General features: G+C 43.2%; 11 protein-coding genes across 17 annotated transcripts; 2 read left to right on the plus strand and 9 right to left on the minus strand.

Moving 5' to 3' along the window:
- Positions 1–44,425: 44,425 nt before the first annotated feature.
- Positions 44,426–55,285, minus strand: ccnq (cyclin Q). Its single transcript, XM_038273452.1, has 5 exons — positions 54,941–55,285; positions 52,902–53,085; positions 50,335–50,467; positions 48,822–49,040; positions 44,426–44,844 (listed from the first exon to the last, which is right to left on the minus strand). Exons 1-5 carry the CDS (start codon positions 55,086–55,088, stop codon positions 44,755–44,757), a joined length of 774 nt encoding a protein of 257 aa, XP_038129380.1. The 5' UTR covers positions 55,089–55,285; the 3' UTR covers positions 44,426–44,754.
- A 331-nt stretch (positions 55,286–55,616) lies between these two features.
- cfap126 (cilia and flagella associated protein 126) lies at positions 55,617–59,107 on the plus strand. Its single transcript, XM_038273460.1, has 5 exons — positions 55,617–55,757; positions 55,851–55,913; positions 55,991–56,062; positions 56,142–56,330; positions 58,398–59,107. The coding sequence occupies exons 1-5, from the start codon at positions 55,731–55,733 to the stop codon at positions 58,710–58,712; spliced, it is 666 nt and encodes a 221-aa protein (XP_038129388.1). The 5' UTR covers positions 55,617–55,730; the 3' UTR covers positions 58,713–59,107.
- Positions 59,108–69,813: 10,706 nt separating this feature from the next.
- Positions 69,814–79,859, minus strand: LOC119775468 (alpha-1,3-mannosyl-glycoprotein 4-beta-N-acetylglucosaminyltransferase C-like). Its single transcript, XM_038273458.1, has 5 exons — positions 79,626–79,859; positions 72,560–72,658; positions 72,344–72,482; positions 71,336–71,590; positions 69,814–71,255 (listed from the first exon to the last, which is right to left on the minus strand). The coding sequence occupies exons 2-5, from the start codon at positions 72,653–72,655 to the stop codon at positions 70,381–70,383; spliced, it is 1,365 nt and encodes a 454-aa protein (XP_038129386.1). The 5' UTR covers positions 72,656–72,658; positions 79,626–79,859; the 3' UTR covers positions 69,814–70,380.
- A 3,628-nt stretch (positions 79,860–83,487) lies between these two features.
- ap4b1 (adaptor related protein complex 4 subunit beta 1) lies at positions 83,488–117,329 on the minus strand. Its single transcript, XM_038273454.1, has 14 exons — positions 117,293–117,329; positions 117,012–117,144; positions 114,562–114,786; positions 114,364–114,488; positions 113,655–113,802; positions 107,287–107,572; positions 106,910–107,008; positions 104,504–104,615; positions 102,573–102,656; positions 102,378–102,481; positions 95,607–95,814; positions 95,224–95,538; positions 90,620–90,724; positions 83,488–84,693 (listed from the first exon to the last, which is right to left on the minus strand). Exons 2-14 carry the CDS (start codon positions 117,122–117,124, stop codon positions 84,317–84,319), a joined length of 2,301 nt encoding a protein of 766 aa, XP_038129382.1. The 5' UTR covers positions 117,125–117,144; positions 117,293–117,329; the 3' UTR covers positions 83,488–84,316.
- Positions 117,330–118,532: 1,203 nt separating this feature from the next.
- On the minus strand, positions 118,533–139,929 carry sephs3 (selenophosphate synthetase 3). The gene is made up of 8 exons (XM_038273459.1): positions 139,542–139,929; positions 139,115–139,218; positions 131,151–131,258; positions 130,716–130,870; positions 128,786–128,876; positions 128,298–128,397; positions 128,011–128,223; positions 118,533–119,247 (listed from the first exon to the last, which is right to left on the minus strand). The coding sequence occupies exons 1-8, from the start codon at positions 139,888–139,890 to the stop codon at positions 119,006–119,008; spliced, it is 1,362 nt and encodes a 453-aa protein (XP_038129387.1). The 5' UTR covers positions 139,891–139,929; the 3' UTR covers positions 118,533–119,005.
- Positions 139,930–140,533: 604 nt separating this feature from the next.
- Positions 140,534–164,154, minus strand: ikbkg (inhibitor of nuclear factor kappa B kinase regulatory subunit gamma). 2 transcript variants are annotated; one of them, XM_038273455.1, is made up of 15 exons: positions 163,826–164,154; positions 162,793–162,931; positions 160,077–160,342; positions 158,039–158,113; positions 155,828–156,013; positions 152,389–152,447; positions 152,130–152,177; positions 151,694–151,796; positions 150,561–150,676; positions 150,331–150,483; positions 150,176–150,248; positions 149,958–150,092; positions 146,857–146,993; positions 145,866–145,942; positions 140,534–141,855 (listed from the first exon to the last, which is right to left on the minus strand). In XM_038273455.1, exons 2-15 carry the CDS (start codon positions 162,929–162,931, stop codon positions 141,680–141,682), a joined length of 1,743 nt encoding a protein of 580 aa, XP_038129383.1. In that variant the 5' UTR covers positions 163,826–164,154; the 3' UTR covers positions 140,534–141,679. The 2 variants fall into 2 exon arrangements, with proteins under 2 accessions (XP_038129383.1, XP_038129385.1); XM_038273457.1 differs by lacking the exon at positions 152,130–152,177.
- Positions 164,155–165,127: 973 nt separating this feature from the next.
- Positions 165,128–175,331, plus strand: tmed4 (transmembrane p24 trafficking protein 4). The gene is made up of 5 exons (XM_038273466.1): positions 165,128–165,330; positions 168,957–169,057; positions 169,131–169,256; positions 173,637–173,783; positions 173,857–175,331. Exons 1-5 carry the CDS (start codon positions 165,192–165,194, stop codon positions 174,004–174,006), a joined length of 663 nt encoding a protein of 220 aa, XP_038129394.1. The 5' UTR covers positions 165,128–165,191; the 3' UTR covers positions 174,007–175,331.
- Positions 175,332–175,701: 370 nt separating this feature from the next.
- LOC119775474 (pyridoxal phosphate binding protein) lies at positions 175,702–181,195 on the minus strand. Its single transcript, XM_038273467.1, has 8 exons — positions 181,047–181,195; positions 180,506–180,613; positions 179,513–179,548; positions 179,354–179,429; positions 179,136–179,276; positions 178,923–179,065; positions 176,760–176,858; positions 175,702–176,664 (listed from the first exon to the last, which is right to left on the minus strand). Exons 1-8 carry the CDS (start codon positions 181,134–181,136, stop codon positions 176,473–176,475), a joined length of 885 nt encoding a protein of 294 aa, XP_038129395.1. The 5' UTR covers positions 181,137–181,195; the 3' UTR covers positions 175,702–176,472.
- A 2,729-nt stretch (positions 181,196–183,924) lies between these two features.
- Positions 183,925–199,064, minus strand: snrpg (small nuclear ribonucleoprotein polypeptide G). The gene is made up of 4 exons (XM_038273453.1): positions 198,922–199,064; positions 198,728–198,750; positions 189,924–190,048; positions 183,925–184,122 (listed from the first exon to the last, which is right to left on the minus strand). The coding sequence occupies exons 1-4, from the start codon at positions 198,951–198,953 to the stop codon at positions 184,072–184,074; spliced, it is 231 nt and encodes a 76-aa protein (XP_038129381.1). The 5' UTR covers positions 198,954–199,064; the 3' UTR covers positions 183,925–184,071.
- Positions 199,065–204,963: 5,899 nt separating this feature from the next.
- si:ch211-148l7.4 (uncharacterized protein LOC563603 homolog) lies at positions 204,964–210,385 on the minus strand. 2 transcript variants are annotated; one of them, XM_038273470.1, is made up of 3 exons: positions 210,222–210,385; positions 209,263–209,542; positions 204,964–206,939 (listed from the first exon to the last, which is right to left on the minus strand). In XM_038273470.1, the coding sequence occupies exons 2-3, from the start codon at positions 209,536–209,538 to the stop codon at positions 205,461–205,463; spliced, it is 1,755 nt and encodes a 584-aa protein (XP_038129398.1). In that variant the 5' UTR covers positions 209,539–209,542; positions 210,222–210,385; the 3' UTR covers positions 204,964–205,460. The 2 variants fall into 2 exon arrangements, with proteins under 2 accessions (XP_038129398.1, XP_038129397.1); XM_038273469.1 differs by having other exon boundaries at positions 204,964–206,942.
- Positions 210,386–216,341: 5,956 nt separating this feature from the next.
- tbc1d22b (TBC1 domain family, member 22B) lies at positions 216,342–244,096 on the minus strand. Of its 5 annotated transcripts, none has more exons than XM_038273465.1 (14): positions 244,014–244,091; positions 237,388–237,444; positions 236,665–236,857; positions 236,437–236,572; positions 230,836–231,003; positions 230,389–230,459; positions 230,171–230,299; positions 230,024–230,089; positions 226,473–226,587; positions 221,993–222,099; positions 221,853–221,928; positions 221,652–221,779; positions 218,029–218,124; positions 216,343–217,574 (listed from the first exon to the last, which is right to left on the minus strand). In XM_038273465.1, the coding sequence occupies exons 1-14, from the start codon at positions 244,067–244,069 to the stop codon at positions 217,446–217,448; spliced, it is 1,527 nt and encodes a 508-aa protein (XP_038129393.1). In that variant the 5' UTR covers positions 244,070–244,091; the 3' UTR covers positions 216,343–217,445. The 5 variants fall into 5 exon arrangements, with proteins under 5 accessions (XP_038129390.1, XP_038129389.1, XP_038129393.1 ...); XM_038273464.1 differs by having other exon boundaries at positions 230,836–231,006; XM_038273462.1 differs by having other exon boundaries at positions 216,342–217,574; positions 230,024–230,299.
- Between the last annotated feature and the right edge of the window lie 28,054 nt (positions 244,097–272,150).

Raw genomic sequence — 272,150 nt, forward strand, 5'->3', positions numbered from 1 at the left:
GATTGCACTTTGGGTGCACAAAGACTTTGGATCTCCTGCCAGGCTGGTAGGAGGCTCCTTGCAGCCAACGAACAATTTTGTTTCCACTTTGCTCTGACTTTTGTCAGTCCACAACCTGCACTGTACCAAGCACTTTAAAGAGGAATTTGCTTGGGACCTTTAATCAACCCCAGCTTGGGGTGAATGGACTGAAGGGATGTGGTTTCATTAATTGTGGAATTGATTAATTTTGTTTTTCTTTTTCCTCTTTATTGTTTTGTTTTCTTTCTTTTTCTGCGCATTTTATATGGCCATTTGGATGATTCATTGATGTTGTAAATATGTATAAAATTTTCCTCACTATAAATACAAAGCACTCGCAACTGCAAACTTCAAGTCTCTGTCTGCTGTTTCATGAGTCGTACCTATATTCTGAGAACTAGCCTATTGACCTTATTTGTTATGATCTATTTGCATTAATTTAAAATATAGTATACTGTTTTTTTACAGATATGCTACACGAGGTATTGCATTGAACTCATTACACTGATATTGTGCAGTATTTTTGCAGTATTTTTTGATGCAACTTTTCTACTTCTGTTATTTGCTGTTGTTTCTAAAGAAAATGCATAATGATATTACAGCTTTCATTGATTTATTTCAAACTTGAAACTTTGTTTAGCCTGTAAGGTGTAAAAAAAAATAATAATAATAAAAAAAAAATGTTAACCGATTAATCGAATCGAATCGTGGTGTATTCTTGAGTATCGAAAATAATCGAATCGTTGGGTCAGGAAATCGATACTGAATCTAATCGCCATGATGGATGTGATTTACACCCCTACTCAGCAGCCATGGGCGGTGGTTGTTTGTTTTCACCGATTTCAGACCCAGGTGCTAGTGGTGCATGTGGCTCGAAAACTGCGTGGTAAACTGAAATATAAAGATTCTCCCATTCACATTTTTGAGGACAACAGCCCAGAAGTTTTGGAGCAGCTTGGAAAATATCAAGATGTCAAGAAGCAGTTGTACAACATGGGCCTCAAGCCAGCGCTATGTTATCCAGCTAGGCTGTTTATTGTTACTGAGGACGGCTTGAGAAAGTTCCTGCATTCTGTGAGGGAGGCCAAGGATTTCATCACCTCCCGCACTCTCCCGGTGAATGTTGACCCCGAGCCTGCGGAGGACTGATTTCTGTTGGAAAAAATATGTGCAGCATTTTCGTTTCTGGCGACTATAACTATTTTTGTTCTGTTTTACCTATTGCTGTATGGCAGCAGGGACAACAGCTTTTTGAGTTGATATTATTGCACTTTGCTGCTCTCTATTCTTGGTTTTAAATATAGTTGGTATTGTGATCTGTGTGTTTTTTTAATTTTTCTTATTATTTTATTAGATTTTTTTTCATTTATTTATTTTATTCTTATTTTAATTTTATTTATTTTTTTTTTGTTGCTAATATTACCGCACTTATGCTTATAATTTTATTTCTTTCTTTCTTTTATTTCTTTCTTTATTATTATTATTTTGTAGTTTGTACTATTACTACCAGTTACTATGGCCAATGTGTGCCTTATTGCTTAGGCAACCAGGACTGTTGGATGCATGGAAGTCTTATTGGTGCAATGGACACTCGATTTTGTTTTTCACACATGTCCTAATCTCACGTAGTTTTGGTCCAATATATTTACCACATTAGGCTTGGCCTATGGCTGCACCATTGCTCCTAATCCATTGACTGAAATGTTTGGTGTCCTTCCCAGTACTCACTTGCCCAAGGTGTTAAAAGGTGTTGTTTCATTCACAACCCTGCTGGCCCGTAAATTGATTATGCTTAATTGGAAACTTGCCCATCCTCCTTCACATATCCGCTGGATCCGGGAGGTACTCTATAATCTGAAGCTTGAGAAACTCAGATTTTCACTTAAAAGGTTCTGGGAAATCTTTCAGTTCCAGCTGGGACCCTTTCCTACGACACACAGAATCTCTTAATTATAAATCTCAAGAACTGAGAGTTGAGTAGGAGAGAGGGTGTTTTATTTATTTACCAGTTTTTTTATTTGTTTATGTGTTTATGGCATTCTGATATGTATGGGTATATGTACGTATATATATATATATATATTATTCTTTTCTCCTCCTTCTGATTTTCTATACTAATATTTTTATTTGATTACTTTTATTTATTTGTCCCTAAAGAGTAAGTGTGTGTATTAGGGGTGGAACGGTTCACAAAATCCACGGTTTGGTTCGATTCACGGTTTCGTGGTCACGGTTTTCGGTTCGGTTCGATTCGGTATATGTTGATTGTTACACTGAAATCCCATAAAAATTTATGAAATTAATGAAAAAATCCCCCCAAAAATAATGGATTGTAATTATTTTAAATGATCCGCGGAAACCCTGAATCATTTCCACATGTTTTGCTGCTTTGAATTTAATCATCTGGCGCATGCTCTCTACCATCTCCAAGGGACTCAGAGCGGAGCGGACGCGAGCCACAGTGGAGGCTGTAGGCTTTGCTTTGTACAGGCGGTCTGGAGCGCAGCGGGGCGGAGCGCTGACGGAGTATGAGGGATTTCGGGGTTAGCATGACATGTTGGTCATGTTGCTGTTAGCATAAACAAAACGTGTTGCACAATGCTTGCACACTGTTGCACTTTTATCCACAACTTTCTTTCCACCGTCATCGTAGGTCACTCTAAATGCAAAGTGGTCCCATACAGCAGACCTATAAAGTGCTGCTGGCGCGTCTTCCAACTCCTGTTCTTTCCCACTCGCCATACCCACACAATTCTCCACAACTGATTTTTTTCTGCTACGCTCGGCTACGCTGCTTCGCTTCTTCTTCTTCTTGTTTACTACTGGTGGTTGGCTTTGGTCGCAGTACCGCCACCTTCTGCTCTGGAGTGTAAACGCTTCGCCTATGAGAAAAAGGAGCAGCGCATGAACCGAACGAAACACACGCGAACCGAACCGAGACAGTCGAACCGAACGGTTCGGACGGTTTTCATAAATCGTCCCATCCCTAGTGTGTATGTGTGTGAATGCTTGTGTGTTCTGTCTGTCTGGTCAAGAAGGCTTGTAAAAGTGAGGGTGGGGGTTTTTGAACCTTGTTTTGAGGTGTTTACATACAGATGTGCAACTAAATGTGTCATCTTTATATTTTGTACTCTGAATGTTATTGTTTGAAAAAATCTTCAATAAATATAGTTGGGGGAAAAAAAAGAAATAAACTGAAATAAATTGAATATAAGTTAAGAAGTAGATTCAGTTGAGGGGTACCCACTGAAGGCTCAGGTACGCCAGATGCACCACCCGCCACAGTCTTTAAATATCTCCAGAACTTTCCCTATAACTTGGCTGATGTGTTTCTTGGCCTTCCAAAACTCTGATGCCTTCAAATATGCTGAGATTTAGAATTTAGATATTATTTCCATGGTATCAAAGTTAATTGGTTGAAGCTTTTACAGCCCACCCTGCTCAGATGCTTTCTTTGTATATTTTCATGCCAATTTAGAATCACCTGCTGCTTTGGTTTGAACCTTAGCTTGATTTCCTCCAAAATAAAGTGACATTTAGGGTTCACACATGGTGAAAGGTTAGAGAGGTATGAATACTTTTTAAAGCACTGTAACGAGGAGCAGGGGAAGATATGGATACAGGAGAGGAACTAGGAAGTAGTGTTATGGTCTGAATGGTACCTGAGAATATACCGCTTGTATTCCCATTAAAAAAGTTGGAAAGCAATCTGACCTAACCCGCCGTGGTGATGAAGTTCTTCTTTATTTAGGTGTTAATCCCACAGCAACACACTTTTACTTCATTCTCCACTGATTTTTGTTTCCTTTCAGCTTTTCCTTTGTTCATCCACCATAATCCTGTCATCCCCTCATCAATCAGTCCATCCATCCGTGCTCCTTCTGTTCACCCGGAAACTGTCTGCTATAACCAGTATTACCCCACCCCGCAGTAACATGTGCTTTGCTGCAGTTCTCAGCACTTTTATTCTGTAGGATGAACCAAAGATAATTCAGTTTGCTGGTGCAGGAATAACCCAGGCCTGCAATGACATTAATGGTCATTTCCAGTCTGTGTTTTGAGTGTGTTTACAGTCTGTGCCATTTATTGAGCCAAATGTTGATAGCAGAGATCAGATTGTTTGGATGCAGCTCTGACTGTTACTCCATCCTTTAAGCTTATCCTTCTGCACTTTCATTTAGTGCAAACATGTCCATCCAGACTGTTCCTTCACCCACTTCTGCCTGCGCTCCGAAACATTTAACAGTCTCTCTTCATGCTTTTTTATTTTCCATTTATGGCCAATTTCAGTAAAGAAGGGTCACTTTGAATTAACTGCAAATATTAATATGGAGGTCAAGTTTAAACGCAATGGCGTATAAAGGAGGAGGAAGTGTGGAAGGAGAAAAGCCAGTATTAAAGAAAGTCAAGGAATAACAGAGCAGAACAAGACGAAAAGAAAATGAGGGGAATGATGATTTAAAAAAGTATGGTGGTCAATAAAGATGCCGTAAACACCAAAAGTACTGCAAACACAACAATAAGACAAACATACACAAACACTGATAGTAGCACAAACAACAGCAAATTAAAACTACACTTTGTAAGTTTTTACCAAAATATCATCTTTGTTTGAGATTAAGCAAATGTTTTTTTAGGTTAGTATTCAGTACTTGGAACATATCAATGCTTCATGCAGGCTGGTCTCCTCAAAAACTTGTCTATGTAACTCTAGAAGGTTACTGAATGCGTCCAGCCACCCAGAGTGCCACTGCAGTTTCAGCTCCCCTCAAACAGGACAGCTAACTAGCACCCTTGATCCAAAGTTTTCTAGTATTAGATCCCAAATCGTAGAGGGAGGATGATTAATTTGGGTGTTTTCAGATACTTTTAGAGGAGCTAAACCTGAAAGTTACACGTCTAGAGCCCCTAGTGGCTAAACGTTGCACAGTGTAGCTATAAAGACTGTGGCTTGACCAGACATCCGTCCTAACCTCTAAAGCCGGGCGTAAACTGTGCGATTTTCGGGGCGATTTTCAAGTTGTCCGAGAATCTTTCGATCGGGCTTACTTTTAGCCTGATCTTGCATTGTAAGGCGTGTAGTTTACAAGGGGTTAGGTGGGGTGATCAGCCTCTCACGACCACCTCCCGATCAGGAATCGTGAGGTCGGGAGAACCGTCCTCCAACCGTCGTGGGCAAATTACTCAGTGCGCATTTGGTTGCTATGGCAGCGCTCCAAAGCTCCTCTCGACAATTTCGATACGTTCACATAATATGACGCTTAATTCGATAGAGACTAGACATCAAACCCACATCTATGACTGCCAACGCCTGCTGGAGATACGGTCAACAAATGTTATAAATTCAGACATTTTTGACCGTTTAAAAAGCTGCAGAGTTCTACGGACGGATATAAACAAAACAACAGCGAAACGTAACTGCCGGAGGAAGAGATGTGCGAGACGGAGAAAGCGAGGCTGCAGAAGGGGGCTAACTGCAAAGCTAAGGAGAAATCCCCACAGACCTCTGCTTTCTATCAATCCTGGTCTCCAACGTCCGCTCGTTGGATAACAAAATGGATCATCTCCGACTGGAACTCTCATCAAGGAAGGAGATTAGTAACTGCTGCACCATCATTCTGACGGAGTCATGGCTGCATCCAGCAATACCAGTCGATGCTATTAGCCTGGAGGGGCTAACGCTATACTGCACAGAAAGGAACAAAGAACTCAGCGGTAAGACTCGGGATGGTGGGCTCTGTGTTTACATCAACAACAGCTGGTGTAAAAATGCTAGACCAGTCGCCAGCTTCTGCTCTCCTGACATCGAATTTCTGACTGTTAACTGCAGACCGTTCTATCTGCCCAGAGAGTTCAGTGTGGTTAGCATCACTGCTGTTTATGTGCCCCCCAGCGCTAACACTGAAGAGGACATGAAGACTCTATACCAGGCTTTTCATCATTGCTGGGGATTTTAACCAGGCTAACTTGAAGACTGTTCTCCCTCATTTTTACCAACATGTGGACTTTGTAACTCGGGGTGAAAACATTTTAGACCTGGTTTACTCTAACATTAAAGATGCATTCAGAGCAGCCCCCACCTTGGTTCATCAGATCATCTCTCTGTCATTCTTATCCCCGCATATAAGCCCCAGCTGATCAGGGCTAAACCGACAGTTAAAGAGGTCAGAGTGTGGTCTGAGGGTGCCATGGAGACACTCCATGACTGTTTTGAATGCTCTGACTGGAACATCTTCAAGGCTGAAGCAACATATGACAACTTATTAAATATAGATGAGTATGCCATGATTGTGTCAGGGCATCAGCATCAAAAACAACATCACCACCCGGGCCAACCAACCACCCTGGATAAATGGAGAGGTTCGGAAATTGCTAAAAGCCGAAATTCAGCTTTCAAGTCTGGTGATAAAGAGTCACTGAGAACAGCGCGTACCAACTTAAACCGTGTCAATAGATCAGCGAAGCAGAACCACAGCCAGAATATCCAGGATCTTTTCCACGATGACAGCAACACCAGGAGGATGTAGAAAGGCATTCGGATGATCAGACTACAACACACCCTCCCCCCCGGTAGATGCAGCAAACACTGACTTCATAAATAAACCAAACAACTTCTTTGGAAGGTTTGAGGCACTAAACAGCCTCCAGCAGTGAAAGCTGTTCCACACCAGGGGGAGGAGCCACTAAACCTGGACGTAGCTGAAGTGAGGAAAACTCTGAGGAGAGTCAATCCAAGGAAGGCCCCAGGGCCTGATAACATACCTGGGCAGGTGTATAAGGAGTGTGCAGATCAGCTGGCTGATGTCCTCACAGACATCTTTAACACCTCGCTGGACCAATCCATAGTGCCAGCCTGCTTCAAGTCTGCCATCTGAAACCTCAGGTCACCTCCCACTGAGCATCTTTAAGTCACATCAAGAGCCAAGTCAGTTTGTTGCTCTCAGGTTGCTGGTTCAAGTCCAATAACTCCTTCTGGCGGATTTCCCAAGATTGCTTTGAAAGTACAGGTGAATCTAACCTCCTGGATCCTGACTGTCATCATCCCCTGACTAAATTCCTGACACATACCTATCATCCTTGATCCTGGATTTCTGTTCATTTACAGACTCTGTGAAATTAACTCTTTAAATCATTTCCAGATTGCTGATTGTTGTTCTGCATGCTGGTTAGATATTTACCTAAAACATGACATGAACAAGATTAACAAACAGATTCTCTGTTTAAAAATGGTTCAAAGTAAAACATCACTTTTCATTTTTCTCTCCAAATCTCCTCTAGATGGAATTTAGATCATGTCTTTGGATCATGTCTTCTGATAAATATTCATAATGTAGTTGGACCGATACATCGGCCAGAAGATATTTTTTGGTCAGTATTTTCTGGTATGGGCCGATGTGTGCTGATCCATTCAGCTTTGAGATATCATGCCTTGATTCCGTGCATCGTCACTTCCCTGTAATTCTATGGAGCCAAATTAGGGCCATAAAGATGGTTAAAAAACATATATTGTTTAAGATGAAACAAAATAATTATTTTTAAGTAAAGTCGTTTAAATAATTTATTTTTACTTTCAAATCTTTCTTTGCAGTTTTTTCTTTCAGTTTAAAAAAATGTTTTCTCTTAAGAAAAAACAACAAAAGACAACTTTTCTGTCTAAATTTAGCTCCAGAATTTGCTACCGATTGTTAATGTTTGATTAGTTAATAAAAGTTTCTCTTTTGTTTAAATTGAGACTTGTGAATCATATTCTTATCAATATATCATATTTATCATTTAAATTGAGGAGAAAGAAGCAATAAATGCTTGAAAAGTCAGAGCCAAACTATCAGCAGTACATATCAGGGATCAGTCAGACTGGTTTCAGCATCGGCCTTAAAAACCTGAGGGTCTGGTCCTACATCAGGTGCTGATTGTGTCTCCCTATTGGTCTGGAGCTCTTCTGTTATTTGGAGCTAGTTTGCAGCTTTTTCTAACTTTTAGTTGCTTTTGTGTTGGCATTATTTATGTATTTGCAGGTTATTTTCTGTAGTCTGCTCCATATCAGCCTTGTCAAGCTGAACCACTTCCATATGAGGGACGAGTCCCTTTACTCGGTACCGACTCTTCAGATTGGCCGGCAGCCATGGCCTTAGAAAACAGTAAACAGTGCAGCGCGATATCAGGCAGAAACAGGAAGCAAACATGCAAGGAAAAAAAAAAAAACTTCTTAAATTTTAGCAAAATTTTAGCAAAATTTCAAATTGTGGACTTTTAAAAACACAAATTAATCAAATTAATTTGATTCATTGCCCAGCCCTATAATAGGGATTATTAGCCAATAAAGGTGCAGATATTTTAAGCTGTGGTCGTCTGTGATTATTTATGCAGGTTTATCACTCGGAGCCTGATCCACCCTCCTTTGGTTTGACGCTTGAAGAAACATAGAATATTTCCTTTGGTTGGTGGTTAATAGTTCTGCTAGTCTAAATTACTAAAGTGGTCAATGACACCTGGATTCTAACCACCGGTCAGGAGGTCCAACTTTGGGTAAAAGACTAAAGACCCTGTAAGTAGGGATGCACGATATAATCGGCCCCCTATCGGTATCGGCCTTAAAACTGAATATCGGACATCGGCCACCCCACCGATATTTAACCCGATATTTGATCAGCTTCTGAGTTTCTAAAGTCTAAAAAAATAAAATAAAATACTAGTTCTTCTTCTTCCTCAAAAACTTCTTTTTTACAGACTTAAAAACTTCTAAAGACGAGGAAAAAATATTGATCCATTAAAATATCCCAATATCTTCATATGCTGATATATTGCCATTTAAAAACACCATATCAATCTCTTTTACTAATGAAATATTGCTATATGTCATCGTTATGCTACGAAATCCCCCGAAAATTCACGAAATGTTGCCATATTTTTATATGTTGATATATTGACGCGGTATCGATCTATTTTACTCACAAAATCTCACAAGAATTTGCAAAATATCACGAGAGTTTGTAACAGAACGAGGAAATTTCATGCAATTTTGAAAGTAAAATAGATCGATACCGCGTTTTTAAAAATCTATTTGATATCAGCCTATGAAAATATATTTGAGTATATTATTTTTCAAAGTGTCAGAAATGGATAACAAAAGTGCGATTTTCAATGACTACTTATTTTTGTCCAGCTTTAACATCGGTATCGATATCGGTTATCGGCTACATGAGTTTTAAAATATCGGCATATCGGATATCGGCCAAAATCCCAATATCGTGCATCCCTACCTGTAAGAAAGCAGATTTCACTCATTTAACTTATTATCATTCATTAATTTTCCCTTTGATTATAATAACTTATTAATTAGCTACACCTTCAGTCCTAGTTATTTTATATATTTATGATCTGCTGGTAAAACTACACAACATTAGTTCTAGTTTCCAGTTCTTTAACCATTAACCTCTGCGTTATGCCAGCTGCCATGCAGACTCACCATTAGTGGTGCTGGATTGTAGTCTCTGGCACAGGCCGTCTGTGTCTCCATAACAGTCCTGGATCTTCTGTAGAGCATCAGCTCCTCGCAGCTCCATCAGCTCCCTTAGCTCCTTCACTGTGACCCCAAAGTCTCCCCCTGCCAGGCTGCCATCTGCCCTTCCTCCTCCTCCGCCCCTGCCTCTAGTCCCTTTGGGATAAAACTCCACAGCGCTGTTGGCCATTTCCCCCATTGTTGCTGTTGTTGACATGTCAGTTAGATACTTTCTCTGTTTTGGTTCTTTCTGTCCGTGGTCGGCTCAGCTCCTCCTTCCGTCTGCAGGTGAAGAGCTGCTCATGTGCTTCAAATGTTTTTATTTAGACCAAGTGACTGAATGAATGACCTTCCACTCTCCTTTATTCTTGCTTAGGGCAATAAATAGGTCTTGGTTGTCTTTTCTCCCTCCTATCTGCCTTGACCTAACCTCCCACTGCTCCTTTAAATCTCCATAACTGAAGGAGGAAGGGGAGGAGGGTGAGGAGGATGGAGGACAGCAAGCAGGAGCACTTCAGATACGTAACGTCGGAATGAATCCAGCTTTCTCCTCCTTCGTCTCCACGGCGACGGCACTCTGTCCCCCTTCCTCCTGGGTCACGGCTGGTCCATGGACAAACGGACGGACATGCTGGCGGACGGGAATAAAGCAATGGATGGAGAGAGGGCGAAGTCGGCTGGTAGATCCCAGACAGGAAGCAGATCCAGCTTAGAGGCAGCTACTGCTGCACCGGCACCTGAAAGAGAGCACAGCCCACAGAAACGTTAACGACCGCTTTTAGCTGGCTCACCCGGCACATCAGAGTCAGTTTTAGGCAGGAATAATATCATAAAAGCAGTGTAAAGATTCACTGAAACAACCTGAAACACAGAAACACCCTGAAAACACAGAAACAACCTGAAAACACAGGAACAACCTGAAAACACAGAAACAACCTGAAAACACCATGAAACAACCTGAAACACTGAAACAACCTGAAAACACAGAAACAACCTGAAAACACCCTGAAACAACCTGAAACACTGAAACAACCTGAAAACACAGAAACAACCTGAAAACACCCTGAAACACAGAAACACAGAAACAACCTGAAAACACCCTGAAACACAGAAACACAGAAACAACCTGAAAACACCCTGAAACACTGAAACACAGAAACACAGAAACAACCTGAAAACCCCCTGAAACACTGAAACACAGAAACACAGAAACAACCTGAAAACACCCTGAAACAACCTGAAAACACAGAAACACCCTGAAACACCATGAAACACTGAAACACCCTGAAAACACAGAAACAACCTGAAACAACCTGAGAACACAGAAACAACCTGAAAACACAGAAACAACCTGAAACAACCTGAAACACCCTGAAACAACCTGAAAACACAGAAACAACCTGAAACACCCTGAAACAACCTGAAACACCCTGAAACAACCTGAAAACACAGAAACAACCTGAAAACACAGAAACAACCTGAAAACACCCTGAAACACTGAAACACAGAAACAACCTGAAACAATCTGAAAACACAGAAACAACCTGAAACACCCTGAAACAACCTGAAAACACTGAAACAACCTGAAAACACAGAAACAACCTGAAACAACCTGGAAACACAGAAACAACCTGAAAACACAGAAACAACCTGAAACAACCTGGAAACACAGAAACAACCTGAAACAACCTGAAAACACTGAAACAACCTGAAAACACAGAAACAACCTGAAACAACCTGGAAACACAGAAACAACCTGAAAACACAGAAACAACCTGAAACAACCTGGAAACACAGAAACAACCTGAAACAACCTGAAACACCCTGAAACACAGAAACACAGAAACAACCTGAAACAACCTGAAACACCCTGAAACACAGAAACACAGAAACACAGAAACAACCTGAAAACACCCTGAAACACTGAAACACAGAAACACAGAAACAACCTGAAAACACCCTGAAACACAGAAACACAGAAACAACCTGAAAACACACTGAAACAACCTGAAAACACAGAAACACCCTGAAACACCCTGAAACACTGAAACACCCTGAAAACACAGAAACAACCTGAAACAACCTGAGAACACAGAAACAACCTGAAAACACAGAAACAACCTGAAACAACCTGGAAACACAGAAACAACCTGAAACAACCTGAAAACACAGAAACAACCTGAAACAACCTGGAAACGCAGAAACAACCTGAAACACCCTGAAACAACCTGAAACACCCTGAAACACCCTGAAACAACCTGAAAACACAGAAACAACCTGAAAACACAGAAACAACCTGAAAACACAGAAACAACCTGAAAACACCCTGAAACACTGAAACACAGAAACAACCTGAAACAACCTGAAACAATCTGAAAACACAGAAACAACCTGAAACACCCTGAAACAACCTGAAAACACTGAAACAACCTGAAAACACAGAAACAACCTGAAACAACCTGGAAACACAGAAACAACCTGAAAACACTGAAACACCCTGAAACACTGAAACACCCTGAAAACACACTGAAACAACCTGAAAACACAGAAACACCCTGAAACACCCTGAAACACTGAAACACCCTGAAAACACAGAAACAACCTGAAACAACCTGAGAACACAGAAACAACCTGAAAACACAGAAACAACCTGAAACAACCTGGAAACACAGAAACAACCTGAAACAACCTGAAAACACAGAAACAACCTGAAACAACCTGGAAACGCAGAAACAACCTGAAACACCCTGAAACAACCTGAAACACCCTGAAACACCCTGAAACAACCTGAAAACACAGAAACAACCTGAAAACACAGAAACAACCTGAAAACACAGAAACAACCTGAAAACACCCTGAAACACTGAAACACAGAAACAACCTGAAACAACCTGAAACAATCTGAAAACACAGAAACAACCTGAAACACCCTGAAACAACCTGAAAACACTGAAACAACCTGAAAACACAGAAACAACCTGAAACAACCTGGAAACACAGAAACAACCTGAAAACACTGAAACACCCTGAAACACTGAAACACCCTGAAAACACTGAAACAGCCTGAAACACTGAAACACCCTGAAAACACAGAAACAACCTGAAACAACCTGGAAACACAGAAACAACCTGAAACACCCTGAAACAACCTGAAACACCCTGAAACAACCTGAAAACACAGAAACAACCTGAAAACACAGAAACAACCTGAAAACACCCTGAAACACTGAAACACAGAAACAACCTGAAAACACAGAAACAACCTGAAAACACCCTGAAACACAGAAACAACCTGAAACAACCTGAAACAACCTGAAAACACTGAAACAACCTGAAACAACCTGAAAACACAGAAACAACCTGAAACACCCTGAAACAACCTGAAACACTGAAACAACCTGAAAACACAGAAACAACCTGAAAACACCCTGAAACAACCTGAAAACACCCTGAAACAACCTGAAAACACCCTGAAACAACCTGAAAACACAGAAACAACCTGAAAACACAGAAACAACCTGAAAACACCCTGAAACAACCTGAAAACACCCTGAAACAACCTGAAAACACCCTGAAACAACCTGAAAACACAGAAACAACCTGAAAACACAGAAACAACCTGAAAACACAGAAACAACCTGAAAACACCCTGAAACAACCTGAAAACACCCTGAAACAACCTGAAAACACCCTGAAACAACCTGAAAACACCCTGAAACAACCTGAAAACACAGAAACAACCTGGAAACACACTGAAACAACCTGGAAACACACTGAAACAACCTGAAACACACTGAAACAACCTGAAACACACTGAAACAACCTGAAACACACTGAAACAACCTGAAACACCCTGAAACAACCTGAAACACCCTGAAACAACCTGAAACACCCTGAAACAACCTGAAACAACCTGAAAACACAGAAACAACCTGAAAACACAGAAACAACCTGAAACACCCTGAAACAACCTGAAACACCCTGAAACAACCTGAAAACACTGAAACAACCTGAAAACACAGAAACAACCTGAAAACACCCTGAAACACTGAAACACAGAAACAACCTGAAACAACCTGAAAACACAGAAACAACCTGAAAACACAGAAACAACCTGAAAACACCATGAAACAACCTGAAACACTGAAACAACCTGAAAACACAGAAACAACCTGAAAACACCCTGAAACAACCTGAAACACTGAAACAACCTGAAAACACCCTGAAACACAGAAACACAGAAACAACCTGAAAACACCCTGAAACACTGAAACACAGAAACACAGAAACAACCTGAAAACACCCTGAAACAACCTGAAAACACAGAAACACCCTGAAACACCATGAAACACTGAAACACCCTGAAAACACAGAAACAACCTGAAACAACCTGAGAACACAGAAACAACCTGAAAACACAGAAACAACCTGAAACAACCTGAGAACACAGAAACAACCTGAAAACACAGAAACAACCTGAAACAACCTGGAAACACAGAAACACCCTGAAACAACCTGAAAACACAGAAACAACCTGAAACAACCTGGAAACACAGAAACAACCTGAAACACCCTGAAACAACCTGAAACACCCTGAAACAACCTGAAAACACAGAAACAACCTGAAAACACCCTGAAACACTGAAACACAGAAACAACCTGAAACAATCTGAAAACACAGAAACAACCTGAAACACCCTGAAACAACCTGAAAACACTGAAACAACCTGAAAACACAGAAACAACCTGAAACAACCTGGAAACACAGAAACAACCTGAAACAACCTGGAAACACAGAAACAACCTGAAACAACCTGAAACACCCTGAAACACAGAAACACAGAAACAACCTGAAAACACCCTGAAACACTGAAACACAGAAACACAGAAACAACCTGAAAACACCCTGAAACACTGAAACACTGAAACACAGAAACACAGAAACAACCTGAAAACACCCTGAAACAACCTGAAAACACAGAAACACCCTGAAACACCCTGAAACACTGAAACACCCTGAAAACACAGAAACAACCTGAAACAACCTGAGAACACAGAAACAACCTGAAAACACAGAAACAACCTGAAACAACCTGGAAACACAGAAACAACCTGAAACACCCTGAAACAACCTGAAAACACAGAAACAACCTGAAACAACCTGGAAACGCAGAAACAACCTGAAACACCCTGAAACAACCTGAAACACCCTGAAACAACCTGAAAACACAGAAACAACCTGAAAACACAGAAACAACCTGAAAACACAGAAACAACCTGAAAACACCCTGAAACACTGAAACACAGAAACAACCTGAAACAACCTGAAACAATCTGAAAACACAGAAACAACCTGAACAACCTGGAAACACAGAAACAACCTGAAAACACTGAAACACCCTGAAACACTGAAACACCCTGAAAACACTGAAACAGCCTGAAACACTGAAACACCCTGAAAACACAGAAACAACCTGAAACAACCTGGAAACACAGAAACAACCTGAAACACCCTGAAACAACCTGAAACACCCTGAAACAACCTGGAAACACAGAAACAACCTGGAAACACAGAAACAACCTGAAACACCCTGAAACAACCTGAAACACCCTGAAACAACCTGAAAACACAGAAACAACCTGAAAACACAGAAACACCCTGAAACACCCTGAAACACTGAAACACCCTGAAAACACAGAAACAACCTGAAACCACCTGAGAACACAGAAACAACCTGAAAACACAGAAACAACCTGAAACAACCTGGAAACACAGAAACAACCTGAAACACCCTGAAACAACCTGAAAACACAGAAACAACCTGAAACAACCTGGAAACGCAGAAACAACCTGAAACACCCTGAAACAACCTGAAACACCCTGAAACACCCTGAAACAACCTGAAAACACAGAAACAACCTGAAAACACAGAAACAACCTGAAAACACAGAAACAACCTGAAAACACCCTGAAACACTGAAACACAGAAACAACCTGAAACAACCTGAAACAATCTGAAAACACAGAAACAACCTGAAACAACCTGGAAACACAGAAACAACCTGAAAACACTGAAACACCCTGAAACACTGAAACACCCTGAAAACACTGAAACAGCCTGAAACACTGAAACACCCTGAAAACACAGAAACAACCTGAAACAACCTGGAAACACAGAAACAACCTGAAACACCCTGAAACAACCTGAAACACCCTGAAACAACCTGGAAACACAGAAACAACCTGAAACACCCTGAAACAACCTGAAACACCCTGAAACAACCTGAAAACACAGAAACAACCTGAAAACACAGAAACAACCTGAAAACACCCTGAAACACTGAAACACAGAAACAACCTGAAACAATCTGAAAACACAGAAACAACCTGAAACACCCTGAAACAACCTGAAAACACTGAAACAACCTGAAAACACAGAAACAACCTGAAACAACCTGGAAACACAGAAACAACCTGAAACAACCTGGAAACACAGAAACAACCTGAAACAACCTGAAACACCCTGAAACACAGAAACACAGAAACAACCTGAAAACACCCTGAAACACTGAAACACAGAAACACAGAAACAACCTGAAAACACCCTGAAACACTGAAACACTGAAACACAGAAACACAGAAACAACCTGAAAACACCCTGAAACAACCTGAAAACACAGAAACACCCTGAAACACCCTGAAACACTGAAACACCCTGAAAACACAGAAACAACCTGAAACAACCTGAGAACACAGAAACAACCTGAAAACACAGAAACAACCTGAAACAACCTGGAAACACAGAAACAACCTGAAACACCCTGAAACAACCTGAAAACACAGAAACAACCTGAAACAACCTGGAAACGCAGAAACAACCTGAAACACCCTGAAACAACCTGAAACACCCTGAAACACCCTGAAACAACCTGAAAACACAGAAACAACCTGAAAACACAGAAACAACCTGAAAACACAGAAACAACCTGAAAACACCCTGAAACACTGAAACACAGAAACAACCTGAAACAACCTGAAACAATCTGAAAACACAGAAACAACCTGAAACACCCTGAAACAACCTGAAAACACTGAAACAACCTGAAAACACAGAAACAACCTGAAACAACCTGGAAACACAGAAACAACCTGAAAACACTGAAACACCCTGAAACACTGAAACACCCTGAAAACACTGAAACAGCCTGAAACAACCTGGAAACACAGAAACAACCTGAAACACCCTGAAACAACCTGAAACACCCTGAAACAACCTGGAAACACAGAAACAACCTGAAACACCCTGAAACAACCTGAAACACCCTGAAACAACCTGAAAACACAGAAACAACCTGAAAACACAGAAACAACCTGAAAACACCCTGAAACACTGAAACACAGAAACAACCTGAAAACACAGAAACAACCTGAAAACACCCTGAAACACAGAAACAACCTGAAACAACCTGAAACAACCTGAAAACACTGAAACAACCTGAAACAACCTGAAAACACAGAAACAACCTGAAACACCCTGAAACAACCTGAAACACTGAAACAACCTGAAAACACAGAAACAACCTGAAAACACCCTGAAACAACCTGAAAACACCCTGAAACAACCTGAAAACACAGAAACAACCTGAAAACACAGAAACAACCTGAAAACACAGAAACAACCTGAAAACACCCTGAAACAACCTGAAACAACCTGAAAACACCCTGAAACAACCTGAAAACACAGAAACAACCTGAAAACACAGAAACAACCTGAAAACACAGAAACAACCTGAAAACACAGAAACAACCTGAAAGCACCCTGAAACAACCTGAAAACACCCTGAAACAACCTGAAAACACCCTGAAACAACCTGAAAACACAGAAACAACCTGAAAACACAGAAACAACCTGAAAACACAGAAACAACCTGAAACACACTGAAACAACCTGAAACACCCTGAAACAACCTGAAACACCCTGAAACAACCTGAAACACCCTGAAACAACCTGAAACAACCTGAAAACACAGAAACAACCTGAAAACACAGAAACAACCTGAAAACACAGAAACAACCTGAAACACCCTGAAACAACCTGAAAACACTGAAACAACCTGAAAACACAGAAACAACCTGAAAACACCCTGAAACACTGAAACACAGAAACAACCTGAAACAACCTGAAAACACAGAAACAACCTGAAAACACCCTGAAACACTGAAACAACCTGAAACACCCCGAAACAACCTGAAAACACTGAAACAACCTGAAAACACCCTGAAACACTGAAACAACCTGAAACACCCTGAAACACTGAAACAACCTGAAACAACCTGAAAACACCCTGAAACACTGAAACACAGAAACACAGAAACAACCAGAAAACACCCTGAAACACCCTGAAACAACCTGAAACACCCTGAAACAACCTGAAAACACAGAAACAACCTGAAAACACAGAAACAACCTGAAACACCCTGAAACAACCTGAAAACACAGAAACAACCTGAAACACCCTGAAACAACCTGAAAACACTGAAACAACCTGAAAACACAGAAACAACCTGAAAACACCCTGAAACACAGAAACACAGAAACAACCTGAAACACCCTGAAACAACCTGAAAACACCCTGAAACAACCTGAAAACACCCTGAAACACTGAAACAACCTGAAACACTGAAACACTGAAACAACCTGAAACACTGAAACACTGAAACAACCTGAAACACTGAAACACTGAAACAACCTGAAACACTGAAACACTGAAACAACCTGAAACACTGAAAAAACCTGAAACAACCTGAAAACACTGAGACAACCTGAAACACCCTAACACACTGAGACAACCTGAAACACCCTAAAACACTGAGACAACCTGAAACAATTTGAAACACTAAAACACTATGAAACACCCTGAAACAGCCTGAAATACTGAAACAACCTGTCACACCCTGAAAAAACCTGAAACAACCTGAAACACTCACACACACTTAAGCAACCTGAAACACTGAAACACCCTGACACACCCTGAACCAACCTGAAACAACCTGCAACAGTTTTAGCGAAGGTCAGCATACATTGGGGTTGTAGGAGCTGGCGTTCAGATTGTCGGGGTAAACAAGCCTCACCGCCAGCGGCCAAAATAGTTTTTGCCTGCCAGTTGGTCTAGCCTCGATCAATGCCCCAGGCCCTAGAACTGGCGGGCCAATCACAACACAGAGATGTGTTTTGAATGCCTGGATGCAAAGGGGGCGGGTTTTTGAGGGTGTGGCGACAAAGCTTCGCAACGCTGGAGAAAGAACATAAAGGAAGATGGCAACAACTATTGAACAGTATAGCATGCACTGCGGCAGCAGCAGCTTTTAATGGAGCGCTCCATTGAAAGCTAAAAGTTCTCTTTCTGTTTCTGTTGTTCAATAAAAGTACATTTTCGGGGTCATTTGAGGTGAGAATATTATACTTTAAAGCGTCACTATATGGTCCATTGACCAATTTAATGCATAATTTTAAAAAAACATTTCCTAAGTTGAGTGGACCGCAGCAACCAGCGGAGCTCCGAGGCTAACTGCAGCCCGTCTGCAGCGGCCCTCTCTCGGCAAGTCGTGTGTGAAGGACCTCTGGCTATGATGGCGATTTTTGACAACAGTTTTTGAACAGTTTCGGAAGGATTAGACTTGGAGTTTTCTTTGAAACGTGAGCAGAAAAAGGCTCTACGCTCATTCATTTTGAAGAATGACATATTCGCCATTTTACCGACAGGCTGTTTGTTTACACCCCCCCACCAGCTTTCTGTTGCGCTTCCTACGTCACAGTCAGTAGCTCTCATTGGTCAGAGCGTTGGCCAATAGGCACAGACATGGTTTGAAAAGAACGGGTTGTTCTCAACAATCTTCCAATGTCTCATTCATCGGAGCCAGACTAAATTAGACATTTAATCTCACCTTTAGTCTGGTTTACCAGGCTAGGATTCAGAATGTTAAAAATTTTAACCAGAAAATGAAAGTTATCACCACCAATAGCTCATTCTACCTGAGCTATTATTAGCATTGGTGGACTTTTTTGAAAATCAACTCAGGAAGTGAAAATATAATTTATTAAAACCTCCTACAACCTGTTTGGACAGGTCTTCAGTTCCTTCAGGCTGCAGCTGGACTTTCAGCAGATAACAGGGTTTGATAAATTACTTTGCAGGTGCAATGCATTGACACTAGCATGTCCTCCACCAATTAATTTGCATTGTTTGCTCATAAGAATATGAGCTGCATGGTAACAAACAGGTTTGCACGTGCCGATGGGCTAAATTTAAACATGATATGAACTGTATCTGCTTCTAAAATCAGCTTTGTTCATGCTAACAAGTTTGCATATGTTTCAATACATGCAAACCATTTGAAGATCAGATCCTTGAGGAGATATAGAGCTCATAAGAAACCTCTAGATCTGCTGCGTTATAATTTATTTTCACCTTTCTTTTAACTTTTTGCACATAAGCTTAAAAATGTCACATCCTTAGAAAAGGAGAGCGGGTACAATTTCCATTGCATATTTAATCCTAATTAGCAGCACCAATAAAGGATCATTTTTCTTCCATATGGTTTTAGATTTTCTTACAAACAACGAGAAGAAAACTGTTAAAGTCCAACGATTTAAAATCTCTGCAAAGATGGCGGCACTAAGAACGACTCACCTTTTATTCAGGGAGTAATAACACTGCTGTGTGGTTGGCATGGTTACCCAACATCCATCCATCATCCATCCATCCATCATCCAACCATCCATTCATCCATTCATCCATCCATCCATCCATCCATCCATTCATCCATCCATCCATCCATCCATCCATCCATTCATCCATCCATCCATCATCCATCATCCATCCATCCATCCATCATCCATCCGTCCATCATCCATCCATCATCCATTCATCCATCATCCATCCAACCAACCATTATCCATCCATCATCCATCCATCCATCATCCATCCATCATCCATCCATCCATCCATCATCCATCCATTATCCATCCGTCCATCATCCATCCATCATCCATCATCCATCCATCCATCCATCCATCCATCCATCCATTCATCCATCCAACCATCCATTATCCATCCATCATCCATCCATCCATCCATCATCCATCCGTCCATCATCCATCCATCATCCATTCATCCATCATCCATCCAACCAACCATTATCCATCCATCATCCATTCATCCATCATCCATCCATCCATCCATCATCCATTCATCCATTCATCCATCCATCCATTCATCCATCCAACCATCCATTATCCATCCATCATCCATCCATCCATCCATCATCCATCCGTCCATCATCCATCCATCATCCATTCATCCATCATCCATCCAACCAACCATTATCCATCCATCGTCCATCCATCCATTCATCCATTCATCCATCCATCCATCCATTCATCCATCCAACCATCCATTATCCATCCATCATCCATCCATCCATCCATCATCCATCCGTCCATCATCCATCCATCATCCATTCATCCTTCATCCATTCATCCATCATCCATCCATCATCCATTCATCCATCATCTATCCAACCAACCATTATCCATCCATCATCCATTCATCCATCATCCATCCAACCAACCATTATCCATCCATCATCCATCCATCCATTCATCCATTCATCCATCCATCCATCCATTCATCCATCCAACCATCCATTATCCATCCATCATCCATCCATCCATCCATCATCCATCCGTCCATCATCCATCCATCATCCATTCATCCATCATCCATCCAACCAACCATTATCCATCCATCATCCATCCATCATCCATCCATCCATCATCCATCCATCCATTCATCCATTCATCCATCCATCCATCCATCCATTCATCCATCCAACCATCCATTATCCATCCATCATCCATCCATCCGTCCATCATCCATTCATCCATCATCCATTCATCCATCATCTATCCAACCAACCATTATCCATCCATCATCCATTCATCCATCATCCATCCAACCAACCATTATCCATCCATCATCCATCCATCCAACCAACCATTATCCATCCATCATCCATTCATCCATCAACCATCCATCCATCCATCCATCCATCCATTATCCATCCTTCTAACAGTCTTTTTTTGGGGGGGCTGTGGGAGGAAGTCAGAGTACCTGGAGAGAACTCACACTCAGGAAGAATGAACCTGGTTACCACTAACAAGATATAACAAAACAATTCTCTCTCTCTCTTGGTTTTAAACGGAGTGAATCTACTTGCCGTGTTTCTAGCCCTACCATCATCCAAAGCTGTTTACACTGAGGCCAGACCAGCTGGCAACTTTGGGTCGAGTGCCTTGCCCGGGGGCACATCAGCAGGACACAGTAGGAGGTTGAATCAAACCCACCGTCATTGCAAACCCGTGCTACAACCAAACCCCCATTTTTAAATCTAAAGTGAGAAATAAAACAAACATGCTGCGTGTCTCTCTTCCTCTAATAAAGATTTAAAGACTCCCAGTGCAGAAAGGGGATAAAAATGTTCTTATGTTTTTTTAAAAAGATGTCGACTTTAGAAAGTGACAAACCTGACAATTGAAACCCAAACAAATGGAGTATTTCTACTGAAAACTGCAGCTGACGATTTGCTTCCTTGTTGCACCTGATGCAGGAACCTTTTTCCAAATCCTGACTTGCATCTAATCCTCGCTCTGTCAACCAAACACTGATGTGCTCCGGTTTGCTCAGATGAAGCTCGGACTCATCCCACCTGAGCAATTACCCACGGCTGAAAATATTCTCAGCAAAGCACACGACAGACCATTCTGATGGGGATGTTTTACATAAGGCTGAGCCTCAGAAAGAAGAGAAAGAAACGAGCAGAAGCTCATCAGTGATTCCTTTTCTTCTCCCTCCTCTGTATGCCTCTCCATCGCTCCCTCCCTCCTGTCTCCTCCCTGCGCTGCCATGCTTCCATCCTGACGGAGAGTGTTAGTTTCTGACTGAGTCACCAAGCTCCGGCTTCCTTTGAAGCCCCCATCCTCTCAGCTTCCCTTCTCTACCGTCTCTTTATCTGAACCTCCATAAGGGTTTTTAACGTTAGCGTCCACCTTCCTCCCATCCCTCCTCATTTTATTACTTTATCTATTTGTCTGTTTCCTGTTTCTGCAATCATTTATTTATTTTGTCAGTCGTACTTTTCCTTTCCGGCCTGATTTCTTACTCACTGACTCTGTCTAATAGAATAACGCTCATGCGAGGAAAACCTCCTCTGTTTATCCTCCCAACTGCCCTAACTATGACTCTCTTTCTGTTTTTCTCAAAGCGTTCTCATGTGTTGCACACGTCTGCAAATGCAAAATGAAAAAAAAAATGTCTTAATTTGTTCTGCATCCTTAAATCTCAGGATATGCAAACTTGAATCCACAGGATCCAAGAGTAGTTACACAAAAACATTAGCACTGACGCCCAGAGACATGACTTCTATAATCTGTGTCATGACACACAGAGGCAGCACTTATAGAGCTGGGCATAGAGAGGAAGGGGTTGCTATCCTGGCTGGGAGTGTTTTTAACATGAAATAAAGGCAAAAAAGGTCACCACAGTCCTTAGCAGGCTGCCCACTTATCCTGAAAGCCGTCCCTGCTGGTCTGCATACTGTCCCCTAAAGGGGACGAGTAATTTGGTTATTTTTATTTCCTTTTTAATAGAAAGTGGCCACTCTTTTATTCCCTCAGGAGATTTTCTCTTTATCACTGAAGAAAGAACGGCTGAAAGAGGAGGAAAACACAGAGAAGAGGCTCCTCACGGGATTTGATTCTAGGCCAGGGGGGTATGCTCTGCTCTGTGACTCGCCGTGTGCCAGAAAAGGCAACACAGGCTTCACCAGATCCACATTTCAGCACATGTGACTGAATACGTCTGCATGCAGTCCAGTGTTCCCGTCTGCTTCTGCACATGCAGCATCCACGATCCGTAGGCCAGCGCATCACTCTTTCAATCCCACAGGTCTGCAGGCCAACTGGGCCAACTGGGCACCTGCAGCCTTGATTTCCAGCAAAGACCTTTGAAGGGTCACCTCTGACAGGGGCTTCAAATGCGGGCTGCTGCCTCCCGAGATGGCTCAGTGGAAGGAAGGAAGGAAGGAAGGAAGGAAGGAAGGAAGGAAGGAAGGAAGGAAGGAAGGAAGGAAGGAAGGAAGGAAGGAAGGAAGTTGAGAGCTGAGCTCAGACTTCTCTCGTCCATCCTTCCAGATCTCCACCTAAATCCTTCCTGGGTGCAGGAATGGCCCAGTGAGCTTTTCACACATAAAACGACCTTTGCTGGTCACCTTCAGACGCGCCGCTGCTCAGCAGCAGCAGCAGCAGCAGGAGGCTGAGAGCAGAGAGACTTCCAGGAGAGGAGGGCGCACATCTCCAACCTAATGTCCCTCCGCAAGGTTACCGGCCTTCCACCTGCGGAACTCTCAGCCATCCTGAGCCGGGCAGCCACTCCGGTTTCCCGGACCCGACCGAACCCCCCCACCGCTCAGCACAGCCGCTGGACCGAAACCAACAGCGCATCCGATGCGCGTGAGGAACAGAGAGTGCCGCTGAGTGAACATGTTATGGCAGCTCATCCTCTGACTGAGGACAGGGCTGGGATGCGCACCAACACACACTCACTCCGCTGCAGGTTATGATGCGCTCCGCTCCATGGGCCCCTCTGACAGCCCGACATTAGGCCGCCCGCATCCTGCGCCCTGCATGCAACTAATGAGCGACACATCCTCCATTAGAACCAGGGCTAAATAACAGTCACGCACGCAGCCACGCACACACTCACCGACTCACCGCGCAGGCCGAGCTCAAGGACATCAGCATCAGAGTCCGGGCGGGGAGGCAGAATCCCCGTTAATCTGCGTGTGCGTGGAGCGGAGAACGTCCCGAACCGGATGAGAGGATGCGGGGTGAGGATGCAGGGATGCGGTAGCTCCGGTCCCCTGGAGTCCGAAGGAGCCGGGGGAGGGGAGGGGGGGATGAAAGACGACGACAACAGTGGCGGCGGCGGTGCTGATGGAGATTTGGCTCCGCGCAGTCACCTGGCGGCTGGTCGGCGGAGTTCTGCGGCGGATTCAGGAGAGAGAGACACCGAGGATCACTGAGAGAGATGGAGAGAGAGAGAGAGAGAGAGAGAGAGAGAGAGAGAGAGAGAGAGAGAGAGAGAGAGAGAGAGAGAGAGAGAGAGAGAGAGAGAGAGAGAGAGGGAGGGAGGGAGGATGCGCCGGGCTGAGGGTTTAAACACCTCCGCTGAGGGGAGGGCAGAGCGGCCAGGATCTGCGTCCCGATGAATCCTGCCGCTTCCGGCGCTAAAGGATCCGGCAGATTTCAGGGCCGCTGGGAGAAAAAGAAGAGAAGGAGCTGCTGCGACATTTCCCCTGGAGGAGGAGGAGGAGGAGGAGGAGGAGGAGGAGGAGGAGGAGGAGGAGGAGGAGGAGGAGGAGGAGGAGGAGGAGGAGGAGGAGGAGGAGGAGGAGGAGGAGGAGGAGCCCGCGCGCGCTGGAGAATCGCGGCATCCGCGGCTTATGGCAAGCAGTTTGGTCATGAAATGGTCGTTTAACCTTTCGTTTTAGCTGAAGCCTCTGTTCGACAGGAGGCCACTTTATTAGGTACACCTCACAGGATGCTGGTGAAGGTTCTCAGTCATCCAGGCCAGAGTCAGTCCAAAAAAGTTCTACAACAATCCTCTGGACTTTGTTTCCAGGTTTAAAGACGTTTCTCTTCCATCCAGGAAGATTTTTTCAATTCAAAATGTCAGAAATAGCGTTTAGTTCCAGGTTTTATACAGCAGCACAACAAAGCCTTAATTTTGTTTAGAAAACATGCAAACAGAAACGGATGAACGGGTCCACCCCTTTGGAATGGGGGTCGTTTGGTTTCTTTGTTAGCCTGCAATGCCCCATAACCAGACTCAGATGGGCCGCTCCTGAGGGCCAGCTTACTCTCTAGCCGAAGCTCCTACCTGTGACAGTAAATAACCCTGACAGGTAACTACCTAAATAATATACGGAAGAGGATTAGGGCCACTGAAATAAAAAAAAAAAAAGTTAACTGATTTTTAAATTTTATTTCAGTTTAACATGGGAAAAAAGTAAGAATTTTGAGTTTTTTCTCAGAATTCTAACAGATCACAAACATGTTAGCATCAAGCATGTAAAAAGTTGCCCAATTCTGTCATTTTCCACCAATGTGTCACTGGCCACCTCAAACAGCTCACATCTTTGTCAGTGAAGCTGAGTTCTCCCACATCTCTTCCTTCATGGTGCCCATCTACATTAAGATCCACAATTCTGAGATTAAAGTCAGAATTCTGAGATTAAAGTCAGAATTCTGAGAAAAAAATTAGAATTCTATTAAACTGAAATAAAAATAAAAAATCAGTTAACTTTTTATTTTTCAGTGGCCCTAATCCTCTTCCGTAATAATAACTACCTAAATGATGCATGCAGTATATACAGCCCTTCCTTGTCATGCACGTCCTTGTGACGGTTGGCAAATGTGTCTTTTTCCTATTCCTCAAACTGTAAAATTTTTGCAACAAACTAAATTATAATAAAACTAAATGCTTTCTTTAAACCAGACTACGATGTTCCTGTTATATTTGGTGAATTTATGTTAGAATATTTTTGCAGAAATATGTTGGGGTGCATGATGGGGTTTTGCATCCAAAGGCTAACGTTTCCTGTCTTACATGCATTGTTGCCAGGTTTGGATGTTTCCCAATCTGGCAGTTTAGGATGGCCGTCTATGGGGAAAAAAAATTTCTTTAGATTTATGACCTAATGAGATCAATAAACTTTGGTTTAAACTGGGTGAGATGTCATATATCCAGGTGGTTTATGAACATTTTTTGTGCTGGAAAATTTGAGTCAATGACATCTGGCAACCCTGCTGATGTAAATGTAGTGTCCGTGTCAAAGGTGCTGAGGGAGATCTTGGAAAAACGGTTCCAGCAAGCTATATTTCTGAACATACACAACCATGCCTCTACCTTCAGACCGCTCTTCGAAACCACGCCTTCAAAACACATGACATTCCACTGCTACAAGTACAGTTCAACGGAATTCCCTCTCTGCAATTAACCCATCCCTTTGGGAAGCAGTGGGCTGCCATTGTGTGTTGCTTGGGGAGCAGTGTGGGGTTCCAAGCTCTATGCCCTAACCACTAGGCCTCCACTCTTTTATGACCCTGAAAGCTGCTGGGATGTTCATGGACTCTAAAATCTTTGGACATAAAGTGGCATCCATTCAAAATGGCCCTTCCCAGTTAAAAGCCAGCTGAATGGCAGCAGAATCCCCTCCAACTTCCAGCCACTGCAGTGACCCCCTCTTGCAATTTTGTTTTACTCTGACTCCACCCTTTCACTGAAATAGAGGGTCTGACCAGGAGATGGCACTTCTCTTTAGATCTCAATGTCCACAAATAATGACAGAAAGAATATTTTAGAACAAAGATTGATGTTTAAAAAGGAACTGTAGGGGACCAGCCAAGGACCAACCAAGAGCCAGCCAAGGACCAGCCGAGGATCAGCCGAGGACCAGCCAAGGACCAGCCAAGGGCCAACCAAGGACCAACCAAGAGCCAGCCAAGGACCAGCCAAGGGCCAACCGAGGATGAGCAAAGGGCCAGCCCAGGACCAGCCGAGGACCAGCCAAGGATCAGCCAAGGACCAGCCAAGGGCCAACCGAGGACGAGCAAAGGGCCAGCGCAGGGCCAGCCAAGGACCAGCCAAGGGCCAACCGAGGATGAGCAAAGGGCCAGCCCAGGACCAGCCGAGGACCAGCCAAGGATCAGCCAAGGACCAGCCAAGGGCCAACCGAGGACGAGCAAAGGGCCAGCGCAGGGCCAGCCAAGGACCAGCCAAGGATCAGCCGAGGGCCGGCCAAGGGCCAACCAAGGACCAGCCCAGGACCAGCCAAGGGCCAGCCGAGGGCCAGCCCAGGAGCAGCCGAGGACCAGCCAAGGATCAGCCAAGGACCAGCCCAGGACCAGCCAAGGACCAGCCAAGGGCCAACCAAGGACCAGCCCAGGACCAGCCAAGGACCAGCCAAGGGCCAACCAAGGACCAGTCCAGGACCAGCCAAGGACCAGCCAAGGACCAGCCAAGGGCCAACCAAGGACCAGCCCAGGACCAGCCGAGGGCCGGCCAAGGGCCAACCAAGGACCAGCCCAAGACCAGCCAAGGACCAGCCAAGGACCAGCCGAGGACCAGCCAAGGATCAGCCAAGGACCAGCCAAGGGCCAACCGAGGATGAGCCAAGGATCAGCCCAGGACCAACCAAGAGCCAGCCAAGGACCAGCCAAGGGCAAACTGAGGACGAGCAAAGGGCCAGCCCAGGGCCAGCCAAGGATCAGCCGAGGGCCAGCCAAGGGCCAACCAAGAACCAGCCGAGGACCAGCCAAGGACCAGGCGAGGGCCAGCCCAGGGCCAGCCAAGGACCAGCCAAGGATCAGCCGAGGGCCAGCCAAGGGCCAGCCAAGGGCCAACCAAGGACCAGCCCAGGACCAGCCCAGGACCAGCCAAGGACCAGCCAAGGGCCAGCCGAGGGCCAGCCAAGGAGCAGCCGAGGACCAGCCAAGGGCGAACCGAGGATGAGCCAAGGATCAGCCCAGGACCAACCAAGAGCCAGCCAAGGGCCAACTGAGGACGAGCAAAGGGCCAGCCCAGGGCCGGCCAAGGATCAGCCAAGGGCCAACCAAGAACCAGCCGAGGACCAGCCAAGGACCAGGCGAGGGCCAGCCCAGGGCCAGCCAAGGACCAGCCAAGGACCAGCCAAGGACCAGCCGAGGATCAGCCGAGGGCCAGCCAAGGGCCAGCCCAGGACCAGCCAAGGAGCAGCCAAGGACCAGCCCAGGACCAGCCAAGGACCAGCCCAGGACCAGCCAAGGACCAACCAAGAGCCAGCCAAGGATTAGCCAAGGGCCAACCGAGGACGAGCCCAGGACCAGCCAAGGGCCAGCAAAGGAGCAGCCAAGGGCCAGCCCAGGACCAGCCCAGGACCAGCCAAGGGCCAGCCAAGGGCCAACCGAGGATGAGCCAAGGATCAGCCCAGGACCAACCAAGAGCCAGCCAAGGACCAGCCAAGGGCCAACTGAGGACGAGCAAAGGGCCAGCCAAGGGCCAACCAAGGACCAGCCCAGGACCAGCCAAGGACCAGCCAAGGGCCAGCCGAGGGCCAGCCTAGGAGCAGCCGAGGACCAGCCAAGGGCGAACCGAGGATGAGCCAAGGATCAGCCCAGGACCAACCAAGAGCCAGCCAAGGACCAGCCAAGGGCCAACTGAGGACGAGCAAAGGGCCAGCCCAGGGCCAGCCAAGGATCAGCCGAGGGCCAGCCAAGGGCCAACCAAGAACCAGCCGAGGACCAGCCAAGGACCAGGCGAGGGCCAGCCCAGGGCCAGCCAAGGACCAGCCAAGGACCAGCCAAGGATCAGCCGAGGGCCAGCCAAGGGCCAGCCCAGGACCAGCCAAGGAGCAGCCAAGGACCAGCCGAGGACGAGCCAAGGACCAGCCCAGGACCAGCCAAGGACCAACCAAGAGCCAGCCAAGGATTAGCCAAGGGCCAACCGAGGACGAGCCCAGGACCAGCCAAGGGCCAGCAAAGGAGCAGCCAAGGGCCAGCCCAGGACCAGCCCAGGACCAGCCAAGGGCCAGCCAATGACCAGCCCAGGACCAGCCTGGGCCAGCCAAGGATCAGCCGAGGGCCGGCAAAGGGCCAACCAAGGACCAGCCCAGGATCAGCCAAGGACCAGCCAAGGGCCAGCCGAGGGCCAGCCAAGGAGCAGCCGAGGACCAGCCAAGGACCAGCCAACGGCCAACCGAGGATGAGCCAAGGATCAGCCCAGGACCAACCAAGAGCCAGCCCAGGGCCAACTGAGGACGAGCAAAGGGCCAGCCCAGGGCCAGCCAAGGATCAGCCCAGGGCCAGCCAAGGGCCAACCAAGAACCAGCCGAGGACCAGCCAAGGACCAGGCGAGGGCCAGCCCAGGGCCAGCCAAGGGCCGGCCAAGGATCAGCCGAGGGCCAGCCAAGGAGCAGCCAAGGACCAGCCGAGGACCAGCCAAGGATCAGCCAAGGACCAGCCAAGGGCCAACCAAGGACCAGCCCAGGACCAGCCAAGGGCAAACCAAGGGCCAGCCGAGGGCCAGCCAAGGACCAGCCAAGGATCAGCCGAGGGCCGGCCAAGGGCCAACCAAGGACCAGCCCAGGACCAGCCAAGGACCAGCCAAGGGCCAGCCAAGGAGCAGCCGAGTACCAGCCAAGGGCCAACCGAGGATGAGCCAAGGATCAGCCCAGGACCAACCAAGAGCCAGCCAAGGACCAGCCAAGGGCCAACTGAGGACGAGCAAAGGGCCAGCCCAGGGCCAGCCAAGGATCAGCCGAGGGCCAGCCAAGGGCCAACCAAGAACCAGCCGAGGACCAGCCAATGACCAGGCGAGGGCCAGCCCAGGGCCAGCCAAGGACCAGCCAAGGATCAGCCGAGGGCCAGCCAAGGGCCAACCAAGGACCAGCCAAGGGCCAGCCGAGGACCAGCCAAGGGCCAACCGAGGATGAGCCAAGGATCAGCCCAGGACCAACAAAGAGCCAACCAAGGACCAGCCAAGGGCCAACTGAGGACGAGCAAAGGGCCAGCCCAGGGCCAGCCAAGGATCAGCCGAGGGCCAGCCAAGGGCCAACCAAGAACCAGCCGAGGACCAGCCAAGGACCAGGCGAGGGCCAGCCCAGGGCCAGCCAAGGACCAGCCAAGGATCAGCCGAGGGCCTGCCAAGGGCCAACCAAGGACCAGCCCAGGACCAACCAAGAGCCAGCCAAGGATTAGCCAAGGGCCAACCGAGGACGAGCCCAGGACCAGCCAAGGGCCAGCAAAGGAGCAGCCAAGGGCCAGCCCAGGACCAGCCAAGGGCCAGCCAAGGACCAGCCAAGGACCAGCCTGGGCCAGCCAAGGACCAGCCGAGGGCCGGCAAAGGGCCAACCAAGGACCAGCCCAGGATCAGCCAAGGACCAGCCAAGGGCCAGCCGAGGCCCAGCCAAGGAGCAGCCAAGGACCAGCCAAGGACCAGCCAACGGCCAACCGAGGATGAGCCAAGGATCAGCCCAGGACCAACCAAGAGCCAGCCAAGGACCAGCCAAGGGCCAACTGAGGACGAGCAAAGGGCCAGCCCAGGGCCAGCCAAGGATCAGCCCAGGGCCAGCCAAGGGCCAACCAAGGATCAGCCGAGGGCCAGCTAAGGGCCAACCAAGGACCAGCCCAGGATCAGCCAAGGACCAGCCAAGGGCCAGCCGAGGCCCAGCCAAGGAGCAGCCAAGGACCAGCCAAGGACCAGCCAACGGCCAACCGAGGATGAGCCAAGGATCAGCCAAGGACCAACCAAGAGCCAGCCAAGGACCAGCCAAGGGCCAACTGAGGACGAGCAAAGGGCCAGCCCAGGGCCAGCCAAGGATCAGCCCAGGGCCAGCCAAGGGCCAACCAAGAACCAGCCGAGGACCAGCCAAGGACCAGGCGAGGGCCAGCCCAGGGCCAGCCAAGGACCAGCCAAGGATCAGCCGAGGGCCAGCTAAGGGCCAGCCAAGGACCAGCCAAGGATCAGCCCAGGGCCAGTCAAGGACCAGCCAAGGATCAGCCGAGGGCCAGCCAAGGGCCAACCAAGGACCAGCCCAGGACCAGCCAAGGGCCAGCCAAGGACCAGCCAAGGACCAGCCGAGGACCAGCCAAGGACCAACCAAGAGCCAGCCAAGGATTAGCCAAGGGCCAACCGAGGACGAGCCCAGGACCAGCCAAGGGCCAGCAAAGGAGCAGCCAAGGGCCAGCCCAGGACCAGCCCAGGACCAGCCAAGGGCCAGCCAAGGACCAGCCAAGGATCAGCCGAGGGCCAGCCAAGGGCCATCCAAGAACCAGCCGAGGACCAGCCAAGGACCAGGCGAGGGCCAGCCCAGGGCCAGCCAAGGACCAGCCAAGGATCAGCCGAGGGCCTGCCAAGGGCCAACCAAGGACCAGCCCAGGACCAGCCAAGGACCAGCCAAGGACCAGCCGAGGACGAGCCAAGGACCAGCCCAGGACCAGCCAAGGACCAACCAAGAGCCAGCCAAGGATTAGCCAAGGGCCAACCGAGGACGATCCCAGGACCAGCCAAGGGCCAGCAAAGGAGCAGCCAAGGGCCAGCCCAGGACCAGCCAAGGGCCAGCCAAGGACCAGCCAAGGACCAGCCTGGGCCAGCCAAGGACCAGCCGAGGGCCGGCAAAGGGCCAACCAAGGCCCAGCCAAGGACCAGCCAAGGACCAGCCAAGGACCAGCCAACGGCCAACCGAGGATGAGCCAAGGATCAGCCCAGGACCAACCAAGAGCCAGCCAAGGACCAGCCAAGGGCCAACTGAGGACGAGCAAAGGGCCAGCCCAGGGCCAGCCAAGGATCAGCCCAGGGCCAGCCAAGGGCCAACCAAGAACCAGCCGAGGACCAGCCAAGGACCAGGCGAGGGCCAGCCCAGGGCCAGCCAAGGACCAGCCAAGGATCAGCCGAGGGCCAGCTAAGGGCCAACCAAGGACCAGCCCAGGATCAGCCAAGGACCAGCCAAGGGCCAGCCGAGGCCCAGCCAAGGAGCAGCCAAGGACCAGCCAAGGACCAGCCAACGGCCAACCGAGGATGAGCCAAGGATCAGCCCAGGACCAACCAAGAGCCAGCCAAGGACCAGCCAAGGGCCAACTGAGGACGAGCAAAGGGCCAGCCCAGGGCCAGCCAAGGATCAGCCCAGGGCCAGCCAAGGGCCAACCAAGAACCAGCCGAGGACCAGCCAAGGACCAGGCGAGGGCCAGCCCAGGGCTAGCCAAGGACCAGCCAAGGATCAGCCGAGGGCCAGCTAAGGGCCAGCCAAGGACCAGCCAAGGATCAGCCCAGGGCCAGCCAAGGACCAGCCAAGGATCAGCCGAGGGCCAGCCAAGGGCCAACCAAGGACCAGCCCAGGACCAGCCAAGGGCCAGCCAAGGACCAGCCGAGGACGAGCCAAGGACCAGCCCAGGACCAGCCAAGGACCAACCAAGAGCCAGCCAAGGATTAGCCAAGGGCCAACCGAGGACGAGCCCAGGACCAGCCAAGGGCCAGCAAAGGAGCAGCCAAGGGCCAGCCAAGGACCAGCCCAGGACCAGCCTGGGCCAGCCAAGGACCCAAGAAGGAAAGTGGGGACATTTTGCTACTACTGTATTGAGTAATGTAAGCACTTGGCCCCTCCCTGAAGCACAACACTCTAACCAACAGAATTTCTCTAACTGGGAGTTTTCATTTTGGATTAAAGGAAACATTCTCCTCCCATCCTTGCATTGATGTAGATAAATGCAGGTTTTTTTAAACATTCAGAATTATGTTCACTTTTAGTAACGGCTCAGACGCAAACAGACCAAGTACTGGAACTTCCTGCCAAGTTTGTAAATTAAACTTTGTGATGGAAAATATCTTTAGTGAAGAATAAGTCAAGCCTTTTGCAGGTATTGAGTTTTTCTGTGTGTTTTGCAGAATTTAAAGGTAGTAGTTAAAACCTCCACTAATTATCTCCTCTCATTAATAATTAATAATAATAAAATAACTTTATTGACCTCAAAATGGAGAAATTCCCTCTCTGCATTTAACCCCTCCCCTTGGGGAGCAGTGGGCTGCCATTGTGTGGCCCCCGGGGAGCAGTGTGGGGATAAGGGTCTGTCTCAGGGACCCAGAGTGGCAGTCTGTAGGGATGGAACCAGGTACTTGCAACCTTCTCAGAGAAAAAGCGCACTGCTATAACCACTAGGCCAACACTCCCCACCATTTGACACCAAAGCTCCCCATGCACCACCCACCCTCCATACGTAGGTTATAGATTTCAGAAGATTTAAAAAGGGCCTTTCAGCATCAGAATAGGAAATCTGCACATATAAGGAGAATATAGAATCCTTGGATCTATAATCTCTGCAGATCCCATACATCCTGGACAATAAGTGTGATGCAACAGAGCTCTATCTGCCAAAACCAGCTGCAAAAGAGGCAGTTTCTCTCTATCGCTATAAACAGTACAGCGATAGGAAACCCCCCAGTTTCCTGCCAATAACCTGATTGTTGTCCACTTTCAAAAAAAAAGAAACCTAAACATAAAAGGAGAAATTTTTTTGGTTTGTTAGCCCCAAACGCAATAAAAGAGGACATTGACTCTCCAGCCAATGAAATTACCTTTAAAGGCTAAACATGGTTATTTAGAAGACATTTAGAAGCATATCTCTGTTAAGAAGATGAATTCGTCCTAAAAACCACATTAGATTTACCTCCTTCATTTAATCTGACTATAAATCTAAAGAAAGAGCCGAAGAGCCGAAGTTATGACCCTGCAAGCAAATAATTTTTTCCTTTTTCTAACTTTCCATCTAATTATCTATCACTGTGCAATGATCCAGGATCGGATCTGCCTCTGTGCCGCTTACGCCCGGCTCTATATCTGGGCTGCATTATACAAATTAGCCATGTTTAGCCTTTAAAGGTCATTTCATTGGCTAGAGAGCCAAACATCACGTGTTGCCATAACCAATAGCAGGCGGACTTTATGAGGTATAATATGAGGGGGAAGTATCCATCAATGGAAGCTGAGAGGGACGGCTTTAACGACTGTCCTCAAAAATCTCCAAAAGGGGCGGGCGGGGACAATTTTGTTTGTTAAGTGTTTACGGTCATAACAGTGATAACAATTATTATGGTGTTAACTGTGTTTACAGTGTTTATGATGGTAACTGTATTTATTGTGGGGTTTTTTTACAGTGTTTACAGTTTTTTACTCTAATTACGGTGTTACAGTGTTTACTGAGAACAAGGTGTTTACGGCAGGGGTTGATGTTAAGGATTTCCACCCCTTGCCCTTTGGGCAAGTGACTTTCACATTTCATTTGCCCCCAGAAACAATTTTTACTTGCCCAGTATAATGTTTGATAAATATAGTTCCTAACATTCATTTTTGTATATATATCAATGAAACATGTTTGTTTTTTAAATGTTTTTTGTAATTCAGTATTTTTAAGTTTCCAGGTTCCTGGTGTGTATCTGCATGCGTCAGATAATGAACTCAAGCCTACATTACCGTGTTAACATGCTTTTCAATCCTTCCTGCACATTCTTTTCAAACTAAACTTTGCTTTAAACTGTTGTGTGCTTGGAAAAATATAAAATGTAATGTTAAAAATCTAAAAAAAACTTGACAGGTTAAAAACTTAAGATAAATCACAAGACAGAAGTCAATGTCACAAATGAATAACTTTTATTTTAGAGTCACGGTATGTTTATACAAGATAATACTATTAATATAATGTGACTTTACTAGAGAATCATTATACATAGTTATTTTATTCAGGGTTTCCACAGTCTGACATCATTTCAGAATTCCCTGACTTTTAACTGACTCAGGATTAGTTTTCCCTGACAAAATAAATGCAGCAACAAGACAATAATAATAACATAACAGGTCACCAATCTAACATGTTTAGCTCTATAACATTTAAATGCACCTCTCCAATGTCTGAGAGAAAAAAAATTAATGAACATTTTTTATTGTATGACCTGCATGTACAGAAGACTGCCATATGATAGCCATATTTACACCCATACAGTTATGCCAATTTTCCTAATCCCTGACCGATAATTATTAATCTAGGGTTATCTGGGTGGTGGGTGTGTTACTGTACATACATTTTTTTGCCTTGTGGTTGTCTTTAGTAACCTGAAACCTTCCGTTGAAGTAATTTTGGGAAGGGGTGAAAATACTGGTTAGCTGATTGGCCTATGTTGGTGATAGACGGGCCAAATAAACCAATCAGATCAACGAAGCATATGACGTACTAACAAAGCGACGACGAAGAGGAGCCAATTGATAGATCAAACTCTTGCTGAAACCAGAAACCAGAAAAGCCTCCAGAGCAGTGTTTTGCTCATCTTTCAGTGAAGAAATACTCTGTAATTCCCATAAAACTTGCTCGATAGCCACGCTAACGCTAGTTTCATCGGCTGAAGCCGCCATGTTCTTTAGACTGCGCTTCTCGTTGCGTCACACCTCAACCCGCCTCAAAGCCAACGCTGATTGGACGTTCGTTTGGTGAACGGCTCTAAATTTTCTTTAACGGAGAGTCTCCAGACTGATCTGCGAGTGAAACCTTGAAAGCTCGCGGGATCAGGATGGTCTCACGAGGCTAGTTTTTTAGCCTGCTAAGTCAAAAAAAATGTGTCTAATTCCTGGACAAAAATCACGCCATCTGGCGGAAAATCACGCAGCTTTTTCAAATCACGCGGCTTTTCCAAATCATGTGTGTACAAAACAACAAAAATGGCGCCGGCAACGCTTCTGGGTCGTTTTCAGCGAATGTCGATGATTTTAAAGTAATTTTGAGTGATAAATAAAAAATTTTGGCGATCTCGACAATAAAAACGACTTGCCTCGGGTGATCGTTAACATCGAGCCCTTTACGGTGTCTACAGTGAGTATGGTGTTAACAATGTTTACTGTGATTACGATGTTTTCTGTGTTTACAGTTTTTTTACTCTAATTACTGTGTTTACATGTTTACTTTGGTTACAGTGTTTAAGGTGTTTACTGTGTTTGCGTTGTTGATAGCATTTACAAGGTTTACAGTGTTTATAGTGTTTGCTGTGATTACGGTTGTTACAATTTTTACTGTGTTTATGATGTTTACAGTGTTTTTGGTGTTTAACTTGTTTACGGTGTCTACTGTGTTTGAGTTGTTTACAGTGTTTACAGTGAGCAGCTGATTTCTTATCGGTCTGAAGCTGCTGAGCTGTTATCAGTTCAAGGACGGTCTCTTCGCAGACTGCAGAGCGCTCTAACATTACCATCCTAAACTGTCATGTTGATATAAACACACATGTAAGGCCTGTGCTCACAGCTGGCAGTGTGTGTGTGACCTTCTGACTTCCCTTCAAGCCCAAACTAAAGGCTGAAGTGATGTGTAAGCAGATCAGAGGCACGCAGAGGAGAGGCGATCGGGACGGGGTGAAAGGTGTCGAAGACTGATACCAGGATAAGCTGCTCTTCCGTCCTTTCCTTCTCCGTCCATCCATGTTAGCTCTTCCTTTTTCTTCCGACTCCTTCCCATCTGATGGTTAATTCATGGAGTGTGGCTGAACACGCGCCCTCTCCATTATTAATACAACATCAGGGAGACATGGAGGGGAGCAGGAGGAGGAGGGGGAGCAGAGAGGATGAGAGAGCTAGAAAAAAATGATGGAGTGGAGAGAAGTGAAGCTATCAGTTTAAAAAGGATGATAAAGCAGAAAAAAGGATGAAGACTGGAATAAAGGGAGCGGAAGCAGGTTTCATCCAGTTGCTGGAAACATAAATAAACTGGGAGAACTAATGAGTGTTTCAGGAGGTGATGAACAAGGAAAGCATGCAATGTTTTCTGTCCCGAGAAGAGGCAGGAGAGAGGAGGGAGCGCGGACCAATCAGCAGGCAGACTCTAACGTGTCACAACTCATCATGTGACTCATTTCTCCTGGACAGAAACTCGACAGACACACAGCCCTGCTTCTATACCTGAAAGCAGCTTCAGCAATCAGCCGCAAACATATCAACTCTCAGAAGCTTATTAGGATGAGAATAAATCAGAAAAGACTCAGAGCGAAAACAGAATCAGTTTTTACCCTGAGAGCCGATTTATTCAATCCTTCTTATTCCACAAAATATGTGAAGACGGACATAAACAGGAGAAAAACACTATATCTGCTATGGAAACCAGATTAAACTCTTCGATAAAACTTCCAGATCAGCAGAGATTACTAAAATACTGAATTATTTGCTTAATGTAAAAAAAAAATGATAATAAAAGGTTTAGTATTTCAGATTCACACTTTCTTTCAAACTGTAGGTCCTGGAAGAACAGGACATCCTTCCAGCAGCTTCTGGGACTACTTAGCTGGGATTTCAGCCCATTCCTCCTGGCAGTTATGGTCCATGGAGACTAGATCTATAGATCCTACATAGAGATGCAAAGATCAGTGAGTCTAAGTAAAACTTCTTAAAATAGAGAAAATAAAAAGACTCCTAAAAATGCTCATTTTGGAAAATAAAATCCATTTGCAACACGTCGTCATGTAAAACGCGATGATTCGCAATCAGACTCTAGCTGCTTATAACGCACAAAGGGCCGGAACAAGCCTCCACAGGGCCCTGAGCAGAATAAGATGCTGGGGCCCAGTGATCAGATCGTTCACACGCCTACTATAAGCTATGCTGTTTACCTTCTCCTCTTTGCAGGATCATCTAGTAATAATAAAAGTGATTAAAATTTTTTTAATGTATGTCATTGATTTACAGTAAAAATTCCTAGTTTATACTTTTTGATTTCAACTGCAACAGAATTGTAACCTGAAGTCCAAGAAGAGCAACAAACACTAAATAGAATTGATGAATAAAAGAATGTCATGATCTGGCCTGTTTGCTCTCCCTTAATTGGTCATTTCTTTCACCTGTCGTTTTCCCTCCCTGCCTCAATTATCATTTTTTCCTCTCACCTGTTTCCTTTGGTTTATATTCTGTTCAGCCTGAGCATTCGAGGCCACATCATTAGGTGTTTTCCTGTCAGCCTGTCTGTTATGTTGATTCCAAGGTTCTTGTCCTGGATCCTGGCGGCCAGTGCAAAGAGGTTTTTGTGGTTGTCTCGTCTCCTGATCGTCCACTGTTCCTCCCCTGCCGAGTCCTCTGGGTTTTTGGCTCTGTAGGCGGGGAGGTTCAGTTTTTATTCCAGTTAGCCTGGCTCCAAAGTGTAGACCAGTTTAAAGGTCCTGCATCAAGTTCTGGTTCCACGTCCTGTCTCTTCTACCCTCTTCCACTGAGTCTGCACCTGATCCTGTCTGCTCCTGTGTGTGACAACCTGGTAGCACCTCTGGACTCTTGTTTTGGACTCTGAGCCTGCCTGACTTCTCTAGGATGCCTGTCCCGTTTCATGACAAAGAATCAACTGAATTGCTTAAAAACAGACATAAATAAATAAAATGAGCAATAAAATCTGAAGTGTTTTTTCTCCAGAGATCAGTTGGTGTTGGAGAAGGTTCCACTGATCCTTCCTCTCCTGCGTCTTAATCTGGTTCCTAGATCAATATTATCACTATAAGGAAATAAAGATTCTGCATGGTTTGAAATATTTGATTGGGGGAAAAATGCTTCATTTTACCATGAAGTTGAGTTTTTGTTACTATATCATACGACGGAGTATTAGGGCCACACATGAAGAGAAAAAATATTTTTGCCATGACGAGATTAAACTCGACATGTCGACTTTAAAGTCGACATGTCGACATTAAACTCAACATTTTGAGAATAAAGTTGAAATGTCATGTTGAGTTTAATCTCGACGTGTCGACTTTAAACTCGCCATCTCGAGAATAAAGTTGATATATCGTGGCGACTTTAATCTCGACATTCCAAAGTTTGGAGAAAAGAGCAACCGCGCTCCACAGCTGCAGTCTGCGTTTTAAGAGTGAAGGTAGTCTTTGATGTGCTGCAACTATATAGGATTCCGTGCATGTATCCCGTGCAGCGGTTGGCTCTCTTGAACTAATTTAAACTTTATTGTCGACACGTCGAGATTAAACTCAACATGACATTTCAACTTTATTCTCGAAATGGCGAGTTTAAAGTGAAAGTGAAAGCCCTTTGGGAAACTCCTCCAACTCCCATTGTCATTGTGACACAGCACACACAAGTGAACACTGCTTTTATGCCTCACCCGTGCAAGGGGGCAGTGTGGCGGGACGGTACCATGCTCAGAGTACCTCAGTCATGGAGGAGAATGGGGGAGAGCGCTGGTTAATTACTCCCCCCACCAACCTGGCGGGAGTCGAACCGGTAACCTTTGGGATCCAAGTCTGACACCCTAACCGCTCACCCACGAATGCCCGACAGGTGGTCGACAGGGCAAGTTTAAAGTCAACACGTCGAGATTAAACTCAACATGACATTTTAACTTTATTCTCGAAATGTTGAGTTTAATGTCGACATGTCGACTTTAATGTCGACATGTCGAGTTTAATCTCGTCATGGCAAAAATATTTTTTCTCTTCATGTGTGGCCCTAATACTCCGTCGTAATATCATAGATCTCACCACACATGCAAAAAAAGTTATCAGTAAATTGTTCTTGGGGGTGGGGGGTGCAGAGGCCCTTAGCAGTCACCTACTTTGCTTATACTGAGGGCCGGCCCTGAAATTATACGAATGGTAATAATGTGAAAAAAATCAGTTTTTTGTAAAAACTCATGTTTCTCAATAGAAAAAATAAAGTAACTGGAGGATGATGAGTTAGAACCTTCATCGCATGAATGTCTTATTTAACAGAAACACAGAAAATTGGACATAAGCAGAATATCAAAGGCTCATATTTTAATGGAAAGGCACCTAATGAGGACGTAGTGTTTATAAATATTTAGTTTGATCTGTAGTGTCTGAATAAATCATACAAATATACTTTAGTAGCATTCTAGTGGATTTATTAGTGATTATTTTGATTTTAGAGGGAGATTCATGTTGGATCTGCGATGGACTGGCAACCTGTCCAGGGTGTACCCTGCCTCTCGCCCATTGACTGCTGGAGATAGGCACCAGCACCCCTCGCGACCCCAATTGGGACAAGCGTGTAAGATAATGGATGGATGGATGGATGGATGGATGGATTCATGTTGGATGTGTTCATTTATAACAGCAGTTATAATACAGATATCATCATAAAGCAGCTTCAATCAGCTGTCAGAGCAAATTCAAGCGGATTAAAGAAATAATTGTATATAACACAGATTTTCCAAATCGATTGAAGTTAATCCAAAAAAAGTACCAGCAGATTTGGCTTTTTAAAGTTTCCTGAAATTCTAACAAAAACTGCTTCCGACAGCTTTCATAAAAATATTTAAATAAAAACAATAAATGAAGATATTATATTGCTTAATATTTTGAGCTCGTTCAGCCATGAGTCTTCCTGGGAATGATGACGGATGTGGGGATCCTCTGCCGTTCTCCCTCTGCAGGTCAGGTTGGATGCTGAGCGATGGTGGGCGGCCATTTTCAGGTCTCTCCAGAGATGCTCCATGGGGTTTAGGTCAGGGCTCTGGCTGGGCCAGTCAGGAATGGTCCCACAGTTGTTCTTCTAGCTGTGAGCTTAGGGTCATGGTCTGAGGTCCTGAGACTCGGGAAGAGGTTTTCATCCAGAATATCTCTGGACTCGGCCGCATTCGTCTTTCCTTCAATTGCAACCAGTCGTCCTGTCCCTGCACCCCATAGCATGATGCTGCCACCACCATGTTTCCCTGTTGAGATTCTATTGGGCGGGTGATGAGCAGTGTGTGCAGATCTATTTGGCAAATTAATATTTCATCCACATCATCCTTTTCATACATGTTTTCCTGCTCCAAGCTGTAGAGGCTTGAAAGCAACTACCAATTAAGTAAATCAGGTGGTGAGCATCTCTGTAACGAGAAGGGGCGTGGCCTAATGACATCAACACCCTATATAAGGTATGGTTAATTATTAGGCAACTTTCTCTCCTTTGGCAAAGTGGATCAGAAAAGGTATTTGACAGATTCTGAAAAGTCAAAAATTGTCAGATGTCTTTCAGAGGGGAGCAGCAGTTTGGAAATAACCAAGTTTTTGAAGCGGGATCATCGCACAATCAAGCGGTTCATGGCAAATAGCCAACAGGGGCGCAAGAAGCGTGTTGAAAAAAGAAGACGCAAAATAACTCCCCATGAATTGACTAGGATCAAGCATGAAGCTACCAGTTGGGCCATATTTCAGAGCTGCAACATGTCTGGAGCGCCGAGAAGCACGAGGTGCTCAATCCACAGAGACCTGGCCAAGGTAAGGAAAGCTGAATAAAAACCCACCTTTGAACAAGACGCACGAGACAAAACATAAAGATTGGAACAAGAAATCTCTGCAGACTGATTTCTACAAAGTGTTATGGGCTGATGGAATGAGAGAGAGTCTAGATGGGCCAGATGGATGGATGGGCACCAGGCTGGATCAGTAAAGGGCAGCAAGTTCCTTATCCACTCAGACGCCAGCAAGGTGGAGGTGGGGTAAGGCTATGGGCTGCTATCATCAAAGATGAGCTTCTGGGACCTTTTTCGGGTTGATGACAGAGTCAAGATCAACTCCCAGACCTACTGCCAGTTTCTAGTAGACATCCTCTTCAAACAGTGGAACAAGAAGACGCCATCATTCCAGAAAAAACCTGATATTCATGCAGGACGATGCTCCGTCACACGCATCAAAATACACCACAGCGTGGCTGGCCAGAAAAAGTCTAAAAGGAGAAAAAATAATGACATGGCCCCCTTGTTCACCTGATCTGAACCCCATGGAGAACCTGTGGTCCTTCATGAAAGATGAGATCTACAGGGAGGGAAAACAGTGTCTGGGAGGCTGTGGAGGCTGCTGCACGCCATGAGGATCGCACACAGATCTAGACTCTGACAGAATCTATGGATGGAAGGATTTAGAGCGTCATGGTGGAGTAAGGTGGATATATTGGTCACTGATTTTTTTCTTTTTTTGTTTTCAAATGTCGCAAATATTTATTTCTGAATTTTAAGTTGTTATATTGGTTTACCTGGTGAAAATAAACCAGTGAGATGGGTATATATTTGTTTTTTATAACGTTGCTAATGCAGTAATATTTTGCTGCACACACAGACATCTTCACAAAATATCCAAATCTTTAAAAAAAAAACATCATCTTCCAAAAATATGAAACTTTGATATTAACAAGTCTTTTGGGTTGATTGAGAACACAATTGTGGCCCAATAATAAAAATAATCCTCAAAAATACAACTTGCCTAATGATTCTGCAAACAGTGTAGGTTAAACAGACTCCCACAGACTGCCACTCTGGGTCCCCGAGCAAGACCCTTAACCTCACACTGCTCCCCGGGCGCCTCACAATGGCAGCTCACTGCTCCCCAAGGGGATGGGTTAAATTCAGAGAAGTAATTTCCTCTGGGATTAGTAGAGTATATCAAAAAAAAAAAAAAAAAAAAAACACACTGTCAGGATGGGGAGTTGAGTGAACATTAATGAGAAATAAAATGAACTTTATTGATGTTAGCAAATGGCTGCAATGGAACAAAAAAGTGAATATTTATAAAGAGGTGTGAATACTTTCCGTACCCAGTATAAATAAATGTTTATTTATTTTGTTTGACGTTTACATTGACGCTTCCCTCCAGGGGTCTCCATCCTGACTTTGGGAACCCTGATCCAGCAGGCGTCTGCAGACGCTGCAGCAGTTTGCTGTGACCGGCTGCTTAAATAAAGTGGTTTGATTAGAAAAAATATAAAGAATGAAGAACAAATGTGGAGAAAAGCCAAAGGAGCAGCGTCTCTCTCCCAGCAGAGGTAGGAGGAGAGTTGGAAGGTGGACTTTGATGATTGGATCTTTATGTCTGCCTTTATGCAGCAGACTGGATGCTGAGACCTGCTGTGTGATGCAGATCATTTCTACGTCAACATATACGCCCTGGTTCATGACATCATCATGAACAACACAGAAAATAGCTCCTCCCCTCTTTCACATCTTACCTTCATGGAAATATTTACACATCTATTCTTCTGGGAATTTTTCAGTGACGTTTTGTGAACTTGAGCTAAAGTCCTGTCAGCAAAGATGGGAAATCTTTTACTCTTTATCGGTTAATTAAAGAATTATAATAGAAACAAACATCTTCAACAGTTCCTGTTACTGTTTTAAGTTTTTAAAGCGCTGGTTTATCCACTGGAACTATAATACAATAATGAAAAACTGATGAAATTCAAACAAAACAGTTTAAAAACCTTCAGAAAGTGACTGATATTCCACTTCTAGAAAGCAGCTTATTGAGGAGATATAAGAGTTTAATACAAATATTTTTTTATAAACTGGGAGATCATAGAGTTTGATATTTTTATTATCCATGATCCCATTCTCAGACAAGGATGTGTTTTTTACCTGAGATCCAGAGACAGACCAGGGTGCAGACCAGGAAGCAGAGTCATAGTTTAACAGACTTCTCTGCAGCTTCTCTACTGTTACCCACTCTTTACTCCATCCAGACAGTGTCTTGCCCACGACCAAACTCTAATAAATTAGCAAATATTCCCAAAGGAGTAAATCATGATAATCTAGTAAAAATTAAAATAACTCCAATTGGGGAAAAAGTTAAAACGATTAAATGTGGTCTGTTTAACATTAGATCTCTTTCCTCTAAAAGTCTGCTAGTTTATGACTTGATTTGTGATACATTGACTTATGTTGCCTTACAGAAACCTGGCTGCAGCAAGAGGATTATGTGAGCATAATGAGATATCTCCTTCATCATGTAAATTTTCACGTAGACAAAAGTTCTGGGCGAGGAGGAGTAGCAACAATCTTTCAGTCTGACTTACTGATTACTACCAAGACAGTTAATACCTAAAACTCTTTTGAACATTTAACCCTTAATTTCCTTCATCCAAATAGAAAAGCAAGAAAACCTCTTCTTTTTGTAACTTTGTACCGTCTGTATAAGTACCGTAAAGTTTTCCTTAGACAGAAAACTTTGAATCAATCTGACTGGATGATCTGGTTGAACTGGAAAGAGACCTGAGATGACATGATGTGAATTGGAGCTATAGAAATAAACTGAATAGAATTGAATAAACGGAGGTTCTAATACTTTAGAACCGACCAAGCTGTGAGGATATTCTTTAGCCAGGTTTCATAAAATAGTAATTTTATCCTAACTGAAAAATTTAAATAAAAATAGACTCACAATAACAATGGTTTCAGAATAGACTCTGGATTTTAAATATAGAAATAGGTTAAATAGAAAACAGAGACAAAGCAGGTCAGATCAGATTTTTATGAAATCCTGATTTATTGTTTAATTAGTGAGATCAGAAGCATGAAGCTCTGAGTTCTGCAGCAGCTCAGATTAAAAAGCCGCCATGTTTGGCTTTGAGGCGCAGATCAAAGGCTATAAATGTCTCCCCTGTGTGGCGGACGATGGTACTGCAGGAAGGATTTTCATCAGCTCCATAACTGGAGCAAATAAAGTCATTGTGCCTCAGATGCACAGATGGTTGACATGCACCTGGATCCCCCCTCCCCCCCTGTTCATAGTAGGTTCAGGTCTTCAGTTTCATGGTCACCAACAGGAGCTCCTCTCCGTCGCCGTGTTCTTCAGACGCATTTGGCCTCCATGTCATAGAGCCGGAGAAGGTCTGAGATCACGGCATCGATGTCTGCTTTGGTCACATCCTCACACAGCACCTACACACACACACACGCACACACACACACACACACAAGCAAAGGCCACACCTGACCTCAGTAAACAGGGACATCAAAGGTGCACACAGCATTTCAAATGACCCAGATTCTGTGGCCTTTAGGGATAAAGCGAACGCTCTGCACATAAAGAGACGTTCCTTCATTTGAATCTGAATGAAATGACTTTCTAAAGGAAAATCTGAGACAAAATCACGTTCATGGGGGAAAACCAACTCTAACAGTAATTGATGTTACATAAGCGGTGTGAGCCTCTGAAGACTGGCTGCAGCTGTGATGTCATCACGCTCAAAAGAAACGCCAAACAGAACTGTAGGCATTCAGTCTGCTCAGCAGCACATCAACCTTTGGACCACATCACTGCTTTAAACTGTTGCTAGGCAGAAAATACATCAGCATCCATTTAATCATGAGATGAAAAACGATTTGCTTCAGTTTGTAAAGCGATTCTAAGGATTCAGGATGATGCTTTAGGAAACCTACAATGATCCGCTGAATTATTGTGAAATTAAATGATCAAACTGAATACTAACTCTGGTATGAAGGAGCACCAGACGTCATCAGCAGGAAGCCATGATGCGGGCGATTAGTTAGTGTCTCCTTTACATTAATTAGCCATAAAACTCTTTAAAGGGATTTTATCTGAAAACTTAAAACAAGGACAGAGAATCCTGGAGGTTCTGGTTAAGACCTCACAACGCAGCAGAAAGGCTTATAAAACCTGGCAGAGCTGACCTGCAGGGTTACATGTGGCGGCAGGATCACGCTGTGGGGGGGGAAGGTAGGAATCATCATTGATGCCGGGTCAAAGCTGAAGATCGACACCCGATGGGATTTAGAACTGAAGATCGACACCCGATGGGGTTCAGAGCGGCAGATTGCCGCCCGACGGGGATCAGAGCGGCAGATCGATGCCCGTTTAGGGTCAGAGCAGCAGATCGACGCCCTATGAGGGTCAGAGCTGCACATTGACGCCCGATGGGAGTCAGAGCTGCAGATCGCCGACCGACGTGGGTCAGAGCTGCACATTGACGCCCGATGGGAGTCAGAGCTGCAGATCGCCGACCGACGTGGGTCAGAGCTGCACATTGACGCCCGATGGGAGTCAGAGCTGCAGATCGCCGACCGACGTGGGTCAGAGCTGCACATTGACGCCCGATGGGAGTCAGAGCTGCACATTGACGCCCGATGGGAGTCAGAGCTGCAGATTGACGCCCGATGGGAGTCAGAGCTGCAGATCGCCGACCGACGTGGGTCAGAGCTGCACATTGACGCCCAATGGGAGTCAGAGCTGCAGATTGACGCCCGATGAGGGTCAGAGCTGCACATTGACGCCCGATGGGAGTCAGAGCTGCAGATTGACGCCCGATGAGGGTCAGAGCTGCACATTGACGCCCGATGGGAGTCAGAGCTGCAGATTGACGCCCGATGAGGGTCAGAGCTGCACATTGACGCCCGATGGGAGTCAGAGCTGCAGATCGCCGACCGACGTGGGTCAGAGCTGCACATTGACGCCCGATGAGGGTCAGAGCGGCAGATCGACTCCCAATAGGAGTCAGAACGGCAGATTGACGCCCGATGGGAGTCTATAGTGGTCTGTAATCATCTCTGAGCAGCTCTGATTGTCTGAACGCAGCGCTCCGCTTCTACACCTCAGCTTCACTTTCTGCTCCGACTGTTTAACCTCTTCCCTCCCAGCCGACGGCGTTTTGGCTGTTTCTGTCCGAACGCCTCGCAGCCATTTTAATAACTATTCGTCGGCTGTCGGAGCAAAGAGCCGCGGCGAGAAGGAAGGAAAGGATCCGCCGCGGACAGACAGGCGGATATTGGCTAAAAGTTTAACCTCACTTTCAATAACGTTTCTAATTGTTAGAAGATGAACCAAGAAATCAGCTTCTGACTGAAAACAAGGATTTTTTTCTATGTTTGGAAACTAAATATTATTTTTTTGCGGATAATCAGAAGCTTCCAGAAAGAACTCGTTTTCAAACAACTTTATTTATATTAATCTTATGTCGCTCATGTTAACTAACTTTCTCATTCCTTCATTTTCACGTTGTTTTTCAAATAAAAATCTAAAAAATAAATGTGGTTAATTTTACCTCGATCTCCCACAGGCGTCATTTTGACGGATCGATTAGTTGCATTATAAATTCTTCCTGTGGTTGATTTACTGTTTCTTTTTTCTCAGTACTGTTGCTTAGCAACCAACAGTTTACCTAGAAAACTCTGGAACTTGTAGCCTGGGTGCCATTCCGAACTTAGTCCCGCCCACAATGTTTGAGGTCGGGAAGTTCGGTCTGGCATTGCTCAATAGTAGCGCGAGTATGCTCGCACAATATCTGGCGGGCCAATCAAATTGTCAGGGCGGGCTTTATACGATGATGGACAGATGATCAACAGTAACGTAATCAAGTACGTCACCAAACGGCGATGCAACTCGGCGTGAACGACGAGGTTGACATAGCCAGCGGTCATTGCCAGCTCCTTTTCGGAAGCCCGGAATCCTGGCTGCTGAACAACATGCTAGGCTCCGATGGTTTTCAAGCCAACGTTCTGGGTATCGTCGTGGACGAAGTTCATCTAACTTACAAATGGTAACAGATCATCTGACTGTCTGATTTAGTAAATAACTCGCAATGTCATGATATTAATCCCATGTTGTAAACATAGTAGGTAACGTTGTACGTTTGAGGTCGGGAAGTTTAACATACGTCACGCACTCCGTTGCTCTTATTGGTTGTAGGTCTATCCAATTGAATGCAGAGGCATTTTTTTTTTCCTGGTTCGTTCGAAACACGCCCCATAATCACAGCTCTATGGAGCAGCATCAGACTCATTCTGACTAGAATTGAGTCGGACTACGTCAGGCTAGGAACTAGTTCCTTTCAGAAGAAATCTAACAGCTAAACAGGCTTTAAAAATGCTTCAGAATATTGATGATAGCGATTTGGGCGGCGATGGAGAGACCGATGAGGAGGACTGGTCCAAAGCAAGCAGCTAAGATTATGACAGCGAAGAGGATGATCAACGTGACCCATTTTGTTCAAGGTTGGCATTGCCCACACCTCAGCGGCCCAAAGACAAACCGCTGGTCTACTATAATCACACAGGTCAGATCAAATGATTAGAAAATATTCTAGCTCTAATGCGACGGCGACTTGTGGCTCTTTTACCATCTGTTGGTCGTAGCAGCTATAAACGCGTTGGTTTTGTTCAGGAGCTGTTTGAACGTCACCGTCTCACGCAGAGATTTTATCCTTTAACTGGTTAAACAGCAGCTTTGGCGAGGCAAAGAAAACGGCGACCAAAAAAAAACGTTTTTCATTCATGTGAAAAGTTGTAAATGTTCGGAGGTGAATCAATCAGTTTCTGTTAATAAAATTGTAATTTCATACGTTGAACCTGTGTCTTATTTTCTGATTTATTTTTGATACAGATTTGGACAAAAAATAATAATTGAAATATAATGCAGCCTTTAAAGTAATATATATTAACTTCTTTATATCCATAATGGGTTCATATGGCACACTAGAACCATTTCAGTCAATGACATCATGACTGCTGCTGCGTTTCATTGGTTTAAAATCTCACCTGTCAAACCGACGGCCAGCGGGAGCTTCAGTGTTTAAATCACGGCTGTTTCATCATGAAATATTTCAGAGCTTCGGTCCCTAAACTCACCAACATGAGGAGCTGAAAACTCGACTCGATCGCAGACGGCTCCTTTGTGATTATGAGGAACAATGATTAGCAGAAAGGAGCCTTTCCTCTATATATAAATAGAAACAACAGTGATGTCATAAATACAGACTGATTCATTATTTTAGAGCTTCTTTTGTCCTCAGCTTCAGCATGTCTTGCTTCAGACAGTCAAATATTGAATTGTTGAGGAAACAGAACATTGTTGTAGTTGTGAAACATGCAGAACGGGTCTGATTGTGATCATGAACACACACCTGCCACCACTGCTTCTCACCAGCAGGCAGCTCCACGCCGTAGCTGTTCAGCGCCAGGTAGAGGGCGGCCACCGCGATGTGCTGCGGCACGTGGCGGATGCACATGTCCCCATGGTAACAGTCTCTCAGCAACGCCCAGGAAGTCTCGGCCACAGGGGTTCGAGACCAAGCGTGTCGGTTGACGAGTGATTTTACAGACAGGAGGTAGTGGAGTAAATACTGCAGAGAGAAAAGAGTCGACCGGGAAAAAAAATCAGGAAGCAGCAGAAACAATCCTTCACCTCAAACCTTCTTCTTTTAATTCAGACGCCGTTCAGCCTGTGATCCTGTTTCTGTTCTTTTTCATTTACAATCGTCTCACTTTCTGTAATCCTTTAGAGAAATTATTAAACCTGTAAGGATGTCACACCTCAGCCACTAGGTGGCACTGTTGCCATTGTTTTCATACCTCCAGCTGTTTTTTTTCACTGATCTCTATTAATTCACTGCTGATTGCCTGAAAAAAGTGAAGCCACCCTCCGCCATGTTGGTACTCCCCACTCCCACAGAGACGCACAGTAAAGATGCCTCCCTGTGCAGCATTTAGCTGCTAAAACCAGCGGTTTTCTGTTTGCAGGAAGACGTTCCACTGGTAATTTAACCAATAAATCCATCTATAGCCGATGGATCCTATAGTAAAGTCTGTACACTAACATTTGTCTGGCTATCTGGGACCGACTGGAAGACATTGACTGAGTTAGCCACCGACATTGGGTCTAATGTTAGAAAATAGAAAGTAGAGGAAATAGAAAGTAATTCACTGTGAAATGTTAATGTAGGAATTCTTTATTCAGTGGATCATGCTGTCATTTTTATAGTGTTTGGTTTATTTCTAATTTGAAAAAAAATGTACTGAAATATATATTGTATGTTATATTTTAACCATATATGTATATATATTGCATGTATTATCAGACATGTAAGATATGTAATCACCATAACAATGTAATAAATCCTTGTAAACTGATGTTCATCATCAGTTCAGCACTTTTGGATCATCTGTATTATTCTGCTTCATTAACACATTAATTTTATTGTGACAGATTTGTACAATATGTTATATTACATGATTTATACACTTCTTTAATTATTATCTACTACTTTTTATTATAAGTTAAAGTTAATCTACTGATGCTATGAAACAGTCAGTCTGTGTGAAAGTAATGAATTTATCTTTATGTTAAAAGTCTTCAGTCCCCCTGAAAATGACTGAGCACGGAGCACACGGATTGTTTACATTCAGACTGGTCTATAGGGAGTACCAATATGGCGGCCGGTGGTTTAACTCCACCCTGTACTACCAACAGGCAATCAGCAATCCAGTGAATAAGTAGAGATCTGTGGTTTTTTCTGCTAAATAAGACATTAGGATCACCTGAAATGACACATTTTAAGATGACCAACCTGCTAAATAATCCTGGAACCATTTAAGTCTCATTACCAACTTTTTTAACCACAAAACGCCCTTCACTACCTTGTGGGGGTGTTCAAAGGAGACGTGGAAGTTGAGCTGTCGGAGGATGAGGAGCTCACATCGCACCACGCTGTCCCTGAGGTCCCAGAACTCCTTATCACACTCCAGGGGGGCGCTGCCTTTGTTAAAGTACCTGCGAGACACAGACCTGCAATTAGGAGCTTTTCCTTTCTGTCTTTTATAAATTAGAAATAGTCATTATAACGGCTGCTAACTTATTCCTAGCTGTGATCATGTGACAGCAGGGCTGCCAGATTAATCACTAACTGAGCATCAGATCCACACTAAAGATAAGAGTTGATTGGAAATAAAAAAAGATACCCAGACAGCCTTAAAATATAGAAAACTATCTATCTAGGTTTCTATCTTTGCATTTATTTGCTGATTAACTAACATCTGCTGAGGAAGAACTTTTTCATGCTAATAGAAATATTTCTCTGCCTTTGGGGGGAGTGGCGTCCTAGTGCTTAGGGCGTAGAGCTATGAATCTAGAGGTTCAGAGTTCTAAACCCACTCCCACAGACTGCCACTCTGGGTCCCTGAGTAAGACCCTTAACCCCACACTGCTCCCCGGGCGACGCACAATGTGTAGTTATTATTAATTATTTGTAATTTTTTGTCCCCATAGTAAAAAAAAAGTGGTATTGAGATCTCAATCATTATTTAACCAAATGTTTTTTAAATAACCTTTTTGGTCACATTACGTTTAACCAGAATAAGACACCGAATGTCTCCCCGCCGGCCTCTAGGTGGCAGTAGTTCTCCTGAGGCGGCTTTGCTGCCACACAGAGCAGGAAGCAGGTAGCAGCAGATCCATGCATGGAGTAGAAGGATGAAGCTTCCCAGAAGTGATGAAGAGTTGAAGCTTTGTTTGGGCTAATTGATTCAACGATCCCCACAGTTCATGAAGCTTCAGGTGAACATGTCACCACCTACTGGTGGAGAGCAGAACTACAGCTAGATATAATCTGGAATTTGTTAAGCTTCTGCTGCTTTATCTCTGATCCACCTTAAGGTCAGACGTCCAGTAAAGTGAGTGCAGATGCGTCTGATGCTCCTGTGTTCAATTCTAGAGAGCAGCTTTGCTATATTAGCTGTGATCAGCGGGTAGAAAGTAGTTAGAATCTATGTTGAAGTGAGAAAGTCCTCCTGAAAACATGGTCTGTGCAGTCAGTTCATCCAGATTACCATCCTGCCTTCAAAGATTATTTCTCTGTGGGAGCCTCTCAGACCCCCACATACCGGCGCTGCGCTGTCACTGGGAATCCCCAGCAGCAGCTGCCTCAGGCCCGGGAGCCTCTCCAGGGTTTTCCCCTCCTGTTGGTGGCGGCTGGAAGTAGATGTTAGCGTTTTTCAGGTCTGTGCTACAAACTGCAGGCAGCAGGATAATAAAAGCCAACATATTCTGCCGGCAGGTTTCTACATTTGAAGTTAATTTAGGCGTTAATAAACTGTTTCAGAGGAGAGATCATAGCGCTCTCCATCAGCAGTGCTGTGTCTGACTCCCTGCCAGCTCCCAGATCAGCTTCTCTGGTTGGTTGATGAGGCGCGTCCAGAAGCTGCTGCCTCTGAAGCGCCTCAGATGCTCAGAAGCTCATGAGGCTCCTGCTGCTCTACAGTCATGGCCAAAAATAATGAGAATGACACAAATATTATATTTTCACCTGATCTGCTGCCCTCTGGTATTCAAGTATGTCAGATGATGTCATCACATACAGAAATACAATTGCAATCATATTCTTATTAACAGAAGCTTTTATTGACAGAATGAGTTAATGCAGCAGGTCAATATTTGCAGTGTTGACCCCTCTTCTTAGGACCTTTGCAATTCTCCCTGGCTGCTCTCAATCAATCCTGACTGATAGAGTCCATTCTGCACAATCAATGCTTGCATTTTGTCAGAATTCCTAGGTTTTCGTTTGTCCACCCGTCTCTTGATGATTGACCACACGTTTTCAATGGGATTAAGATCAGGGGAGTTTCCAGGCCATGGACCCAACATCTCTCTGTTTTTGTTCCCTGAGCCAGTTAGATATCACCTTTGCTTCATGGTGAGGTGCTCCATCATGCTGGAAAAGGCATCGTTCATCACCAAACTGCTCTTGGACGGTTGGGAGAAGTTGCTGTCGGAGGACATTCTGGTTCCATTCTTTATTCATGGCTGTTTTTAGGTCAGACTTTGAGAGAGCCGACTCCCTTGGCTGAGAAGCAACCCCACACATGAATGGTTTCAGGATGCTTTACAGTTGGCATGAGACCAGACTGGTGGTATAAACTGGTCTAAAATGTGTTTTTTTTTTTTTACGACACCTTTAAAAGGCATACGCTAAAGTTAAACCTAAATCCATCTGAGTCTAAATAAGACCCAATAAGAGGGACAGAGTCCAGAACCTGATCACTAGAGAGACAGAACCTGATCACCAGGAGAGACAACTTTGATTAACATTATAATCAGTTATAGAAACTATGGTGAATAAATGTTTTTCTTATAATGGAGGATAGTTTAGTTTAGCACACATTGGAGCAGATGATGAATATTTGCTAATAATCCCTCCTGTGTGGATTACCTGTGGCTCACATTGATGATGTCACGGGTGCGAATGTGCTGCTCCTCCACTTTACCAGCCAGGTATAAGCAGCTCATGGCCACCAGGTAGGGCTCATAGAGCTGCGATGTGACCCGCTGGAAGAAGCGGTGATATAGGAGGCAGGCTGTGGCCACAGGGACAGAGCGCATGCGCAGCTTCACTCCTGGAAAACAGGTGAATTTCACAGGATTAAATTAATTCCTGTATCTGATAGACTTTAACTAAAATCATTACTAAACCTTTATTCACTGCAGCACCTTTCTGCTGGATTTCTAACCAAAATCCTGGAGATTTATGATTCTAACGGGAATTAACTAATTATAACATGTTTAAACTTTTATAAACAAACATTTTAATGAATTTAGCAGTTGAGTAAAGTCCTATCTGTGGTCACTAGATCTAAATCCTCATCTCTGGTTAAATCATTTAGACTTTTCTATCAGTTTATCCCCTGATTAAATCAGAAAGAGGAAAACAGAGCCTCACACCGGCCCTTTGGCATGTGGATGGTCGTTTGGTGCATGGCGCGTGTTTTGAAGCTGCTTATGGAGAAATGTCTTGGGCCGTGAGTAGTGAGGAAACAGGAAGCGATTCTTGTGGGATGGAAGAGGGAAATAGTGACAATGAAGGTTGGAAGATAGCAACATCAAAAAATGAGAAAAAGCGGAAAAAACAGAGATCAGTTCAAGGGGAATCTAGTTCAGAACAATCCAGTGATGATCATTCCATACATTCCACAGCACAACAAAATGAATTCAAAGTCATATTCAAAGTCGTTAATCAGGCAGACTCTTTTACAAATTGGAATCCGGTTCACTTAACAAAAACCATCAATAAACTTGTCGGAGAAGTCAGAGGTGCCAGAATTCTGTACAGTGGAGACCTGCTAATTAACTGCAGAGACAGCGCCCAGCAAGGCAAAGCAATACGGATCAACAAAATTGACGGGATAAGAGTTCAGTGCAGCCTAATGGAGAACAAAAAGATCAGCAGGGGAGTCATTGGAGGAGTTCCTCTAAAAATTTCTGAAAAAGAGATTCTGGAAAACATAAGCGGTGCAAAAGTAAAAGAAGTAAAACGGTTAAAAACAACAAGAAACGGAGAAAGATCTGACAGTTTATCAGTGCTAATTAAATTTGAGGAAGAGCAATTACCAAGCAAAGTATTCATCGGTTACATAAGCTATAATGTCAAAATCTACAATCCTCCACCATTGAGATGTTTCAAATGCCAAAAATTCGGTCACATTGCAGCAGTTTGTAAAGGGAAACAGAGGTGTGGAAGGTGTGCAGGAGAACATGAGTACGGAAAATGTGGAAAAGAAGCTAAAATAAAATGCTGTAATTGTGGTGGAGAACATACTGCTGCCTATCGCGGCTGTGAAGCAAGCAAAAGGTCTGAGGAAATTAAAAAAATGAAATTTGAGCTCGGAATAACCTACGCTGAAGCTGCAAAAAGGATCCCATCTCAGTCAGAAAAACCCAAACCTACAGTTCAACACACAGCAAATTCCAAACCTCTAGAGAAATCTCCAAAAATTGATGAAGACTCACTTATTGTTAAAAAGACAAATTTTGTTCTTTTCATGGTAGAAGTAATTAATTGTACTGCACAGACAACAAAAAAAACGGAAAAAATCAAAATAATAGTGAAGGCTGCAGAAAAATATCTGGACATTAAAGATTTGAACTGGGAGATGGTTGGAAGTATGATGGGAGGACCGATGGGACCATCAGAAACTGGCAGAGTTAAGATGACCTAGAGTAAATTAAAAATTATATGGGCAAATGTGATTTAGTATTATGTTGGTTTAAGTTACACAGGTTTTTTTTTTTTTTTTTTTTTTTTTTTTTTTTTTTTTTTTTTTTTTTTTTTTTTTTTTTTTGGGGGGGGGGGGGGTGAATCGTTTTCTGTTTTCTTGCTTTACTCCATATCAGTTGGTGGCGGTAATGCACAATTCACAAGTCTGCCAACCGCCATAAAACCCCATAAGAAGAAGAAGAAGAAGAGCCTCACACCTGTCTCCATCATGAAGCGACACACCCGGAAGTGGGTCCTCATGTCCCGCGTGGGTTCCGACCCGGCGGCGCCGCCGGAGCCCAGGCTGCCCGGCGGCCGGAGCTCCTCTGCCGGCTGGGCAGCTAACCGGCAGGACGGTCCCTCCATCCCACCTGCTCCGGAGAAGGTTAAAAATAACCAGAATGAAAACTAAACCAGCCTTTCCTGATAATCCCAAATAATCCCAACAGTAATGTTTGTTCTGAAAACTTAAAGCAGAATAAAGACAAACGTTTGTTGTCTAATTTCGCTAGCTCTGTTGATTAGCACGTTAGCTAGTTGTTTCTGACACCGGAAGATAAATACACACACTTCCGGCAAATTCTTTTTTTCAAAATAAAAGCCTCTTGGAAATACGGAAGAATCTGTTATGATTTAGAAGAAATAAAAGTATAGTTAAACATGGGGGTTTCCTGTTTAATTATTATTATTCATTACTTAAAAACTTATAGAAATGATGAAAAATGTCCCTGATGTTACTCACTCAAAATGAGATCAAAGATATGGAAATGTATCTTTGATTTCCAAATGGTTAATTTAATGTTATATTAATTAGGCAATGTTCAAATATAAAAAGAATTAAATAACACCACATTCAAGCGGCAGTAATAATTTATTGTTGCATGAAAACATAAAAATTTACAGCCTATACTTTTAGAAATCTTCCTGATCGGCTTTCTACCAATCACCTTTAAGTTTGACTGAGTTGCTAAGCAACGGATCAACACAACGGATGCAAACTGATGCAGCATGTCTTCCAGTTTCTCGGCTAACCAGGTAAACAAACTTTCTGTCAATAAAAAACTAAAATATATTTATATAATTTTTTATAAATGATCTAATTTGCTGAAATATTTTAATTGAATAAAGTATGAAAGCGCCTTCAGAAGCCAGAGGCTGCAGAACTGGTGTGTGACTAAACCCTTTAAAGAGGTGAGCTGTTTATCTGCAGCCTGTTTCTCACTGTTTTAATTTTGATCCCTACTAAATATTCTAAGTTTCTCTAACAGCGTCCACGCACACGGGTGGGTCCCTCTTCCTTTGTAGCAGACAGCAGAGGGCACCTGCTCCCAGGGGTGAAGGTAGTTACACCTCCTGCTTTCATTTAAAGTGGCCCCACAGTGAATAGTTCTGGGTCAGGTCTCTGTGTGGTTCTTGCAGAAAGGCGGAGCCTGGCCAGACTTCAAAGGTACCTGGGATCTACCAGCACGCATCCCGCCCCCCAACATCAACACCACCGCCCGTTCAGCGGCGGGTCTGGATCGACTGAGGACCTGGGGCCTGTGCCCACCGCAGCGGGGCCAATCACTTTCACCCAGCAGCAGCAGAAACACAGACAGGGGCCACCAGGTCAGGGCCACTGATTGATGGTCACTCCATCTTATTTCAGCGGCTCCCTTTAATGTATTTTCTCCACCTATTCCTGTCTTTAGCTTTTTCTTCTTCCAGAGGTTCATCATGAAAAAGCAGATAAACCTGAGGGTCTTCTGTAAGTATTTTACATCTTTCTCTCCAATGGAGGAGATTTTCTCACATAGTCCAGGAAAATATCTGTAACCATTAAAATTAGAAAGGAGCTTTTTTTACTGTGTGGAAAAATCCCGACATGGTTGCAGTCAGCTCGGCGGTTCATTATTTCTTATGCATTATTATTTTTCGTCGTAAGGAAGTCATATTTAAAAGTCAAATAATTCTGGCTTAAACATGTATAAAAATGTACTCTTTATCAGACATTATTGTCCCAAAATTAAAAAATTTCTATTAAAAAAAAAAAAGTCCTGTATTAAAATCTGTTTTTTCCGTTAACTCCTGCAGGCCAGTTAGTTCTACGTCAGCCTGCTAACTGAGACCAATGCAAACAGTGACCATGCTAACTGGCCATGATAAGTGAGACCATGCTAACTGAGACCAATGCAAACAGTGACCATGCTAACTGGCCATGCTAACTGTGACCATGCTAACTGACCATGCTAAGTGAGACCATGCTAATAGTGACCATGCTAACTGGCCATGCTAAGTGAGACCATGCTAACTGGCCATGCTAACTGTGACCATGCTACCTGACCATGCTAAGTGAGACCATGCTAACAGTGACCATGCTAACTGGCCATGCTAGCTTTGACCATGCTAACTGGCCATGATAAGTGAGACCATGCTAACTGAGACCATGCTAACTGTGACCATTCTAACTGGCCATGCTAAGTGAGACCATGCTAACTGGCCATGCTAAGTGAGACCATGCTAAGACCATGCTAACTGTGACCATGCTAAGTGAGACCATGCTAACTAAGACCATGCTAACTGGCCATGCTAAGTGAGACCATGCTAACTGGCCATGCTAAGTGAGACCATGCTAACTGGCCATGCTAAGTGAGATCATGCTAACTAAGACCATGCTAACTGTGACCATGCTAACATGCCATGCTAAGTGAGACCATGCTAACTGTGACCATGCTAACTGGCCATGCTAAGTGTGACCATGCTAACTAAGACCATGCTAACTGTGACCATGCTAACTGGCCATGCTAACTGAGACCATGCTAACTGAGACCATGCTAGCCGTGACCATGCTAACTGGCCATGATAAGTGAGACCATGCTAACTGAGACCAATGCAAACAGTGACCATGCTAACTGGCCATGCTAACTGTGACCATGCTAACTGACCATGCTAAGTGAGACCATGCTAACAGTGACCATGCTAACTGGCCATGCTAAGTGAGACCATGCTAACTGGCCATGCTAACTGTGACCATGCTACCTGACCATGCTAAGTGAGACCATGCTAACAGTGACCATGCTAACTGGCCATGCTAGCTTTGACCATGCTAACTGGCCATGATAAGTGAGACCATGCTAACTGAGACCATGCTAACTGTGACCATGCTAACTGGCCATGCTAAGTGAGACCATGCTAACTGGCCATGCTAAGTGAGATCATGCTAACTAAGACCATGCTAACTGTGGCCATGCTAACAGGCCATGCTAAGTGAGACCATGCTAACTAAGACCATGCTAACTGTGACCATGCTAAGTGTGACCATGCTTACTAAGACCATGCTAACTGTGACCATGCTAACTGGCCATGCTAAGTGAGACCATGCCAACTGGCCATTCTATGTGAGACCATGCTAACTGAGACCATGCTAACTGTGACCATGCTAACTGGCCATGCTAAGTGTGACCATGCTAACTAAGACCATGCTAACTGTGACCATGCTAACTGGCCATGCTAAGTGTGACCATGCTAACTGAGACCATGCTAACTGGCCATGCTAAGTGAGACCATGCTATTTGCAGATTATAATGCTTCTATAAAACAGAAGGAATTAAATGACATTAATTTGTCCTTTAATGTACCTTTTTCTCTGTTTGCAGATTTTTAATTTTTATTATTCTTTGTTCTTTACAAAAACAGAGTGATGAACGTCGAAGCTCGGCAGACCCATCAAACGCAGCCGAAAGCCGACCAGAGTCCCAGAACCGCCCCTTGACTGGCAGTGAGAGCTCCGGCTCCCAGAGACACGAGGCGGGAGCTCCGGCTCATCAGATCCACCGAGCTTCAACGAGTGAAGCTGGAGAAATGACTCATGAAGCTGAGAGTGAAACCTCCTCCAGGCCTGAGAGTGGATCCCAGAGCAACATGTCTGAGCAAACGGCTAAATCCTCCTCCAGGTCCACAGAAAGGCAGCCAGCGGGACCGCTGAGGAGCGGGACACCCTGCAGGACATAAACACCAAGAAGAGTCAGAGGTCCCATTATTGGATTAATTGGAAATCAGAAAGAAAGTCTTCCATTATTTCAAGTTTCAGATCAAATGAAAACTTTAATAAATGTATTGTATCCAACTTAAAGGAAATGAACATTAGTGGTGCTTGCTGAGTGATAATTCATCAGAAAAGGACAAAGCAGTGAAATAAATGTTTTACAAAATAAGGAAACTTTGTCTGATTGTGGAGATTAGAATTCCTCAGAATGAGTCAGATGGGAATAAAAAACTGCATTTTTCTTATCCCACAATAAAGTGAATACAAACTTTGAACAGAAATAAAATAATAATAATAATGTCACTTTAAACAGATGAATTCTACCATTAACTTTCTTTAATTCAATAAAAAACTATGACGACAAACCGTACTTCCTTTAGTAATCCTTTCATTAAAATTGCAGTGAGAAAATAATCTACATTTTAGTTGCAAATTAAGCATCCAGCTTCCCTCCCAGTTCTGCACAGATGACTCAGGTTGGAGCTGCTTTAAGTCGGGGATTTTCTAACACATGCAATAAATATGCTGCTTATTTTTATTTTCATTTTTTCTCTCTGTTCTATTGGAGAAGGAGGTCGCCTCATATCCAAACCGCTGGCTGATCCATCTGGCATTAAAGCAGGTCGTGTTCCAACAGATGAGCCTGTTTTTATATAACCTTCAACCTTTGGGATTATTTGTTCAGGTGTGTTTAGCATCCAGGTGATCCAAGCGGGGGCCCGTCTGAACAGGAAGGAGGGAGACCTAACCCCTGTCCGCCCAGCATAAACGTACCGCTCTACCGAACCACTGATGCAGGTGCTTTTAACTAACTGATCCCCCAATATGTGCTGCTGATTTTTGGGGCCAATTCTTTATGCTGATATTTTCCTTTTTCTCCATTTAAATTATCAAAATGATGCAGTGATAGTAATGAGAACAGGGGGCGCCCTCTGCTGCTCTCAGACTAATCCTTTCAGATCACCCATTGATTTTAGGTTTTTTATAGTGTAAATTATTTCACCCTTTTATTAAATGAAGGGCATTAAAATCAAAGTATCCTTTCCGCATGCATGATGGAGGTAGGAGTTAAGATGGCTGCAAGTCCAGCTGTGTCTTTGCTCCGTCAGCTGATTGGTGCAGAGTTCCTGAAAGCAACAGAAGGAGCTGCATTGTTCTCCTCTTAATGAACACGTTCGTCACCAACAGGATTTCATAGATACTTTATTCACTTCATCTTTGAGTTTTAATGGAATTTAGAGCCTCTAAAACTGTCAAATAATATAAAATCTAAGAAATAAAAGTTTTAGACCCAAAGCCAATAAATATGTGTTGTGAGCCTGTAGACATAATGCAGACAGCAGATGTAAAAAATCTGGCAGTAACACGGAGGAATAATCACTTTGCTGTGTAAAAAGCACAGATCCGCATCAGATAGATAGATATGGTGAAACATGGCAGATCCGGGTTCACTCTATTATTGCATGAACTGAGCCTTCATTGTTCAGAGCGCAACAATGAACAGCAGCAGACAGTCTTCAGTCCCCTGGCTGGTCAGAGGGGAGGTATTTCTAATGAGTTTCTATAAGAACACCCGTCACCTCCAGACTCTATATAGATCTAGATCAGGGGTTTAAAGCGTGGCTGCAGGTTTTCTTTCCAACCAAGCAATAGCACCAGACTCCATTCATCTCATCAAGTCATCATGTTCAGATTGGACTCACTTGATGAGATGACTGGAGTCTGGTTGCTATTGCTTATTTGGAAAGAAAACCTGCAGCCTCACGGCCCTTTCTGGAACCACATTGACACCCCTGATCTAGATCAACCAGATCATCCAGTCTGTTCAAAGGCTCAAAGTTTTCCATCTAAGGAAAACCAGCTGGTTGCATCCAGTCATCCATCTGTTCCTCCCAGATGAGCAGGAACAGACAGAAAATATTGACTTGGATTGTTTCAGTTCTGTAGCAATCCCTCCACCAAGCATGTAGCGACAGTGGAGAGGAAAACTCGGTTTAAAAAAGGTAGAAACCTCCAGCAGAACCAGAACCAGGCTCCAGAAAGGATATACAGGCCCTGCTCTATCATCTCTATCATCTCGCTGTTGATTGATCGATCCTTTTTCTGACACGCTTCATCCCAAGTGGGGTCCTGACGGCTGCTGGTGTCTATCTTCAGCTGCCTATAGCTGAGAGGCGGGGTTCACCCTGGACAGGTCTCCAGTCCATCGCAGAGACAAACAACCATTCACACACACAGAAACACAGCGGGCCAGGAATCGAACCCACAACCTTCTGCACCACTGACTGCCCGCTAATCTCACCTTAAAGCAATGAATCAACTTTTTTTTTTTACAGCGTCACTCCAGGGCAGAATATTTCTACATTTTCTAATATTATGGAAGAAAAATAAGGAAATCCCAGAAACAGGATTAATATGAGATTGAAATGAAAAGTCCTAATCAAAAATATTTTCAAATGTTGATGTTTAAGTCTTTAATTTTATGAAAACATAATGACTGATCATCCAACCAACGTGACTGGTTTGCTGTTTATTCTGCATTAATGCTCAAATGGTCAAAACCAGGAACGTCACTGGACCATTAAGATCAGGTCATCACTACGGTTACAGTTCAGTATAATCACAGTTGGTTTAAGTAATCCACCAGATTATGCATCAATGATTTAGTTAGCATGTAAGCATCTCCAGCTCTTCTGATCATTCCAGTGAATCTGGAAATCAATGGTGGTTATAGATCAAACGTTAAAGCGGGGGGTCATTAAAATAATATATCAAGAGTGGTGCAGAGAAACAGTATTAAAGTGATGGGGCAGGGTGTGGAGGGGGGGATATAGGAGGGAGGGAGGATATGTGTGGGTTTTGGAGGCGGGATGTATCTGAATTTTAACAAAGGAGATTAAAAATATTGGTAGAGGGAGCAGCTGGGCTGGTCCTGCCAGAGGATGAAATTAGCTTCACCTATAATCCTCTATCTCTATGAATCCATGTATATTATGAAAATGAATTATCTCGCCTGCAGACAGATGGAGGAAGGCAGCAGCACACCTCACCACCCCAGCAGGGGTAAACGTGATGGATGGATGATGGTTGGATGGATGATGGATGGATGGATTGATGGATGATGAATGGATGGATGATGGTTGGATGCATGGATGGATGGATGGATGATGGTTGGATGGATGGATGATGGTTGGATGGATGGATGATGAATGGATGGATGATGGTTGGATGCATGGATTGATGGATGGATGATGGTTGGATGGATGGATGATGGTTGGATGGATGGATGATGGTTGGATGCATGGATGGATGGATGGATGATGGTTGGATGGATGATGGTTGGATGCATGGATGGATGGATGATGGTTGGATGGATGGATGATGAATGGATGGATGATGGTTGGATGCATGGATTGATGGATGGATGATGGTTGGATGGATGATGGTTGGATGATGGTTGGATGCATGGATGGATGGATGGATGATGGTTGGATGGATGATGGATGGATGGATTGATGGATGATGAATGGATGGATGATGGTTGGATGCATGGATGGATGGATGGATGATGGTTGGATGGATGGATGATGGTTGGATGGATGGATGATGAATGGATGGATGATGGTTGGATGCATGGATTGATGGATGGATGATGGTTGGATGGATGGATGATGGTTGGATGGATGGATGATGGTTGGATGCATGGATGGATGGATGGATGATGGTTGGATGGATGGATGATGGTTGGATGCATGGATGGATGGATGATGGTTGGATGGATGGATGATGAATGGATGGATGATGGTTGGATGCATGGATTGATGGATGGATGATGGTTGGATGGATGATGGTTGGATGATGGTTGGATGCATGGATGGATGGATGGATGATGGTTGGATGGATGATGGATGGATGGATTGATGGATGATGAATGGATGGATGATGGTTGGATGCATGGATGGATGGATGGATGATGGTTGGATGGATGGATGATGGTTGGATGGATGATGAATGGATGGATGATGGTTGGATGCATGGATTGATGGATGGATGATGGTTGGATGGATGGATGATGGTTGGATGGATGGATGATGGTTGGATGCATGGTTGGATGGATGGATGATGGTTGGATGGATGGATGATGGTTGGATGCATGGATGGATGGATGATGGTTGGATGGATGGATGATGAATGGATGGATGATGGTTGGATGCATGGATTGATGGATGGATGATGGTTGGATGGATGATGGTTGGATGATGGTTGGATGCATGGATGGATGGATGGATGATGGTTGGATGGATGATGGATGGATGGATTGATGGATGATGAATGGATGGATGATGGTTGGATGCATGGATGGATGGATGGATGATGGTTGGATGGATGGATGATGGTTGGATGGATGGATGATGAATGGATGGATGATGGTTGGATGCATGGATTGATGGATGGATGATGGTTGGATGGATGGATGATGGTTGGATGGATGGATGATGGTTGGATGCATGGATGGATGGATGGATGATGGTTGGATGGATGGATGATGGTTGGATGCATGGATGGATGGATGATGGTTGGATGGATGGATGATGAATGGATGGATGATGGTTGGATGCATGGATTGATGGATGGATGATGGTTGGATGGATGATGGTTGGATGATGGTTGGATGCATGGATGGATGGATGGATGATGGTTGGATGGATGGATGATGGTTGGATGGATGGATGATGAATGGATGGATGATGGTTGGATGCATGGATTGATGGATGGATGATGGTTGGATGGATGGATGATGGTTGGATGCATGGATGGATGGATGGATGATGGTTGGATGGATGATGAATGGATGGATGGATGATGGTTGGATGGATGGATGATGGTTGGATGCATGGATGGATGGATGGATGATGGTTGGATGGATGGATGATGGTTGGATGCATGGATGGATGATGGTTGGATGATAAATGGATGATGGATGGATGCATGGATTCATGGATGGATGATGGTTGGATGGATGATGAATGGATGGATGGATAGAGATGGATGGATGAACGATGAATGGATGGATGGATGGATGATGAATGGATGGATGATGGATGGATAGAGATGGATGGATGGATAAATGTTTGATGATTGATGGATGGATGGATGATGAATGGATGGATGGATGATGAATGGATGGATGATGGTTGGATGGATGGATGATGGATGATGAATGGATGGATGGATGATGGTTGGATGGATGATGGTTGGATGGATGGATGATGGTTGGATGGATGATGGTTGGATGGATGGATGATGGTTGGATGGATGATGGTTGGATGATGGTTGGATGCATGGATGGATGGATGGATGATGGTTGGATGGATGGATGATGGTTGGATGGATGGATGATGGTTGGATGGATGGACGATGAATGGATGGATGATGGTTGGATGCATGGATTGATGGATGGATGATGGTTGGATGGATGGATGATGGTTGGATGCATGGATGGATGGATGGATGATGGTTGGATGGATGATGGTTGGATGATGGTTGGATGCATGGATGGATGGATGGATGATGGTTGGATGGATGGATGATGGTTGGATGGATGGATGATGGTTGGATGCATGGATGGATGGATAGATGATGGTTGGATGGATGGATGATGGTTGGATGGATGGATGATGGTTGGATGGATGGATGATGGTTGGATGGATGGATGATGGTTGGATGGATGGATGATGGTTGGATGCATGGATGGATGGATGGATGATGGTTGGATGGATGATGGTTGGATGATGGTTGGATGCATGGATGGATGGATGGATGATGGTTGGATGGATGGATGATGGTTGGATGGATGGATGATGGTTGGATGGATGGATGATGAATGGATGGATGATGGTTGGATGCATGGATTGATGGATGGATGATGGTTGGATGGATGGATGATGGTTGGATGCATGGATGGATGGATGGATGATGGTTGGATGGATGATGGTTGGATGATGGTTGGATGCATGGATGGATGGATGGATGATGGTTGGATGGATGGATGATGGTTGGATGGATGGATGATGGTTGGATGGATGGATGATGAATGGATGGATGATGGTTGGATGCATGGATTGATGGATGGATGATGGTTGGATGGATGGATGATGGTTGGATGCATGGATGGATGGATGGATGATGGTTGGATGGATGATGGTTGGATGATGGTTGGATGCATGGATGGATGGATGGATGATGGTTGGATGGATGGATGATGGTTGGATGGATGGATGATGGTTGGATGGATGGATGATGAATGGATGGATGATGGTTGGATGCATGGATTGATGGATGGATGATGGTTGGATGGATGGATGATGGTTGGATGCATGGATGGATGGATGGATGATGGTTGGATGGATGTAGGGTGACCACCTGCTAATAAGCCCAAGGGGGGACAAGGGGTATGTTTCTGAGGGACAAAGTGGGAAACTGCTTGGTGCAGCGGTGCCCCCACCTCACGGGCAGACTCACTGATAGAGGTTTACACATTTCTAGCACATACCACCTTAGATGGTATATTAATAATGTCCTATTCCCATAAACATGTGTAATTGCTGATGAATGCTCATGAATAGGCCAACCAATGTGTATTTCTTTCTAAATAAAGATTCATAATACTTTGAACATTCAATGAACAGATGCACTTCCAATTCCGATTTACTTTAGCTATTCAATTTTATTTATTTTTATTACAATTTATTCACTTTAAATAAATTATAATTTGAAATTAAAGGATTAACAGGAATTGTAGTTGCTCTACACCACAGGAACTGTAAAAAAAAAAAAAAAAAAAAAGGCTTAACTCACGACTCCAGAGGTTCACAGAACGAGAAGGGGGAGGAAGGATGGTGAACTTGGATGTTGGTAAAAGCAGGGACAGGGAAAAAAAAACTGTTCAGTGTTCTGGGGACACCTTTAGGACTTTGGGGTCACCTTTAGGACTCAAACCTTTTCACCAGCATCTGAATAAAATAAGAAAGAAAGATAAGAGACAGAATTAATTTATGATAAGCTTCCAAATGGTTTTCCAGTATAGACAGAGGAGTGCAAACCCATCACCATCACAATACAAAACAATACAAAAAGGTGCCAAAATACAATCCTATGCAAAACAATGACATATTTTGACCTAAAAGGCTACTATTTCCTAAAAGTGACACATTTGCACCCCTGTAGACAGCCCACCAATGTTCAAAATCAATCAAACTTCATCTTAGACAAATGGGGTCTTACATATCTAGGTTTCTTACCTTCAGGTTTCTTCTTGAAGTTGTATTTCTTTTTTGAGCGTGCAGCATTGAGGAGAACCTTCTCTTTCACTACATAAGTGTAAAAGTACAATAATGTGCAGTTCCAACTGGTATTTTACGCGAGCGCGCTTTTTTTACGTCACCGCGCGGCTGCATTCTTGGAAAATGTTTAGACCGGCCACTGATGATTCAAATCACAAAAAAGTGGTAGAAAGACGTTTAAAAATTGACTTCAAACATTTAATTTCATTAATTTGGGCTTTCATTGCCATCTGCTGTCATATGAGAGTAAGCACAACTTGACGACCATAAGCTTTTTCATATTTCTTGCATTGATTATGCGTGACACGGTCTCAATTTGCGGGACGAATGAATTGGGCTTCAAACGCTGTGCGCGCACGCGCTACGCGGGACGGGTGGTCACCCTAGATGGATGATGGATGGATGGATGATGGTTGGATAGATGGATGATGGTTGGATGCATGGATTGATGGATGGATGATGGTTGGATGGATGATGAATGGATGGATGGATGATGAATGGATGGATGAACGATGAATGGATGGATGGATGGATGATGAATGGATGGATGATGGATGGATAGAGATGGATGGATGGATAAATGTTTGATGATTGATGGATGGATGGATGAAGGGTTGACAGATGGATGATGAATGGATGGATGGATGATGAATGGATGGATGATGGTTGGATGGATGGATGATGGATGATGAATGGATGGATGGATGATGGTTGGATGGATGATGGTTGGATGGATGATGGTTGGATGGATGGATGATGGTTGGATGGATGATGAATGGATGGATGATGGTTGGATGGATGATGGTTGGATGGATGATGGATGGATGGATGAACGATGAATGGATGGATGGATGATGGTTGGTTGGATGGATGATGGTTGTATGGATGATGGATGATGAATGGATGGATGATGGTTGGATGGATGATGGTTGGATGGATGGATGATGGTTGGATGGATGATGGATGATGAATGGATGGATGGATGATGGTTGGACGGATGATGGTTGGATGGATGGATGGATGATGGTTGGATGGATGATGGATGATGGTTGGATGGATGATGAATGGATGGATGGATGATGGTTGGATGGATGATGGTTGGATGGATGACGGATGGATGATGGTTGGATGGCTGATGAATGGATGGATGGATGATGGTTGGACGGATGATGGTTGGATGGATGGATGATGGTTGGATGGATGATGGTTGGATGGATGATGAATGGATGGATGGATGATGGATGATGGTTGGATGGATGGATGGATGACGGATGGATGATGGTTGGATGGATGGATGATGGTTGGATGGACTACGGATGGATGATAGATGGATGATGGATGCAAGGATGGATGACGGATGGATGGATGATGGTTGGATGGACTACGGATGGATGATAGATGGATGATGGATGAAAGGATGGATGACGGATGAATGATAGATGGATGATGGATGCAAGGATGGATGACGGATGGATGGATGATGGTTGGATGGATGATGGTTGGATGGATGATAGATGGATGATGGATGCAAGGATGGATGACGGATGGATGATAGATGGTTGGATGGATGATGGTTGGATGGATGATAGATGGATGATGGATCTGGCAACGGCGTCCTCCAGCAGCCAATGAGGTCATAGCACGGTGCTGAGGCGGCTGTTGATTAGGACTCCTCGTTAATTATGGACAGCGGTGAGCATCCTCTTCAGCAGATTTTTAAACAACAGGACATCTTCAGAAAGAGGCTTCTCCAGATCAGTGCAGGACAGACCTCTACAGGAGATCCTTCCTGCCTGCAGAATCAACACCTGTTAAAAAAAATGTATGAGCTACTGCAGCATTTCATTTCCCTTTGGGATTAATTATTTTTCAATCTTAATTGGTATGCAGCAGACAAATGCGTCCTTCTTTCTGCCCGATTTGAAGGAAGGGTCCGCTATATCCTCCAAAGCTTTGGGTATCCCAGGATTCATTGCGAGTCCAAGCTAGCCAGCTGGTCCGTGCTCAGAGGAAAAAGGGAAATGGCGCCAAATAGTGATGAATATTGGAAGTTCACTTTAATATAATTGAAGTCAGTAAATAGTTCCATCTGAAATGAATGAAAGTAGTTGTTTTGTTAATGAGTCAGATATGTGGCGGTAATGTTTGGCTCATCTAAAGGTTTTAATCTGTTACTGTGTAAATGGGTTTGGCTGGAATTTAAGGACAGATTCTAATATATCTGCAGGGTGGGGACTATAAACCTGATAGGATTTTTATTTTCTAACTACTATTTGGCACAATTTGCTTTACTAAGTACTTTTTGTTGCTGAATATAAGAGATTTTGCAGATATATTTTTCATACATACAATGTTTAGATGTATTTATATCTTTCTACCCCTTTTATAGAAATTCTGGTGTTTACAGCAGCAAAAAATATTATACAAAAAATGGTCTCACAAATGTGGACCTTAGAAAAATGTTAAGTGACAGAGCGTACGGCAACGAAAGCAGCTGAAGGCTGGACCTGTTTCAATCCATAGCCAGAACTCTTCCAGCCTCCTTATTTTCATGGACCTCCAAGGATCTGGTCCAGGTTGACCGCTGCCTCTGAGGATCTGGTCCAGGTAGACCGCGTCCTCTGAGGATCCGGTACAGGTAGACCGGGTCCTTTGAAAATGCAGCCCATAAATTCAAATCCAGTCCTGGTTTACCATAAACCCAAAGCTGCTCTGGAGCTCCAGGCTGCAGCCCCCTGATCTCGCAGATCATAACGATTCTGCCTCAATGTGTCGAAGCTTAAAGTTTTTAAATCACCATAAAGAAGTTGGTAGATGGACCATAATAAGGCCCGGACCCCCGGCCCCTGTATGAAGCTCCAATCCCTACAGATTTATTATGCACTATTGAAATTTAAAATGTAGGTTTGAAGCTTCTTCTACAGGATTATTGCTGTAAACTCTGCAGAGTTCATGCAGCCGAGTCCATATAGACTGATCCTGGGTTGGTTCTACGGGGCGGAGATGGACGCGGCTCTAGCTGCTCAAAGCAAAGGGATTAACATTGGGCTGATGTTAATGGAGCCACAATGACAGCTGGATTAGCTCTAAAACGTTCACAGCACAGCAGGGATTAGCAGATTCACTGCTGCTATTGATAGATTCCCTCCTTCTGGGTTTTTCTCCCATTCGGACCAACAACAGAGCAAAGTGATGCTGCTGTGGAGACGCCTGCGTGGAGAACATGGCGTGAATAGACCGCGTAAGCTTTATATCCCTAACCCTGCTGGACGTGCATCCGGATTTCTGAGGGAAAAAAGTCACATACCATTCAAATTAGTGCAAACGGATCCGGTTTGGATCCCATGGGCCGTCCAAGTCTTTCTGGCTCCACTTGTGTCTCATGTTTAAATTTCTCCACCTTTAGAAGAAATTTAAGGTATTTAAATCTGATTTACTTTGATTTTTTGGAGGGAAAAGTAGTTTTAAACCAGCCTAAATATGAGCTCTGAATGTTCTCATCTGTTCAGTCAATCTGTTCCTTTAGTTACATTTAATACATAAATGAATCAGATGAATCCAAAGCTCTGAGTTAAATGAAGTTTTCTAATTGATATATATATATAAAAGAATTTTTGGTTCTTCTGATTAATGACTTGAAATGTTTGAAGTTTGAAAGCAGGGAGAGGAAAATGATTCTGAAGTTTTAAGGTCATTAAAATCAGTTAAAACTGCAGGAGAAAAGTGACAGAAAACAGAGAGTTTTAATCTCAATCCCATATTATTCATTGCATAGTTTTATTGGTTTAGGCATCCAGATGTTTAACATCAGCAGTGCATCCCTTCCTTCAGGTCTCCGCTCTGTTTTAACGAGCTTTCAAACTGTCAGCTGAGCCTTAGATGCATCGAAGGAAGAAAGGAGGACTTTCAACATAGAAATAGAGTGCCCTGAGTTTAAACACAGCAGACCAACAGCCCTTCCAAACACACTAAAGGTAGTTTGCAGATTTTCACAATAATAATAATAATAATAATAATAATAATAAGTATGCAAGCCTGCAAAAAAAAAAAAAACTCACACACACACACACAAAGCATCTGATATGTGGGGTAGCAGGAGGCTGTTCCACTCCAACGGGATGAGAGGAGCATGTGGGGAAAGTTTGGAGGAAGGAAAACTGTCCCACAGGAGAGGAGAAGCAGCCTGGTTCCTGTCATGGCCGCAGAGAGAAGAAAACCAAACAATTGCTTCGCTTGTTCAGGTCACTGAGACGCTCTGATTGGTCCACCGCTCGTCCGTCAGCCTGGAGAATTAACTAGCAGCTTGATGTGTGATCCTTATTTTCCGAACAATCAGCCAGTCCTTCTGCGAAGCCGTCACTAATATCCTCAGACAGGAAGAGGCGGAGCTAAGCAGCTTGTCCACGCCTCGCATCTCAAATTTTCCACTCTTAAACCATCCTATGGGCTGGAAGCTTTTGCAGCTCTTCTCCTTGACGTCTCGGCCTAGTTCCAGCTGACCCGAGTCCAGAAGGTCCTTCCCCCCGGATCCGGTCTCCACCAGAATTCCCGTCACCACCGTCGGCTCCACAAACACCACCGTCAGATGATCCCCTCTCTCTGGAGAGCGTCCCCAGAAGAACTCCTCGCCGGCCTCCCAGGCCAGTCGGGGGAGGTGCTCCTGATAGGTGGAGATGTTGGTGAAAACTTCAGCGGGGGGGTTGGTGTAGACCCCCTCCTCAAAGTTCTTGTCCTTCAGCTTGTTGTAGGTTCCCTGGAAAGAGGAGAACGTGCCGATGTGTTGGAAGAGCGAAGGCTTAAAGAGGATGCTCTGTCTCTGGGTCAGCAGCTCCCTGAAGTGAGTCATCAGCCAATCACAGGGCATCTCCTGGTAGAAGAGGAGGAGGAAGCGGGCCAGAAGAGGAAGATCCGAGGACCTGTAGAGCTTCCCAATGTAGCCGAGGGCTGAGAACTCCAGCATGGCCCAGCTGCCCTTCTTTGCGTTTTGCTCCTCGATGCGTTTCCTGATGGTTGTCAGGAAGTTCTGGGCAGAGAGGACGTCATCTTCCAGCTGCAGGTAGTACCGGCCCAAACCGGCGCTGAAGTGGATCAGGAAGGAGTAATCCACGTTCTGCTTGGAGCGGAACGACACCCGATCGGGAGCATCGTTGTAGTTCCTCTTCAAACCTTCAGGGGGCAGCAGAGAAACATGCATGAGTACATCGGGAGAATTAAAGCAGCGGCGTGCGCGAGCGCGTCGTCTGCACCTGTTAGAGGAGGGTACCACTCCTGGGAAACATGGATGAGCAGCAGCTGGCCGCGGTCCAGCTCTGAAGGAAACGTGGAGTTGATCTCCCTGAGGGTCCCGCTGATCCAGCTGACGTCAAAGTCTGCAAGGAGCACGACCACCACCATGGAGGAGCGCTCCTCAGGAGACGACTGAGAGAAGAGCGACTGCAGCGTGGTCACCAGGTAGCTGCTCTTCTTCCGCCTGACTGACGACAGGCCGACGGTCAGGAACCCTGAAACATTCAGACCAAAACCTTCAGAGTTCAGATCTGAAAGCTGCAGATGTGGTTCTACGTTAAGAACAGATGATTCACCCCACAGACACAAAACCTTTACGCAGAAATACGATCATTAAACTTAAACCAAGTTATCAGAGGAAACTACAGCTTCATAAAGCTGCTGCTATGTTAGCAGGAGGATGAAGACCTGATGCTGATGCACATTCTCAGAGGATGAGGATGTGTTTTAAAGGCTTTAGCTGAAAGACGGAGGCGCTAATCTGCTTTGGGAGAGACATTTTATTCCTAATTAAATACATAAACACTGTCATAAATAAATATTCTTTTGTCCCTATACAATAAAATGAATTATATATTAATGCATTTTGTTAATTGAACATTTATTTAAATGCTCTTTTGTTTCATTTTCTTCCATGTTGTCGTCTTTAATCGAGCAAAAGGAGTTTTTCTGCAGAAAGAAAGAAATCAGTAAAACTTAAACAAAACTAAGCTTGAAGTTTATGAAAATAAAAGCGACTGACTTTCTTCCTGCTCTGGAGTTATCAAACTTTACTGGGATTAAAGTTGGTCGTCAGAAACATCATAAATGACCGTAAATCTGTAGAAAAGGTGATTCTGCTCCAAACATCTCATCAACCTACAGAGTCACTAATTGATGACTGTTAATAGAAGGTGCTTCCTTACAGTGACCTGAGTGAATGAATTAATCCTACAGACACACCAGGCCTCCATCAGAGCCTCACTCACTCTGCTGATTGGGTGGAGCTCCCGCCAGCAGCTGATAGGTCACATTGAGAGGCAGGAAATCTCCCTGCTCCACCCAGGAGTCCTTACTGACCAGCCTCTCCACCGGCCGACTCACAGGACTCGCAATCGACTTCAATCCCTGCGAAGACAGAAGGGGTGAGAACATCCAGGGCCTCCTCAGGTCTCTTCACAGCCGTTCTGAGTGTGAGCGCTCACCATCAGGAGGAAGTCAAAGGGATATAAGCAGTAGAGCGCAGCGAACAGGAGTAGCGCACCCAAAACCACATTCTTCTTCCTGGAACGCCGCCGCATCTCCTGCCAAAAGAAGATCCAACATTTGAGGATATCCTTGATAAATACACTACTCAAAAAAATGAAAGGAACACTTTGTAATCAGAGTATAGCATCAAGTTATTAACCTTCTGGGATATTGATTTGGTCAGGTCAGTAGCAGAGCGGGTTGTTAATCAGTTTCAGCTGCTTTGGTGTTAATGAAATTACCAACAGGTGAACCAGAGGGGCAACAACGAGACGACCATCTAAACAGGAATGGTTTTACAGGTGGAGGCCACTGACATTTTCCCCCTCCTCATCTTTTCTGGCTCTTTTTCACCAGTTTAGCATTTGGCTAGGGTCACTGTCACTACTGTTAGCGTGAGGCGCTACCTGGACCCTACAGAGGTTGCACAGGCAGTCCAACTCCTCCAGGATGGCGCATCAATGCGTGCCATTGCCAGAAGGTTTGCTGTGTCTCCCAGCACAATCTCAAGAACATGGAGGAGATTCCAGGAGACAGGCAGTGACTCCAGGAGAGCTGGACAGGGCCGTAGAAGGTCTACAACCCATCAGCAGGACCGCTATCTGCTCCTTTGTGCAAGAAGGAGCAGGAGGAGCACTGCCAGAGCCCTACAGAATGACCTCCAGCAGGCCACTGGTTTGAATGTCTCTGACCAAACAATCAGAAACAGACTCCACGAGGGTGGCCTGAGGGCCCCACGTCCTCTAGTGGGCCCTGTGCTCACTGCCCGGCACCGTGGAGCTTGATTGGCATTTGCCACAGAACACCAGAATTGGCAAGTCGGCCACTGGCGCCCTGTGCTTTTCACAGATGAGAGCAGGTTCACCCTGAGCACATGTGACAGACGTGAAAGGGTCTGGAGAAGCTGTGGAGAACGTTATGCTGCCAGTAACATCGTTCAGAATGACCGGTTTGGTGGTGGGTCAGTGATGGTCTGGGGAGGCATATCCATGGAGGGCACAGACCTATACAGGCTAGACAACACCACCCTGACTGCCATTAGGGATCGGGATGAAATCCTTGCACCCATTGTCAGACCCTATGCTGGTGCAGTGGGTCCTGGGTTCCTCCTGGTGCACGACGATGCCCGGCCTCATGTGGTGAGAGTCTGCAGGCAGTTCCTGGAGGATGAAGGAACTGATACCATTGATTGCCCCCCAACGCTCGTCTGACCTAAATCCAATAGAACACCTCTGGGACGTTATGTTTCCATCCATCCGAAGCCGCCAGGTTGCACCTCAGACTGTCCAGGAGCTCAGTGATGCCCTGGTCCAGATCTGGGAGGAGATACCCCAGGACGCCATCTGTAGTCTCATTAGGAGTATACACGCACGTGGGGGCCATACAAATGACTGAATACCATTTTGAGTTGCTGCAATGAAATTTCACCAAATGGACTAGCCTGCTGCATCATTGTTTCACTGTACTTTTTGGGGTGTCTTTGAATTCAGCCCTCTGTAGGTTGATCATTTTCATCTCCATCATTTTGTTCAGTAGAAATAAACAGCATGATTTTTCGCCCCATTGAGATCTGATGTGTTTTCAAAGTGTTTCTTGAATTTCAGCAGCTCAGATCCAGATAAACCAGACTGTTGTTGGGACATATTGCCACAATGGAGCCCAAATCAGTTGGATGAACCATCTTAACCATCCCCCTTTCCTTTTTCACAAAGAGAACAAAACATTCTCTGGAAGGTTCTGTAACTGCCCACTGTAGAGGCGGTCAGCTCACGCATGGCCCAATCAGCTGATGGAGGAGGCTGATACTTCAACAGGAAATCCCCCCACGTCACTCATGGTTTCAAACTCAGAGCGCGAAGGTAAGTAAATCTCCCTCGACCTAAAAGCAGAGAGCAGATCCCGTGTTTGAGAAGACCCGCGCGCCTGGAGCCGGACCGCGTGCCCCCTCGTAACCAAAACACCCCCACCGCGCTCCTTCACGGACTCAAAGTTATATCACTCCCCTTTTCTTTTGATGCATTAATGAGGTGCTGCGCTCGGCGAGAGAGACAGGTAGAATCAGGGATTTGAATGAAAGGTGATTTTAATCTGTGTTGGTTATAAAGCTCTGGTTCATTTGGTTGAAATGAGTGTGCTGTGAAAGCTGCAAGTGGTATTTCTTTCTTGTTCTCTTTCCTATTTAGGCCCGAGCAGCTAAGCGCTGCGAGAGCCTATTGTTCCTGTACCGTTTATTATTTTTCATATTTTTCTCCTGACAAAAAAAGCAGCAATTTGGGGGCTTTAGCATGTTCAAAAACTCACCAAACTTGGCAGTAAATTGTCCCCCTAGTGAAATTTACGTATGATAATGGAATCCAAAATGGGCGTGGCCAAATGCCTCTACAGCGCCCCCTAACGTGAGTTGGGGAAAACTGTAAGTCGCAGAGATATGAGATTTGGCAGGTGCATAGATCTTACTAAATCATGAAAAAAGTTACATTGTGGGTCTGCTCTAAAACCTACAGGAAGTCAGCCATTTTGGGTCAAAGGCTGATTTTTGGCACTTTTTCAATTTTGTTGACGTCGAACTTTCGCGAACTCCTCCTAGGGACGGTGAGCCATCGGCTTCAAACTTGGCATGTATGCAGATAAGGCATGTGAGATCTAAACTTATCAAACTTTTTGAGTTTTCCAGCATTTTAAAGGGGTGTGGCCAGGCCTCGAATTTGGCGTACTCGCCAACACTTTTCGAAGCGCAATAACTTTTACATATAAACGTGAAATGTCACGAAACTTGGTAGTATTAATCCTCTCTGGGTTCCCAACAAAACTGTATATTAAAACTTTGACATGATTGAAGCCACGCCCCCTGAGAACCGGAAGTCACGTTTTTTAATTGGAATGGTCCCTCTCTGTCCTACTTGACCTCAACAACCTAAAACTGTGTCAGCTGACAGACAACACGTTGTCCTAACTTCGTTTAAGGCACAGAGAGTCTGAGTTAAATGGTGTTGCCGTGGCGCCATGGCGAAGTGAGGTGTTTCGCCATGAAAATACGATTGGCTCTCATTTCCTCATTTATAATCAGATCTGCACCAAAATCACAAGAGATGATCCTAGTCCAACTCCAAACAGGAATCCAGAGCAATATTTTGTGGGCGGGGCTTAATTTCACCACAGCGCCCCCTAGAAATAACAAATTTCAAACCACCAGCCCCAAGCCGTTTTTAGTCCTAGAATATTGAAACTTTGAACACATTTGCATCTCATCAGGCCCTAACTAAAAGCCTCTTGGAGCCATGGTCTAAACCCCACCGAAAGTCGGCCATTTTGAATTACATTTTACTCTGTTGAGAAAGCACTGACCTCTTTTCAAAAAATTGTATAAAATCAGTATTTTATCTAAATGAGCTAAAACTTTCAAAATATGTTCTTTATAAAGCCTGCTGTAAGTTGGTTACAATAGCAAAGCGCTTCTTTAAAGTCTGTCACTCTGATTTTTCAAACGTTTGCGTTCTCGCCTAATAGTTGGCCAAGTGGACAGATAATGCCAGGAAATAATTCAGCCCCTAGCCATGCTCATTCCTAGGATAATGAAATTTGGCACACATCTGTATGAGTCCACCACCTACAAAAAGTTTCATTGGAGCCATGGTCTAAACCTCTCATGAAGTCAGCCATTTTGAATCAAACGGCACCCTTATGAAAATAGAATCACTATGTTAAAATATTTCTAAAAAATCAGTCGAGTTCTCAAAAAAGCTAGGACTTTTGGAATATATTCCTTTAATCGCTTCTTGTTTGATGGTAAATACAGCATAGCTCTTCTTAAAAGTCCGTCACTCTGATTTTTCAAAAGTTTGTGTTAACAGGAAATTGTTGTTTTTCAAAAAGTTTTATAGCAATCCTAGCCAAATTTGGAACATTTATTTATAATTTGATTATAGTTAAGTTTGCCAAGTTTTGCGTAAATCTATGCATCTTTGAGCATCTTATGGGGTTTTCAACTGCCGCAGTATAAGGCATTCAAGTTTAAAGATTTTTCTTTCTTTAAATTATTTATTAAATCATCTAAAAAAAATCTAGGACATGCAGGATGTGTTCCTTGACATTTGTGATTTTTTTCAGGATTTTATTGCAAACTATGGATTTGAAATGATTTTTTTTGTTTTGAGTAGGGTGTATTACCGCTAACCGTGGATTTTGGTGGTGCTGCTTCTCCATCTTTTGAACATATACTTTTGACCCACCACCTGAGATGGCCGCAGCATCTATCTCACAGATGAGATTCATCCCACATATTATATTTAATCCCTAGTTTAACCCTTCCTGACCAACGCTGTGGTTGTCTTCTGCTGGTCCAGAGGTGAAGCGTGGAGCTTTTTCCGCTGGCTGGGAAGGTGCAAGGGGGCGGTGGTCGCTCACCTCCCGCGGTCGCGATAGGCCGAGCGGAGAAAGAGGAGGATGAAGAGGAGCAGCAGAGGGTGATGAAGAGGATGAGGGGAAGCATCAGCAGGCATAGGCTGAAGAGCAGGAGAATAGGCTGGGAAGGAGCGTGGAGCCGGCGGTCGCTGGTTGAAGAAGAAATTCTTCAACCAAGGACTACATAAAAAAGTAATTGATAAACATTAAATTACATTTTCTGTTCCAGTTCAATTAAATGATTTGAACATAAATAGAAATGAGATAAACAAAATTTTCCTCTAAATAAAATATATCAGGTATATTTACCCTGATTTCTGACATTGATTAGTGATTAAAGAAAGGATTAACCCTCTACAAACAAAAGTGCTTTTATGAATACCATTACAAAATTAAAAGTTTGAAGTTGTTGTTTTTTTTGTTCACATATTCTATGATGAACAGCCATAACTTCATATATTTTGATGATTATTTGTACATCCCTTTTGAATACTCAATGCAGATAATCACTACAAAATATTTTATTTATATTAGTATCTTCTACCCATTCTCAAGCTAATAATATAGCACATAATTCTGCTGCATATATATACTGAGAAAAAAATGATGTCAAGATTAGGGATGGGGATCGTTAATATTTATTGATATCGATACCTTTATCGATACTCCTTGTCGATCCGAGTCTTTAGCGATACCACTATCGATACTTTTCTGTTATTTGGTGGAAAGACGATGCAACAAAATTTTTTTAACAGAACTGGTATTGCTTTTATTGCTTAACAAGTGAGCATAACAAAAACGTTTCTAGCCTTCAATAAACATGGCTAATGTAATAGGCCACTTCGAAATGACATAAAACTAACTAGAATATATTTTCACAATTGTTGGTTAATGTATTGTCTACTGTCACTTTTCATCATGTTTTTAGTGATTAGGAAAATATTTAACAAATAAATAATTGTATTTTAAATTAAATGTAATTTTTAATAAATGTTGGCATCAGTAGTTTAATTATATATAAGGCAATATACAACTGTATTACTCATGTTTCTCGCCAAAAACAAAATTTCCCGTTTTCTTTACGTTACACTTGAACGCATCATGATAACCTAATTGTCATTTTACTGAGCCAATCTGAACACATCATCACGCAAACTTTATTTACTTTTCAAGCTAACTAGCTTGTATGCTTCCGATTACAACACGGATTTCACAATTAATATTTTTAACTGACCGGACAAGCTACAAAGTCTGTGTGCGCGCTAACCAGTGGTACTCTGAGTGGATGATGAAGATGGGCCCGACCGCGAGCAAAGTTAAGCAAGTACGTTTGCTTACTATTTCGTTCCAAAACATTGGTGGACATGCTGCAGTGATTGACGTCACGACTTCCGGGTTGGAGGGCGCTTGGAAAGTGATCAGAATCTTTTCCGATTTTCTCTTAAATGTGAAAAAATAAATAAAAAAACGGTGGTATATTTATTTGGTCATATTTTGCTATTTATATATACGTAAGGTTAAGTCAAACTGACGGACGCTTCATAACCGGTTTAATTCGCTTTTTTTTTCTAATTCTATGATTAATGGGAAGTAAGCCTAAGGGCGACGCTAGAGGGCGCCCCCAACACATTTGTCGCCCTAGGCAATTGCCTAGCTCGCCTGTAGCAATCGCCGGTGTAGGTACCAGATTGACTCGGGCTGCCAGATTGACTCGGGGGCCTGCGCCTTTTGAGATGCGTCAGAGCGTCCGCCATCTTAAATGTGGCAAATCTGCAGTTTCTCAGTCACTTAAACAGTATCAGAGAGACTTTAATCTCTGAATATACTTTGTATTCGTAGTATTTTTGGTTTTGTAATATTACAAGTTTATTTTTTGTATCCCTTTAGCTTCATTCTCCTGAATTTATTCTCGTTACAAATGCAGACCGCGGGCTCAATGTAGTTTGTTTGAGTGGCATTGCCATAATGTCACGTCATCGGGAGGCGCAAGGCCCATGGCGAATTCGGTGACGTCATCAGAAGGCGCAGGGACCTTGGAGAATGTCTTCGTAAAATTGTCCGTTTACAAACAGCAATCCCGCTTTCGAATAAAACCTACACCCCGCTATAATTACTTTAGTAAGCTGTCCAGACCAATCAAAATGTTTTGCGCAATTGTGCAAACGTTAAAACAATTATGTATTGTGACGTCATCAAAAGGCGCAGGCCCCCGAGTCAATCTGGCAGCCCGAGTCAATCTGGTACCTACACCGGCCCTGATTAGAGCCTTAATATAAACACAAAACAACACATGATAAATGATGCATATTTACAACAACTTATTTCTCTCTTATCTATTTACATTAAAAACATTTAAGAAAAAAATCTAATTAGAACAAAGTTGTTTGGAAACAAATTTGTTTTTATTTTCGTTGAATAAACTCTGCGTTAGTTTTAAGGAGAGAAACAGGGAAAAGTTTTTTAACTCTCAGGATGATTTAATGGAGGCTTTATTTCAGCTGTGTGTGTTTTCAGGATTTATCCGTCCTTCTGAGAACCGGAGGAGTTTATTCCACCGGAGCAGCTGAACGTTTCCACCCGACAGAGGAGCAACTGTTAGCGGACACACGCAGCCAGACTTACCGCTGAGAACCGTCCTGACTCTCCGGGACTTTAGAGCGACGTCTAAAGTTAACGTCTGTCCGCCGCTGGACGCCGCTTAGCAGACATGAGGAGGCCGCAAAGAAAAGGTCCAGAACCGGTTAGAACCGGTAAGTTCCGCGCCTCTGGCCGCCGGTACCGGAGTTCGGTGTGAGGAGCATCAGGTGGCGGAGACCAACTGGGAGGCTCATTTTCTCTGCGCCCTACAGGGCGGCGCGCCGTCTGCGCATGCGCAGTGACACATCTGTCAACGGATGGTCGGGTAACCAAGTTCGTCTGAACACCGAACATTTTCAATGATTCCATAGCCCTGCATTTATAGAAATAAGAAAGGTCATGAAGGTACAACAAACAAGCCTCTATAACAGACAAGCTAAAAGAAAAAAATATTAGTTAAAAAATGTCAAATAGTTACAATTAATTAAGTAAATAAAATAAAATTAATTATAGGAATTAAAACAGAAGGTAGAATCAAAATAAGGTACAATATACCTCAGAAAAATGAAAAAAGTGTCAGAAAGGAGGAAGATTATTATATATAGTTATAGAGACCTCTTCTCATTCAGGGAGCAGGAGCTGCTGGTTGGCAGAGCATAGGAGGTTTAAAGGAGCAGCTCAGAGATAAAGGAGGGAAAAAAATTTAGAGATTTAAAAGCAATTCATCATTTAAAACTGATCCTTTCACATTCAGCAACCAAGGAAGAGATTTTCAGATAAGTAATGTGCTGAAACATTTTGTTTTTCTCCTTAAAAGTTGTTCTTCAGCATTTTGCACAACCTGCAGATGCCTGATAGAAGCATCAGATTACAAACACACCAATCACTGTTTGCATATGAAGGGTTAACTTTAACTGCCTCAAATGAAAAAAAAGGTGATTTGGTTAGCAGGTTAAATCCCAGATAACAGGCTTAACATGTTAAAGCAGAGAATGTATGTAGATGAAAACCATCACCTGGTTCTTGCTCATTCTGATGTAAAACATTTAAGGCCTTCCAGGATTTTATGACATGGAGACATTTGAACGAGTCTGAGGAGAAACTCTTGGCTTTTTAAAAGAAGGAGATAAATGTGGGGTAATGTGGGTAACATTGGAGGGAACGTTTCCTGAAGTAGGACCCGAGGGAGGAAGGTACGAGGAGAAGAGCAAGGGCCCTGATACTGACCCCTGAGGGCCTCTGTACTAAGAAAGTTCGCTCTGCCTAATAGGATGAGTAAGGCGCTGACTCCCCATCACTGCTCCAAACCAGAAATGAACACTTTATGGTCAACTGTGTCAAAGGCAGCAGTTAATAACGCGGCGCCCAGAGTCCTAATAGAAGTTAGAATAAAATTAAACTTTATTGTCTTTCCACTGTCAGAAATCCAGAGCAACAAAATTCCCTCTCTGCTTTTAACCCAACCCCTTGGGGAGCAGAGGGCTGCCATGGTGCGGCGCCCAGGGAGCAGTGTGGGGTTAAGGGTCTTGCTCAGGGACCCAGAGTGGCAGTCTGTGGAAGTGGGGCTCGAAATCACAACCTCTGGGATCCAAGCTCTTTGCCCTAACCACAGCCATAATATAAGAGTGGACCCCTGCATCGACTGCTTTCTCCCGTCATATGGTGCCGCCATCTTGGGGAGGTCGACAGCTCCGCTCAGTGTAATGTGTTGAACAGGAACAGAATCAATTTTAATCAACTTTAACTTTCAAAATATTAAACAAATTTTCGCAGTTTTTTTTTGTTCAGTTTATTAAAATATTCTTAGTTAATATAGTAATAGAATATTCTGATAGGATGGATGTTGCAAAGCACCAGTCAGACATTTTTATTACTATATACAGAAACAGATTTATATAGATATGCACGTTTGCTGCTGTAACAACACAATACACCCACTATGGGACAATAAAAGGAGTTTCTATTCTATGTAGTATATATCTGCTGTTTATTCAGTGATGTCTCCAAAGCTCTGATGGTTTAACAAAGTTCTCCCTCCATCCCTGATGTCATCAGTCTGTTGATTTAAACTAAAATACGCTGCAGTGCTGAGGCATCCTTCTTCTGATCGGCTTAAAGCAGCAGGTTAGGGGAGCAGGTCGACCTCCCCAAGATGGCCCCCGTAATTTATTTAATTGAAATATGGAGAAAAAAAAGGCTTATAATCCCTCCAATCTAAATCACAAACCGTTAGATAAACATCAACACTGAAAGATGGTTTGTTCCAATTGTGCTGATAAGAAAAACAGATTCAGAGCTATAAAAGTATTTGATTTATTTATTACTAAAGGTCAAACCATAACCGTCAGGTGAAAGTCCATCTTCAGCAAAGCTAAGGGTTGCATAAAGAACGGCTAACAGGTGTGTCTCCCTGTTAAACTTTAACATATTCTAAACGTGGAAACTTCTTCATTTTTCTTCATTTGATGAATTTACACCTTACGCAGTGGGAAATCTTTGTTAACTAGAGGTCATAATTTGGCAGCTGAGGTTTAGAATCATTAGAACACATTAGCAGACGTCACTTTGGTTCAAATGAAGCCAAGTTTCCCATGAATGAACAATGAGAGCTGCTGCTGTCAGACCAACCGTCACAGAACTGCTTTCATCAGAGGGGGAATCTGAAAAGACGACAGACGTGGTTCAGTTTGTCCCGTCCAGCCTGCAGCAGAGGACCACCTGAACTCATTCACTGGCAGCACTGCAGCTGCTGCTATTATTACAGGGTAGTTTTATCGAAGCGTTTAGGAACTACATCTGTAAAGAAATAGGAAGTTAAACGTGTTGCTTTCATCCCTGATCTCCTCATTCCTCCTTTGTTGCTTTTGAGTTTAAAACAAAGCTCCTCCAGATACCGACAGCTTTCGCTGCTCCTGCCTAATTCCTGCAGTTGGTTAAAATAATCCTCGTTATAAAAGCATCCAGATTCAGTTGGTTAGGGTTAGTTATATAAGCCCTGCAGTTAGCGGCCATCCTCCACCTGCCTCAGCACACCCAGTGTCATCAGAGAAGGCAGTCGGCGCTGTGACGATCATGGATTTCTGCACACATAAGAGCTATTTTTAGCTATTTCTGGCTAAAATTAGAGCTAAAATCCTTTAGCATGGAATTAGCGTATCAGAGGTTACTTCTGCTGTTCCCCTTCTGTGAGCAGCAGGGTGACAGTAGCCCCCATCTGAGCGCCGTCCTCATCTGATTGACTTTATCATTTAGACAGACGGGCAGAAACCGGTTAAACGTTTCTATCCTTCATCACTCGTTACCAATCCTGCAATCGACCGGTAGTTTATTGATTCCTCACACGTATGGCCTTCATGGACGAGGCCTTGGTTCCTCATCACTCAGCCAGGGAGCTTTACTTACTTCTAGGAATAAAGGGTTTGGCTGTAAACTCTGACGTTTCCAGAGTCTCTGTTTGAACGGATCATTAATGTCGCTGCAGGCTGAAGTGATTTGATTCATTGTTGTTTCCTTTCCACGGTAACCCTGCCCTGTTCAAACAGGAATATGTTTCTCTGTTTACAGAACCTAGACTCTGCATAAGCTGTGGATCAAGTCTCTCTGCTGGGCGCATTTTCAGAATCTTTTCTATGATCAGAGGTATTATGAAACATCATCTGATTTCCCTGGTTTTCACTTTGAATCTATTTTCTCTGGATTTTTCCTCTAAATGGTTTGTGTGTTGGTCTCTGCTGTGTTTTTGCGTGGCGTTTGCACCCCTTGGCAGCTGTTCCAGCTTGTTGTGTGTGATGTGTTTGTATTTTAGGGCTCACCAACTGGTTTTACCAGAAAGGTTCCCAGCCTGCATTTAGCTGCTATTTGAATTCAGGTCGGATTCCTGAAGTAAAGATTTTAAAAATGATTCCTGTCATTTGCTGTTTCTTTTTATTGAACTAAAGTCAGAAATCACACATGGATTAATCCGATAGGGTATAAAGTAATCAGATGTTATCTTCAGGCTCTGTGGTCCAGCTCTACGCTTCATAGTCCCTCATTCCTGCGGTCAGGTAGCAATCCGACCCACTGGTGTCGAGTGAAACTGGACTGGATGATCCAGGTCAGGAAGTACAGAGATCAGTTCCATCCGTTTCCAGCTCCATAACGCAGACTAATCCCCTGCTTCAGTGAACAGGATGAAGGAAAACCAGGCAGGGATTTTACTTTGTGGACCTGGATGTGGGTCGCTTTAAACTGCTTTCACACTGTTTAAAAACTAACAATCAAAATCTGTTCAATGATCAGAAATATTCAAATGTTTATTGGAGGGAAAAAAGCTTTAACAGATATTTCCTTTCTGGAAGGTCATCAGAAGATGAAGTTTATTTCAGCAAACATTTCGATCACGGAGAGCGGAGCGTTTAGCTCACTGATCCTAACAAGCTGCAGATATCATCGTCCTGCCAGGCCGTTAGCAGCAGCCATGTCTGTGCTGCCATGTTGGCTCTGATCTAAGCCCCAAATGGAGATAAATGTAGAGATCAGTCCTTTGTTGTTGCTTCATCATCAGGTTGAACCAAAGGAAACGTCTCTTTATTCTCTTTAAGGAATCATTATTAACAAAGCCTCCATCAGCAGAGAGCAGTTTCCTCTTATCCTGTTGAAATCAAGGCCTTGTTCTCCGGTTCCCCTCCTTCCAAGGCATCGATAACATTCGTCTTTATAATGCGGGTTCAGAATCAAAGACCCAAAAGCTGAATCTAAATAATTTCTGGGGAAAGTGTGTTTAGTACGGAGCTAAGGATCGACAGAAACGCCCTCAAGGCCTGAATGTCTGGCGGCTGCTGCCGTAGGGTGACTTTAACCTCCTGCTCTCCATCGGCTGTGGGATTCTGATGAGCCTCTCCGGTGTAGAGCAGCTCGCCCAGGACCAGCGTGCTGCAGGAGGCGTCTGGCTGCAGCGTACGCGTGTAGAGGAACACCTTCCATGGCAGAGCGTGCGACGGCGTGAAAGCCAGGGTCTGGATGTTGACCAGCTGCATGGCGGCGTGAAGGCTCTGCGGGGAGCGGCGGGGTACGGCCGTACACCTGATGGTTTCCTCCAGCCACAGGCAGTCTTCCCCCTCAGCAGCTGATTCTGTTAAAGCAAAGATGAAAATGGCTCTTTGAGCTTCTGTCATAATTTCAACTAAAGAAATGAGCTGTTAGCAAAACGCTGAACCTCCTTTCTTATTTTAGTGGCTGAACAACAATACAAAGTGCTCCAGGCCACCAGGGGGAGACAAACATAAACTCATATAGAACTAGCCTCTCAGTAAAAAAATATGGGAAGCTCAGAGATTTAGGGTTAAGAAAAAATAATAAATCTGAGATTTAGGGTTAAGAAAAAATAATAAATCTATCTGTCTCTATCCGATCCATATCGGGAAACGCAATCTGTATCGGGAGCACGATCCGTATCGGAAACACGATCTGTATCGGAAGTACAATGCGTATTGGAAACACGATCTGTATCGGAAGTACGATCCGTATCAGAAACATGATCTGTATCGGAAGTACGATCCGTATCGGAAACACGATCCGTATCGGAAACACGATCTGTATCGGAAGCACAATCCATACTGGGAGCACAATCTGTACTGGAAACACGATCCATATCAGAAGCACGATCCATATGAGAAGCACGATCCGTATCCGGAGCACGATCCGTACAGGAAACACGATCTGTACCAGAAACATGATCTGTATCGGAAGCACAATCCATACTGGGAGCACGATCTGTACTGGAAACACGATCCATATCAGAAGCACGATCCGTACAGGAAACACGATTCGTACCATCCATCTCCACATGTCGAACAGATAAGTCCAGGTCGCCATAAATAATGTCATTATGGAACTAAATTTTCCTATTTCTCTCCTTAACTCGCTAAAGAATGCTAATACAAAATTTTTTATGACTTTTCTGAGATAATTTTGGTGCTTTTCACATTTTCTCCATTAAACAGCTTCTCTGACGTCATCATGGGACATCAGAGCAGTCCATTAAAATCTGATTAAACCATGTTTATCTGCATTCCAGTTGTTTGTTTCTTTAGATTACGCACAATATAGCATAATGTTAACGTGAAAGGAAAACGTTGAACTAAAAAAGGCTAGATTTATGTTTAAATCCAAAGCTGATAAAGTTAGCTTCTGGAACGAGCGTAGGATCCCATTTCCTGTACAGATCAGGAACAGAGGGATAAAACTGAAAGGATTTTAATGCATTTATTTTATCAGGAAATAAATTATCAAAGGGGTCATAGAATAACGATAGTACGCTATAGAATTATTCTATAACCCCTTTAACAGGAGGGGTGGACTAGTGGTTAGAGCAGTGCGCTGCTGCTCTGAGAAGGTTGCCAGTCCCCAGTTTGATCCCCACAGACGGCCCCTCTGGGTCCCTGAGCAAGACCCTTAACCCCACACTGCTCCCTGGGCGTCACAAAATGGCAGCCCAGTGCTCCCAAAGGAGATGGGTTAAAATACAGAGTGAATTTCTCCACTGTGGGACAATAATGTTCAATTATTTTATTTTATTAACCTTTAACATGTTTTAGTTTAGTACGCTTACTATTTTCAGGGAGGGAAAAACATAATTTAGGTCTTTTTTACAAAGTATAATGGAGGGCAACCCGGATGAGCTGATGGTACAGATCAGGAAGTAACAGTATCTTATCTTCTTTCCTTTCAACCTTTGCAGGGTGTTTGTAGACTAAAACTCTTCCATCAGAATAACCTGTTTAGCAAAGCCAAAGTGGATCTGCAGGTTTTTAATGAGCCAAACCTGAACTGAACCTGTTTTTAGATTTCCAAGAAGCAATCCTCCCAAACAGAAATCTATCTATTTTCACATTTCTATCCTGCTGGAAGGAACCAACGCTGCAGCCTGCAGGGCATCAGAGCAGCAGTGATTATTGATCAGATTTTTCTGTAGTTTTATGAAGGGTTGCAGAACGAGGGATAGTTTTTAATGATAGCAGCACGCGTCTGCAAACAGCTGCAGCTGTATTGACGCACGTAGAGGGCTGCTCAGGACACCTCTGCAGTTTTTCACATCCATTGTTTTATTTTCCATGATGACAGCGCCAGAATCCGCCTGTAGCTTAAAATAGCAAAGCATGGAGATGGTTTACATCCAGTGAAATTAACCTGCTGCTTTTCTTCATTCCTTAAAAACCTTTTAGGAATCTGGCCTGTCGACCGACTCAGCAGGAAATAAATTTTCAACACCAACACAGTTTCACATCGAATGAAAATGAAAAATATTATATTTACAAAGATTATCTGATGGACAAATATGAGCAGAATAAATTTAAGGTGTGTTTATTTCTAAACAGAAAACCTCAATAGAAACCAACCTGTTTGCAACAGAAAACATAATGGCTGCTTGTTTAATTATTAATCCACTTACTTTAAGACTGAATCAACGACTAAAGTCCCCAAAACAACAGTTCAGTTACTGTTTAGGATTCAATGAACACAAAGAGACTCCACGATAGACTCAGTCCTGCCCAGAGTTTGGCCCTCAGGGGCCACGATTCTGCAGGTTTTAGAGGTTTTCCAGCTTCAGTTCAGCAAAAGCCTCTGAATGAAAATGAAAAAAAAAACTAAAATTGTCCAGAGCTGTTTTAAGTGAAATGTCTTTTTGTTTACATTCGTGTCGACAAAACGACAAAATAAATCAAAGTCTAAATCAGCCGTCAATGGAAACCAGCTGAGCTGCAGCAGGAAACCTCTGAAACCTCCATGACAGGGGCCCTCCAGCGGCCCTCCCAGCAGACCCCCAGCTGCACTCCAAACGGCCTCCCTCCAGTGGCGCCCCAGCTCCCTCCCATTAGCCCTCCAGTGGCCCCTCAGCGACCTTTCAGCGGCTCTCCTAGCGGCCCACTAGTTGGCCCCCAGCGGCCTCCCAGTGGCCCCCCCAGCGGCCCTTTAGTTGGCCCCCAGCAGCCTCCCAGCGGCCCCCCAGTGGCTCTCCCAGTGGCCCTCTAGTTGGCCCCCAGCAGCTCTCCCAGTGGCCCTCTAGTTGGCCCCCAGCAGCCTCCCAGCGGCCCCCCAGCGGCTCTCCCAGCGGCCCTCTAGTTGGCCCCCAGCAGCCTCCCAGCGGCTCTCCCAGTGCCCCTCTAATTGGCCCCCAGCAGCCTCCCAGCGGCCCCCCAGCGGCTCTCCCAGTGGCCCTCTAGTTGGCCCCCAGCAGCCTCCTAGCGGCTCTCCCAGTGGCCCTCTAGTTGGCCTCCAGCGGCCTCCCAGGGGCTTTCCCAGCGGCCCTCTAGTTGGCCCCCAGCAGCCTCCCAGGGGCTCTCCCAGCGGCCCTCTAGTTGGCCCCCAGCAGCCTCCCAGCGGCTCTCCCAGTGGCCCTCTAGTTGGCCCCCAGCAGCCTCCCAGGGGCTCTCCCAGTGGCCCTCTAGTTGGCCCCCAGCAGCCTCCCAGCGGCTCTCACGGTGGCCCTCTAGTTTGGCCCCCAGCAGCCTCCCAGGGGCTCTCCCAGCGGCCCTCTAGTTGGCCCCCAGCAGCCTCCCAGGGGCTCTCCCAGCGGCCCTCTAGTTGGCCCCCAGCAGCCTCCCAGCGGCTCTCACGGTGGCCCTCTAGTTTGGCCCCCAGCAGCCTCCCAGGGGCTCTCCCAGCGGCCCTCTAGTTGGCCCCCAGCAGCCTCCCAGCGGCTCTCACGGTGGCCCTCTAGTTTGGCCCCCAGCAGCCTCCCAGGGGCTCTCCCAGCGGCCCTCTAGTTGGCCCCCAGCTGCCTCCCAGTGGCCCTCTAGTTGGCCCCCAGCAGCCTCCCAGGGGCTCTCCCAGTGGCCCTCTAGTTGGCCCCCAGCAGCCTCCCAGCGGGTTTCCCAGCGGCCCCCCAGCGGGTTTCCCAGTGGCTGGCAGATGAAAGGTTCATCTCAAAAGTTTTTCCAAAATATTTTCATCTTCAACAAAACTGATTAGAAAAAAGCAACATATTTTAAAAAGGTTGTTTTCAGTGAAACGTTTACTGATGATGTTTATTTGAATGTAAATTACAGAACATGCCAGAATCAGGAAGTGGTGGCCTAGTGGTTAGAGCAGTGCGCTCTGCTGTGAGACGGTTGAAAATACCCGGTTCGATCCCCACAGACTGCCACTCTGGGTCCCTGAATAAGACTCTTAACCACCGGCCTTCATTCCCACAGTCCCTCTCTGCATTTAGCCCATCCCATTGGGGAGCAGTGGGGCTAAATGCAGAGAGCGACTGTGGGAATGAAGACCAGTTTTCCTCTGATCTTAAACAGCTGCAAATGATCCTGTTCTCCAAACTCTACAGTGTTGTAAGATGATCTGATGACTTCCTGTTTCAAAGCCTCTGTTATTCTGTTATTTTTGCTGCACAGATCAATTTTCCTACTTTCTGTCAGAGATTTTCTGCTTCAGGTGTTTCTTGGTGTTGAATGGTTGCGTTTTTACTCTCAGGTGTCCTTAGAGACGTTTTTCAGGTAATTTCTCTTTCAGACATGTTTCTCTGTTCACCTGTGCCTCCTCTGCATTTCTACTCCACCTGTTCGTCTCTCTAAGCTTTCAGTTTGACGGTGGATTCTCTGTTTAGTTTACATCGTCATGCTCGTTTCCTTTGTTCTCTATCAGCATGCGAGAACGGAGGTTTGCTTTCTTTCAGGGAGCCACTGCTTGTTGGCTGGTGGCCCCTGAAACTGGTCCGCCCAGCTTTGCTTCAGTTGCTCTGTTCACCACAGATAACATCCTGTCGTTTAGCTGAGGCCTATCAGACCATGCAGCACGGGGGATGCTGCATGGTCTGTTCTAAGGCTAGAAAAGGTTTGTTTTATTTTAGTTATTACGATCAAATATTTTATATTTTTTTCCTTTTCTTTCCTCTGACACCATTCGACCAGTTGAAATGTATAATCTATTATATTTTAGAGCAAAAAAGAGCCTTAATGAAGTATAAAACATTAACCTTAATAATTTCCCCTGCTGAGTCATCAAAACTCGCTCACATATGTAGATGTTTTTAGGTCAGATGCGCTTCCTGGTGCGACCAGGTCGTCTGTCTGTGTTGATTCATAAGTGAAATGGTGCCGGAAACCCCACCATCCTCCCTTAAAGAGAGGCAGATCTTTTAGTTCTCAGGCTCCTCTCCTGTGGAACCAACTACCAGTTTTAGTCCGTGAGGCAGACACCCTGTCTACTTTTAAGGCTAGACTTAAAACTTTCCTTTTTGATAAAGCTTCTAGTTAGAGTGGCTCAGGTTATCCTGAGCTATCTCTATAGTTCTGCTGCTATAGGCTTAGACTGCTGGAGGACATAGGGACCCCTTTTTCATCATTCTGCTTCATTCTATCTCTATTCTCCCACTCTGCAGAATCTGTTAGTTCAATCTCTAACGTTCTGCTCTCTCTGCTTTTTCTCATAGTAGCTTCATCTGGTCTGTTCCTGTTTGGCTGTGACTCCATCCTGGAGAGAAATATCAGCTGTGCTGCTGCCATCAACACCTTTGTTTCTAGATGTTGGAGCTTGGCCTGTTTTCCAGTGTAGTCCTGTTTCTCTGACTGTGACTAACTGGATGTGCTCTCTTCGTCCTCTGGCATGGGAGCTGGCTCGGAGCTCGTCTGCCTGGCTGTGTGTTTCCTGGACGGGGCCGCCTGTGGAGCTGGTTGACAGTTGCCTTTTGTATCTATGCTTCTTTTTCTATGTCTGCTTCTGTCTCCTTGAACCCCAGTGGGCCTCAGCAGATGGCCGCTCACACTGAGCCTGGTTCTGCTGGAGGTTTCTTCCTGTTCAAAGGGAGGTTTTTCCTCTCCACTGTCGCTACAAGCATGCTTAGTGTGAGGGATTGCTGAAGAGTCAATGAGTCGATGCAATCAGCTGGTTTTCCTTAGATAGAAAACTTTGAATCAATCTGACTGGATGATCTGGTGAACTGGAAAGTGACCTGAGATGACATGATGTGAATTGGCGCTATAGAAATAAACTGAATAGAATTATAAGGCTGACCTGATGCAGCTACAGTGAGTGATGGAAGCATACATCCATCTTATTACCTTGTCGTCGCATCCAGAGCCGCTCAAACTCCTCTGGACTTACAGCCGGGGTGAGAGACAGAGTGACGCCTGGATCAGTGCAGGGTGATGCGGCGCCGGCTGAGTCTGTGGAAAACATGGCGAAAGCTCTGAGTTAGCGTGATGGAAACCAACCAAGCAACATGCATCCATCTTTACATCTTTAATCTACAATGAGGTGTTGCTTATGCAGCAACAGGAAATAACCTGAAACATGAATGCAGTCTGAAGGAACCGCTTAACCACCAGCAAATCTACATCTGTCTGTTTCTAGAGTCCCACCTGCTGCAGGTCAGAATGAGTTAATCCCTAAACCAACGGCGCCATCACAGCACCGCTCTTTCAACTCTTCGTTTATTTATCTAAGCTCAGTGGAAAAACCCCTAAAATAAACCATTCTATTTAGAAAAGGTTGCACTTCCTCTTGTACCAGCAACACTTTTAAAGGAAGTGCCAGGACATGCTGATGTGCTGTCCCAGAGATTATCACAGATTACAGCACAATCCTGGCTTTTTCATCCAGAAATAACAGAGGAGCCCAAACAGTTTCAAACATTTTCACATTAGCACCTCCAACTCACCTGTTAACAGGAAACAGAACTGATGGTTTGTCAGAAATGTCAGATGAAGAACAGGAAAGTACGGCGCTACTTCAGAGGAGATTAAAACCGTTACGGAACAAGAGGAAACTGGTTTATCTGTGTGTTACGGATGTCTGTTTACAGTCAATAATACTGCCTGCAGTCAAACCCTGTTTATTTAAAACACAGACACTCATCCAGCCTTTATGAAACAGGCGGTAAACAGGCTGAGGCCTAAAACCCGGTTAGACCCCAAGATTAAAAACAGATGAAGGAAAATATGGACTTTTATTTTTTAAGGGTTTCTGATCGGCTCTTCTGGGATTTTTAGTTCCGTTTAGTTTTTAGTTATGCTGGAATTTTTTTTTCTCCTGTTTTTATTGTTAAGAATTATATCATGTTTTAAATGACTTCTTAGTTTTACTTTTATCTCCTGTTTTCTATCTTCTAGTTTTCCATTCTTTGCTTTCTAGTCATTGGTCTTATTTCCATTTTGATTAATTTATTTTCCAGTTTTAGTTTATCCCTGTTTACTCCTTGTTGCCCCTCTTCCCTTCTGTCCAAACCTGCTCCCAATTAGCTAATCACTCCCCCGTTCTCTCCATTATATACTCCTCCTCCTCTGCAGTTCCTCTATCCCAGGGGTGCCCAACCAGTTGATCGCGATCTCCCAGTCGATCGCGGGGGGAGTTTCAGTCGATGGCGAGAAGTTTTACAACGTAGACCTATTCTGCTGTATGTTACATCTTCACATCCACATAGTTTGTTCTTAGTATTTTCCTATTTTTATCTGTTTTCCTGTTGAATTTTAATCCATCTGCCAGTTTCTCTGCCAACACCCAGTGAAGTTTATCATTCTGAAATAGTGGACTTCCCTTCTCCTTCTTCCTGCTTTGAAGTGATCTTAGACTTAGACAGATTTTTTTTTGTCATTTTGTTTACACAAGTGTAAAACAAAAAGGAAATTTAGTTTGGAACAGCTCTCTGGAAAATTTCATCTTTTTTTAAAGTGCAGCCTTGAAAAGTAGTAAAAAAAAATTATATATATATATATATATATATATATATATATATATATATATATATATATATATATAAACAGTGATCTGGACATCTTGACTGCTCTTTTCTGTAGTTTTGGTGAGTGAATGAGTGAGTGAGTGAGTGAGTGAGTGAGTGAGTGAGTGAGTGAGTGAGTGAGTGAGTGAGTGAGTGAGTGAGTGAGTGAGTGAGTGATATGGTGTGAAGTTCTTATGAGATTGTTAAGTTCTGTTTTTTTCAACCTATTTTTCGACACAATTGATCATTTCCTCGTCTGTTGGACTTACTTTTTTATTCTCCACCTGTGCAAATAAAAAACAAATACTGCCATCCCTTGTGTTTGGATTGGTAGATCTCGGCCATGCCATCAACTTCAAAAGTAGATCTTGGTTTAGAAAAGGTTGGGCACCCCTGCTCTATCCTCTTCACTCCTCCTGATTGTTTCTTCCTGGCATCTCCTAGTTTTGTTCCCTGTCTATTATTTCTGGATTTCAGCCTCTGTTACCATCTACCTCTACATTAGATCTGAAAGAAATCATCTCTGCATTTGGGTCCACAACCAACTTTCACTAAATTTGACAAAGTTGCTATTAGTGTTGCACCGATACCGATACCAGTATCGGACGGGGCCCCGATCCAGCCCTAAAATGGTGGTATCGGTATCGGCGAGTACCAACAAATAGGACACCGATACCATTTTGAGAGCCATAAGTTTATTCAACTATTGTCACTAGAGATGTCCCGATCCATGTTTTTGCACTTCCGATCCGATACCAATATTGTTTTTGGACTTCCGATCCGATACTGATACTGGCCGATACCAGCCTATCCGTAACTGTTTACGGTTTTACTGTTCACTGTGCAATTTCAGATTGCTATTCATAATTTTGTTCAGTTTGTGTTTATCTCTTAATAAACAGGTAAGTTTGTTGTTACCAAGCATTGTGTTTTATTCAATCTCACCTAATTTAGCTGGCTAGATGTTATCAAGAGTACTAAAACCCTTTTCAACATGAGTCTTACAACAAAGGCTAAATACTTTAACTTAAACTTAAATACATGCTCGGATAGGCTGGTATCGGCCAGTATCGATATCGGATCGGAAGTCCAAAAACAATATCGGTATCGGATCGGAAGTGCAAAAACCTGGATCGGGAAATCTCTAGGGCAAAATAGTGGAATGGATCTTTTCAATCGGCGAAACTGGAAAATACGGACCGGATTTTTTTTTTTAAACTGGATCAGCATTTTTACATGCTTTGCCGATACGCATTTTTTTGCCAATATCGGCATCCGATCCGATACGTGGATCGGATCGGGACAAGCCTAATTGTCACCCATTCCAGGCAATGAAAAGTTCTACTGGATTCACTTTGTGTTAGATTTTTTCCTGCTTCACAAAGGCAGGCAGCAGCTTGACATGAAGCCATGATGGCAATTATTTTACATTATTATGGTATCGGTATCGGCCGATACTGCACAGCCAGGTATCGGGTATCGGTATCGGGGCCAAAAAATGGCATCGGCGCAACACTAATTGCTATATCCTATAAAGTCCACCTTTAGTGATAAATAATAAGTTGTATGAAAGTAATAAAGCTTAAATCTTTAACGACTAAAAAATGTGAACGATTGTAAAATTTTTTATCAGTGAGCAGCAGTCCCTCCCAGATGGATGGAGAATTTTTCCATCGATGCAGGAAGAAGCTACTTCAACCGTTTCTATATTAATACTGTTTTAAAAATCAGGAACTTTACTAAACCAGTCAAGGTAAAAATGAAGGCTTTAAAGATTACCTTGAGGAATTGCTGTTCTATTCAATCAGAAGGCTGAGTGGACGCCGCTGTTTAGCATCTAAAGCAGGTTATCAAATCAAAGGTTTCAAGTTTATTTAGCAGAATGTCAGGATTCTAGTTTAAGGTCAGATCTACTTCTGTAACTGTGCCGCGCTTTATTCTCCTCTTCTCAAAATATATTTATTTTGATGGAAACTCTTCTTCAAACAAGTTTTAAGAAAAATGTTTTAGAGTTTGGATGCAGTTCCATAAAAATGCATTGGAACCTTTATTGTTTTGACAAACGAATAACAATCAGATATTAGACAAGAAGACAAAGACGGCTTAATTGGTCACACAATTAACGACTTAGTGTGTGAAAATAATGATCCATGTTTGATTTATAGAGCATTTGTTGTTCTAGGTGTGTGTGCAGCTGTAACTAAAAAGCAACTTTTGGGATATTGGTGGAAATGCAAAATCTAAAGATGTAAATCAGGAGAGCTATGCAAATACAGATGTCTGCAAACAACAACAGAGTGAAGTCATGTTTTAGCAGAGTGGATCGGTCTTAGCGTCTGTCTGTCACCATAAACACTCTGATGCTGCAGGAGACAGAACTTAAGGCCAGTCGATCGTTTGATCAGCGCAGTTAAAACAGAAAAAGAAAAAGAAGGGAAATTGCTGAGGTTAATTCAGGCAGCAGGAGAGCAGCAGTCTGAGCAAGTAGAGGAGCTAAGCCTCAACAAATATTAATGCTGACTAATAATGGACCAAAGCATTTCAATAGGATTATATGGGACAGTTTATAATAATAATATCCATAATTTCAGTAATCCATTCAGTTCAGTTTCAAGAATCAACTTGTTTTTGGTCTCAATGAATTATTCTGAGATTTTCTTTGGTTTATAGAAACTAAACGGCATCGTTGGTCAAAAGACAAACGTCCCAAACTAACACAGCAAACATACATGGCATCACAAATTAATAGTTCTGAAACCTTTAATAGGACGGCCATCTTGAACATCTATCAATCATCCAATGAGAATAACCCAACTTCCTATATATATATATATATATATATAAAAATATAAAGCATAGATTTGACAGGAGGGAGGAGGAAGTTGGGTTAAAAACAGTAAAGTTTTCATCTCAGCATAACTTGAGGATTCAGATGTTTTAACTGACCTGGATGGTCCACCTCTGGCCACCTGCAGTCCAGGCTGTCTGGAAGGTCCATGCTGGGTTTGGGAACGGAGGCGTGGTGCTCTGGGCTCCCCCTGCTGGCTGCCTCTGTCTCTCCTGAACGATGTTTCAGAGGCTCCAGTGTGTTGAAGCTGCTCATCCACTGGCGGATGGGTTCAGCTGGACGCCCGGTCAGGACGCCCACTGAGGGGTCGCTTCTCCGACCGTGGAGAACCCTCTGTGTCTCTTCCATCCCACACTGCAGCAGCCGGTAGTAGAGAAGGGCCTGGCCGCGCACACACACGTCCTTCTCCTCCTCTGGAAACAGAGCTGCCATCATTGACATCATCAGTCATCATTGTTATCTCTCACCTACAGACACACACCTATGCAGTAGTGCAGCAATCTCCCCAGCATGTCCTGAGTCTCAGCAGGACGACACAGAAACAGCCTCATGGTGGACGTCAGCAGCTCCATCTTCAGTTCCACAGACGTTTCACTTCTCACTCCGTCGATATACGCTTCTAAGGTGTAGGGGGCGCTGGACACCCGCTCGCCGTGCACGCCCAGCAGCCACAGCAAAGCCTGCCGCCCCTGATGGACCACAACAACACATTCATTTATCTCCAGACATGTCCTCCCTGTTTTCTCCTATCTACAAACAGTGTTGGGGAGTAACGGATTACATGTAACGACGTTACGTAATTTAATTACAAAAACAGAGTAACTGTAATTCGTTACAGTTACAATGAGAAAATATGTAATTCAGTTACAGTTACTTCCGAATTATTAAGATTTACAAATTTAGTTACATTTTTAAAAAAAATATAAAGAAAAACCTTTGCGAAATATGTACAGTGAACCCTCGCTATAACGCGGTTCACTTTTCACGGTCTCGCTGCTTCACGGTGCTGCATCATGCATTGTTAAACTTTATTGTCAAACATAATCAATGGCGGCATGTCGGTTTATAAGGATCTTTTGGCCCAGAAGAAAAAAGAGCGACAACAACTACCGATAACTATGTTCTTCTCTCCAAAAAACACACCTGCACCGCAGGCTTTAGAAGAAAAAACGCCACAGAGCAAAGTAAGAATGCTCCGTCAGAACAGCAGTGAAATACTGTACTGCACACATCAGTCACTATCTGTCCTGCTGTACTTTGTATTGTTTTTCATAATCATTTTTCATTTTCTCCCGTTCCAATCCGTCACGGCGGGGCTGATCCCTGCAATATTAACTCTTCAGTTTGTATTGATGATTAAAATGATTATTTATTTATTTATAACTATATTATTTTACAGTAGCCTGCAGTAGTTATTTGTAAAAAAAAAAACAAACAGACAATAACAACGTCTATACCGTAGGCTACTTTTATTTGTTTAACAAATGCTTGGGCCTGTAAAAAGTTTTTGTTCCTTGATTTCAATGTTGTATGGAGTATTTCATTGTATAATAACTTTAAAAAAATAAAGGTTTCTACTTCACGGATTTCACCTATCGCGGGTTCTTTTAGGAACGTAACCCCGCGATAAACGAGGGTTTACTGTAATGATATTTTTATTGCTTCGCGCCCTGTATCGCCGTTTCCCGCTACGGCTCCTTGTCTCTATCATATTTGCCACTCTGATGATCCATCCTGTGATCGCCTGTCAGCAGTTCCCTCTCAGCTTGGTGCTTTTTAAGGTTCACATTCAGTTCTCAAAAATTAAATGTTCAACATGGGTCAATAATCATTAAAACCTTAAAGTAATCCAAAAGTAATCAAAAGTAATTAGTTACATTACTTTTTAAAAGTAATCGAAAAAGTTACACTACAATTAAATTTTAAACAAGGTAACTTGTAACTGTAACAGATTACTTTTTTAAAGTAACTTACCCAACACTGTCTACAAATATATACAATAAAATAAAAAATGTGGCACATTTTTCTCGCATTGCATCATTTTCTCACTTAAAAATAAATAAAAGCGTATTTTAGAGTTTAAAATCCTTCACAGCAGCACAGTAAACAAGAGAAGAGCCTGTTCTGCAGCAACCTGAGGCTCCTCCTGGCCGCATCTGGAATAAAACAATCCTTCACTGAGGGAAGTTTGGAGAACAGACCAACAGGTTCATATGAGAGATAATATGGCATCATCCATCCATGGCGCCAAGACGCCTCCTCCTTCACTGATGTCACTTTCTGTTTACCTCATTACCTCCTAAATCCTCAGAAACGTCTCAGCTGTCATGGAAGCCTTTCCATGAGGCCAATGTGGCTTAAAGACGCCTAAAGACAGTTGTGTTAAAAAGCTTCACCTGCATCTTCTGTAGCTTTGGAGGCACTGGAGTCAAAATCAGCTCAGAACTAAAGCTAAGACCAGGGGCGGATTTAGGAAATGTGGGGCCCTAGGCAAAGACAGGCATGGGGCCCTCTGAATGGAGAAGACAACACATAAAACAAACCCATTCTACTCTCTTCTTATCCCTTTTCTTCTTGTTTTCCTCTCTATGTTTTGTACTCAGCTGACTTTTCATGCTGTCTCTAAAGGAATGAAAGATTTTTTCCAAGCACTAAGCTCACTTAGCTGATTGCTCCTTCCTGTGTTTCCAAAAAGGCTCCTGTGTGTCGCTGAATGTGTGCACTGATGACTGCACTGCAAAAACGATCTAGAAATAAGTAAACATTTCTTAAATTAAGTGTATTTACCCTTAATTTGAGCAGGTAAATAAGATGATTTGCCAATGAAATTAGTATCTTCACTCTTAAAATAAGATAATTATACAATATGAACTTGAATTAAGACAATGCAATAGCTTTTTCTTATTTCAAATGTAAATTGTCTTGTTCCATTGGCAAAGTGTCTGACTTTCATCCTCAATTTTAGAAAAAAATGTACTTATTTTAAGAAAAAAAATTTCTCACTTAGATTTCCATTTTTTGCAGTGTGAAAGACATCGTCTGCCTCGGTTTATCTCTTTACTACAGTGTGTTAAATTCAAGTTAGTGTGTCTTTAAACACATTTCAATTAGTGCAAGAAATTACACGGGGGAATAAAAAAAAAAAAGTCTAATCAACCAATACTTACCGGACCCCCATGCATTACCTCCATGGACGCCTAGGGGTCGCAGACCCCCTGTTGAAGACCTCCGGTTTAGACCAAATCTTTGTCTAATTTACAGAGATGGCAAAAGTACTCACTTTCCGTACTTGAGTAAAAGTACAGATACTTGTGTTAAAAAATACTCTGGTAAAAGTGGAAGTACTGATTAAACTTCTTTACTCAAGTAAAAGTAACAAAGTACAGGCTTGTAAATTTACTTAAAGTATAAAAGTAAAAGTAGAACCACTTTTTTCATGCCGTTGCCTACATTTTAAATGGATGTCTGCCAATAGGACTAGATCTCCGTTGTGTTCATTTTCAATCATCTCGTCGTCCATGCTACTATGCTAACGCCACCGCCACCAAGCTGCAATGATTTGCCGCCAATGAATACCGCCGAATCTGTCGATTCATCTTGTAGTGGTGCGTCAAATGCAACGTAGATTCCCATCCAATTAGATTGAATTTGGTATTGATGACGTGAAAAATAATAACGGTAACTCCATTTAAATGATTCACAACTAAAGTAACGAGACAATTTTTTAAAATGTAAGGAGTAGAATTAAAAAGTCGCCATAAAAATAAGTAGTAAAGTAAAAATATCAGAAAAATCTACTTGAGTACAGTAACGAAGTATTTGTACTTCATTACTTCCCATCTCTGCTAATTTATGTTAAACTGAAATATTCAAACGTGAGAAGAGGCCAACTGTTTGAAATTAGTAGCTTTAATTGTTAAAATGCAGAGGTAAATTTCTCTAATGTGAGATCCATAAGTATGCATGTGATGAACCGTTTGTACTGAAACTGAAATTTGATTACAACGCAAATTGTAGTTGACAAAAAATAAATTAATTGATTGCTAAAGTTCAGTTATGATTAAAGTGAACATGAATTAATCAGGGAGATAAATCACGTCTCAATAAGTCAGAGAAGCAGAAATGAAACAGAACGGTGGATGAAGAGCTGCGCTGATGGAAACAGAAAAGAAACCGCTGAAGCAGACGCAGCTGTTAACGCCACCGTCTAACCGACATGTTGGTCTGTGCTACTCGCTCCGTCAAACGGCCAGCTGGCCGTGGCACGCCGTCGCTCACGCTGAGGAGGGAGATTCTCTTACTGCTGACGCCACATTCAGCGGGAGGGATTGCTGGAATGCCAGCGCCCTGCAGGACACCACTGAACTGCTGCAGCAGGTTTTCACAGAGCTGAAGCTACAAAGTGCTTCATAAACAACAGCAGCAGTTTGGAAAACTTTTAGAGCCACTTTATTCCCTTGTTTGATCAAAGTTAAACATATTTATTTTATTTTAAGTATGTCTATATGATTGGATTAAAGAAACTTTTTAAACCTTTATTTGCAAACCGCTTTGTGACGATGTTTGTTGTTATAAAGACGAACCAAATAGAAACAGTTTCCGCCTGGTTAACTGATGGAAAACAGCCAACCTGTGTTTAACCTGAGCCTCATGGCTGCGATGCCGCCTCCTTTCTCTGTCACCCAGGAAACCAAACATTTGAATTTGTTTTCCCGTCGGATCCTCAGCTTCCTTACAGACAGCAGCCATATGTGGAGGCCTGCTGTATGCAAAAGGTTGGTGCTTGTTGCCACGGCGACGGATAGATAAACAGCTGAGGAGCGCTGATGTCCTTCTACTTGGTGCATATTTAGATCCTGCTTCATCCAGCTGCTGGATGAATGAATGATTCCAGTTTAATCAGCTCATATGGAGCAAAATGCTGGTGAAGATTCTCAGTCATTCAGGTCAAAGTCATTCCAAAAAAGTTCAAAACAATCCACTGGACTTTGTTTCCAAGTTGGAAGATGTTTCGCTTCCCATCCTAGACGTTTCAGCTTTGCTGTGCTGCTGTAATAAACCTGGAACTCAACACTATTTCTGACATTTTGAAATAAAAAACTTCCTGGATGAAAGAGAAACGTCTTCAAACTTGGAAACAAACTCCAGTGGATTGTTTTTAACTTTTTTGGAATAACTTTGGGAGCGAAGCGTCAGTAAAGACATAAACATGTCACTCTGAGGGATTTGGTGTTAAAAGAAAGGCTCAGAGGAAAACATTCCTCTGTATAAACAGACATTAATCCCATATCAGTCAAAGGTGGAGCCCCCTGCTGGTCTAAAGCATTTCCTTCATCCAGCTCATTTCTGCAGCAATTTCCTGCCACATCTGTTTAATTAAAGGGAAACGCTGTTTTTTTTTAAACTGACACCATTATTTTACATTATTCCATCATGTTCTACTCTCCCATATGAGTTTGTTTCATTTGGAGCCGTTCTGAAGATATTCCGTTAGGTTATATCCAGTAACGTCTTCCTATGGGCAACGACTTGAAGGCACAAACTAAACTGTTCATCATTTATTCTTTATGGTACGCCAGCATTCAGAACATGGAGGAGAATCACTGTCCCCCAGACATCCGTGGTTATATTTTTTATATTTATATATCTTTTTAAAACAAAGCGGAGCGTGTATGACGTCATCCGCGCGACAGAGCGACCCACTTAGAGCAGGAATTTTACCAAGATTGTAAAACTTTTACTAAAAAATTTACCAGACATCAATGTTTGTACTAATTTACTTATGGACCGTGTGGAAATGTAGAAAAATAGAATCAATGTAAATAGAGTTCATCTGTTTGTCTTTATTCTATTTCTAGAAGTAGAAGTCAATAAATAGAACTATTTTTAAGGGGAAAACAAAAAATCTTTAGCATCCTTCTCATGTTGTTATGTTCTATAAAAGAAATAAAACCTGTTATTTATACCTGAACTGCCGTCAAAAATGAAAACAGTAATAACAAAGAAATATTGGTAAAAGGGAATCAGAAATGTTGATAGATTACAGTCTCTGTTTGTTCATTTTAAGAGCATTTTTCAGAAACTAGCATCTATAGAGATTGCAATTAACCTCGAATCGGAGTGCAGAGGATATAGAAAAATATACAGTCCAAAACAGACTAATAAAATACTATTTATAAAATTTTCTATGTAAACTCATTACTATTATGAAGATGACTGATTTAAAGAGCTGGTTGCGTTTTTGTTTTGTTTTTTTTCCTACTGGACTCGCGTCCTTTTCCTGCCCTCGGTCCATCTTTCTCAGAGTGCCCAAAAACAGAGGATGAATCACCCGGGCAACAGAGGTAAGGAGGCCAGCGTTCCTGAGCTAAAGCAGGAGCAGAAGGGGAGTCAGTGTGAGAACCATGTCTGAAAGAGACCGGGACGAGTCGGCCAGCTACGCCGCCCTCTGGGGTTATAAACCACAGCGGCAGAGGAGGCTGTTTGCTGCTAATAGCTCAGGTAGTGAGCTGAGGAGCACAGCAGTAGATCAGAGAGGCCTAACAGGCAAACAGAGCTCTGAGGGCCCTAGAGGGGCTACAGCAGGCCCTGGCTAACTGGAGGCTAACTATGGAGGATCAAAGCAGAACGGCAGAAGATCAGATTAGACTGCTGGGCAGACAGAGGGCTGAATGAAGGGAAGAGTGGCTGATGCTACTGTGAGGAGCACAGTGTGACATCAGAGAAGCCAGCCAGCGAGACAGAGCAGGAAGAGACGATGGCAGGCCAAGGCTAGCCTCTAGAGGCTAACTGCTGAAGGGTAAAGAAGGATCAGAGGAGCCTGCAGACAGACTGAGCAGCGGAGCAGGATGAGAGGAGCTGCAGCTGGAGAGCTATACACGCAAAGCATTATGGGATTTGCTGTCACAGCGGCCTGCTGCCGCTAACTGACAGCAGTGACTAATAACAAAGATGGCGCAGGCACCGCGCAGTGGAGGCGGAGTTACGTCACCAACAGAGCAAAAAGCAGTGATCATCTGTCTGAACGGTCAGTTAACTGAGTTCACTATAACGTTCATTATATATTCCCTGCTCTATATAGTGATGGAGGGATTTAGGGGTTAGGGCGGACGGTCAGACACAGTGAGCTGCTGTGAGCTATGAGAACAGCAGCCTTTAAACAGTGCGTGCACCAGGAGAAATATGCTGACTCTCTGAGGCTAAACCTGCGGGGCGACGGCGGTGGCGACGGCAGCATCGTCTGCGTTCTGACCTGACTGTCCTGCAAAACGTCCTGACAACCTTCCAGGGCCAGAGACACGGTGTCGCTGCACTGCGGACACACCCAGACCAGGTCCCGTATGGTCTGCAGCATGGCTGGAAAAGAAGACAGAAGAAAGGAAGCAGCGATGAGAGAGGCGTGGTCTGAGAGGAAGACGCTGATCGTTGCTCCCAGGATCATCAATACCTGAAGTTATTTGATCTTGTTTCAGTCCAAGCAGCCCAGTGAGGATCTCCAGACATTTGTCGCTGTAGCTTCGCCCGATGTGACCTGAGGGGGAGGAGGATTATGGGTAATCATGTAGATCCAGGGTAACATCCAGAGCCTTGATGTTATCGATCAGTCTAAGAGCCAGAAGCAGAAATGTTTTACTGTTTCATTAGAATTTCACAAATAAAATCTGAGTTTCTGCCAAACCTGATATAAACCAATGTTATAAAAGGATTTAACTTTGGCAGCTTAGAAGAACACAGCTGATTAAACTAATTAATTAATCCAGAAAAACATGTTTTTATAGTTTATTCTTTATAAACTAGTTGTTTATTTCCAGCTTGGCCTTTTTTACACAGGAAACAATCAAAGTCTCCTTAAAGTCATCAGAGCTCAGAGTAGAGGTGAAGTAGGGAAGCGGCTGATCCAGTCGTTGCATTTCTGAATTCTATCAGTGGTGCACGACTTTACACGAGTGAATAAAGTGAATGCGATTGGTCGTTTATCAAGGGGGCGGGATTGTTGTTGCGGAAGGTTTGCAAGCAAGTTTGTTTGTGGCCGGTTTGTTGGAAGCATCTTGCTAACCAGTTAGCATCTTAGTGCTAGCAGGTTCCCAATGGGAAATTCCATTGGGACCAAGTAGCACTAAATTGGTGACTTAGAAACGACGCTGTCAAGGAACGCTATGGACAGCGGAAACATGCAAGAGGAGGAGAGTTTAGTGTCGGAGGTCGTGGATGAGTCTCCTCCGTCATCCATTTTTTATTTAGAGGAGGAAAGCGGGGACGAAGATGTTGTGGAAGAGGACGCCAGGGCGGCAGAAGCTTGGTTTGGTGTAGAAGGCTTCCAGCCGTACATGTTTGAGCCCTTGCCTCGCAACGCTGCCAGTTCTGTTAGCTCTACGCCTGCCGAAGACACAGACGTCCATCCCCGTGAACACTGGGACGCAACTCAATGGGAAAGGAAAGGATTCTGGTTTCAACCGTTGCGTATATTAGCTGCGACATACGAATCAAGATGCTATGACCGAAAAAATTGGATTGACAGATGACCGTTGATATATGATTGGCCGAATTTAGGTGTTCAGGCTGACGTAGAACTAACTGGCCTGCAGAAGATAACGGGAAAAATACAGATTTTAAGACAGGACTTTTTCTAAAGTCGAAATTTTCTACCTTTTGGGGCAATATCGTCTGATAAAGAGTACATTTATATACATGTTTAAGCCAGAATGATTTAAAATTTAAATATGATTTTCCCACGACTTTAAAGGAGCCGCGTCACGGACTGCCGGTTTCCATGGTAACGTCTCACTGTGGCTGCTGATTGAATGATCCTGTTGGCTAAAATTATTTCTGGATTTTACATTTTGTTTTTCTTCATTTTGCAGTAACCATAATCCTTCAGGATTGGAGTGTTTAGTCAGACTTTACTCTGCAATGTAAAGTCTGACTAAACACTCCGCTTTGGATGCGGCGTGTTGGGAAGTCCAGCCAGCAGATGGCGACGGCGTAAAGCAACATTCATAAGTGCTGATAGCAGGTGGTGCAAAAAGACTTTTCAGGCTCAGAAAGGTCCAAGTAAGCAGCAGGAAGACGAATGATTGGCCTGCAAGCTTCATTTTAACCTCATCGTTTGTCGGTGTGTGTGTTTGTGTGTGTGGTGGTGGGGGGCAGTTAAAGGCATCTTTCCAGATTTCTTTTTCGTTTGTTTTATTTCTTTTTTTAAAGCTTAACTTTTAAATACATTTTCTGTTGTAATCTTAATAGTTTATTGTCTGTAATATAAACACCATGTCCTTCTAACCCTCTAAGGACCTTCATTAAATCAGGTTGGACCATAGATGCTGTCTCATATAAAGCTTTAGGACTGTAGAGATGTTTCTTCAGGACGGTGGGAGTTTTTACCGATGGCTGCGATGGCAGCCTGAGCCGTGTCGTCGTTCACATCGGTGCAGTATCCTTTCAGCTCCTCCAGAATCATCAGCACATTCTCATCGTTCACCAGCTCCACCAACACCTGCAGAAACATCATCTGGATTGAATGCCGCCGCGCCGCAAACAGCCAGCTGAGATACATCAGCTGTTGTTGCAAAGAAAAACCGGATTATATATAATAACACAGACATACAAACATAGTTTACATTTTAGAAAGATTTATCTAAAATTAATTCTCTCTATTTAATTCTAACAGGATCCTAACAACTCATTCTTAAAAAGATTTGCTGGTCTTGTTCTCTTTGTTTTTACTTAGCTGTGATAGAAATATGAAGCCTGCAGAGAGCAGCTGTGCAGCAGCAGCTTAAACGAGGAGTTTAAGCCACAAAATGTGGAGGACAGAGCGCCTCATAGTGGACATGAATGTTTTGCAGTAATCCAATCCAATCCAATCCACTTTATTTATATGGCACGGTTTAAATAAACACAAGGTTTCCAAAGTGCTGCACAAAAAGATAAAATAACTAAAATAAATAAAAGTAAATAAAATAATAAAATAGAAAATAGAAAAATCCGGAGTCACTGGGCTTCATGCAACAAGGATTACACAAAAAATGTAGTTCTTAAATTGTCTGTAGGAGTTATTAAGAAGAAACTGTTTTATTCTCCATTTTTCTCCTCTTTCTAATCGTCTCTCAGCTACAAAAACATTTCTTACTAGATGTAGGAGTCTACTAGCCTCGTGAGACCATCCTGATCTCGCGAGCTTTCAAGGTTTCACTCGCAGATCAGTCTGGAGACTCTCCATTAAAGAAAATTTGGAGCCGTTCACCAAACGAACGTCCAATCAGCGTTGGCTTTGAGGCGGGTTGAGGTGTGACGCAATGAGAAGCGCAACAGTTCAGTCTAAAGAACATGGCCGCTTCAGACGATGAAACTAGCGTTAGCGTGGCTATCGAGCAAGTTTTATCGGAATTACAGAGTATTTCTTCACTGAAAGAAGAGCAAAACACTGCTCTGGAGGCTTTCCTCAGAGGAAAAGATGTTTTTGCTCTTCTCCCGACTGGTTTCGGCAAGAGTTTGATCTATCAATTGGCTCCTCTTCGTCGTCGCTCTGTAAGTACGTCATATGCTTCGTTGATCTGATTGGTTTATTTGGCCCGTCTATCACCAACATAGGCCAATCAGCTAACCAGTATTTTCACCCCTTCCCAAAATTACTTCAACGGAAGGTTTCCAGATACATATGCGGAGCAAATCCATCTGGCGGAGTCAGGTTAGGAGTCTACCTCCATCAGTCAGCTGTAAGTTTCTCCCTAAATGACTTCATCTGTTGTTCATTAGAGGCAATCCTGCATTTTATCAGGCTGCATCATTCTATATTGTGCAGTTCTACAATTCTAGATGACAAAACTCTGGGTCCCTCCCCCTGCAGCTGGCATGTGGGGATCCAGGGGCCTCTGGTTTCATTTGTTGGTCCAGAAAAAGAACAGTCAGTGACTCTATGTGAGATCAATCTACTATAGAAATAAGATGCGGAACAGAAAATGGATGGTTGTCCAGCAAAGCTTCTCTAACGCTCAGACTTTCCTTCATCTCCTCCATAGCAGCTCCTTGTTTTTGTTCTCACACTAAATGTGGATGTTTGGCTCTGAATTCATCCGTTCACATCTGGATGTTTCTGTCTGAGAGACAGAGAGTAGATGAAGGGATGACAGACGTGCTCTGGAGATGGACAGTACAGGTGTGGGTGGGAAGTAAAAGGCAGAATGTTGGTTGGTTGATGGTGAACTCAGAAATATTTAAAACAGATGTTGAACCTCTGGCCTCATCTGGAGTTTTTATCCACTGTTTTCAGATTAAATGATTTTTTTCATCAGAAATCCATTTATTTAGTGTCTTTCTTCATCAACAACTCTGAAACATTTTATACCTATGAAATAAGTAGTTCATCCAAATGAAAATCCTCTCAGGATCTGTTTTAAATCCAAATTAAAGGCCCATAGAACTGCTTCCTAAAGCGCTTCAGGGCAGCAGACTACGGAAGAGGATTAGGGCCACTGAAAAAAAAAAAAAAGTAAAATGATTTTTAAATTTTATTTCAGTTTAACATGGGAAAAAAGTCAGAATTCTGACTTTTTTCTCAGAATTCTGACTTTAATCTCAGAATTCTGACTTTAATCTCAGAATTCTGACTGAATTCTGACAATAAAAAAAGTCAGAATTCTGAGAAAAAAGTCAGAATTCTGACTTTAATCTCAGAATTCTGACTTTTTTCCCATACTATACTGAAATAAAATTAAAAAAATCAGTTAACTTTTTTTTTTTTTTCCAGTGGCCCTAATCCTCTTCCGTAGCAGACTGTTTGGTTCTTACCTGCATTTTCCTCTGCTTGATGTAGACCGGCTCAGCATAGCTGCAGAAGAAACGCTTGAAGTGCTCCCCCAGCAGGCCAGGGGTGGAACGCAGCAGCAGCTGCAACAAGTCAAAGACATTTATTGGATTCCTTACGCAAACAGACGGTTATTTATCAAAAGACAAAGATGCTGATGAACAAATGGAAACGCTAAAGTAGATTTATGTTGAGGTTTTAATCTGAGCTGAATTATGGAGTAAATCAATTAACTTTATCGTGCAGAAAAGGTTTTATATGTAGACCTAGACTTCTTTTATTTTCAGTAGTTTAATTGATAAAAGCCAACAGACGTGTAATGCAGTGAGGTGAAAAACAGAGACACTTCCTGGGTGCAGACCTGAATGTGACAGAGCGCCGTAAACCTCATCTCTCTCGACCCGCTTCCACACGCAGCCAGCAGGGGGCCTCGCGCTCGCTCCATGGCCGCCTGGCTGACAGCAGGGAGGCTGGAGCAGAGGCTCAGGAAGAGGCTGAGGGTGGCAGCCATGACAGGAGGGTGGGGGCTGACCAGGGAGGAGTCCAGCAGCGAGAGGATGTCAAAGAGCTCGTCTTCTGACTGGGGCCGGTATCTCTGAAGGACCCTTAGCACCTCCGACTGGCCCCAAGTATCACACTCCTTCAGCCTGAGAGAAAACCACAAACACTTTACAGCTGCAGCTACGCTGAGAAAAGATCTAAGGTTGAGCAGGACTGCTTCCCTGCATCATGGATCACAGATGATGCAAACATCTACCTGTCACTTCTTAAGAACCATGTTGACATTAAACCACCTTCAACCTTCTTAACCAAACTGATCTTAACCCTTCTTAACCAAGCCTCTGATAGCTTCAGGAGAAATGTTCTATTTAGCTCCTGCTGTCATTTCAGGCTTTATCAAAATGTGGGTCAGCCGTCAGTCACAGCCGATCAGAAATAAATAAATATGCTGATAATTGTGTCACATTGATCTCTCTGTCTGTTACAGTCATTTATATCCCAAAGTGTAAAAAGGTACGAAAGGAAAAAGGAGGAGAAGGTGTGACGGGAAAGGAAGGCAGCATTATTTCTTACTCTGACCAACATTTAGTTCCTGCCTTTCAGCCCTGAGATGAAAACCAACCGTTTTCTGCTTGGAGGCAAAGCGAGTGCTGATTCTCTCCCCTGCAGAGAAGCTAAAAGATTATACGGTTATAACCTTTAAATGGATGAAATGTTTTTATCATCAAGTAAAGAGCAGTCTATCTAGGAAGATCTCTCTATTGTGTAAAATCTATAACTGTTGGTGATGCAGATCATGGATTATATATTAAATAAAACATCTGCTTTCCTTTAATGTTTCCTGCTGTGAAGCAGAGTCTCCTGCAGTGGAAGCAGCCATGTTGGCGACGGTCCCCTAACCAGCCTGAGGTCCTGCTGCGCTCCAAGGCTACAGTCTAAACATCACTGCAGGTTTCGATGCTTTGAATTAGAATTTTTCACAGGCATTCTGGCGCCGCTTTGATGACACAAAAAAGAAGCCCACAATGGACACAGAGGCACCGTGGACAAGTCATTTACGCAGGCAAAAGAAAAAATGTTCCAGGTAAACTCCTACAGTTTCCTTACTTTATTTCTCCTCAGGCAAGCAAACAGAAAAGGACAAACATTTCCTCCATGCTTCTCTTGCACTGATAAAAATACGCCCACCCAGATGCATGCTGGTCCTGCCATAGACTAGCCTCGTGAGACCATCCTGATCTCGCGAGCTTTAAAGGTTTCACTCGCAGATCAGTCTGGAGACTCTCCGTTGAAGAAAATTTGGAGCCGTTCACCAAACGAACGTCCAATCAGCGTTGGCTTTGAGGCGGGTTGAGGTGTGACGCAACGAGAGCGCGACAGTTCAGTCTAAAGAACATGGCGGCTTCAGCCGATGAAACTAGCGTTAGCGTGGCTATCGAGCAAGTTTTATCGGGATTACAGAGTATTTCTTGACTGAAAGAAGAGCAAAACACTGCGGGTCGCACTGAAGAATGACGACGTCACAGCTGCAGAGAAGTCTGTGACGTTATGCTACGATCACACCGTACACCATCAGAGAAGCACCTTTCCGATGCTTGTCGTCATTAAGGTCAGCCGTTCAGTAAAATGTCTGAATTGGCGTTGAGTTTGAGGCTTTATATAGCGGACCAAAGCCTATGGCTAAGAAAACAGGCTAATTTACCCAGCAGAACAGCTGCGGCCCTTAGAAAAGGGGAGTCGTTTTGGGTTATTTTATAGCCTGTAACATGCGATACTGGCCTATGTCTCTGAAAGGGGGTCGTTAGAGGCAATCGTTGGCTCCGTTCGCACCGGATGCAATGTAAGCATGAAAGAAGCTTCAGCTGCTTTATTTTTGATCCACATTAAGGTCAGACGTCCAGTAAAGTGAGTCCAGATGCTTCTGCTGCTCCTGTGTTCAATTCCAGAGAGCAGCTTTGCTATATTAGCTGTGATCAGCGGGTAAAAAGTAGTTAGAATCTATGTTGAAGTGAGAAAGTCCTCCTGAAAACATGGTCTGTGCAGTCAGTTCATCAAAGCATAGGCGGATCTACTGGGGTGGCATAGGGTGGCAAATGCCTCCCTAAATGACAGCCTTGCCACCCCTGCTGCCACCCCAGTTTGCTGTAGGGGTGGCGAGGCTTATGAATTATAGATAATTTGAGAATTTCGACCGCTAATTTCTAATGTCGGACTGCAGTGAATGCAGCACAAGATGACGCTAGAGCGACTGAGACTGATTTGCTTTGAAAACCGAATGGGGCAAAGCGAGGGAGCCAGGGGTCATGGGGAGAGGAGACACGGGAAGAAACAGGTAAACACTGATTAACTATCTATTGAGAAATTAAATCATAATGAAAGCACATTGTTACTAGCATAGCTGCAATGCTGATTTACAGATGATAAAAATCAGGTTGCAGAACGTTATTTCTCTAACTATGATGTTAGTTAGGCCTGACGACTCAGGCTCATAAAGACATATTTACGGTCAACTATGACAGAAAAGAGACGATCAAGTTTGGTTGAACTCAAATCAAAACGCACAAAGGCTTTGGATCTAAATACAGGTGCTGGTCATAAAATTAGAATATCATGAAAAAGTAGATTGATTTCAGTAATTCCATTTAAAAAGTGAAACTTGTATATTATATTCATACATTACATACAAACTCATATATTTCAGATGTTTATTTTGTTTAATTTTGATGATTACAAATGACAACAAATGAAAATCTCAAATTCATCATATCAGAAAATTAGAATATTGTGAAAAGGTTCAAAATTGATGGCCCCTGGTGCCACACTCTAATCAGCTAATTAACTCAAACCACCTGCAAAAGCCTTTAAATGGTCTTTCAGTCTAGTTCTATAGGCTACACAATCATGGGGAAGACTGCTGACTTGACAGTTGTCCAAAAGACGACCATCGACACCTTGCACAAGGAGGGCAAGACACAAAAGGTCATCGCTAAAGAGGCTGGCTGTTCACAGAGCTCAGTGTCCAAGCACATTAATAGAGAGGCGAAGGGAAGGAAAAGATGTGGTCGAAAAAAGTGTACAAGCAAGAGAGATAACCGCACCCTGGAGAGGATTGTGAAACAAAACCCATTCAAAAATGTGGGGGAGATTCACAAAGAGTGGACTGCAGCTGGAGTGAGTGCTTCAAGAACCACCACACACAGACGTATGAAAGACATGGGTTTCTGCTGTCGCATTCCTTGTGTCAAGCCACTCTTGAACCACAGACAGCGTCAGAAGCGTCTTGCCTGGGCTAAAGAGAAACAGGACTGGACTGCTGGTGAGTGGTCCAAAGTCATGTTCTCTGATGAAAGTAAATTTTGCATTTCCTTTGGAAATCAAGGTCCCAGAGTCTGGAGGAAAAGAAGAGAGGCACTTCATCCACGTTGCTTGAAGTCCAGTGTAAAGTTTCCACAGTCAGTGATGGTTTGGGGTGCCATGTCATCTGCTGGTGTTGGTCCATTGTGTTTTCTGAGGTCCAGGGTCAACGCAGCCACATACCAGGAAGTTTTAGAGCACTTCATGCTTCCTGCAGCTGACCAACTTTTTGGAGATGCAGATTTCATTTTCCAACAGGACTTGGCACCTGCACACAGTGCCAAAGCTACCAGTACCTGGTTGAAGGACCATGGTATCCCTGTTCTTAATTGGCCAGCAAACTCTCCTGACCTTAACCCCATAGAAAATCTATGGGGTATTGTGAAGAAGAAGATGCAATACACCAGACCCAACAATTCAGAAGAGCTAAAAGCCACTATTAGAGCAACCTGGGCTATCATAACACCTGAGCAGTGCCACAGACTGATCGACTCCATGCCACGCCGCATTGCTGCAGTAATACAGGCCAAAGGAGGCCCAACTAAATACTGAGTGCTGTACATGCTCATACTTTTCATGTTCATACTTTTCAGTTGGCCAACATTTCTATAAATCCTTTGTTTTTATTGGTCTTCAGTAATATTCTAATTTTCTGATATGATGAATTTGAGATTTTCATTTGTTGTCATTTGTAATCATCAAAATTAAACAAAATAAACATCTGAAATATATGAGTTTGTATGTAATGTATGAATATAATATACAAGTTTCACTTTTTAAATGGAATTACTGAAATCAATCTACTTTTTCATGATATTCTAATTTTATGACCAGCACCTGTATATTTGTGAAGCGTTTTGCTGAGCAACATGGAAATCACTGCATTCACCTGTTATAGTCAAGGTAACTTTATGCTATGCTCTCTGGTGAGCCTTTACAGAGCTGTTACATTTTGTTTTGGCACCTCAGAAAATGTTATATTTCCTTTAATAAAACCAAAAGTGTTAAAAGTTAAAATGTGATACTGGTGTAAATCCTGCTTAATATGAAGCAGTGTTGTTGTTTCTTTTTTGTATATTTAGTATGAAATCATCCAGAAGTGACCTGTATGAACCTACTCACAACATTTTTTGTACTTTTTCAGACTGGAAGCAAAATGTATTTTTATGTTGCTTCTTTTCAGATTTGTGGAGATTTTGATGTAACATACAGAACCCGCCTTTTTGTTGATTTGTTGATACAGCAGTATGGAGGACCAACTCTGCCATATTTAAAAATAAATACAGAAATAAATAAATGCTCAATAAATAAATAAGCATACAATTAATTGCCACCAAAAATGCAAACAACAAATAAATGTAAGTAGAAATTTAATTATACAGTGAGTCATAAATGTATATAACTCTTTTAATTAGCTTCTTTATTTATTTGCCTTTGTAACATTTACCTTATTTATTTTTTTGTCATTTATTATCTTCAACTTTATTTTTTAATTACTTATATTTTTAAGTATTTATTTATGTGCATGTTATCATATTTTTGTCTGTTTTATTCTTCCTTTGTATTTTTTTACCCTAGTTATTTCTTCGCCGTTATTTCTTTCCGCCTGCCCTTTTAACATTTCTGCCTGCCATTATAATATAATTTCTAATAACATTTATTTGTTGATTGCATTTTTGGTGGCAATTAATTGTATGCTTATTCATTTATTGAGCATTTATTTATTTATTTCTGTATTTATTTTTAAATACGGCAGAGTTGGTCCTCCATATGCGGCTCTACCTACAGAATATTTACATGCATGAAATGTCCCTTTCATTTTGCCTTAACTGCTGTATTTCAAGTTACTGAGGAACAAATGGGGTAAATGTGTGTTCAGAGTAAACATTACATAGATGTCCAGTACCTTGTTCGGGTGTCTTGACCCATTTATTTCTACTGTGTAGTTCTGCTCACTTTAGTCCAGCTCAGTCCATAGATCTCTGATGGGTAACTTTTTTCTTTCTATAGTTTCTTCTTGTGCAAATGCTGCAAAGCTGCCTCTCTGACAGTCAGTCTCACACATCTGCGACTCAGCACCTGTGTCTTACCTTAATACCTTTCCTGTCATAAGGCCCCTCTAGAAGTAGTGTTATCATTCTTCTATCTCCTATTAAGTGAGATCTCATTGTACGATGTATTATTAATATGAACTGTTTCACATGAAACACTAGTACTGTACATACTATTCTCACCAAACTATGATAACTGTGATTAAATTCAGTGTAAACAAATGCCATATGTTACCACCCCTCAAAAATTTCTGCCCCCCTCTCGCCACCTCATAAATATTTTTCTAGATCCGCCCCTGCTTCAAAGATTATTTCTCTGTGGGAGCCGCTCAGACCCCCACATACCGGCGCTGCGCTGTCACTGGGAATCCCCAGCAGCAGCTGCCTCAGGCCCGCTCGCCTCTTGGGGGTTTTCCCCTCCTGTTGGTGGCGGCTGGAAGTAGATGTTAGCGTTTTTCAGGTCTGTGCTACAAACTGCAGGCAGCAGGATAATAAAAGCCAACATATTCTGCCGGCAGGTTTCTACATTTTAGGTTAATTTAGGCGTTAATAAACTGTTTCAGAGGAGAGATCATACTTCTAATGCTTGTGAATCGCGCCCCTCGCCTCAGATGGACCTTCTGATGCGCCATGATGTGCGCCATCCGTTGACTTAGCATGTAAACCAGCTTTGAAGGTGTGAACGTAGCATTAATGTGGTATAAAATGCAGCAGGAATATTCATATTAGCAGAATCATTTCTGATCTGGTTGAAGGTATGAAAGAGACTCCAATGAATTTCTGTTTCGCTGCGAGTGAAATCAGGTGAGTTTGTTGGTCTGACCTGTTGAGGAGGTGGTGAGCGATGGGCTTGTTAATGACCACGCCTCCTTCCTCCTTCAGGATTTCCTCCAGAGCTCGGAGGCAGTTGACCATCACCACGGGGTCCGGGTCCCTCAGCAGGCCGTACAGCTCGTTCACCACCGCAGCATCTGGAAGGGACGGGAATTCTGGGATGTCGGTTTCCAAACAAATTTACTTTCATCTGAAAACAGAACTTTAGATGATTGACTAACGGCTCAGTTTCTGGTTCTGGAGTCCATGGACACGAGGAATGCAGGAATGCTCTACTTCCTACTCTACTGCTTCCTTACAATCCATTTTCTGTGCAAATGCTTGGATCAAAAACTCCTTCATCATCTCCTCCTTGCAAAGGAAGTTGTCGTGTCTCCTACTCTTCTGGAGAGTCGGGGCTTAAATTCTATTAGACTTTCACGCTCTGGAAATAAACTTTAATAAAATATTCTAATATTTTTCCAGACGTAATGAAGCAAAATATGTTTAGGTTCCTGATAATGTGTTACCAGTGATCTATGAGAAGCTTTGACCCGGGAGGTTTAGTCCCAGACCCTCTGCCTCATCCAGTCTAGAAGGAGCCCGCTGACTGTCCAGCAGACCTTCTGGTCGTCATTCCTGTTCAAACTTTCCTGGTTCTGGTTGAGGAGTTTGGTTTCTAAGCATGTCCAGCTTTGCAGCAGAAATGAAAGGTCTACCTGTTTCAGGTTGGAGCTGGTGCAGTTTGGCCCAGCCAAGAACAGCCACCCGCCTGACGCACGCCGCCCTGTCTCTCAGCCCCGCTGTCAGCGGCTGCTCCACGTACTCCACCAGGCTGGGCAACCTGCCGACACAAACACAGCCGTCAGAAATGGTTCCCCGTCCCCTCCGCCTTAGGGGCGTCGCCCTCTGCTTGCCTCAGGTTGGTCATGCTTCTCAGAGCCAGGCTGCGGACCATGGGGTTGGGGTCCAGGCAGTCTTTCCTCAGCGTGTTGACGACCAGCAGGGAAAGCTCCGGGTTAAGGTGGGCGTAGCAACACAGGAAGACATACACCAGCTTCTTCTGGACCACGTCTACGGTGGCGCAGGCTTTCACCATCTCACTGAACAGGTCAGAGACATCCAGGCCCTGAGACATCGCCCTGAGGAGGGGGGGGGGGGGGGGGGGGGGGGGGGGTGAGGAGGAGGGAGGAGTTACACCAGGAGTTAATTTACTTGCTTAATTAAACCAGGAAATTAACTTTTTTTTTTTTTTTAAAGATAGAATTATTAGATTGGATATTTGCACAGGCTGTTTCCATGTATATATATATATATATATATATATATATATATATATGTATATATATATATATATATATATATATATATATATATATATATATATATATATATATATAGTTATTGCTCTGGGTGTCAGATATAGAGAAACAGGTTATTGCACAGGGTATTAAATAGTAATAAATAATAGTAATAGTAACAGGCTGTAAAAGGAGCTGCTCGGCTCCTCTACAGTCTGAGGGTGATAATCCCTGTTATTCCTAAAAACCAGTGCAGCTAATTCCACAGGAGGCTAACCATGCAGGGTGGCAGCATCATGCTGAGGGACACGTTCCTACAGCAGGAGACTGTAAGACTTTTGTCCTGACCAACCCCCCCTTTTCAGCCAAAGCAGTCACAGGCAAGTCACATGGAAGCCACCAGAGGTGTGACCAACCACCCCCCTCTCTGTGAGGACAGAACAAAACCACAGAGCACACAGGATTCTCTCTCTTTTGCTGCTGCTCTCCTTGCCTCCTCTCCCTTGCCCATGAAGCTGGGTCCAACACAGTGGAGATGCAGGCCCCAGGGGAACCAGATCTCCAGAACCATCAAGAATTAGTCAGAACCTTTCAGAACCGAACTGTTGCAAAACAGACCTTTTGCAACACATTTCTCTTGAGTTTCAGAACTTATAGAGCCAAACTGGATGAGAGAAGGACTTCCCTGACAAAGAACCTCTGCTGTGTCCTGACTGCAGAGCTACAAAACTGGATGAAACTCAAGCTTTCCAAATGGACGTAGAAAAAGGTTTGCAGGTCTGGCATGATTAGGGACAGAACAAGCAATATGATGCTAATCATATCACGTGTTTACTGCTGAGTAAAGATGACGCTAAAGAATGGACTGCATGCTATGCTATGCTACAGGAAAATGTGTTGAGCTGTTGCTAAAGCTTAGACAATCTTTATTCACTGAGGATTTAAACACTGATATAACATTAGTGTTCATGTGTTCCTCAGATGCTCATTACATTTCCATTACCAAGTCTGACCAAGAGTCATTTAGTGGAATCCTGATGTCTATTCGCTGCTAGTTATTTCAAAGAGGGTAAAGAATCATTTAGCTAAAGGTTATTGGTTCTTGATTAAGCAAATCATTCAATAAAACATTATTTGGCCAAATAATGTTTTATTCACCTCATGGATTTGCATTGTGAATTGGTCTGAAAACATTCCAATTTCTTTAAAATTTGTGAAAAGCTAATTTGATCAGATCCCAAATTATTCCAGACAAACTTTGGTTTCAATCATAGAATCCATCTTAAACTGTAATATGTTTTTCAACCGTTTTCCCCTTCCTCTTTGTACATAGTAGTTAGTTTAGTTTAGTTGAGTTTTACTAGTCTTAGTTGAGAGTGTTAAATTGAAATATGTTTGACTTGGAGCTGAATGATTTTTGTTAATAAAATCTTATATTTTGAACAGAAGTTGTGGTGAATTTATTCCATGTATGTGCAGAATTAACTGTTTGACCATGATTAGTGCTCGAATCACTCTTTCATTTATTGTTCTAACACACAGTTAGTAGGACTGTGTGTTATAAACACTATATAACAGCTGAAATAATATCTGATTAAATAAGATATTTTTTATTGGGAATAGAAAGGAATATATAATAACAGACATTTCCATGTTTCCAGCTTTTCAGGAAGTCTGACCTAAAGAAACTGGAGCAGTGTCTTTAGATCTTCCAGCTAAAGTGTCTGTTTGTGGATGGGCAAAGTTAGCAGAAACAGACCAAATTCCAGGATAATGATCATATTCAGATGGAATTTATTAAATCATTAAACGTTCTTTTATCTCTCTGCTTTGTTTTGGTCCAAAGCAGGAAAAGCTCAAGAAAAATCATTTTACTTGAAAAGATAAACATGTTTTTATAAAATAGGTTAAAATAACAACTTTTGTGGAAATTAAACTTTAATTGAAGGAGAAGATGTCTGAAGAAACATGAGGTGAAAGCATTTAGTGTGGGATGAAGATCAGTTCGACTGGAATCATCATCAAGTGCCGTAAAGCAGGAGCCTCAGCTGAAAAGCGAGTCCCACCTGATGACTCTGAGCACCGCGTTCCTGTAGCGCAGAGGGTCGGTCTGGATGTTAGGGTTGGACAGAGACCTCCTCAGCTCCTTCACCGTCTCCTTACCGCCCAGATACGGCATGATGGGGATGATGATGGGCTCTAGAAACACGGCAAACATCGACTCTTTATCATAACATCACAGATTAAACAGACAAAGAGGCTTAAAATGTTAATAAATACCAAGGTGATCTTCAAGCTGATTATTTTGTCTGACAGAAACAGTCTAGATGATGACGGGTTTGTTTACATTGCCCAAACTTCCGCTTCGGTTCCTTCAGCGGCTCCTTTCCCCCACGTCAGATCGCCCTCTGCTGGCCTGGAGTGGAACTGCAGCGCATTATAGCGTCTGGGGCAAAGTCTGAAAGATCACAGCATATTCTAGAATTTATTAGTTTTATTCATATTTTTCATTTACATTTCCTTCAATATAATTCTCGTGAAATAGCGCGAGGAGGCTCAACTTACTGTTTTAAAGACATGCCTGATTTTGCTTCAGTTAAAATATATACTATTTATTAATTTACTATGTATTTCCATCTGTAATGTATCTTTTTAAAGCAATCTACCTCATAAGTTGTTAAATCTGTATTTCTGTGACACCTTTCACAAAAACACAAAGGTCACTCTTTAAAGGTGATCTAGTGAGCAGTAAGGGAGCAGAGTCAACTTTAGGAACCTTATAACCCTTTATAGGGTTCTCAGTCAAATACTTTTAGATTTCCAGCCAATAGTTCTTACATAAAAAAAAAATGGTAAAAATTAATTTCAATGTAATAACAAGAAACACCAACTTGCCCAAATAAATGTTTTTTCTTGACTTGCTAACTCCCCCCCCCACCAGTTAATTTCCAGTAGGTAATATATTATTCAATGGTTCATTTAATTGGTCAAATGCCAAAAAAAAAAAACATGTGCAGCCATGTAGCAGCATCTCTTCTGAATGGATGGATATGTAGATCTAGTGCTTCTAGACCTCACTGAGGGAGACTGCATTATTAATGGGTATGCAAGTAATCAGAAACTTGCCCTATGAATGGTGAATAAGTCTGTAAATCATCTTGTTCAGTCTGTTAATTTCTCTAGAAAACTGGACTGAATACATTTGCCTTCGAGTTTTTATAAACGTCGCCTCGTTAGTTGATTTATCCCTTTTAAAGTATTAAAGGTTTCATAAATTGTTTCTATTTTCTTAGTAAATTGAAGGATTTGGCATCAAAGTAATCAAACCATAAGCCTCAGATATAATTAAGTGGCTTTCATATGTTTATTGTTTAAAATAAAATTATTTATTCATTCAGACGTTTAAATTTACAGCAGATTTTTCGACCAAAAGTCTTTAAACGGTGAAAAAGCCCAGAAGCTTGAAGGAAGCTTAGAGGAACAGAAATGCTTCCGGATCTTCAATTCCCATCCAAGACTTTCTCTTGAGAACTAAAGCAGGTCTTTGGAATTAAATCTTTGATTTTCCAATAAAGAAAAGACAAACATTTAATCCGAGTTTGTTGTTTTTATTGAGTGAAAAGCAGAGAAAAATACAAATCAACAAACGGCTTCAGACGTCCAGCGGTTTCAGTCCCGCCTCTCCTCCTGCAGCAAACATCGGCCCTGCTCGGCCCCGCCCACGGCGCTTTGGGTTTGATGAGCAGGGCGTCATAAAAAGGGAACAGAAGGAGGACCTCCATGTTGGACGTTGGAGCGGGAAAACCTGGACACTGCCCAGCTGTTCTAAGGAAGCTGCTCAAGCCTTCCAGAGCGCCCAGTGGGCAGAACCAGTTCCCAGGATTAACGACCCATTTAGTTTCCAACATCTTATATTGATAAATCCACAAATTAAATAAATCAGAAGAAATAACAGAAAAATTTAAGCTCTAAAATCCAGGTTAGAAAGTATATATATTAACGAACACCCCCCCACCACACACACTCATTCACTCCCACTGCGGCGCAGCGTCAGCAGCGTCTACGACACGTCGCCGCACTGCTCCGGATTGGCTGCACTGTTATCCTGATTGGCTCCTTGGCTTCCTCGTGGCGGCACTTCGATGATGCGCGGCTTGTCGATGATGCGCGCCCGGCGGTCGCCCTTCTCTACAATCCCGATGATCCAGGCGCCGTTGGAGGCGCCCTGAGCAGAGCTGAGGCTCTTCATCTCCGAGCAGAACTTGGCCGCCTGCTCTCTGGGTAAACACACCAGCAGCCCGCCTGTCGGAGGGACGACAATCAGTTTCCTCCTCAAGAATTCCCACATTTACATCCTGGAAGTTTTTCCCACTTTCTGCTTCCCTTTGTATTCCCAGCTAAAGACGTCACCTTATAAACTTTACAGAACAAAAACCTGCATAGCAAGATAACCCACAATTAAAGATAAGCCGCTGTTAAAGCTGATATGCTGTTGAAACCAGTATACTCTCTAAGCTAAGCTGGCGTTTAAACTAAGCCAGCATTTAAGCTAAGCCGACATTTAAACTAAGCCCGCATTTAAGCTAAGCTGACATTTAAACTAAGCTGGCATTTAAACTAAGCCAGCATTTAAGCTAAGCCTGTGTTTAAACTAAGGCGGCGTTTAAGCTAAGCCGGCATTTAAGATAAGCTGGCATTTAAACTAAGCCGGCGTTTGAGCTAAGCCAGCATTTAAGCTAAGCCTGCGTTTAAGTCAAACCAGCATTTAAGTAAAGCTGGCATTTATGCTAAGCCTGCATTTAAACTAAGGCGGCGTTTAAGCTAAGCCGGCATTTAAGATAAGCTGGCATTTAAACTAAGCCGGCGTTTGAGCTAAGCCAGCATTTAAGCTAAGCCTGCGTTTAAGTCAAACCGGCATTTAAGTAAAGCTGGCATTTAAGCTAAGCCTGCATTTAAACTAAGGCGGCGTTTAAGCTAAGCCGGGCATTTAAGCTAAGCCGGCGTTTAAACTAAGCCGGCATATAAGCTAAGCCAGCATTTAAGCTAAGCTGGCATTTAAACTAAGCCAGCATTTAAACTAAGCCGGCGTTTGAGCTAAGCCAGCATTTAAGCTAAGCCTGTGTTTAAGTCAAACCGGCATTTAAGTAAAGCTGGCATTTAAGCTAAGCCTGCATTTAAACTAAGGCGGCGTTTAAGCTAAGCCGGCATTGAAGCTAAGCCGGCGTTTAAGCTAAGCCGGCATTTAAGCTAAGCTAACATTTAAGCTAAGCTGGCATTTAAACTAAGCCAGCATTTAAGCTAAGCTGGCATTTAAACTAAGCCGGCGTTTGAGCTAAGCCAGCATTTAAGCTAAGCTAGCATTTAAACTAAGCTAGCATTTAAGCTAAGCCTGAGTTTAAGTCAAACCGGCATTTAAGTAAAGCTGGCATTTAAGCTAAGCCTGCATTTAAACTAAGGCGGCGTTTAAGCTAAGCCGGCATTTAAGCTAAGCTAACATTTAAGCTAAGCTGGCATTTAAACTAAGCCAGCATTTAAGCTAAGCTGGCATTTAAACTAAGCCTGCGTTTAAGTCAAACCGGCATATACCGTATTTTCACGACTATAAGGCACACTTAAACGTCTTTTTTTTCCCTTAAAATGTGCGGTGCGCCCTTTGGTGCGGTGCACCCTATGTGTGTTGTAACTGCGACTTTTGAGACCACCTCATTGAGGAGATGATGAAAGAGTGGCTGAATGTAAGGAGACCAGGTGTTTTTTTCCCACTCATCGCCATCGCTGTTAATATGTAACTCCATGCGTGCCCATCTCACAGCTGATGTGAAAAACATGGGGAAACAAATTAACGCTGTGCTCGCTGTTCAACCGCTCGACATCGGTGTGAACCGGACCCAGCAGGTGCAGCAGAAGCAGCGAGTTTACATGCAAAGTCAATGGTTGACGCGCGTATAGGTGCAGCAAAAGGTCCCGCAGCGCGTTTTGAGCAGCAGCAGCGTTTAAGCATCTGCCAACGCGCTGCTGCTGCTCGAGATGGAAAAATTGAAGTTTTGCTGCTGGAAGCGCCGCATCAACCAATCAGAGAAGCTGATCTGGGAGCTGACAGCGAGACAGACACAGCGCTCTGATGACAGATGATATTAACGCAAATGGAAAAGGCTGGATGGATGAGGAGATGATGAAAGCGTAGCTGAGGGAGGTGTAGCCTATGTGAGGAGACCAGGTGGTTTTTTCCACGCATCACCATCGCTGCGTGCCCATCTCACAGCCGATGTGAAAAAAAAGGTGAATCAAATGAACGCTGTGCTCGCCGTTATCTCGGGGGTCTGACAAAGGAACTTCAACCGCTCGACATCGGTGTGAAGCGGCCGTTCAAAGTAAGGCTGCGAGCGGCGTGGGAGCGATGGATGACAGACGGAGACCACAGTTTCAGGAAAAGTGGAAGGCAGCGCCGGGCAAGTTACGCCACCGTTAGCGGATGGATTGTTGATGCTTGGACTAACGTGTCTGCTGGCTCTGTTGTTCAAGCTTTCGCAAAAGCCGGCATTATTTCTGAGGAGCCGCGCTGCACGGAAAGTGACTCTGACAGCGAAGAAGGGGAAACTGGCATGTCTGATTTAGCGCAGCTGTTTTATTCAGAAACAGAGGATGATGACTTTGATGGGTTTGATTAATACTTTGTAATAAATACATGAATAAAGCACAATCATACTCAGTTTTGCTCCCGCTCTATTTTTCTACCTGAAAACTTAATTCAACAGCAGCCTCTGGGCGGGTCTCCTCCTCTTCAGCGCGGTGGCTGGCAGGTGTTTTTTCATCTAAATAATCTAAATCTTGCAGCTATATTTGCTGTGATCAGTGGGAATAAAGTAGTTTTAATATGTTTTTAAGTGAGAAAGTCCACCTGAAAACTTCATAATTGCAGTCAGTTCATCCAGATTATCTATTTCTGTCGGAGGCGCTCAGACCCCCACATACCAGCGGTGCGCCGACAGGAGAAATCCTTTCATCAGCAGCCTCTAGGCTGGGCAGCCTCCGGGTTCACCGCGGTGGCTGGCAGGTGTTTTTCATCTAAATAATTTAAACTGCAGGCACCAGGATACCGGTAATAAAAGCGAACATATTCCGTCGGCAGGTTTCAGGATTTTAAGTTAATTTAGGAGTGATCACAGCACTGTGTCATCTGCGATGTGTCTGTCTCACGGCCAGCTGCCAGGTTTGATTAATACCTTTTAATAAATACATGAATAAAGCACAGTCGTACTCAGTTTTGCCCCTGCTGTATTTTTAAATACGCAGTAGAGGTATTTAAAGGTAGTAGAGGACATGTACCTGTATATAAAAAATGCGCCCTATAGTCCGGTGCGCCTTATGTGTGTGTTAAATACAGAAATAGCACACATAACTGAGAGTGCGCCTTTTAGTCCGGTGCGCCTTATGGTCGTGAAAATACGGTAAGTAAAGCTGGCATTTAAGCTAAGCCTGCATTTAAACTAAGGCGGCGTTTAAGCTAAGCCGGCGTTTAAGCTAAGCCGGCATATAAGCTAAGCCAGCATATAAGCTAAGCCAGCATTTAAGCTAAGCTGGCATTTAAACTAAGCCAACATTTAAACTAAGCCGGCGTTTGAGCTAAGCCAGCATTTAAGCTAAGCCTGTGTTTAAGTCAAATCAGCATTTAAGTAAAGCTGGCATTTACTTCCTGTTTGGATTAACTGAGTGTGCAGCTGTTCAGAGGATCTCCATCTGAAGTTAAGTTATTTTCTCTGTGATATCTCTGTATCTAAGTAACTCTAACTGACTACTTTAAAACATAGCACCTTCTGCTGCACTTTTCTACTGAGCACTTGTCAGTTTCACACGGTTTTATTTCTGATAGCAAGGAGTAGCTAGCCTAGGCTAGCGCTTAGCATTGCTAAGCGCTTAGCATTGCTATGGCTTCTCTCTCTCCCTCCCTTGACTCTTTTCCAACTCTTCCTTCTTCCTCTCCTCTCTCCTGCTCTCTGTGTCAGATGTTCAGTTATTCCTCTGCCTCCTTTAGTGATAATGGGATGTGTAAAAAGTGTAGTATTTTTGTAGCTTTGGAGGCGAGGGTGTCAGAGTTAGAATCCAGGCTTCAGGCTGTTGAACATCCAGGAGTTAAAGTAGGCCCCCCACGTAGCTGTCCTCCAAAAGTGCCTGAGCAGCCAGGCGATTGGGTAACTGTACGCAGAAAGCGTAGTCGTGGATCTCTGCCCACTGGTCACCACCAACCCGTTCACGTTTCTAACCGGTTTTCCCCACTCAGTGACAAACCCACTGAGAAGCCCACTCTGGTGATTGGCAGCTCCATAGTCAGAAACGTGGCATTAGAGACACCAGGGACCATAGTCAAATGTTTGCCGGGGGCCAGAACGGGCGACATCAAATCCTACCTGAAACTACTGGCTAAGGATAAGGTTAAATACAGTAAGATTGTTATTCACGCTGGTGGTAATGACACCCGGTTACGCCGATCGGAGGTCACTAAAATTAGTGTTGCTTCGGTGTGTAAGTTTGCCAAAAAAATGTCGGACTCCGTAATTTTCTCTGGTCCCCTCCCTGATCTGACCAGTGATGACATGTTTAGCCGCATGTCGTCATTCAACCGCTGGTTGTCTAGGTGGTGTCCTGAAAACAACGTGGGCTACATTAATAATTGGCAATCCTTTTGGGGAAAGCCTGGTCTGATTCGGAGAGACGGCATCCATCCCACTTTGGATGGTGCAGCTCTTCTTTCTAGGAATCTGGCCACATTTATTAGTCCTCCAAAACCCTGACCACCCAGGGTGCAGACCAGGAAGCAGAGTTGTAGTTTAACACACATCTCTGCAGCTTCTCTACTGTTACCCACTCTTTACTCCATCCAGACAGTGTCTTGCCCACGACCAAAATCTAATAAATTAGCAAAGATTCCCAAAGGAGTAAATCATGATAATCTAATTAAAATCAAAATAACTCCAATTGGGGAAAAAGTTAAAACAGTTAAATGCGGTCTGTTTAACATAAGATCGCTTTCCTCTAAAAGTCTACTAGTTAATGACTTGATTTGTGATAATCACATTGACTTGTTTTGCCTTACAGAAACCTTGCTGCAGCAAGAGGATTATGTGAGCATAAATGAGGCAACTCCTTCAAGCTATTTAGATTTTCACATCCCCAGAAGTTCTGGGCGAGGAGGAGGAGTAGCAACAATCTTCCAGTCTGACTTACTGATTACTCCCAAAACAATTAATTCCTACAACTCTTTTGAACATTTAACCCTTAATTTCCCTGATCCAAATTTCAAGGCAAGAAAACCTCTTCTTTTTGTAACTTTGTGTCGTCCACCAGGTCCTTACTCTGAATGTTTAGATGAGTTTTCAGAGTTCCTTTCTGATTTGGTATTAAATACTGACAGGGTCATCATAGTGGGAGATTTTAACATCCATGCTGACATTGAAGGCGATAGCTTAAGAGCAGCCTTTAATGCTATCTTAGACACTATTGGCTTTGTTCAAAATGTGAATAGTCCCACGCATTCTCATCTTCATACTTAGGATCATGTGCTGACATACGGCATAGAATGTGAAGAAATAACAGTATTTCCTCACAACCCTGTCCTCTCTGACCACTTTCCAATAACCTTCAGGATTACTTTAACAGAGTTCTCCTCCCCCAAAAGAAGGTTCAATTTTAGTAGATCTTTATCAGATAGTGCAGTTATAAATTTTAAAGAATCTGCTTCACTTTCTCTCTCCTCTGTGTCACTGAGCAGTGCTGCAGAGTGCAAAAGCTTAGCTTATTCCCCTTCACAGGTTGATGATTTTGTTGATGGGGTTGCTAGTTCTCTGCGTATTGCCTTAGACAACGCAGCTCCTTTGAAAATGAAAACCGTTAAAAATAGAAAGCTTGCTCCTTGGTTTAATGCAGAGCTGCGTACTTTGAAGCAAAATGCTAGGAAACTGGAGAGAAAATATCGCTCCACAGGCCTGCGAGAGTCCTTCCTAGTCTGGAAAAATGGTTTACTGCTGTATAAGAGGACTCTTTGTAAAGCAAGAGCAGCATACTTCTCCTCATTAATAGAGGAGAATAAGAATAATCCTAGATTTCTTTTTAATACAGTTGCCAAACTCACCCAGAGCCATAGCTCTGTTGAACTGTCCATTCCACCTGCTCTTAGCAGCAATGATTTTATGGGATTCTTTATAAATAAGATTGATCTTATTAAAAATAAGATCATAAGCACTCCTCTATCCGCGATTGTACCTGAGGTAGTCATGGAATCTGAACCGGGTTTAGACTGCTTTGATCCAGTTGAACTCTCTGAATTAGCAAAATTATTGTCTTCATCTAAGCCTTCAACTTGTATGTTAGATCCAGTTCCAACCAGGTTATTTAAGGAGGTATTCCCTTTGATCTCCTCCTCCATTTTAGATGTGATTAATCTATCTCTGTTACAGGGATATGTACCTAAAGCTTTTAAGGTTGCTGTAATTAGACCTCTGCTTAAGAAACCGTCTCTTGACCCAGATGACTTGGTCAATTATAGACCTATATCCAATCTTCCTTTCTTATCCAAAATTCTTGAGAAAGTAGTTGCCAAACAAGTTTGCGATCACTTCCACCATAATGAACTTTTTGAAGAGTTTCAGTCTGGCTTTAGAGCTCATCATAGCACTGAAACAGCTCTGGTGAAAGTCACTAATGATATTCTCATGGCCTCAGATAATGGACTTGTATCTGTGCTCGTCCTGTTGGATCTCAGTGCTGCATTTGATACAGTTGACCATAATATTCTTTTAGAAAGACTTGAATATTTTGTTGGAATTAAAGGAACAGCACTAGACTGGTTTAAATCTTATCTATCTGATCGAATTCAGTTTGTTCATGTTAATGATAGATCTTCAACACGCTCAAAGGTTACCTGTGGAGTACCACAGGGATCAGTGCTAGGACCAATTCTCTTTACTTTATACATGCTCCCAATTGGTAGAATTATTAGACAGCATGGGATTAATTTCCAATGTTACGCTGATGATACCCAGCTATATCTGTCTATAAATCCAGATGAAGCTAACCCATTACATAGATTACAGGCATGTCTTGAAGACATAAAAACCTGGATGACTCTTAACTTTCTGCTCCTGAATGCAGACAAAACAGAAGTTATAGTCTTTGGACCAGAGTCTCTGAAAAAGAAACTGATTAGCCAGTCACTTCATTTGGATGGGATTAAACTGATTTCAGATAATAAAGTAAAAAATCTTGGTGTTATTTTTGATCAGGACCTGTCATTTAAATCCCATATCAAAGAGGTTTCTAGAATTTCCTTCTTTCATCTGAGGAACATTACAAAAATTAGAAATATCCTGTCCAGGGGTGATGCTGAGAAACTAGTCCATGCATTTGTTACTTCAAGGCTGGACTATTGTAATTCTTTACTATCAGGAAGTCCACAAACTGTAGTTAAAAGCCTTCAGCTGATCCAAAATGCTGCAGCCAGAGTTCTAATGAAAATTAAAAAGAGAGATCATATCTCGCCTATCCTGGCTTCTCTTCATTGGCTTCCTGTTAAATCCAGAATAGAATTTAAAATCCTCCTTCTCACATATAAAGCCTTAAATGGCCAAGCTCCATCTGATATCAGAGATCTGATTGTTCCTTATGTTCCTAACAGAGCACTTCGCTCTCAATCTGCAGGTTTACTAGTGGTTCCTAGAATTTCTAAAAGTAGAATGGGAGGCAGATCTTTTAGTTATCAGGCTCCTCTCCTGTGGAACCAACTACCAGTTTTAGTCCGTGAGGCAGACACCCTGTCTACTTTTAAGGCTAGGCTTAAAACTTTCCTTTTTGATAAAGCTTATAGTTAGAGTGGCTCAGGTTATCCTGAGCTATCTCTATAGTTATGCTGCTATAGGCTTAGACTTTTGGAGGACATAGGGACCCCCATTTCATCATTCTGCTTCATTCTCTCTCTGTTCTCCTATTCTGCAGAATCTGTTAGTTCAATCTCTAACCTTCTGCTCTCTCTGCTTTTCCTCAGAGTAGCTTTGCCTCGTCTGTTCCTGTTTGGCTGTGACGTCATCCTGGAAAGAAACATCAGCTGTGCTGCTTCTATCAACACCCTTGTTTATAGATGTTGGAGATCGGCCTGTTTTCCAGTGTGGTCCTGTTTCTCTGACCGTGACTGACTGGATGTGCTCTCTTCGTCCTCTGGCATGGGAGCTGCCTTGGAGCTCGTCTGCCTGGCTGTGTGTTTCCTGGACGGGGCCGCCTTTTACAGCTGCTTTTTGTATCTCTGCTTCTGTCTCCTTGAACCCCAGTCGGCCTCGGCAGATGGCCGCTCACACTGAGCCTGGTTCTGTTGGAGGTTTCTTCCTGTTAAAAGGGAGTTTTTCCTCTCCACTGTCGCTACAAGCATGCTTAGTGTGAGGGATTGCTGAAGAGTCATGGAGTCAATGCAATCAACTGGTTTTCCTTAGATAGAAAACTTTGTATCAATTTGACTGTATGATCTGGTTGAACTGTAAAGTGCCTTGAGATGACATGTGTTGTGAATTTGGCGCTATATAAATAAACTGAATTGAATTGAATTTAAGCTAAGCCTGCATTTAAACTAAGGCGGCGTTTAAGCTAAGCCGGCGTTTAAGCTAAGCCGGCATTTAAGCTAAGCTAACATTTAAGCTAAGCTGGCATTTAAACTAAGCCAGCATTTAAGCTAAGCTGGCATTTAAACTAAGCCGGCGTTTGAGCTAAGCCAGCATTTAAGCTAAGCCTGCGTTTAAGTCAAACCGGCATTTAAGTAAAGCTAGCATTTAAGCTAAGCCGGCATTTAAGCTAAGCTAGCATTTAAACTAAGCCAGCATTTAAGCTAAGCCAGCATTTAAGCTAAGCTAACATTTAAGCTAAGACAGCATTTAAGCTAAGCTAGCATTTCAGCTAAGCCACTGTTTAAGTCAAGCCGCTGTTTAAGCTAACTGCTCACTATCATGAATTATTCTAAAATCTTCCCAGCCCGTTAGCGTCACATGGCGTCTGTTGAACATCCCATAATATCGTGCGGAGGATTTTTACCGGACGTCTCGGCCGAGCGGCCCTGCAGCAGGTTGAACAGGTTCCCGCAGGCTTTACTGATGGCGCTCATCTTGGCGATGATGGGCAGGTTGTGGATGACGAAGGCCACCTCGTTCTTCTGCTGAGCCGCCAGGTTGTTGGCGTGTCCCAACAACCCGAAGCCCGTCACGTCCGTGGCGGCGTGGGCCTGGTACTTGTGCATCAAACTGGCGGCTGCAGAGGAAACGGGAATCTGTTAAATAAGACGCGCAGCGTGGAGCAGACGGGGAGCAGCGGAGCAGCGGTACCTGTTCGGTTCAGCGTTGCCATGGAGAACATGGCTTCGTTATACGCCTCTTTGACTTCCTCTTTGGTGACGACGAGCTTGATCCTGTTCCATTTCTCGGGCTGAGGAGCAGAAAACGGGAAAATTAAGAGCAGGAAGCTACGATCCTTTCCTAGAGCATCATCTGATCCTCAGGTTATTTCTTTCTCAGAGCCAGGGGCCCCTTTCTAAGGGCCTCTCCTCAACATCTGTGACTTTGTCTGCAGGAACCACAGAAACCTGCTCCAAAGCCCAGGAAAACCGGAGATCAGGTACAAAGGAACAGATTGGATAATCATGAGGTCAAAGGTCATGGTGTATTCTTCCTCCAACCTGTTCACCTTCCTCTGGACTCAAACAGCAGAATAATGAATCTGTTTCTGCTCCAACTGTCGGTCAGGAGCTTCAGTGAAGCGACTTCAGTTCATTTATGGATAAACCCAACAGAACCACGATCCCTGATTGGCTGACCTGATCCAGCCACTGGTGGGCGTTCACGGCCACTCGGGTTCCCAGAGGTTTGGTCAGAACCAGAACGTCTCCTGGTACCGCCCCGTCAGGCCTGAGAGAGAGAGAGAGAGAGAGAGAGACGGCGAAGCATCAGAGTGGAGCTCATCAGGAAACCAGTGGGGGTGGGGGGATCATTTCATTCCTATCTGAACACTTTAAACTGGATTCATCCTTTGATCTGAAATTAGAATCAAACAATCAAAGTGTTTCATCCTCAGTTATTTAAGAAAAGAGTTTGGCTTTGAAAGCGAATCGATCTACGCCGGTGCTCGCTGGTGAAACGCCGGTGCTCGCTGGTGAAACGCCGGTGCTCGCTGGTGAAACGCCGGTGCTCGCTGGTGAAACGCCGCTGCTCGCTGGTGAAACGCCGCTGCTCGCTGGTGAAACGCCGCTGCTCGCTGGTGAAACGCCGCTGCTCGCTGGTGAAACGCCGCTGCTCGCTGGTGAAACGCCGGTGCTCGCTGGTGAAACGCAGGTGTTCGCTGGTGAAACGCCGGTGCTCGCTGATAAACGCCGGTGCTCGCTGATAAACGCCGGTGTTCGCTGGTGAAACGCCGGTGCTCGCTGATAAACGCCGGTGCTCGCTGGTGAAACGCCGGTGCTCGCTGGTGAAACGCCGGTGCTCGCTGGTGAAACGCCGGTGCTCGCTGGTGAAACGCCGGTGCTCGCTGGTGAAACGCCGGTGCTCGCTGGTGAAACGCCGGTGCTCGCTGGTGAAACGCCGGTGCTCGCTGGTGAAGCGCCGGTGCTCGCTGGTGAAGCGCCGGTGCTCGCTGGTGATACGCCGGTGCTCGCTGGTGAAACGCCGGTGCTCGCTGGTGAAACGCAGGTGCTCGCTGGTGAAACGCCGGTGCTCGCTGGTGAAACGCCGGTGCTCGCTGGTGAAACGCCGGTGCTCGCTGATAAACGCCGGTGCTCGCTGGTGAAACGCCGGTGCTCGCTGGTGAAACGCCGGTGCTCGCTGGTGAAACGCCGGTGCTCGCTGGTGAAACGCAGGTGTTCGCTGGTGAAACGCCGGTGCTCGCTGATAAACGCCGGTGCTCGCTGGTGAAACGCCGGTGCTCGCTGATAAACGCCGGTGCTCGCTGGTGAAACGCCGGTGCTCGCTGGTGAAACGCCGGTGCTCGCTGGTGAAACGCCGGTGTTCGCTGGTGAAACGCCGGTGCTCGCTGGTGAAACGCCGGTGCTCGCCGGTGAAACGCCGGTGCTCGCTGGTGAAACGCCGGTGTTCGCTAGTGAAACGCCGGTGTTCGCTGGTGAAACGCCGGTGCTCGCTGGTGAAACGCGGGTGCTCGCTGGTGAAACGCCGGTGCTCGCCGGTGAAACGCCGGTGCTCGCTGGTGAAACGCCGGTGTTCGCTAGTGAAACGCCGGTGTTCGCTGGTGAAACGCCGGTGCTCGCTAGTGAAACGCCGGTGTTCGCTGGTGAAACGCCGGTGCTCGCTGGTGAAACGCAGGTGCTCGCTGGGGAAACGCCGGTGCTCGCTGGTGAAACGCCGGTGTTCGCTGCTGGTAAAACGCCGCTGGTGAAATGCCCGTGCTCGCTGGTGAAACGCCTGTGCTCGCTGGCGAAATGCTGGAGATTCAGCTCAGGACTGTGTTGGTTAGAGACGATCAGTGATCAATAGCTGTGAGAACGTGTGACGGCGGTGAATCAACCATTAGTTTGCATTAGCTTTAACCGTTAGCATGCTAACACCAAAACCGACAGCAGCACATCTGTCTGGTTCTCATTGTGGGCGGGGTTTACAGGATCAGTAAATATTGGCTCAGCTCCAGTTTAATGGGTTAATTTCAGTGACGGCTGAAAACGCATCAATTAATCAGCAATCGGCTCCTGAAATGTGCTGCAAACGTTTCCTTTAATAAAAGTTAAACCTTCTGTGACTCACATGATGAACTCGTTAGGTTGGCAGACGACTGTGGCCACGCCTCCTACGATGATCCAGGGGTTGATCACCGTCTGCCCCCCCGTCACCGATGTCCCGCCCTCCTCTGCTGCGTCCCTGAAGCCTCTGATCATCAGCGGCGTCACTCGCTCCCGGTCCTGGGGACGCAGAAGCAAAATAAGCTCAGAAATTAATCTGGTAATAAATCCGAAATTAATCCAGTTAATAATTAGACTGCAAAAGATGGAATGAAATAAAATAAATCCTAAACTTAATTGTTTAGAAATAAATAAGATGTTTGCTTTAGTTTTAAATTTATTTACAAATCAGATTTTTTTAAAGACTGAAGCATAAAAAGAAACATTTCTTAAATAAAAATGAAGGAATTAGAGAAATAAAACGTGGCGCCCAGTTGGAGGAGCGCTGAGCTTGACCTACCTTCTCGTTCATCTTCTGACTGAGGCTCAGCAGCATCAGCATGTTGTCGCAGTCCGTGATGCCCATGGCGTAGAGGTCGCTGAGGACGTTCGCACACGCAATCCTTCCCTGGAAAAACAAGATCAGCTTCCTCTCAAAATTCACAATAGTTATACAGTAAAAAATGATGATTCTATGAACATTCTTTAAAATATTTCCAAACCGAGGATGAAAGAGGCTCCTTTAACTTTCGGAAATCTCAGCGACGTTTTGTGGGAATTATTTGGGACATTTTAGCTTTTTAATGAATCAAAGGATTTAGATTAATTAGCAAAGGCTGTCTCTTTAAATTAGCCTAAATGATGAAGATAAACCAGACAATTTGTTCTAAAAACACTGAAAATGATTAAAATAACTTTTGTTATCCAAATTGTAGTGTCAACATCTGTCCACCAGAGGGCGCCAAGTGTGCTCTGGTTTGCTGCTGACACGAATGTGGACAGAGAGCATCTTCTAACAGGAAAGTGTTAAACATTATTTTCTTTTCTCTGATTTTTAAAACAAACCAAGAAGCAAAGCTTCAGTGTTGGTTTTCTATTTCCTTAGAAAACGCACCTCAAGCCAACCAGTGAGTTCATCAGTTATTTATTTATCCTCCAAAAATGTCCCCCACTCCATCATAGCAGTAGGTCTATGAGCAGCATTCACTACAATAAAAGTAATAAAACGCCTATTTTCTTCAGATTTGTTTCGATTTTACCAAACCTGACATTAACCAGATTGATCCTTTAGTTTAATTTGAATTCTGCACAAATCAATCTGGAAAGATTAGCTAAATCACCAGGTGGCACCTGCCTCCCGTGTCCAGCTTTTAACCAGCTGCTGCAGCGACACAAATTCTTGACACAGTGAGGAAAATGAGTATTTGAACAGCTGTCTATCAGCTACAACTCTGATCCTGTTAGTCTGCTTTCAAAATGTCCGCCTCCATCTATTCGTCCTAAACTAGATGCACCACTCTGAGGTGGTTAGCTGCATAAAGAGACCTGTCCACCACAGACAATCAGGAAGAATCCAACTACTACAACAAGACCCAGACCAAAGACACCAGAGATAAAACTGTCCACCTCCACCAGGCTGGAAAGGGCAACAGGGAAATAACCAAGCAGCCTGGTGGAAAAAGCTCCACTGAAAATGGAAGAAGCTAAACATGATTGTCAATCTCCCTCAGACTGGGGTTCCATGCAGGATCTCACCTGGTGGGATCTCAATGATCCTAAGAAAGGTGAGAAATCAGCCCAGAACTAGACAGGAGAAGCTGGGACCAGGTTATCCTGAGCTATCTCTATAGTTCTGCTGCTATATGCTTAGACTGCTGGAGGACATAGGGACCCCTTTTTCATCATTCTGCTTCATTCTATCTCTATTCTCCCACTCTGCAGAATCTGTTAGTTCAATCTCTAACGTTCTGCTCTCTCTGCTTTTTCTCATAGTAGCTTCATCTGGTCTGTTCCTGTTTGGCTGTGACTCCATCCTGGAGAGAAATATCAGCTGTGCTGCTGCCATCAACACCTTTGTTTCTAGATGTTGGAGCTTGGCCTGTTTTCCAGTGTAGTCCTGTTTCTCTGACTGTGACTAACTGGATGTGCTCTCTTCATCCTCTGACATGGGAGCTGGCTCGGAGCTCGTCTGCCTGGCTGTGTGTTTCCTGGACGGGGCCGCCTGTGGAGCTGGTTGACAGTTGCCTTTTGTATCTATGCTTCTTTTTCTATGTCTGCTTCTGTCTCCTTGAACCCCAGTGGGCCTCAGCAGATGGCCGCTCACACTGAGCCTGGTTCTGCTGGAGGTTTCTTCCTGTTCAAAGGGAGTTTTTCCTCTCCACTGTCGCTACTAGCATGCTTAGTGTGAGGGATTGCTGAAGAGTCAATGAGTCGATGCAATCAGCTGGTTTTCCTTAGATAGAAAACTTTGAATCAATCTGACTGGATGATCTGGTGAACTGGAAAGTGACCTGAGATGACATGATGTGAATTGGAGCTATAGAAATAAACTGAATAGAATGAACACACTAAGACATCCTGGTTTGTAATCATACATGGGTACGGAAGGTTCCCCTGCTTAAAGTTTGCTGATGACCATCTGGTTGATCCAGAGGAGTGATGGGAGAAAGTCATGTGGTCAGATGAGACCAAAATAGAACCTTCTGGTCATAATTCTACTAACCGTGTTTGGAGGAAGAAGAATGATTAGAACCAGAGCCCTGCACTACCGCGGGACCAAACGCAAAGCAGTGCGGCATGGGACAAATATTTAAAGCTCATTGCGGGTGCAGGCGGGAGATAAGCGGCAGTCCCGGGAACTAAAAACGTGTTTTAATTAGTGCTGTCAATCGATTAAATTTTTTTAATCGCGATTAATCGCATCAATGCCTGAGTTAACTCGCGATTAATCGCATTTTAATCGCAAATTTTTTTTCTGATTGAAAATCATTTAAATACTCTCGATGACATACAAAAAATACATACAGGCTAGGTTTGTGCCAATGTTCTTTTTTTAAAATGAAAACAGGTCACAGACACTGATTTATGCCATAGAAACATATGGCAAGAAGATGGGGAGGCATGTAGCAAAAAATAACAAACATGTAGCCAAAAAAAAGGCCCTGAAAACAGGCTGATGTAAAAGACAGTCTTTACAGTTAATACAGTCTTTTGAACAAAGACAAGCATTTTACCCTACTGCTATAAAATGCAGTAGAGTTAACATTAGATGTTAATTAACCAAGGTAATAATGAACAATTTTCAATCAATACATCAAAATCAATAGACCGACATCACTAGATGGAGGTAGTCTATGCTCTAGAAAGTTACTTTTCAGCCTCTTAACAAAAATGAGAACACACCCACCCACACACAGACACACCCACCCACCCACACACACACACGATACCGACCTGTGGCGTACACAGACGGCAAGAGTGCCGTAGCAGATTCCATTTCACCTCAGTAATCTGTTTTCTCAGCGTATTTCAGGTTGCTACTAGTTACAGACACTCAACTTGTTTGTTGGTGGTGGAGCTTAAAGAAAAGGCACTAGCGTCACCCAGTGTATGAGCGTCTTTTTCCCTTGAGGAGCTCCGCTCTCGAAGCCTATGAGAAATGCATAGACTGGGGGAAAATAGCCCCGCCTTCTCGCAGGCTGCAGCGGGATGTACTTGGAAAATTGTACCATAAAACCACATAGCGTTAATCTCACGTTAAAAAAATTATCGCCGTTAAAATGGCCTCGCGTTAACGCGATAATTTTGACAGCACTAGTTTTAATATGTAAAATAAAATGTAAAATAAAGTAATAAATGATCAGTCTATGTCTATCATATATACACATCACAATGCGCTGGATATTGCAGCTCGTGCCACCTAACGCGCGTCACGCTCTATGCAGTGCAGAATCGGCCAGTAATGTGCTCAGCTAACCACAGCGTGTTTAATTCCTCAAACTAATGACACGAATTGCCTTGAGCAGAAGGTGAGCGTTGGAATCATGCGGGAATTGCGTGCGGGAGCGGACTGAAAATCAAATCTTTGCAGGAGCGGGACTGAACACAGCGGGACAGGACTGGAAAATCTGTCCCACGCAGGCCTCTAATTAGAACCACCCCTACTGTGAAGCATGGGGGTGGCAGCATCATGCTTTGGGGTTGTTTTTCAGCACATGGGACAGGGCGACTGCACTGTATTAGGATGGGATGAGCGGGGCCATGTATTGATAGATTCGGTGGAACAACCTCCTTCCCTCAGTTAGAGCAGTAAGGATGGATGGAGGCTGGGTCTTCCAGCATCACAATGAGCCGAAGCATAGCCAGGATTGATGTTTACAGTTCTGTTATCAATTTCGCAGCCTTTGTGTTTTTATTAGGGGTGCACCGATTGCAGTTTTCTGGCCGATTTACGATCACCGATCTTTAAAAAGTCTGACCTGCCGATTCCGATTTTGGTTGATACCGATTGTATTATTTTTTTGCTATAACCAACACTGTGTTACAAGATCGCAATTCACTTTCAATGTTACAATCTTTTCTTGAAAAACATGCCCTTGAACAATAGCCTTGAACCATTATAAACTTGTTTTAACTGAGGTAGAGCCTTGACATAGAAATGAATTAAATAATAAATATTAATTAAATAAAACAAACTTAAGACTACAAAATTGGTCTTTTGATTTTTTTACATTTCAAAAAACAAAACTTCAACAAAAGATCAGATTAGAGAACAGTTTTAAGGTTCTTACCAAAAATAAAGTGCAGACTAGTATTTTGCTTTTACAAAATCACAAGGTTCAAGGTCCTTTGAGAATATATTACCAACTTAAAAGAAAATCCCCCAATGCAGCAGCTTTGTGTCCATTTAAATGTATAAGCCATCTAAACAGTAACTTGCAAAATCTTACAATACTAAAACTTCTAAAAACATGATCAGGGGTAAGCTTTGATCTCAGTCTTATTGGAGTCACTTGAGCATTAGTGGCAGGTTTTTCTTGATGAATAAAAGCATTTCTGCTTTTTCACCACTCAGGCGAATTCTTTTCTCATCTACTACTCATCCAGCCAAGCTAAACAGGCGTCCACTTTCAATGCTTGTGCATGGGGCAGAGAGATAGGTTTCCTCATAGTAGCTTTGTTTTTTTTTCATTACTCAGAGCTAACAGCGGGCCACTGACGGACTCTTTTCTTCCGGTGGCTTTCGCTTTAGCCCTAGCTTGATTGTTCTTTTCAAATGCTGCATATTCAGCGGCATGGTGGTTTCTTAAATGGCGAACGAGGTTTGTAGTATTAAAGCTTTTGGAAGTGGTTCCACCCCGACTAATTTCGGCCTTACAAGAATTGCAAATTGCGAGCTTTTCTTCTCCTTCTTTAACAGTATAATGTTTCCAAACCAACGACATAGCTGCTCTTGGTGACCTGTGAACTGCGACACCGGATGTTGTTACAGTTCACTCGACCCGGTGGGCGGGTCTTTCAGTCAGCCGTCTCTAAGAGCAGAAAAAATATGGAATAGCAACTGATTTTAAGACACTCGCGGAGGTAAATAGATCGGTGGTTAAGATCAGTTGCATATGTATATATCGGCCGATCATCAATCACCCTAAATTAAGGAAATCGGGGCCGATCGATCGGCTGGCCGATTTATCGGTGCACCCTTAGTTTTTATTTTACGTTTTGCCTTTTTCTTTTGTACATTGACCTTGAGTGTCCCGAAAGGCGCATTTTAAATAAAAGAAAATGTATTATGAATTTTCTCAGGTGTTCCAACACTTGAACAGCTGAATCATATAGATGGTTTAAAAAATCATATTGTGATTTCTAGATTATTTTTGTTTAGATCATGTCTCTCACATACCTATTTTCCTCGCTGTATATTTCACAACTAATCTAGAAATCAAACGCTTTGGATGAACGAGCAAAATTCCTCCCATCAACTTATCGTGTCCCTTTGCTCGTTTTTCAAAAAGGAAATGGAGGCTATTCCTGCTAAAACCGAGGCAGCCATGTTTGTTCTGCTTCAGCCGCTTCTGGTGGACGCGCTGACATCATTCACATCACTGCATTTTTATTGGTCCAAAACATTTCTGTGACAAGGCTAACCAGCTGTTGGAATCTGGAAAGATGCATTTTGGGAGTTTGTGAATTCATAAATATCCTGACGATTCATTGCGTGACTAAAAATGGGACAATTATAAGAGTATAACGCTGCAAAGGATTTATTTTTTCATTAATTTTCTACCTAATGATCTGTAAAAAGAACATAGAAGCTTCTTATTAAAGTATCAAATAGAGGCAGATAACTTTAAATCTGTTATGGTTCTCTTCTTTATTGTGAAACTTTGATGGTAAATGATCCTAATTTATAGCAGAAATGTAACAAAGAGTTTTAACTAAAACGGTTTTATTGATCCAGATCCCGCTGAAGCTGAGTTTGAGTTCTCTGAGCAAAAAGCCCAGTTTATGCTCTGCTGCCATCAGGAGGGATTATATCAAATTTGTGTTTATCAAATGTTAGAAATTAGGGAAATGGTGGTTCAAAACGGGGACGCCTGGTCAGCCTGGCGGTGGTAAAGAAAGGTTTCTGCTGAAGGTGTGTTTAGCTAAACAGTCAGTTAACAGGATAAAGGGTTCGTTTGGGAAAAGTGGCAGTGAGTGGGACAGAGGTTTCCATTCCTGGTTCTGCTCATTTCTGCATGGATAAGAAAACATGGAGAGGAGTTTAGACCCGTCTACAGGAACGTCACTCTCCGCCATTTAGATGGCGCCGTCAGAACCTCCAGAGGTGAAGTTAATCTTCAAACCGTCCCAATGATCTTTGGTCATTAACACTTTACCACATTAATCATCGACACGTCTCAGTCACCAAGCACAGAAATATTACATTTCAATTTTGTTTCAAATATTTCTGAGGGTTTCATTCGTTTTAAGATTATTTTCTTCTTAATCAGTTTAAAGTCTTCAGTTAATTCAGCTCCTGCAAATTAAACCAAACCGTTTATTTTTGGTCAGAATGTCATAAAGCCCAGAGAGCAGCTGAGCCACCTGCCAATAACTGGCGCTGTTCTGTCAGAGCAGCACGCCCCGCACGTCAGAGCGGCATACCTATAGTCAATACGCAGCACAAGACCTCAGATTTGCATTTATTCTTTCAGTATTGTATGAAAAATAGACTTTAAACCACCTCAACGGGCGTGTATCCCTTTAGTCATGTACAAAAAATAACTATTTAAGGTCAGATAATCATACGCTTCAAAAAACACCAAAAAGTAAGTAATTAGATTTTTTTTTTGTACACGACTTAAGGGACACACGCCCGTTGAGGTGGTTTAAAGTCTATTTTTCTTACAAAACTAAAGGGATAACCGGCTATTGACTATGGGTATGCTGGTCTGATGGGGTATGCTGGTCTGATGGGGTATGCTGGTCTGATGGGGTATGCTCATCTGACAGAACAGTTGTTGCTTTCTACCTGCAGGAAACCTAAAAATGAGGGAACAGTCTTCTAGCTGAGATCCAGCTCAGTGTCACATGTTGAACCGACTGAAGCATTTTATCCTCCATGTTTGCGTGATTCTTCTCCTGAGCCGTCACTATGATGAGGATCTGCAGCAGGGGGGGGTGAGGACAGCAGGCTCCAACACGTTTCATTAGTGTGGCGTCATTTATAGGAGTAATAATGATAATTCAATCAGGCAGCTTTTCCTGGACTTTGGACTCTGGTGTTCTGCAGCAGAGAGCTGATGGACAGCGTGGAGCCGGGATCCTCTGGCTGCTAAGGCGTGTTTAGGAGTCAGACGTCTCTGCTTTATCTTCCTCTGCTAAATGTTAACTAGGCTGAAACTATTAATGAGGAGGATTGAATCAATCAACTCGTTAACTGGAGTATAGAGCGTTTAAAACGTGTCTTTAGTTGACAGAACGACAAACTTAGAGTAGGAATTATAACAAGTAGTATATATAAAAAAGTAAATATTAGATTTAAGATAAAAAAAAAATAATCTTTTCTGTCTGTCAATCTGCTCTGTAGTCCAGAAGTCTTCAAGTGGAAAAGTTTTTATTTAAACCTGGTTGAATTTGGTAAAGAAAAGTCTTCTTTAAGGAACCTTTGTCTATCCGATTATTAATTGAACAAATTAACCGACAGATTGATCGATTAGCTAAATAATTGTTAGTTGCATCTTTAACGAGAGACTGAGCTTCTTTATGTGAGCTTGAACTGATTTAATTGGCAATAATTACTTACCTAAAAATCCTGTTTGCTGCAGTAAATTCTCCAAACTGGATAAATTACTGCTTTTAGAAACACTAGTGATGAGTCAGTGTTAAAGAAACTAAAGTAACCTGGACTTGAATGGAGAAGTGAACCAGATCAAATGCTAAAACAATAAAAATGCTTTTTGTGCTTCTGATTGAACCCCTGCAGCAGAAGCAGAAACCTACCATCATATATGGATCTTCTACCAGCGGGTAGAAGAAATCAGTGGTCTGCACCAGAGACAGACCTCCATGCCTCAGTGGAATCACACAGCTGTCCATCCCGATGCCTGCAATCAAAACAGAGGCGGTTATCCAGCAGGCAGGTGGAGGTGCGTCCATAGACGTCATTCACTGTTTAATGCTGTGATTCTGTTGGACTTTGAACTGGAGGCTTTGGATCCATTTCTGCTGAATCATTTGGCTTCATTAGCAGCTCCTCTTTCTGAACCATTTACTCCTCATCGATAAGGTTTATGTGTGACTGATATAAAGATGCTTCTGTTAGGTTACCATCATCGGTCACATGAGGTCATGGAATCAGAGCTAAAGGATTAGCATCAGTTCGGTAGCTAACCCGGTTAGCAGCCGCTAATGAAGCGGAGGTTCTTACCGAGCCGGGGCGCAGGCAGCTGCTGGCCGAACTCAGGTGCCTGCTCTCCGGCCTTCTCTGGCCCGTCGCCTCGCTCCGTTTCCAGCCCCGCAAGGAGTTTGAGCAGAACCTCCTGCGGGACCTTGCATCCTCATCCCTTCAGCTCCGAGAAAGCTGTGAGGCGGAACCCGCGATCCAGGCCGTGCTCCTCGGGTTTGAATGGCTTGTATCCCGGGGGGAAGCACCCCCCCGACCCCGCAGCCTCCGCGGAGGGAGGTGGGGTAGGTGAGCCCGACATGGAGGTCCGCAGAGGGGTCTGGAAACACGCTGCCAGTCGGAAAGCTCGGCCCGACGTGCAAAGACGCAACATGGGGCCAAAGTCCAGGAAGCTGCTGCCGGAAGGAGATAAACAGACTACCAAAATAAAATCCCTTTACTTCCTTAAACCGAGAAAAAAAAAAAAAAAAAAAAAAACATTTCAAAGTTTTCAATATCACATTAGTATACTGAAACATATACGTGTCACTCAGTGAGTTTATTTTACATTTCAGGGTTAATTTTCTAAAATAAAGAGAGTTGGTTAATAACGTTTAGGGACTTTATTTTGTAATTCCAAAAAGCAGTTTCCGTCTCCGGTTGGGTTTGAATTGACGAAGCGCGGATGCAGAACAGGCGGTTGAGCTGTACCAAGTAAAAAAAAAAAAAAAAAGGTCCATGACGGACTTTTCTCTGACCTTTTCTTCTCCATCATAACCGGATGCAGTGAACAGAAATATCAGTGCAATAGATAGATGTGTTATGGAAAGAATAGTTTAGATAAAATACAGCTAAATAGAACAGCTTAAACACCCCTTCATAATCTTTGGTAATGGTATCTTCCTAATAGACCCGCTGGTAGGATTCTGTCATTCCAAAAAACTTGGAAACAAAGTCCAGTGTTTTTTTTTTTTTTTTTTTACTTTTTTGTAATTCCAACTAGATAATTCCTCCAAACGGTCCCGGTGCAACACAAAGACAATTGAATAAATGATTTATTTTCTCAATCTTTGCAACAAATTACATCATAAGTAATATTTTCACAATACGGAAAATGAACTTTAATGTGCTTACATTCATATTGATAAATAGCAGAGAGGATAAAGGGCACAGCAGGGTAAGGTTAGCATCAGAGACACCATCAAAACAGGCACAGAACAGAGAGAATGGAGCTCATCCGTCTCTACTACAGAAAACAGGTTCTGATTTTATGCAAAATGCTACTTTTTACAACCGGAACCAATTTCTTTATCCTTTAAAGCTCACCAAATTAAATATACATGCATTTTCTCTATTTCAAAGAGAATTACTGGACACGTATTTCTGCATTAGGTCCATTAAATACTGATGATGATGTCAGAATCAGAAACCAGTGAGAGGTCAGAAGGTGGTGAGGTGTTAGCAGGAGGGAGGGGGGGCAGAAATGGGAGGAAGGAGGGGGAGAAAATACCTAAACATAACTTCTCCTTATGTTGATATATTAGGATTTTTACATAATGATCCCAAACAGGTTTAAGGGCTGTGTATTTTCTTTTTTTGGCAGAAAGTAAATAAGGTGCAACAAACAAAGGCCATAGGCAAAAGTACAGTGGATTCAAAAACTATTCACACCCCTTCAACCTCCCCTTCATTTTCTCAACATTTCACATTTTTAAAATAAATGTACGTTAAGTTTTTAAACATTTGTGAAATTATTAAACATGAATGACATAACTATTCACAGCCGTGGCTCAATGTTTTTCTTAAGCACGTGGGGTCATATGGGGCCATATTCCTCTTGGTTATTTGACCAACATAGATTTGTGGCAGCAGATGTTCAAAGGCAGGGGTTCTCCATCAGGACCCCAGCAGTGGGTCTGGACAGCAGGATGAAGGATCCCTGCTCTCAGGTTCAGGAGGGGTCAGCAGGTAGCTTTAAGTGACAGAAAATTATTTTTTGTTGACAGTTCTGTAATTTTACAATCATGTCTGAAAACATGTTTTCCCAACTGTACTTGGGTGGATTTAGGAATAAACCTAATAGATCTTTTTTAAGTAAAGGGGTGTGAATACTTTCTGGATGGCTAGGAAGTATACTACATATGCGTGTGTGTGAGCATATGGTGTGTCTAACTAAGCGTGCATTACTGTATACAGTCCATGACATGTATCTGCAACGTGTCCATGTCTGGAGCCAAGTAGTTGCACTTAGGACAACATAAATCGGGCAGATCTGCAGCTCCTGGTGCTCCTGGATCATTGACAGAAACCAGAACGTGGTTCCGGTTCGGCGGCACCGTGTTTGAAAAGCCAGGAAACACTGTAGGAGAAAAGAGAACATCTTAATAGGACTCACCAAGAGACTCACATTCTTTGACACACACATGAAAACTTAAGTCTTCCTAATATACAATTTTCAAAACCTTCTCAAGATCTGGAATTTTCTGTAATGAAATTCCAAACTGCACAGAATTCCTGCTAATTCCAATGTTTCTGAGCAGCTCAGGGATTCCAGATCATGAATGAGCACCGAGTCTGAGTAGTGGCAGTGATTCGGTATCGGAAACGCATCAAAATCATGAGGTGGTCACCTGTCCAGAGCTCCGGTCAGTTTCAGCTCACTTCAAGCTAAACACTGATATGAATAAATGTTCCTTTTTTATAATTTAAGTAAAGCTAATGCATGTGGTAATACGTGTCACAGCATAACAATATGTGCAGAAGGGATGTCCCGACACAACTTTTTCATTTCCGATGCAATGCTGATACAGTAGCTTTGAGAACTGTCTCTTTTCCACTGAACTTAGCGAGTTAGCGTAGGTTTTTCAAACCGCTAACAAGCATTTGGCTCTGTCCCCATTGGCAAAAAAAGCCGGTCTGACCCCCTGCTGGCAGCTTCGTCTCTGGTGATGCCATCACGTTGGGTTAGCTTTGATGATGTCATCAGGGTGACAGAACTTGGGGAAGTAAACAATGGAGAGCAACACTGAGGGAAGCCAGGATGTAGTCAGTTGTACAGTTTGATTCGTTTATTCATCCAATTCTCTCTCCAGAGCTGCTCCATGTTAATCGAGTCGTTTCGGCTCGTTAGATGAGACCCGTTGTGTTGACTTCCGTACGCTGCGTTCAATAGAATCAGGTAATTCAGGGTGTCGACCCAGCTCTGGTGTTCTCACAGAATGCCGATCAGAGCCGAAGATATTTTTACGCAGGTTGCTTGCAGAGTCGTTTGTCCCACTGTAGCAATCAGATCTGCTCAGGTCCTGCTTCATGCCAATGACGCTACGCAACATGATTGGCTGAACGTTGCCACATGATGTAAAACATTGTGGTTGCCCAGACAACGATAATATCATGCGGAGCATCTGTAGCGTTAGCGTGCCTAATGACTGATTAGGTTTTACGTGATGGATAAAAAAACTGATCTGAAATCTGTTGATGGCGAACAACGTAACTGTTAGATCATAATATAAAGAGCTGGCTGTGCTCAGTAGCTAACACGTTAGCCTCTTTTAGCTCGCTCAGTTAGCCATATTAAGCTACACTACTTTTAAATTCCTGTCAACAACATTCGTTTTCTACAAGTAGATTAACTGTTTTATTTGTCTAAAATCTCTATGAAAGTCATTTTTAGGATGTTCCATTTGTCCTCCTCTGACCTCAGATCTTAATAAAAAAATAAAAATAAGCTGAGACGTTTTTTGTCACCTTGTTAAATAGTAGAGCTCAGTCTGTCTTAGAAGGCAGTACTTTCCTTCCAGACTGACAATGATTGTTTTCTGCCTTCGGCTGCTTTAGATCAGAGATAAAATTAAAAATAATAGCAAACATAGGTAATAATATGTTGAGACTCCAAAAGAGATCTGATTCTTAAGAAACGGGTGTGACAAAGTTTGTCCGAAATTAGTTGCCATATGTTGATGTCATAAGAAGGGGCGGGGCCCTGAGCAGGTCTAGTACCTACAGCAGGTAGACAGTATCGGCACTGGTGTCAAAAGTTCCCACATTTGTTACTTCAGTAGAAGTATAGATACTGCAGTTTAAAAACACTCTGGTTAAAGTAGAAGTATCAACTTGACCTCTTTACTCAAGTAAAAGTGAAAAAGTATGTGCTCCAAAAACTACTTAAAGTATAAAGTTACCTATAAAAAAAACCAGCCAGATGCCACTATATGAATTGAAAACTCGATTTTTCGACTATTTCTAATAATTCTCTGAGATAGGGCCAAGGATGAGGGAGGTCTTGTTGGTCTCCGTCTCCCGATACGCTCTCGCCTGTGTCCGACCTTTCAGACATTTCAACATCTTTTTCTGAATCCCACATTGTAGCATGGCATAGACAATTCACGTTAGCAGTTTGAAGAACACCTGCTTGCTTCTGATGATTTCCTTTAGCTAACCAATGAGTGTTTGCGTTCTATGACTCATCCAATCACACTAGTTTTCACTAGATGTGGGTGGAGCCAATGATCTGCATTGGATGGAGCACATGACGGGAAATAAACATTTAGAAACATTAAACCGAAGCCAAGAGTAACGAGTAACGTTTGTTTTAAAAATGTAAGGTATGGAAAGTACAGATACTGGTGTGAAAATGTAATGAAAAGAAGTCAGAAGTTGGAAGAAAAATAAGTAATGGAGTAAAGTATAGATACCTAAAAAGTGTACTTAAGTACAGTAATGAAGTGTTTTTACTTTTTTACTTGACACCTCTGCCACTAAAAGTCAATTGTTCCAGTTTAAACAGGTTTATCTGGGGTAATTGATGTGTGCGATAATAGTAGGAATCATAGCAGCTTTTATGACTTATTTTATAGAATGTTAGTAAAAGGTTCATCCAGTAATATCACTAAAACACGGAACAAAACAACAGAAGGTATGATAATACGGACCCATGGAACATTAACCGATGAGTTACAGAAACTTAACAGCAACAGAGAATTTATATCAGCATAAAAATATCAGAGATTTTAGATGCTGATAAAATCCAATTGGCTAATATCCAGCTGATATTTCATATTAATATTGGACGGGGACGTCCCTACTGTGAAGTGCTGATCAGTGCTGCCAACAGAACCCCAGAAATAACTCATTTAAATCCCTAGAAAGTTCTAGCATCAGGGTTCCTACAGCATAAGGTAAGTTAAATTCAAGACTTTTGGAAGACTTTTTAATGCCACTTGAAATAAAAATTTAAGACCAAATTCACAAGAAACACAAGAAAAACCTGCTTGCGACAACTTAACCCAAAGGTTTATTTTAACATAAACCACTGCACTAATGTTTCACATTTTGAAAAGCTTCCCATACAGGAAGAAAGCTAAAAATAAACAAATGACGCATATATTTTTTACATTATTTAACTGAATTCACAAACTTTGTTTTAGCAGGGAACAAAACACATCAATCAAAACAATCAATTCTTCGTATGTTTGATTTGGTGATAAGTGGAGGCGTTGCAGAGACAAGGGTGGAACTAAACTGAGAAATACTTATAGGTGGGCTTCAATATCCAGGGTTCCTACAGCGTAAGTGAAGTTAAGTTCAAGACTTTTTAAGACTTTTTAATGCCACTTGAAATTAAAATTTAAGACCAGATTCACAAGAAACAAAAAAAACCTGCTTGCGACAACTTAACCCAAAGGTTTGTTTTAACATAAACCACTGCACTAATGTTTCAAATGTTGAAAAGCTTCCCATACAGGAAGAAAGCTAAAAACACACAAATGACAGATATATTTGAACAATTATTTAACTGAATTCACAAACTTTGTTTTAGCAGGGAACAAAACAAATCAGTTTTAAAGCCCCAACATAACCAGTGCTAAGTCTTTTTTGCAGCTATTTTTCTTTGTATGGTTTTCTTAGTATGTTTGATTTGGTGATAAGTGGAGGCGTTGCAGAGACAAGGGTGGAACTAAACTGAGAAATACCGGCTGTTTCTCTGTAACTCCATTTAGACGCTTTGTGTTTCGTGCTTCGCATGTGCGACTCCACTGCCTTAATTCCCATCGTTCTGAGCTTGAATGACTTCTTGCACTAAATCCACTGAGCCTCATGTATGTTCCCTGGTTTTAGCCATGGAGGAAACTCTTGGCTGGAGACAATTTTGGTTACATTTACACTTGCTCATATTTTCCAGACAAAAAGTTAATGGTGCATCTCCCAAATGTCCCGGCCGCAACAACGCTTTATTGGTTCCGCTATCGGGACGGAACCAATAATAGCAAATAATTTTTTTTAAATAAAAAAAAAATTGTCAATTTTAAGTTTCCCAGCTTGTGAGACGTAACTCCAGGACACGTTTTTTTAGCCCTGGATGAGTCGTACCTTGCTGAGAGGGAAGGTGAGCGGGCCGTGCAGGAAACTCGTCCATATATTTCATCTTCATCTGCTCCAAACGGGCACTGAAACAGAGATGGTGTCATAGTCAGACCGTTAAAAATAGTATGGAGAGCGGACATATCTAGAAACAGTCTCCATAGAAACAGTCAAAACATTGGTTTTTGGTAGCAGAGATGATTTTATGAACTTTGTTCATTTGGAAAAGAAATTAGGCCAGGATTTCAAGTTAAATGCAGTCATGATGTGTAATCATTACATTGAATTATTCATTTACTTAAGCAGCGTCATAAGAAAAATTTAAGAAGACATTTACTACAAACATTTATTCATTTGGAGTTGGACTGTTTAATAATCGAAACTCGGCAAAGTTGATAAAATAACTTTAAAGTCGTAGGGAAGCAGCCGTTCCAACCGTTCCATTTCTGAATTCCCCGCAGAGGTGCTCGACTTTACACGAGTGAATAAAGCAGATGTGATTGGTCGTTTATCAAGGGGGCGGGATTGTTTTGGCGGAAGGTTCATAAGCAGTTTGGTTGTGACCGTTTTGTCAGAAGCCTCTTGCTAACAGTTAGCATCTTAGTGCTAGCACCCTGAGGAGCAGAAGGCATGAGAGGATAAAGGAGTCGGTAGGATCCAGAAGATTTTTTTCTATATTGAGAGTTCATTATTTGTTAACAAAGGCCAAGATCATTTTATTGACTGTTTATTTGAGATATTCCAAACGTCTTCCAGGTCCGATGTTCTTTAGAAATGAACGAATTAATATTTGTTGATATTAAGGACTCCATTTTTCCATTATCATTAACTAGTTTAAAATCGTCTCAAAACAACATTATTATGGTTTATTGCAATCGTTTATGGCCCCATTTCCGTCTTTGGTTCTGGAGGTACAGAGCGCTTCCCTGTTTGATGACGCCTGCAGAAAGCAGCTGCCTTTAAAACGGGTGATCATGCAGACAGAGCAGAGGAGTCTTACCGGGAGGTGGCCTCCTGCTTTAGCCTGTCGATCTCAGCCAAAGCCTGAGTGAGCTGTTCCTGCAGCTCTTCCTTCTTCTGGTTCAGCTTCTCCCTGGCTTCTCGCTCTGCCAGGAAGTCGGCCTTGTAGATCTCAGCCTGAGCAAACAGACAGACGGCAAAGGAGGAAAATGAGGGACTTGTTTCTGCTTTGGGAAATCGGCGTCTTCAGCGGGGCATACACTGGACAATTTGTTGGTGAATATTTAGCCTTAAGCAGGCCCAGATCCAGTGATAACTTATAGGTGGGCTTCAATATCCAGGGTTCCTACAGCGTAAGTGAAGTTAAAGCTACAGTGTGTAATTTTCAGCGACATCTAGCGGTCAGACTGCAGACCGCAGCAACATGAACATCTCCCCCCCACCGCTTCTCCCCCCCAACAGTACGGCGAGCGTTACGGGACAAAATTTCTTCCACGACGTCCACATCACCTACCTTCTCAAGTGATGAGGTTTGTTTACATAGATAATTTTACAGATAGTATTTCATTAGTCTGTGTAGGGTATAGATTTCATGTAGACTTAAGATAATAAATATACCCGTTATTTTTTCTACATCGTTGTGACGTTTTGGTGAGCTGCTTTGCATGGTGATATAAACAGACGAAGTAATTGTAGTCATTAGTTTAACAGCGAGATTGTGTTCGCTGGAAGAATATATATTCCCCGTTTACAGAGTCTAAGTCATTTTGGTGGCACGGGGGTTACAACGCGAGGGAGAGGGAGAGGAAGAGGGCGAAGGCAGGGAGGCCGTGCAGCTAGGGCCAGGCGAGAGAGGGGAGCCAGCGGGGTGAGAGCAGAGGAGGAAAGGCTTGAAGATCTCCAAAGGAGCTGGAGAGAAGTAACCGAGGTATATATCCAGAAAATCATTTTACAGAAAATTACTGAATCATTACCTGTGAAACGTCAGGGACGTTGCTGAATAAGTATACTGGAGAGGAACAGCATCATCACGCCGCAGCATGTTATTGTTTTAGACAGGTCTGAGCATCCTGTACTCCAAAAACTGCAGTGATATTAGACAATTGTGTGTGTAGGATTAATTACCTGTCCAAGAGAAAACTGGCAACTTGAGCGTCACTTTGAAAACCTTTTTCCTCCATCAGTGACTTCCATCGTGTAAATGCCGTGCCAATGTTGATCCGTGTTTTTTGCCGTTTCTTGTCACGCTTGCGTTTATTCTCGTCGTGTTTCCGCTTCTTAGATGACGGGGGTTCGGTGTCCGCCGCTTTTCGTTGTGATACAGAGTAGGCATGATCCTCCATTCGTCTGATGTTTGGCCACACAGTGCCAAACAGTTTGCAAAGTCACTCACGCCTGCCGCCTTGTTCACCTTTCTTGTTACTGAGGCGCAGTATACCTGCTTCTTCTTCTTCTTCTTTGGTTTCAGGCAGACTAAACGCTTCTCAGGCATAATACTGCCATCTATTGTTCAGTACCGTCTCAGTTCATCTCTCTCAACTTGCCGTAGTTATTTTCGAGCGTCATGGGAGATCTCGCAATCGCTAGTTTGTTGCCTCTGCGCTGCCGTAGCGCAAAGATGTCAGCCTCCATGGCTGCGAGACCCGCTCCTATGTAATTATAAATAACGAATTCTAAGGCAACGCAAATATTATGGTTAAAAGGCTGAGCTCATAGGTGATGATAAATAACATAGTTATGTATAATATATTAAATTTCTGACTTTATATCCCTGTAATTATTACACACTGTAGCTTTAAGTTCAAGACTTTTTAATGCCACTTGAAATTAAAATTTAAGACCAGATTCACAAGAAACAAGAAAAACCTGCTAGCGACAACTTAACCCAAAGGTTTATTTTAACATAAACCACTGCACTAATGTTTCAAATTTTGAAAAGCTTCCCATACAGGAAGAAAGCTAAAAACACACAGATGACGGATATATTTGAACAATTATTTAACTGAATTCACAAACTTCGTTTTAGCAGGGAACAAAACAAATCAGTTTTAAAGCCCCAACATAACCAGCGCTAAGTCTTTTTTGCAGCTATTTTTCTTTGTATGGTTTTCTTAGTATGTTTGATTTGGTGATAAGTGGAGGCGTTGCAGAGACAAGGGTGGAACTAAACTGAGAAATACCGGCTGTTTCTCTCTAACTCCATTAATGCATGTGCGACTCCACTGCCTTAATTCCCATCGTTCTGAGCTTGAATGACTCTGGTGGTGTTTGTTACTTTGCAAGTTTTGTGACCAAGTTTTTCCTTTATCTAGATTTGCATTTCATCCCCTTAATAAACTGTATGAATTCTTCCTCTGTGCCACTGTGTGTTTATTCTCATAAAGGTTTCCCCTCATGTAGCCTGGTGGATGTAGTGAGTTGACTTTTCAATGGAACTATCCCAGTTCTTTGATTTGGTGATAAGTGGAGGCGTTGCAGAGACAAGGGTGGAACTAAACTGAGAAATACCGGCTGTTTCTCTCTAACTCCATTAATGCATGTGCGACTCCACTGCCTTAATTCCCATCGTTCTGAGCTTGAATGACTCTGGTGGTGTTTGTTACTTTGCAAGTTTTGTGACCAAGTTTTTCCTTTATCTAGATTTGCATTTCATCCCCTTAATAAACTGTATGAATTCTTCCTCTGTGCCACTGTGTGTTTATTCTCATAAAGGTTTCCCCTCATGTAGCCTGGTGGATGTAGTGAGTTGACTTTTCAATGGAACTATCCCAGTTCTCCAAAATAGGATCCATTACCGGGACTTTCATCCAGACAGAATCCAAAATGGTTTAAAAATCCATCCACTGGACTGTTTCCAAGTTTGAAGATCTTTCTCTTCCCATCCAGGAAGCTTTTTCTATTCAAAATGTCTGGATTAGTGTTGAGCTGCAGGCTTTATAGAGTAGCCCAACAAAGACTAGTTTTTGTTTAGAAAACATGCTGAGTGAATGGAAACTGGACGATGCTTCCAGACAGAACAAACTGAACCCTGGTTTTAAGCGAATCTATGTGTTTACAGTGAGTCTGAGGTTGGAAACATGGCTGCTGGAATGACAGAGCAGATGCTGTACTCAGTGGGGTGATGAGCAAAGTGAATTTCACCTGTGCAGTGAGGACAGGGACGGTCTCCAGCGAGCCTTTCTGCTGCTCCACCTCCTCCTTCAGTTTATCAATCAGGTCCTGCTTGATGGCCAGCGCCTGCTCCGCCTCCTCCAGTTTACTGCTAAGATCTCCTCCCTGAAGCAACGCACGGCGTTCAGCGTCAGAGCAACACAACCAATGAGGGTAAAAGGTGCTTTTTAAAGAGTCGTTTTATTTACTTCACTCTTCAGTTTGGAGTCATAGTCTCTGAACAGACAGGTGTAGGCGTGCTGCAGCTGGGACAGTTTCTTCCTGAGGAACATAGAGAATAAAACTCATCTTTCTAGATTACACCTTCTGAATATTTTGACCTGAAACTAGAAGCTGGACCCACTTCTCCTCTGTGACCACGTGTCTCTCCGTCTTCAGGGCGTTCTCCAGGCTCTCCACCTGCAGCATCAGTTTGTCCATGGCCACGTGATGCTGTTTCTTCTGCTGCTCCTGCTCTCGCTCTGCCACCTGCAGGGTCTTCACCTTGCTGACCAGTCTGCACACAGACGGAGGGAAGAGATGCTGAATGGAGACACCACTCTACAGTTACGCCCATAGGATGCGACGACTCACTTCTCCTCCAGCATTTTGCGGTCGTCGTCGCTTTTCTGTAGGAGGATCTGTCTCTCGTTCAGTTCACCTAGCAGGGACGTGGCCTGCGCCTTCAGAGCCTCGCAGTCCTTGGCCAGCTGACGGGAAACAAACAGGAGAAATGAAGCGTCAGCAGGACCCGCCTGCTTCACATGCAGAACACTGATGGTTCGGATAATCATCTAACTATGATGAGTAATAACACAATGCAGGCATCATGGGTGAAACATGAGCAGTAACTCTGCCGTGTTTAGAAGACTTTCAGTGGTCATGTTTTATATTAAAACAGTTTGTTGTTGTTTTTTTATGGTGAAATTGCCCAGAAAGTGAGAAACGGTCTAAGAACTTGGAGCAGAATAAAGACGCAGATGCTCTCCCATCACTATGGTTTCCATTCTGGCTGCAGGCAATGCACAAAATAGGTCAATAACATTAATACTAAACATAATCACCATGATTTGGTTTTTCATGATTAAACTCTGAAGCTGTGGCTTTGAAACGATGTTTGGCTCTTTGGGACAAAATCAATGTAAGGCTACGTTCACACAGCAGCCTGAAGCGACACAAATCAATCAGATTATTATGGCCGTATGCGACCTGGATCAGATCTTTTCATGAAACTCAGATCTGATTTTTTTCCAATGCAACCCAGAACACTGGGCTCTGTGGTCCTCAATCCGATACGAATCCAATCTTTTCAATGTGACTCGTGTCCGAACGGCCAGGGCACATTCATCCGACGTGGACGCCATTAATACCCGACAAGGTCATGATTCTGGGTCTTTCTATGCAGAAGCAGCAACAAAAACAGAAACCATGGTGGATGATAATGCGGAGAGCAGTATTTATGTTTAACCATCTTGAAAAGATAGTGTTTTTAAGGTTGGGAAAGATGGCTAGATGCACTCCAGCACCATGTTTACTTCTCTAACACAGAGCCCGCTGGCTACCTGTGATGTCATTAATTCCTCTACTGCGCATGCAGGACACTTATATGAATGCAGTTCACACAGGAGATCACATAAAAGTCATATATATGGCAATAAAGCCTGAAGGCGTCAGATTGACTCTGTCAGACTCCTCAGATGTGAACAGAGGATGTTTCTAAAGCAGACCTGAGCACATTCCTTGTCCTTCTGCTTGAGCAGAGCTTCTGTTCTGTCACGCTGAGCTGAGCTCTTCTGCAGGTAATCCAGCTTCTCCTCCAGCTCCCGATACCTGCAGAGGGAAGACACCGGTCACTGCCGCGCGTCCAGAACGGGTTCAGGTTATTATGGAAAAGTCAGAAGGCACAGAAAAAGACGGCACTTCTGACATAAACAAAAAAAGTTTAATACCTACGTTTATTTCTCATAAAATAATTACATGTAAAAGCCTAATCTAAATCATTCTAAAACACATTTTTGCTCTGACAATGATATTGATCAAATGTGGAATGGCGTAAAAAGTAAATATAAACAACGTGGAACGTGTCTGATAGACAGGAAACCAAACGAGTTCAGATTTACATGCAGGGAGGGAAAATAGATAACGCCACACAGAGCGGCTCACCTGCCCTGTGTGGCCTGAAGTTGCTCTGTGAGTTTAGCCAGACTAGAGCTGGGAAAGGAAGCAAAAGAGGCAGAGGAGGATAAGGAAGAGGCTTGGTTAAGCAGAAGAAAAGACAGAGTTTAATTAGGCATGCTACATTCCTGAAGAGCATCTGCGTGATTACCTACAGGGTACAGCTCCCATCGTGGGAAGTTAGGGTTTAGCTTACAGCTAGCCTAGCGCTGATAATTATCCATATCTGTGGGGAATCAGGTCTCACCAGTCTGAGGTGTGCTGTGCCTCTGAGCGAAGCTGAACAGCTTCCTCGTTGCCGCTTGTCTGAAAAACAAAAGACGACAATAAGACGAAAGTTCCCAACATTTCCAACCAGTTTCCTGGGTTTAAAGATTTATTACAATAAACAGGATTAGAAAACACTTCTATTCAGGCAGCCAACCTTTTCACACCATCTCTGATCTGATCAAACAGCTGAGCAGACCACAAGTCAATCACTATAACAGAAAAATACAATAGACATCCAATGCTAGTTTCACCATGGACTGAGCTCAGATCCATGATGTTACCTGGAAATAATTCCAATATGATGGAAAACAGACTGAGGAGCAACAGGAGCTAAAATCAACACTATATGGGAGGATTTCCTGACCAGCCAATTGATCATAAGGTGTCTGAAGCAGCAGGTGGTCGGTGGATCCATGGCGTCAGATTTAGCTAGCAACGCGTACGGGCGTCCATAACCTTTACTAAAAATATTAGAAATTGCACGCCCTGTTTTTGCGATGAACAGCTTAGCTTTTCCCCTGGAATACGGTGGAATATCTAGTTTTCAAACGGACGGCTTCATTGGCGGGAAGAAACTCCAGGTTAGCTTGAAACTTTGAAAACTTTATGAAAACTGATGGAAAACTGATAACTATAGGATTATTCTGGAGGTTAATTTTTCTTTGGGAGAATACTGTCCGTGTAAAACAGCTAGCATAGATAGGGGTGTAGTAAATCTGTAGCAAATGTCAAACAGATGCTGTGATTTTTTTCATGGTTCTTTGAGCTAATTGGAGTGTTTATTTCCAGAAGATGGATAAATGGATGCTGTTTGTGGCGACGGTGAGTTTATTTTGCCCTTTGGACGTTTACAGCCGGTATAACTGCCATTTAGAGCAACACCAGCTGCTTGTGGAACACATTAGCTTCCATTTACTAAATCAACTAAGATCCATGAAAATGGGACAATCAGGTTTCAGGTTAGTTTTAGTATCAGCTGGATTCTTAACAGAGTAGATAGAAATCAAAGCCGTCCTGGCTGAACTTTCTCCTCTGCTGGGCGATAAACCAGATCTTTACCGTTACTGTCATTCACTATGATAACTGGTGACACTTTTCCCACATCGGTAAAATAAATAGACCTAATTCCTCTGTCCAGGATGGACCCCGCCCCTCCGTCCAGGGTGGACCCCGCCCCTCCGTCCAGGGTGGATCCCGCCCCTCCGTCCAGGGTGGACCCCGCCCCTCCGTCCAGGGTGGACCCCGCCCCTCCGTCCAGGGTGGACCCCGCCCCTCCGTCCAGGGTGGACCCCGCCCCTCCGTCCAGGGTGGACCCCGCCCCTCTTTCCAGGGTGGACCCCGCTGATGGTGTGATCCACCAAGGTGAACATGCTATGAAATGTTCGTAGATAAAAGCCTGATCCCTCTGTGGGGTTTGTAACATTTCACATATTAAAAAAAATGAAAACATTTCTAATAGTTACAGTAAAAACTGATTTTTAACTCAATACGAGTGCCATAAAAAGATAAATAAATAACTTATAAAAATCATTATTTACAAGCGGATCCAAGCGGCTGAAATGAGTTTTCTCCGTAGTGCATCTGGGCTCTCCCTTAGAGATAGGGGGAGGAGCTCAGTCATCTGGGACTCAGAGTAGAGCCGCTGCTCCTCCTCATCGAGAGGAGCCAGTTGAGGTGGCTCGGGCATCTGATTAGGATGCTTCCTGGATGCCTCCCTGGTGAGGTGTTCCAGGCACGTCCAACTGGGAGGAGGACCAGGGGGAGACCCAGGACACGCTGGAGGGACTACGTTACTCTACTGGCCCGGGAGCGCCTAGGGCTCATTCCCCCAGAGGTGATGGCCCAAGTGGCTGGGGAGAGGGACGCCTGGGCCTCCCTACTGAAGCTGCTACCCCCACGACCCGACCGTGGATTAGAGGAAGAAGATGGATGGAGGGATAAAAATCATTATTTAAATATGTCAGTAATTTATTACAACTGGAAATAACTACAGAAGTCCTTCGATAATGTATAGTTACTCATATGGGCCTCAATCCAATATATTGACTTGATTTTATGTACCCCATTTTCTAGACTATAAGACACTAATTTTTCCCCCCGCTTTGAACCATGCGGCTTATAAGAACGTGCAGCTTTTCTGTGGGCTTTTTCTAACCGCCAGAGGTTTTCATTTAGCACAAGAACACGCTAGCAGCAGCTACGGTGGAGAACAAATATCCTGATTTCACACATTTTGACATTTATTTGCCACATTAAAGCTGCTGAACCAATGAAGAGACTTTGCTCAACTCCTGCAGAGCTGAAATAAAGAGCTGATGAAGCTCCATCTTTCAGTAGAAGCTCCTACTGCTGCGAGTAAACAAGCTAACGGGATCTAGCATCCTTCTTCATCCCTACTCCAAGGGCTATATGTAGAGCTCCCCCTACAGGTTTGGTGGGAGACGGCTCAGTAGCTTATAGCAGCAGCAGCTAATAGCCTGGTATGATTTATAGTGAGGTGCCTCTATAGTACAGGCAGTACTAGGAAAAGTACGGTAGTAAATCTAATTATTTAATATTCCTGTCCTGAAGTGCAGAATGAAATCATTTAAATTGTCACATATTCATCATGATTGATGAGGCAGGACTAGAGCCACTTTAATAGAAACCCTGGCGTCTGATTGGCTGAACCTCGCTGATCAAGGACAGGCTTCTTCCTGGTTTGTTGCATTTTTACTGGAAAAGTTGTAAATAATTTGCCAAAAATGTGTTTGGATTTATTTCCAGCCACTGGATGAGCAACCCCAGCCTGCTTATTCATAAACTGGTCTCTGAGATGTAAATGGAGAACATGAGCCATGGTAGTCAGTGGGCGGAGCTAACTTTGAACCAGCTGAAATCTGCTCCCACCGCACTGGACCCCAGCAAAGTGTTTCATAAGTTTATTAGATAGAATTCAGACCAAATCAGGGAAACAGAGGCTAGAAAATCATGTTTTTAAAAGTTATTTTCACCTTTTTCAGCCATAATATTGACTTTGGAGTAAAAGAAAACCAGGAAGTTGTCTTATCTTCCTCGATGAGAAGCAGCCAATCAGACGTGAAGGTTTTTAGTCCCGCCTCCTTGACTTTGATGGATGTGTGACAGTTTAAAATATTTGATGGTGTCCTTCAGCACAGCAACATGAAATATTGTATTCAATCATTAAAAATTAAGGTAACTGCTTAAAATAAAAACAATCAATATAATCAATTGAGGTCCGTATAATTATTTATTAAATAAATTCTGCATTTTTTTCCTGTTTTAATGACGCATTTAAATGATTATTTCATGTAATTCTTTCTGTGCATTGCTGCACTGATAAATATGAATCTTTCTCCCCGCCTCATTTCTAATCTGGGCGCTCCGGTTACCATGGTATCAAACAGGAAGTGTACCTGTGTCTGGAAGAGTTTACTCCGCAGGTGGTCGATGCAACGATGCTGTCGCTCTATAACTTCTTTGCCTTCATCCCGTTCCCTCTTCAGCTCTTCAGTTTTCTTTCTCAGCTCTCTCATCTCTTCTTCGGTTTTTTCTTTGTGTTTCTTCAGCAGCTGCAGGCACTCGTTGGATCCCTCTGCAGGCTGCAGGGAGGCATGACGGGAACGGAGGCAGGGGGGAGGAGGGTGAGAGGGGGGAAGGTCATTTCAAATTAAACAGTTACTGTTGATAATAAACATCTCATCAAATGATCACATTTCCCTATGAAACAAAAATAAATTAATTTTAAAAATCTTAAATGAAATCTATTTCAGGATATATATTCATTTATTGGTTCCTTATTAAATATCTTTTAATAGAGATGTTTTATATTATGACTCCTTTATTTTGTAAACCTACTTTATGGATTTTACTGTTTTATTTTCAGGCTCTTTCATTGTGATTCTATGATAAACTAGGGGGCGGGGTTTTCTCTGTGGGACGTTTTCTGTTCGGTTCAAAGCTTCCTGGTTTTACTGAATGACTGGGATTAATGGGAAGGCTCACTGGGATTAAGCTAAAGCTATCTAAAGGCGGCGGTCCGGTTGAATTCATCCTGCAGAGAAAATCGGACCATTTGAAAATTAGAGCCTGAAATAGAAACCGGTTCAAACTAGATGAGTCCCGAAAATAGGAATGAAAAGCTTCACAAATTAAAGGTCTCCTGAAATAAAACACCCTAATGAAACAAATAAATAGAGAAATAAATAACTAAATGACAAATAAGCCAAATATATTTATGAAGTATATATAAATATTTTTTTTTTTTCAAGGGGACATTTTTATTTTAGAGAATATTCATCAATAATTAATTAATAACAAATTTCATTTATCTCATTTTGAATCAAACGGCTCTCCATATTTCTCCACATTTGTATCTTTTAAAGACACATATTTAAATTAATGCATCAAATATGGGAAAACAAGCATTTTAATGCTTAAATAAAAAAAAAAGAATAAAAGAAAAAGCAAAATCTCTGAGATATGGAACTAAAACAAGCTGGCAGGGATTGACTAAAGGAGTCCAGCTGCCTCATACTAAATGTAATTGAATTTCCCTTTGGGATTAAAAAAAGGTCTTTTTGAATAGATTAGAACAGAGAGAAGCATTTTACTGCCTAATAATCTGTTTTCCATTCGCTTCGTAGGCGGTTCTAAGCCCTGAACACAGAATCAGATTTTCAAATAGAAAATGGTGCCTCAGAGGTGGTGGCGTTTAGAGCTGATTGAAAGTCAGTGGGGATGGTTTCCTGCAGAGGGCAGCGTAGCTCCATCCGAGATAGAGCCCAGGTCTATTTTAGTTCAACTACGCAGCAATTTCATGGGTCTGACGGGAAGAGAGGCGCGGTTACAACGTAAGACACATCCGCTTTGGGGGGAAATCCAAAATAAAATCTGTTAATCTCACTGAGAAAGAGTCAGTTTGGAGTCACACAGAGAATATAAAGCAGGCGGGGGGGACTGGGCATAAACATTCAATGAAACATTTAAAAAGAAACCATGATAGGAGTTCAGGAGGACGGAAAACTGAGCTTTTTACTGTCCCTTACCAAAAAGAGAGACAGTAGAAAGGAAAGTTTATTCTCCTCCAGAAAGAAACATTTTCAACAAACTTCAAGGACAGAAAACGGAAAGAGTAAAATAGCGACCCCTAAAAAAACAAAACAAGGAGGAGTGGATGGTGCAGGTAGGAGCAGCTAATGTTTGCCGTTTATACTGAACAGGTTTCTGAAAACAGCCAAACGGCATTTTATGAGACTCCAAACAGGAAGACCGATGTTTCAGTTTTCCTTCTAGTACCACAGAAGAAGCCAAGGTTGGATGGATTAAGGGTCTCAGATTGAGGGGTAGAACACGAGGCTCTAAAGGCTCTTCAGGAGCTCATGGCTGCTGCTTCTGTATCTCTCACTATAATGAGATCAACAAAGAAAGGAGCCTAATTAGAGGCGGCGATAGCCCCCAGTAAGAAACCAGATTCCTCTGTTCATTCCCTCATTGGAACAATCAGGTGGATTCTATCCGTCTAAAGCCTTTTCTCTCGATTTGTCTCCCACACAGGCCAGGAAAGTTTCCAGACGACAGTAACAGACCCTCTGATGAACTAAACGTGATGAAATGAAAGCCTTTACCAGGCTGCGAAGTGGAGTGGTCTGTGTCTGCTGCTCCGTTTCTTCAACTCTCTTCCTCTCCCACTGATCTAGAGTCTGAAAGACAAAACCAGAAATGAATCACATAAAATAGAACATTTATATCCGATTCTGCAGAACAGTTCTATGTCATCAGTTCTAGATATTTCTCTGACTGAAAACAGTCAAAATCAACGGTAGATCTCACAGCGGAACCGGCATCAATGACTCGGTGGAAGCTGGAATTGGATGTTATTCTGTGGTGCATGATGTGATAATAATAAAAGTGACTTTATTTCCAACATCTGCTCAGTCTGTTCCAGGCTGCTGCAGATCTATGTCTGCAGGCTGGAGCTGCCAAAGATTAACAGCTGCTCATTGGGAGCTTCCCTGTTTGGAAATCAACGTCTTCAGGACGTCGGTCACATAACGTCTGATCCTCAGAGCTCATCTGCTCACAGCAGCTGCATCTAATCACACGTTTTGATCTAATGAGGCTTTTCATGGAGAAAATAACTCTGAAACAGCAGACACGTTTTTTAGGGGTTTCTCATTGGTTGGAATTCAGTTTTTCACCTACAGGAAAATCTTATTTTACAGCCGAGTTTCTTTGACTTTTTGTTTTTGAACAGTTTGACCAAACATGTTTACCTGAAGGAGGGATCATCTAATGCTGGTCAATGAGTTTTCATCAAGTTTAGAGGAGTCAAAGCAAAGAGCACTGTACCAACTGTTAGCCACAGCAGTGGCTGCATCATGCTCTGGGGCTTTTTCACTACCTTTGCTACAAACGCATCAGACATGGTCATGAGAAAGAAGGAGAATTATTCCTTCACCTGAACGCACCGTGACAGGTTCTTATAAAGAACACAGAAAGCTAAGACCAAACCTCCAGGGAGGTTTAAACAAAACCTTCAAATTTGAAACAGAACAGCTGTGAAATTTTAACCCTGAATGGATCAAAAAAAAAAAAAAAAAAAAGAGCATTTAGGAAAAAATAATGGGTGGATGAGATAAAACTACCTGAATCAGGGCTGGAACGTTTTTTAACAGGTTATTGACATAGCTGTTAACTAATGCAGTAATAAACCATTAATTAGCTTAAAGAGACTTTAAAAAAAAGGCCGCTCCCTGAACTCCGCTAGGGCAAATAAACCGGAACAATTGGCTTTTAGCGGCAGTGAGAACAGCTCAGTGACGCGTGTCTACCTGGGTCAATTAACAGCGACCCGCGTTAAAAACTCCTTGGCTCTGATCGGCATGCTGTGGGAACGCCAGAGCTGGGTGGACCTGCTAAATTACGTGATGCCATTGAACACAACGTACGGACGTCAACACGCGGCGCCAGTCGCTTCTGATCTAACAAGCGGATACACGATAAACATGGAGCAGAGAAACAATAAAGCTCACTGACTACGCCCTGGCTTCCTGCCATGATGCTCTACGTTGTTTACTTCCCTGATTTCTGTCACACTGGTGACATCATTAAACCCAGAGTGATGATGTCACCAGACATGCAGCGGCAGGGGGAAAGAGGCCACGCAGCTGCCAGCGAGGTGTTAGAGCAGCTTTATTAGCCAACGGGAATGGAGCTAAATGGTAAGAGTTAGCGGGTCGACCCATGTTTGAAAAACACGTTTTAAGCTGCTATTCTCGGTGGGAAAGAGGCTTACGAGTGGAAGATGTGATCCCTCAGAGCCCAGGGGTAACACCTCAGGGTGAGAAGAATGCATCTTAAATCCTGGAACCTCGGCATCTGCAGCAGTGAGCAGCAGAGCGCCTCGTTCCTCATCATGAAACATGAGATGTTTCTGATGAGAAGCTAACAGACAGAAAGGAAAATGAGACTGACGGGCCTGTGAACACAGGAAGGAACTTTGACAGGCTGATTATAGGGACTGTAGAGGAGAATCAGCCTGAAAGAGAACCCACTGACCGGCTGCTTCTCTTTCCAATAAACAAACCCTCAACAAGTGGGAATAATCATAAAATGATTGGAAGCCCCGCCTCTGACCCGCGCTCAGAATGTTAGCAGACTGACCTTGGCTTCGTCCAGAGGTCCGTTCCTGGCGGAAAGTCCTGGAGAGACTTCCGTCTGGCTCAAGGCGTAGCTGTGGTTGGAGGACGAGCCTGGCCCGCTCACCATGCTCTGCAAAGAATGGTTCTCCTGAGCCAGCCTCTCCACCAGCGCCCTGGCCTCCTGAAATCGGCAGCTGAGAAATTCCCGCTCCTGGCGCGCTCGTCGCTGCCATCCTTCCATCTCCTCGCAGCGCTGACGCAGGGCTTGGTTGCTCCTCCGTAGAGCATCTGAGGAACAGAGATATGAGAGAGTCCATAAACATCCTGCTCCACTGGAATACAAAGAAGCCTGCTTTGACATTTTTCATTTTAGATATACCTTAAATAAATAAATAAATAAATACTCCTAAATATTCTTTATGACAAACTCCTGAAGGAAGTTGTCCTTCTGTTGGATGTTTTTAAAAAAGGCCAGAGCTGGAAACACATTCTGAACACCATGACCAACACTAACAGGAGGATCTCAGCGGTTTGAGGTTCCAGCCGGTCAGAGAAATATGCTGAGCTTTAACTTTAAACCGGGCTTCCAAAAGCTCAGAATAGTAAAGCTGGAGGAGCTCTGGCTCTGATGAGAGCCGTTAAAAGCTTCCTGAGCTCCTTTCCTTTGTGGCTACAGCACCGAAAGCCTGGACAGACCATACACCCTGGACCGTCCTTAAATCCCGGACAAGCCTTAAATCCTGGACCGGATTAAATCCTGGACAAGCCTTAAATCCTGGACAAGCCTTAAATCCTGGACCGGCCTTAAACCCCAGACCGGCCTTAAACCCCGGACCGGCCTTAAACCCCGGACCGGCCTTAAACCCCAGACCGGCCTTAAACCCCAGACCGGCCTTAAACCCCGGACAGGCCTTAAACCCCGGACCGGCCTTAAACCCCGGACCGGCCTTAAACCCCGGACCGGCCTTAAACCCCGGACAGGCCTTAAACCCCGGACAGGCCTTAAACCCTGGACAGGCCTTAAACCCCGGACAGGCCTTAAACCCTGGACCAGCCTTAAACCCTGGACAGGCGTTAAACCCTGGACCGGCCTTAAACCCTGGACAGGCGTTAAACCCTGGACCGGCCTTAAACCCTGGACCGGCCTTAAACCCTGGACAGGCGTTAAACCCTGGACCGGACTTAAACCCCAGACAAGCCTTAAACCCCAGACCGGCCTTAAACCCCGGACAGGCGTTAAACCCTGGACCGGACTTAAACCCCAGACAAGCCTTAAACCCTGGACCGGACTTAAACCCTGGACAGGCGTTAAACCCCAGACAAGCCTTAAACCCCAGACCGGCCTTAAACCCCGGACAGGCGTTAAACCCTGGACCGGCCTTAAACCCCAGCTCGGCCTTAAACCCCGGACAGGCGTTAAACCCTGGACCGGCCTTAAACCCCAGACCGGCCTTAAACCCCGGACAGGCCTTAAACCCCGGACAGGCCTTAAACCCCGGACAGGCCTTAAACCCCGGACAGGCCTTAAACCCTGGACTGGATTTAAACCCTGGACAAGCCTTAATCTGTGGACAGGCCTCAAACCCTGGACCGGACTTAAACCCTGTACAAGCCTTAATCCGTGAACCGGACTCAAACCGTGGACCTGATTTAAACCCTTGACAGGCCTTAAACCCTGGACCAGCCTGTCCCTCGGTCTGCAGGTTCTCACAGATCTGCCCCTTTTTAAGCCCAGATTAAAGACTTATTTTTTTAAACAGGTTTCTAATACTTAGAACACACTGATTCATGATTAGGATTTTGGTTTTTACCAAGCTTGTATCTTTGTGTGAAACATGTTGGTCTGCCAGGTGTTAAAATAAACTCTGATTGATTGATTGACTGGAGACGGTCTGGATCAAAGCCATGAAGACGCTGTTGGAATCCAACACCGGTTTAAGCTTAACATTATATTTAAGACATTGATCTACTGATAAATCCTTCTAAAGGTTTCTCATGTTTGGTTTGACAGAAGAGACCAAAAGTGTTTTAATTATTATTCAGTGTTTTAATAAGGGTTTCAGTCCCATCAGCCTTTCATCCAACAGCAGCAGCTTTCACAAAGAGGAGAACCTGAAACAAACAGGCGGCTTGTAGAGCTGAACATCATCAGCATAGAAACGATGGGAAACGTCAGACGGCTGCATGATTATTGGGCCAAACATTCAAAACAAAGAGAGCAGGTGTGAAGACTGAGCCCTGTGGTGTCCCACATGGAAGAATCTCTGAGTCCAACACTTTAACCAAACAGGACTTCAACTGCTGTAAAACCTCAACTGACTCACCCACTACATCTCAAATAAGAATGAATCCAAACCACTGCGCATCATTTCACAGCAGCCAAGCTTTAAAACTTAAACCCATTCCTATTTATTCTTTCATTTTGGTTCAAATAAAACCAGAGACTGGTTTATTTTTCTAAAATCAATTAACTTCATAGTTAAAAACCTCTAGACAGATTCAACAAACATGCATTTAATTATCAGTGTGCCTTTATAATTACATCAAAATCTACTTTAGAGAAACATCTGTACAAACTGTATAATAATGAGCTGCAGAATGAAATTCAGAGATGGACTGGGACAAGAAAACAGCGAGAAGCAGCTCCCACATCACGAGGAAACATCTGGATTCAGCAAGAACCTGCACCCCTAAATAAGGGAGAAAATGGCGTTTATGATTTTATGTGAAGTCAGTACCTCGCAGCTGCTGGTTGTCGCCCAGCAGTCTGGTCACCACTTCGTTTCCAGCGAGCTCCGGTGGGACCCTTAGGGTCCCTCCGCTGTCCTCCCCAGACATGTCCCACTGCATGGGGCCATCAGGCTGCGGCTGCACCATCTACACAGGCAGGAGGAACGCAGATGACGGACAGGATGTGTACAGTGGAAAAAATGTCTGACAAATTTCAAACTATTCTCTTCATTTTCACTGTGATGAACTAAAAACTTGGAAAAGCTCCCAGTGTAGGAAGATTTCTTCACTTCATTTTATGAATGAATTTTTTTTTATTTCTCTTAGGTTTTAAAATCTTTAATGATTAATCAAATAGGAATATAAAATTAATCTCTAGGTGTCCCAGCAACTGGAGAAAGCAGATTAACTAAATAATTTAGAAAAAGAGAAAGATTAAAAACATTCTTTATAGAAATCAAATATATGACAATCTTATTTAAAATATGTCCAACTGGATAAGGAAATTTTAAAAGACACTTTTATAGAGAACAACACCAGGTGTTTAAATAAATAAAAAGTTTTTTTCCTAAATATATTCTAACAGCAAATAAAACCTGTTTCCGCCGCTGATGGGGGCCAGCTTTAGTTTTCACTTTCATTTAGACCCCGGACTAAATGGCCCATAGATAGAGAAGCCATCAGATCAGTGGCTTAATCTCAGATTGGATCATCTATGTTAAAAAGCAGACCTCCTTTAAAGTAGGTTAACCTGTTTACATGTGAACAGGAGCCGAAAAAACAACAACTTCATCGCTTAAGGAGCCGAAATCACCCGGAAATTAACTCTAACGCGGGAAAATAATATAATAAAACACAAAAAAAAAAGCATAAAACAAATAAACTCCCAAAAACGATGGGAGTTAAAAGGCATTTGTTGGAATAATCTGGTGACATCTACAGCACGTTAGCATGAAAGCTAACGTTAAATGTTAACGTCTAAAGAAAGAGACTTTTACTAACAATAAGTCACATTTACAGTCAGAATAAATAAAATCAAACCTTTGGTTGTTTTTAGTTTCGATGTCCAGAATAAAAGCAGTCAGTCAGGCTGTCAGAAACAGTCAAACAGTTGATCTAGACAGCTGCTAGCAGCAGGAAGCTAACGGCTAATTAGCCTGAGAAGCTAATGGGGCAAACTGGCAGCTGGACAAATGAAGCAGCTTTTCTAACTATAATAAACACCAGTCTAAATCAACCAACTAAATGTTTCCCAGGAGGCATTTGTCCTGTTTTGTCACTAATCTCGTTGTGGATTGAAGATAATCTGAATAAATCTGACGATCCGGAGAGCCGTTAGCCCAGCGACGCACGAGGATTTTATCCTGAGCTTTGACTGTCAGGCAGAAATATCTTTACATCCTCCCTTACATGAGGCTTTTCTTTTCTGGTGCTGAACTCCAACGGTCATTAGCATGTCTTTATTTTTTTCCTTATGTCTTGTATAAATGATGCTGTTTAGATTGTTACTGGGAAAGATTCACTTTAAGGAGATAATCTAATCTAACAGCTGGAATTATGAATTAAATAATGACATTTAACCATTTGGTTTAATTGGATGGGTGGATCACAACAAGAGAAATATAACTTATGTTTGATCTCCGGTCCTTTATTTATCAGGGAATAATCTCATGTAATGCAAAAAGGAAAAAGCATTCGAAGTTTTAACAGAATTTATTCAAATTATAAGAAAACATTTGATAATAAGAAAATAAGACAGAGAAACGTCTCCTGCACCTAAAGCCTCCACCGGCAGAAGGAAAGGGAGCAATAACTTAGATTATTGCATAAAGTAACAGAAATACACAGATCAGCATATATGAATAAAATTTCTACATCTATCTCTGACATTTAAACTGTTTTAAACTTGGAAATAAGACACACAACTAAGATACAGTATAAATATAATTCATATCTTTGGTCAAATGTTGTCAAAGTTTGATGCTGCATGATAGAAGAAACTGTAAAACTTCAGGAGTTTGTTACCAGACTACCACTTCTATTTAAGATTAAAAAAAAATATCCATATTTAGATTGTAACAATAATCATGATAACCTTTGCTTGTCATTAGAGCTATATTTTTTTTAAGATTCATTTGTTGTTATTTGTTAAATAGTTCCCCAATATGAGGCCTTTTCTGGTAAGCACATGATCTAACTTATATAATATTTAATTGGGGATTTTTTTAAACGTGGAGCGTGTATAGGGAGCTTTAAACTTCCAAGGAAAAAACAAAAACAAAGCTGCTTTTGAAAGCGACTGTGCCTGTTAGTCTAAACCCAGGGCAGAGAGCTCCCAGGCAGCAGGAAATCCCCTTCCTTGTTCCGCAGAGAGGCTGCTGATGCTCGCTGCAGAAAAGGAGGCGACATGATGCTCTCCATCCCCGCCGCTGCTCTCTCTGTCCTGCTAGCCTGCATCCACACCAGCTATGCTCTCTACTTCCACATCGGAGAGACAGAGAAAAAATGCTTCGTAGAAGAGATTCCCGATGAGACCATGGTCATCGGTAAGCTAGCGGCTGGTTAGCATGAAACCAGCTAGCTATGCTAACAGCTGAAGCAGAATGATGACCTCACTGGCTGGATTGCTGGGATTCTATGAAACAATATGAAATTTGCACCTTGTTAGATTTAATATTCACACTTTAACATGTTTTCACTTTTACTAAAGGAGCTGCTAGCTGTGGAGCTAAGAGCTGTGCGGCTAACAGCTGTGGAGCTAACAGCTATAAAGCTAACAGCTGTGCAGCTGACAGCTATAAAGCTAACAGCTGTGGAACTACCAGCTATAAAGCTAACAGCTGTGGAGCTAACACCAATAAAGCTAATAGCTGTGGAGCTAACAACTATTAAGCTAATAGCTGTGGAGCTAACAGCTATAAAGTTTACGGCTGTGGAGCTTACAGCTGTGGAATGTCGACAAGAAGTGTTTGAGGCTCGGTGGATGGTCGTTTGGTGCATGGCGCGTGTTTTGAAGCTGCTTATGGAGAAATGTCTTGGGCCGTGAGTAGTGAGGAAACAGGAAGCGATTCTTGTGGGATGGAAGAGGGAAATAGTGACAATGAAGGTTGGAAAATAGCAACATCAAAAAATGAGAAAAAGCGGAAAAAACAGAGATCAGTTCAAGGGGAATCTAGTTCAGAACAATCCAGTGATGATCATTCCATACATTCCACAGCACAACAAAATGAATTCAAAGTCATATTCAAAGTCGTTAATCAGGCAGACTCTTTTACAAATTGGAATCCGGTTCACTTAACAAAAACCATCAATAAACTTGTCGGAGAAGTCAAAGGTGCCAGAATTCTGTACAGTGGAGACCTGCTAATTAACTGCAGAGACAGCGCCCAGCAAGGCAAAGCAATACGTATCAACAAAATTGACGGGATAAGAGTTCAGTGCAGCCTAATGGAGAACAAAAAGATCAGCAGGGGAGTCATTGGAGGAGTTCCTCTAAAAATTTCTGAAAAAGAGATTCTGGAAAACATAAGCGGTGCAAAAGTAAAAGAAGTAAAACGGTTAAAAACAACAAGAAACGGAGAAAGATCTGACAGTTTATCTGTGCTAATTAAATTCGAAGAAGAGCAATTACCAAGCAAAGTATTCATCGGTTACATAAGCTATAATGTCAAAATCTACAATCCTCCACCATTGAGATGTTTCAAATGCCAAAAATTCGGTCACGTTGCAGCAGTTTGTAAAGGGAAACAGAGGTGTGGAAGGTGTGCAGGAGAACATGAGTACGGAAAATGTGGAAAAGAAGCTAAAATAAAATGCTGTAATTGTGGTGGAGAACATACTGCTGCCTATCGCGGCTGTGAAGCAAGCAAAAGGTCTGAGGAAATTAAAAAAATGAAATTTGAGCTCGGAATAACCTACGCTGAAGCTGCAAAAAGGATCCCATCTCAGTCAGAAAAACCCAAACCTACAGTTCAACACACAGCAAATTCCAAACCTCTAGAGAAATCTCCAAAAATTAATGAAGACTCACTTATTGTTAAAAAGACAAATTTTGTTCTTTTCATGGTAGAAGTAATTAATTGTACTGCACAGACAACAAAAAAAACGGAAAAAATCAAAATAATAGTGAAGGCTGCAGAAAAATATCTGGACATTAAAGATTTGAACTGGGAGATGGTTGGAAGTATGATGGGAGGACCGATGGGACCATCAGAAACTGGCAGAGTTAAGATGACCTAGAGTAAATTAAAATTATATGGGCAAATGTGATTTAGTATTATGTTGGTTTAAGTTACACAGGTTTTTTTTTTTTTTTTTTTTTTTTTTTTTTTTTTTTTTTTTTTTTTTTTTTTTTTTTTTTGGGGGGGGGGGTGAATCGTTTCCTGTTATCTTGCTTTACTCCATATCAGTTGGTGGCGGTAATGCACAATTCACAAGTCTGCCAACCGCCATAAAATCCCATAAGAAGAAGAAGAAGCTTACAGCTGTGGAGCTAACAGCTATAAAGCTAACAGCTGTGGAGCTTACAGCTGTGAGGCTATAAGCTGTGAAGCTAACAGCTATAAAAATAACAGCTGTGAAGCTAACAGTTGTGGACCTAACAACTGTGAAGGGGATTGTATTTGAGTCAATGAGTCAATGCAATCAACTGGTTTTCCTTAGATAGAAAACTTTGTATCAATTTGATCTGGTTGAACTGTAAAGTGCCTTGAGATGACGTGTTGTGAATTTGGCGCTATATAAATAAACTGAATTGAATTGAATTGAATTGAAATTGAATTGAATTGAATTGAATTGAATTGAATTGAATTGAAGCTATAAGCTGTGAAGCTAACAGCTATAAAAAAAAACAGCTGTGAAGCTAACAGCTATAAAAATAACAGCTGTGAAGCTAACAGTTGTGGACCTAACAACTGTGAAGCTATAAGCTGTGAAGCTAACAGCTATAAAAAAAACAGCTGTGAAGCTAACAGTTGTGGACCTAACAGCTGTGAAGCTATAAGTTGTGAAGCTAACAGCTATAAAGTTAACAGCTGTGGAGCTAGCAGCTTTGGAGCTAACAGCTGTGAAGCTATAAGTTGTGAAGCTAACAGCTATAAAGTTAACAGCTGTGGAGCTAGCAGCTGTGAAGCTAAATTATCAAATGAATTATCAAATGAATTATCAGAGTTCAAACAGTTAATTTAATTGGATTTAAAAGCCCAGTGACGATCCCATGGCATGTTTAGGCGCTCCACAGTTCTGATCAAACTGCTCTGATGCTAATGAGGTTACCATAAGGCTGGATAATATGACTTAATCATGTTTCACAACAAACAATGAAATTAAAAGTAATTATATTTTTGCAGCGAGTTTTAATCACACAGCGAGCTGCTTTCCCAGTTATGAGAAGACATCCAAGCTCCATAGAGTGAAGAACTATGGTTGCTCTGAGCTACAGAAGCCCGTAGGGTGAATTAGTGAAAAAATATTTTCTTTCCCAAAAATGAAATCTTCATAAAAAAAAAAACAAAGGTTGATCAAATCAATCAACCGTCCCACCTTAGTATGTTTAGAAGGATTGAGGTAAGGGGGGTGCTGGCCTAGTGGTTAGAGCAGCTCTCTGTGATGTGAGAAGGTTGCAAGTTCGATCCCCACAGACTGCCACTCTGGGTCCCTGAGTAAGACCCTTAACCCCACACTGCTCCCCAGGCGCCGTGCAATGGCAGCCCCCTGCTCCCCAAGGGGATGGATTAAATGCAGAGAGGGAATTTCTCCACTGTGAGATCAATAAAGTCCAAAGTATTATTAAAAGCCTTTTTTATGTACAATAAACAGATTATTTGAACATTATTTTATACCCTGATCTGCCAGGGACATAGATAATTTGAGTTTAAACTGTTTTTAGGGCTGTTTTTTTGTTTAAATCTTGGTCTGACTCAGGAAAACAAAGTGATGTTTGGTCAAAGTTAGACGTTTATAAATGAGTAAAGCCATTTAGCACTGAAGCCTGTTTCCAGTTTAGAACCAGTAGGTCCAGTGGGTCGGCATGTGAAGCCAGACGTCTTATTGAAACCTTTCGCACACTGCGCCGTTATCGCTCTACTGTAAAATGGACAGACTAGGATTGTTAAAACGATCATTTCAAGCTGCCGTGCTTTGAAACGCTGAAGGATTTTGACCTGTTTGGCAGGAAAGTACCGGACTCAGCTGTGGGACAAGCAGACCAGCTCCTTCCTTCCCTCCACCCCGGGCCTCGGGATGCACGTGGAGATCAAGGATCCGGACACAAAGGTAGACTGAGAGGAGATGCTCTGATGAAAGCCGTCACTTTAACGCTGAGGGTCTGTCTGCTGGTTTGTTCCAGATCATCCTGTCTCGTCAGTACGGCTCAGAGGGACGCTTCACCTTCACCTCCCACACCCCTGGAGAGCATCAGATCTGTTTGCACTCCAATTCCACCAAGATGGCTCTGTTTGCTGGCGGGAAGCTGGTAGGAAGCTCGACTCAGATCATTTTAACCGCTGAGCTGCAATAAGGCCTATCAGCCCCATTTCCACTACCCTTTAGAAACCATGCAGAGATCAGGCCGAGCACGGTAACTGTTATGGAAGTAAATCTGTTTCGCTTGGATTTGAATTAAAAATGCCACTGAAATTTAAATGTTGTATATTTGTACTTACAGTGCTAAAATATATTTGGAACACATTTTTGACCTAAAAAAAAATTAATTGTCATTATTTCTACACAGTTGAAATGTAATTTATTTTCTCTTCAAGCTAAAAATTCACATTACTAATTTACAGTGATTACATTTTCAATACTTATGTTTCAGTTTAATTTTTGAGTTTTAAAAAATCGCCATATACAAAAATTCAACCTTTCAAAATTCAAACTTAAAGCTACAGTGTGTAATAATTACAGGCATATAAAGTCAGAAGTTTAATATATTATACATAACTATGTTATTTATCATCACCTATGAGCTCAGCCTTTTAACCGTAATATTTGCGTTGCCTTAGAATTCGTTATTTATAATTACATAGGAGCGGGTCTCGCAGCCATGGAGGCTGACATCTTTGCGCTACGGCAGCGCAGAGGCAACAAACTAGCGATTGCGAGATCTCCCATTACGCTCAAAAATAACTACGGCAAGTTGAGAGAGATTAACTGAGACGGTACTGAACAATAGATGGCAGTATTATGCCTGAGAAGCGTTTAGTCTGCCTGAAACCAAAGAAGAAGAAGAAGCAGGTATACTGCGCCTCAGTAACAAGAAAGGTGAACAAGGCGGCAGGCGTGAGTGACTTTGCAAACTGTTTGGCACTGTGTGGCCAAACATCAGACGAATGGAGGATCATGCCTACTCTGTATCACATCGAAAAGCGGCGGACACCGAACCCCCGTCATCTAAGAAGCGGAAACACGACGAGAATAAACGCAAGAGTGACAAGAAACGACAAAAAACACGGATCAACATTGGCACGGCATTTACACGATGGAAGTCACTGATGGAGGAAAAAGGTTTTCAAAGTGACGCTCAAGTTGCCAGTTTTCTCTTGGACAGGTAATTAATCCTACACACACAATTGTCTAATATCACTGCAGTTTTTGGAGTACAGGATGCTCAGACCTGTCTAAAACAATAACATGCTGCGTGATGATGCTGTTACTCTCCAGTATACTTATTCAGCAACGTCCCTGACGTTTCACAGGTAATGATTCAGTAATTTTCTGTAAAATAATTTTCTGGATATATACCTCGGTTACTTCTCTCCGGCTCCTTTGGAGATCTTCAAGCCTTTCCTCCTCTGCTCTCACCCCGCTGGCTCCCCTCTCTCGCCTGGCCCTAGCTGCACGCCCTCTTCCTCTCCCTCTTCCTCGCCTTGTAACCCCCGTGCCACAAACAAGACTTGGACTCTGTAAACGGGGAATATATATTCTTCCAGCGAACACAATCTCACTGTTAAACTAATGACTACAATTACTTCGTCTGTTTATATCACCATGCAAAGCAGCTCACCAAAACGTCACAACGACGTAGAAAAAATAACGGGTATATTTATTATCTTAAGTCTACATGAAATCTATACCCTACACAGACTAATGAAATACTATCTGTAAAATTATCTATGTAAACAAACCTCATCACTTGAGAAGGTAGGTGATGCGGACGTCGTGGAAGACATTTTGTCCCGTAACGCTCGCCTTACTGTTGGGGGGAGAAGCGGTGGGGGGGAGATGTTCATGTTGCTGCGGTCTGCAGTCTGACCGCTAAATGTCGCCAAAAATTACACACTGTAGCTTTAATATTTTCAGCCTCCTGAGATTCAACTGGCTCTATTTCACTTCACGCTAACTCAACGGTGAGTTTATTACTTTCCTTTTTCCGTAGCTGAGTTAGCGTTAGCTTGCATGACCGGCTCCGTCATGCTGGTTTTCCTTCCGTATGAGCGCCGCAAGCGTCACGTCACGTGACTAAGAAAACCTAACGGGATTGGCTGGGTGTTGGACGCCACAATCCATTGCTAATGTCTGTGACCTGAAGTAACCCTTCCCTTTTTACACTAAATTTAGACGCAAAATTTAAGACGGTGAAATAGAGCCAGTTGAATCTCAGGAGGCTGAAAATATTAAGTTTGAATTTTGAAAGGTTGAATTTTTGTATATGCAGATTTTTTTTAACACTCAAAAATTTAACTGAAAAATTAGTATTGAAAATTGAATCACTTTGAAATGTGAATTTTTAGCTTCAAGAGAAAATAACAAATGAAATTTCAACTGTGTAGAAATAATGACAATTAATTTTTTTTAAGTCAAAAATGTGTTCTGAATATATTTTATCACTGAAACAGTAAGAACAAACATACAACATAAAAATTTCAGTGGCATTTTTAATTCAAATCCCAGCGACACAAATTTACTTCCATAACTGTTGAGTGTAAATGGTACGCAGAACTGAATCCTGCTAACATGGTACTAGTTCATCAGTAGGGCTCGGCCCAGTGATGATTCTGCTTAGCAGTGGGATGAACCTCAACGTCTGTCGTTGTTTCCTGCGTCTGGAAGCCCTGATTAGACCATCGTTTGTCGTATCCACTTCCCAAAAGCCGACTCTGTCAAGTAAATTCACCAAAGGCTGCCTTCTTCGCCTGATTCTCCGCAAACTCCCTGAATGTTACAGGCGCCGCCATCTTGGTATGCTTCTTTCCCTCTAGAAAGCAGTATTACCATAGATCGCCACTAGGAGGCGAGGAACCTAGCATGATGTGTCGTAAGGAACCGAGCTTGGCACACATCGGTTGCAGAGGGGAGTGAAAATGGGGTTCTGAGGTCTTTAATTTGGTTTAATCTTTAGTTTGAACGTAAAATAATCTGACTGAGAACAGAACCGAAGGTTAGCATCAGGGAATTTAAATTTGAGCCTCCTTCAGGGCGACATTCGCCTTGGTTTGCTTCTTTCTGATTTTGGCTTAAATCTTAGAAATGAAACTAAGTTTTTTCAAACAGATGATATTTAACTTACTATTCCTATTGGTGCAGAATCCTTTCATGATGATGTTGGCATGGTAACCAAAGGGAATATTTACATATTTAGGATGTTTAAAGCAATTATTTATATTCTAAACATTTTTTTTCAGAGTAAAACCATTCTGCTCCACTATAGATGTCCTGTAGATGTATTTAAAAAGTTGTAGCCTTGACCTTTGATCTTTAACTATATTTCATCTTAAGGAATAAAATGCTATTATTACTAATCTAAACCTTCATGCGTTGAATGTGAAAGGAGAGAGGCTGGATCACAATGCTGATATTTTTATGTTTGATGCTTATTTTCAGTACTTTTCAGAATAACCTTTAGCTGCCAGACTTTGGTCTTTTCCAGCTTTGAACTTCTAGGCCAGAGGTCACGGATCATTGGACCATGGGTCTGGATCCGGACCCACCTGCTGGCTAATCCAGACCCAACCTGATTTAAAACATTTATAAATTACTGAACTAACTTCACTTGAGCCTCTTCTCCTGTTAATACGGTAAAGCCCTGGGGAGCGTCCGGCTCCAGGCTGCACGTGATCCAAATGAGCCAATGAGCTGTCAGTCTGGGTTGCTGCTGCTGCTACTTTTAGACACAGCAGGCAAACCTGTGGCAAGCCGGGCGATGGGAAAGAAGGAGAAGACCATGAGAAAAAGAGAGCAGAGAAAGTGTGGACTGCTGGAAGAACTGCAGTGAACTGGCGAAAGAAAAGTGAAATGGCGTGCTCAAAGATGACCCTGCACATTTAGAGGATGTTTGGCTCAACCTGCTGCTGTGAAGCAGGATTCTCCACCATGAACAGAATCAACAATAAATCTGGATCCAGGCTCAGAATGAGCTCCTTGATATGTGCTTGAGAATGGCTTAGTCTCTGGTTAAACCCAGGTTTAAAGCCTTGCAGGGCAGCCTAAAGCCCACTGCCAACATTAAGACAGAAAAAAGAAAGAAAATAACAAACGATCAGTTCAGGTGTTTTATAAAATTTGTGAATCAGGAAATTGTCTATAAACCAATGTATAACATAGATGCATTAAAACCTGCTTTTTATTGAAGTGTTAAATTCTGTTTAAAGTAACAGATTATAATTAAAAATCTTTCCAGACCTTTACAGGATGATGATTTTCTGTATTCGGACCCCGCTGATCTTTAATTGGTTACCCCTGGTTCAGAGGTTGGATGGTTTGACCTGCTTTATAAATGAAGCTCAATCAGTCTGAACGTGAAGCGTTATTGATAGTCAGTTATTTTCATCCCATTCAGACTAAAGACGCATATTTGGGATTATTGGTACATGAAGCAAGAGTTTCCTAAATCTGCTCCTCCTCCTGAATGTTGCAGAGGGTCCATCTGGACATCCAGGTTGGAGAACACACCAACAACTACCCTGAAATCGCTGCAAAGGACAAACTGACGGAGCTGGAGCTGCGAGTGCGGCAGCTGCTGGACCAGGTGGAGCAGATCCAGAAGGAGCAGAACTACCAGAGGGTGAGTGAGTGAGTGAAGCTGCAGACGTCTGCAGCAGCTGCAGCTGCTCACCGGCTGCTTTCTGTTTCTGCAGTACCGGGAGGAGAGGTTCCGCATGACCAGCGAGAGCACCAACCAGCGCGTCCTCTGGTGGTCCATCGCTCAGACCTTCATCCTCATCGTCACGGGGATCTGGCAGATGAGGCACCTGAAAAGCTTCTTTGAGGCCAAGAAGCTGGTTTAGGATCTTCTGGGAGATTTGGACTGAACAGATGAGCAGAAACATCTGGGAGGAGATCCGGTTTCCAGCCAGAGGCCTGAAAAGGAAGCTTCTCCTTTTCACCCGTTTATTTGGGACCCAGCGGACATTTTTCTGTTCATTATGTGGTTTTTAATGTCTGTGGAAAAACTCAGTAGCCAAGTTTCCATTTGGTGAATCCGTTTTTATTTTTCAGCTCATTTCTGATCCTGTTCTGTAGGTTATTGATGCTGCAGGTCGGTTTGCCGTTAATGGATGTTCTGCTCCATCTTGTTCATGTTTAAAGCAGCAGAATAGCTTTAAAACACGAACCTGTGAGATAACCAGGCCACCGTAGACTGGCACCCGGCGTCCTCGTCCTGCAGACCGTCCAGAGGAACACGCCGGGTTCTGATGGTGGGGTCTGCAGACGCGTCCCATCACCGTCACTCTGCTTCTTTACGGCGCCTCTTATCTGTGCAGGTCTCAGTTCTGATGACCAATCAGGGAGCAGCATCCAGCTCAGAGGGGGTGGGGCCCAGTTTAGCTTCATAGAAGTCAGAGTTATGTGCAGATGGAGCTGCAGTAACTGAACCTGTCTGAACCGTTGGATATTTGCTTTGTCCTCAACTTCTTCCTGATGGTTTTATTTTCCAGGAATGTCTCTGATCTGCTGCTTTAAAGCGATTCAGGAACGTCGATCCGTGATCCGCTTCATCCCAGTCCTCCTGTTAGGGGTCATAATGTTTCGCCTGGTTCCACATGATACATTAGCCTGTTAGCATGCTAACAGGAAGTGCTTTTAAAACATTTTCCTTCAGGAACTTTTCAGATTTACCACCCGTGTTTATAAATATGTTAGTTTGTGTTTCATTTATTCAGTTTCTAGTAAAAATTAAAGTTTTATAAAAACCTTAAAGCCTGAATATTTGAAGGCTAGAAAACGGATTCTTCTACTTTATTCAGTTTTTTCTGATGGTTCAAACAGAACTACAGGATCAAAGTTTTGTTTCTAGAAAATTATTTTTTAAATTTGAAAAAAGTGCAGCTTGTGAACATAAGTAAATTTTCTCTTTAGTTTCTGTATTTAAGTGTCTGAAATCCTTGAATGGATTCGAACCTTCGTCTTTGTTTAGGATCGATGTTACCGACTGTTTCCTGCTGGTCTTTACCGGCTGAATCTCACAGTTCAATCTTATTTATTTAAAACTTACAGAATGTTTATTTTTATGTGTTTTTTTTATTTATTTTTTGTGGACGTGAGGCAAATATTTTCTGTTTGAAATTTTTGAACCTGAACTGTTTATTAAAACCAACTTTGTCTCAGAAAATCAATAAAAACACAGAAATTAATAATTTTAACAGTAAATTTATTGCTTGGCTTTGGTCTCGCCACTAAAACCAAACAAAGCTGAGATGCCTCACATTAATAAGGACACATCTAAGCACACGTTCATCTCTTTAGTTGTTTTCCACGGACATTAAACATGGAAACAGGAAACCAGTGAGTTTCTCTGAGGAAACCAGTTCAGCTTCACGGCCGGAAACGTTAGAAACCATCCAAACGTTTGCATAGATTCACTTTCTCTCCTTTTTGACATCACAGCACTGCACAGACACAAACACGCACAGGAGAACCAAACAACCCCTCCCTCCATACCAAGAATAAAGTATTTGGAGCACCATATCAAACCCAAGATCACTGGTATAAAGGGATAAACCATTTATTGAATTTACAGCCAGTCGGTTCAGTTTTTCCACGTCACATTAGAAACAAACCGGTTCAATCATTTCTGTTAAGTCATGAAAACTTCCACCAGTTAAGACTCTTCTTAGAAAACAGGAATCTGAAAGAGACGGATAGAAGGGAGGATGTGCAGAGCAGCTGTGAGCAGTCAGTATCCTAGCTGCAGAATGAGATAAAAATGCTGCTGAACTGGAAACCCTGATTTTTACTGAGCTAAACTTCCGCCTCACCCCTAAAACTGATTCGGTTCTTAGATCCGGTTCCTAAAAGCAGCGGTGGGCTTCAGAAGGAAGATCACCAGCCTTAATCTGGGAGGAATAATCTGAACAAAGCGTCTCCCCCTGGATGATGTTGTGGGCCGTTAGAGCCGCACATCTGGACCAGCAGAGACCAGATGTAAACCTGTTTGAACGTTTGAGTCTTTGAGAACCAGAACCGTTCCAGATTCCAGCGCCGGAGCGCCGTCTACTGCGGGTAAGATACTGACTAATCCAGCAGAGCTTCACCTCTGGCTGCAGGACGGGTTCCTCGGTGAAGGTCCTCCTCAGGCTGGCAGGCAGAACCCTCCAGGTCCAAAACACCTGCAGGACTCTGCTGTCAGAGATGGAAAAGAAAACTGAACTGGACGTTAAACGGCTGATTAGAAAAGGGGAAACGGAGAAGTCCTAACTCCAGATGACCGCCGCTTCCCCCCGAATGTCCTGGAGGCGTTTTAATGATCTCCTTCAGTGTTCAGATACGGTCAGATGGTGCATCTTCTTGGCAGCTTCTTCTGACACCGTCTTGGAGGTTTTCTCGGGGCTGGGAGCCGGACTGGGCAGGGGGCTAGGGTTGGGCGTGTTTAACGCACTGTTGGGGTACTCCCTGTTGCCGAAAATGATGCTGCCGACGCGCACGTTGGTGGCGCCCACTTCGATCTGCGATCCACAGGACGGCGTGCATGAAGAGAGAGAGACGCTGAGACGCTGTTTGACATCAGCGCATCATGGCGTTAGAGGGAGGGGCTACTTACAGCGTGCTCAAAGTCTGTGGACATGCCCATGCTGAGCTCCACCTCCTCCATAGGAAACTTCAGGCTGTCGCAGACCTCCTGCCGCCGACTCAGCAGCATCTGCAACGGATCAGAACCAACCGGTCAACAGCAGGAAGCATGGAGAGAAAGAGACATTAACCCCTAACCCAGGAGATACAAGAAAAACCAGATGGTGGATTTTCAAAATCCACTATCTGGTAATCTGAAACATCTTCAGAATAAAAGATTTTTGCACTAAATTATTTCAGATGCTACAGATTTCTAACATGATGATGGGATCAAAAAACAAACATGCAGCGTTTAAAGGAAAAGTCGCTCATATTCAGAATTCAAACTTCTGAAAGTCCTTTAAACATGAAATGATTCCATCCTGTTCAATAAATGATCCGTGTTTTTAATTCAGAGTAATTTTCATGTGAATGTGCTTTACTGGTAGCCTCGTGAGACCATCCTGATCTCGCGAGCTTTCAAGGTTTCACTCGCAGATCAGTCTGGAGACTCTCCGTTAAAGAAAATTTGGAGCCGTTCACCAAACGAACGTCCAATCAGCGTTGGCCTTGAGGCGGGTTGAGGTGTGACGCAACGAGAAGCGCGACAGTTCAGTCTAAAGAACATGGCGGCTTCAGCCGATGAAACTAGCGTTAGCGTGGCTATCGAGCAAGTTTTATCGGAATTACAGAGTATTTCTTCACTGAAAGAAGAACAAAACACTGCTCTGGAGGCTTTTCTCAGAGGAAAAGATGTTTTTGCTCTTCTCCCGACTGGTTTCAGCAAGAGTAGCCTGGCTGTTAGTACGTCATATGCTTCGTTGATCTGATTGGTTTATTTGGCCCGTCTATCACCAACATAGGCCAATCAGCTAACCAGTATTTTCAACCCTTCCCAAAATTACTTCAACGGAAGGTTTCCAGATGGATATGCGGAGCAAATCCATCTGGCAGAGTCAGGTTACTTTACTGGAGGCATCCATGTTTGTCAAAGAACACTACTGCCACCTACTGGTTAGTGACGTCACGGTGCGGTATCGGCTGTTGATCAAGTCCCAGTGCTGTATCTGGTGTTTGTCACAACGCGCTATTATCCAAGTCATCTTGAAAACATTCTTCTTCCAAATGTTGGCTACATATTACGGGTTTTTTCTCTGGCCAGAAGTTCGATGGCAAATCCTCCCTCTTCAAGTTGGCGATCCAACGACCAACCCGTCCGTGGAGGATCAGGAATCAGAAAGGTGGAATAACTCTTTTTTTCACTTTTCCCCGATGTATTCCAGCATCCAGCTGCCATGCACGTGGGCATTGTCAGTTTCACTATAGCTCTGGTGAATTTCAATGGTGAAGTCCTCTGGAAATCTTCAATAATTGTCGTTGATTGCAGATGTGTCTAGTAGTTCCCATTGATTTAGCTTGGAAAGCGGGGAGAATGGCGCTAGGCTTACTGCACCGTGACGTCACTGCTGGAAGATGGCAGGAGGGAGGGGTTACTATGTTTGGGCTAAAATGGCCGCTCCCAGACTCAGTGATCGACATGAAAATTGTTTTTAGTTTTTTACTGATTAGCACTAAATTGACCACGAATGTATTAGTTTTAGGCATAAATAATGATCCATTGATTATTCCTCGCTGACCGGACTTTTCCTTTAAGCTTTAAATTATTTTATTTATTAGATGGAAATTTGACCAAAATTGTTAATTCTGAAACTATAATTATTTTAGGGGTTAAACTAACCAGCCAAAGGTTCCTTAAAGAAGATTGTTTTACTAAATCAAACCAGATGAAACTAAAACTTTTCCTTTTTTAGGAGTTCTCGATAGAGGAGAGTGAAGGAAAGGTTTTTTATTGTTTGTTTTTTCTCAAATGCAAAATGTTTATATATTATTTTACAATCTTGGTATAATTCCTGCTCTAATTGGGTCACTGTCAGCTAAAGGCAGGTTTTACAGTCTCTATAATCCAGTTACTAAATTAGTTCACAATTATTTAAATAATTGATTAATGTGATTGTTTCAGCCCTAAATTATTACATCATCCAATAACTGATTTATTTTATCTCTGTATTTAAAATAACTGCCTGCTCTGTAAAAACAGCAGCAGAGCCGAAGCGGTCTGACCGCACACCTCCTCAGGAAGCTGAAGGTTTGCTACCTGGAAGTCTGGGTTGGGACCAAGCGTGAGGTCGTAGCCGTAGCGACCGATGGTCATGAGTCCTGAGAAATGCAGGGCGGAGCACTGGGACACGATGTGCTTCACCGTGCTGACCGTGTCCTCGGGCGGCAGGCCGTGTTTGTCTGAAACAGAGGCCATCCGTCATAAACTGAACCGGAAGCTTTCTGCCCCCCCTCCATCCGCAGCACTCACTCTGCTCTCCGCTGGTGTTGATCTGCACCATGACCTTTAACCTCTGGCTGCTAGCCCCACGCACACGCTGCCACGAGCTGTTGACCCTGTCGGCCAGCTTGGCGGAGTCAATCGTCTCCACCAGGAAGAGGTTGGGGACACCTGGAGGCGGAGGAAAGACTCAGAGCTTTGGAACAGAGCGGCCGATGGCGGCAGGCTGGCAGAGCGGCGTTACTCACCCAGAAGCTTGTTGACGTTATTCTTCTGTAGATGGCCGATGAAATGCCATTTGATCTCAGGACACGACTCTAAAATCTGCAGAAGAAAGAAGGAAAGCTGGAAAAGTTCCAAAGGTCAGACTATCCCCCCCCCCCCCCAACCCGGAAACCAGAACCTACCACAGGATCCGAAGCCTTGTCCACCAGCTCATTGACCTGGAAGGAGACGAGACCAGAGGTCAGCGTCATGGAGACGGGAGCAGAGGTCAGCGTCATGGAAACGGGAGCAGAGGTCAGTGTCATGGAGACGGGAGCAGAGGTCAGCTCCATGGAGACGAGAGCAGAGGTCAGTGTCATGGAGACGGGACAGAGGTCAGCAACATGGAGACGGGAGCAGAGGTCAGTGTCATGGAGACGAGAGCAGAGGTCAGCTCCATAGAGATGGGAACAAAGGTCAGCGTCACGGAGACGGGAGCAGAGGTCAGCGTCACGGAGACGGGAGCAGAGGTCAGCTCCATAGAGATGGGAACAAAGGTCAGCGTCACGGAGACGGGAGCAGAGGTCAGCGTCACGGAGACGGGAGCAGAGGTCAGTGTCACGGAGACGGGAGCAGAGGTCAGCGTCACGGAGACGGGAGCAGAGGTCAGTGTCATGGAGACGAGAGCAGAGGTCAGCTCCATGGAGACGAGAGCAGAGGTCAGTGTCATGGAGACGGGACAGAGGTCAGCTCCATAGAGATGAGAACAAGGGTCAGCGTCATGGAGACGGGAGCAGAGGTCAGCAACATGGAGACGGGAACAGAGGTCAGCGTCATGGAGATGGGAGCAGAGGTCAGCTCCATGGAGACGAGAGCAGAGGTCAGCTCCATGGAGACGAGAGCAGAGGTCAGTGTCATGGAAACGGGACAGAGGTCAGCTCCATAGAGATGGGAACAAAGGTCAGCGTCATGGAAGTGGGAGCAGAGGTCAGCGTAATGGAGACAGGAACAGAGGTCAGCGTCATGGAGACGGGAACAGAGGTCAGCGTCATGGAAGTGGGAGCAGAGGTCAGCGTAATGGAGACAGGAACAGAGGTCAGCGTCATGGAGACGGGAACAGAGGTCAGCGTCATGGAGACGGGAACAGAGGTCAGCGTCATGGAGACGGGAGCAGAGGTCAGGCCTTCTGTACTCACATAATTCTCTCCAAAGTTGCGCTGGCCCTGTCTGTACGCCTCCACTATCATCTCGGGGGGCTTGGTCTTGCTGACAGCTACCAGGCGGGGGGGAACAGCTGGGAGCATCTGAGGAGACAAACCATGGAGACACGTTGGAGACACTGGGGGACAAATGGCTGTATGTGCAGGACAGAGGAGGCTTCAGGTCAGAGGTCAGATGTCAGGGACCCCCCTCCCCCCTCCTATTTTCTATCCTAGAAACTCAGAGAGCCTAACTGGGTCAATTAACAGGACTGATGGAGATCATGGAGGAGAAGATCAAAGGGAAACATCAAACACCCTCTTTGATCTTAGCGCTCATCACTGAGATGATGGAGGGAATCCCGCGATAACATGCTGTCACTCCAAGTCACGCATCGTGTTATGAAAGTGCTGCCGGAGGCTGGAGCTCCTTCCATCCAAAGGTTGATCCGTTCGGCAGCCTTATATAACCTCCACCTCCTCCGCCGCTTCTCCGGCAGCACAGACCCGGAGACGGAGCGACCCGAGCCGCGGTTACCTTTGGCCGGCGGGCCGCCGCCTGCTTCACCCGCTCCAGCACCGACTGGACCGCTTTCCCAACCTCCTCCGACATTGCTACTCTCCACATACCGTCAGGACGGCTACGTAACACGACGTCAGGAGACGCGACACCGGTGACGTCAATCCGCTTTCAGAGTAAAATTCCACCCGAATGAGTATGGCAAGACGATTTGACATTTATTAGCTTGACTGAATATGTCTCAGATGCAGTTTTAAATACTTCAAAACTTAAAAAGGCTGTCTAGTCACATTTCTAATATAGATAGCACTAAAGCATTCTACCGAGTCATAATTATAATGCTCCTAGTCTCATTATTCTTTTGAAAATATCTCAAACTAAGTTTTAGATAGGCATTATTAAAACTGAGAAATCTGGAATTTTAATTTAACTAGTCATATATCAATATTTGATATCTGTAATTATATTTCTACTAGCATAAATATATTTTAGATGTCAAGACTTGGATTTCTGGACATCTGTAATGTCTTCATTTTTTATATCAGAAATGGTAATTTTGACTAGTACTAACTCTATTATGGAGATCTGAAGTTAGAATTCATCATAGTGAGAATTCGTTTTTACATAGGAAGAATGTTATTTAAGATATCTTAAACTTTTATTTTGACTAGAAAGAAATGCATTTGAGACATCTGGATTACATATTCAGTCAAGCTAATAAATGTCAAAAGGGCCTTAATCTTTGTCAAGATTGCTAGGTATTTAAAAGTTTATTTTTACTAGTACAATTATATTTTTGGCATCCGGAAATGTTATTTTTGCTGGTAAAATGTAATTTTTGGCTAGTAGTTTTTACCGGGAAGAATGTTATTTTAGAGATCAACAAATGGAACAACAGAGGGGACAGCGCTTCTAATAAATGTCAAAACAACCTGCCATAAAGAGGGAAATCTCTGTTAGCGCCCTCTGTTGGTCAACAAAAATATTTCGGTTTGGAGGGAATTTTCTCCCATTATTTTAAACAAATAAATAATTAAAAAGCGTTTGCAAAATGGACATTAAAAGAACGAAAAATGATTTATGTGGTAAATTTCGTTCTATTATTGTTGCAACCAAATAAAACATTTAAATGGAAAGAAAAAAAAACACAACCTTAATAAAGTTTTGACAGAAGCTTTGCTGTTTTCTTTGTTTTTTCATATTTTTTCTGCAGATTTTTTTTAGACTGAGTTTTACAAATTGCTTTTTTCCCCCACATTTGTTGAGAAGACGCGTTTTTATTGGTCCATGCAGACAATTGTACAGAATATGATCCTAAAATGCAATTCATAAAACTCAAACTGAAAAAGAAAAATTTGAAAACCGAATTAGAAAATATAAAATCAGTTAAAAATGGAGAAAAATAGAAAGTAATATATCTAAAAAAAAAATAAATAAAAAAATCTAGAGAAATAAAATCTAAATTAAATTTACCCTCATATTTTATTGGATTGTATAATTTTTCAGCCGATTTGAATTCTTGTTTTTTATGGAAAGTTGCTTCTGCTGGGAGGGGGGGGGGGGGGGGGGGGGTGTCCAATTAGACCCTTTAGTTTAAGAAAAGTCTCTACATTGTGACAAAGTGGTTCCGTTTGTGTTTACCTCTTGTCCCTTATTCTTATTTATTATTTTTAATGTTTAAATGTAAAGATTAGTTTCAGCTAGGATAGAAGCAGTGGGTTCTGGGTTGTTAGAATGAAAAAGGCCAAAATAATCAGAGGAACCGGCGGCTGATCCTTGATCATCTTACCTCAGATCCATCAGCAGATTCAGTTCACTTCAGTCGACCACCAGACCCTTTTGGCCGTGCAGCGTGTTACATTAACTCTCCTGGTTTCTTAAGGTTAATGTTGTGAATAAAAATCTTTCCATTTAGTAAAACATGAAGTAGAGCTGCTCCACTCGCTTCATTTTCTTAAATGCTGCTAATTTTACATTTAAACTCTATAATAGGATTATAGAAAGTTCTTCTCTCGTCAAACCTGAATATTTTCACAGCAGCATTTTTTCTTTTCTTTCTGTGGAACGTGTGAGCTGCCCTTTTTTACCCTGTGGTGACTTTGGTCTAAGGATTTATCTCTTTATGTTGAATCAGGGACACCCACTGTCTTTTAATGAGAAAATTAGAGACTCTTCTTCTACTCCTTTTGATTGTTGAAATGATACCATCAGGCCATTTTCTGGTAAAACATTCAGCAAAGGTTGATTTAAACAAAAATAAATTGCATTTAATGTAATAAACACCATTTTAAAAGGTAGAACAAACTGCCACATCCGGCCGAAAACGTCCATATGACTGAATCTCAGATTACTAAATCTTAAAACGACCTGATCGAGATAAATTATTAAATCTGTGTCATAATTAAGAAGCAGTAAGTGATGACTGTCTACCAGCTCAGTAACTGACTCTGGCCCTTTGACGCCAAGGTTGCCTAATATTGAGGTTTGTCATTTATTATCGAATATTTAAACTTTTCCACAAAGGAACTGATATTTTTTTCCTTTTCAGGGATTTTATATTAATACGTTTAGTCTCTGCTCACCTGTTGCTGTGAACTGGGCTTAAATCTGTATTATTTTTGTAGATCTTGCTGCTATATGCTGCTTCAAATAACACTACATTAAAGGTTTTAATTCATTTAACCTTTTGGTTTTTATTGCAGTTTAAGGAACCCCAGCTTTCTAAAACAACGACTCCCTTTCAGTTCATTTATGTCCCCTCAGCTCGACTGCAGGATTTAATAATGACAATAATTCGCTCATAATAAAGCAAAGAAAGCTTCTGTTACTCCTTTAACTCCATCACTGATAGTAAAGTTAATATGTTTTCCCTGTAATAAAGAACCCACACAAAGGATAGAAAGAAAAGTCGATTTATTACCATTTAATCACAAAACAAATTCCAGATAAACACCCGAAGAAGAGGAGGAATGGTCGGTGGACTAAAAGGGAAAATAGAAAATAAAAGTGTGCTGCTGGCTCTCTGCACCGTCCTCCTTTCTTCTCATACTCTCTCCAAGGCCTCCAACATGATGATGCTGTTTCCTCTGATGACCTGCAAGAAAAAAAAAATCTGATTTATCAGCTGAAAATTAGAGCAGATATAAACTCTTCTTCTACTAAACGATTCATCTGCTGACGGTTCTTCAATTAACCAGAAATTAATCACCTTTTTCAGCTTCTAGTTAATTTGTTACATTTAGCAGTTTCTACAAACCCAAGGTGAGTCCTTCCTGCATGTATGACAGGTATACTTTGTGCAGTGAACACAACACTCAGTGCTGTGCTTCCTGTTGCAGAGATTGCACACCTGGCTTGCTTAGAATAACAATGAAAAAATCTAAAAAATAGAGTTTAGTACTTTTTCCCAAAGTAAGAGTTGTAGTATGAACTAGACGAGGTTATCTATGTGTGCTACATGTTTTGTGGCACTACAATGATCTATAGTGTAATTATTGGCTACTATATGCTTATAATAACAACGAATAAATCTCCAAAAATACAGTTTGGCCTATCTTCCCAAAGTAAGAGTTTTACCGTATTTTCCCAACTATAACCGCATATAAACCTCTTTTATTTCCCCTAAAAATGTGCGGCTTGCCCTCTTCATTGAGGAGATGATGAAAGCGTGGCTGAGGCAGGTGAATGTAAGGAGACCAGGTGGTTTTTTCCACTCATCGCCATCGCTGTTAATCTGTGACTCCATGCATGCCCATCTCACAGCCGAGGTGAAAAACATGGTGAAACAAATGAACGCTGTGCTCGCCGTTATCCCGGGAGGTCTGACAAAGGAACTTCAACCGCTCGACATCGGTGCAAACCGGCCGTTCAAAGTAAGGCTGCGTTCACACCGGACGCAGCAAAAGCAGCAAAATCCCGTCTGCTGCTTCATTTTTGCTGCTTGTACCATTTTAGTTCTGACGCGCGGCTGAAGCAGCTTTGCTGCTCTGGCTGCACGGTGCAAAAGTGTGTCGGATGCGCGTTGGGCAGGAGCTTCACTATCCTTTCTCTGCCTTGCAGCTATATTTGCTGTGATCAGTGGGAATAAAGTAGTTTTAATATTTTTTTAAGTGAGAAAGTCCACCTGAAAACGTAATCAGTGCAGTCAGTTCATCCAGATTACCATCCTGCCTTCCAATATTATTTCTGTCGGAGCCGCTCAGACCCCCACATACCAGCGGTGCACCGACAGGAATCCATTCAACAGCAGCCTCTGGCCAGGTCGCCTCCTCGCGGTTCACCGCGGCGGCTGGAAGGTGTTTTCCATCTAAATAATCCAAACTGCAGGCAGCAGGATAATAACAGCGAACATATTCTGCCGGCAGATTTCTGCATTTTAAGTTAATTTATGCGTCAATAAACTGTTTCAGAGGAGTAATCACAGTGCTCTGTCATCTGCGATGTGTCTGTCTCATGGCCAGCTCCCAGGTTTGATTAATACTTTGTAATAAATACATGAATAAAGCACAATCATACTCAGTTTTGCTCCCGCTCTATTTTTAAATACGCAGTAGAGGTATTTAAACGTAGTAGAGGAAACGTACCGGTATATAAAGCCGTCGCCCTGTAATCCGGTGCGCCTTATGTGTGTGTTAAATACAGTAATGGCACACATAACTGAGACTGCGCCTTTTAGTACGGTGCGCCTTATGGTCGTGAAAATACGGTAGTGGGATGCAGATGAGGTTATCTGTGTATCCTACAGGTTTGGAGGCGCTACAATGATCTATAGTGTAGTCATTGCTCATTTTATACTTATTCTAATAATAAAATAGAGGTGCTATTTGTCATTTAGGCTTTTGGAAATTCCTCAAAAGTATTATTTTTGAATCCAATACATGTGATAATAATCCACCAATCCTTGGTGACACTTTTGAATATTTCTCTCTGATTATTTTGCAACTTGCAGAGCTCGCTCCTCCTGCACATTTGTGGAACAGTGAGCTCCCCATAGGGTCCAATGTAATTCTCTGAGCGCAATAGGAGACTCGTTTTGAGGAACCTACGGTTGTAGCTCACTGTATGGCTTGCTCTGGTGTCTGTTTTTTAGATTAAAAGCATCCACAGGCGAGTTATTAATCCGGAAAAGCCAAATCTGTGAATTTATTGCCAACTTAACTGCAGTCTCACATGCCGTCTGCATGTTTGCAGCGGAGAGAGAGAGAGGAGAGATCGCTTGAGTTATATTTCCCCCCCAAATAAATAATGGTCATTATTGCATAGATATTGTTGCTTTCTAAAGCGTTCCAGCTCATGCAACAACTTTCATGGTACAGATCAGTTATCTGATCGCTGTGCTGGCGGCTCCGCTGAAATAATTGCGGTGTTGGCGACACTGATGACGTAGATCTAGTTATATATAATTACTAGGGCTGCATCAACGAATCGATAAAATCGATAAAAATCGACTTTTAAAAGCGTTGGCAACGAATTTCATCATCGATTAGTTGTGTCGCGCGATTATTGCGTCATCCGCCGCGCCGTCATCACTGCCTCTTGACTGAAAGAGGAAGAAAAAAAAATACGGCAGAGCGAGTCAGCGCCGCAGGTGCACTGTTAAAAAAGTAAATGGCAATTGTTGTTCTAACACACAATTGTATTGTAATCCGACTCAGAAATATAAATTTGACATCTAACAAATAAATACACGTTTGCCCAACTCAAATTCTCAGAAGTTGGTTTAACAAGGAGTTTTAAATCGCCTATACAAGATTTTTTGAGTTCCCTCAACTGTAAACTCATGGGCATGCGCACTGCTTATGTTCATGGACACGCCCACTACGGTACGGGGTTTCCTATCCCTTTCTTCAAGGGCACAGCCTTTTTCCCTCGTGTTTGAGAAGATTGGCGGACATTGTGATTTTATGCATCTGGAGAACCACGGAGGAACGACCCTGGGACCTTACCAGTTTTCCCGGTGAGTGCTGCAAAGTACAGACAGTTAGCGGTTAGCTCCGTGAGTTAGCATTCCCTTGTGGTGTATTGCCACCGAGTTGAAGCATGAGTTCACATGTTTTTCACGTTCTGATGAAAGGAAAAGCAGCGCACGTGCGCGTTTATAATGCGCGTGTGCGCGTGCGTGTTTATGCCGCGCATGTGCGGGTGAGTGTTTATGCATAGAGAAAAGAGTGTGCCTGTTATTTTCATTGTACAAATGAAAAGAGACATTAAGTTGAGTGTAATAACTTATTAAATTTCTAAATTGTTTTATGTAGTGCAGTGTTGTTGCACTCAGGCACAGAATATTACAAGACTACATTATTTTACTTTCTTAATCCGATGTGGGTATTTACTGTTATTTACATTATTTACATGTGGATTTTTTGCTTTCATGATTTTATTTGCTTTACAAGAAAAACAGTGACATTAACATTTTATATGTTAACCCTGTAATGCAGCAGTTAATTCGTAATGAGTTAGAAAAGTTACATTACACACTGAAATTTATCATACTTGGAGAGATATAAACTGTACAGTTAAGAACAAGAAGTGAATGGATTTAACTAAGCTCTGTTGTACTATGCAGGCTGGGTTTTTTGGATACCCTGGATTCTGGATTCTCTCCTTAAATGGAGATGGCGAGCCAACCGTGTGAACATCTGGATTTGGACTGAAGAGAAGGATTTGGACTGAAGAGGACTTTCTTTTTTTGCATTCATCGTCCTGTCGGAGTGGTAGGACTAAAAAGAAAAACTCAGAGATAAAAAGGGAAAACCTTTTTCTTTTTCCGTTGGGAAACAAGACATTTTATTTCATTTTATTTTTTTTAAAGGGTGCACCCAATTTAAAGAGACTACAATTGAAAAAAACAAACTGAAGGCCGTCCAAATTTGTAAAACTGTTATTTTTTCATATATGTTAATACACTTACTTCACAAAAAATTACCTGTGTGTTTTCAACTTACTAAAATGGTGTCTTACTGTTTTTTCCCTCATCATCACTCTTACGAATCTAGAACATTCTGGTCCAGTGTCAGGTTACTTTGATCTGTGCAGTTAAGATTATGTTGTTGAACATGGTTTTATACTGTATCTATTGATGCAATGTTTGGCTTGAAGCAATAAAAATGTTGTATTAACATAATTTTTTGGGTGTTGAATGATTGGTAGTGAAGACGATTGGTAGGACTAAAAAAACTGAGTTGATAGAACTCAACTTGCAGATAACACTACAAAATCTGAGTTTGTAGAACTCAAAATCTATATGTCAAACTCATAAAACAAAGTTGATAGAACTCAGAACTTAAAGGTGAAACTCAAAAACCTAAGTTGGTAGAACTCAAAATTTCTATGTAACACTCCAAAAACCTAAGTTGGCAGAACTCAAAAATCTTTGTAAACTCAACCACAGTGAATTTAAGTAAGGAAAACTCAAAAAACCAAATGCATCACGTTGCCTAGAAAATGTAAGTTCTGTCAACTTCTATTTTTTTTTCAGTGTGTAGTGTTGCCAACTCCGCGACTTTTCAGACCCCTCCAGCGACTATTTTTCAAAAAAGCGACTAGCGACAAATCTGGCGACTTTTTTCGGTGTCACTGGCGGCTTTTGGAGACTTACGTGAAAGCATGCATCGTTCCTACTCTGCCGTGGGGCGCCTCCCCCACCCCAACCGCGTTTTCCCGCAGGAGTCCCTCTCAGTCAGAGCCTCAGCGTCCAGACTGCAAATGAGGCGCGCATGCACCGGTATTGACGGCGCAAATTGATCACAATAATTAAAATAGCCTGCGCTTTGTAAAGCGAAAAAAGTGATAACATGCAACTTTTTTCAAAAGAAATTAACATGGCACGGAACCACCATGTTTGTTTGGTTTTAAAGTGGGGAAACGTAACGTTAGTTTCTCAGGTAGCTCATCTGATGCTTTCCTTACCGTGTTAGTAGGTTACAGACAGTGATAAGGTTGGCTACTTATTTTACTTTAAATTTCATTTGAATTAGCTTAAGCAGCGTTTATATTTACTTTATAAATAAATTTACTTGCAAATTATGAGGGCAAGACTTTTAAAGTTTAAATCTTCTGGCAAAGATAAAGTAAAGATGATCCTGCAATTTATGGAAGTAAAGCAGAATAAAATCCAGCAAGATCAGTAATATGTCAATTAATTATCTGCCACATTCCCATGTAAATATCTGTCTTTGGAGGATGTGTTTTTTAGCATCCCTAGTTCCCTCATTTTTATTCCAAATACAATTTATAATTTGAATCACAGGGCTATTTTTATCTCTATGGTTCAGTATTTTCTCAAGTAGCAACTTTAACTGCTGTACTTTCCTGTCTTAAAAGGCAGCCCTCTTCTAGTCTAAAAAAACTCATTTGTTGAAATGGGGGGGCCTATTGTTTGAACCCCTTAGAGGCTTTTAAAAACAAAAATGTCTTTTTTTGCGCTTTATGAAACAAAGTAGCCTATATTTTGTGGATGTACAGCTACATTTCTCATGTAAGTTTGCGTAGTTTTAACACAAACATTTATTTTTCATATTGCACCAGTACAGTTAATGAGCAACCTGTAATTGTGTGCTTGTTTGTTCTGTCTATAATGTTTATTTTGGAATAAAGAGGTTAATATAAAAAATATTTTTTGTCCGATTCATCGATTAATCGAAAAAATAATCGTCCGATTCATCGATTTTTAAAATAATCGTTAGTTGCAGCCCTAATAATTACAAATATTTTTTCCCCCCTGCTCTCAGGTAAAACACTCTCAAAGAGAGAGACTTTAGCTGAAACTGAAGAGGGTGCATAGTTTCTCCAGCCACAGCGCTAATGGGGCATTTACATCTGAAATGGGATTCATGAGTTGATAAGCACTGCGGTGGAATTTCTAGTGTTAACCATCAGTAGTGAGAAGCTACTGACCACCATGCCGATGGTGTTCTGTTGTCCTCCTGGACCCATCTCCAGACAGTCGTCCAACACCAGGTTCATGAAGGGATCGAACCCTCGTAGGATGCCCTGAACGTGTCTGCCTCCATTCAGCTTCACTGCAAACAGAAAACCAAACCTCTGAGATCACCGGAAAACACAAAGTTAAGGGCCGAACGGATCGCAACAGCACAATGAAAAATAAAAGGATGACAAACGTTCCTTTAAACCCTCTGATCTCTCAGCGACGCGCCTCCATTCTGACCTGCCCAGCACATTATAGCAACTACAATCATTACAAGTCGGCAAAGAAAACCTCGCTCCTCGTTTAATAAATAAAACGTATAACAAAAAAACATCAAAAAAGAAAAAGCTTCTCATCAGCATCTTCTTCAAATCTAGTGAAACCAGTAGAATTATTCTACAGCAATACAGACGTGTTTAAATACGAAAGAAGATTCTAGCATTTAGCATCTGGAACACCTTAAATCTAACGACTCTGTAAACTAGGAGACATTTCCTAATCCAACTGATCTGAATTATTCTGATTCAGTCATAAATCCAAGACTGCAGAGCAGGAAGCAAGAAGATGAAGATAATAAATAAAAGAGAAACTAACAGAACGACAGGCGACTCAACTCTGGAATAAATAAGTCAAAAAAGATCATTAAACATAAATAACTGTTATCCATGTTCATCTAAACTTGGAAAAAAACAGAATCATCATCAAAACTAATATTTTTTTCTATCCTTTAGAGTGGATTAGATAAAGCTAATGTTTCAAAATAAAAAAAAAGAAATAAGGGTAAGTTAAACCTAACAGACACTTAAAAGGTTTACAGATTATTTTAGTCCTACATTTGTTTAAGAACTGAACTTTTCAAGAAAAACTTGTTCAATATGATCTAATTACATAAAAAATATATATAAATAAAGGACTTTATCTTTGCGTTTCTGTTTGAATAAATAACCAACAACCAGATTTAGTAAATCCAACATTTCAATTTTAAATCTAGAGTTTTAATAAATTACTTTAACACAGCAGATTTTATGTTACAACAAATGGGAATAAACTCTGTGAGCTTTAGAAAAATCAAACAAAAGGTTTAAACTTTCAGCTGCTGGTGGAAGAGCAGAAGAAACTAGAACCACTTATCAAGTGGGGATGCTTATGCATTCCCACTTATTGTTGTTCACTTAAAATTTTTCTGACTCTAACTAGTCCCGCAGTTTTCCACCGATTTCAACAATTTTGGTATCAAAACGTTCAGCTTGTTCAGGAGAATTGTGCTATGTCTTTTGGTAAAGATATTTTTTGTAGTTTTCGCGATATTCAACTTTTTCTGTGATTTTTTTTGTCCCATTGAAATGCATGTAGAATTCTTAGATTTCAGCAAAATTCAGCTAAAACTTCATCATCTTTGACCTTTAACTACTTCAGCATACTTTCAGCTAGAAACACCATTCAACTTTTAAAATGTTTCCGTATCTTTCTGCTATTACTTTTTAACTCTGCTTTCAGCTAACTTTTACAGTTTTGCTTCAGTGAAGCTTCAAACTTTTAAACATTTTTTACAGATTTTCAAATTTATAATGGAAGTCTATGGACGGAATGTTCAGCTGCTAGAGTGTGCCACCCTAGCGTTTTCAAACATTTCACTCATGCCGAACAGCTTCAACTCACTCGCTCATTTTTTACTCTATCTAGATAAATTTTACATCAAAACGTAGGGATTTTTGTCAGGATTCAGGAAATGTAACCCTCATTTGTGTGGCATTTACGGTTTTCCGACAGTTTGGCCCAGACCACGAAGAAGTCCACACTTCCCCAATAGAAATCCAATGAGAGCTCTCTGAAAATCCGAACTGAAAATAAAAAAAAACAGACTTTTTCGTATCGCTCCCATTCGGGAACCATTCGACGTAGCAACATGAGCCTTGTGGAAGTTGTTCCTCAGACCTTCCTAGCACTCACATTGAAGGAAGTGTGTCGATATCTTTTATCGTTTAGCTAGGAAAAAGGTTTGTTCGGGGGTAACAAATCTGTCCGAACCCCAAAATCAAGATTTTGACAATTATACACTTTTTTACATCGTCACCACGCCTAGACGAAATATTGTAGAAATATGAAAGTTACACCAGTTGTAGTCCAAAGATTGCCGACGCTCACGGTGAAAGAATTTTTTGAATACCTTTTACGGTTTTGGCTCACCGCTCGTTTGTTCGCAGGGAAAGTTTTGCTTTTGAGAGTTCTGCTCTACCATTGAGCTGCATGTTATTTAATGAGACCAGCAGGATTTACAAACCTTTATATTTCTCCTTCCCATTAAGGCTGTGAATGAGCTACATCCATGAAAGTTACCACAATCGGAGACAAAGGATAGCTCTCGCTTAGACTGAAAGAATTTTTTAGATACCATTTACGGTTTGTCTTCGGCACCTGTTTGTTCGGAGCTGCTATTCCCATTCAAAAAAGCCTGAGAACTAAGGAACGAAAGTGAAGCGCATGTCTCTCTTTCACTGACAGGCTCGTTAAGCGTCGTCAAGGTAACCGTGCTTCAAAGAGATTTTACCTCCACCACTTTAAACAGCACATTTTAATCTAATGGAGGGAGACAACACTGATTTAACATTAGGAAGTGGATACAATATGACTACTGGCCATGACCCTTCCCTTCACACGCAACCCTGATAGACTTTCAAAATAAGACTCCGGGGACCCTTCAAAATAAAAGCTCCTACAATAAACTCATATTTTTTTCCCAGCATATGGCTCAACATTATGACCCAAACTCAACCACTTTTTTTAAAAATGACACTCTAGGGGTTTTTCAAAACACACCCCACAGCAAATTTCAAAATAAAAGCCTCCCATTGCCACTTCATCTACTGCCCTAATAACAGGGGAAAGAGTGATTTAATGATTGGAAAGTCATCAAGTATCACTGCTGGGTCTGACCCTTTTCTCAAAACACTACTGCTAGACTTTCAAAATAAGACTCCAGTTACCCTACAAAATAAAAGCCTCTATATTATACTCGCGTATTAATTGATGCAAATGGATCAGCATTATGACCCAAACTCTACCAGTTTGTTTCTATTAGACTCTAGGGACCTTTTCAAAACATACCCCGGAGTGAATTTCACAATAAAAGTCTCCCATTTACGCTCTAATACAGCATCTATTCACACAATAACATGGAAAACCAGTGATTTCATATTTAGAAATGGATTCTATATCACTGCAGGGCATGACCCTTCCCTTGACACACATCCATGATAGACTTTCAAAATAAGACTAAAGGGACTCTACAAAATAAAAGCCTCTTTCTTACATACACTCATTCATTGTGCCGTATGGCTCGTAGCTATGACCCAAACTCAACCAATTTCTTCAAATTACACTACCAAGGCCTGTTGACCACACACCTCAGTGCATATTTCTTAATCAGGTTCTAAGATTTACACTGTAATAAAGCATCTGCTAACCTTGTAACATGCAGCCTAAGCCTGCCAACGGTGCTGTCATCAACACAGCGGCTCATAACATGCAGGTTAGTTTTTTTTATAAATTCAGCTTCTTAAGAGGTGTTAGCTCTCTTTCTATAAGCTTCTCTCTGTCCTTCCTGTGCTTCTTATGGTCAGTCTTGTACTTTGGTTTGTGGATTTTCAAGCTTCTAAGGATGACACTGTTTTCTCTATGCTGATCAACCGACACATTTTAATTAATTTCAATTTTTTTTACAAGTCTTGACATTTCCACATATGATTTCAAAATGTTAATACTTATTCAATACCATCGTCCTCAACATTTTACTTCCCATCCTTAAGCTACTAATTTTTTCTTCAACCAGATAAGATTAAAGTTTTTCTTTGTAATTTATTTTCTACTTCAGCTAATTTCATACTTTTCAGCCTATGTTGTGAACTTTGGATTCATTCTGCTCTGTTTCTGGACAGGAATTAAGCTTTTCTGTTTCCTGCTAATTCATAACACGCCTGACATGTTTCTGGAAAGTAGGTAAACCCCCCTTCAAAATTTCTTTATACATTTGTCTAGAAACTTGGGAGACATTATATTAAGACCCTTCTAGTGCCCACATTCAAGACATTTTTTGATATCATGTATGGTTTGGCTGTGCAGCTTTTAAGATGAGTTTGTTTCTGCCATTTTACTGCCAAATGATTCTACCCTACAAAATCTTCAGATGATTCAATTATTTTCTGCAGTTTGAAGTTTCTGATGACTTCCTATCACATTTTCATATGTTCTTCAGGTAATTTCAGCTTTTTTCATTCAGCAAAAGCATTCCCACTTTGATGTTTCTCCGAAACAGCCTTTTCTAGTTATTATTATACTTTTCGTACGTTTTTCCGTCTCTAACTAGTTCCCCAAACTTCAGCCGATTTCAACAAATTTGGTATCAAAACGTTCAGCTTCTTCTGGTGCATCCTGCAATGACTTTTGGTAACTTCAGCTATTATACTTTTTTAAATATTTAGCTTTTTATGACTTTTTCTGTCCCATTGAAATACATGTAAAACTTCAAAAATTCCACTAACACTTCAGCTACTTTGCCCTTTAACTACTTCAGCATACTTTCAGCTAGAAACACCATTCAACTTTTAAAATGTTTCTGTATCTTTCTGCTATTACTGTTTAACTCGGCTTTCAGCTAACTTTTACAGTTTTGCTTCAGTGAAGCTTCAAACTTTTAAACAATTTTTACAGATTTTCAAATTTATAATGGAAGTCTATGGACGGAATGTTCAGCTGCTAGAGTGTGCCACTCTAGCGTTTTCAAACATTTCACTCATGCCGAACAGCTTCAACTCACTCGCTCATTTCTTACTCTATCTAGATAAATTTTACATCAAAACGTAGGGATTTTTGTCAGGATTCAGGAAATGTAATCCTCATTTGTGTGGCATTTACGGTTTTCCGACAGTTTGGCCCAGACCACGAAGAAGTCCACACTTCCCCAATAGAAATCCAATGAGAGCTCTCTGAAAATCCGAACTGAAAATAAAAAAAAAACAGACTTTTTCGTATCGCTCCCATTCGGGAACCGTTCGACGTAGCAACATGAGCCTTGTGGAAGTTGTTCCTCAGACCTTCCTATCACTCACATTGAAGGAAGTGTGTCGATATCTTTTATCGTTTAGCTAGGAAAAAGGTTTGTTCGGGGGTAACAAATCTGTCCAAACCCCAAAATCAAGATTTTGACAATTATACACTTTTTACATCGTCACCACACCTAGACGAAATATTGTAGAAATATGAAAGTTACACCAGTTGTAGTCCAAAGATGGCTGACACTCACGGTGAAAGAATTTTTTGAATACCTAATACGGTTTTGGCCCACCGCTCGTTTGTTCGGAGGGAAAGTTTTGCTTTTGAGAGTTCTGCTCTACCATTGTGCTGCATGTTAATCAATGAGACCAGCAGGATTTCTCAAACCTTTATATTCCTCCTTCCCATTAAGGTTGTGAATGAGCTACAGCCATGAAAGTTACCCCAATTGGAGACAAAGGATAGCTCTCGCTTGGACTGAAAGAATTTTTTAGATACCATTTACGGTTTGTCTTCAGCACTCGTTTGTTCGGAGCTGCTATTCCCATTCAAAAAAGCCTGAGAGGAAAGGAACGAAAGTGATGCGCATGTCTCTCTGTCACTGACAGGCTCGTTAGCGTTGTCAAGGTAACCGTGCTTCAAAGAGATTTTACCTCCACCACTTTAAACAGCACATTTTAATCTAATGGAGGGAGACAACACTGATTTAACATTAGGAAGTGGATACAATATGACTACTGGCCATGACCCTTCCCTTCACACGCAACCCTGATAGACTTTCAAAATAAGACTCCGGGGACACTTCAAAATAAAAGCCCCTAAATTAAACTCAGATTTTTTTCCCAGCATATGGCTCAACATTATGACCCAAACTCAACCACTTTTTTAAAAATGAGACTCTAGGGGGTTTTCAAAACACACCCCATGGAACATTTCAAAATAAAAGCCTCCCATTGCCACTTTATCTACTGCCCTAATAACAGGGGAAAGAGTGATTTAATGATTGGAAAGTCATCAAGTATCACTGCTGGGTCTGACCCTTTTCTCAACACACAACCCTGCTAGACTTTCAAAATAAGACTCCAGTGACCCTACAAAATAAAAGCCTCTATATTATACTCACCTATTAATTGATGCAGATGGCTCAGCATTATGACCCAAACTCTACCAGCTTGTTTCTATTAGACTCTAGGGACCTTTTCACAACATACCCCAGAGCAAATTTTACAATAAAAGTCTCCCATTTACGCTCTAATACAGCATCTATTCACCCAATAACATGGAAAACCAGTGATTTCATATTTGCAAATGGATTCTATATCACTGCTGGGCATGACCCTTCCCTTGACACACATCCATGATAGACTTTCAAAATAAGACTAAAGGGAACCTACAAAATAAAAGCCTCTTCCTTACGCACACTCATTCATTGTGCCGTATGGCTTGTAGCTATGACCCAAAGTCAACCAATTTCTTCAAATTACACTACCAAGGCCTGTTGACCACACACCTCAGTGCATATTTCTTAATCAGGTTCTAAGATTTATACTGTAATAAAGCATCTGCTAACCTTGTAACATGCAGCCTAAGCCTGCCAACGGTGCTTTCATTACCACAGCGGCTCGTAACATGCAGGTTAAATTTTTTTATAAATTCAGCTCCTTAAGTGGTATTAGCTCTCTTTCTATAAGCTTCTCTCTCTGTCCTTCCCCTGCTTCTCATGGTCAGTCTTGCACATATTTCAATCCTTTAAGGATGACACTGTTTTCTTTGTGCTGATCAACCGACACATTTTAAATAATTTTCCAATTGTTTTGCCAAGTCTTGACATTTCCACATATGATTTCAAAATGTTAATACTTATTCAATACCATCGTCCTCAACATTTTACTTCCCATCCTTAAGCTACAAATTTTTTTTTCAACCAGATAAGATTAAAGTTTTTCTTTGTAATTTCTTTTCTACTTCAGCTAATTTCATACTTTTCAGCCTATGTTGTGAACTTTGGCTTCATTCTGCTCTGTTTCTGGACAGGAATTAAGCTTTTCTGTTTGCTGCTAATTCATAACACGCCTGACATGTTTCTGGAAAGTAGGTAAACCCCCCTTCAAAATTTCTTTATACATTTGTCTAGAAACTTGGGAGACATTATATTAAGACCCTTCTAGTGCCCACATTCAAGACATTTTTTGATATCATGTATGGTTTGGCTGTGCAGCTTTTAAGATGAGTTTGTTTCTGCCATTTTACTGCCAAATGATTCTACCCTACAAAATCTTCAGATGATTGAATTGTTTTCTTCAGTTTGAAGTTTCTGATGACTTCCTATCACATTTTCATATGTTCTTCAGGTAATTTCAGCTTTTTTCATTCAGCAAAAGCATTCCCACTTGCTGTTTCTCCGAAACAGCTTTTTCTAGTTAATAATTTGGTATGAAACACTTCATTTAAATCAGTTTTTCTGGAAATGTTATCGGCTGATATGACTTTTATCTAATAAAACCAGCACCGATAAAAATAAACAAATAAATAAATAAATATACTGTATATATATAAAATCGTGTTAGAAAACTGCAAAATAGTTCAAATATTAAGTTGAGGAAAACAGATATGTATGGACTTTTTTTCCTCAGAATTCTGGCTGAATTCTGACAATAAAAAAAATAAGAAATTAAAGAGATCAAAGTCAGAATTCAGAGGGACAAAGTCAGAATTCAGAGGGAAAAAGTCAGAATTCAGAGGAAAAAGTCAGAATTCAGAGGAAAAAGTCAGAATTCAGAGGAAAAGGTCAGAATTCAGAGGAAAAGGTCAGAATTCTGAAACTTTTTCCCACGTTAAACCGAAATAAAAATTAAAAATTAGTTAACTTTTTTTTTTTCAGTGGCCCTAATCCTCTTCCATAGATATGCCATTTGAATCCAGGAAGTGTTAAACTGTGTAGATGTTTGGTTTTCAGAGTTTGTTGTAGATCTGCTCATTCATTGTTCAGGTTATTAACTTGTTGGTAAAACAAAACATTCTGGAATAGGCTCTATGCACAGCTCCACTACTTCCTGAATTTAAGGCAGCTCCTTTGTTTCCTGTCTTTCATGATTGGATGCACTGATTAATCCAGGTGTGTATGACCTAAGTAACTGGCCAGACACACCTGGATTAATCAGTTCGTCCAGCAATGAAAGACAGGAAACAAAGGAGCTGCCTTAAATTCAGGAAGTAGTGGAGCTGTGCATAGAGCCCATTGCAGATTTGAAGATTGATAAAATCAAACGTTGCACTTCCTGAATCCATCTCTAGAGAAATTGTCACTTTTTGAACTATTGAAAGATTTCAGATCATCCCCAATCTTTAACTTAAAAAAAAAATCTGAATTCAAGTTATATTTGAAATCTAAACTAATCGATTCATATGAATACCTGACTGAACTACTGATAGGATTTTCATTAATCATCATATTAATCTCTTTGTTGCCATGGTAACTGATTCATTCATTTCTTTTTTCCCCCTTATAAATGTTGCCTTATATTTCCATTTTGAAATCTGCTATGCCTTCCACAGATTTGTACTGTTTCCTTACTTGTTCGTGCTTTGTTTAAATAAAGTTAATAAAAAAATAACTTTATTGGTTAAGAAACTGATAATTGTTCTGAAATAGAAGCATTCAAAATAAGAACAGCAGCAGCTAACTATCGCTTCATAATGTGAAATAAATATAAACCAGACTTACATGAAAGCTTCTTGTCCATAAATCTGAAAAACAAAAGTAATTTCAGTTACTGAGGATCAGTCAGAACAGCTATGATGCTACATTAAGGTTAGCATTCTGCCGTTAAAACAAAGCACCGAGCTAACATGCTACTGCTATTTCAATAAAAACAGACATTAACCTTCATCCTTTCTATCAAACAGAAGTAAACTCACTTCTTTAGCTCGGGGGGATGTGCTTTACTCATTTTCTCTTTAGCTTCACAACGTTTGCGTCCTGAGATCGTTTAACGAAGCCGCGGAAGGAAAGCGTGCTACCAGCGGAAACCGGAAGTTGAGGGATTGAACTTTGAAACAGCGCCCCCATGAGGCCAGGAGGAGGAGGGTCCAGCAGAGCTGAATACAAGCAGAAGTGATGTAGAAACATCAAAACATGCCTAATATGGAATGTCTTCTTCTATTTCTTTGTGTTCTACTAAAACTTTGTTAAACTTTCAAAATGAAAATGATCATAGATATAATTTAAACTAAGTTAAAGTTTATTTATGAGGCAAATTCACCACTAATGTAATTTCAAGTCAAAATACAAACCAGTCTACTCAGTTCAAGTAATATTAAAATCATTCTAATTCAAGCACATTCATTTCCAGAGCACTTTGATATAATAATAAATAATATTCTAATATAACTTTGGGATTTTTTATTTTATTTTTTACTTTAAAATAGAAGTGAGATGTGGAACTATACTATAGGAACACACTTCCATACAATCCTTAACAGGTGGCAAAGAATTTCGATTATTTACGTTTTCCTGTATATTTAATTCTATTCAAAAACTGCTCTAGTTACTCATAGTTTTGTTTAAACAGGTGTTGATGCTGCAGGCGGGAAGGATCTTCTGTTGCTGTCTGTGTTGCACTGCATGTGGAGAAGCTTCTGACTGAAGACACTCCGTTTTTGTTTAAAAATCTTCTGAAGAGGATGCTCACTGTTTTCCGTCATGTTTTTCACTTTATGAAGACTTCCTCTGTGAGATAAAACCAGAGGTTCTCCAACATGCAGCCACCCTACAGTAGCATTTAAAATAGCCCTTGCTAGTCAAACACCACCCAAATGGCAGCCCACTTCCCTGCAACTCCCAGCAAAATCCCCACCAATACCCAGCCAGTGCAGAGATGCCCTCAAGGACCAGACAAGGACCAGCCAAGGGCCCATCAAGGACTAGCCAAGGACCAGCCAAGGACCAGCCAAGAGCCAACCAAGGGCCCATGACCAGCCGAGGGCCAACCAAGGGCCCATCAAGGACCAGCCAAGAGCCAACCAAGGGCCCATCAAGGACCAGCCAAGAGCCAACCAAGGGCCCATCAAGGACCAGCCGAGGGCCAACCAAGGGCCCATCAAGGACTAGCCAAGGACCAGCTAAGGACCAGCCAAGGGCCGATCAAGGACCAGACAAGGACCAGCAAAGGGACCAGCCAAGGGCCCATCAAGGACCAGACAAGGAACCAGCCAAGGGCCAATCAAGGAGCAGACAAGGACTAGCCAAGGGCCCATCAAGGAGCAGCCAAGGGACCAGCCAAGGGCCCATCAAAGACCAGCCAAAGGCCAATCAACAACCAGCCAAGGGCCAACCAAGGGCCCATCGAGGGCCGATGAAGGACCAGCTAGGGCCCAGCCAAGGGCCCATCAAGGACCAGCCAAGGGACCATCAAGGACCAGCCAAGCACCATCCAAGGACCGATCAAGGACCAGCTATGGACCATCCAAAGACCGATCAAGGACCAGCTATGGACCATCCAAGGACCAGCTATGGGCCAGCCAAGGGCCGATCAAGGAAAGTGGTGACATTTTGAATGACTACTACTGTAAGCACCAATGAGCAGAAGTCGTACTTTGTTGCCTAGCAGCAAGATGGCGCTGGGTTCAGGCAGCCTTCAGGCCTGGTAGATCTGCTGCCTTCTGCTGACAAACATCATACATGTTCATTGGTCTCTGAGCTGCCCTGGGTCTGTGATTGGTTGATGTGTTTCCAGGTGATGGACTATCCTCTTGTCCAGGATGTGGGAAAGTCCTTCGGCAAAGGCAGCACTAGCCCACCTTATTCTACTTTAGCTAAAGTAAAAAGTCACCATCTGAGGAAATACTCAAGGGCAGAAAAGGATTTGATAGAAAGGCTACCAAAGTAAAAATACAATCAGACAAAAAACTTAAAGTTATGTATAAAATAGAATAAATACTAACAATTCATATATTAAAAAACTAATTTAGGCTGAAGAAATACTTAAACTAATCAATGTATTTCAAAATTAAAAAAATAAACAAAGTACTAACCATAAATATATATTTATCCTGAGCTATCTCTATAGTTCTGCTGCTATAGGCTTAGACTGCTGGAGGACATAGGGACCCCTATTTCATCTTTCTGCTTTGTTCTACAGGTGCTGGTCATAAAATTAGAATATCATGAAAAAATAGATTGATTTCAGTAATTCCATTTAAAAAGTGAAACTTGTATATTATATTCATACATTACATACAAACTCATATATTTCAGATGTTTATTTTGTTTAATTTTGATGATTACAAATGACAACAAATGAAAATCTCAAATTCATCATATCAGAAAATTAGAATATTACTGAAGACCAATAAAAACAAAGGATTTATAGAAATGTTGGCCAACTGAAAAGTATGAACATGAAAAGTATGAGCATGTACAGCACTCAGTATTTAGTTGGGCCTCCTTTGGCCTGTATTACTGCAGCAATGCGGCGTGGCATGGAGTCGATCAGTCTGTGGCACTGCTCAGGTGTTATGATAGCCCAGGTTGCTCTAATAGTGGCTTTTAGCTCTTCTGAATTGTTGGGTCTGGTGTATTGCATCTTCTTCTTCACAATACCCCATAGATTTTCTATGGGGTTAAGGTCAGGAGAGTTTGCTGGCCAATTAAGAACAGGGATACCATGGTCCTTCAACCAGGTACTGGTAGCTTTGGCACTGTGTGCAGGTGCCAAGTCCTGTTGGAAAATGAAATCTGCATCTCCAAAAAGTTGGTCAGCTGCAGGAAGCATGAAGTGCTCTAAAACTTCCTGGTATGTGGCTGCGTTGACCCTGGACCTCAGAAAACACAATGGACCAACACCAGCAGATGACATGGCACCCCAAACCATCACTGACTGTGGAAACTTTACACTGGACTTCAAGCAACGTGGATGAAGTGCCTCTCTTCTTTTCCTCCAGACTCTGGGACCTTGATTTCCAAAGGAAATGCAAAATTTACTTTCATCAGAGAACATGACTTTGGACCACTCACCAGCAGTCCAGTCCTGTTTCTCTTTAGACCCTTCTGACGCTGTCTGTGGTTCAAGAGTGGCTTGACACAAGGAATGCGACAGCAGAAACCCATGTCTTTCATACGTCTGTGTGTGGTGGTTCTTGAAGCACTCACTCCAGCTGCAGTCCACTCTTTGTGAATCTCCCCCACATTTTTGAATGGGTTTTGTTTCACAATCCTCTCCAGGGTGCGGTTATCTCTCTTGCTTGTACACTTTTTTCGACCACATCTTTTCCTTCCCTTCGCCTCTCTATTAATGTGCTTGGACACTGAGCTCTGTGAACAGCCAGCCTCTTTAGCGATGACCTTTTGTGTCTTGCCCTCCTTGTGCAAGGTGTCGATGGTCGTCTTTTGGACAACTGTCAAGTCAGCAGTCTTCCCCATGATTGTGTAGCCTATAGAACTAGACTGAAAGACCATTTAAAGGCTTTTGCAGGTGGTTTGAGTTAATTAGCTGATTAGAGTGTGGCACCAGGGGCCATCAATTTTGAACCTTTTCACAATATTCTAATTTTCCGATATGATGAATTTGAGATTTTCATTTGTTGTCATTTGTAATCATCAAAATTAAACAAAATAAACATCTGAAATATATGAGTTTGTATGTAATGTATGAATATAATATACAAGTTTCACTTTTTAAATGGAATTACTGAAATCAATCTACTTTTTCATGATATTCTAATTTTATGACCAGCACCTGTATCTCTTTTCTCCCACTCTGCAGAATCTGTTAGTTCAATCTCTAACCTTCTGCTCTCTCTGCTTTTTCTCATAGTAGCTTCATCTGGTCTGTTCCTGTTTGGCTGTGACTCCATCCTGGAGAGAAATATCAGCTGTGCTGCTGCCATCAACACCTTTGTTTCTAGATGTTGGAGCTTGGCCTGTTTTCCAGTGTAGTCCTGTTTCTCTGACTGTGACTAACTGGATGTGCTCTCTTCATCCTCTGACATGGGAGCTGGCTCCAGGAGGACAACAGAACACCATCAGTACCTTCTCACTGTTATATATCAGTTTTATTTTTATTGCACTTTTCGATAGAAACACTTTAAGCTGGCGTGTTTGTTCACCAGTAGTGTGAAAATGTGTCAATCAGTCAAACGTATTTCTTCACCTAAATTTAAAGGCAGACAGGTTTAGACCTGATCAGTCGAAGCTCGCTGCAGTCCACGCAGATTATTGTGATGTGTTGAGGGTTTGCTACACACATAGGCCCAGAGCACCACAGATCCTCCACCTTACCTAAGAAGCAGAGCTGAGAGGCTTTATATTGCTCACTGCTGCTGAAATGTTCAATTCTGGTTTCTTATAATCAAAGTTCCAGTAAAATGGAGCAAACTCCTTTTATTTATTTGTGATGCTGTGAGTCAGTCAGTGAGCTAACCCCCCCTAACATCCTCCTCAGTGGGAGTGTGTGTGTGGGGGGGTGGGTAGCAGAAGATCCTGGATTACTAGAAAGTAGGAACTGTTCCAGTGCTTGCAGTACTTCAGCCACTCGCTCCAAACGGATAAAGAGAATCAATAGGTTGGATTTCTTTAGAAAGTTATGCAAAAATTCAATTATCTGAAAAAAATGATCCAAAAATACTCCGGTCTTTTAAAAAGGTCGATGGAAGTCTCGGAATGAGGTCGGCCATGTTAAAGAAAAAAACATCCCATCCACCTGCTGCAAAGTTCTTTATTCTGTCATCTATAAAGAGGCATGAACCAGTTTATAAAAAGAAATAAAGACTTTTTAAATCATAAACATTTTCACAATAGCACCTGAAAACAGCAGCTATAAATAATCGAACCCGGATCCTGTTCATTGGTTCATCAGAGCCACTATTAGTCCATGTTTGCATAGGAGATACGAGCCAACAACACCAATCAGCTGAAAATGGAAAGCAGACCAGATTTCCCATCAAATCCACTCTTGGTGTCCAGGCAATAATAATAATAATGCAGATTAAAAGTGGAGAAAATAAACCTAAAACAAGTGGAAGCGATTCTGTTCATCGACGCCAAAAAATGATGGATTTCACCAGGAGTCTGTTTTGCTTTTAAACCCAAACAGCCTGATGTTGCTAGCGGCTCACGGCTGACTTCAAACCATTTTAGGTTTTTTACACCGAAAAATAAAGAAAGAAGCTTCTGCAGCAACAGCTTTAAACCTGCTGAGTAGCAGGGATGAATCATTTAGCCAAAAATGAAAATAGCATTTATTTTAATCCAATATTGTGATGCTATTTTGCCATTATGTCCATTTTCACTACAGAGTTCCAGTTTTTTCCTGACATGGAAAGTTTGCTTGTCCAGTTTTTCATTGTAGGACTTTACTGTAACCTTTTGTCAAGAAGTAAATAATTACTTTCATGCATGAATCTGCGTATTAGCAGCACCCCTCTTCCCGTCTGTGAAGCTTATTACTGTTAGCTAAAAGGCTGGAGGGAAAAATTGAGCTATTTGCTCTTTTTAAATGTAATATGAACAAAACTCATTCCTTCTGCCATTTGAAAATGTGTTAAATTGTGAAAATATTGTGAATGCAATTAATATCCCAGCCCAGAATCAGATGGTTGAGATCAGCCAATGGGAGGGTAGGTAAAAAAAAAAAAAAAAAAACTAATTATAGAAACCCAACAATGAATCCCCCAGAGGGAGGAAGCCATTTTAATGCCCGCTTGCCTTTGATTAGTCATCATTTCTTTTCAGTCACTGATGAAGGTGGGAAAAGCGCCTCCTCCGGCGCACAGAGGTGACGACAGCACAACTAGAAAGTCCAGCTTATCAGAGAGCAAATTGTTACCAAACAAAATGACTTAAATGTGTTTTAAGAGATAAAATCAGACATTTTTCTAGAACATAATTGGCTTGTTTATCCAAAACAGGACAGTTTTGTTGGTTTCACCTCATGTCTGATTGTGAAAAGCAGGATTCTAATGAGGAGAGAAATTTATTTATTTAAAAGGCAAACAAAATACTTGATTAAGGAACAAAATGCACTTGGAGACAGTTAGCGATGGTAGTGTGAACAACAGAGGCATGAAAGTTTTAAACCAAATGAATCTCCATCTACTCTCCTCTGATCGGTGGTGCTGCTGCTGCTATGATTGCGATTTCACATTCATTTCTGAATCCATCTAGTGGAGAAGCTTGGTGGCGTTTTCAGTAGCTGAGCTCAGCGCTGCTGAAGAAGCTCTGAAGAAGAACAGGAAGGAGCAGCGTTTGATACGTTGGTACGGGGGAACATTCAGTCATCGGCTCCATCAGTCCAGTCCTTACTTTCACACACGCCAGGAAACCAAAACTGAACACATCAGCACCTCAAACCCCCCAGAAACATCAAACTCAGCAGAAAACAAATTAAAAAAAAGGGCAGTAAAGCAGTCAGAGGCTTCCTGAGGCAAAAAGGCAGCGGCTGAACTTTTGGCGCCGAAGCTCAGCCTTTGCTCCCCTGCAGTGCGTGGCCCTCAGACATTCGCTCCTCCTCCACCCGGATCCGGAGGTGCTCCTGACAGTGTTCTAGGAAGGGCTCCAGCGCCGTGAAGCCCTGCTGACACGGCACACAGTGGTACAGCCTCTGCCTCTTGGAGCCCGGCCCTTTGCTGGCGTCCATCTGGCTGGTGCACACGCTGCACTGGTGCCTCCTGGAGGACGACTGGTGAAGCTCCATGTGCTCCTTCAGCTGCTGCTGCACAGAGAAGACCTCCGGGCAGGAGGGACAGGGGAACTCGCTGTGCTCGGGCGGCTCTCTCCCAGCCACGTTGAACAGAACTCTGGGAGCGCTCCTGGGCCGCCCCGGACCCGCCCTGCGGCCTCTCTTCAGCGGCAGCCTGTTTTTGGCCACACTGGCGTTCAGTTTGAGGGCCTGAGAGTCTTTGACGGTGCCGTTATTGACGGGGGCGCAGCCCTCCTCTACGTGCCGTCTGTAGTGGGCCCTAAAGGACAGGTGGTGAAGGAAAACTTTGCCGCAGATCTGACATGGATACGGAACGACTTTCCTAAGCTTTTTGGTGACGGGCCTGGGCTCCCTCATGATCAGTTTCTCTCTCCTGTGCTTCTCCTTCCTGTGCAGGTACAGCTGAGACGTGCATCTGAAAACCATGTCACACGAGCGACAGCTTAGAAGCTTCTTCTTGGATTTTGTGCGTTCCTTTGATGCTCCGCTGGCCTCCACAGTCCCCGCCTCCTCTGCGTCCCTCTGCGTTTCGGCATTTAGCTTCTCCTCCATGTGGCAGTCCTGAATGTGCCGCAGCAGCGCAGCTTCTGTGCAGAAAATCCTGGAACAGATCTGGCACATGCTGACGGAGTCGCTGCTGGGTCCTGGAACGTCTGAAACATCGGAGTGGGCGGAGTCGCCCTCAGAGACGGGTGGGGAATCGTAAGGAAGGCTGCAGACGTCAGTGACGTTTGGAGAAGACGGAGAGCCGCTGCAGCCGGCCTGCTGATGGTGAAGCAGCGCCTGCTTCTGGCTGAAGCTCCTCCCACAAGGAGCGCACGCGTACGGACTGCTGTCCAAAAGGTGCGGCTGGCGATAAAGCGACTTGTCCTGCAGCCTGCCTGAATTTGACAGCAGAGTGGTACAGGAGGCGGCGTGGCGGGCCGGTCCGCGGGAGCCGTCACACTGACACTGATGCAGCTGCAGTGAGGACCTCAGGGAGAACTGCTGCCCGCAGAGGGGACAGCGGTGAGGTTTAGGCAGCGTGTTCTTTAGTTCCTGGTGCTGCAGCAGGTCTTTTTGGTAAGGGACATCTTTCTCACACTCCTGACAGCCGCAATGGGAGCGATGGGAGTGCTGGTGGCTTTGCTGCTTGGTGTCGGTGCGCGCGATGAAGCTGGCCAGTCTGGACAGCGTGTCCGCTCTGAAGGTCTCATGTGACCTGGAGCTGCTCCAGCCGACTCCATCCATCCTTCTCCCCTGCTGTAACACAGACAGCAGAGTCAGAAATGGAAAAACTGGACAGGAAACCAAGATTTAGAATTATTTCTGTTTTTATGACTGAAAATACTGGTTTATCTTTGGCTACAATTGTGAGGGTGCCTCATTTAGCAAATGAGGACATATCAGCCCCGTTCTGACATCTGATCTCTGGACAGAGGGAAGAAGAAGCTGAGGAGCCTGTTAGTCTAGATCAGGAATCCCCACAGTCGGTCCCGGAGGGCCGCTGTCCTGCAGGTTTTAGAGGTTTCTCTGCTTTAGCACAGCTGATTCTGCTGATTGCAGTTCAGCTAAAGCCTGTTAATCAGCTATCAGGGTAAATCAGCTGTGCTGGAGCAGGGAAACCTCCTTTCAGGACAGCGGCCCTCAGGGACCCACTTTAGGGATGTCTGGTCTAGAGACTAAATAAAAAGATCTTGGCTGTTCCCCCCCAGATTCCCCTTCCTCCATCAGCGCTCCATCCCGCACGTCATGCGGAGTACTTGTCTGTCATGTTAATCAGCGAGAGCTGTTCCACATCCACCGTTACTCCTCCACACGTCACCGTCCACATACGTCTTCTCCGTCTGTCACCGTCAAAATCCGGAGCTGAGCTCTTTTTAACTTCGGTCCGGCGAGGTTAAAATCAGCAATCGCTCCAAACAGGGAAAAGAATGGCGAGAATATCCGGCTTATCAAATTAAAATATGGGAATGACAGATCGGGTACTAAACATTAGAGCATAATTCTTCTATATTCCCAAAAACTAAGACCGTTTATTTAAATAAACGGATGCAAACTATTGGTACTTAAACAGACCAGGAAGCAGATTTCTCATCTCCATCAAAATATTTATTTTAAACCAAGAAGCTTAAAAGTTTAATCAAATCCAGTCAAAATAAACTTCTTATCTCAGGCTTGGATGAAGTGAGGCTGAGTTAGGAAGCAGAGAACAAACATAGTTTATCCAAGCCATGGATGATCCTAGTTATTAGGGGTGTAAATAATAATCTTTTTGTATTAATGCATCGATCCAATAGCCGACGATCCGATGCACCGATACAAGAGAATCGATTCATGTTTTTTTTTTTTCCTCCGGTCTATTTTTATCCATTTGCTCCTGGGCGTAATTCTCCCTCCCGTGCTGCGGTGGCGCTAAACCTATTTTGCCCTCCTGCCTCGCTTCCTGGTTATACTCTTACAGCAGTGTGTTGCAGTGAGCTTGATGCAGACATTTTTGATTTATGCTCAATATTGAAGCGTGGTCTGAGCTACACGCTGTGGGTCTAGATACGGCCGAGGCGGAGAGGAAGTGGGGGCGAGTTTAGTCCGACGACGGAGGGACATGAGGGCCAAAAAGAGCGGAGATCCAGGTGGAAAAAGGGTCCCAGCGTTCTCGTGCACCTCGCTCTTCTAGCGGGTCAAACTTCACGAGTTGTTTTCCGCAATTTGGGTCATAAAAACAAACCAAGCCGGCCTCCTGTCTGCGGCGCTGTCTGCGGTCAGCTACAATTTGGGAGAGGAGCAGCGGAGCGACTGTGGAGGGGGCGGGACGTCTGGAGCCGAGGTATTGCATTGCACTCATTGCACTGATTTTCTGCAGTATTTTTTGATGCAAAGCCTTTCAGAATCTATAACGCAGGAGTATTATTATTTTTCAGTGAATGAGGTTTTAATAGGAATAGGTGGAGGGCAACTTTTCTACTTCTTATTTACTGTTGTTTCTCAAAAAATGCATAACGATATTACAGCTTTCATTGATTTATTTCCAATTTGAAACATTGTCTAGCCTGTAAGGTAAAAAACAAACAAACAATCGAATCGTGGTGTATTCTTGAGTATCGAAAAAAATCGAAACGTTGGGTCAGGAAATCGATACTGAATCGAATCGCCATGATGGGTGTGATTTACACCGGTACTAGTTATCCCTGTTACAGAAATCCACAACAAAAAGAAGATATTTGGGCAGAAACTGAACATCTGCTGGATGCTGATGGGATTTTTTAATAAGTCATATTAAATTAAGTGTTTATTTCCACGTTTTGCTCCTATGACTTTAACAATAATATGGCGCATGCTCTCCTGGCGCTCAGAGCAGGATGGGAGGAACAGCGGAGGCTGCGGGCTTTAAGGGTTAAAGCATTAATCGTTGGGAGGTCTGCTTTTTCACATGCATGCATTTCTTAGAACGTTCTCAGCAGCGTTTTCCTGCAGGGTGAGCATCTGATCTGGATGGAGGGCCTAGGTCCTGCTGGCGTTCAAACCTCCTCAGATCCTCCAGTCTTCTACAGTCTCAGCTAATCGCGCTCCTTTAGTCTCTCACCTGATCTGTGGATCTTGGTAACTTCTCCAGAATCACCACAGGCCTCTTCAAGCCGTCGCCGAATAACGCTGTGTGCGACGGTACCGCTTGTGTGGCTGGGCGGCCATGTTTGGGAAGGTTTGCTGTGGAGCTGAACTCTTTAGACTTCTGGATGATGGAGTGGACAGCGTTCTTAGAGATGTTCAATGCTTGGGATATTTTCCTTAAACCCAGTCCTGCTTGAAACTTCTCCACCACTTTCTCCTTCACCTGCTGGCTCTGCTCCTTGATCTTCATCACGCTTTTTTTCTTTTTTTAATCGAGGTCCCCAAAGGAAAAAGACAAAAAAAAAAAACAGATGGTTAAACAGATTTAGCTGCAACCAGTTGGATCCTCACTATTAACTGGTTATCATCTGACTTTATTGGATTTTATTACTGACTGATGGAGCAACCGTGGTTTAGTCTCTAGATAGACAGATCTAACTCATGCTTATCTAGATCAAGTGCTCTCTTTAGATGTGATAATTAGCTGCCAATAAGCCATAAAGTTTGATCTTTGCTTTTAACAGAAAGTTCATACTGATAACTTTGCAGTTAACATTTCCAAACTATGAACTTCCTCTTTTACAGTTTAACAAACAACTTTAAGATTTGAACGTTTTAAGAGAGATTGGGAGAATAAAAAAGTCACGTCCAAAATAAGATCTTTTTATTTTATAAGATTATTTTATTTTATTAATATAAACTTAGCAGCAGAGGTCGAAATTTCAAAGTGAAGTCATTTTTTTCCTTTTCTACATTGTTTTCATTTTATCTATCGACGTTTTCAAAAGCTGCTAAACTTTTATTCTCCGTTTAGTTAAAGTTTAAAGGAAAAGTCAGCCGCTAAGTGAAAGTAAACACAGATTAGCTTCCTGTGTGCTAACGTTAGCTCGGTGCTAAGCTGCGCTAACATGCTTCCGCGCTTTAACGGCTCACCTGCGCTTCTCTCTCTGACCCTCAGGGGCTTCCGTACAAACAGCCCGCTATCATCGTCACTCTGCGGGTTCGGAGCGGTTCGGTTCTGACCACATGGACCAGAACCACGGCACCGACATGACGGCGACAGGAGCGAAGTTTATAGTAAGCAGGGACACTTCCGGTTTGTCATTCAAAACAGACCCGTCACTTCCGGACTGTTTTGGACCCGCCCACAAACAAGTCATTAATGGGAACAAATAAAACCTCCCTGGTTTAATATCAGGGGTAATGCAGACCTAAGTAGTAACATTCTGATTAAAATCTCAAACTTTCTAGAAGAATTTCACATATTTTCCCAAAAAACAAAAAAACTTCTGATCTTTAAAATGTTCGTTTCGGAAAATTAACTCAGAAATGTGGATTAAAGGAAAAACGCTGCTGATAATTTCCCATTGCTGATTTTACAAGATCAGAAAATCTTAATTTTAATATTAAAATATCTTTACCGCCATTTATGGAGATTTTATAGTTTATTTTTTATGAAACCCTGAATCAGGACCTCTTATCTTCTTATATCCTAAATGGTAATAAAGAAGGAAAACATTTCATCCAGAGACTCTGTCTATTATATTTAGTCCTACATTAAGAATAATAAACCATTTTCTTTATTTTATGCAGACCTTAAATTAAAGAATGGATCTACATTCTTAAACACATTCAATAAGTTTTTATCCTCCATCTTTTAATATAGAAGTAAAACATTATTTCCATAAACACACAGCGGACATGTTATCACATGTCATCAGAATCAGATATTTGGTAAATTGGAAAACTTTGAGAACTACACTATATTGCCAAAAGTATTTGCTCACCCATCCAAATTATTGGAATCAGGTGTTCCAATCACTTCCATGGCCACAGGTGTATAAATTCAAGCACCTAGGCATGCAGACTGTTTTTACAAACATTTGTGAAAGAATGGGTCGCTCTCAGGAGCTCAGTGAATTCCAGCGTGGAACTGTGATAGGATGCCACCTGTGCAACAAATCCAGTCGTGAAATTTCCTCGCTCCTAAATATTCCACAGTCAACTGTCAGCTGTATTATAAGAAAATGGAAGTGTTTGGGAACGACAGCAACTCAGCCACGAAGTGGTAGGCCACGTAAACTGACGGAGCGGGGTCAGCGGATGCTGACGCGCATAGTGCGAAGAGGTCGCCAACTTTCTGCAGAGTCAATCACTACAGACCTCCAAACTTCATGTGGCCTTCAGATTAGCTCAAGAACAGTGCGCAGAGAGCTTCATGGAATGGGTTTCCATGGTCGAGCAGCTGCATCCAAGCCATACATCACCAAGTGCAATGCAAAGCGTCGGATGCGGTGGTGTGAAGCACGCCGCCACTGGACTCTAGAGCAGTGGAGACGCGTTCTCTGGAGTGACGAATCGCGCTTCTCCATCTGGCAATCTGATGGACGGGTCTGGGTTTGGCGGTTGCCAGGAGAACGGTACTTGTCTGACTGCATTGTGCCAAGTGTAAAGTTTGGTGGAGGGGGGATTATGATGTGAGGTTGTTTTTCAGGAGCTGGGCTTGGCCCCTTAGTTCCAGTGAAAGGAACTCTGAATGCTTCAGCATACCAAGACATTTTGGACAATTCCATGCTCCCAACTTTGTGGGAACAGTTTGGAGCTGGCCCCTTCCTCTTCCAACATGACTGTGCACCAGTGCACAAAGCAAGGTCCATAAAGACATGGATGACAGAGTCTGGTGTGGATGAACTTGACTGGCCTGCACAGAGTCCTGACCTCAACCCGATAGAACACCTTTGGGATGAATTAGAGCGGAGACTGAGAGCCAGGCCTTCTCGTCCAACATCAGTGTGCGACCTCACAAATGCGCTTCTGGAAGAATGGTCAAAAATTCCCATAAACACACTCCTAAACCTTGTGGACAGCCTTCCCAGAAGAGTTGAAGCTGTTCTAGCTGCAAAGGGTGGACCGACGTCATATTGAACCCTATGGATTAGGAACGGGATGTCACTTAAGCTCATATGTGAGTCAAGGCAGGTGAGCAAATACTTTTGGCAATATAGTGTACATCAGATCCCAGTTATGTCCTGAACAGATCTAGTTTTCTAGAAGTGGGCAGCTTATGGTGGCTGCATCTTTTTTCCATTCTCATGGTTTTTTTTTTCACAGCTGTTGGTGGATACTGTGAAACTGGAGGGATTTTCACTGTTATTTTGGTCCCTTTTGGATACTTATGAGACGTAACCATAGCAACCACAGTTCAGGTTTAATCTGAGCAGAGACGTCCAAACATGTTTGATGAGATAAACGCAAGTGATGGTTTAATTTCACTGAATACTGACACCTGCTGGTCATTTAACATCATTACAGGCAGCCGCTGATTGGATGACCTATAATGATTTATCCATAATTTATTTCTTGTCTTTGTTTAAATTATGTGTTTGATATTTTTAGATGCAATCCATAAATATGAAGACCAAACAGAAACATTTAGGTGAACATGTGAAAAAGGATGTTTGTGGACAAGGATTTAATTATTTAAAATAACTAGAGTAAAAAGAGCAAACTAAGAGTTAATTTGAAATCGGATGAGTTGAGTGATAATTGAAAGAAAGATGAAACAAAAACATAAAATATGACATCAGATGGTCCCGCTCAGCTGAAAGCTTTCAGCTGCTCCGCAATTTCCTCATTCTTTTGGTGAAAAACTGCAAAAGTTCAGAGATTGTTTTGTCAGAAGTGCTGCAGTTCGAGGTTCTCCATGATGAAGCATTTTACTCACCTGTCCTGCATGTTTTAAATGCATCTCTGCTGAATCCAATGACTGGATCAGTTCTTCATCTATTTATTGCCGACTTGAAGAGGGAGGATTTGCCATCGAACTTCTGGCCAGAGAAAAAACCCGTAATATGTAGCCAACATTTGGAAGAAGAATGTTTTCAAGATGACTTGGATAATAGCGCGTTGTGACAAACACCAGATACAGCACTGGGACTTGATCAACAGCCGATACCGCACCGTGACGTCACTAACCAGTAGGTGGCAGTAGTGTTCTTTGACAAACATGGATGCCTCCAGTAAAGCACATTCACATGAAAATTAATCTGAATTAAAAACACTGATAATTTTTGAACAGGATGGAATCATTTCAGATTTAAAGAACTTTCAGGAGTTTGGATTCTGAATATGAGCGACTTTTCCTTCAAACTTCAGTAATCAGATGCATTTTACTGAATTCTATTTAAAGGTATCAGAGTAAATGGGGTTTAAATCTTCTTCCAGTTATGCTTTTCTTAGAATCTCACAATAATTTGTGTTTATGTGGAAAAAAATAACATTAATCTTTTAAGGTCCAATTATTATTATTATTATCTGAATCCCAAAAAACATCTTTAAAGTTTTTTCTTCAATCAAAACAGCAAAGAAACATTTTTTTTCCAGAAACCAATAGATGCTGGATAGATAAAAGCGTTTAGTTTAATATAAAAGGAGTGAAAATAGAGCAGGAACTGTAATAATTTATTCATGTTTAAGGCTAAAACCAGCTCTGACAACTGAAGCGCTTTGAAACCCAGAAGATATTAGGCTTCATGTTGAGCCCACATCCCTGCTTTACATCACATTTACAAAAATGACCTTTAAATACGGATCCAATGACGCCGTCATGGCGCTGAAACAATCAGTGGGCGGAGCTAAAAGAAGAAGGAATTAACTTTAAGGCTACAGGTGGACTGCATCATTCAGAGTGCTGGATGGAGATGTTTAAGACATGAGCTGCACCGCTGTGAGGAGGAACCGGAAGCAAACCAGTCTACTGACTGAGCTCTGACTGGTTCCAGTTCAGACGCCAGGATGGAGTCAAACGGTCGGATACTGTTTGCTGCTGCAGGAGAAACACCTTTGATGCTGCTTAACGAACTTTACAGGAAAACATCAGACATCATCCTGGAGCTGCTCTGTGATTCTGCCTCTGTTCCCTTTTCAGATAAATCTTCTTCCTGCAGGAACAGAACCAGGAACCAAGAACCGTTTGGTTATCTGACCATAAAACAGGAAAGAAACCAATCACACGTTACCAGCATGTTACAGCGTTTCACCACATCACATCTTTTTCTTTTAAATCAAGGAACCAGACCTGGAATCATTTGCATTATTAAAGGGAGCTGCATGCAGACCAGAACATCAGGAGCAGCAGGATGGAGGAGAAGCAAACATGGCTGCCAGCAGTGGACTGAGAGGGGACAGAGATCATCCAACCAGACATACAGCGAGCATGAATCACTTTGGTCACAATGATAAATAAAATATAAACAAAAGGAAATCAGCAGCTCTTCTGGATCTCCAGGCAACTGAAACGGTTCGAGTAAAATTATAAAAACTGCTCCTGATGATAATAAAGCTGCTTCTCCACCAGTTCACCATTCAGCTTTTATGGATCCGTCAATAAATCTTCCTACAAATGAAGCAGGAATCCTGTTACTCTTCTAAATAAAACTAGATCCAATCTCAAATTGAAAAAAGTCTCCCTAAAACTACAAGATGAACCTAAATCAACTCCTCCGTCCACCAGGGAGTAAAACTGAACCTTTAGAGCCGAATTAAAGTGACTTGGAGACAGAAAGAGGCTAAAAACAAACATTAAACCAGCAGGTTGGTTCAGAACATGGAGGAAAAGTTTCACAGCCTGATTGTTCACAGCAGATTATTTGGTTTTCCTCAACAGATTAGAGGAGGGAGGGTCAGTGTCTGACTGAATGAACCTAAAACAAGATCAAACAAAAACAAAACAACTGATCAAAGAAACATTTCACATCCTGTCAGCGTTCAGCCTGTTCTCCAGGAATCATCCTGTCAGCGTTCAGCCTGTTCTCCAGGAATCATCCTGTCAGCGTTCAGCCTGTTCTCCAGGAATCATCCTGTCAGCGTTCAGCCTGTTCTCCAGGAATCATCCTGTCAGCGTTCAGCCTGTTCTCCAGGAATCATCCTGTCAGCGTTCAGCCTGTTCTCCAGGAATCATCCTGTCAGCGTTCAGGCTGTTCTCCAGGAATCATCCTGTCAGCGTTCAGCCTGTTCTCCAGGAATCATCCTGTCAGCGTTCAGCCTGTTCTCCAGGAATCATCCTGTCAGCGTTCAGCCTGTTCTCCAGGAATCATCCTGTCAGCGTTCAGCCTGTTCTCCAGGAATCATCCTGTCAGCGTTCAGCCTGTTCTCCAGGAATCATCCTGTCAGCGTTCAGCCTGTTCTCCAGGAATCATCCTGTCAGCGTTCAGCCTGTTCTCCAGGAATCATCCTGTCAGCGTTCAGCCTGTTCTCCAGGAATCATCCTGTCAGCGTTCAGCCTGTTCTCCAGGAATCATCCTGTCAGCGTTCAGCCTGTTCTCCAGGAATCATCCTGTCAGCGTTCAGCCTGTTCTCCAGGAATCATCCTGTCAGCGTTCAGCCTGTTCTCCAGGAATCATCCTGTCAGCGTTCAGCCTGTTCTCCAGGAATCATCCTGTCAGCGTTCAGGCTGTTCTCCAGGAATCATCCTGTCAGCGTTCAGGCTGTTCTCCAGGAATCATCCTGTCAGTGTTCAGCCTGTTCTCCAGGAATCATCCTGTCAGCGTTCAGCCTGTTCTCCAGGAATCATCCTGTCAGTGTTCAGCCTGTTCTCCAGGAATCATCCTGTCAGTGTTCAGCCTGTTCTCCAGGAATCATCCTGTCAGCGTTCAGCCTGTTCTCCAGGAATCATCCTGTCAGTGTTCAGGCTGTTCTCCAGGAATCATCCTGTCAGCGTTCAGCCTGTTCTCCAGGAATCATCCTGTCAGTGTTCAGGCTGTTCTCCAGGAATCATCCTGTCAGCGTTCAACCTGTTCTCCAGGAATCATCCTGTCAGTGTTCAGGCTGTTCTCCAGGAATCATCCTGTCAGTGTTCAGCCTGTTCTCCAGGAATCATCCTGTCAGTGTTCAGGCTGTTCTCCAGGAATCATCCTGTCAGCGTTCAACCTGTTCTCCAGGAATCATCCTGTCAGCGTTCAGGCTGTTCTCCAGGAATCATCCTGTCAGCGTTCAACCTGTTCTCCAGGAATCATCCTGTCAGTGTTCAGGCTGTTCTCCAGGAATCATCCTGTCAGCGTTCAACCTGTTCTCCAGGAATCATCCTGTCAGTGTTCAGGCTGTTCTCCAGGAATCATCCTGTCAGTGTTCAGCCTGTTCTCCAGGAATCATCCTGTCAGTGTTCAGGCTGTTCTCCAGGAATCATCCTGTCAGTGTTCAGCCTGTTCTCCAGGAATCATCCTGTCAGTGTTCAGCCTGTTCTCCAGGAATCATCCTGTCAGTGTTCAGGCTGTTCTCCAGGAATCATCCTGTCAGTGTTCAGCCTGTTCTCCAGGAATCATCCTGTCAGCGTTCAGCCTGTTCTCCAGGAATCATCCTGTCAGTGTTCAGGCTGTTCTCCAGGAATCATCCTGTCAGCGTTCAGCCTGTTCTCCAGGAATCATCCTGTCAGTGTTCAGGCTGTTCTCCAGGAATCATCCTGTCAGTGTTCAGCCTGTTCTCCAGGAATCATCCTGTCAGTGTTCAGCCTGTTCTCCAGGAATCATCCTGTCAGCGTTCAGGCTGTTCTCCAGGAATCATCCTGTCAGCGTTCAGCCTGTTCTCCAGGAATCATCCTGTCAGTGTTCAGGCTGTTCTCCAGGAATCATCCTGTCAGTGTTCAGCCTGTTCTCCAGGAATCATCCTGTCAGTGTTCAGGCTGTTCTCCAGGAATCATCCTGTCAGTGTTCAGGCTGTTCTCCAGGAATCATCCTGTCAGTGTTCAGCCTGTTCTCCAGGAATCATCCTGTCAGCGTTCAGGCTGTTCTCCAGGAATCATCCTGTCAGTGTTCAGGCTGTTCTCCAGGAATCATCCTGTCAGTGTTCAGCCTGTTCTCCAGGAATCATCCTGTCAGTGTTCAGCCTGTTCTCCAGGAATCATCCTGTCAGCGTTCAGGCTGTTCTCCAGGAATCATCCTGTCAGCGTTCAGCCTGTTCTTGAGGAAACGCTGAAAGATGGCGCCATCCTGTAACAGCCTCTGATGCAGCTTCAGAAAGTCCTTCCTGTTGCTCCGTGGCTCCATCCTAAATCCTGCTGATATTCCGCAGACTTCGTCTTCCCAGCCTGACGTTCGGCGGTCCGTTCCGCTGCCGGGTTAGGTCAGACCCAAATACTGCGGCGGCCCTTCCAGGGCAGGCGTTCTACCTCTTGTAGTGGCTGGGGGCGTCTGCAAACATGTACTTCAGTCTATAAGCTTCTGCCAGGAGGAGGCCCACCTCTTCGTTCCCCCAGTGGATGGTTGGGAGGTTTTGGAGAAGCATCAGGAGGCTCTGAAGGGAGAAGCCAAACTCAGTCTTAGTATCGACACCCATCTATACAAAAGAGGGTTCGCTAGATTAAACCAGACGACACTGGAAATTAAGTCCTTCTTAATTCAGAGGATAATTAAGATAAGAATCTAGAAGACCTGCTGGCTTCCTGTGAGCATCAGGCCTCATCAGATGCTCTCTGGCTGCTACAGCCGCCCCTCAGACACATTTATTTTCTCCCTCCTGTTTCGGTTTGTTTCTAATATAAATACATTTCAGTGTGAAGGTAGACATGTTTTACTAAATCTCAGGCAGAATTATACTAAAGTCCTTTAAATGCTGAGAAATACAGGATAAGTGATCCTGAGATCCCACTGGAATAAAGAAGGAAAATCCCTCTGGATCAAAGAACATTCCAGAGATGAAGACATCTCTCCATCCATCTCTGAGTTCCTGTTGAATAAAGGCGGCGTACCTGAAAGTCCACCATGCAGAGGATTTCTTTGCGCCACTCGATAAGAAACGCAGCACAGACATAGAGGTGGAAATGGGAGAAACCTTCAGCTTCAGCCTGGAAACGGAAAAAACAGCAGCCTGTCAGGATCCAGCTGTTCATCAGACAGAGGGCAGCACTGAATGATGGCCGTCACTACCCGATCCGTCCCGGGAGCAACGATCCGACCCAGAAGAAACGATCCGACCCGGAAGAAACGATCCGACCAGGAAGCAACGATCCGACCCAGAAGAAACGATCCGACCCGGGAGCAACGATCCGACCCAGAAGAAACGATCCGACCCGGGAGCAACGATCCGACCCAGAAGAAACGATCCGACCCAGAAGAAACGATCCGACCCGGGAGCACAGTCCGACCCGGAAGCAACGATCCGACCCAGAAGAAACCATCCGACCCGGGGGCAACGATCCGACCCGGGAGCAACGATCTGTCCCGGGAGCAACGATCCGACCCGGGAGCAACGATCCGACCCAGAAGAAACGATCCGACCCAGAAGAAACGATCCGACCCGGGAGCAACGATCCGACCCAGAAGAAACCATCCGACCCAGAAGAAACCATCCGACCCGGGGGCAACGATCCGACCCGGGAGCAACGATCTGTCCCGGGAGCAACGATCCGACCCGGGAGCAACGATCCGACCCAGAAGAAACGATCCGACCCGGGAGCAACGATCCGACCCAGAAGAAACGATCCGACCCGGGAGCAACGATCCGACCCAGAAGAAACGATCCGACCCGGGAGCAACGATCCGACCCAGAAGAAACGATCCGACCCGGGAGCAACGATCCGACCCAGAAGAAACGATCCGACCCGGGAGCACAGTCCAACCCGGAAGCAACAATCCGACCCAGAAGAAACGATCCGACCCGGGAGCAACGATCCGACCCAGAAGAAACGATCCGACCCGGGAGCACAGTCCGACCCGGAAGCAACGATCCGACCCAGAAGAAACGATCCGACCCGGGGGCAAAGATCCGACCCGGGAGCAACGATCTGTCCCGGGAGCAACGATCCGACCCGGGAGCAACGATCCGACCCGGGAGCAACGATCCGACCCAGAAGAAACGATCCGACCCGGGAGCAACGATCCGACCCAGAAGAAACGATCCGACCCGGGAGCAACGATCCGACCCGGAAGCAACGATCCGACCCAGAAGAAACGATCCGACCCGGGAGCAACGATCCGACCCGGGAGCAACGATCCGACCCGGAAGCAACGATCCGACCCAGAAGAAACCATCCGACCCGGGAGCAACGATCCGACCCGGGAGCAACGATCTGTCCCGGGAGCAACGATCCGACCCGGGAGCAACGATCCGACCCGGGAGCAACGATCCGACCCAGAAGAAACGATCCGACCCGGGAGCAACGATCCGACCCGGAAGCAACGATCCGACCCAGAAGAAACGATCCGACCCGGGAGCAACGATCCGACCCGGGAGCAACGATCTGTCCCGGGAGCAACGATCTGTCCCGGGAGCAACGATCTGTCCCGGGAGCAACGATCCGACCCGGGAGCAACGATCTGTCCCGGGAGCAACGATCTGTCCCGGGAGCAACGATCCGACCCGGAAGAAATGATCCGACCCAGAAGCAACGATCCGTCTGGGGAGCAACGATCCGACCCGGGAGCAACGATCTGTCCCGGGAGCAACGATCCGACCCGGAAGCAACGATCCGACCCAGAAGAAACGATCCGTCTGGGGAGCAACGATCCGACCCGGAAGCAACGATCTGTCCCGGGAGCAACGATCGGACCCGGAAGCAACGATCGGACCCGGAAGCAACGATCCGACCCGGAAGCAACGATCCGACCCAGAAGAAACGATCCGTCTGGGGAGCAACGATCCGACCCGGGCGCAACGATCTGTCCCTGAAGCAACGATCTGTCCCGGGAGCAACGATCCGACCCAGAAGAAACAATCCGACCCGGAAACAACGATTCGTCTGGAGAGCAACAATCTGTCATGGAAGCAACGATCTGCCCCTGAAGCAACGATCTGTCCCTGAAGCAACGATCCGACCCGGAAGCAACGATCCGACCCGGAAGAAACGATCCGACCCGGAAACAACGATTCGTCTGGGGAGCAACAATCTGTCACGGAAGCAACGATCTGCCCCTGAGGCAAAGATCTGTCCCTGAAGCAACGATCCGACCTGGAAGCAACGATCCGACCCGGAGGAAACGATCCGACCCGGAGGAAACGATCCGACCCGGAGGAAACGATCCGACCCGGAAACAACGATCCGACCCGGAAACAACGATTCGTCTGGGGAGCAACAATCTGTCACGGAAGCAACGATCTGCCCCTGAAGCAACGATCTGTCCCTAAAGCAACGATCCGACCCGGAAGCAACGATCCGACCCGGAAGCAACGATCCGACCCGGAGGAAACGATCCGACCCGGAGGAAACGATCCGACCCGGAAACAACGATTCGTCTGGGGAGCAACAATCTGTCACGGAAGCAACGATCCGACCCGGAAGCAACGATCCGACCCGGAAGCAACGATCCGACCAGGTAGCAACGTTCCGACCAGGAAGCACGTTCCGTCCCTGGAGCAACGATCTGCCCCTGAAGCAACGATCTGTCCCTGAAGCAACGATCTGTCCTGGGAGCAACAATCGGACCTGGGAGCAACGATTCGTCCCGGAAGCAACGGACCGTCCTGCTCGAGCGCGAACAGAATAACTTCGGGTTAGGCAATGCTTTGTTTTTCTTAGTTTTTTATTCTTTTGTCTTTTGAATATTTTTGTATTTGCGTTAATATTGCATATTCTGAAAATGAAAAAAACCAAAAGACTTAAATAGCCCCGATTGCTCTGAGCGTGTCTGATGATGACATCACGCAATAGATAATAGTGAATGGAAAACGTTTCTTTCTTCCAGAGAAGTCTTCAATATTTTCTATACGATCTAGTTTAGCATCCTTTAATGTTTTAAGTTTATAAAAAGTATTTTCAGTACTGTTATGACGCAGTTTTTCTGCGATTCGAATCTTGTTATTCTGTTCGCGCATGAGCGGGACGGATGGTGCTTCCGGGACGGATGGGGTAGTGACAGTGGCATCAAGAGCAGAACCAGTTTCTCAGCTTATCCCATCGATTTAAGGTGGATTTTATAATGTTTCTCATTTTATCAGTGTTCTGCTAAGCAGCGGATTTTGGTCAGAGACGGATTCCAGTCCTGGATCAGCCTGATCCCAGTCCTGGATCAGCCTGATCCAATCCTGAGCCGGATCAGCTGCCACCGTGAATAAAACTATCACAGTTAGTCTCCTGCCTTCCTGCAGGTTGTTTGCTGTTTGGATCAGGCGTGTCCAGACTCGGCCCACCAGAGCCGCCGTCCTGCAGGTTTTAGACGTTTCCTGCTTCAGCACAGCTGATTTTCATTGATTAACAGGATTAAGCTGAACTAAATCATGAGAATCAGCTGAGCTGAAGGAGGGAAACCTCTGAAACCTGCAGGATGGCGGCTCTGGACACGCCTGGTTTAGAGGTGGTGCTTTTTATGCGTAGAAAGATGTAGCGAGGGAAATGAGCCGCCTACAGGCAGAACATGTAAACAGTGGAAGCAGAACCTGGTAGGTGTCCCAGAGGCGGATGGTACAGCGAAGCGGCAGCTCCCTCATCAGCAGGTTGTTCATCCAGCGGAAAGCAAACTGCAGGTACTCCACCTCGTATTTCTTGAAATGATTGTGAATGTCCACTAAAGAGGAAAAAGCGTTATTGTAATGGGTGGGGGGAAACGGAGACTTCCTCCTGCTCCTTCGGCTCCTCACCATCGATCCGGCCGACCAGCTCCTCCAGGGCTTTCACCTTGTTCTGGATCCCCGGCTGGGCGAAGGTGTAGTTATCCTGAAGGGAGAGCCGGGTCATTTAATGGGAACACCAACAGTCAAACGGCTGCACGCCGCCTCACCTGTATGCCATCCAGCAGTTTGCTCATGCACCAAAAGCTGTCGGCCTCGATGTTCCTCTGGGTCTCCAGCGGCAGAGCTGCAACGTCGAAGTTCTCGACATCCTCCGCTAGAAAAGAAAAGTCATCTTGAAAACATTCTTCTTCCAAATGTTTTTTTTTTCCTGATTAATGCTAAATTCATTAAATCATTGCAATCGTATTAGTTATAGTTAATGATGAATAATCATTGTAATGATAATGGCTCCTCGCTGACCGGACTTCTCCTTTAATAGGCGTTACCTCTCGGGAGGGGGGACAGGGTTGTGCATTTTTTTTTTAAAGTCGAGACGGCGGATCCTTTCAAATATTTGTGAAATTCCTCCACTGTGCCTTTAAGGAGTAAATCCAAAGGAAATATAAGAAAAGCAAAATCTGTTTTTCAGTTTAAGTCATCAGTCAGATGTGGTTCTATTCGCTACCAAATTGTTTAAAAGAAGGCAAAGCGGATCGGCATCAGAAGATAAAATACTTTTTCTCTTCAACATGTCATCTTAAAGGGGTGATAGAATGATTCTATCGGGTATCTGGTCCTTCAGGTCTCTAATAGGGCGATAGAATGATTCTATCGGGTATCTGGTCCTTCAGGTCTCTAATAGGGTGATAGAATGATTCTATAGGGTATCTGGTCCTTCAGGTCTCTAATAGGGTGATAGAATGATTCTATAGGGTATCTGGTCCTTCAGGTCTCTAATAGGGCGATAGAATGATTCTATCGGGTATCTGGTCCTTCAGGTCTCTAATAGGGCGATAGAATGATTCTATCGGGTATCTGGTCCTTCAGGTCTCTAATAGGGTGATAGAATGATTCTATAGGGTATCTGGTCCTTCAGGTCTCTAATAGGGTGATAGAATGATTCTATAGGGTATCTGCTCCTTCAGGTCTCTAATAGGGTGATAGAATGATTCTATAGGGTATCTGGTCCTTCAGGTCTCTAATAGGGTGATAGAATGATTCTATAGGGTATCTGGTCCTTCAGGTCTCTAATAGGGTGATAGAATGATTCTATAGGGTATCTGGTCCTTCAGGTCTCTAATAGGGTGATAGAATGATTCTATAGGGTATCTGGTCCTCCAGGTCTCTAATAGGGTGATAGAATGATTCTATAGGGTATCTGCTCCTTCAGGTCTCTAATAGGGCGATAGAATGATTCTATAGGGTATCTGGTCCTTCAGGTCTCTAATAGGGCGATTGAATGATTCTATAGGGTATCTGCTCCTTCAGGTCTCTAATAGGGTGATAGAATGATTCTATAGGGTATCTGGTCCTTCAGGTCTCTAATAGGGCGATAGAATGATTCTATAGGGTATCTGGTCCTTCAGGTCTCTAATAGGGTGATAGAATGATTCTATAGCGTATCTGGTCCTCCAGGTCTCTAATAGGGTGATAGAATGGTTCTGTAGGGTATCTGGTCCTTCAGGTCTCTAATAGGGTGATAGAATGATTCTATAGGGTATCTGGTCCTTCAGGTCTCTAATAGGGTGATAGAATGATTCTATAGGGTATCTGGTCCTTCAGGTCTCTAATAGGGTGATAGAATGATTCTATAGGGTATCTGGTCCTTCAGGTCTCTAATAGGGTGATGGAATGATTCTATAGGGTATCTGGTCCTTCAGGTCTCTAATAGGGCGATAGAATGATTCTATAGGGTATCTGATTCTCCAGGTCTCTAATAGGGTGATAGAATGATTCTATGGGGTATCTGATCCTCCAGGTCTCTAATAGGGTGATAGAATGATTCTATGGGGTATCTGATCCTCCAGGTCTCTAATAGGGTGATAGAATGATTCTATAGGGTATCTGGTCCTTCAGGTCTCTAATAGGGTGATAGAATGGTTCTATAGGGTATCTGGTCCTTCAGGTCTCTAATAGGGTGATAGAATGATTCTATAGGGTATCTGCTCCTTCAGGTCTCTAATAGGGTGATATAATTATTCTATAGGGTATCTGGTCCTTCAGGTCTCTAATAGGGTGATAGAAGGGTTCTATAGGGTATCTGGTCCTTCAGGTCTCTAATAGGGTGATAGAATGATTCTATAGGGTATCTGGTCCTTCAGGTCTCTAATAGGGTGATAGAATGATTCTATAGGGTATCTGCTCCTTCAGGTCTCTAATAGGGTGATAGAATGATTCTATAGGGTATCTGTTCCTTCAGGTCTCTAATAGGGCGATTGAATGATTCTATAGGGTATCTGCTCTTTCAGGTCTCTAATAGGGCGATAGAATGATTCTATAGGGTATCTGGTCCTTCAGGTCTCTAATAGGGCGATAGAATGATTCTATAGGGTATCTGGTCCTTCAGGTCTCTAATAGGGTGATAGAATGATTCTATAGGGTATCTGGTCCTCCAGGTCTCTAATAGGGTGATAGAATGATTCTATAGGGTATCTGGTCCTCCAGGTCTCTAATAGGGTGATAGAATGATTCTATAGGGTATCTGGTCCTTCGGGTCTCTAATAGGGTGATAGAATGATTCTATAGGGTATATGGTCCTTCAGGTCTCTAATAGGGTGATAGAATGATTCTATAGGGTATCTGCTCCTTCAGGTCTCTAATAGGGTGATAGAAGGATTCTATAGGGTATCTGCTCCTTCAGGTCTCTAATAGGGTGATAGAAGGATTCTATAGGGTATCTGGTCCTTCAGGTCTCTAATAGGGTGATAGAATGATTCTATAGGGTATCTGGTCCTTCAGGTCTCTAATAGGGTGATAGAATGGTTCTATAGGGTTTCTGGTCCTCCAGGTCTCTAATAGGGTGATAGAATGATTCTATAGGGCATCTGGTCCTTCAGGTCTCTAATAGGGTGATAGAATGATTCTATAGGGTATATGGTCCTTCAGGTCTCTAATAGGGTGTGTAACATTGGTTGGGCTGAAAATGCCCTATTAGCTGATCAATGAGCCCTAATGCAGCCTGGTTAAAAGCCCTAGAATGAAACCACAGGTTTTCTTCCTTTTATGGTTTGATCATGAATATTTAGATGAGCTGTGCTCTGATTGGTTGGTTTACAACGAGCCAAGCTGCTGAGCAAAGACGCATCATAGCAACAAGCACTCACTCACTTAAACATCAGATTGTTGATATGCTAGGGTGTCCAGATGTCCTCTTTTTCCAGGACATGTCCTACTTTTCAGACCTAAAACGGTTTCCAGGAGGAATTTCAAAATCTTCCGGGATTTTGGTCGACTACAGTGCAGCAGAACCGAGCCATCAGCTGTTGCGACCCGAAGCTGACGGCTCGGTTCTAATGCCCGGTCCAGTCCAGTCCTCTTCAGAGACCCAAATCTGGTCACCATAGATATGCTAGCATTGCTATCAACAGCTTAGCGCCAGAATCGTACTTCCAGCTTGCAGTTGTGATGGAAACACAGTGGGAACAGCCCCTCGTTTCAGTGAAGGAAGTTTAGAAAACCCTGCTTTGAACTGTCCAAGATTCTGAAAGCTTTCTTCAGTAAAATGCTTCGAGCAAATGAACAGCTGAGCATCAAACTTTGCAGGGATCTTCTGCAACACAAAAATAATCCATGCTTGTCGAGTCTTCGGATCCTTGGGAAGACTGTGAAAATGTTCCCCTTTGTCTGGTCAGCCTGGAACGCTGGATTTAGACCCGTGGTTCTGGCTCATCTTTAATAGAGAAACTTCCTGCTTTGTAATTGTTGTAGAAGTAAACCCAACTGTTGGCTGAACAGCTAAACTGGTGTCTTCCATCTTCCTCTATTCATATTCTTGGGCCGTGAACCAATGAGCTGGTCTGGATGTCAATTTCAGGCGTGACAAAAGTACAGGCCAGAAGCAAATAAGGCAACATTCCCGAGTTTACGTCAACTCGGTGTTTCGTTGGGATTCGCCCGTTTTATGGTGGATTTTTAGAATAGTGAGATTTGCAGAGAAATGAGGTGTTGATGGAGTTTGAACTTCTCTGTACGTCCATTTCACCCACTGAACTATCGTTATTCATCTATGACAATGGAAACTGTTTTGCATTCTATGACCCTTTAAGAAAATCAACTGTTTTTGCTCCAATGAAAAATAAATAAATCCTAATCTGCAAGCAGCACTTGAACCGTGGGACCAAATCGTCCTCAGCAGCAAACGGATTGCTGGCTGATATCAGCGCTAACATGGTAAATGTTAGCGGTTAGCAAAATTAACCCAAAAATTGATTCAGATTTGCAGTTTGTTTTATTTTGTTTGACTTTAAATATAAAATAATTACAGGTTAAAGGTGATAGTTTTAAAGTCGATCATTTTCTTGCATCCTTTAGACTGTTTGCAGTTTATTAAAGTTTTCCAGGGACACTTAATGCAGAGCTTAAAGCTGGAAAAACCTAGTGTGTCTTAATAATCCTAAACAGTAGCAGGTGTTAAAGAGGAAGTGGAATCAGCAAAAAAAAAAAAAAAAAACAGGAAGGAAAGCAGAAACTAAACCAGAATCAACTTACTGACAAACTCGGACAAGAAGACGACAAAAAATGGCGTGACCAGATCGTTGATCCCCTGGACGTAGCCGCTGGCCGGGTGGCGGATGGCCCAGATGAAGAGGATCCGCTCAAATACCTGCAGACAGCATCCAGGCTGGGTGTTAAAGGAGCCGACGGTTCCTTTCTTAGAAGAAAGTTTCACTATGAACACGGGGAAAGAACGCTCCTGTTTTCACCTGCAGCGTTTTGCCCCCTCAACGACCTTTGAACCATTACCAGCCGATCAGTAACATTTAAATGCATCACATCATAGGCTACGTTCACCCTGCAGGCCTCAATTTTTTTGTGAAATCAATTTTTTTTGCGTTGCCGTTCACATTTCCAAATATATGCGACTTGTATGTGATCTCCTGTGTGAACTGCATTCAGTTTCATTCATGCGCAGTAGAGGATGCAATGACATCCACAGGTTAGCTTGTTTATGGAAGTAAACATGGATGGTAACGCCGGAGCGCATCTAGGGATCTTTCCCAACCATAAAAAGACAATCTTTTCAAGATGGTTAAACATAAAGGCTGCTCTCTGCATCATCGTCCGCCATGGTTGTTGTTTTTCTTGCCGCTTCTTCATAGTAAGACCCAGAATAGTGACCTTTTTTGGGTATTAATGAGGTTCAGGTTGGATGAATGCGACCTGGCCGTTCAGGTGCAGGTCGCATTTGAAAAGATCGGATTCGTATCGGATTCAGGACCACACAGCCAAGTGTTCTGGGTCGCATTGGAAAAAATCGGATCTGAGTTGTTCAGACTGACATGAAAAGATCAAATACATTTAGATATGGGCCAAAAAAATCTGAATTAAGGTAACTTCAGGCTGCAGTGTGAACGTAGCCTAAATCTCCTGAAAATCTGAACATAAATCTTTAAAAGCCACAATAAATGATAAAACCACATTTAAGGAACAAGCTTCGTCTGCAGAGATTCACTTCTTCTTTTCAATGACGCTGCAGCTTTATGCGTCACCAACTTCCTCAAAACAGAAAAGTGACAGAAAATAAGCTGCAGGCTTGATGTGATGTGAAGAGCTGCTCTCTGGTCTGAAGGATAAAAAATCCTGATGTTTCATTCATAATGGAAAAACAACTAATGGAAATGTAAAAAGAGAACGTTCAGCCTGAGGGACGATCTAGTGATTCATTCATTTATTTACAGGCTGTGAATCTGACTCTGCCATCTGCAGCAGAACCACAGTGGGGTGTTCATTAACCCTGAAATCCCACATCCTCTGTCTCCGTCTCCGCTTCAACCCCGCTGCTCTCCAGAAAGCGCAAAGCAAAGCCTACGTCCTCGTTTGTTCCTACCGTCCTGCTCCGTTACGACTTCCTCGGAGTTTGAGGAGAGCCTGCGCTATATTATTAAATTCAAAGCAGCAAAACATGCGGAAATGAACCAGGGTTTCCACCGATCATTACAAATCATTAAAAGTCATTAAATTATTATTTATTAAATTAAGGCCTTAATTGGCACTGATTAAATTTGATCAACATGGCATCTGAAATGCTTTATTTAAGAAAAAATGTTTATGAAGACAATTTCGTCAGAGATAATATATCCCGATTAAACTGCTTGCAGTTGATCATAAAGCCGAATGTTTGGAAAAGAGGCTGGAGTCGGAGAAACAGCTAGAGAACGGGAGAAATGCTTATTTCAACAAAAGTGGCTGGAAAACAAGGAATTCCGGACACGGCGGCAGCCTGTCGGCAGTAAAGATGATTTTGCCGTGTTCTTTATCCATCCATCTATCCATCTATCTATCTATCCATCTATCCATCTATCTATCTATCCATCTATATCTATATCTATATAGGCTATAAATATGTAAATGGTTCTTGTTGATGGCATTAAAATTATTTCTAATAGCAAGGCGTTAAATTAGAGTTAGTCATTCCTGTATAAACCCTGTAACGTTTAATTTAATATGACATATTAAAAAAAAATCCCATCATCATCCAGCAGATGTTCAGTTTCTGCCCAAATATTTTCTTTTTGTTGTGGATTTCTGTAACAGGAATAACTGTGATCATACATAGTTTGTATGAACTCTGTTTGTTCTTTGCTTCCAAACTCACCATCTCTTCATCCGTTCCTGCAATAAGACGTTTCTTTTGACTGGATTTGATTAAACTTTTAAGCCTCTCTGTATAAAATAAATATTTTGAGGAGATGAGAAATCTGCTTCCTGGTATGATGAAGTACTGATAGTTTGCATCAAATCATTTCATTAATTGCTCTTAGTTTTTGAGAATATATAAGAATTATGCTCTAATTTCTAGTTACGGATCTGCTGCTGCTATATTTTAATTTGACGAAACGGAATTTCTCAATGTTCTTTTTCCTGTTTGGTGCGATTGCAATATTGGATCTTGACCTGGCCGGACCGGAGCGGAGCTAAAAATACCTCCATCCATCCATCCATCCATTATCTTACACGCTTTGTCCCAATTGGGGTCGCGAGGGGTGCTGGTGCCTATCTCCAGCAGTCAATGGGCGAGAGGCGGGGTACACCCTGGACAGGTTGCCAGTCCATCGCAGGGCAACACAGAGACACACAGGACAAACAACCATTCACACACACACTCACACCTAAGGACAATTTAGAGAAGCCAATTAACCTAACAGTCATGTTTTTTGGACCGTGGGAGGAAGCCGGAGCTAAAAATACCTCGGCTCCGTATTTTGGCGGTGACAGACAGAGAAGACGTACGTGGACGGAGACGTGCGGAGGAGTAGAGGTGGAACAGCTCTAATTGATTTACACGAAAGACAAGCACTCCGCACGACGTACGTCAGCGGGACGGAGTATGTGGAATCTGGGGGGAAGAGCCTAATACTACATGCTGATGACGATCCTCAGTCATCCAGGTCAGAGTCATTCCAAAAAAGTTAAAAATCAATCCACTAGACTTTGTTTCCAAGTTTGAAGACGTTTCTCTTTCAGGAAGATTTTTCAATCCAAATGTCAGAAATAGCGTTTAGTTCCAGGTTTTATCCAGCAGCCCAACAAAGCCTGGTTTTAGTTTAGAAAACAAGCAAATAGAAACGGATGAACGGGTCCCCCCCTTTGGAATGGGGGTCGTTTTGGGTTCTTTGTTAGCCTGCAATGCCCCATACCTGTCTATGTCTCTGAAAGGGGGGTCGTTAAAGGGCTACGTTCACACTGGATGTGCTTTAAGCAGCTAAAATGCTTCTACTGCTTCATCATTGATCCACATTAAGGTCAGACGTCCAGTAAAGTGAGTCCAGATGCTTCTGCTGCTCCTGTGTTCGATGCCAGAGAGCAGCTTTGCTATATTAGCTGTGATCAGCGGGTAAAAAGTAGTTAGTATCTATGTTGAAGTGAGAAAGTCCTCCTGAAAACATGGTCTGTGCAGTCAGTTCATCCAGATTATTTCTCTGTGGGAGCCGCTCAGACCCCCACATACCGGCGCTGCGCTGTCACTGGGAATCCCCAGCAGCAGCTGCCTCAGGCCCGCTCGCCAGCATTAAAGCTGCTGCATTTCTACAGCATCTCACCTCTTGGACCGCCGGCTGCTGGAACAGCGGAATGAGGGGGTTGGTTCTGGGAATGTCGATGTGGATCTGATGGGAACAGAAAAGAAGAGCAGAGAATGGTTCACAGCTGTGATCTGCTGCCTTCTCAGCACTCAGAGGAGAACATACCTGTCTGTAGGTGTCTTTATAGTGCTCGTCTGCTCTGGAGTGGTAATACTGCTCTATGAATCCAAAATATTCTTCTCGCTTTCTTGTCAGAACCAGCTCCCTGCGCTCCTTGTTGGCTGGCAGGTATCCCTGAAAGCAGCAGGAGAGAGGAGTGAAAACCAGCAGGTAGCTTTATAGGAGTGATGTAATCCTGTTAGACTGGAGGTCAGGATCCTTACGGAGAGGAGTCTCCACGTGATTGGCCGGACTTCTCTGGGTATTCCTGACCAGCTGTGTTTCCGCAGTTCTTCTGTGAAACAGAGAGCAGCTGAATGTTAGAGGGAGGGGTTAGCTTTCACCCCGTGCTACACCAACTGATCTTCTCCATCATTAGACTTTCCCGGCCAGAGGAAGACATTTATTCTGTCTGATTCGGTTCTACGGGGATCTACTGTAGAACAGCAGGAACCACAGCCATATTCTGGAGGCTGCTAAGAAGCCATTTTTTAAAAAACAGACCTCCAGTTCCTGCTGCCTGGACAGCTGAGATGGGATTCATGGGAGGTTAGTTAACTTGTTTAAAGGTTAAATATAACCTGACTAAGCAGAACCATTTGTAAGAGTTTATCTGGATTGGTTTTAGTGTTGTTCAGTCGGCCAGCAGGGGCGCCACCGAGCAGCCCTACCTAGGTCGGTGTTGGGACTGGCCAGCAGCTGCTTGAATTTATCCAGCCGGCTTTTCTCCCGCACCGTCATGGGCGGAGCCCCCGAGGCGTTCTGATCGGAGATGCGAGCCACCAGTGGGATGATGGGACGGACTGGGAGAGACTGCTGCTTCTGCAGAGGAGAGCGAACTGCTGCAAAACAACCAAAGCAGAGAGAACTCTCAATGAGAGTGAAGCAGATGTTCCTCCACATAACATCTTTGCTACGATAACGGCAGCGAGGAACTGAACACGCAGCGGTAACTGCCGTGACTTCAGGGCCGATGAGCAAGTTCTAACATACTTTAAGAAACAAAGCATCGCCTTTATCCATGAGACCCATCTCACAGATATAGAACATTTTAATTTGCTCAGGGATCGGGTTGGTCGTGTATTTTTTTCCTACATTTTCATCTAAAGCTAGAGGTCTGGCCCTGCTTAGCAATAAAAACCTCAGATTTCAGTTAAATTATTTAGAAAATGACAGATTCCTGGCAGAATCCTTTTGGTAGATCGTGTAATAAACACAAACAGGGTAATACTTGTATCCTTATACGGCCAAAACTCGGATAGCCCAGAATTTTTTAATGATTTAATTCTAAAACTGGCAGCAATTGAAGCTCCATGTATATTGGGCTGCAACTGTAAGGCTACGTTCACACTGCAGCCTGAAGTGACCAGAATCCGATTTTTTTGCCCAGATGGGACCTGGATCTGATCTTTTCATGGTAGTCTTAAAGGAATAGTACACCCAAAACATGATTAGCCTTCATTTTCTACTCACCCCCATGCTGAACAACACTCTGGAGTACTTTTTTGATATCTCAAATGCATCTGGAGATCTGGGAGGCTTCTTGCTGTCTGCTGACATTCAAATAATGGAGGTCTATGGCGCCCGAGGCAGAAAGGTCCATAAAAGTCCACAAAAAACCTGTCAATATTCCTCCATACAGCTCGTCCAATGTATTCCAAGTGTCCTGAGTGGGTAGCATCCAGAATTTACTCGAAACGAAGTCATTTAGAATGTTTTTAGAGCATAAACAGTAGTGTATAGGATTTCCTAAAAGCGCGTTCATGAGTCTACAGAAACCGCGGCAGACCAAACCAGATGAAAGTGCGCATTCAGCTCGGCAAAGAACTCATGCTCTTCCTCAACACTGAAGTCCTCAGACATTTTTCTTTCATTGTTTCTTTCTTTGCACAGGTAAACAGCACATTTCTTCTTCTGCGCTTGCATTATTGGCAGAGCAGACGCTGAATGCGCACTTTCAACTGGTTTGGTCTGCCGCGGTTTCTGTAGACTCGTGAACTCGCAGGCGCGCGCTTTTAGGAAATCCTATACACTACTGTTTATGCTCTAAAAACATTCTAAATGACTTCGTTTCGAGTAAATTATGGACGCTACCCACTCAGGACACTTGGAATACATTGGACGAGCAGTATGGAGGAATATTGACACGTTTTTTGTGGACTTTTATGGACCTTTCTGCCTCGGGCACCATAGACCTCCATTATTTGAATGTCAGCAGACAGCAAGAAGCCTCCCAGATCTCCAGATGCACTAGTTCACACAGGAGATCACATAGAAGTCGCATATATTTGGAAATATGAACGGCAACGCCAAAGGAAAAAAAAGAAAAATCGATTTTCACAAAATATTTTTTTACGGAATGACTTTGACCTGGATGACTGAGAACCTTCATCAGCAGATTTTCACAAAAAAATCGGATTTGAGCATCAAGGCCTGCAGTGAGAACGTAGCCTAAGCTGGTTCTTAATCATCAATGGATCGCTCTTCTCCTAAACTAGTTACAGTCTCCAGATCTGCTGTGGCTCTGGTTCAGGACATGAGAGAATTAGGATCGGGGAACGTTTGGCGTTTACGTAATCCAACCAGCAAAGACTATGCATTTTATTCCAGTGTTCACAACACTTATTCAACAAGTGACATGTTTTTGACCTCACATCCACTTTTGGCACAAATTAAAACCTGTTATTTAGCAGCTATGATTTCAGACCATAATCCCATAGAAATGCAACTAGAATTTCATCAACCATCAACAGATGGCGATTCAGAGAATTTCCCCAGAGAGACCCTGAATTTGTCACTTTTATGAATAACAGAATCGATACTTATCTGGAAGTAAATTTAAATACTTCTTCAGATTCAAATACATGGGAAGCGCTCAAAGCTTAGATGAGGGGGCAAATTATTTCATATGTTTCATATAAAAACAAAGCAAAAAAGGAACAGCTTTTACAATTAGAAAAAGATATAAGAACTTTGGAGATTGAACATTCAAGAACAAGACAAGCAGAACTACTTAGCGTTTTAAAACATAAACTTCCTATTTCAACTTGTGTACAAGTAAAGCTGACAAAGCAAAGGCTAGAACAAAATATCATTATTACGAATTCGGAAATAAAACAAGCAAGTTACTGGCATGGCAGATTTAGAAAATACAAAAGACATAAATTTGGAATCAAAAAAATATTATCAAACATTATATGAATCGGATTTTCACAAAGAGAGTGTAGATATAAAACTATTTTTGAATCAATGACATTTACCCAAGATTAACATAACTGACAAAGATATACTGGATGAGTAAATAAGTGAAGAGGAGGTTCACCTTGTTGTTAAATCATTACAAAATAATAAAGCCCCAGGGCCGGATGGCTTCCCAGCTGAATACTTTAAAACCTTTTTCAAACTAATTATTAACCCCCCTTACAGGTATGATCAAGGAGGCATTCCAACAGTCAACTATTCCGCAAACATTAGAACTTGCAACAATAACATTACTTCCTAAACCTGGAAAAGATCCAAAAAAGTGCGGCAACTACAGACCCCTCAGCCTCCTCAACTCCGACTATAAAATCTTGTCTAAAATAACAGCATCTCGACTGGAGAAGATAATCCCAAAAATTATTCATGCAGACCAAACAGGTTTAGTTAAGAACCGACAGGAAGCAGATAATATTCGGAGGTTGTTTCACGTTATTGATAATGCTAAAAGACAGAGGTACCCTATGGAGATGCTTTCTATGGATGCTGAGAAGGCGATTGACAGAATTGAACCTGATTTTCTTTTTGAGACCCTGAGAGCTATGAATTTAGCTGACACCTTTATTAGATATGTAACAACACTCTTTAATAGCTCTAGATCACAGATTTTGACTAATAGGATTCTGTCGAGCGCCTTCTTACTCTCCCGAGGCTGTAAACAGGGCAGCCTGAGTTTTCCTAGTTTATTCTCCATTGCTTTTTTTAATACAGCATCCTGTCTGGAAATGTGGCAATAAAAATAATTGTCTTGATGCCAAAAAGAGCCCAACAGATTTTACTTTCACAAGTGGAGCAGTACAGATATCGCCATTGTGTTCCATTTGATTTATACATATAGATTGCTTTATTATAATTCATGCAGGGAGTTTTACAGATTACATGGACACTGCAATGTAAGTAGAACAGGAAAGGAAAAACAGAAAAAAGAAAAGATGAAAGAAAGAGGAGATAATGATAAAACATCTTCAGTCTGCTTTATCAGCAAAGAGATGGAAGAAGAACAGCACACCCAACGGACGTGGTACAAGACATACAGTAAAGTAACACCTAGATACTATCACTAAAGTATAAGTGATATTGTTTAATCTGACATGTACTCTATGTTACCTGAAGGTAAGAATATGGGCTTTCTGTATGGAAGTGAATCTCTGGGTACCTGGAACCAGGAACCTGTAGTGGTTTGCTAAAGTTCACTTGTGCTTTTAAAGTTTATCCAAAGGAAAAATGCTCAATAGTGGTTGTGAAGAGCTGAAGAGGTGCCCCCCCCCCCCCCAGAGCACTGAGGCAGGCGCCGGAGGACCCAAAGCCCCAGACGCCCAAAAGGACCCCAAGAGCAAAGGCACCAAGGAGGGGCCAGCCCAGGAAATCTGCCCCCCACCAAGGGAGAAGGAGATGTTGTCTCTTTTGGGGTTTTTTGAGGTTCCAAAAATAAGAAGAAAAAAAAAGAACACCATTGTACATTGGATGTAGACTGTATTTGGACATATATTCTGAATAAATAAATATATAACAATAAAAAAAGATGCCTCATTAATTATCACTATGTTAAAGTTTCAAACCATTTTGACTTTTTGCCCTGGAAATAAAAATCAAATCACACCTGGATTAAAACTTTTCTATAAACTAGATGACCTTGGAGGCGCATTTATATCAAACTCAAAACAATACATTTTATTGCAGCTAAAACCTTTGCTTTAAGCAGAGTTGATGCTAAAACATCCAAACAGCTCATTTGATTTTGTAAGATGATGTCATCATGGATCATGTGGTTTATCTCCAAACACAGGAAAACAATCATAAACCACCCACAACCTTCATGATGTCAGAAATAAATAAACGATCACAGAGGAGCTAAAGCTGAAACATCAGCATCTGCCTTCCTGCTTTAGTGGAAACCAGCCTGTTCTGCTTTGAATTAAAGTTTTCACACCCTGATGAGGCGGTTTTAGTCCGACTGCAATGCAAACGCTTCACGGGTCACATGACCAACAGCTGGATAGAAACGGGAAGTTTCCTCTGCTAATTTCTAAACAGTGAAAATCCGAAACGCTGGTGAAATCCATCCTATAAAATCAGACAATAATGATACTTATTGACGAGCGTTTATTGAAAATAGGGAAACAAAACTGTTTACATTGTAACCATGACAATATTGGATATATTTTTACAAAAAAACTGGAAGTTGACTGAGGTTTTATCTTTAAATGCTTTTAAGTTGAAAGTGAAAGAATTTGAAGCAGCTTCAATGATCTGTAATTGTTTTATTTGATATGGTTTTTTTATTTTTTATGTACCTGTCATTTATTTTAATGTATCTTAGGTGACCTTGCTGCCTCTTGGCCAGGACCCCCTTGAAAAAGACGTTTTTAATCCAAATGGATTTTTTTTCCTGGTTAAATAAAAAAAGATAACCAGAAACAGGAAGATCCTACCAGGGGCAGATATAGTAAATGTAGGGCCCTAGGCAAAGACAGGCAGAATCTGAAGCAGCCTCAACAATCTCTAATTGTTTTACTTGATATGTTTTTTATTTTTTATGTTTTTTATATTTTTTATTACGTTTAATGTATCTTATGTAACCTTGCTGCCTCTTGGCCACGACTTTAATCTAAATGGGATTTTTTTCCTGGTTAAATAAATAAATAAAAAATATTGAGTTTATATATAGACATAGGTTTATTGTCCAACCTTGATTATAAAGATGTCTAAGTGTAGAAATGTTGAAATATTTAAGGGCGGGGTAACTTTAAGGATTTTAGACTGAGTCACATCCTGATGTATAGAAGTTAGATCTGTTATCCATCTGTAAACCTTTTTTAATCAGTGAAAAAAAGTTTTTTTTTTTTTTATTATTTCTTTCCACTGAGAACTGAAGGATGATTAAGAGAAAACCAGAAAACAATGAAAGAGTTTCAGCTCTTATTGCTTATGTTGGTGGAGCGGGACGTGTAGAAACACGGTCTGATCTAATCTAATCCCTACAGCCCAACCTCTGCAGGACATTTGCAACATACCTGAGGATGAGCTGAGGTCTGCGTCACTGCAAGACTTTCCAAACGTCCCGTTGACGTGCGGACAGTCAGAGGGATGGTCCTGCTGGGGATGGGGAGCTTCGTTCCTGTCGGGCTTTTCTGCCTGCTGCCTTAGTTTCTATGGGAAAGCAGAAATCAAACACAGACCACCCTGCGTCAGACCGGCCTGCAGCTTCTCTGGGATTAACAGGGTAACTCCTGGGCAGCTACCTGGCTGTGAAGAGATGAGGTTGACTCCTGGCCTGAAGGGGGGAGAGCCGCTGGGAAAGGAGTCCCGCTGAAATGACCATCCTCCTCATCATCAATGTCCCAAGCATCGTTGGTGCTGCAGGCAAACTCCTGGAAGCTGCAGGCTTTCTTAGACTTCAGGTTATTGAACTTGGGCTTAGTGTCCTTTGGGTACCTGCAGGGAGGGGAGGGGGGGAGAGGAGAGGTGAAAACCCTGACTGATCCTAGGGGGATTGATGACCGACCGGCTTTTCCTTTTTAAATGAATCCTCATCATGTTTGAGATGCACCATAACGGGCTGGTTAGAGGGAATCAGGCCTGATCTGAGATCAGCTGATTTAATCCCAACCAGGTCCCTCTGCCAACACTCTTCAGTGTTAAGATCGTTACCGAGGGAGTAAGAATGAAGGCTGGTTGTTTTCAGCCCCAGTGAGGCGGTTATAAACCAATGAATATTTTTAAACTCGGCTCTGCAGAACAAACCATGGCTGGAACATTTTCTCCTCCCTTTAATCTCAGGTTTGACCAGAGAAGCTCTGCTGGTGCATCTCAAAGCAATGAGGACCACAGGTTGACATGACACTGAAATAGAAGGTCAGGGTTGCAACACAACGGCCCATGCAGTCCACAGGTTTACTGAAAACACGGAGCAGCGGTGCGCTCGGCGGGTCACGGAGCCATGCAGCAGGCCGTTTCACACTTACGTCCGTCGCAAGCGAGGATCTAGAGGTGGATGCTGCGCTCCATAAACCGGCTGCACGCTGTGGATGATAATGGAACTGCATCAGTTTGAGGGCGAGCCAACATGAGAGCTGGACGCTGTTTACAGTACAAACTGTCCTTCATGCCTTTCACTGGTTTTTCCTCAGTCAGCAGGTTCCTGTTTTCCTTTAAAGATACGGGATCTAATCTAAGAACAATGGAACGGCCCCGAGCAGAAACGGGTAACAGCTGCTTGCTTCTTGTTGACCGGCTGCAGACGGCCTGCAGGCCTCTGTGGTGTGGTGGAAACAGGAGAATCTTCTTCCAGTGCCCCCCCTCTCCATCTCACCCATTTCCCCTAAACTTCGCCTCTTTAGAGACTCAATTCTTTTCCATTTTGTAGAGAGCAAAGCTGCATGTATTTTAAAGTTGGATAATATATCACTGAATGCAGTTCAGTCCACTGGACTGAGACAGAGTCTGGCAGAGATCATAGGCGGAGCCAGAAAATGTTAATAATGGCTTCCAGGCAGTAACTACTGAAGGGGGGGGGGGGGTATCAATCTATATCTCTAAATTAGTGAAAAGCTCATTTGATCACAACGCAAATTCTTCCAGATACACTTTGGTTTCAAACACAAGATCCATCTTAAACTGTAATATGGTTTTCAACCGTTTTCCCCTTCCTCTTTGTACATAGTAGTTAGTTTAGTTTAGTTGAGTTTTACTAGTTTTAGTTAAGAGTGTTAAACTGGAATATGTTTGACTTGGAGCTGAATGATTTTTGTTAATAAACTCTTATGCTGCGTTCACAACGGACGCAGCAGAAGCAGCGAGTTTACATTGAAAGTCAATGGTTGACGCGCGTCAAGACGCAGCAAAAGATCCCGCAGCGCGTTTTGAGCAGCAGGCGCAGCGCGTCTGAGCAGCTGAAGCAGCGCGTCTGAGCAGCTGAAGCAGCGCATCGGGAGCTTTTAAGCATCTGACGCGCGTGACGCGCCGCAAACGCGCTGCTGCTCGAAATGGAAAATTTGAACTTTTGCTGCTCGACGCGCCGCGTCAACCAATCAGAGAAGCTGATCTGGGAGCTGGCAGGGAGAGAGACATCGCTGATGATCAGAGCGCTGTGATCACTCCTCTGAAACAGTTTATTGAGGCATAAATTAACTTAATATGCTGAAACCTGCCGACAGAATATGTTCGCTTTTATTATCCTGGTGCCTGCAGGAAATAATATTGGAAGGCAGGATGGTAATCTAGATAAACTGACTGCACAGATTATCAGGTGGACTTTCTCACTTAAAAACATATTAAAACTACTTTATTCCCACTGATCACAGCAAATATAGCTGCAAGGCAGAGAAAGGATAGTGAAGCTCCGCCCAACGCGCGTCAGACACGCTTTTACACCGCGCAGCCAGAGCAGCAAAGCTGCGCGTCAGAAGCTGGTACAAGCAGCAAAAATGAAGCAACAGACGCAATTTTGCTGCTTTTGCTGCGTCCGGTGTGAACGTAGCATTATATTTTGAACAGAAGTTGTGGTGAATTTATTCCATATATGTGCAGAATTAACAGTTTGACCATGATTAGAGCTCAAATCACTCTTTCATCTATTGTTCTAACACACAGCTAGTAGGACTGTGTGTCATAAACAGTATATAACAGCTGAAATAATATCTGATTAAATAAGATATTTACCACCCCTACTGGGGAGGGAAATAAACATCTTAAAGTATCAGAAATATTAATTCCCAGCTGACTGGGAATAGAAAAGAACATAAAATCCCGACACATATTTTCTAAATAAGACAAACATACTTTCCTACAGTCTTTGCTAAGAAATAGACGCATATATTTAAACATCCGTTCTTCTAGATAAAAGGTTTAGTGGAAACAATTCTTTCAGGTTAGAGTTCTAGGGCGAACAACATTTTGCATAAAATTGATATTTACAAGTACTAATATCTACATACATTTCTTATTTAACAAGTTTTTATTCAAATAGTTATTTATCTATAATTTAATTGAGGACTCCTCAATGACTTTTTCTTTTTACGCCATAAAACACAACATCTAGTTCTGAAAAGAGCATAAATTCCTCATTTATCATCTTTAATGTTAGTATATTAATTTGCATCAATTGCTAAAATATTAAAAATGTAAATATCTTAAATATTCCAATTATTACTGCTGCCATCATCTGTATAAAGGGAGAATTTTACTTCTGCAGCTGCACACATCAAATGTCGCTTGCGTTTGGTCGTGAACCAGTTTTGCTGATATGCTTCTGCAACGCCGGTCTGGAAGTTCTAGGGACGCTCAGCCGGTTCCCACCGAAGCGCAAAAGGGGGGACCTATTCGAGAACCCACGAGATCTTCGGCGGTGCTGGCTGGAGTGTTTAATTTCCAAAACAACAAATCTGAGGCATCGTACAAGTAGTTGTACATCCAAACCTTTCATCGTGGTTATCCACTGTTGTTAGTACTCCTTGTTTTTTAAAAATGGCGCGCCCCGGCACTGAATTGAGAAGGACGACCACACTGACAGCCGGAAAGGCACACCAAGGACCAATCACAGCTGCTCTTTGTTTACGCACTTCAGCTTGAAGTCTGCACAGGTTCGCGACCATCCGACCATCTGCTAGGGGTGGAACGGTTCACAAAATCGGTTCGGTTCATGGTTTCACGGTCACGGTTTTCGGTTCGGTAAATGTTGATTGTTAGCATGACATGTTGGTCGCGTTGCTGTTAGCATAAACAAAACGTGTTGCACAATGCTTGCACACTGTTGCACTTTTATCCACAGCTTTCTTCCCGCCGTCATCGTAGGTCACTCTAAATGCAAAGTGGTCCCATACAGCAGACCTATAAAGTGCTGCTGGCGCGTCTTCCAACTCCTGTTCTTTCCCACTCGCCATACCCACACAATTCTCCACAACAACTGATTTTTTTCTGCTACACCCGGCTACGCTGCTTCGCTTCTTCTTCTTCTTGTTTACTACTGGTGGTTGGCTTTGGTCGCAGTACCGCCACCTTCTGCTCTGGAGTGTAAACGCTTCGCCTATGAGAAAAAGGAGCAGCGCATGAACCGAACGCAACACACGCGAACCGAACCGAGACAGTCGAATCGAACGGTTCGGACGGTTTTCATAAATCGTCCCATCCCTACCGTCTGCGTGGGGGGCGTGGTCGCGCACAGGGACAGATCTGACGGTTGCAGAGGCTATGCGTCAGAAGTATAAATCAGCCTTTAGAGGGAAAAAATGGAAGAGGTGGCCACTGACTGGCTGAGGGTGGCCATGGCCACCCCTGGCCCCCATCTAGCTCCGCCCCTGGCAGAGATCTCCAGGTCAGGGAGAGCACCTGTCGCTAAGATAACCCTCCTGAATGAGGACGCCTCATACTTTGGTCCCTCAGAGGACATAAAACTGAAGCATCCTTTACTTTTAGAAGCAACAAAAATTCCATCAAACAAAAATCAGACTGCAGGTCTAATAAAACGGCCGTGCCGTCATTTAGACTGAGCCTAGCAGCTGAGAACTGGAGCTGCTGGTTATCTGGCAGAGCCAGAATCTCTTGTTTACGACCGTCACTGTTTTATCAGCAGCGGCTCAAGGACAGGGAGCTGGAAAAAACCCGCCTGTTTCCAGCCGTTTCTGTGGCAGAGAAGGCCACGCCCACTCCTCTCAGGTTTCCCAGACAGACCAGGCCGCTTTAGAGCTACAGCTCATGTCTTATTCAGGTTGATCTCCAGGTAAACGCTGGAAGCCCGCAGGCTGAAGATACGCCAGCCATTGGCCACTGCCGTGCATCCAGCTAAGTGAGGGGGGGCTGTAATGCTGGACATCCTCAGTCCCAGTTCACTTTTCTGGCTTCAAGTTATTCTTATGAAGATTGCATCTGTAGCCTGAGCTGACAAATAAAAAAAGGAACAAAGCGTGCAAACAGCAAGCGAAAAGCTGCCATGTTCACTTTGCAGTTCTTTCCTGGTTGGATGGAACCAATCAGACATCCTCGACACAGAAACTGGAGTTTAAAACCCAGTTTCATCACATGTGCACAAATATTCCCTAAATAAATCAAAAATGTATCCTTAATACAGCTAAAACAATTCAATGGGGTCGACTTTTAGAGGAATAAGGTATAATATTGATGCCAGAAAACAATAAATCATGTTTTCTACCGTCTATAAGCAAAGTTTTTATTTTCCCATTAACATCTGGGATCGTTTTAATTATTACTAAATTATATTTAAAGCAGTCTTTTAATTCATCATAAGGAAAGTTCTTCTCATAGGAGGATCATCTGCGATGGGAGCCAAATATCAGAGTTTATAGAAAACGTTAAAATAATTCCCAGCTTCTGAATAACGACAGGAAGGATTCGATAGCCTTAAAGTTTAACTTTCCAGCAAAGACAAACTGGTTCCGTTCAAATGTGAACAGATCGTTATCGATTTGGAGACGCCCGTTTATAGCAAGTTAAATTTAATCTGAATGAAAATGATTATAGATATAAATCCTCCAGAGCTACCAGGAGAGTTTATATTAGAAAGTCGCCTCTAAGCTCTGAAGGAAACAAATATAATGATTGACTGACTGAATCTAAAACCTGGGTTAACCTGGACGCTGCTAACCAGCTCATCCAGAAAGCTGCTTAAAATCCACCAGTTTGCTTCTGCAGCAGGAAAAGAAGAAAATCTCTCCACAGATAAACCTCCTGCTGGTTTAAACACATAAAACCTAAACTGTTCATCTGGATGAGGCCCCTAGCAATGCATCCGGGTCTGGCCCCCCAATGATGCATCCGGGTCTGGCCCCGAGGATCTGGCCCCCCAATGCTGCATCCAGGATCTGGCACCCAGGATCTGGCCCCCCAATGCTGCATCCAGGATCTGGCCCCCTTGTGCCGCATCCGGGTCTGGCCCCCAATGCTGCATCCAGGATCTGGCACCCAGGATCTGGCCCCCCAATGCTGCATCCAGGATCTGGCCCCCTTGTGCCGCATCCGGGTCTGGCCCCCCAATGCTGCATCCAGGATCTGGACCCCAGGATCTGGCCCCCCAATGCTGCATCCAGGATCTGGCCCCCTTGTGCCGCATCCGGGTCTGGCCCCCAATGCTGCATCCAGGATCTGGCACCCAGGATCTGGCCCCCCAATGCTGCATCCAGGATCTGGCACCCAGGATCTGGCCCCCTAGTGCCGCATCCGGGTCTGGCCCCCCAATGCTGCATCCAGGATCTGGACCCCAGGATCTGGCCCCCCAATGCTGCATCCAGGATCTGGCCCCCTTGTGCCGCATCCGGGTCTGGCCCCCAATGCTGCATCCAGGATCTGGCACCCAGGATCTGGCCCCCCAGGTGCTGCATCCAGGATCTGGACCCCAGGATCTGGCCCCCCGGTGCTGCATCCGGGATTTGGCCCCCAGAATCTGCCCCCTAGTGCCGCATCCGGGTCTGGCCCCCAGGATGTGGCCCCCCAGGTGCTGCATCCAGGATGTGGCCCCCAGGTGCTGCATCCAGGATATGACCCCCCCCACCCCAGTGCTGCATCCAGGTTCTGACCCCCCTGGTGCTACATCCAGGATCTGGCCCCCAGGATCTGGCCCCCCCTTGCTGCATCCAGGATCTGGCCCCAAGGATCTGGCCCCCCAGTGCTGCATCCAGGATCTGGCCCCCCCTTGCTGCATCCAGGATCTGGCCCCCAGGATCTGCCCCCCCCTTGCTGCATCCAGGATCTGGCCCCCAGGATCTGCCCCCCCCGTGCTGCATCCAGGATCTGGCCCCCCCAGTGCTGCATCCAGGATCTGGCCCCCCCTTGCTGCATCCAGGATCTGGCCCCCAGGATCTGCCCCCCCCTTGCTGCATCCAGGATCTGGCCCCCCCAGTGCTGCATCCAGGATCTGGCCCCCCCTTGCTGCATCCAGGATCTGGCCCCCAGGATCTGCCCCCCCCTTGCTGCATCCAGGATCTGGCCCCCAGGATCTGCCCCCCCCCTTGCTGCATCCAGGATCTGGCCCCCCCAGTGCTGCATCCAGGATCTGGCCCCCCCTTGCTGCATCCAGGATCTGGCCCCCAGGATCTGCCCCCCCCTTGCTGCATCCAGGATCTGGCCCCCAGGATCTGCCCCCCCCCTTGCTGCATCCAGGATCTGGCCCCCCCAGTGCTGCATCCAGGATCTGGCCCCCCCTTGCTGCATCCAGGATCTGGCCCCCAGGATCTGCCCCCCCCTTGCTGCATCCAGGATCTGGCCCCCCCAGTGCTGCATCCAGGATCTGGCCCCCCCTTGCTGCATCCAGGATCTGGCCCCCAGGATCTGCCCCCCCCTTGCTGCATCCAGGATCTGGCCCCCCAGCTGCTGCATCCGCTCTCATCCAGACCCAGAAGCATGGAGCAGCGGGTGGATGATGACAGCAGCGTCCAGTGATGGCAGCCAGCGAGGCGCGCGGACCTCTCCGTGACATCACAGCCACATCAAAAGGCCCGAAGCGCCGCGACGGCTCCTTCTAAACGCATCAAAGTTAATCTAGTTATTAATGTCTGCCATGGCGGCTGCTTCCTCACATCATTCAGAAGAGAAACAAAGAAAAAGCTTCAGCTTCACTGACAGCAGCCAGAGGCGGACCAACCTTCCGGGAACCTTGGCGTTCCTCCTCCAGAAATTGATCCGGTTGTCGGTGGCCATAGTCGGCAGGATCGCCCCCCCCTCAGCGAAGGCGATCAAACACGAAGGCGGCGGTGGGGGGGTCTGCTTCCGCTCAGCTGGCTCTGCTCAGCCCCGGGGGGACCCACAAACAAGGCCGTACCTGTCGCTCCGCTGCGAGGATGGGCAGAGCGGCGCACTGGAAGCCGCCATCTTGGACAGAAACTGCCGAGGCGCGTGATTGGCGCGAGGCTCGTACCTAGCTGACAGGTGCAGCGCGTGGGGTGGGGGCTACCGAGGAGCTGAAGGACAGGATCCAACCTCACAGGGAGGGGGGCTAAAGTTTAAAGATGGACGCCAGGAAAACAGCCAACGGTTCATCAAAGGAAACAACAGAAGCTCCAGATGGGAGCAGCCCTGCTAGGTGGCGCGCGCACACGGGGGGGGGGGGGGTGGGGGGTTAGAGTAGACTGGTGTCACTTTGATAACTATTTCAAACCCACTAACATAAAGCCAAGGATTCCTAAAAATCTTTAATTTTATTGGGTTTATATGACAATCTGCAGATTTACTAACATGAAAAAAAAACCTGTTATCTTATTTTAAGGTTAAAAACTCTCATTGCACTGACAGATTATCTTATTTTCCTGTTCAGATTAGGAACAACTACAGTTATTTTCAGAAAATTCACATATTTTCAGATCATTTTTAGCATATTTCAGTTTTAATGGATTTAATAAAAAGAAAAAAATATGTAATTTTCTCATCAGGGAGAACTGGGGTGGAACAGCAGCAGAGAAGAAGGAATAATATCAGCAGGAATAATAAGCTTTTTAAAGATCTGTTGACTGTTTTAATCCAGTGCATGACTCATGATAATCTCTATGCGATTATCAAACCATCATAGGTTTGCAAATCAGAATACTTCCCCTGTTTGTGACCTTTGCATCTCATCTGCTTCTCCTTTCTAAGAAGCTGCATTTACAGCTTCTCTCCACAAGAGGGCAGAGTTTCTCTGCCCTGGAGAAGATGCGCCTCAGTCAGAATGAAACCAGTTCTTCCACAGACTGTTTACAGTAAATGTCACCTTTACGGAAACATTTGGAATCCACTGTTCATATACAGAATTTAACAAAGTATGCAAAATAGTATTTGTTGCTCTGCTGCATCTATTAGGAAGCACACTCTCTCAGTCAAATACACAAGGAGTCTTGCCAGAACTAAAAAAAATTAGCAATTGCCTATTAGAGATAAAAAAATCCAATAATCATTTTATAGGAACAGCCTCTAAATGTAAAACCTTTCATAATTTTACTGGAATTAGAAAAATTGGAATAATTAATGATTCAGGTAACACAGAAAATATTTAAAATATTTAAAATGGCCAATTCCACCAAAAGTAAAAGAAGAGCAATATAGAATAAAATGAATAGTTATTATCCAACAGCAGAAACTCTTAAGAAAAGATTTGGATTTGAGGTGGACGCCTGAAAATATTGAACATCTTTTCTATTCGTGTCGAGTCACAGGTCACTTTTGGCAGAACCTGCATATTTGGTTAAGTAAAGAAATAGATGATCTAACACCTTTTGAGATAAATCAAATATTAACATACAATAATGTAATTTATCTGACATGGTGAATATTTTATTGAGTATGGGAAGATATCATATACATGTATGTAAATGGGGAAATTAATAAACCTTCATTAATAAGTTTCAAAAATGAATTCAAAATCTTCTATTCATCTTTATCTCTTTTAGCCTAAAAATATGGACGTAAATAAAAACTGTAGAGACATGATGTCACAACTTCAGTTTTTTTGACTTGACAAAACTCTAAAGTTGACATGATGCAAGGAACTGTTTTATTGCAGAATGAGTCTCTCCTTTAATTGTTGATTTTAAAACCTACATATGTTTTATGTCGTTATACTTTAGGAGGTTGGTTTTGTATGTTTCCACTGGTTGTAATAAAACCGCCTGTTTGTTTATTTATTTCTGTTGCCTTGCACAAGTTAAGTTAATCTCTTTTTTATAAGAATGAAAAAAAATGTACATGAATGTTTTCTTTCTCAATAAATAAAAAAAAAAAATGACAGTAAATGTCATTTTTTGTTAATCACTGCCCGTTCTGCTGAGAACAGATGCAGAGTTGAAGCTGCTTTCTTCCCAGAAAGAATTGGGGCGTCAAACTGCTTCAGCTGATGTTTAGAGTTGAGAGGAACCAGGTGACTTCCCAGCATCTGTTCTGGCATCATATTCAAATGTAGGTAAATGCAGAGCTTGCAGCCGGGCTTTGGTTTGGTCAGATATTCGAATGGCAGATGCTGTTTCTCTGTCTGTTTAGGGAAATCACAGCAGGCCCCTCCCACCTGTCCTCACCTCCGGCCTCCAACCGACATCAACTGACAAATATCCAGGTGAGGCTTAAAGTCTGCTGCTGACTCTCTAGTCATGTTTTAAACTAAGTGCAGCTCTGACATCATCGTTAGATGAAAAAAACACATTTTTCTTTTCGACTGGAATAAAGTATTTATTTGATTTCCAGTTTCCCAGAAGTTGGCCTGTTTGTCTTTGGAGGAAACCTCTGGATTGAAAAGAAGATTCCCTCAGTCACAAGGCTGAGCTGTGTGGAAATATGCGGGGCGGCTGCAGTTGCCTTGGGGGACAACCGTTTGCTGAATGACTCCTCACTTTATATCTACTTTTACCATCATGCAGCTTCACGCTTTTTCTCTCCTCACTTTAAATCCTTCCCTCGGTTTTAGCTTTCAGGACCTCTAGAATCCTATGTTTGCTTCTGAGGAGCATTAAAATCAGGGTAAATGTGTTTTTTAAAGCCACATGCTCTGAGATTTCTGTTGTTTTTGCTTTCCTCCCCCCCTGAAAGAACAGCATTGTGACTCTCCTCCTCAGCGTTACCAAAACTTCTCCAGCTGCCGTCTTTATGAAAAGAGGAACTTTTCTTTCATCCTTTTTTCTAAAGCTGTAACTGAAGGAATTAGGAGGTTGAAGCTGGAGCGTTTTCACAGCTGAGGTAAGTTCACTGTAAAAAATACTAATCTGAGTAATTCCTTTTTTCTTAAAGTAAGCAGAGGTGTCAAGCAACAAAGTACAAATACTTCATTACTGTACTTAAGTTACTGTACTTTACTCCATCACTTATTTTTCCTCCTACTTCCTACTTCTACTCATTACATTTTCACACCAGTATCTGTACTTTCTATTCCTTACATTTTTAATAATAATAATCAAATTGTTTTTATTAGTTTTTCATTTTAAACCAACAGACATCCCGTCCAAGGCATACAAAACAAAACAAAGACTCCATAATTACATCACATCATTCCTTACATTTTTAAATCAAACGTTCGTCGTTACTCTTGGCTTCGGTTTAATGTTTCTAAATCTTTATTTCCCGTCATGTGCTCCATCCAATGCAGATCATTGGCTCCACCCACATCTAGTGAAAACTAGTGTGATTGGATGAGTCATAGAACGCAAACACTCATTGGTTAGCTAAAGGAAATCATCAGAAGCAAGCAGGTGTTCTTCAAACTGCTAACGTGAATTGTCTATGCCATGCTACAATGTGGGATTCAGAAAAAGATGTTGAAATGTCTGAAAGGTCGGACACAGGCGAGAGCGTATCGGGAGACGGAGACCAACAAGACCTCCCTCATCCTTGGCCCTATCTCAGAGAATTTATAGAAATAGTTGAAAAATTGAGCTTTCAATTCTTAAAGTGGCTTCTGACTATTTTTTAAAGGTTACTTTATACTTTTGTACTTTGTTGTTTTTGGAGCACATACTTTTTTCACTTTTACACCACTGAAAATAAATGCATTTTTTCTTGAATTTAGAAGGAAAGTGAGACACTTTGCCAATGGAACAAGACAATTAGCATTTAAAATAAGAAAAAAAAACTATTGCTTTGTCTTATTTCAAGTTTATATTGTCTAATTATCTTATTTTAACCCTTTAAAGCCCGATCCAAGAATAAAACAAAACAGAAAATTACTTTTTTTTTGGTTTAAAGTCCTTATTTGGCCTTTTAACAAAATATGTAAAAAGAAAAAACAGAAATACATTTATGGTATTAATAATTTATTACTATGCGATAAGTCAAGATTATTTTTTGTGTAGTCTTCTACTGGCTGTTATCAGGTATATCTAATTGTGTACAATAGGATTTTGAGCAGTTTTTACCAATAAGTTATGCAAAAGGTGTCAGACGCAAAACATTTCAGAAACCGTATGTATCAAATATGATACATTTGGCATTACAGGGAAAAGAGTAAAAATCCTCATTTAATTGGCAAATCAGCCTTATTTACTTACTCAAATTAAGGATAAATACACTTAATTTAAGAATTTTTTTACTTATTTCTAGATGATTTTTGCAGTGTCTTTTCGAATCAGGGTGATGAAAATGTTTCCAACATTAAGTTGTTAAAACTCACTACAGAAAGCGGATTCTCCTCTGAACTGCATGGAGATTAAACCAGAGACCGTTTCCCGCCCCAGGTTCATGGAGATATCCGACCCGGTTCTGGTGGCTGGCGGGTCGTCGCTCCCTGCGCCTGCTCACACCGACCGCGACCAGGCCGTGAAGGATGGAGGATTCTCAGAGAAAGGTCAGGCTGCTGCCTCACAGAGAGGAGCTGTGTTTTTATCGTATGTCTGTCGACGCTTTGCTTTTATCTAGAGTTCATTTTCTAGGCAGATTCCTGCTGCATCCTGATAGAGCTGAAATAAAACAGGCTCAGATTTCTAAATGAATGAATTCCTAAACCAAACAGGATGATTCTGCTGATTTCTGTGACTGAGGAGGAAAACATGGAAGGAGAGCCCTGCTCTGGGATTCCTCAGAGCTCCGCTCTAGGCCTCCTTCTTTTCTTTCCTTTTACTGAACAATATAAATAGATGAAGTAATAATCTTTTAGCAGATTCTGGTTATCTTTCAGTGCTTCTAGCCTACAAATGGTCTATTTTTACACAATGAGTGGAGTTACTGAAACAAATACACTTTTTAGCAGTTTATCATCTTCGTGTTTCTTATTGGTTAGGATGTCTTCCTGTGTGACCTCAGGGGGCGGGGCTTTACAGGAAACCTTTGGTGCATTTTGAGAAGCTTCCTTGTCTTCATATCTACTCCTTTGTCCTCGGTGGATAACATCCTGGAAGCAGGGGCGGATTTAGGACATTTGGGGACCTAGGCAAGGACAGGCAGGGGGCCCTCTGAATGAGAAGACAACACATAAAAAGGATAGAGAAATGTTAATAGAATAGACATCCATTATCTGTTCTAGGTTTTGTCCCTCTCTTGTTCTTGTTTTCCTCTCTATGTTTTGTACTCAGCTGACTTTTCATGCTGTCTCTAAAGGAATGAAAGATTTTTTCCAAGCACTAAGCTCACTTAGCTGATTGCTCCTTCCTGTGTTTCCAAAAAGGCCAAAGTAAATAACCCAGTCCTTCTTTTCACTGTAGACAAGCCATGATTTTATCAAAAACATAATTAATGTGCACAAATAAGGAATAGCTGTATTAACCATACATGCAAACAGAGTTTTATGGGGCCCCCAGGAACTTGGGGCCCTAGGCAACTGCCTAGTATTGCCTATAAAGGTTGGAATCAGCTGTGGGGTCCTGTTTGGGAGTTTGGTAGTAAATCACATTCTCTTTGTGACTAACATCCGGGTCTCCCCTATCCTGGTAAATCTGCTCTTCTTGGTTTGGTGATGATCTGACTGAGGAGCTTCAGCAGAGGAAGAACAGAGCATCACTTGGACAAACGTCCTCGTTTCCATTCAGCTCTTAATGAAAGATCCTCATCTGTCACCAAGCTGTCAGTCAGCTGTTTCTGCTTTGTTTCCGTTTATATTTCTTCTTCTAAAGCGTGTGGATTTATTTAAACATCTGTCTAACCTTTACTCATCCTCTCCGACCTGATGGGATCCTTTACGTTGGCCGAGGTATTGCTGTGACTTTCTGGGTGTGCAGCAGCTGACCCCGGATCAGATTGAGGTTGGTGACATTTCACAGCTCGCTGCCTTCATATGGCACATTAACCCTGGGATGAGACTTTGTATAATAGGATGGATAAATCTGGCAGAACCCAGCATCCGTCATGAAAAGGGAATCACCAGATTACTGAGCTAGATTTAAAACGGTTCATTCGACTGTGGAGCGATTCACCAGGGAAAGCCTTCCCTGCCTGTTTGCATAACGTTCTCGCACTTTGTGTCATTTTGCTCGATAGAGAGAAGCAGACGTGAAAACGGAGCTTTGCACTTATCGTAAAACAAAGTGTGACACCGTTAACTGCTGCTCTGCTCTTAGTGAAGATCCATCTCTGCCTCCCAGTCGTTATCACCCCCCCCCCCCTTATTATGGATTCAAATCAACCCCCCACCCTCTGAAAAACACACACACTCCGACACACACACACACACTCGTCCTGCTATATGTAGTGAGGACCAAATGTTGACTCCCATTAATTTTAAACCCTTTTTATTCCATGATCCTTAAACTAAACCTAACCATTACCAATGCATACCTAACCCTAACCCTAACCCAGTTTAAACCTTAGCCCTAAACCTAAGCATCAGCAAAATAGCTTGTGAGGACCAGCAAAATGTCCTCACTTTGCAACAACTGGTCCTCAATCTGATGGTGAAATCAGAAAAATGGTCCTCACTCTGAGGGCTAGACAGGTACACACACACAAGCACAGAGCGACCCCTTCGCTCCCTTCAGTCCACACACTCTGTTAGCTTTGCATGATGGTGAGTTTGGAGTGTGTGTGCAGCAGACTGGGTTATGAGCGTGAATAAAGCGCGGTGGTTGACCGTGTGCATTGTGTTTTATGAGATGAGCAAACTTTAATGACTCTGTCTCCAGTAAATGGCTGTTGATTTGTGGCCAAGCTGTCGCTCTGCTCTCTCATTTAGACACACAACCACTCTGCATACATATAGAAATGACAGTTTGGTTTGATAGATGCTTCTGCTTAATGTATGGAGAGATTTAAGAAGTCATGTTAGACGTTATTTCATATAAATAAAATGCATCTAAATGCTTTGAACTGAGCTGAAATAACTTTTCAGAAGTGGTTGAGTAAAAGGAATTTACCATCTTTAAAACCCTGATATCTGGCTTCCTTTGACCCAATATGCTCCAAAACAGCAGAACTCCCTCAGTATCTGTTGTTGTTGTTTTTACCATCAGAGCTTCATGTTTTTGAACCGGAAACGGTTTCATATCCAGGCTCTGTGTGATCAGCTGTCTGACTGAGGCAGCCGAGGCTCAGAGAGCAGGAAGGGAATCTATGATGCTGATGGCGCTGAACCAGAGGAAAGAAGAAATACGGTCGGTTACAGCAACAGTGAGGATTTCCTGTCAGGATTTCCTCTGATACTGATTCACCTCATTTAAAATCACAGGCAGTGATTTAATAACAGACGGTAAAGAGAATCAATAAGCTGGAAAGATGGCAGCTTTGCAGGGCAGTGATATAACTCACAATATTTCAACCATTTTGGAATTCACCCACCAGTGATGGCCGGTTTATCGCCTGTTTCTAAATTCATGTCACTCTAGATTTGGGGTTTTAAACACAAAAGGATAAATAAAAAAATGGGATGTATGGAGCAAAGACATGAGGAGCAGGAAGACTATGTAAAATCTTAGCTTCTGTTTATTTTTCTTACGCTTTAGTCAAAATAAATACAAATATATCCTTGTTCTAATCCTTCAGTTAGAAATATGCAGATCATATTTTAAAATGTTAGAAATAAATTTACTTTATTATGTTCTAAAACTTTAAGGGGAAGTATTGAATTGATTAAGTACTTGATTGGACTTTAAATGGATAAAGTGCAGTGAATCTATGGGGATTGGTGGTCAGAGAGCCGGATGTTGGAGTTCTGCACTCAGCAATATCCCTGCTTTCAAAAACACAGATGGAGCAAAGGTTTGGAAAACAGAGCTTTGTTTTTAAGAGGGTTAAATGTTTCTCTCCTACACTAAACATTGTCTTTGGATATCTTAGCTAAGCAAGTCACGTGACACAGACATACAGGAAGCTGCAGCCGCCTATCGCTGCAAACACCATCATGAAGGGAAAAAGGGAGGGTTGGAGTTTAAAATCTGTTCTTATTAACAAAGTATGATTTAAAAAATTGTCTTTAATTATATCTTACATAAAGAACAAAGCAATACACAGAAATTTGAAGGGAAGATGCTCAGTGCATCTGGTCCTCCAGCAGCCTAAGCCTATAACAGCATAACTGCAGAGATAGTTCAGGAGAACCTGAGCAAATCCAGCTATAAGATGGAAAGTTTTAAGCCTTAACCAAGGTGTCTGCCTCATGGACAAAAACTGGAGAGGAACCTGAAATATTTTTCACTCTTAAAAACTCAAGGAACCACCAATAAAAACCTACAGTCTGAGATCAATTTGCTTTATTAAGAACATCAAGAATATTTTTCTTTATATTTTATTCTTTTATATATTGACTAATAGATTACAATTTAGGCTTCTGAGTCTTAGTAACAGTTTTTATATTATATAACATGGAGTCAAGACAGACGCTATGTTAGCTACAAACTGCACTTGCTAATTTTCAGACGTAATCTTTGTGGATTACGGGTTCTAATGAAATATCTGCCGTCTGTAAATCTGTGTTAGCTGTGGATTAGCAATCTCAATTTCCCTAATCTGTGTGTAGAGTTCAGTCCAACTATTCCAGGGTGATACCAGCGCCACCAGTGGCTCCTTCCTGCAGGGAAAATGACATTCGGCGTCTCCTTAGTAAGATTCTATCCCTGGAGATGAGTTCCTGAAAACTGGGCTGGGGAAGGCTTTTTGTATTAACCTCTGATGCATGAATTATGAAAGCCTTGATCAAGATTTTTTTCTCAAGGGTTTTTCTTATTCTTAGGACATGAAAATTTTTTTTTAACTTTTTTTCCCCAAAAATATTGTTGTTTCATGAAGTTACAGATATGTCCACTGGAGTGGACTATGCGCACATGAGAACTCAATATAAAATATTATGAATTTATTAAAAAAAAATAATGATCTAGTATTCTGTTGTAAAAAATGCAGACAATTGATTCATTTTATGCTTTGAAAAATATTTCAACATGTTTTGTTTAATTTTTTACATTATAAAGGCACAATGTTAAGAACCGAATAAGGAAACCAATGACACTCCAATGAAATTCCTCAGGATCTGCTGCTGCCTTGAATGTCTCCTGAAGTGTACTTAGGAAGGGTCTTATAATGGGGAGCCTATATGTGTTTGCTGGGTGGTAAGCAAAGTTATTTACAAAGTGGAGGTACCTTAGGATTGGCTCATATCTGTTCACAGACATGGCATTACCAATTATTTCAATTCGTAGTCCATCTTCACTTGACAAGTATATTCCTGCCCTTCAATACTGAATGTACCCCATGATCAAGTCGATCCCTAAAAATGTTTGCATTTCATCTCCTGTCAGATTTCATTTCGCTTTCTGGAGAGCATACAAGTTGGTGTTTTGCACTATGTCATCAATCAGATGAGCTGGAAACAGATGTCTGAAACAATCCAAAGGATCTCTTCCCTCCACATTCAATGAATTTACACTCTCCTAGAAAAGAAGGCAAGTCTCCATCAAAGTCATTGTTTTGGATTTTCCAGATATATTTATGGGCTTCAGTACGGTCAGGTGCCCTGTGCCCATCATCCTCAGCGTCCTGATCATGCTGAGCTTCCTCTGTATCCTGGCCCTCATCACCCTCACTTTCCTGTTGGCTGCCCTATTCTTCACTGTGTTTGAAGTCTAAAATATAAATCATTGGTATAGTCATTTCAAAAAAGGTAAAACAAAAGTTAAAAAAACAATCCACTGGACTTTATTTTCCAAGTTTGAAGACATTTCGCTTCCCATCCAGGAAGCTTTTTCAGTTCAAAACAGTCACACAAACTACAGCTAATCTGCAGAGAGTACACACAAAATACACTAAAATTTAAATTTTAAATGAATAGCTTATATGTATAACGTTAAAACACTGATTATTAGCAAAACCATTACAATACACAGTAACGCAATATATGACTTATGTTGAAAAAATGTAATGCCTGATGCATGACGTCCACTTCATTGGACACATGGTTAATCGTAATTTGCTGCATATTAAACAAAAAAATATATATTTTAAATTGATAATATCCTTTCTTAGATATTACTGTAAATCATTATATTTTTTTTACCTGTTGGGCTCTTTTACAACAAGTGGATTGAGAGAAGATGCCAGCACTGGTCGACAGGTGTTGCTGATTGTTGGCCATCTTGGATTCAGATTAAATTTAATTGCAGTTACAATGACTGACCACTACCTTTACCTCAATGGAGTGGGGCAGCAGAGAGCATTCTAGACATTAATATGTAGTTTCACTATAGAAACCATAGAATTAAAGAGATATTTCCTTTGTAGTAGCTGTCCACTACAGTGACCACTATGTGCCACATTGTTGTATGATTTTTAAAAAGTTGTTTGAAAATATTAAACTTCATCACAACAAAAATGCTAAAATGGTTTATTATTTGAATCCCCCCCCCCTTCAGTGTCCACCATATTGGATCAGTTCATTTGCTGCACATGTTCAGAAAGGTCCAAACAGACAGCAGCAAACCATTTGAAAACAAACCATGCAAAGAACAGTGTTGCCAACTTAGCGCTTTAGTCGCTATATTTAGCCACTTTTCAGAACCCCTCTAGCACTTTGATTTCTAAAAAGCTCCTAGCGCCAAATCTAGAGACTTTTTTCTGCTACTGGAGACTTTGGAGACAACACCTAAAAGCAGCGAACTCTGCTCTCCAGAGCGAGTAGATTGGTAACCCCGCCTCCTGCTCTCCTCTATCTTGTCTGCTGTCATGATTCATGCAGCTATTATTTCATCCAAATGAAAAATGGAGAACAGATAAGCAGATCATGGCTTGTCTACAGTGAAAAGAAGGACTGGATTATTTACTTTGGCCTTTTTGGAAACACAGGAAGGAGCAATCAGCTAAGTGAGCTTAGTGCTTGGAAAAAATCTTTCATTCCTTTAGAGACAGCATGAAAAGTCAGCTGAGTACAAAACATAGAGAGGAAAACAAGAAGAAAAGGGACAAGAAGAGAGGGACACAACCTAGAACAGATAATGGATGTCTATTCTATTAACATTTCTCTATCTGGAGAATGGGGCTGTTTGATGTGTTGCCTTCTCAATTCAGAGGGCCCCCTGCCTGTCTTTGCCTAGGACCCCACATTTCCTATATCTGCCCCTGGTAGGATCTTCCTATTTTTTTTTTTTTTTTTTTTTTTTTTTTTTTTTTTTTTTTTTTTTTTTATTTAACCGGGGGGAAAAATCCATTGGGATTAAAAACCTCTTTTTTAAGGGAGTCCTACCAAGAGGCAGCAAAGTTACATAAGAAACAGATACATTAAAATAAATGGCAGGTACATAAAAAAACAAAAAACAAAAACAACATATCAAGTAAAACAATTAGAGATCATTGAGGTTGCTTCAAATTCTTTCAATTTCAACTCAAAAGCATTTAAAGATAAAAACTCAGTCAATTTCCTGTTTCTTTTTAAAAAAATTCTACGCACCAGGAGCTGCGTAGCTAAAAGCTTTCTTCCCTATTTCTGTTCGGGCAAAAGGAACAGAGAGCAACAGCTGATGGTTGGATCTCAGGGCAGAAGAAGTCATGCTTTTCTCTGGAAGAAAGCTACAAATGTAAGAGGGCAGTAATCCAAGAAGGGCCTTGGAAATAAAAGTGTAGCAATGACGCTGCCTTCTGGTAGAGATGGAAGGTCACCCCACCTGAGAGGACAGGTCACAGTGATGTCATGGCTCTACAGTCTGTGATGAACCTTAATGAAGCATGGGAAATAGAGTCCAACATTTGAAGACATGAAGAAGAAGCATTCTTATAAAAAAGGTCACCATAATCTAAGACCGATAAAAATGTGGCAGAGACCAGGAGCTTTTTTACTCCAAAAGAAAAAACACGTCTTATTATGAAAGAAGAAGCCCAGTTTAATTTTTTATTTTAAACAAGTTTATCAATAAAAGGTTTGAAGGTGAGGGAGTCATCAATTACAATACCAAGGTCATTATATTCATATGCTGAGTCTCCTAATGATAGAAGTGCAGACAGGTTAACCATCTGGGAATATTCAGAAACTTGATCTCTTGATTTTTCTGCAGGACTTTATGCAGATTTGATGAGTTCTTGGAAATATTTCCTTTTTCTATGATGTCTTTCTAGAGTTTCTGTACGGAAGAGGATTAGGGCCACTGAAAAAAAAAAAGTTAACTGATTTTTAAATTTTATTTCAGTTTAACATGGGAAAAAAGTCAGAATTCTGATTTTTTTCACAGAATTCTGACTTTAATCTCAGAATTCTGACTGAATTCTGACAATAAAAAAGTCAGAATTCTGACTTTTTTCCCATACTAAACTTAAATAAAATTTAAAAATCAGTTAACTTTTTTTTCTTTTCCACTGGCCCTAATCCGCTTCCATATTTCTGTCTCTCTGTTCTTCCAGATGGAAATAATGAGGTAGAGAGCGTCTGCTGTAATTCAGGCAATGGCCAGCAGGTGTCACTGTTGCCGAGTGTTTCAAGAGTCTCAGAGACTCCAACTCTGTTTTATTTTGAGGGTTTTTTTTTCTTCCAGCAGTTGCAGCTCTTCTTCATCACTTTATTGCATCACCGTACAGCCGTCCTGACAGCCATGTTGATCTGTCCATCTGTCTTGTCTGCAGACTGTGAGCGCGCTGACAGTGCAGCAGGTGTGCCCTTTTGATTTCACTGAAATGTCAGATGGCGGCGCGTTGAGGAGTGTTTGTGTTATGAAGTTTGAAATGATTTCCCATGTTCTGCTCTTCCTCTCTACCTGTGTCAGCTCCTCGGTGTCTTTTCTCCCTCACTTCATTAAGCGGCGGCGCTGCAGCAGCCATCCCACCCAGGTGTGCCGCACCTTGTTGACTTTAGGCTCATTAGGAGGCCAAATGAATATGACCAGTTTTGACATTAGGCTGCAGCTGGAACAAATGCGCCAGCCCCCCCCCTCCCTCACCAATTTCTTACCAAGCATATGCAGACGTGTGCCTGCCTGTTTTTCAGGGAAAAGCATGATGGGTTTTCCAGCAATATTGGTAGATGGGGCCTGTGTTTCTGAATTAGATTGCACGCTTTGATGCAGAGACAGATTGTAAACTGTGCTTTTATTAAATCCTTCATTAGGATTCATCAGTGAGATTGGATCAGAAAAAGGTCACCGTGCAGAAGCAACCCCCCACACTTCTTTCCTCTTTGTGCCCCCCCCCTGCATGTATATCTTTCAGTGTTTACCCCATCTCCGCCTTTTTGACTCCACTCAGCAAAGGCAGCACCCTATGCTCGCTTTCCTCCCCCGCCAGCTTTTACCCGAAACAAATTTGCAACGAAAATGGGTAAAAATGATGATCATGGGCCTGCTGCAGAAACACAAGGTGAAAGTGACATTATCCCACCCCTCCACCGTCTCTCCTTCGCCCCCCAGCCCGGCCGTCCTCGCAGCCTGGCGCCGGTGGGGCGGCTGTGCCACAAATCATTTGTATTCTCTCATTTCTGCAAGCGGCCCGTGATGTTGCTTACTGCTTAGCGAGCAGATGACTTTTAGAGAGGAGAGTGAATTTGGAGGAATTGATGACGAGATGGGGGGGGGGCGTCATTTGCTGCGCGCGGGGAACGTCTGTGGGAGCTGGAATTGAGAGGGAAATTGTGTGCACCATATGTCAAGTTGTGCAAAGGAGGGTTTCATTGTGCTCCGCGTATGTTTGTGTGTTTTCTGTTGCAAAATGAACCATCTGGGTTGTTTATTGAATCACCTTCACCATTTTCTGTGTTTGCTGCCATTAGAGCTGGAGATGTGGAGCACAGATTGACTCTAGCTTAGTGTTTGGTCATCTTTATGTCAGCTCACCCTTCCCCCATCTGTTCTTCTGCTTCCTTGAATACTTTCTCCACAGTCTGAGCACAGGGGTCCTTACAGGCAAACTGGGATTATTTCACCTGCAACACAAACACATTTATCACAGGGCCTCATCAAGCAGCTTCATCCCTGCTACAAGCTTTCATTTTCTCACCCCTACCCACGCTTCCTCCCACATTCACACACTTGCTCACACATCCCTCAGTGAGGAGTAAATATAGAGCGGAGACAGAGTGGCACAGTGACCTGCAGAGGAACCCGCACTCTGCCTGCTACTTCCACTGGGGCCCGTGCTTTCAGGAAAGCCATGAATACTTCATGGCTTAGTCACGGGATGCGTGAGGCAGGGTGGTGGAAACCAAACGGCAAAGTCTGTGGAAGAGCACTGCAGGCGGCTCGGTGGGGCTCGTATGATGTTACACAATATGCAGGGGATGTGTTGTCAGCCGCCGCTCGCTGTAAAGGAAAACTGATTCTCATTTTCAGGTCTCTGGCTTCGTCTGACTGCATGTCAGCATCTCCTGTGTTTCCGCCCCACTGCCCACTTTCAGCAGCCGTCCTGTTCTTGGTGGTCAGCCCAGAGGCAGACTGAGAGGTGGCCGTCATCTAGAAGGAGCTGATTGTGACCCACATTCATAGGATCCAGTGGGCCTCAGGGCAGCTTCAGGGAAGTGGTGTCCTCTGCGGGGAGCAGCGTGGCGAGGCGGGGACTCAGACAGGGCCTAAATCAGTCTGACGAGGCTTAAGGTCTGGTTATCATCGCAGCAGTGGGTCGCAGTGAGCTTGTCGCAGATATTGATTTATGCCCAATATTGCAGTGTTGTCTGGTTTATGTTATTCCACGCCACAACGCACAAGGGACAGTCAGGAACTAGCTGTGGGTCTAAATCCGGCCGAGGCGGTGAGGAAGTGGGGGGAAGTTTGTGCGACAGTGGAGGGACATGAGGGCCAAAAAGAGCGGGGATCCAGGTGGAAAAAGGGTCCCAGCGTTCACACACACCTCGCTCTTCTAGCTTGTCCGTCTTTATCAGTCGTTTTCCACAATGGCGGCCATACAAACAAAACAATCCGGTAAGAAACCAACAGGAAATACGCATAGTGTAGAGCGGATGTAGATTTGACCAATCAGAGTTCTCCTGTCTGCGTCACCTACAATTTTGGAGAGGTGCAGCAGAGTGTCTGCGGCAGGGGGCGGGGCATATCTGCATTAACTGCGACACACACACACAGACCAGCTATTTCTGAGCATAAACCAGCCGTCAGACTTGGAGCCGACCAATCACAGAGCAGGAGGCGGGAGTTAACGTTTGAGCCAGGATTTCCCATAATGCAACAGTGATTTTCTAGTAATACAGTGGTGGAGATTGCAGCTGGAACTTCAAGCTTTTTAATGATGGCTTCTATTGTATCCTAAATGAACTGCATTTAACTTTAAAAGATCACCATGGCTGCTGGAAGAGTTTTCCTTAAAAAACAAGATTTCTTTTACTACCCCGAATAGTTCTCTGATTGGTTGGAACCTGTTTCCATGGAAACTGTTAGTCCCGCCATTGAAATCAGGCTCCTTTCCAGACTGATCCTTTACGACTGAATCAGCCTTTTCTGGCTCTGCAGGGCCACATAACTCTCTGTGACGGGCTGCGCTCGGCCTGCGGGCCCCAGGTTGGACGCTCGTTATGTAGAGTGAACATTTCAGCCAACAGATTGAAGACTCCTGAAAATATATTTGATTACTTCCCTCGATTTGGTTTTTAAAGAGGAAGTGAAATACTTAAGTTCATTTTTACCAATTTTCTAAATCACATAAATAATTTAATGAACTGTTTTAAATTAATTTTCAATTATTTAATGGTGCATTTTTTTCTCTTATATTTAATATTTGAATAATATATTAGATAAATAAATAAATGTTATAATATTTTTATTTCTTGGGAATTTTTTTTATTTTATGACACATTCATTCCTTTAGATATTTCATTAAATTATATTATTATTTTTAATCATCTTGTGCCCCCCCTGTCTTCAGGTGCCTGAAGCTGTTTCAAATATTTGGTCTTTGGTCTTTTTTATAGCTCAGACCTGCCAACAATCATAATAGATTATTTCCTTTTTATTAACAATAATCATCTGCATTAAATAAACCATTGATATTGCTACTGGAGGCAGAAGCAGTCTGGGTCAGAATGCATGCAGCCATTTTGGTTTCCTGCTCTGTGAAGGTCAACCAAGCTGTGACCCATCAGGGTCTATCCCATCCTCTGCCCAATGTCAGCTGGACACCCCCCCCCCCTCCCCCCCCCGGTTATAGTCACTATTTGACTAAATGCAGGAATAAAGGGTCTGCCTCATCGACACCACAGACAGAGGAGAATAATCATTTCTTTAATAGAATAAACAAGAAGAGCAACCAGAAGTGATTAAAACAGGATCCACGGCTCCTTTTAAAGTTCAGAGGTAGAAACGGAGGTCTGTTAGTGTGGAAAGTATTGACTCGATGTGAGTCAAAGTTCTGCCGGATAAAGTTGGTTTATCTCCTCATTGCGGATGTGGAGCGGATCCTCCAGTAACCGGCGCTTTGTGCCGTTTCAGGTGCCACACAGAGTTATCTTGTTCAGCAACAGAGCCACGCTTGTGACAAACTGCAAACTTTTCAAACAAGTTGGAGAATAAGCCCTTTGATTCCCAAAGCGTGCGTAGAAGCCCTACTTTCTCAGACCAGGTGGGCTCCATTCAGAGGGAAATGTCTCCCTGCAGGGGGAAACTTGCAGGCTGTAACTCATGAACGGGACAGCTTTGAAATCGTTCAGGCGGCGGCTGACTTTCTGCAGACACTGAGCTCCTTTGGTGGAGCTTTAGGCCTCATGAATAATTCGCCTCGTCTCTGTCCTTGTTGTCGGCTGCAGAGTGGCTCCTGTCTGAGGCAGACAGACGGAGGAGACAGAGGACTCTTTGCTCTTCAGCCTCCTTCCTACTTCCTCTTTCATTTAGGCAGAGAGGAAGTGTCAGGGTTGGAGGTTTGAATCTGTGAATAGGGAGGCAGATAGAGGAGCCATGCAGCTCTGTGAAGGTTTAACGGAATGAGTGACGCTGTGAGGAAGACTCTGCCGCTTCATCAGCTCCTGTTGTTCTTCCGCTTTGAAGGAAAAACTTGACATATTAAGTAAATGTATGTGGTTCATTTCCTAAATTTAAAGTAAGAAAGCATCTGAAGAAGAGTGATGAAAATACTCCAGATGGGGAGCTCATGTTGGTTTAGCTTCACTGAAATGCAAAGAGAAAAAACAATCTAAAAGTAAGAAAACCTCTTAAAATAAGTTCAGTTCAGTTTATTTCTATAGCGCCAATTCACAACAAGTCATCTCAAGGCACTTTCCAGTTCACCAGATCATCCAGTCAGATTGATTCAAAGTTTTCTGTCTAAGGAAAACCAGCTGATTGCATCGACTCATTGACTCTTCAGCAATCACTCACACTAAGCACGCTTGTAGCGACAGTGGAGAGGAAAAACTCCCTTTGAACAGGAAGAAACCTCCAACAGAACCAGGCTCAGTGTGAGCGGCCATCTGCTCACACTGAGCATGAAGAGAGCACATCCAGTTAGTCACAGTCAGAGAAACAGGACTACACTGGAAACAGGCCAAGCTCCAACATCTATAAACAAAGGTTTTGATGGCAGCAGCACAGCTGATATTTCTCTCCAGGATGGAGTCACAGCCAAACAGGAACAGACCAGATGAAGCTACTATGAGAAAAAGCAGAGAGAGCAGAACGTTAGAGATTGAACTAACAGATTCTGCAGAGTGGGAGAATAGAGATAGAATGAAGCAGAATGATGAAAAAGGGGTCCCTATGTCCTCCAGCAGTCTAAGCCTATAGCAGCAGAACTATAGAGATAGCTCAGGATAACCTGAGCCACTCTAACTAGAAGCTTTATCAAAAAGGAAAGTTTTAAGCCTAGCCTTAAAAGTAGACAATAAAGTAAGTGCCATTAATATGAACAAACATAAATAATCTTATACCAGGGGCAAAATATCTTAATAGCCTAAAACAAGAGAAAATAGACTTATAAACAAAAAACAGCACTTTCTAATAGTTAATTGTTTTGCAGAGTGAAACTAAAGAAGGACACCGGCTGAATGTCAGCATGTTTTATTACACAGGAAAGTGACTGAGGAAATCCAGAGGATGTAGTTAAGATCATGAAGTTTTTTCCATAGAAAGCTGTTCCATAAAGGCCCCTCTGCTTTGGCTGCTTAAAAAAAACCCTTTAGGGGAAGCTCAGGTACAAATGTAAAGAGTCTATCTTGTATCTGTGATGCTGCCATCTGTTTGGACTGTGATGTTAGAATGACTGGTTTCCACAGTAGACAGCAGACCAATGAATTTATCTAGCCCAAAAACAGAGAATTAGAGTTGGAATTAAGTCTAGATTAACTCTGTTACAGAACAGATCCGTTTTCCTTATTCATTTCTTACAGTTTTAATCCCCTGATCTATCAAATGTATCTACAAACCTGAGTATTATGATCCATGAGCAGCTTAGTTAGACATAAGGAGGGTCAAAACAAACCAAACACACAGAAAGAAAATCACCGTTACCACCTCTGGGATGCCGGGATCAAATGTCCACACTTTCATTCCCTCATTTATCCACATCAGGGAAAGGAAACCCAGCTGGAATGACTATGAAGGAAGTATTAAATCACAGGAGAAGGAAGATCACAGAACGAATTGCAATGTTTGGCAGGAGTGGTAAGGAGACCAGCATCTCCAACCTCACCATCTACGAAACCAGTAACACACCACTGGTGTTACTGGTGCCACACAAGAGGACATGTGCTTGGACTTCTTTGCTCACTTTGAAGTGCAAGGACCTGAAACAGCAGCAGTTCTAAGGGCTGCTAGGTCCTCGTGGCGCCAGAGCACCAGGCGAAGTCCACACTGAGGGCGATGGACCCCTGGAAGGCTGCTGGACTGCACAGGTTGACCAGTAGGGTCCCCAGGAAGTGTGCCTCTGGTCAGGTCTTTACCAAAATCCCGTTTATCTCTCTCATAGTCCTTCATCAAACTCTCAGGTTTGCATTTAATGCTAATGGATCAACTGAAGATGCCAAAAGTTTCAAAGTAATATGCGCCACTTGGAGCACAAAGCTGCTCTTTGTTAATTTCAGGTCCGGTTTTATCATCATATTCCCAGATAGATTGATAGCAAAGCCATTAGACACTGGTCCGCCTCCAGCTCCGGCTGCTGGATCAGACACTGTATTTCTGATTGGACTGCAGGCAGGGCCGGTTCTAGCCCTTTGGTTGCCCTAGGCGAGATTGAGTTTTGCGCCCCCCCCCCCTCACTTTTGCCGTGCGAAATACCAGCACTGTTTTCAGCATCTGTTTAGTGCTTCATTGAGTTGTGTTTACAGTTCCACAAAGAGTGCTGTGCGGTGAATTGTGCCTACAGTTGTGCAAAGTGTGTTACAAAATTGCAAATTGAGTGCAAAGCAATGTTTGTTCTTTTAGTTTTGTGAACTCAGTGAGTGGATTTGCTATAAGTATTAATAGTTTTAGAAATTGTGCTATAAGAATCAAGGTTGTGTTTAAGCATTCAGGAAAATCTGTAACTTAGCATGGAGTGATGCGTAGACAAATACCACAATAGATTTCAGTACCTTTTCTTTTTTATTTTAAATAATTTATTACACACTCAAAGTTAGGACTGTGCAAAAACACTTTTAACCATCTGTAAGGACACTTAGGTAAAGTATAACTAAAAAACTGGATTGAATCAATGAATGAATTTATTTCAGACAATTAACAAATGTAACACACATTAAACAAATATTAAATAAATCAATTTCAGAAATTACCAAATAACAATAAAAAATAATAAATTTAAGAAATTCTTCAACCAAGGACTACATAAAAAAGTAATTGATAAACATTAAATTAAATTTTCTGTTCCAGTTCAATTAAATCATTTGAACATAAATAGAAATGAGATAAACAAAATTTTCCTCTAAATAAAATATATCAGGTATATTTACCCTGATTTCTGACATTGATTAGTGATTAAAGAAAGGATTAACCCTCTACAAACAAAAGTGCTTTTATGAATACCATTACAAAATTAAAAGTTTGAAGTTGTTGTTTTTTTTTTGTTCACATATTCTATGATGAACAGCCATAACTTCATATATTTTGATGATTATTTGTACATCCCTTTTGAATACTCAATGCAGATAATCACTACAAAATATTTTATTTATATTAGTATCTTCTACCCATTCTCAAGCTAATAATATAGCACATAATTCTGAGAAAAAAATGATGTCAACATTAGGGATGGGGATCGTTAATATTTATTGATATCGATACCTTTATCGATACTCCTTATCGATCCGAGTCTTTATCGATACCACTATCGATACTTTTCTGTTATTTGGTGGAAAGACGATGCAACAAAATTTTATTAACAGAACTGGTATTGCTTCTATTGCTTAACAAGTGAGCATAACAAAAACGTTTCTAGCCTTCAATAAACATGGCTAATGTAATAGGCCACTTCGAAATGACATACAGGTGCTGGTCATAAAATTAGAATATCATGAAAAAGTAGATTGATTTCAGTAATTCCATTTAAAAAGTGAAACTTGTATATTATATTCATACATTACATACAAACTCATATATTTCAGATGTTTATTTTGTTTAATTTTGATGATTACAAATGACAACAAATGAAAATCTCAAATTCATCATATCAGAAAATTAGAATATTACTGAAGACCAATAAAAACAAAGGATTTATAGAAATGTTGGCCAACTGAAAAGTATGAACATGAAAAGTATGAGCATGCACAGCACTCAGTATTTAGTTGGGCCTCCTTTGGCCTGTATTACTGCAGCAATGCGGCGTGGCATGGAGTCGATCAGTCTGTGGCACTGCTCAGGTGTTATGATAGCCCAGGTTGCTCTAATAGTGGCTTTTAGCTCTTCTGAATTGTTGGGTCTGGTGTATTGCATCTTCTTCTTCACAATACCCCATAGATTTTCTATGGGGTTAAGGTCAGGAGAGTTTGCTGGCCAATTAAGAACAGGGATACCATGGTCCTTCAACCAGGTACTGGTAGCTTTGGCACTGTGTGCAGGTGCCAAGTCCTGTTGGAAAATGAAATCTGCATCTCCAAAAAGTTGGTCAGCTGCAGGAAGCATGAAGTGCTCTAAAACTTCCTGGTATGTGGCTGCGTTGACCCTGGACCTCAGAAAACACAATGGACCAACACCAGCAGATGACATGGCACCCCAAACCATCACTGACTGTGGAAACTTTACACTGGACTTCAAGCAACGTGGATGAAGTGCCTCTCTTCTTTTCCTCCAGACTCTGGGACCTTGATTTCCAAAGGAAATGCAAAATTTACTTTCATCAGAGAACATGACTTTGGACCACTCACCAGCAGTCCAGTCCTGTTTCTCTTTAGCCCAGGCAAGACGCTTCTGACGCTGTCTGTGGTTCAAGAGTGGCTTGACACAAGGAATGCGACAGCAGAAACCCATGTCTTTCATACGTCTGTGTGTGGTGGTTCTTGAAGCACTCACTCCAGCTGCAGTCCACTCTTTGTGAATCTCCCCCACATTTTTGAAGGGGTTTTGTTTCACAATCCTCTCCAGGGTGCGGTTATCTCTCTTGCTTGTACACTTTTTTCGACCACATCTTTTCCTTCCCTTCGCCTCTCTATTAATGTGCTTGGACACTGAGCTCTGTGAACAGCCAGCCTCTTTAGCGATGACCTTTTGTGTCTTGCCCTCCTTGTGCAAGGTGTCGATGGTCGTCTTTTGGACAACTGTCAAGTCAGCAGTCTTCCCCATGATTGTGTAGCCTATAGAACTAGACTGAAAGACCATTTAAAGGCTTTTGCAGGTGGTTTGAGTTAATTAGCTGATTAGAGTGTGGCACCAGGGGCCATCAATTTTGAACCTTTTCACAATATTCTAATTTTCTGATATGATGAATTTGAGATTTTCATTTGTTGTCATTTGTAATCATCAAAATTAAACAAAATAAACATCTGAAATATATGAGTTTGTATGTAATGTATGAATATAATATACAAGTTTCACTTTTTAAATGGAATTACTGAAATCAATCTACTTTTTCATGATATTCTAATTTTATGACCAGCACCTGTAAAACTAACTAGAATATATTTTCACAATTGTTGGTTAATGTATTGTCTACTGTCACTTTTCATCATGTTTTTAGTGATTAGGAAAATATTTAACAAATAAATAATTGTATTTTAAATTAAATGTAATTTTTAATAAATGTTGGCATCAGTAGTTTAATTATATATAGAGCAATATACAACTGTATACTCATGTTTCTCGCCAAAAACAAAATTTCCCGTTTTCTTTACGTTACACTTGAACGCATCATGATAACCTAATTGTCGTTTTACTGAGCCAATCTGAACACATCATCACGCAGCACGTCTGAAACTTTATTTACTTTTCAAGCTAACTAGCTTGTATGCTTCCGATTACAACACGGATTTCACAATTAATATTTTTAACTGACCGGACAAGCTACAAAGTCTGTGTGCGCTCACCAGTGGTACTCTGAGTGGATGATGAAGACGGGCCCGACCGCGAGCAAAGTTAAGCAAGTACGTTTGCTTACAATTTCATTCCAAAATATTGGTGTACATGCTGCAGTGATTGACGTCACGACTTCCGGGTTGGAGGGCGCTTGGAAAGTGATCAGAATCTTTTCCGATTTTCTCTTAAATGTGAAAAAAAAAAAAAAAAACGGTGGTATATTTATTTGTTCATATTTTGCTATTTATATATACGTAAGGTTAAGTCAAACTGACGGACGCTTCATAACCGGTTTAATTCGCTTTTTTTTTCTAATTCTATGATTAATGGGAAGTAAGCCTAAGGGCGACGCTAGAGGGCGCCCCCAACACATTTGTCGCCCTAGGCAATTGCCTAGCTCGCCTGTAGCAATCGCCGGCCCTGACTGCAGGTTTATAGCACTGTCGCTCTGCAACAGAAAGGTGCTGGGTTTGATTTCGAGCCTGGAGTCTTTCCCATGTGTGTTTGAGTGTTCTCTGTGTGCTCCTTCTTCCCACAGTCCAAACAGATTACTGTTAGGTCTGTGTCTCTAAGTGACCCTTAGGTGTAAATGAGTGGGTGCGCCGCTTGTCTCTGTCCAGGGAGTCTTTTGGCCACAGATTGCTGGGGACAGGAACCAGCAGTCTATAGACCACAGCTCTATACAGCCCAAACGGCATCCTCATGTTTGGTGACTATATGACAGTGTTTGGTTGATCTTCCTGGTCATGACGATAAATAGGTGATTTTGAGGGTCAGGAGAAAGAAGTCTGGTCTTCAGTCCACCACCATTAGTGGGGAATGTATGGGGAGATTGAGCAGCTTTAAGGTCCTGGGTGTAGGGGTGGGTATTGGCAAAGAAGTCAAGATTCGATTCGAATCACGATGCATCACGATACTTGAAATATTGCGATGCATCGCAATGCGTTGCAATATTTTCACTGAACACTGTAGGACAAAGATCCAGCCCTTACCAGTGGCTGACTGGCTGGGTGTGATCTGGATTGTGTCTTCAATTGATACATAACTGAAAGCAACTGAATTCATACATAGCTGTATTTATTGAAACGACTTTTGGAGGTGTTGCCATGGAAACAAATACTGGACACAAATATTACTCTTACTGGCATGGACACACTGACAAAATGATCTTAGGATTCATCAAACTTAAAATAACAAAATAAGGATAATCAGTGCCGTTTACATGGCCTCACTGGTCCTTTAGACCAATGAAATGAAAACATTCAAATGTATATTTCCCCTTTTGCAAATGACGTGCATCATATCAATTTAATTTTTACCGACTTTGTTTTAAAGCCAAAATGCATCCAAGCAGGGCGAATTTTCTCATTCTCCTCCATATTTTGTTTACGAATGACTCGTCTCAGTATCCCGCGGCCGGACATGCTTGTGACTCAAGGCAGCGGGCGTCAACACATCCGCAGCGACATCTGCTGGACTGGAAGTTGTATTCCACTTGGTTTGGCTGATGTGCGCCAACCATTCATGTATTTTATTTGTTCATTTTTTAAAATTTAGAATCGATACTTGGCGTCAAGAATCGATGCAGTCATGACGATTATTTTGCACACCCCTACCTGGGTGTGTGCAGCGATGCAGACCACCAATGGAGCGTTGACTCCACCTCTAGAGTGAAGATGGATGGGGAGTGTTGGCCTAGTGGTTAGAGCAAAGGAATGGGACTCTGAGAGGGTTGCAAGTACCCGGTTGATCCCCACATACTGCCACTATGGCCCCCCCACTGCTCCCCAAGGGGATGGGTTAAATGCAGAGGGTGAATTTCTCCATTGTGGGACAATAAATGGATTTACATTACAAGATCACCACTGTCTGAACTTTTCACTGCTGGGCTCAAACTTTACAGCCATAAACAGCTTTTCAGCATTCTGCCCGTTTGTCTGTTTAATCACTCGGTCAACCAGGTTGGAAATCATGGAGTTTGATGACAAAGGAGATTTAATTATATGTGAGGCTTGAAGGGGTTCATCCGATTAATCATGATTAATTATGGAAAAAGTGAATTAATTTAGTGTTTTGGAATGATCTCTAACTGTAATATGGTTAATAAAACACCCAGAGCAATTATCAGGTCAAAACTGTAAATATAATAAAAAATAACATATAATAACACATTTTGCATTTAGAATTAAAACTTCTCTACTTTTAATACACTGAGTAATGTAAATTTAATAAGAGTATCCCCTTGAAGATTAACTGATGGATTAAAAAATAACCGAATCGATTGCTAAAATCAGGGATAGCTGCAGTTCTACTCTGCACGTTCATCAAAATAACTTCTAAATTTACCAATTTGACTCTGAACAAACAGAGCAGAAAAACTGGGAAATCACATTTTTTTGTAAACCTACAATTTTTCTTCTGAGTAATTTTTCACTAACGGATTTTTGCCTTTCCGTCTGTAATCTTACGCTGCATCTTCAGACTTTTCTTTTTCTATATATAAGATTTTTAGCATCACCTTCATTTTGCAGTTTAATGTGAACTTATTCAATATTGTCTTTAGCTTGAGTGATTGACGAGTAATGTTCTACAGAGAAAGCTGCAGAGCTCGAGCACATCTCTCTGTTGGACACACGAGACAAACAGATTCTTTCATGTGTGGCTCTAGTAGAGAAAAGGCTTTTCTAAATTATGGCTGCGGAGTTATAAGAACCAAAGTGGCTTCTGGGTTGCATAGGCCCGGCTTTATAACAGAAGTTTTTGCTGATTTCTGTAGCTTACTGTTAGCATGTCAGCCATGTAGGGCTCGTTGATGTGTTTACGTGTTTGCATTATTCTGAGCAAAAAGAGATTGCTGCATTACAGGAGACCAAGACAGAAACAGCTCTTCAGGCTGAACCACCTGCCCACTAACCCTCTGGGAAAAGTTCGCCATTCCACCCCTGGATCTTCAGAAGGTGCTGAAAAAAAAAAGTAAAACACAAAAATGACTGGACTTTGTTTTTCAAGTTTGAAGACGTTTCGCTTCCCATCCAGGAAGCTTTCTCAATCTAGTTTTGGTTTGAGCCATAACAAGGCTTTGTTGGGCTACTCTATAAATAAACTCAACGTTATTCCAGACATTTTGAATAGAAAAAGCTTCCTGGATGGGAAGTGAAAATGTCTTCAAACTTGGAAACAAAGTCCAGTAGATTGTTCTATTTTAAACTTTATTAACTTTTTGAAATCTTCTGAAGGGTTAACCTGCAGAAAGAGCAGGTTACCTGCTCAATTGAGAATTCCTACAGAGTAGTTCCTAAGCTGCACAACAATGCATGAAAGATCATCTGCCCTTCTTCCTCCCTGATGGACCTCTTTAGACTCCCCGCCTGAAGGGAGCGCATAGCATTCAGAGGGACTGCACACACCCAGGACTGCTGCAGTCACCACTGACAGACTCAACAGCAGTTTTTATAATATTGCTCTAATGCAAATCAATGCATTTTGGGGATTAAGAGCAGAAGCTGACAGAAAAGAGACAAGGAGGAAGTTAACACCACCTCTTACATGGATTATGTTGAGTCATGTAAGATCTCTGAGAAAAAATGTACGATGCAATCCAAGCTCTAACAAACAACCAGCCAGAGTACCAGGAATCTGGTATTATGTGTTTCAATGAAACATGGTTTAGCTTTTGGCCATATGAGCAGAAAAAAAGGTTAAAGATGAGCGGCAGAAGCAAGGGTGGTAGATTAGCAGGGCTGGTGCCATTCACCGATTAGCCTAATTACAAAACTTCAGAGGTGCATGAATGACCTCGCGTGGCGGTAGCTGGCAGCGGCCATGCTAGGTGCACAATCGTGTCACTATTGTGAATATAGACTTAGCTTAAGAGGCCATCGCCAGAGTGAGCTAAACAATCTGGTAAACTTATATATTAAAGTACAACCTCAACTCTAAATGATGTCACAGACTCTGCATCGCCTTGATAACACCAAACCAAAATACTGCAGATTTGCACCATAGATATTAATGCTCTGAACTTACAGATGTCATGATGGGTTCACTAAAAGCGACCCAAGAATGCAGAACACCACTAACGGACACAGGGATGAAAGTTTAACAAGTTTATTATGCACAAGCACACAGGATGTACTGGTTCTGGTTCGGGGCCTGGATACTGGTTCACCGGAGTCTGCGTGAGAGACAATCAGTTAGCGTTGCCAACAGAGGATTGATTTCCAGAGGATCACTGATTGTACCTTGAGGGTTCTTGAGGTTAGTTTTGGGAGAGTCACTGTTGAGTCTGGAGAGGAGTTCATCAGCAGAGTCCGTTTGCTGCTTCAGTGTCTCACGTCTATAATGAACAGACCTTGGTTTGGGTTTTCCAGCTCAAGTCCAGAGCTGCTTGGAGGTTCTCTGAGATTCTTCAGGTTTGGCTCTGAGGGTCGGCTCGGCAGGTTAGCTCTTCCAGAGCTTTCACAGAGGAGACACAGGTTTCCTGGAAGACAGAGACAATGGTTAGAATCCAGGCTGGATTCAAAGTCAAAGAGTTTCACTGAGGATCTAGGCTTAAGCGCTGACCAACTGGAACAACACTGCGGCGTTGAGGCAAGGTCTGAAGACAGCTTAAGTAGTGGATCCTCTGATGGTCCCTCAGAGGATCCACGGCGGACTCTGCTGGAGAAAGGTGGAATTTCTCCAGCTCCCAACAGTACCCCCCCCTCAACGACCGCCCCTTGGCGGTCCGGAAGAGGTTGAAGGGCAGGAATGCTCGTACTCCTCGATAAGGGCAGGATCGAGGATGTACGAGCCCGGAACCCACTGGCGATCCTCCGGTCCGTAGCCCTCCCAGTCGACGAGGTACTGCCAACCGCGACCTCGTCGACGGGAGTCCACAATGCGACGGACAGTGAAGGCCGGATCACCATCGACCTCCAGGGCGGGTGGTGGGGAGTCGGACGGTGGGCACAGAGGGCTCGAGGAGACAGGCTTGACTTGAGACACGTGGAAGGTAGGGTGGATTCGGAGGGACTGAGGTAGTTGGAGACGGACGGCTGAGGGGTTGATGACTCGGGTGATCTTGTAGGGGCCGATGAACCTAGGAGAGAGCTTGAGGGGGATGTCTCATGTGGATAGCCATACCTCCTGGCCCACAGTGTACTCGGGGGCGGGACGTCTCCTAGAATCGGCGAAGCGTTTGATTGACTGAGAAGACTGGTTGAGGGTGGCGATGGTTTCCCTCCAGATCCTCTGGCAACGGCGGATGTGCTGGTTTACGGACTGGACCGAAATCTCTCTCTTGTCTGCGGGGAAAAGTGGAGGTTGATAGCCGAGACTAACCTGAAACGGGGATTGACCAGTGGATGCAGATCTGAGGGAGTTGTGTGCGTATTCGATCCAGGGGAGAAATTGGCTCCAGTCCACGGGGTTGTTTGATGTGAGGCAACGAAGGGTTGATTCCAACTGCTGGTTCATCCTCTCAGTCTGACCATTAGATTGAGGATGGTAACCAGAGGTGAGAGAGG

Source organism: Cyprinodon tularosa, unplaced genomic scaffold (genome assembly GCF_016077235.1).
Source record: "Cyprinodon tularosa strain WSP-4 unplaced genomic scaffold, ASM1607723v1 ctg872, whole genome shotgun sequence".
Classification (NCBI taxonomy): Eukaryota; Metazoa; Chordata; class Actinopteri; order Cyprinodontiformes; family Cyprinodontidae; genus Cyprinodon; species Cyprinodon tularosa.

Bases quoted from the DNA above. Each gene is read 5' to 3' on its own strand.
- ccnq (XM_038273452.1), bottom strand. From the start codon at position 55,088: ATGGAGGGACCGTCCTGCCGGTTAGCTGCCCAGCCGGCAGAGGAGCTC. The intron at 50,468-52,901 runs GTAATCCACACA...TGTGTCTCGCAG, and splicing joins ATCATCAATGTGAGCCACAG to GTACTTTAACAAAGGCAGCG. The intron at 49,041-50,334 runs GTAGTGAAGGGC...TTCTCTCTGCAG, and splicing joins CCTTTGAACACCCCCACAAG to TATTTACTCCACTACCTCCT.
- cfap126 (XM_038273460.1), top strand. From the start codon at position 55,731: ATGTCTTCCAGTTTCTCGGCTAACCAG. The intron at 55,758-55,850 runs GTAAACAAACTT...AATTGAATAAAG, and splicing joins CCAGTTTCTCGGCTAACCAG to TATGAAAGCGCCTTCAGAAG. The intron at 56,331-58,397 runs GTCAGGGCCACT...TTACAAAAACAG, and splicing joins ACACAGACAGGGGCCACCAG to AGTGATGAACGTCGAAGCTC.
- LOC119775468 (XM_038273458.1), bottom strand. From the start codon at position 72,655: ATGCGGCGGCGTTCCAGGAAGAAGAATGTGGTTTTGGGTGCGCTACTC. The intron at 71,591-72,343 runs GTGAGTGAGGCT...TGAATGTTTCAG, and splicing joins AGCTCCACCCAATCAGCAGA to GGTTCCTGACCGTCGGCCTG. The intron at 71,256-71,335 runs GTGCAGACGACG...TGCCCCCTGAAG, and splicing joins GTGGTACCCTCCTCTAACAG to GTTTGAAGAGGAACTACAAC.
- ap4b1 (XM_038273454.1), bottom strand. From the start codon at position 117,124: ATGCCGTATCTGGGCGGTAAGGAGACGGTGAAGGAGCTGAGGAGGTCT. The intron at 102,657-104,503 runs GTAAAAACTCCC...CCTCCCCCTCAG, and splicing joins GGCTGCCATCGCAGCCATCG to GTCACATCGGGCGAAGCTAC. The intron at 84,694-90,619 runs GTAATAAGATGG...TTGCTTTAACAG, and splicing joins GCTCTGGATGCGACGACAAG to AATCAGCTGCTGAGGGGGAA.
- ikbkg (XM_038273455.1), bottom strand. From the start codon at position 162,931: ATGGTGCAGCCGCAGCCTGATGGCCCCATGCAGTGGGACATGTCTGGG. The intron at 156,014-158,038 runs GTAAAGGCTTTC...GCCTCCCTGCAG, and splicing joins CCACTCCACTTCGCAGCCTG to CCTGCAGAGGGATCCAACGA. The intron at 152,178-152,388 runs GTGAGACCTGAT...TTCCTTTCCCAG, and splicing joins GCACAGCACACCTCAGACTG to CTCTAGTCTGGCTAAACTCA.
- tmed4 (XM_038273466.1), top strand. From the start codon at position 165,192: ATGATGCTCTCCATCCCCGCCGCTGCTCTCTCTGTCCTGCTAGCCTGC. The intron at 169,058-169,130 runs GTAGACTGAGAG...GGTTTGTTCCAG, and splicing joins TCAAGGATCCGGACACAAAG to ATCATCCTGTCTCGTCAGTA. The intron at 169,257-173,636 runs GTAGGAAGCTCG...TGAATGTTGCAG, and splicing joins TGTTTGCTGGCGGGAAGCTG to AGGGTCCATCTGGACATCCA.
- LOC119775474 (XM_038273467.1), bottom strand. From the start codon at position 181,136: ATGTGGAGAGTAGCAATGTCGGAGGAGGTTGGGAAAGCGGTCCAGTCG. The intron at 179,549-180,505 runs GTGAGTACAGAA...GTCTCCTTCCAG, and splicing joins GCAACTTTGGAGAGAATTAT to GTCAATGAGCTGGTGGACAA. The intron at 176,859-178,922 runs GTAGCAAACCTT...GATCCGTTGCAG, and splicing joins GTCCCAACCCAGACTTCCAG to ATGCTGCTGAGTCGGCGGCA.
- snrpg (XM_038273453.1), bottom strand. From the start codon at position 198,953: ATGAGTAAAGCACATCCCCCCGAGCTAAAGAA. The intron at 198,751-198,921 runs GTGAGTTTACTT...TTTGTTTTTCAG, and splicing joins CATCCCCCCGAGCTAAAGAA to ATTTATGGACAAGAAGCTTT. The intron at 190,049-198,727 runs GTAAGTCTGGTT...TTCTGTTTGCAG, and splicing joins TATGGACAAGAAGCTTTCAT to TGAAGCTGAATGGAGGCAGA.
- si:ch211-148l7.4 (XM_038273469.1), bottom strand. From the start codon at position 209,538: ATGAAGATCAAGGAGCAGAGCCAGCAGGTGAAGGAGAAAGTGGTGGAG. The intron at 206,943-209,262 runs GTGAGAGACTAA...TCTGTGTTACAG, and splicing joins TACCAAGATCCACAGATCAG to CAGGGGAGAAGGATGGATGG.
- tbc1d22b (XM_038273461.1), bottom strand. From the start codon at position 244,069: ATGGCCACCGACAACCGGATCAATTTCTGGAGGAGGAACGCCAAGGTT. The intron at 230,460-230,835 runs GTAGGGCTGCTC...TCTGTTTCACAG, and splicing joins CAGTCCCAACACCGACCTAG to AAGAACTGCGGAAACACAGC. The intron at 230,300-230,388 runs GTAAGGATCCTG...TGCTGCTTTCAG, and splicing joins TCACGTGGAGACTCCTCTCC to GGATACCTGCCAGCCAACAA.